The 288,358-nt window shown below is 45.0% G+C and overlaps 1 protein-coding gene and 1 long non-coding RNA gene across 2 annotated transcripts; both read right to left on the bottom strand.

Annotated features, from left to right (window-relative positions):
* Positions 1–67,588: 67,588 nt before the first annotated feature.
* LOC144683080 (AF4/FMR2 family member 2-like) lies at positions 67,589–232,728 on the bottom strand. The gene is made up of 5 exons (XM_078546107.1): positions 232,411–232,728; positions 85,559–85,645; positions 68,595–68,631; positions 68,144–68,183; positions 67,589–67,679 (listed from the first exon to the last, which is right to left on the bottom strand). The coding sequence occupies exons 1-5, from the start codon at positions 232,726–232,728 to the stop codon at positions 67,589–67,591; spliced, it is 573 nt and encodes a 190-aa protein (XP_078402233.1).
* Positions 232,729–232,880: 152 nt separating this feature from the next.
* LOC144682853 (uncharacterized) lies at positions 232,881–284,515 on the bottom strand. The gene is made up of 3 exons (XR_013577123.1): positions 284,394–284,515; positions 233,460–233,580; positions 232,881–233,301 (listed from the first exon to the last, which is right to left on the bottom strand). It is a non-coding gene; the product is annotated as an uncharacterized LOC144682853 (long non-coding RNA).
* Between the last annotated feature and the right edge of the window lie 3,843 nt (positions 284,516–288,358).

Below are 288,358 nucleotides of genomic sequence, written 5' to 3'. Positions count from 1 at the left end.
ATGGAGGGCCTTCGCGATGCCCTCTACCCCAACTCTGGGTGAAGGCCAGCAAGCAAGGTCACTAACCTAGCATGGGAGGCAGTGGCAGCAGTGGTCAGCGCCAATGCCCTGCAAAAGTGACAGCCACCCAATGCAGAAAGAGGGTGAATGGTCTAATCTGTCTCACCAGGGTAAGTCACTCTTCTCATCACTCTCAATTCACACATTCACAAACACATCACAAATCCCCAGGGATCTCGTACCTTAAGGGACAACACCACTAACTCTCACACACACCCTCACATCTCCATTAGGCTGATATTCCCTGGATTCGGGACCACAGATACCTAAATAGGCAGTCAACTAGTCATAATTTTAAGATGGTTTATTAAGTTGATTACGAAACAACAGTTTAGATATGATACATTAACTAATTAGACAGAAAAAGAAGTGTACAACCCGTAACAGCTTGTGATAACAGCATTCTGCTCTCTAGTCAAAATGTTAGGAAACTCTTCCCTTGACCGCTCGATCTTCCACCTCCTCCTCCTCTGGTCCATCTTCCATCTGAAGAAGGCAGCTGTCCAATGAGCACTGCAACCTCACCAGCACCTCAGCAGTGCCTCAGCCCACTACCACCAGTATGACACCAATATATATACCCTTTTTGGGGGCTGGTACGCATCGTCAATCAACTATGTAATTATTCTGACCAATGGATACAAGACAGGTACTCAAAACATCAGCGTAATTACCCCGCCCCCCACCCCCTGCAATGCGTCACCCTGCTCGAGGTCAGTTTTTGGTTTACATCTTGCTGAGGGTCATATCTTGGTCTTTTCTAAACACTTGAGAGATAAAGGATTGCACAGGGCACCATCTTGGGAATCTGAAAAAGGCAACCTGAACTATGTGACCTTGCTGTTTCTGAAGACTTTTCGGAGGTCAAAGTGTTTAGAAAGGGCGGCAATCAATGCTGCTTAGAAAACCCCCCATCTCATCCATGTCTCTGCTCACTCCACAAACATTCCATGCAGTGCCTAGTGTCCTACACACACTCTCCATTGCAGCAGGGAGATGTCCCAGACCAGGGGTGGAGTGGCCCACATTAGGCCCCTCACTCACTTTGAGGGGTGTGCCATTGCGCTGACTGGTCAGGACATGGACCGTGCCTGAGATGATGGTGAGGTCAGCGGTGAACACCCTCATGAGGATCCTGCACCACATCATCCCTTCTCAACACAAATGTGAGTGCTCTCTCCCCTGCTTTTGACTCTGCTGCCATGCACTAATCACCTCAACTTTGATTCACAGGGAGCTCCGCCAAGCGACCGACACCCTCAGCCAGCAAGTCCCTCAGCTCCATCCATGTCCTCAGCTCCTCTATTAAAGAGCTGGAAATAAGCAGCCTGGAAGACCAGTCACAGCACTTACCCATACCTTGCACCAGCACAGAGACACACACCTTGATGGGGCCTAGATCTAGAGCAGGCTCGAGTTCACAATCTGGTGGTCACCGCATGGACACGTGTCTGCAGCAGGAGGCAAGTTCAGCTGAACTCCCTGGCACTCGGAGGACTGCTAGGGAAGAGGTATCTGTGAGGTCTGAGTAAGATGATGAGCCTCTGGATTCAGCCTTCCAACTCATCATGGAGAGTCAGCAGAAGAGAACATAATGCAGAGCTGTTGGGAGCCCTCAACAGAGTGGCAAGCGAGTGGGAGGAGTGAGTCCGCCTGCTCTCTGATGAAGTGATGCCCACATGTGCACGTATGGAGGTCTTCGTGGGAAGGATGGCAGATGCCATGGAGATCCTGGTCCAGCAGAATGCGGAGATGCGCGCAGACCTACACTCTATCGTGGTAGCCATTGATGAGTTCCTGCAGTGGCAATGTAAGAGGGAAACCGGGCACCTCAATGTCCCTCCAGGTGCTTCTTCCCCTCAAGAAGTCATGCCGGGGCCCTCAGGCACCTGAAGGAAGGAGGAGTGGCAGCTGGACACCCTGGATCATCCACTCAGGAATCTCAGAGCGAGTCCCCTTTGCCTGTGACCCCCTCAAACCCATCCTCTGTCACCACAGAGGGAGCAGCTGGCCCACAGGAGGACAGCCAAAGCAAGCTGGAGCCCTCAAGTCCTCAGCTCTCCAGGGGACCCAAATGAAGTCATCAGGGGCAACAGGGCCAACCATTGCATAGGCTGTCTCCACCCCTGCTGCGGATGTCAGGGCAGCACCTAGAAGCATTAGGCCTAGAAAAGTTAAGAATTTCTGATCACAAGTGGTTGTATGGGTGAACACATTTTGTCAATTTATAATCTGGAAATATATTCACTTTCACTGGATAATGTATTATGGTGTCTTTCAGCTTCATTTACAGGCTTTGCGAGTCCTCTCCCTGCAAACCCCCTCCTAGCAGTTCAGCTGCACACAGCCGGACCACAAGTGATTCTAGAGGGAGGTGTGTGTGGCAGGGCCTTTCAGAACCTCATGCAAACACTCTCCCACAAACGCGGATCCTTTCTCCATCACACTCATCTCAATGTCCCGAGCATTTTCAATGCTGCCAGGGAGTTTGCTTTTAGTTCTCCATCTGAGCTGACATGCATCTCAACCCACTCACTGATCACACTCCCATGCAGCACCCTTTTTTTCATTTGTTCACTGTCTAGGCCAGGCCAGCATTTATTACTCATGCCTCGTTGCCCTCATTGAGAGGGCATTTAAGAGTCTGGAGTCACATGTAAGCCAGGCCAGGTAAGGACAGCAGATTTCCTTTCTTAAAAGGAAATGTGCAGGTGAACGTGCACTTCCCTATCTTCCTGGGAACCCCACCTCCATCCACATTGACCACCCCGGCCTCCTCCTTTCCACCCACAGGGTCCGTTTCTGCCTCTGAGTCTGCACCAACTATCCTAGCCGTCCCTTCTACCTCTAGCATCGCACCCTCACCCTCCCACCCTACTGGCTCACTCTGCCGTCTCTCATTCTCACCATTCCCTCATACCGGGCCCACCCTCATTTCGTTCCCCAGGAGGCAAATATCGACTCCACAGACTCCTCCCTTGCACATTCACCTGGACATCCCCCACCTTATTCCTTCCTCCATCCTTACTCCTTCCTTTACCCTTATTCCTTCCGCCCCTGAACTCCTTCCTCCCCGCCGACTTCTTACTCTCCCTGGATTCCTTCCTCCCTCCGAAGTCCTGCCCCACTCTGAACTCCTTCCTTCACTCGAAGTCCTTCTCTCCTCTGAACTCCTTCCCCCCTCTGAACCCCTTCCCTTACATCTAACTCTCCCCTTACACCTACCTTCCCAGTTGCTGCATTCTCCCCTGTTACACCCTCCTCCTCCGTACTCCCTCCTCAACCTCAGCCCCCCTAACACCATTGCTCCCCCCTCATCCACAGCCTCACCATCCCCCTGACACCATCGTTTCCCCCCCCCTCCCAACCTCACCCACCCCTGGTAAACTTTCATCTCCCAGTCCAACCAGACCGGTAACACCTTCCTCTCCCACTCACAGCTGGACCTTCCTCTCCACCCTCTCGACAATCATCCATTGCAGGCCATGAACAAAACACTGATGTCCCGAAGCAGACCCTCAATGGTGACCTTCTGTGAGCTGCCTGGTGATGGAACCACGTCCATGACAATCCACCCAGCATGCGATGCACGTGTTCCTCCAGGGTCTCGTGGCTGTCGGGCTCCAGCATCTTCTGTTCCTCAGGTGTCTGTGATGTGAGCAAGGCCCTGGTGGTAAGCCCCGACGTCTGCATGTCACACTTGTCAAGACGTGTTCTGCACTGGCGTGTTTTCCTTTCTGATGTGGGCGGTAAATTTGACGCAAGGGGATGATCCGGCGAGTAGGGCTTATAATGATATGCAGATGTACTAAAATGAAGTTCCCAACATCCAGCGGCAGGAAAGGCAGCCCGCCATTGATGGGCAGAGTGGACGATCGCAAACTGGTTTCAGAATGGCATGAAAACGATTTTTGACCTTCCCGCCATATTGTCCACTCACACTCACCATGATGCCCGACACCAAAGGGCATGGAAAAATCTGTCCTATGATTGTGGGTTTTCTTTTGGTGTTTTTGGGGGCAGAGGTCAAGGACTACGACTCCCAGAATGCCCGATGGTCCAGTGCAAACGCACAGCAGAGTTCTGGGTTCCCTTTGACGTTTGGGGAGATGACGTGAAAAAAATTGCCCACATGACATGTCTGCAGCAATTCCCCCAATATCACCCACTCTATATCTATGATGCACATCTATGAGATTTCCCTACAGATTTGTTCCTCTACCCCTTACTATTTGGAGGCTTATAGAGTACCTCCAGCAGCTTGATAATATTCTTTTTGCTTCTCAACTCTAACCAAATGGATTCTGTCTTTGTCCTCTCTCTTTCTAAAAGTACAATGTTTTCCCTGATCAGTATTGCCACCCTACCTCCATTTTTCCCTCCCTTTTTTCTTCTGAACACTTTGTATCCTAGGATATTAAGTACCAAGATCCGGATCATTTTTAAGCCATATTTCCGTTATTGCCTCTACATCATATACCAACACAGCTATTTGTTCTTGCAGCTCATTCCGCTTTGTGCGCTTACATACATGCATTCTAAACCTGTCTTTGTAAGTCAGGCATTTAACTCCCTTAGGTTTTTTTTGAGGAAGTGAAAAACATAAAATTATTGTTATTCAAGAATTCTGAGAGCTACAATGCTGTAGTAGTGGATGCTCCAGGATTATATTAGCTTCTGAATCGTAATCTAAATTTACATTTTCAATTGGGTTTACTGTGGGAAGCGAGTTTGTGATTCTCAACAGGGATTCATGTAAGAAGAAAGTGAAAACAGTCTGAAGATAAAACTGTCTGGAAAGGAATTTTTAAAATCTTCTCAGCTCAAGAATGTCCAATCTTAAAACAAATGACTCAGAAGTGCCATTGACAGAATCCATGAATGGAATCTTCCCATCCCATGCTAAGGAAGATAATGCAGTTGCAAGAAGCTAACCTTTAAGAATACCAAACATCATTAACCACATAATTTTTCTGTGGTTACATTTATACTTCTGCACAAAACTTTAAAGAACACAAGTTTGGGTCTTGTCTTTGATACTCTCTCAGTATAGTGGTGCTAGTCACTGCTGTAGTCTGAATGCCACAGAGTTAGGGGTGGTTCATACCATACAATAAAATAACCCAGCTGCAAGAATGGTAAACTTATTGCGTTCTGAACTGAACATTCATGTCTATCATACATACCGCACAACATGGGCATCTCAAACCTTTTCGAAGACAGACTGAGAAAACCGTTTGCAAGACAAGACCAGATAAAATCATTAAGTTGTTTCATTTCACAAAGAGAACAACAGTTATGACTGAACTCACTTAGTTTAATCAATAAAACTAGCATAATAATAAAATATAATTAGCATGCTACATTTCCCCTTATCAGTGGTTTGACTTGCTTGACTTAGCAAGATGGGAGCGAAATTGGTCTTCAACAGAGTGCAAACTGGAAAAGAAAATTGGGCAGGTTGTAAATCTTGGGTTTTGTGCTACCATTGAAGAACAATTTCACTATCTTTCTCCCCCACCCCAATTATACCACTGACAGTGAGTTTCAACAGAAAACAGGTACACTTGTTATATCTCTAACTTGGTCTCCTCTTGAGGTCCCCAGCATCAGAGATGTCAGTCTTCAGCCAACTAAATTCACTCCATTTAATATCAAGAAACGGCTGCGTGCACTAGACACAACAAAGACCATGTTCATCCAGGTTGTAATGCTGAACACTTGTACTCCAGAAATAGCCATGCCTCCAGCCGAGCTGTTCCAGTACAACTGCCACATTGGCATCTCCTCAACAATGTGGAAAAATATGTCCTGTCCACAAAAGTATTACATTCCAATCTGGCCATTTAACATTATTAGTTCATTCTCAATCTTCAGCAAAGTGATGGAAGCTGTCATCAACACTGCTATCAAGCGACACTTAGCAATAATTTTCTCACCAATGCTTAGTTTGGGTTCAGCCAGGGCCACTTGACTCCAGAACTTCCAAGTCCACAATATCTCTACATGAAAGGACAAAGGCATCAGGTGCATGGGAACACCACCACATGCAAGTTCCCCCTCAAGTCACACAACATCCTGACTTGGAAATATATTGGCATTCCTTTATTGTTGCTGGACCAAATCCTAGAACTCTCTTGCTAACAGCACTGTAGGTGTACCTACACCACAAGGACTACAGTGGTTCAAGAAGGCAAGTGGTTCAAGTGGCCTTGCCAGCAATGCCCACATCCCATGAATGACAAAAACTTTTGCCAGTTCGAATGAAATGTTAATGACCTGAAACGTTAATTCTTTTTCTCTCCCACCAGATTCTGCCTGACCTGCTGAGTACTTCCAGCAGTTTCTTCTCCAGCTTCTGCAGTATTTTAGTTCTGCTTTCACATATAATAATTGATGTGTTTTCATTAATTAAATTACATTAAAATAAATTTAAAATGTTAATAAAATATATTTGGTTGCTTATGCAGATTATTTGAGGAAAAGCTAGAGGAGAAATTTTAAATTGCTGAACCAATGAACCTATTTGGCCTCCTCCCAAGGTCCCTATCATTATGGATGCCATTGTCCAGTTATTTTAGTGCACTCCATACAACAACAATGGGCTCTAACACCATCCTACCTGTAATGCTAAAGATCTAGTGACCATAGTGCTATGATCTCAGTTGGGACCAGTAACTTCTTAAAAAAAAATCTGAAATCCCAGTTATTTACTGAAAGAATGAAGCCACAATATTCCATGGTTTAAAACAAAAGAATTTTTACTATACAAGAGTCAAACAATAAACACTACATACTATCTTGGAATAACCACCCATATTCTAAAACACAGAATCGACATAAGTTAAACATGAATTAACAGTCAAACTGTAATTGGTTATAAACAATACATTATACATTAAAGGCAGATACAAATAAGATAGGTCTTATGAATTACCTTGGCAATTTACTCAGCATGTATGTCGCCAATCTCAGCCACAAAGTCCTACAAAACTCTGTCTTCCCCATGAAGAATTTCAGCTCCTGTTCTTTTGGGACTTAGCCTGAAGCCCAGCTGACAGCAACACACAACCAACCCAAGCTCCATGTACATGGTCTTCACCAAAACGGCATACATCTGCAGAACCTCTTCAACTCTGTTTACGGCAGTCTGGATGGCGTAGATCTACCAATGTTATCTTCAAGTAACAAAAATAGCTGCAGCAACTATATATTTGCCTCTGTCTTCTTCAGTCTGCCTGTACTGCACCACTGGAATCATCACCATCATCTGAGTTCTGATGGCTCTTTGTATGGTTTCAACCATTTCAGTCTCAGTTTCCTTAAAACTGGGAGAGTCAGTTTCCTTTCTCAGACTCCATTTTTGGTTTCTCTTTCCAATTAGGGCCTGTCTCAAAAATACAAGTTTTGAATCTACAGATTCCATCACAATAGTTAGATACTCCTGTAGTACAGCTATGATAGTAACATATCCTCAACAATTTGTAAGATTTCTCAATTACGTCTCAACTACAAATACTGGATAAATCTAACTCAGTCAGTTTCTACCCTATCCACTTCCTCCCAATCTTCAGTAAAGTGATGGAAGTAAATATCAAGTACCACCTATGGCTCTGTTAATTAATGCTCAGTTCAGGTTCTGCCAGAACCACTTGGCTTCAGACCTCACCATAAGAATGAGCCAAGCATAAATACAAGAACTTAATGCCAGAGGAGAGGTGAAAAGAACTGTCCTCAACCTCAAAGCAACATTCAATTGAGTAGTATACCAAAGAGCCCAGAAAAAAAATAGCTCATTGGGGTCAAAGGGTAAAGCAGCTGGAATCATACCTGACATGTTTGTATGTGTGGGGGCTCAGTCACTGCATCCTCATGACACCACTGTAGGAGTTCCTCAGGGAAGTGTCTTTGATCCAAAAATCTTCAGCTGCTTCATCCTTTATAAGGTCAGCAGTGGCAACTTCATTTTGTTCAGCTTTATTCACAACTTCTCTGTTAATGAAGCAGCCTATGCCAATCTGGAGCAGGACCAGGATAAAATCCAGACTTGGACTGACAAGTAGCAAGTAAAATTCATACCACTTAAGTGTTCACATGACCCCTGAAAATCTATCTACCAGCTATGAGGCTGATGTTAGGAGTGTGATGAAATATTTACCATTCACCTGGATGGGTAAAGTCACAACAGCAAGAAGCTGAACACCATCCAATTCCCCTGAATGACATCCTTGTCACTAGGCATAACATACCCCTTGCCAACACCAGTGCACTTAGGTTGCAGATCTACAGAATGCATTGTTGCAGCTCGCGATGTTATTTCAATAATACTTCCCTCCTCTGCAGCCTCTACCACTGTGAAGGATAAGAGCACCAATGCCTGATATTGTAGTAACCCGGAGCCAATGGCCTCTGCCAAGGCACTTGGTTTCTGGCTACAGCCTATCAGCCTAATGCAAATGAGGTGTTGTCCTTGAAATGGAGTGAGCCTCCCAGTGAGATTGCAGGCAACCAGCTGGCATGTTCCACTGGCCAGCTGCCTGGATATTGTTCTGGGGGAAAATCCACCCTATAATATTTTTGACATCATTTAGTTTGTGTTGAAAAACCTTTAATTGAGAGTTTTACTACTAGCAACAAAGATAGAAGATAATATACCATTAACAAAGTCGATACTAAACAATTTGAAATAGAATAATCTACGTTATATTTTCTGGAAGGCAAGATTATGACAGTATTTATTACCAATTTGAATCTAAAATAAGAATATAAACATTTCAATGTTTAGAGGAAATTGAGATACATTGATTTGTAAAACCTAATCCATGCACCACTATATGACATCATGTAAAATAGTTGCTTTCACACGCAATCTGTGTGTATTATAAAAATAAAGTTTAATTTACAGGTGAAGCTGTTTATCTCTTTGATGTGGCCACCATTAATGTTCTCAGGTTTCTGCATCATAGTGATGATTCTGTGGCTTCAGGGCCAATCAGTAAAATGGAAATGCTGCTGAGTCATTTTGCACAAATATTATGCACTGCAAGGTACAAGTTAACAAGATGCAAGGTTAGAGACCCCTTAGAGCATGGTTTACTCACACACAGCACTGGGAAAGATTCCTGCTGCTTGTCCAGCTATAACCAATCTACCCCTTGGAGCAAACTGGGAATAATCCAATCTGCAGTGACAAGTATACTCATTCAGATCCCTTGATGAGACAAGTTGATCAATTAATGTTTCCTTGACTTTCAGAGTCAGACTCACCTGACTCTGAAACTGGATTATCAAGTTAGCCAGAGGGGAATAAGCTGGTACCAATTTCCCACCAATTGCTCTTTTATCTTGCAACCAACTCAACCCTATGTAACTTCATGTGCAAGGAGGATAGAACCAGTTGATTATTAATTCCCCTCTGGAATTCCCTCCCTAAAACCCTCACTTCTTCTCCTCAAGCCTACCTCTTTTGGTCCCCCTTCTAATATCTCTGTCTTTGGTTTGGTATCCACTTATCATTGATTACACCTCTGTGGAGCATCTTGGAACTCTATTTTTAACATTAAAGAAGATATTTAAACTCAGGTCATTGCTGTTAGACAACTGTAAGCATAGGTTTAAGTCCATGCTAGTACCAGAGCAAATACTAGAAACTGGGCAGAACAATTCCATAAAATGTGTGAGTCCATTACTACTGATATTATCCATGTCATGGCATTGGCACCATACCCCATTAATAATCCCATCACCGGAGGTGTGGAACTTCTGCAACAATTATTTATTTCTGATATGTCAAGGAGAAAAAGCTTGAATATGTTCACACACGGTGACTGCACATGTAATATTCCATCTAATAACAAAAACACCTATTCGAAAAGAATGTTTATTTTCCCATAATATACCATCTGCTGTTTTGATAGATCAAGGAAAATGCATTCAGTCTCATCATAGCATTCAACAATTGCCATTATCGTTATTGCCAGTTAGCAAGTTGCCACATACAATGTGCTATTTTGGATAGAAACAGGTGTCCTGCAAGTAGTCTGCATGTTGTTAAAGTTCAATTACCTATGAAACTTCTTGGTTTTGGAAACACATGGGGTATTCAGCTGAAGAAAGCTGGCTGAAGTTGGGTAGTTATTGTGCACAGCATCAGCGTGGAAGCACAAGTGAGGGATTCATAGTTTTTTTGTCATGACCGTCAGTGTGAAAATTGCATTCAGCATTACACAAAAACAATGGTGTACATTTGACCAGAGGACAGTATGAGCAGGTTAGAAATAACAGGGAGAATTTTCCTCGCCTACACAAGGTGGGATCACAGTGGGGGATGGGGAGACGGTTGTCTTGAAGAGATATTAATGTCTATAATGGTACTGGAAATTATCTTTTAAATAGAATTGTAGTGGGGTCTGCGTCTATGTGTGTGTCTGTGTGTGTCTTAATTGGATTAATGCCAGCTAGCCTGGGTGCTTTGATGTATAGAAAGAAGTAGGTTTGAAATGGTAATTAGATAAACATGGAGAAGATTAGAAACATAGGGCAGGATTTTTCCCTAGGCGGGGGTGGACGGGGGCGGTTGGGAAGCCGATCGCTGCCCGTGATCGGCTCTGCACCACGATTTCACACTGGCAGGCCAATTAAGGCTCACCCAGTGTGGAACACTCAGCACTGCCTGTGCGGGAAGGGGGAGGAGAGCGAGCGGACCTAGCGCGGTCTTCGTGCATGCGCGCGAAAGAGCGCTTCAATATCCCTGAGACACGGAGCTGCCTCAGAGAGTGAAGGGCTGCTTAAAAGAAAAGGAACTAAAATTGTCATAAAACATCCCCTCACGTGAATCTGTCACATGAGCTGGGACATGTTTTTAATTCAAAGGTAAAATAATTATTTGATGTTTATTTGTTTTAGGAAACCTCATCCCGCCCTTGGATGAGGTTTCCTAAAAAATGTAAAGGCCGCTTGGCCTTTTCGCCTGCCCGCCAACTGTTAGGTTGAATGGTCAGTGTAAGCAGTCATGTCACAGTTGCATTGGGGTATAGAAAATAGACTCTGAGGATTGCTTGTGAAATTCCAATGGGGGGACATTTAGGAATTAGAAAGACACAGGCAAAAGTACAGAAACATTTTTATTGGCCAGGATTGCATAGGGATGTACTCAAATTCTGTACAACATGTTACACGTATCACACAACAGAGAAGCCACAAGCAATGATTAAGCTGGCAGCTTTAATCCCAATACAAACATTTAAAGAACCTTTTACTAGAGTCATGATTGATCATGTAGGACCCCTCCCTAAGACTAAAAGTGGAAATCAGTACTTACTGACAATAATGGATGTGTCTAACAGGTTTCCTGAAGCGACACCTTTAAGTAATATTAAAACTAAGAAGATTGTGGAGGAGTTAACTAAATTTTTTACAAGATATGGTTTACCTAAGGAAATACAGTCAGATCAGGGTTCAAATTTTATGTCAGCTGTTTAAGGAAATAATGAACAGTTTGGGGATAAAACAATTTTGCTTATCATCCAGAGTCACAAGGAGCTTTGGAAGGATGGCATCAAACTTTAAAAACTATGATGAGAGCGTACTGTCAAGATTATCCACAGGATTGGGATGGGGGAATTCCATTCTTGTTATTTGCTATTAGGGACTCCTAATGCATTGACTGGTTTTAGTCCTTTTGAACTAGTTTATGGTCACGAGGTACGGAGATCACTGAAATTGATTCATGAGAAGTTGGTGGGTCAAAATCCAAAAACTACCCTCCTGGATTATGTATCAAACTTCAGAGAGAGATTAGACAGAGCATGTGAGTTGGCTAGGGAACATTTGAAGATATCATGGCAAGCGATAAAGTAAAGGCAAGATTTAGTGGACCTTACAGGATTGAAAAGAAATTTAGTGAAGTAAATTATTTCATAAATACTCCAGATAGAAGAAAGAAGCAGAGGGTGTGTCTTGTAAATATGCTTAAAAAGTACTTTGATAGGGAAGAGGATCAAAAGGAGGTGTTAGTGATGGTAGATAATGAGAAAGAGGTCGAAATGCAAGACTCTGAATTTGATTTTCCTCCAATCAAATGGAATAATGAGGGGGTACTTGAAAACTTAAATGTAAGGTTGAGTTACCTTCCAGACAAGTGTTAAAAGTGATTTGGAAAAGCTATTGCAGTCACACAAAGCTATTTGTGGGAATATGTGGGGGAGGACAGATTTAACTATACATGATGGGCAGAATTTTGCCCTTGGTGGGTGTGCGGGCCCCACCAGTTCGGCGGAGGGCGGACAGCTGACCCCCGCCGCTGAAATGGGGTCCACCGCCATTTTGAGTGCACGGGCCAATTAAGGCCCACCCAGCGGCCTGCCCGACAGGAACCGCTATGCGCTTCCTGTGCGGGGATGTGGAAGGAATCCCCAGCTGTCAAAGTGCGCTCTTTAGCACTGCTCCCTGAGACTAAGTGCTGTCTCAGGGAGATTAGTGACAGTGCACAAAAGTTAAAAAATAGAAAAATAAAAATATTATTAACATGTCCCCCTCATGTGACAATGTCACACGAGATGGGACATGTTAATAAAAACGACATAAACTTTATTAAACTTTTTAAAAACGAACATGAAACCTCATCCCGCTAGTGGATGAGGTTTCATGTATTATCAGGAGCCCGCTGGGGCTCCTGGACTGCCCACCAACCTTAAGGTTGGACGGGCAGGTCTTTAATGATCTTAATTAGCCTGTCAATGGCCTTAATTGGCCATTGACAGGTCGGCGGGTGGACAGCTGATTTCATTGTCTGCCTGCCTTCCTAAAAATTTAAAGGGACCAGGATGACGTCGGGGGTTCCTCCCGACATTATTCCGCGTCATTTTCCCGTCGGCAAGCGGGCCCTGCCCCCAAATTGTCGACGGGAAAATTCTGGCCGATGTGTCTGTAACAGCTTCATCTTCGATAAGGCAACATCCTCATAGATTAAATCTGGCAAAGTTATCACAAGTACAGAAAGAAATTGATTTCATGCTTCAAAATGATATCATTGAGTCTAGTTGCAGTAACTGGAGTTTGCCTATTGTACTGGTACCGAAACCAAACGGAACACAAAGACTGTTTGTGGACTATCGAAAGGTGAATGCACTGACAACAGTGGATTCATATCCGATACTATAGTTGGAAGATTGCATTGAGAAAGTGGGACAATCAAAATTTATCACAAAGATTGACTTGCTAAAAGGATATTGGCAAGTACCGTTATCAGGAAGACCAAAGGAGATATCGACTTTTGTGACAACAGATGAACGATATCAATTTAAAGTCATGCCTTTTGGTATGAAAAATGCACCTGCAACATTTCAAAGACTGACAAACAAAGTAATGGCAGATCAAAGCAATTGTGCTGTTTATATAGATGACTTAATAGTTTTCAGTCAGACATGGGATGAGCATTTACAGCATCTGGAAGAATTATTTACTCAATTACAGGAAGCTAATTTGGTAATGAACTTGGCTAAATGTGAATTTGCAAAAGTGCAAGTTACATATCTAGGCCATACCATTGGACAAGGTAAGGTGGCGCCAAGAGATGTAAAAGTCAAGGCTATTGTGGATTTCCCAGTTCCTACAACAAAACGAGAAGTTTTGAGATTTCTGGGCATAAGTGTGTTTTACTGGAAATTTGTAACATGTATGTCCTTACAATTTTTCTTGTGTTAATAAGTGTTTAATTTAGTTTTATAAAAAACCTCTTGAGGCTCGGCAGTCTTACTACTGAATTCAAAGTCTGCATCTCAAAACATTCAAATTGCAAAAATGGATTATGACAGTTGTTTCAAGTTTCCCTCTGGGATTTCAGCAGCTCAGCCTTTAGCTGTGTCATAATAGGGGTGCAGTAAAATCAGACTCCCCAACCATGTCTTGCCCTCGGGTAATTTTATTTACAGCGGGTATGGGATCGGACAGGAGGTAGGAAGCCAATTTGGATGTTTAAATAAGGACCATTTTACCGGGCCGTTAGCATTTTGCTGGCAGCAAGTGGATCAATGGGCGGGATTTTCCCAGAATTGCACTAAGTGTAGCAGCGGGCGGGTAAAATGGACTCTTGTCCGCCGATGATAATGTCAGGTTTTCAGCCGTTTATTCTTGAGCCTGCCTCATTATTTATGCATTCCCGGGAAACATGCCATTTCCATGGTGGGCGGGTTCTCGTTCGCCCGCTCTCCATCACCTCGCCGTTGCATCACGCTGGCCGCCATCTTTAAAAGGCAGCCGCCAGCAAAGCGTTCATCGCCACCAGCTCACCAGCACTGTCCGGAAGACACGGCCAGCAAAGGAAAAATGACTACAGCTCCCGCTTCAATGATGGGTCCCTCAAGCGACTACTGGATGCCGTGGAGACCCGACGGGATTTGCTCTAGCCCGCTCTGGCTGCAGGATGGGTAGCAATGTCACCAGCCTAGCTTGGGAGGCGGTGGCAGCAGTGGTCAGCGCAAATGCCCTGCAGAGGTGGACAGCCACTCAGTGCCATAAAAGGATGAATGATCTCCTCCGTTCCGCCAGGGTAAGTCACTCTTTTTATCACTCCCAACTCACACTCACAAGCTCATCACATATCCACAGGGCCCTCAGTCACTGCCAATGCAAGGGACATCACCATTCACTCTTTCACACACCCCATCATTGTCCTCATCCCCATGGGACCATTCACCACCCACACATGCCAGGCATACTTATCATCTGGCCTGGCAGGTGTCCTGATACACTCTCCCCATCTCTATCCATGCAGGACAAACTGGCACACAACAGGAGGGAAAGGCTGCAGACAGGTGGAAGGATGCCGGAGATCAAAGTTCTGACAGAATTCGAAAACAGAGCCACTCAGCTGGCCGGCAATGACCGGGACCGGATCTGTGTTGATGATGAGGTCGGCGCTGCTCTACCAAGTGAGGATCCAGCAGTGCAACACCCATCAGACAACCATGTCGTGAGTGATGTGTCCTCTTTCACAGGCCACTGCAATGCACTACTTATCTCCCCATGCTTTCGCAGGCACATCTGCCAAACAGCCGACAGAATCGATGACCCAGGGCCTCCAATCAAGTTCCAAAGAAATCTCTGGAGAGGAATCTGAAGGCACCCTCCCTGTAGTCCTGTCACAGCGCTCATCCACACCCTCCACCAGCGTAGAGACACACACCTTGGTGGGACCTAGCTTTAGAGTAGCCCTGGGATCACAATCTGGAGAGCACATTGCACTTTCTGATCCACAGCAGGTGGAGGCAGGGACTTCCCAGGCCCCCGGCACTCAGAGGACTGCTGGAGGCCAGAACGTTGCTGAGTCCGAGTCAGATGACGCGCCTCTGGACGCAGTCATGGCACAGTTGCTGGAGCTGCAAAGGCAAGCTCGGGAACATTAGGAAGGGATGTCCACTGTACTCCTCAGATTGCAAGGCACGATGGAAAAGTCCGTTTGTCTTCAGGCTGAGGTGATAGCGCTGGCATTGCAACGCACCGAGATCAACACTGGCAGGATGGTGGCTGCCATGGACCAGGACATCACTCCTGCACTGCTGTGTGGGTTTAGCTCGATCACTGATGCCATAGTTGGCCTCTAGCTCTGTGTACGCGAGAGGGGTGCCGGGCAGCTCGATCTCACTCCAGCTACCCCTTCTACTCACGGAGTCAGCCAGGGGCCCTCGGGCACCCATAAGGAGGAGGATCAGCAGGTGCATGCCCCGGGTCATCCATCCAGTTGACTCTGGGAGTGACCGGCCCATCCGAATCCCCTCTTCCTGTGACCTCCGCAGATCCAACTTCACAGGCCAAGGAGGATGCCACTACCACACAGCAGGACCCTGAAAGCAGGCTGGGGCCCTCCAAGTCTTGGCCCTCCAAAGGACGCCCATCAAAGTGATCACAGACAGGGCATCACAGTCAGCAGGCTGCCTCCAACTCTGCTGTGGATGTCCAGGGAGCACCAAGACATAGCGGCAGGGTTAGGAAAGTTAGGTAAAAGTAGTTGCACAGCCAGGCCGAAGGTGCTGATTACTTGTACATAGTGTTCACTATTGCCAATAAACTCCCAAGAATGTCTCCCTGCCAATGGCTCCTTGTTCTGATGAGCAGTGTTCTTGTCACTCAGATGTGAAACTTTTCTGCACAAGATAAAAGGCAGGTGTCTCAGTCCAGGGCCTCTTCCCTGTGCTCTGTGCAGCCTTCAGACCAAAGTGATGGTCCGGCCTCGCACTCCCTGGAAACATTACTAATGCCTGTACCTCGGCGGTGCTGGTCATTGCTGCCAGAATGTATTGGGCAGGTGCCACAGAGTTCCCTCATTCTCTCTGTGCTCTCAGCACCTTTAAGTTGGGGCTGGCCCCCATCACACCAGCATCTGCAGCCAGTGATGCTGTGCACCAGCTCCTGAAGGGCTAAGGTGCTGAAGGCAGACTCAGCATCAGGTGTATCTAAAGTTTCATGGCTGCGTCCACGAGATGGCCCTGATCACAGAGCGCAAGCAAGCTGCCCTCGGCCAGACAGGAGTCAGACATTTTCAGAGGCTGTGTGAAGATGTATGGAGTGTCCTCACTGCATGTCATCATCATCCTCCTGCAATCGAGCGACTATTAGGGCCTCCACTGCATCTCCATGACAGGAGCATTCTCAAAGAGGGTATTGGCGCTGCGATAAGCCAGACTGGAGTCAACAGTTTACAAATGCGATGTGAGGACCTACGGGGACACCTTACTGCATGTCGTCACCATCCTCCACAAATCTGGCAGCTATGAAGGCCTCCCGAGCGCACCTGCCTCATCTAGCCAGTGTGAGACCTTCATCCCCATCGTTGTCACCATCAAGGACCCCCTCACCCTCATCCCCAATGGTGTCTTCCTCTTCGGAGGAGACATGCAGCTCCTCCATCTCCTCCTCAGCCAGCTCCTCTCCCCGTTGCAGCGCCAGGTTGTAAAGGGCGCAGCAGACGACAATGATGTATGACACCCTCTGTGGACTGTACTGCAGGGCTCCACCAGACCAGTCCAGGCATCGGAGCCACATTTTCAGCATCCCGATGGTCTGCTCCACCAAGTTGCGAGCTGCAGCATGAGCCTCATCATAGCGTCGCTCTGCTGCAGAGTGAGGCCGCCACACGGGTGTCATCAGCCACGGACTCTGCGGGTAGCCCTTGTCCCCGAGGAGCCAACCCTGCAACCTCTGTGGACCCTGGAAGATGCTTGGGATCTCCGAGCGTCATGCACATGCCCTGGAAACCATGTGCATACCTGCAGGATGCATTTCTCGTGGTCGCATACCAGCTGCACATTCAGTGAGTGGAAGCCCTTGTGGTTGATGAAGTCCACCGAGTGCAGCAACGGAGACCTGAGTGCCACGTGAGTGCATTCAATCGCACCTGTGGGAATCCCGAGATCTGGGCGAATCCAATGGTCCTTGCATCCTGGCTGTCCCGGTCCCGGGCAAAATGCACAAAGTTGTGTGCCATGGATAAGATGGCATCCGTGACCTCATGGATGCATTTGTGGGTGGCGGATTGCGAAATCCCACAGAGGTCACCTGTGGAGCCCTGAAAGGAGCCACTGGCCTAAAAATTGAGCGCCACGGTCACTTTCACAGCTACTGGCAGTGGATGCCCTCCATGTCCCCTTGGCGCCAAGTCCTGCAGCAAGTGGCAGATGTGAACCACCAGGTCCCTAGACATGTGCAGTCATTGGCGACGCTGGTTCTCAGTCATCTGCAGGAATGGCAGGTGACATCTATAGACCCTGGCTGTCGCTAGACGCCGACCAGCCAGGGCTCGCTGTCGCTCCTGGGCAGCGTGTGCGAGAGCCCCTGCTGCCCCTTCTTCATGAGGTTGCTGCTCCTGCCTTTGTGCAGCCAGGTGCCTCAGTCACTTTCTCCTCCATCTTCTACGGTCTCTCTAGGCCATCAGGCATACAGCTAGGTCACCAGGATCCATGACCCTGACATGGTCCTCCTGCAGCATGAAAGAGAAAGAGACATGGTTATCATGGCTGTACTTAGCACCTTTCCTGGCCCTGTGTGATGGTCCCCTTAATCCTTCCTGGAGAGTGCTGGTCACCCCTCGGATGGCCAGGGATGAGTGTGCTGCATGGCTGCCCTGTCAACCTGTAACATGGGGAACACGGATCCAAACCGGGATGCTGAGATTGCAAGGGGCTGTGAGCGCCTCCTGCAGTGACTGCTGTATGACCAGCGTTGGTGAGGAGATTGTACATGGTGTGCAGGCCAACTGCTCCACAATCCAATAAAGTGGTGGCGGACTCGAAGTCTGCGCTGCGGGGGTTGACAGGGTGGGTGGTAAAGTATAGAGCGCTTGGTGGCCCTTTGCTGCCTCCCTGTTGCTTACATATGGGCGGGCAGGCTAGGAGCCCGACCCCAATCATATCACTGTGGCTGTGCCTGATCTGTCTTAGTTACAGAGGCCTGGTCAGTTTATACCGGTGTCCCTAACGCGTGGCCATTTCCCTTACTTACCCTGGCCCCCACCTCAATTGCCTGTGCGCGGGATGCAGCGTCAGGGCAGCCCCCCCTCCCGCCTGAGCATTCACCTCTGAGGCCAGGTATCAGTTTCCCCCGCGCCCCCCCCCACCCCCGCCAGCACCATGAGGCCTGTAAACAACAGGCGAGCTGTGAAAAACGCTGCTGCTCACTCACCTCAGTTCCCCCAAAGTGAAGGCCGCCAAGTGCACGTTGCCTGCGTGCTGTGGTGAAACATGTTGACGTGCTTTCCCGCCGATGTGGATGGACGATATGGCGGGGTTCCAAGAGCCTGGCGGGACGGCCTTTTAATTATATGCTGACCATTGGCGGGCTGAGCAGACGATCATGACCTGCCTTCACGCCGTCGTGAAGCAGGTCACGCCATATTTTCTGCACACGCCACCTATCACGCCCACCGCCAGCGGGCTCGGAAAATTCCGCCCAACCTCCTGTCATGTGGGAAGGCTGTCAGCTAAATGTAGCTGGCCTCCCAGCAACAGCTCAGGGTGGAGTGTCTTTTTTTCAGCAAAGAGGAGGCTGCAGGCAGGGAAGGCAGCCCCCACAGACCCAACAATCTCCTCAGCGCGGTTTTCTCTCCATCAACAGCAGTTTTATTTTTTTTAATTAGCTTCGGCCTACCTGTGGAATTCAGCCTCCCTCCGCAGTGGGAGTAGTAGCCACTGTTGCTAGGCTGGCAGCTCTCGGGCGCGGGTGGCAGCTACTTAATTAGCTGCCACTATAAAATTGAGGGTGACGGTCAGCTGGTCGACCGTGCATGATGCCAACATGTATTTCTGGCTGATTTTGGGACCTTGCCGGTTTTGGCAAAATCCAGCCCAAATTGGATTCGGCACTTTACAGCCTTCCAGTCTCAAAACTGAGTTTAAGAATTTCAGATCATATCTTCTCCCCGATTTTGTTTCCTTTTCCTTTGCTGGTTTTGGCTTTTCTCTTTTGCTTTTCTCTCTTGCTTCCGGGGAACAGCTGTTCATGATTCTGCCATTCACACTTTTTAAAACAAGACTTGTATAGCAACGTTCACAACTGCCAGAGATACCAATCTGCTTTACAGACAATGGGCAGAAATTTTTGCTTAGCGGGCGGGCGCGTGCCTGACCTGCTCGAGTGTGAAATGACGCGCGTTGATGTCAGCCGAGTATGCCAACGTCAACGCGCAGTCACGCGATAGGCTGGTAAGTGGGTGCACTCCAGAGCTGGCAGCGCACCCACCGGCAATTAAAAGGCCTGTTAAGGCATTAAGTGATCAATTAAATTAAAATTTTCACTGCCTGTCCAACCTGATGGTTGGCGGGCAGGCGAAAAGGCCAAACGGCCTTTGCATTTTTTTGGAAACCTCATCCACGGGCGGGATGAGTTTTCCAAAAGCAAATAAAAATAAAATAAAAACTTTAATTTTTCATTAATAACATGTCCCTGCTCATGTGACAGTGTCACATGAGGGGACATGTTTCGTTACATTTTTATTTTTTTCATTATTTTTTTCTCATATCTCTTCATGTCTCTGAGGCAGCCATGTGCCTCAGGGAGATTATGAAGTGCTCACTCGCGCACATGCGCGAAGCTCGAGCTCGGCCCGCTCGCCCTCTTCCCCCCTCCCCTGTCCACCACCCCCCCCAACCTCACCCCCCGGCACAGGCAGCGCTCAGCGCTGCTGCTCGCGTTTCACGCCGGGTGGGCCTTAATTTCCCGCCAGCGTGAAATTGCGATCCGGTGCCAATGGCGGACAGCAATCGGCTTCCCGACCGTCCCCACCCACCCCCACCAAGGACAAAATTCTGCCCAATGTGTAGTCACTGTTTTAATGTAGTAATTTGCGCACAGCAAACTCTCATAAACAACAATGCGAGAAGGAATGGATAATCTGCTTTTTATGGTGTTGATTGAAGAATAAATTTGGTCAGGACACTGAGGATAAGTCTAATACAAAAGCAAAATTCTGTCAATGTTGGAAATCTGAAATTAAAACAGAAAATGGTGGAAATACTCAGCATCTGTGCTTTTCTGGTGGTTCTAATGAAAGTCCATTGACCTGAAACGTTAACTCTGTTTTTCTCTCTACAGATGCTCTCTGACCTGCAAATTATTTCCAGAATTTTCTGTTTTTAGTAGAGTATTTATCTTCTTCTTTGTTGGAAATGTTAGGAATTGGCATGTCAGTGCTAAATGCAGCCAACTAAGCTGCAAGATTTAGCTGCAATTTGCCTGTATTCTTGGCAGTAGGGGTGCCATTTTGGTTGCAAAATGGCACCTGTGCCATGTGTGAATACTTTCAGCATAGCCTGCAACTGATGCCATTTTGTAAGGATGTTAGCATGGGTGTTAGGAACATCTGCTAGAAGTATGCAGAGCAGGCAGATTATGATGTCCGTCAGAAAGTATAACACCAATTTAATGCCAGTGCTGCCATTTTTGACCTCATTTAAACCCCAGTTAATACCCTGTCTTAGTCTCACACAGGTGTACATGCATTCAGCAGCAAGAAGGAGCCTCACCCCCATGCCCGCCACCCCCATCAGTGCTATTTAAAGGCATAATGAATCACTTTCAGGTTAGTTGCTGATTGATACCTATTGGCTCTGACTACATTTACAGCAATGCTGTGAGTTTTCTACTATTGTTTAAAGGTAATAAAGTTTGTTGCCCATAGTAAGGCCTTGGTTCTGACTTCAAGGATTTTGTTCAGGCCATTTGTTCCCAGTGATGGGTTGCTGCAGTTGCCATCCACCGTGGCCTGACAGAGAGATTGAAGAAAGATAACACAGAGAGGACAAGATGCTCACGGAGGGGAGAAGGGATCTCAGCAGGAGGAATTATCCACCCAAGGTCTTCAGGGAGCAATTCTTTTATCTCAACCTCAGTGAGGATGCATGTGCAACATTTCCATTTTATGAAGGAGGTGCTCACTGAAATCTGCCACCTCTTGTGGGCAGACCTGCAATCTCAGAGCTGGACATGCACAGCACTGATAATGACTGTGAAGGTGACCATGGCTTTTAACTTCATTGTGTTGAGATCCTTCTAGGCTGGGGCAGGCAGCATCTCTAACATCTTCCAGTTTGCTGTCCACTACTGTATTAAGGAGGTGACAGGCACTTTTTACGCCAGGAGCAGGGAGAACATAGCATTCTCTCTAGTCAGGGACAGAAGAAGACATAGTGAGTACTGGTGGAGTGGCAGAGGTAGGAGGGTAAGGCAATGACCTCCTGAGTGTGAGCAGCAGGTTCATGCTCCATGGAGTCCTTGTCACTCCCCAGGGGTGGCACCTCAGAAATCCTAGTAATCTGTTGGAGGACAGATTGCTGTGTAATCCCCATGACAACTGCAGTCTGAACCTACATGGTGATAAACTATGTTTGCATAACTTCATTCTGACCTTCCAATGCAGCAGTTAAACATGGGGTGGCTTCTGTTTGTGCTACAATAGAAGCTGAGACAGTGGCCATCAGCCACTGCCTTACGTTTGGAGCTGCAAGTGTTCTCATGGCTTTGGTCACCATTTCCACACTGCAAGGGATGGGTTTTAAGCTTTGCACAAAGGCCTGTGCTGAGTTGGTGCCAGAATCCTCCATGCTTCTTGACAGTGACAGCAGGCTCTCTGGCATGCATGCCAATGCACCAAGCATTTCATTGTGCACGCCCCATCAGCAATTTTCTGCACACTGCCCCATCAAAGTTCTTGTCTGAACTTGTGTCTAACCTCACCCTCTAGGTAGCTGGCACCTATGCTACCCTTTCCCCCTGCCCTGGCTGCAGGTCACTCATGCCACTTGCTCACCACATGCAGGCCTTGCCTTTATGTTATCATCTAAAGAATGTGCTTAATATGAGTATTTGAACTAGTGGCTGTGAGTTGGAGCAACAGTGTTGTATCATCATCAGTCTCTTGTTCCTGATCACTGCCTGGCCAAGTGTCATTTCTTGGGTTTCTGAAAGGAGAAAGTATAGGGATGGTGCGAGGGAAAGAAGGAAAGCAAGAAGTCCAGGATTGTAACATCTGCAACTTGGAAATCAGAAAAGATTGAGAAGATTGGAAAGGAAAATTAGGTAGGAACATACCATTAATTTCAATGGTTTCAGTCCTGCCAATGACCATGGCCTTAGTTGTGGCTGCTCCAATGATGGCATTCACTGTTTTCTTTATCAGGCAAGGGCTTTCAGCCACACCGGTAAACTGCTGGCTGCTGCTGCTGCCTGTGGTTATGTGCCAACTTGTCCTGAATGAAAGGGAAGTACATCAATGCAGTACAATGTGTTTGGGTATTGTGCTTGCATAGTTGAATAGCTGACATTGTGTGCAAGCTGTGAGATATGGGTGTGAGGCTTGCAGTCTCATGTTAAGTGGGAGAGGGTGAGGTGATGCTATGAATGAGAGGTATGAGTACTGGTTGATAGAGATTGTTGGTGGGTGAGTGAAGGAGGAGTTGGTGACTGGAACAGTGGTTAATTTGAAAGGATATGACATTTAAAGATGCATTGCCTGATCTTGACCACTTGTGTGAGATCATTGACAGGTCCTTGGTACCAAAATTGACCATGGTGGCTATCTGCTCTCATTGCCTTTGCAGTGTTCGAGCAACTACTGGTCTCCTGTGGATAGAGGTCCTTTCTCCTGTCCAGCTCCTGCACCAAGGCTTCCAGTGCTGTGTCAGAAATCTTTGGAATATGCTTGCTGCTCTTTTGCACCATTAGTCAGTGTTCTTCCTGCTTGGAATGGCTTTCTCAGCCACTTCTGGCACCTGCTGCAGCCATCCCTTTAAAAGATGCAGGCCATGCAACAGCCCCTTTAAGTGCTGGGTTGCATGCTACTATCATTTAAATCAGCAGGTAGCATGAAGTGTGCATGCTGTCTACATCAGAAGGAAAGGATGTGGGTTATTCACACATTGCCTTATCCAATTTCTCCCTCCTAGTCCATTCACTTTTTCTATCTACATTCTGCTATTTCGTATTCATGCCTAATTTTTTGAAAATATTATCGAACAGAGGAATATGTACCACTCGATTAGTGCTGTGTGGATTTCCCAAATTTTGTGAAGCACAGCTGTAGACTCTGGATGAGAATTTCCACAGACGTTCTCCTGCTCGTTTGCTGTAACCTCAGCAGAGGAGCTGCAGAAACCCTGGGTAATGGTGCAAACACCATTTATACATAGTTTCAGGTTTTTCATAGCTCTCCCTCCAATGTTTTAATGGACAAGTGGGTGAAACTCCATGGAAATTCACCCGCTAAGTTTTGAATCTAGGCATCTGGCACAAATATAAACTGGCTTAATTTCAACTGCTTTAGTGAGAACACTGATTGTTTGTAAATAGTTATTAAGTACTATTCCAACTTAGGTTTCTCAGCATAGGGTGTTATTACTTGCAAACAAGGAGAAGAAACTTCTGCACTGGTTCAGGATGTCTTTTACCACTGAGCCCCAGAATTGTGGTGCTAATTTTACACTGGAATGGTGGATAATCACATTTTGCAGTAATAAAGTTACTTAAGGGGGTTGGGGGGTGGGGGGTGGGGGGGGTGTGTGGTTGGCACAGTTAGCTCAGTTAGCTAGTTGCTATCACATGGTTCAGAATAACACCAATGGTGCAGGTTTCATTCCTGTTCCAGCTGAGGTAGACTTGGGACCTGCCTCCTCGCCCTGTGCCTGAGAGTGGAGAGCAATGGTAAACCACCACTGACAAAAACCTCAGGATGAAGCATAAGTAGACAATAAGTTGAGGATCTGCCTTCAAGCACACATGGAATGGAAGGTTATTTAAAATTGATGTTAATATATTCCCCCCATCTTTTGTGTCTATTTGAACATCAGCCTTTTGACGCACTATATTTGAAAGTAAATGAATATCTTCAAGGTTAAAGTTTCCAAAATATTCACATGTCTAAAATTTAAAAATTAATAAATTTTATAGCTTCATGCATATAAAGGATTGGTTTAAAGATAACATACCTTAAAGATGGTTGACTCCAGTTTTGGCTAAGCAGGTCAAAGACTGGTAAACTTGCTTCTAGCAGCATTCTGACAAACCCAGAATGTTTTCTTTTAGTAGATTTCAAGTCAAAAATAGTCCCATGAGTCTAAAACAAGGCTAATAAACAGGCTTCTTCAGGTAATTGATCTGCACAGGCTATAAATATATTTTACTTAATTCTTTAATCAAAGTAATTCCCAGGCACAGGAACAGACACTGGAAGGCAGCTTTTAAGAACTTTAGGAGACCAGCAGCAGACTCATTTCCAGTCCTTCTGTGATCAAGTAGCATTCAGCGTTACTATGAAGAGCAGCATAAATACACCCTCTTCTCCACAGTGCTTTAAAAATACAGTAAAAAAAATTCAGGTACAGTACATGTTCTTTGGGTCAACTTTATAAATAACACCACAAAGAAAGACCTTTTCTCAGAAGAAATCTGAAATGAGTACAATCATCTTCTTAGCAGCAAATTATATCCATTGCACTTGTATAAAATTGGAAAAGGAAAAATCCAAAACGCACAGATAACAGACGATTACTATTCATATGAAGTTTTCTCTCATATGGCTAATAAAATGACTGTGTTGCAGAACTGGCCAACATTCAGGCTAAAGAGACTGTGAAACAGACTGTTTCCGCCCTATGGCCTCACTCCTCGGTTTTCTTCCCTGCAAAATGTTAGTTATTTTGCTTGGCTCTATGCCAGTTTTAAATATCTTGCTGTGTACAGTATTGATTCAGCATAATTTCTAGCTAACCCTTTGCACAAAAGGTGAACTAGAATCGAAGTAGTGTATATCATCAACAAAAAATGAGAGTATCATGTTATCGTGGCTTAAAAGAATATTTTTTTCTTATAGTTAGCTGACAGTCCAGGTTGTGTCAATTAGTGATTCTTTAGCCTGGACACTATGAACCACTAGCTGTAGCTTAGTGCTATAACCATGCGTTTCAAATTTCAGCCAGCTTACTTTCTGAACATAGTGTTTCTAAAAAAAACTGTCACCTTAGCAACAAGGAATCCTAACCCAACAGACAGTAAGAGCTTTGATCTCAACCTATCACTCTCTATGAGACATTGTTACACAATTAAGAATTAAACAGAAGTCAGAGAAGCAAAGCCAAGAAATAGTTTTGAAACAGAAGGGCTAGCTACCCCACGAGTCCCTAAAATCTAAAATAAGAAACCAACTTTATTTTGTGCTATCTGTAAAATAATTGTAAATTAACTTGTGCAGCTCCAATTCTGCCTGATTGGCCTAAGGCAATATCATCTAGTAAAAAAAGACTGATAAGCTTGAGCTGTCAAACCTTCTCACCATCAAAATCTATCAACATAGCCAGTGCTCCATTCTGGGTTGAGGCCGGCTAAAAATGTTTTTAAGATTCATTAATTACCTAAATGATATATAATTAAGATTTGTGTATTTTTTCATAAAAATTGGTTTAAATTTTTAATGTATTTTCTTTATCTGTTAGGGTTAGATACTTATATATATTAGGTCAATTTGTTTTCTTTTTATTGTACATTTTATCTTATAACTATTAATAAAAAAAATTCAAATTGCAGGTTTTGTTCTGATAACTTTTGCAAAGCCATTCAATTTACTTTATTAGCAATACCTTTCATTATTCCTCTGATGGTTAGAACAGTAATAAGGGCATCTTTGTGCTCCTGGGCTAGGGGCAAGAAAAAAACAACAGGGTTTCCTTGTCTTGATTGATAACCAGTGATCCCCACAGTAAAATATGTGTATGTGTTTGCGTGGACGTCTGATGAAGACATGATGAGACTTGGCAGTGATATACTCCATAATTTCATCGTCTGCCAACACTCACTGTCTACTTTCATAAATGAAGAATGGCCGCTTGGGTAAGGTTACCAGAGGTCTTCAAGCATCTGCAGAATCGTGAGTCAACAGCTTCATGAGAGCAAAAATTGGAAAGAAAAAATTCCTTAGGTTTGATTTTTAAAAATGTACCCTAAGGCAGAAGGTTGATATCATTCACAAATTGCCCACCGACAATTAAGACGGCAAGTCATTAACGGCGCAACTGTCTCCGATTTTTTCGTGGTCCATCCAACCTTATGGTTGGCGGACGGGCGAATCGGCCAGGTGAACTTTGTATTTTTCATGAAACCTCGTCCAAGGTTTCTGTTATTAAATAAAATAAAAATAAAAATCTATCGACAGCATTTTTATCATCTACATGTTCAGGTGCCTGGTTGTGATGCTTGGACATTTTTTTCCCGATTGTCAAAATTTTACTTAATGGTTTTTGAGTCTGCAGCTCCCTGAGGCAGCGCTCTGCCTTCAGGGAGCTTTCTCTCAGTGCTCGCCCGCATACGCGGAAACATCATTGCCAGCCCTCTCCCCGCCACCCCCCACCCCCCCCACCCCCCCAACCCCGGCAGTGCTGAGCTTTTCAGTTCGCGCTTTACGCTGGCCATTAATTGGCCAGCCAGCACGACATTGAGGCCGGGGGCCAATTGCGGTCGGCGGTCCATTTCCTGACTGCTCCCGGGCCCACTGATCACACTCGCCCACCGAGCTGAAAATTCAGGCCTGAATCTTCTGCTTGAATGGAATTCAATGCATGAATATAGCAAGATAGGGTGTCATAGATTGAAAACCATATGATATTCAGACTTTAATTATTATGATTGATTATCTCTTCTGCGCGTTTTCAAGATTCCTTGGGAAGATTTTCAATCACCGCCCAAAATGAGCATGAAGCGAATAGGGTGACTAAGTTACCAAGTTGATGGTATAAGGGCAATGCACAAGAGCCTTTTTATGTTAATGCCCCATTTAAATTTAGTTGTTCAACACAAATTTGGCAGCCCCAAGCTCAGTTACTGGCAGCCTTGGCCTCTTAAAGGGGAAGTGCAGTACTCTTTGTAGCGTTCCTCTGTTCGGACGGAATTCCACATTGGCCCCAAGCCCCGAACCCTCCCTTGGGAGCTGGTGCCCCGCAACCTGAGTCACCTCGTAGAAATGCCCTCCATGCCCTTTAGCACAGTGTGGACGGGTTTCCTGTATGGGCTGCTGCTGCACACCTTTCACTTCCTTGCCCTTGCCCGCCACCCGGACATGCCCTGGCGTGCCTTGTTGCCGTCCGGCGGCGGAGGTCCCAAGCGGGAGGCCCTCTACGGGGGGTCCTCCCACTCTCCATCAGGGACCTGGGGTGGAGGGTGTTGCACGCAGCAGTCCCATACAATTGTAGGTTGTGTCAGATCACGGACTCCCTGAATACCTGCGTTTTTTGCGGCCTTGTGGAGTCTGTGGACCATGTCTATGTTAATTGTTGTAGGTTGCAACCCCTTTTCAGTTATTTAAAAAATCTTTTATTGATGTTTTGTTTGCACTTCAGTATCATGCTCCTCATCCACGGGCACCCGGTGCGGAGGAGGGGCCGGGAGGGAGGAGGACCTCCTCGTGAACCTACTCCTGGGCCTGGCCAAGTTGACCATTAGCAGGTCCAGGCAGCGGGCGATCGAGCGGGTCGTCCGACCCAACTGTCTGCCCCTCTTCCGTGGCTATGTTCGTGGCCGGGTGTCCCTGGAGAGGGAGCATGTGGTATCTGCCAGCACTGTCAAGGCCTTCCGTGCTTAGCGGGCACCGCGGGGACTGGGGTGTTTTATCGACTCCTTTAATCATATTTTGATTTAATGTTGGTAAGTTTCCTTTAAATTTTTGTCTTTTGCTTTTGCAGTTTCCCTTACCTAAGGGGCTACTTTTACTTTGTCCCTGATTTTGTTAATTTAGTTTATTTGGTTTGACCTAAAAGAGTTAAAAATTGCTTCTGCACTCTAAGATGAAAATTGTCAACTGGGAAAGCACTAAGATTCTCCAATGTTGCCCTGGAGACTTTAGTGGAGAAAGTTAAGAGAAGGAATTTTATTTCTATTTCTATCAGATAGAAGAAAAGTGCCTCAGTATATGGCCTGGAAAGTATGCAAATGTCAGAGGTTTAGCCCCCCCTAGGACCTGGAAGCAATGCAGAAATGACCTGATCTGGGTACCTCTCATCCAAATATTGAAACACCTTTCAGTAGCCCTGCTCTTGATGTGATTTCCAAACTTTGCCACTGGTCTCATTGTTCCTGTCAGACACCATGCTTCTTCATAACACCAGGAAAACAATTTTACCCTCATACACAAATATTAAAAACTCTTAGCACAGCACTCACTAATACACTCCCTTTATTCATGCAGGACAAACTAGTACACAATGCCAGGGAGCAGATCTACACTGAAGGAGGGACTCCATTCTGTCCTCATATCATGAAGAGGCTGCTATGGATATCAAGGGCAGATGAATAGCAGTTGCAGAAGGTGAGGAAAGAAGAATGTTACAAAATGCAGGAATCTATAGCCTGTTGTCACTTATTGCCTAATTACCTCCCTCATTTGTTCTACATTACAGACTGATGCTTCATTGAACAGAGCCTCGTCTAGAAGAATATACTATACTGCCTCTAAGTACTACCCATTTTCTCTATTTTCTCTTTCCAGGACCTGATGAAGTCCTAGTGCCATTGCCAGTGCAAGAGGAGGAGGGCACTGAAACTGAGGATGCTCCATCATTCACTCTTACGCCGGCAAACAGCAGCTCAGTAATTGACACCCTGCATGCTTCCTTTTCCTTTATACTCCATGCCTTTCTATTGGAGCAGGCAAAGCTATGTGTCTACATCTCTTGCAACTGGGGAAGCCTGCAATCCTCGCAAAGCTCAGAGTCACATCTTCCTGCTTCAAGGTAAGGATATGAAATCAATGGCTCGGGCAATAAGCATGCTGATCACCTGAAAAATACAGTCCTGCACAGCTGATTGGGTTGATATTGCATGTCACCTGCTGCAGCCTATAATGATCCCGAGGTGTAAATACTCAGGCGCACAGTGAGTTTGATTGCCAGAGGCAAGGGTGTATGTGACTTGGTGCTGGGCTGCAGAGGATGTAGCAGCAGATGACAGGGCTCTGTGTCAGGCTCCCTGGTAAAGAGGAACCCTATCACATATTGCTCCATGGCAAACTGATGATAAGTTTGGACCTATACACTCGCGTGGTGAGGCCCAACTGTGATCTGCCTTCTTTCGTTTTTGTTCCTCTGCTGGTGTAGCTCTGTTAATTCTCATCTACTCCTCCCCTGCTTCTCTTCTAGCTACAATGGCAGTGCAAACCCTAAATCCATTGAGACCAATCAGGAGTTTTCCAGAAGCCCCTGGACAAAATCTTGCTGTTGAATCCACAAATTACTTTCCCAAATAATTATTATCAGTTCCTGCAGCCAAAACTCCCAAAAAGCTGAAAAGCACCATACAAGCAGTCCAAATAAATTAACCAGCGATTTACCTGCGAGGAGCTGATAATCACTTTAGAAAAGACATTCTACAGCCTATTCCTGCTCATGATTGTTGTGGCTGACTTAGAATTGGTGAGTGGGTCATCAAAGCAGTTTAAAAGGACATTTGGATCTAAAACAAGTGCAGACCCTGAATTAAAATGCTTGAGTAGATGTCATTTCATGTAGGAGTGCTGGATGCCTAAAATGAGTTTTGATTCAAAGTGGTAATGGAAAAATTCTTCATGTGAAATGGTGACCTAACTTCCAGTGTCTGGGTGCTCATTTTTTGGAAGTAAAGCCAGCGCTCCCAAGTTAAAAAGCTTCTTCCCCAAAACCTAATCTAAGGCTACAAACAGAAGGCTGTATTTTCTATTTTATTCTTTATAAGCTCTTGGCCAGGATTTTCCGGTCGGCGAGTGGGAAGCGGGGCCCGCTTGCCGACATGTAAAATGACATGCGGTGACGTCGGGCGGAACTCCTGATGTCACCGCGCCCCATTTAAATTTTCTGATAGGCGGGGGCTCAGCAGAATCAGCTGTGCGCCCGCCGACCTGTCATTGGCTAATTGAGGCCATTGACAGAGTCATTGAAGTAATTAATGGACCTGCCTGTCCAACCTTAAGGTTGCCGGGCAGGCCAGGAGCCTCGGCGGGCATTAGACAAAGCATGAAACCTCCTCCACAGGCGGGATGAGGTTTCATGTAGGTTTTAAAAAATGTAATTAAACTGAATTTACAAGTGATGGACATGTCCCAACTCATGTGACAGTGTCACATGGGGGAAATGTTAGGGAATTTTTTTTTTCCATTTTTAACATTTTTTTACAGTAGAGCTAATCTCCCTGAGGCAGCACTTAGCCTCAGGGAGATGAGTGCGCTCTTTCGTGCGCATGCGTGTAAGAGCACACTCTCGGCTCAGGGAATGCCCCCCGCCCGCACAGGGACTGCAAAGCGCTTCCGTGCGGACATCACGCTTGGCGGACCTTAATTGGCCTGCCCACGTAAAATGGTGGCATGCCCCCGATTGGGGGCGCTGATCGGAGGCCCGCCTTCGCGTATCTGCTCTTCAACTCCCCCCCCCGACGGGGGGAAAATTCTGCCCCTTGCTTTTGAACTGTAAAACCAAAAATTATCAGGCCATGAAGATAAGTAATTAAGGAGATAGGAACAGGAGAAGGCCATTCAGCTAGTCAAGCCTGCTCAGCCATTCAGTACAATCATGGCTGATCGAACACTTCAATGCCTTTTACCCACACTATCCCCATAACCCTTTATGTTATTGTTAATCAGAAATCCATCAATCTCTACCTTAAAGATACTTGATGACTGAGCTTCCACGGCCCTCTGGGGTCGAGAATTCCAAAGATTCACAACCCTCTGGGTAAAGAAATTTCTCCTCATCTCGGTTCTAAGTGGCTTCCTCTTATTTTGAAATCGTGTCCCCTGGTTCTAGACTCCCCAACCAGGGGAAACATCTTACCTGCATCTACCTTGTCTATTCCTTTAAGTATTTTGTAGGTTTCAATGAGATCACCTCTCATTCTTCAAAACTCTAGAGAATACAGATCCAGTTTCCCCAATCTCTCTTCAAAAGACGGTCCCACCATCCCCGGAATAGGTTCTGGTGAGCCTTCGTTGTACTCCCTCTATGGCAATAATATCCTTTCTGAGGTAAGGGGAACAAAACTACACACAGTACTCCAGGTGCAGTCTAACCAAGCTCCTATACAATTGAAGCAAGACTTCACTCCTGCATTCAAATCCTCTTGTGATAAAGGCTAACATTCCATTAGCATGCCTAACTGCCTGCTCCACCTGCACGTTAGCCTTCAGTGACTTATGGACAAGGACACGTAGGTCCCTTTGTGCATCTACACTTTTTAATCTCTTACCATTTAGGAAATACTCTGCACATCTGTTCCTTCTACTAAAGTGGATAACCTCACATTTTCCACATTATATTCCATCTGCCATATTCTTGCCCACTCATTGTCCAAATCCTCCTGTAGCCACTTTACATCTTCCTCACAACACACATTCCCGCCTAGCTTTGTATTATCCACAAACTTGGAAATATTACATTTGGTCCCCACATCCAAATCATTGATTTATATTGTGAACAGCTGGAGCCCAAGCACTGATTCTTGCAGTACCCCACTAGTCACAACCTGCCAACGTGAGAATGGCCCATTTATTCCTACTCTCTGTTTTCTGCCTGTTTGCCAATCCTTAATCCATGTTAGTATATTGCCTCCTGTCCCATGTGCTTTTATTTTGCTAATCAACTTCCTGTGGGAGACTTTTTCAAAAGCCTTCTGAAAATCCAAGTATACCACGTCCATCGACTCTCCTTTATCAATTTTGTTAGTAACATCCCCTCCAAGTCACTCACCATTCTGACTTGGAAATATCTCGCTGATCCTTCACTGTCATTGGATCAAAATCCTGGAACTCCCTTCCTAACAGCACTGTGGGTGTACCTACACCACATGGACTGCAGCGGTTCAAGAAGGCAGCTCACCACCACCTTCTCAACAGCAACTAGGGATAGGCAGTAAATGCTGGCCCAGCCAGCGAAGCCCACATCCCATTAACAAATAAAAAAAAAATCCTCAAAAAACTTCAAGAAGTTCGTCAAACATGATTTCCCATTCGCAATCCATGTCCATGTCCACAATCCTATGTCCAATCTGATCATGATTATCCAAGTATCCATTTATTGCATCCTTTATAATAGATTATAGCATTTTCCCTACTACTGATGTAAGGCTAACAGGTCTGTAGTTCCCTGTTTCTCTCTCCCTCCCTTCTTAAATAGCAGGGTGACATTTGCTACCTTCCAATCTTCAGGAACCATTCCAGAATCTATAGAATTTTGGAAAATGATCACCAATGCATCCGCCATCTCTATAGCAACCTCTTTCTACATTCTGGGATGCAGAATATCAGTTCCCAATGGGACTGATCAACTTTCAGTCCGATTAATTTCTCCAATACAATCTTCTTGCTTATACTAATTTCCTTGAACTCTTCATTCTCTCTAGTCCTTTGGCTCTCTAAATCTGGGAGATTCCCTATATCTTCCTTAGTGAAAACAGACACAAAGCAATCATTTAGCTTCTCTGCCATTTCTCTATTCTCCACTATGAACTCTCCTGACTCTGCCTGTAATGGACCCATAATTGTCTTAGCCAAATGCTTCCTTAGAAACTTTTAAAGTCCATTTTTATGTTCTTTGCTAGATTGCATTCATATTCTATACTCCCTTTCTTTACCAGTTTCTTGGTCTTCCTTTGCTGTATTCTAAACACCCCCCCCCCACCACGCACACAATCCTCAGGTTTACTACTACTTCTGGCAACTTATATAAGCCTTTTCTTTTAACCTTATGCAATCCTTAACTTCTTTTGTCAGCCACAGTTGACTGACTCTTTTTGGGTTTTTGCACCTTGATGGAATATGTAGGTGCTGTAAGCTATGTAATAGCTCTTTGAAGACTATCCATTGCCTATGTACAGCCATAACTTTTAATATATTTTACCCAATCCACCTCAGCCAATTTGTCCCTCATGCCTTCATAATTTCCTTTATTCAACTTTAACACCCTTGCTTCAGAGTGAACTACCTCACTTTCAAACATAATGTAAAATTCTATCATATTATGGTCACTCATCCCTAAAGGTTCTTTTACAACAAGGTTGTTAATTAGATATTTTTCATTACATAATACTTGATTCAAAGTAGCCAGTCCTCTAGTTAACTCCTCAACATACTGCACAAGAAAACCATCCCTAACACACTCCAGAAATTCATCTTCCACAGCATTAGTGCTCAAGTGGTTTACCAAGTCTATAAGCAGATTTAAGTCACCCATGATTACTGTATTGCCCATGCTACATGCTTTGCTCATCTCCTGATTAACACCATGCCCCACATTACCATTACCATTACTATTTGGTGGCCTATAAACAACTCCAAACAATGTCTGCTGCCTTTTGTTGTTTCTTACCTCCACTTAAACAGATTCCATACATTGTTTGTACGATCTGAGATTTTCCCTTACTTATGCACAAATCCCATCCCTTATTATCAGCGCAAATCCACCACCTTTCCTTTCTTGTCTGTCCTTCCTAAACGTCGAATATCCTTGAATATTCAGTCCCCAGTCTTGGTCACCATGCAGCCAAGTTTCTGTTATGGCAATTATATCATGCCCATTTATCTCTATTTGTGCCTTTATATCATCTACCTTATTGTGAATGCTGCACGCAATCAGGTAGAGTGCCCTTAACTTTGTCTTTTTGACATCATTCCGCATTTGAAGCATACTCAATGCCTTCTAGTCTCACTACTACTTCCTATTACCAACTTTACTTCCTTCCAATTTGGGCCACCCTTCAGGATCCCCCCCCCACCCAACAAGCTAGTGTAAACCCACCCCAACAGTACTAGCAAATCTCCCTGCAAGTATATCAGTCCCAGTCCTGTTAAGATGTAACCTGTCGAGCTTGTACAGAACCTGCCCCAGAACTGGTCCCAGTGCCTCAGAAATCTGATACCCTGCCTCCTACACCAATTCTCCATCCACGTATTTGATCAATCTTCCTATTCCTAGGCTCACTAGCACGTGGCACTGCGAGTAATCCTGAGATTACTGCTCTTGGGGTCCTGCCTTTTAATTTCCTTCCTAATTCCCTGAAATCTGCTTTCAGGACCAAATCCCTTATCCTACCTATGTCATTGGTACCAATGTGGATCACAACTTCTGGCTGATCCCCCTGCCCCGAAGGATGTCCTGCAGCTGCTCCGTAGCATCCTTGGTCCTGGCATCAGGGAGGCAACATACCATCCTGGGGTCACATTTACTGCCGCAGAAACCCCTGTCTGATCCCCTGACTATGGAATCCCCTATCAGTATTGCCGTTCCATTCTTCTTCCTCCTGCCCCTGTACAGCTGAGCCGCCTGTGGTGCCTCAGGCTTGGCTCTGTCTGCACTCCCCTGGGGAACCATCGCCCTCATCAGCATCCAAAATGGAAAACCGATTAGCAAGCAGGATAGACTCAGGGGATTCCTGCACTACCTGCCTGATTCTCTTAGACTGCCTGGTGGTCATCCGTTCCCTCTTTGGCTGTACGCTTCTGACCTGCAGTATGACCACCTCCCTAAACGTGCTAACCACGTGGTCCTCTGCCTTGCAGATGCACAACAGTGACTCCAGCCGCCACTTAAGCTTCAAAACCTGGAGCTCAAGCTTGCGCAGCTGGTGTTTGTCTGGGGCACATGGTGCGTCCATGACTTCACACATACTGCAGGATGTACACTCCACTTGGCCGAGCTGACCTGCCATCCCGTAACTCTAAAAACTATTTATTACATAGCTTTAAATTTCTTATTGCTCACTGCCAGTCTATTCAGATCAGTGATGACCTCTTAAACTATTAATGAAACAGAAAATTTATTATGATGTCAGTAAGTTAAATACTGTGTTCAGTATCATTTTATTGAGAAGTTATTTCCAAATGTGTTTGCTGAGTTCAAAGTTTGCACTTTTTTTTAACATTTGAACCTTGTAGTAGAGCAAAATTATAAATTTTTGTGAAAGCTCAGTAATAATTTGCTGAACAAATTATGAGTGACAGCGACATTCTGTTTTTGTTGGAATATTTGGATTTTAAGGTACTAAAATCAAATCTAGACAGCTTTGAAGCAGAAATTGACTTTCTATGCATATATGCGGAAGAACATACAAACATTCACACATCGTTTGTGGACCAAAAACATGAATTATTCAGTAAGCATACCAACATTATAAAGGTACTGCACTGATACGTACTAGAATACAGGTACAGTGGGTGGAATTTTACGGCCCAGTCGCAGCAGGGGCAGGACCATAAAATGCGGCGAGGCATTCAAAACCCCATTGGGGAGAATTTTCCCCTGTCGGGCGAGCCAAGCGGGAGTGGGCGCGGGTGGGCACGGACCCGAATGCCGCCCGCAATCGGGTCCGCGCTGCTATTTTATGCGGGCAGGCTAATTTAGACTCGCCCAACATAGTTCACGATTCCCATGGATAGCGGGAGTGGGCGGGCATACACAGACTGCCGGGTCCAATGGCGACCCGGCGGCCTATTTAAATGAAGGCCTGGCAGCTTTTGCAAGGCTGCTCACAATGGCCAGGAGAAGAGCACATCGGAGGCGCAATGTGCCTGACGCAAGTCCGGAGGGTAGGCCATCAGGGCAGGCCAGGCTGGCGGGTAGGCCACCGGGGCAGTGTGCCCCTCGTTTTTCCAACGGGTGCCTAGCTGCCTTCCTGGAGGAGGTGGCAGCGTGGCAGGCGGTCCTTCTTCCAAGGGACGGGAGGCAGAGGCCTCACCACCTGACCAAATGTGAGTGGGAGGAGGAGGCCAAGAGTGTTAGCTCTCATGATGCGATACGGTGCACATGGGTCCAGTGCCGTAAAAGATTCAATGATCTCCTGCGGTCGGGAAGGGTGAGTACCATGTTGCCTCAAGTCACTTAATGCAACCATCACCCTTTCCCCCCAACTCTCCCCCCCCACCCCCCCCCCCCCACCCCCACCCCCCCCTTCCCCTGTCGTAACTCTGAGCACAGCTACGGCATTGAATCCTTCATGGCATGTATCCCTCGCTGGGTGCTAACATGCTGGGAGGGGAGCTTCCGGTTGGCGGGGCACCAATCCACCTGCTGGTCTTTGCGCTCCACATGCTTGTGCTTCCTTGCTTAGCAAAGTGACACCTCATGGCTCCACATGTGAAGGAGGCAGCATTTGGGCGATGGGCGGGTGGGTGGCCAGCCCTGGTTTGTTTGGGTGAGTGTGTGGCAGCTGCGGGGTAACAAAGAACTGGAGCCCTGCAATGTCCCACTCTGGCTGGGTTGGCAGGGATGTGATGGGAATCCAGGTACAGGCTGGACCAATCAATGCCCTTCTCTCCTTTTCAGGAAAAGGCTGCGCACAATGCCGCTGAATGAATGCAGACTGGCGGAGGGTCCAGTTGGCCATCCTATCAGCTTACGAGCAGCAGGCCATGGATCTGGAGAGGCACCAAGCCCCCCAGGTCCACCGGAGGCAGTGAGGCTAGGGTGCCATGGGGAGGTATGTTTGGCGAGCACTCAGGTCACCATGTGTGTCCCAGAAGCTATGGCACTACTGAATGCTCAGCGATTGAAGTTAGCATCATGGGTTGACCATTGATTATGGAAGGATGAGCGCATAATGATCCAGGGGAGCAGCATGCAAGTTGACATTGTCTGCACTGTAACTAATCAAATGTCATTTTTCTTCCTTTCAGCATCACCCTGGCAGTGCCAGGAGGAGGAGGCAGAGGGCCCACCTCTCACCCCTGAAGCCCCAGAGCAAATCCACTCACCAGCGTCACACCATCTCAGCCAGGCAGGCACTAACGCAGATACTCGCACCTCGGTGGAAATTAGATATTCGGCTATCTAGGAAATTAGATATCCGGGACATGGCAGTGATGGCACTTCACACTCACTTGAGATACGGGCAGAGACAGAGAGTGCCCAGGGTGCCACCAGTCATAAGACTGCTGGGGGCCAAGTACATACTCGGTCGGTGGCTGATGATGTGCCTCTGGAGTCGTCCGTGAGGCAGCAAATACTGGAAGTGCAGCAGGGTATGCGGGATGATCTGGCAGAGATACATAAGGCTATGCGTGGCATGGTGCCCGTGCTTGAGGAGTCCACATGGAGCATCTCCAATGCAATGAGCCTCATGGCTTCCTCCGTGGAGAGAGTGGCGACTCTCATGGAAAGGCTCCTCCAGGAGACCAATCAGGGCCTCCTGGGGGTGCGCTCGGACCTGCAAGCTCTCACAGCGGCATTGACCTCAGCTGGTCAGTGCCAGTGTGGGAGATGTTTTGGGCACCAAGTATCCCAGCTTGGTGCCCATCCATCTACGGTGAGCAGGGAGGTCCGAAGTGACCTCACGTTGGCGCAGCAGCTACCTGTCGTCTCTGTGGGTTCCTCTCAGGGTGCTCCTGATGAGGGCAGCAGCTCCCCCGCCTCTCTGCTCCTCTGCCAGTGACCGTGGCATCCGACGAGGCTGCGGCGACTGGGGAGAAGCCAGCTGTGGAACTGGCTACTCCTTCCCAGGCGGGGCCATCAAATGCTCCACAGGCCAGAAGACGTCCACCAAGGTCATCGAGGCCAACAGGACAGCACAATGAGCAAGCTGTCTCAGATGCCAGTGCCAGCGAGGGGATAGCACCTAGATGTAGCACCCGTAAGCATAAATTTAAGGCACCTTAGGCACACACTCACTGGTGCTTTTGTCTTGGCCGATAGTATTTTCTGGAAGACTTGATGTGATGTCCAACGCCTTTTTTTTGGCTTTATGAAGTTACATTTGTTCACTCAATAAATTTTGACATGTTGCCATGCCTCAGGGTGATTCGTCACTTCTGCAAGTGGATGGGAACCCATGATGTTATGAGTGAGTTGTTTGACATTGAGCTTTATTGACAAGAGCCTTAGTTCATGTTAGTATCCAGGCTGATTTACACTCAGTTATCAAGTGTGGAGCCTGCAGCCCTAGCGAGTGTTGAAGGTCCTGTTGTGGTGGGCTAGCTGAAGGTTCTTTGGATTAAAGTGTCCCGAGCGTCCCTGCCTCCCTGGAGTATGCCTGGGTCAGCGTCTACCCCCTCAGCGTTCTCCTGTACATGCTCATCCTCGGATTCACTGCTGGACTCATCGTGTGCATCAGGAGCAACTGTGTCTATGTCTTCCTCGTCCACAGCGTTCCCCCTTTCCAGCACCAGATTGTGGAGAGCGTAGCATGCAACCACTATCAGCGACACACGATCTGGGGGGTATTGGAGTGCGCCCCCTGAGCGGTCCAGGCATCAGAAGCACATCTTGAGAAGACCAATGGTTCTCTCCACCACAACCCTTGTGGAGGCATGGATCCTATTGTATCGCTGCTCAGCCTCTGTTCTTGGATGGAAGAGAGGTGTCATGAGCCACCTTTTGAGGGGATAGCCCTTGTCACCCAGCAGCCGTCCATCAAGTCGGGCTGGAGCACTGAAGAGCGCAGGCACCTGGGAGTGTCTGAGGATGTAGGTTGTGGGAGCTGCCTGGGTACCTTGCACAGACTTGTAAGATCAGCATCCTGTGATCACTCACTATCTGCATATTCATGGAGTGAAAGCCCTTCCTGTTGACAAAGGCTCACCTGCTGGCGCCTTGATGGCCACATGTGTACAGACTATTACACCCTGGACGCGGGGGAATCCAGCGATGGCCACGAAGCCTCTGGCTCGCCATGTCTGGCTTGCCTGGTTCCAATGATAGTGGATGAAGGTCAATGCACACCTGAACAGAGTGTCTGTCACCTGATTGACACAAGTGTGGACAGTTGATTGGGAGACACTGCAAAGATCACCCACTGACCCTTGGAAAGAGCCGGAGGCATAGAGTTGAGGGCAGCTGTGACCTTTAGAGCCACTGGCATGGGGTGGCCACCCACACAGTTTGCGGAGATCTCAGGCCCAATCATCTGACAGATGGAAGTGACTGTCTCCCTAGAGAGATGGAGCCTCCTTCGGTTCTGGACCTCAAACATATTGAGGTAGCTGCTTCATCACCTGTAAACCCTGACAGCAAGATATTGATGTCTTCTGTGGCCCCTTCCGCCTTTCACTTCCTAATGGCCCTGCGCCCCTTGTGCCTGTGCCTCTCCTCCCAAAGGTGGCTCCACTGGAGGCTGAGTGGACTCCTGGCCTCCTCAATCTTCTGGCCCTCCCTTCCTCCACAGAGGAGGTGCCTCCAGTGGAGAGCACAACTCCCAGGGGGCTAGGGGAAGGCGTCCTGAAAGCTGCAGGCCCAAAGAATGATCTTTATTGTGGAGTCCTGACCAAAGCTTTTACTCCTGTCCAAGCAGCTGGTATGAGTTTTGAAGTATTCCTGCTCACACAGGCACGTATAAGGAACTTTCACACTTAAATACCTAAAAGAACACATTCGCAACCCCATTCATCCCTATTATCCTGCCCGTGGATGAGGTTTATATAAATGTCTCCTACCCGCCTGCTCGTGGTGCCTGAGTGATGTCCTGAATATTGCATGGGCTGCAAAAAATCGAATTCAATTGCTACCTCAAGGGCCTTAGCTGGCTCGTTAATTGATGGCGGGCGCACATCCGAACTTATAGCGTGCCCGCCTTTCCAAATATTGCGATGGCGCGCGGTGATGTCAGGACGTACGCCCGACGTCACCACACATCATTTTACGTGTTGGCGTGCGGGGCTTGCCCCCACACGCCAACGGGAAAATTCTGCCCACTGACTTTGGCAGGAACGGAAAATCCCACAAGTGGGAGGGGTCGTAAAATTCTGCCCAGTGTCACAAAACCAGTAATCTCAGGATGGAGCCATATTTTAGACCTTGCCAGATGTCGGGTCGGGTAGTTCAGGACAGGTTGGGTTGGCTGGGATCAAGGATCACTCAGTGTGCAGGAATAGACCAGTGTACAAGTGGTTAAGAATGTAACTAGGCAGGTGCCACAGTGCACCAATGCAGCCCCTTGCCGAATTGTCCAGGTAAGTTATTTATTTTTTATTTTACTCACTTTAAAATTGATGCAAGGCACATTCTAAAAACATTTATCTTTCAGACAACTTCAGTTTTTGGACAGTCAGATTTGAAACACTAGTACTGTAGTAAAATGTCACAAATGACAGTAATGCAATTAACATTTCAAATTAGTTTATTTTTCACTAGATCGAAGGAAATGTGTTTTTTTAAATAAATTTCCATTTATACAGTTGGCCAAATATATATTAGTGCTACCATTCCCAGATGTAAAAGTACAACACAATTAAAAACAGGAGGTAAGTAAGACACACAGAATGGTCTTGGCTGTCACTGTTAGATTTAGAACTGTTATTATGTAAGGTATGATGGGATGTTTAACATATATTTTGAGAGAAAGCCAAGACAGCCCTAAGCCAGATTCACAAATTAAGACCATATGGGGGCACACATTAGGTTTCAGAAGGATGGAGATCACTGACTGGAAACAGCGACTAGGTTAATTATGTGTGCTGTAGTTTAGACATTAAGAAATACATTTCTCAAAGTTATTCATACTCCCAGTTCTGCCACAAACAGGCATCTGCAGCATTTTCACAACCTCCATTACAAGCAGTCAGTGAAATCAAATTGCTGAAGCCATATATTAAAACAATGGAAAATAGTATTCTTCTCACCCTATGTTTAGGATTCACAGAAAATATCCCCTCCTTATATTAGTATCTTCATCCTCTAGAACTTCTGCAATATGAAGATGAAAAAATGCATCTCACAAAATATCGGCATAAAGTATTGATGTTGATTTTGAGTGTTCTTGCCTGACATTATTAGAACTGTAAGACTACCAGCTCCACTTTCTGGCCTTTGTCACTCTTTTAGCACTGGCAAAGTGGCAGGCTCCATTTTAAGAGGGTCATATCGCCAGGAGTCCAAAGTTCCTCCATTTGAGCATGTGACAATAAAACCTTTTTAATATAGAAATCAGGGTCATTTGCTTCAGTTGCCATTTTGAGCAGAAACTAGTTGCAGCCTGTGTGGTGTAGGCTCTAATCGGTTCCATGTGGGTTTGCAAGTGTTGATAACAGCATGTAAAGAAAGGATTTGCATGTATATAGTGCCTTTCACAACTGCAATATACCCCAAAACGATTCATAGTCAGAAAGTTGTGAGGAGGATATAAAGAATCTGCAAAGGGATATAGATAGGTTAAGTGAGTGGGAAAACAATTGGCAGATAGAGTATAATGTGGGAAAATGTGAGATTGTCCACTTTGGCAGGAAAATTAGAAAAGCAGGATATTATTTAAATATGGAGAGACTGCAGAATGCTGTGATACAGAAGGACCTGGGTGCCCTTGTATATGAATCACAAAAAATCTGCATGTAGATACAGCAAGTAATTAGAAAGGCAAATGAAATGTTGACCTTTATTGTAAGGGGAATGGACTATAAAAGTAGGAAAGTCTTGCAACACCTATACAGGGCATTGGTGAGACCACACTGTTACGATCTCAGTAGAGACCAGTATTTTTTTTAAAGAAGAAACCTGAGATCCCAATTATGTACTAAAAGAATGAAGCTACAAGATTCCACAGTTTAAAAACAGAAGAATTTTTACTCCCAAAAATCAAACAAAGCAGACACTAAATACTATCTTAGGTAACCATCGATACCCTACAACCCAGAATCACCATAAATTAAACATGAATTAACAGACAAATTATGGTTAATTAATATGTATAAATTACACATTCAATGGCAGATACAACTAAGACAGATCTTATGAATTGGCTCAGCTGCCCACACAGTAAATAGGTCATCGAACTCCATCGCTAAGTCCCTCAAAACTATATCTTCCTGGAGAAGAATTTGAGCTCCTCTCCTTCTGGTTCCCAGCTGACAGCAGCGCACAACCAACCCACGGGCACGGTCTTCGCCAAAACTGGTACATGTCTGCAGAACTTCTCTAACTCTGCTTATGCTGGTCTGGTTGGCTTAGATCCACCACTTATTTTCAAGCAACAGAAACAGTTGCAACAACTATCTCTTTGTTATTCTCAGCTTCTGGGTCTGGCTTCTGTCTTCTTTAGCCTGCCTGTACTGCACCACTGGACTCATCAACTGTTACTACTGAGCTTGGATGGCTCTCACCCCTTTGTATTATCTCAACCACTTTCAGCTTACCCAGTAGTTTTGCTTTCCAATCTCAGTTTCAGTTTCTGTTTCCCCAGAAACTGGGGGAGTCGGTTTCCTTTCTCTGTTTCCTTTTTCAGTTTCCTTTTTTAGTTTCCCTTTTCACCTGAGCTGAATTTTACTTTCGTAGGACGGGCACGCGCCCGACCCAATCAGGCGTAAAATCATGCGTGCTGACGTTGGGCAAGCATCCCGACGTCATCGTGCACTCTCGTGATCTTTCGGTCAGCAGGCCTGCGCGAGAGTCGGAAGTGCGCCCGCCAAAAATTAAGAGGCCTATTAAGGCCCTTAAGCAATTAATTAACTTGTACTTTTCGCTGCCCATTCAACTGTTCGGTTGGCGGGCAGGTGAATAGGCCAAGCAACCTTTGCATTTTTAACGAAGCTTCATCCACGGATGGGATGAGCTTGTCCATTTCCACTTCAAAAATGCTTGCTTTACCCTTAATCCTTTGATGATTTAAACCTTGCAGCCTTCAGTTTAATTAAATCAGTCACACACACAAACATACACTCAGCCCCCAAAAGCCTGCTTCACAGTATCCCCCAGTAATATTAGAAAAAATGATATTTTCTTTACAATACCTTTGATCAGAAACTTAACTAGATTCTCCCTATAAATACTATAGTTACAAGAGACTGGCAGAGATGGGGAATTCAGCGGCAAGTAACTCAACTCCTGACTCCCTAAAGCCTGTCCACCATCTACAAAATCCAAGTCAAAAGTGTGAATACTCTCCACTTGCGTGGATGAGTATGGCTCCCACCATCCAGGACAAAGCAGCCTGTTTTACCAGCACGCCATTCATTCAACATTCACTCCTACCACCACTGACGCATTGTGGCAGCATTGTGTACTATCTGCAAGATGCACTTCAGCAACTCACTAAGTGTCCTTTGACAGAGTTTTTCAAACCCATAACCTCTACCATCTAGAAGGACAAGGACAGCAGATGCAAGGGAACACCACTGACTGCAAGTTCCCCTCCAAGCTACACACCATCCTGATTTAGAAATATCGTACTGTTCTTTTACTGTTGCTGGGTCAAAAACCTGGAACTCCTTTCCTAACAGCACTGTGGGTGTACATAGACCACGTGGACTGTAGTTGTTCAAGAAGATGGTTCACCACCACCTTCAAAAGGGAACTTGGGGATGGGAAACAAATGCTGGCCTTTCCTGTACTCACGTCCCTTGAAAGAATAAGAAATATTGGGCCTGATCTCCCAAACACCAAGGTGAATGGCATTTAGTTTTTCCACTTTACCAGAGATAGATACAATATCACCTATTGTATAGGTGAAGATAGAAGTCTGAGACTTAGGAAGACAGCTATGGAATGCATTGCTTTGAAGCTGTGTAAAAGATTACACGTTTATGCACCTATAGACTGGAGAAGCAAACAGGTTGTGCTGCTTTAATTGGTCATTGATATGTTATGGGGTATACCATGAATCCACATAATGATTAGATGGATTTTGGCAACATACTTGCACATTTTATTCTGTGTAGCACTGCTCTTCATACCACTTGTGAAGAACTCCTGATGACTGTGCCCACTTGGTGAAGGTTCAATTCCACCTTGTCAGTTGTTTAATGATTAACTCCTCAAGGGCAGGGGGATGGGGAGTCAGTATTGAAGGTAAGTAGGATCCTTTAGGGATGTAGGTACCTCCAAGATAGCAAGGTAAAAATTTGATCAGTTAGTACCGCTGTGCAGACTTACTTGGATTCCCTGGAGGCAGACAGCACCATTGGCTGTTGCCTGGGTGGCCCACACTGTGTGCCTCATTGATATCATCAGTGTAGTTTGTGTAATGCCGCTTGAAATGTTGCTACATGATCAAATTTTGCCCGCAGCATGTCTAACAGTAAAAGTTCAGAATCAAATCACTCCTCTGTGGTTCATTCAGTAATCTGATACCTGAGCCAAGCAGGCTGCAATATTCCAAAGCACTGTTGATGATTGACCACAGAGCCTTGCTTATTAATGGAACCTAGAACAAAATAGAATTATAGAATGCTATGCACATGCCTGTACAGGCTCTGTAAAAGAACTGTCCATTTTGTCTCATTCCCTGCCTTTTCTACATACCTTTTAGAATTTTTCTTTTCAAAATTCATCCAGATATTCAGAAGAAATTGGTGGCTTTCTCTCGCTCTGCTTACTGGAACTAAGTTAACTCAGAGGATGCCCGAACAGTGCACCCATGGTATGTCAAATGCAGCAATGAACTGCTGACTGAAGAACATGACACCGAACGCAGTCTGGAAGCGTCTGAATGCATAAAAGTTAAACGCTGTTGTCATATAGGGTATTGTAGTGTAGTGTCATGCTACTGGACTTGTCATCCAGATATTTAGATTATAATATAAAGAGCACAGTTCATATTCAAGGTAGATCAATTAAAAAAAAAAATCAAAGATGAAAAGCTGGTGGTAAAATTCTAAATTTAGTCATCATGGCAGTGGTCCCGCTGACAAACCGCAAGAGCGGGGTTGACCTTGCTTCAGCAGTCTGTGGGGCCCAGGGCCACATCTTGCAGCAGCAACCAACTAATTAGCTCTTGCCGGGGCAACCATCCTTATTAAAGATGGCCGCCTGCCACAGGAGCTGCTGGGTAATTGGAGGGCAGAACCTGGTGAGGGGAGGGGGCTTAACGAGGGCAGGTAACACCGTTGCTACAGAAGCAGTCATTGCTGCTGGTGGGCTCCTCTGTGGGCCAAAGAGTGCCAGAATAGGAAAGTCCTCCCCCCAACCTAGCCGGGAGGCTGCCAGGGTTTGCCTGGCAGTTTCACGATGCAGCAAGGGTCTCTTGCTGCTGGCAAAATGCTAGCAGCAGTGGGAAGAGGCCTTTAATTGGCCGCTTAAGTGGCTCAGTTGGCCTCTAGGCAGTAGGACCTTCCCTGTCACTGGCAAGTTGGCATGGTGGCGGGATGAAGTTGAGCACACCACTCCTAGCCTTCCTTCATCATTTTACGGGTGCTCCTCACCAACCTCCACCCCGCCTCCCAGCCCATCCCCAGAGGGCTGGTAAAATCCAGCCCCATGAAGATATCGACTGTTGTAAAAACCCAACTATTTCACTAATGTCCCTTAGAGGAGAAAATATGTTGTCCTTATCAGTCTGCTTATATGTGACAGTAATTCCACACCCAAGGTGGTTTGGCCTTCTGAAGTGGCTTAGGAAGCCATTCAATTCTCAGGCCAAATAGGAAGCAATAAATGCTAGCCTCACCAATGGAGGGAGGTGATGGTGTAGTGGTATTGTCACTGGAATAGTAATCCAGAGACCCAGGTTAATGCTCTGGGGAGCTGGATTCAAATCCTGCCATGGCAGATGGTGGTGGAATTTGAATTCAATTTTTAAAAAAAACCTGGAATTAAAAGTCTAATGATGACCATGAAACCATTGTTGGTTATCATAAAAGCCCACCTGGTTCACTAATGCCATTTAAGGAAGGAAATCTGCTGTCCTTATCTGGCCTATATGTGACTCCAGACCCACAGCAAAGTGGTTGACTCTTAAATGCACTCTGAACAAGAGCAATTAGGGATGGACAATAAATGCTGGCCTAGCCAGCAATACCTACATCCCATGAATGGTTAATAAAAGACATCCTGAGGAATGAATGAATCCTTTACTAATGACATTAGGGAGAAGCTGTGAGCCAGATTCTAACAGCTGGCATACCTATGCCAGAAATTAACAGCGAGACAATATTAGGCTAAGTATTCTGGTAAGTATCACGCAACAGGCCCAAAACTCCAACTCGGAGATCTGTGTTGGAGACATTCTTGGAGGGGCCCGGGCAGCACAAATCCGCCCATCAGAAGGTTAAACTTTCTGGGGAATTACTACATTTGTTCCTGATGCGCAACAGCGGCAAATGTCTTAACATCCATTGCTGACGGCATCGGAAGATCCATCCCGTCAGGTACAAAAGTGTGGAAGTTATGTTGAACCTTTGTAAAATAATGGTTCAGCCTCAACTGGGCACTGCACTTTTGGAAGGATATGAAGGGTTTAGAGGAGGTACAGAAAAGATTTACAAGAGTGGTTTCAGGGATCAGGGACTTCAGTTACAGAGATTGACTGAAGAAGATAATGTTCTCCTTAGGGAAGAGAAGATTGAGAGGATATTACATAGAGATGTTCCAAATCATGAGGGGTTCAGATAGAGTAGTTAGAGAGAAATTGATCCCATTTGCAGAAGGACCAAGAACCACAGGACACAGATTTAAGGTGATTGGCTAAAGAAGCAAAGGTGTCATGAGGAAAAATTTGTTTATGCAGCGAGTGGTCATGATCTGGAATGCTTTGTCTAAGAGGGTGGTGGAGGTAGATTCAATCATGGCAATCAAAAGGGAATAGGTTAAGCACATGAAGAGAAAAAAACAGGGCTATAGGGAAAGGGTGTGGGAGTAGGACTAACTAAATTGCTGTTGCAGGGAACTAGCACAGACCCGACAAGCCAAATGGCCTTCTTCTTGTGATTCTGTGAATTCCAGAAATTCACAAACACCAGTGGTGAGTTGCTCCAGTACATCCTGTAGACAGTATACACTGCAGCCATGGTGTGCCGATAGTGGAGGAAGTGGATATTTGAGGTGGTGGATGGGGCGTCAATCAAGCAGGCTGTGTCAGCCTGGATGGTGTTGAGCTCTTGAATGCAGATTCTTCAGCTGCACCCATGCAAGCATGTGGAGATTATTCCATCACACTCCTGGCTTGTGTGTAGTAGATGGTGGAGAGGCTTTGGAGAGTCAGAGTGTGCACCACTCACTGCAGAATGCCTAACCTCTGATCTACTCTAATAGCCATGGCATTTATGTGGCTGGTCCAGTTGCAATTCAGCTGAATGGTAACCCTCAAAATGTTGGCACTTAGGAATTTCACGATAGTAATGACATTGAATGCCAAGGGAACATAGACTCTTTCGTTGGAGATGGTCACTTGTCACTTGTGTGGCTTGAATGCTACTTGTCACTTATCATCCTAAGTCTGTATGTTGTCCAGGCTCGTGTTGTAGTGTCAGCTGTGGCTCAGTCAGTATCACTTTCACCTCTGAGTCTCTGGGTTCAAGTCCCACTGCAAAGCTTGAGCACAAAAATCTATGCTGACACTCCAGTGCAGTACGGCGGGAGTATTACACTGTTGCACACGCTGTTAAACCAAAGCCCCATCTTCCTGTTCAGTTGGATATAAAATATTCCATGGCACCATTTTGATGAACAACAGGGGAGTTATCCTCAGCATACTTGCCAATATTTATCCTTCAACCAACATCACAAAAAATAGATTATCTAGTCATTATCACATTGCTGTTTGTGGGAGTTTGCTGTGCACAAATTGGCTGTCACATTTCCTACAACAGTGACTACACTTGACTACAAAGAACTTTGAGATGCCTGGTGATTGTGAAAAGCCCTATATAAATTAAAGTCTTTTCTTTTTCTTTGGGTCTTGCTGCATGAGGGCACAGATGGCTTTATTATAAATAGAATTATAAATAGAACTGAACACTGCAATTATCAGTGTACAGCCCCATTTCTGAACTTAATGTGGAAGAAAGGTCATTGATGAAGTGGCTGAAGGTAGTTGTGTTAAGGACACTGCCCTCAGGAACTTATACAGCGATGTCCATTGACTTCAATTGTACTAGGGGTCTTTTGTCCCACATTCGATTAAAAGCTGCCTTGATGTCACAGGTATTCACTCTGACCTTATCTCTGACATTGAGCTCTTCCATCCATATTTAGACGATGACTGTAATGAGTTCTGGAGTCAAGTGGTTCAGCATCAGCAAACAGGTTATTGATGAGTAAGGGCTGTTTGAAAATTCATTTAAATCATAATTGTTGTAGGGTGTTGGTTACAGTTCAGTAGATCTGAAGAAGCCTTCGTAGTCATACATAGGTTAACTGCGAGTCTTTATTGACTCTTAGAACTATTTACAAATACACAGTAAAGGGTACAAGCTAGAAGCTGTCTCCATGCTTGCTGGTATACACAGCTCAGTCCAACAATAGACTGATCCTGGATGTGGGTCATGTGCTCTCTTACATCACTGTGTGGGTGGTACTGTACTCAGTCCTGCATTGGCCCTATATGTGCCAGACCCTTACATTACACCTCTTCCCAAGTCTTTATTCAATATATTTTAAGTGATTATAGTTATGCCTTACATTGTTATTACTATCATACATTTACGCCGTCATTACTACATTATCACTACCCATCTCCCCCTCTTCATGCCCTTGAATACAAAGATTCAGGTGGTCTGGAGGCCTTATAATTCTTCCATATCTCATTCGCACTATCCTCGGAAGAGTGGTAGGCTCTGTCTCTGCTGGTTCTTCCTGTAGGTTTGAAAGTTGTTCTGGCATCTGAGTGTGTTCTCATCCTTTTCTTCCATTTTTTCATGTTGAACCACTCTTGGTTGGTTCAGCTGTTGCACTAGTTGCTGCCTTAACTTGTTTTTTTGAGGGGTGGACAAACATTGTATTGTCTCCTTGTCACTTTTGTCATTTCTTCATCGTGTCATGGAGCTATTAATATATATAATAATTTGGAAAACATTTTTCTTTTAAAATAGAAGTTTAGTCTGCGGGTGTATCCTAATTGGATTAAATTCAGCTAGTCTGGGCGCTTTGATGGGTACTTGTTTTGATATGTAAGAGAGATTGCATGCATTTGCATTTTTTGAATAGAGCATTCAAGAAGTGAGGTGAAAACTTGATGCCTATCAAGCAGATACCAAGCCATATGTTTATATTACTAATAAAATTGGTGCTATGAAAGGGGTTTCATTGTTAAAAGGTGAAGTTCAAAGAGGTTGTTGATACAATGAGAGTTTAAATTCAATCAGTGGTGGTAGGTATAACTTCAGTAGTTTTCAGGTGCATAGAGCAGAGGCAATGTGAGATCAAAAGACAGCTGCCAGCCTCCAATTGACACCACAGGAACCAAAGGGAAAGAACCTCATTTTGAATTCGTAAGGTGAAAACGTTTTGCCTGGTGTTTGCTTAAGTCTATGGGTTGCTGTTGCCTTTATGGAGATTAGTTTGGGAATTTGTTAAAAGTTATGATAGTAGTATTTTGTAGCCATGTATATATATTTTAACCTGTGTAAATTAATAAAATGTTTCAATTAGTTTAATGTAAAACCTCAAGAACTGATGTCTGATTCCTGGATTTAGAGTTGCATCTCAAACATAACACCTAAAATTATAAGTTATGACAGTTGTTTAATGTTTCCCTCTGGGGTTTTTAAATAACTGCTTTACCAACTGCATCGGTCATAATAATTGTCATGTGGGTCACCGCAGCATATGTGGAAGTTTAAGTTTCAAAATAGAACACTCGTTCCCACCTGTTGCACAATTTTACCCAAATCTTTGAGTACTTTCTCCTTTTCCAGTTATTTTTTGAGCTTATGAATCTTTTCATTCAGCTCAGCAATTAATCTGGTAAGTTGAGTTATCTTAGTTTCGGGGTTATCTTATATAGGTTTGGCAACTTCACCTGGGCATTCAGTTCTGTTCGGAATCTTTCTTCCATGGTCACTGACTGCCCCTTGGGCTCTTTCAATTCACTCATTAGATCGTCAATCTGTTTTGCAAAATTTCCCTTATCTGCATTCAGAGTCTGTATTGGCACATCCATATTGTATAGCTCAACCTTCATGCAGTTCAGATTGGACCAAAGTTCAAGAAGTTCATCAGTTTTGGTTGTCAATTCTGCTTTCAAGCAACTGTTCTGATGCATCAGCAATTCTTTCTCCTGTTCCAGGCATTTTGCATGATGTTTACTACAGGTTTTTGATGCTTGAAGTTCATCAAGTTTTAATTGAAGATCTATCTTTGTTGAACGTGTTTCTTCAAGCTCGGCATTTAAGCATTTCAAGTCCTCTTTCAAGAGTTCTACTTCCTGTGAGCAACATTCCAGTGTTCTCATCAGTTCTCATTTTTCTTTTACAAACTTATCATTTGTATGTGAAAGTTGATTCTCTACAGTGATCAGTTTTCCTTTAGCAGAGCACAATTCCTCTGCGCTATCCTTTAAGCTCACATTCTTTAATTGCACTTCTGCTAATTGTTTCTGAGACTCTTCACACTCTTTTGTGAGAAGTTCTACTTGCCCTTGCCATTCTAGGTTCTTAATTTTCATCTCTTCATATATATCTTTGAAAATGTAACATTTTCTCAAGTTTTCTTCCAAATGTCCAACCATTTTCTTCAGCTCTGTAGTCTCTTTCTTGTCCCTCTTGGCTTCCTCCTGAAGTAAAGAACATTCTTGAGCCTTTTCTGTCAATTGGTTCTTCAATTCTTTCAAGGCCATAACTTCTTTGTGTGTATTTCTGCCTGATGTTGTGCCTGGCTGTATTTCTGATTGTGTTTTCCCAACTCCTGCTTCGATTTGCCAACAGTGGAATTCAGAGTTGTTATTTCCTCCTGGTACCTTTGTGATGCTTCAGAAATTTGTTTGTTCAGATCTCGAACAGATTGATTCATTGAGGACTTTAACTTATTATGTGTTTTCAAAGGTATATATTCAGCTTGAACTTTGTGTTTCAAATCTTCCAATTCAGCTTTGATGCGAACATTTTCCAACCTTATTTCATTTTCCTGTTTAGGGGTTGCGTATTTTGGACTTCATCAGATAGCTTTCCTTCATTTACAGCCAGCTGCTCACTCTGGACTGCTGGCTGCTGGAGCAGTTTGGGTAATGTGTTGGGGCTTCCAAAAATATATATTTTTGGAACTTCTGGAAAGCTCTTTGTCTTTCTGGCATACTTGTGTGGTTTGCTCGGGTAATGTCCTTTTTGCTTTCATATCTTTACTGAGGGTTTTCAATCCCTCTTTTAAAGCACTGTGCACTCCACAACTTGAAGATTAAAATATTTGTCAAAGGCTTTTAATATTTCATCGAAGCTGGTTGAGGATTCATCAATGCCTTGCATTAGGATTACTTACTCTGCGAGTTCACCAAACCTGTATAAAAAGTATTAATCAGCATTTTTTTTGATTTTCTACTTAGACATGATGTAATCCAGTAGGTTAGAAATTCTCCTCTCAAGGACACCAAATTTTCCAATAGGTTTGGCCCTTGGATAAGTCCAAATTGTTCTGGATGAGTGGAATTCTGATCCATGGTTAAAAATTTAAAAGTGTAGGTTCTGCTTTAAGAGCTTTGTGAACTTCAAGATGGCATTGTCGTTCACTTGGAGACAAAAGAGTTTCCTGCACTTGGCAGTTTTGGCAGGCTCTGCTACAATGGCTATCACATTCAGCTTGAAAAAAAAGTTCAACAATGGTTGCCTGGATCGACTGCCTGCAAAGTTCTCTTGCTCAGCATTTTAAGTCACAAACTTGTCAAATCCTGGCTTTTGCTTTCTCTCAGCTGAGTTTAAAAGTTGCAATTTTCCTGGATTATTTAGTTAATTATTTTTTTCCATTTCCGAGCGAGCCCGGGGATTGGGTTTTAGTGACGCTTTTTTTCAAACTGCATTTCTGACTATGAATTATTTAAAGATTTATCAGGACTTGCTATAGCCTGGAGTTTTAAAAGATTTAGTTTGCCCCTGCTCGGGCGGCACAGTGGCTCAGTGGCCTCACAGTTCCAGGGACCTGGGTTCGATCCTGACCTCAGGTGTCTATCTGTGTGGAGTTTGCATGTTCTCCCTGTGTCTGCTTGGATTTCCGTCGGGTGCTCTGGTTTCCTCCCCCCATCCAAAGACATGCTGGTAAGATGGATTGGCTGTGGTAAATTGTCCCCCAGTGTGCGCATGTGAGTGTGTGCCCTTTGATGGACTGGCGTCCAGTCCTGGGTGTACCCTGCCTTGTGTCCATTGCCTGTTGGGATGGCTCTGACTTCCTGTAACCCTGAATTGGGTGAAGTGGTTCTGGAAAAGTGAGTGAGTACCCTGCTAGTTCTGCTGACTTTGCATTCTAGGATTAGAAGCTGGACTTCCAAAGGAGATTCAAGGGAGACGTCTGCTGCAGCAAAGAATTTTAAATTTCTGCCACCAGCTTCCAAGCCTTTCTTTGGAGCTCTTTTGTGGAAATTTTTCCTCTGTGCCACTGCTTCTGGAGCATCTTTTCAGGTCAGACTGCTTTACTGAATATTTTCTCAGTTTTCCAGCATTTTAGTTTTTCTCTGCATTTTCTGGGAGGTCTTGGGTTCTTCCACAAGCTGCCACCATGTTGTAGGGTGTTGGTTACAGTTTTGTAGATCTGAAGAAGTCTTTGTAGTCACATGTAGGTTAACTGTGAGTCTTTATTGACTCTTAGAACAATTTAAAAACATACAGTAAGGGTACAAGCTCAGAGCTGTCTCCATGCTTGCTCGTACACCCGGTTCTGTCCAACACTTGACAGACCCTGGGTGTGGGTCATGTGCTCGCTTTCATCACTGTGTGGGCTGCACTATACTCAGTCCCACATTAACCCTATATGTGCCAGACCCTTATACTACATAACCACAGCTGTTATATCAAAAAGACATAAAAAGAAATCAAAACTGTGTGTAATAAAACTTTATTCTTATTTGCTATTTTAAAATGGACTTCTGTTGAACTACAAGGTGGCTGCTACAGGCCACATGACTCACAAGATTGGTCATCTGTTCTGGAAGCTTCCAACTAAGATTACAAGAACCAAAGATTTCCATTCTCATTCTTGTGGAAACTCACTCCCCATTGTAAGGCCACAGTATAATCACAAAACTAGATGACTAATGGATGAACTGATTCCCCCACAGCTGGGATGAGAACAAAGGCAGTCACATCTGGTTGGATTTTCCAGCACCGACACTGGTGGGCATCGTCACGGGTGAGACAGGAAAATTTGAAGAGCCATTAAAAGTCAACGGCTCTCCAAATTTTCCAACCCGCCTGCGGCAATGCCCACCCATGTCGGACCAGAAAATCTCACCTATCAAAACTTGTCCCTCCTGAAAAAGTGTTAACAGATATCATTTCGCTCCCAAGGGAATCAATGGATTTTGGCCAGAAGCATAGAAAATACTTGTGAGGCTGCAATTAACTCATTAATGGGCCATTAATGACCCCATGCTTATAGCTGTTTGGGTAATTTTAATGTGACATTTCTAGCCTCACAGCTCAGTTGGTTGATTTAATATCAACCAGAAAGAGCTCCAGCAGATTTCCCGGCAGACCAAGCAGCCGGCCACCATCTCTTAACTCCTCAAAGCCTGTGTGATTTTAAAAGTCTCTGATCACCGCCTACTAAGCGGGCTGAGCACAGGAATCCCTATCATGCTGCATCATCATTCATTTCAAGGATTTTCATGTTGCTGTCTCCAACTAGAAACTCATCAGGACTGAACTCCGCCATGAAGGAAACACCCTCTGGACTTTGACTTCTTAGACTCTGGAAATCAGGTGAAATAATATTCATTTCTGTGGTTCTTTTATTGTTGTTATCCATAGCTGTAAATCTTCTTTTCTATCACCCTTACTATATATGTGTGTGTGTGTGTGTGTGTGTGTGTGTGGTTGAAAATGCTTCCCACCCCTGAGTAACTAACCTGCTGAGTTAATCATAGCGTGAGTTTGCTGTGAGTTATTTTTAAATTGGATCACACAAACCAAGGGTTTGGGGAAACATGACACGGCTACTTTAAAAATAATTCAAAAATACCTCTGCTTACGGACAGAGGGGTAGAGGATAAAGAAATTTAGTTTTCCCTTCTCCTGTCTGTAACATTCCCATTATTCTTTGAAATAATTTTGAGATTTTGGCAAGCACCATCTGCCTTTTAGAAATCCATGCTGACTGGTCCTGATCAATTCATACTTCATGAAATGTTAAGTGCGTAATCATTTCATTTCATTATAGACTCAAGTTTACCAACAAATGTTGTAAGACTGACTGAACTATAATTTCCTGACCTGCTTTATTTATTTAAAGCAGAGAGTTACTTATCTTGCCCTTTGATTCTCTAGCACTACTTTTCTTTCCACAGAATTGGAAAAATGAAGACTCAGCCTTCACTATTTCTGTCCTAACTTCCCTCAGACTCCTTGCATATAAATCAACAGGTCTCACTGAAGGTCCACACTTCCCATGCCTTCTGTCCTTTAAGGTAACCAATCTCTTTGAGCTCCGTTATGTACTTACTGTTGTACCCATGCTTTGAGAATAAAAGTGATACTACATTATTCACCTCTGCCAATGTTGTGATGAGACTCAGAAGTCTTGAGCTATCTTGGCACAACATACACACGGCAGAGTGAGCAGTCACTTGCTTCTTGCTTTAATCCTCCTACACCTTTACTTTGTACTACACCTCTACACCTTTACCTTACCTTTAATCCTCTTTCTGCCTGAGATTTTTGGCTTTAAAAATACCCTAAAAGAGTTAAACACTTTAGGGTTCCTTTTCATAAGTGTAATTTAGCATTGGAGCAAAATCCAAACTGATGGTACCCATCTCAGCATAAGATACTGGTAACTGTGGCTGACTTCCTGGGGCCAGGATGAGGTTTCCTAAATTGTCTTCCAATAGTGGGTATCTGTGTCATTTGTATCATACCTAAAAACGTGCTGAAAATTTTAGCGGAAGCCGCTAGATCAGGGTTGGATGTCAGAACCCCTCCACTTCAAAACAAACGGCGGCTTTTGAGAAAATATATTTTTCAAATCTTGTTTTTTCTTTTGGGTTGCAGGCTATTGTCTCAGCCTGGATTTTCAGTTGGACCCTCTCCCACACCTCAGCAGATAGTTCCATCAGGTCTGACCATTCATGTCTCCATTGTGGGATCCACTGAGACATAGGGCTGAATAATATATTGGGGTGCAAACGGCGGGTTCCGCACCCAGAAGTCAACAGTCTTTCGACTTCTGGGCCTACCTTTGGAACGCACCCAATAAAATGCCAATTGGGGCTTGTTAATTTCAAAGGAGGGTTTGAGGCCGTCATCCTGCTCAATCAGTGTTGGAGGGCGGGATGTCCAGCCTGCAGGGTTGTTGGGCATGCCCTGTAATGAGGTCATGGCCAGTAGTTTAAAGGGCTCCCCGGCATGGGATAGAGTCGGGGGGCCCAGAAAATGGAGCTACAAACTCTGCAGGATTATTTGTCATCGAGCAGTTTTCAAGCTTCTAAGGTCAGTGCATTTTATTTTGAGTTCTGCTATCTCCAAACCTTGGCACTGATCAGAGGTGACATTCTTTTTTAACCTGAACAAATTAACCACTTATTTGCATAGAGGAGTCATCCAATTGTTGCATCTTTCCCTCCAGAGATGTTTGCGCCATTGGAGCGAGGGGAGAGGCAGGGGAGAAGGGCCAAACCAGCCCCTAAATTCAACATGAATTCCCTCAGAGGCCTCCTACGCGTGGATTCCGACTGACTTGAGCAGCTGAAGCCTGACCCTGGTAAGAGGAGGAACCAGAGCCAGACATGTGCAGCCTGTGAGGAGGAGGCCGAGGAGGTCAGTAGGTTTGGGCTGGTCATAAGGAAATAGTTCCAGTGTCAGAAAAGGCTCAATGACCTAATGAGGGTGGCCAGGGTGAGTAAGCCCTCAGTATGTGCAACCTTGTGCCAGTGTGCTACAGGGTGCGCTCGCAAATGCAGAAAGAAAGTCAGTTTGGCTGGAGCTCCAAGGCAGCATGATTCAATAAATACAGCTGTCTTTGATGATGTCATTGTGTATTTAAAACTTTGGTCCAGTCGTAGGGTGGGTGGTTGGAAGAATGAGCATATGACGGATGAGCACAGCATCTAGGCTGGCACGCACTTAGCTAATAATGGGTAGGCAACATGCTATAAATCATCTGAAACTGTTAATGAGTGCACTCTTTCACAGCTTTTCAGCAGAAGAGAAACAACAATGCCCATCTCTCTCAGATATTATATAGCTCTGGGAGATGGACAGGAACAAAATATAGCACTCAGCAGCCGAGAAAAGGCCTCTAACTAATATGATTTTAACATAGATAGTCTGCTCATTCAAATAAGCATTCCCAGCTATAACAGATTTACTAACTGCTAAGCTGAGACTCAGGGCTTAGCTGCCCCTTAAAAAAATGGGAACCTCACATGGCGTGAATTTGACTCTATAGGCGTATTATAGCATTCACACCCTACTGTGGCAGTCAATTGGGTCGTTAATGATCTGAAATACATTATTAATTGACATTTACATAACACGGGCAGGGATCCGACTTACAAGTCCACCCTCCTGCTGTATTATAGAAAACTGGCATGTTGACAACGGGAACGCCGCCTGACCTCATCACGCCGGGTAATACATCTCCAGATGCAAGGAAGACTCCCGATTAGGCAGCGTATTATTCTGCCCAGAGAGAATCCCCATCCTCATCAATGTTTACAATCCTGCAAGAGATGAGCAGACACTTTGGGTAGAATCTTAATTGCACTGACCCACACACAGCGGGGAGAGCAATAACAGGTTGGAAACCTGCAGTTATTGAAGTGCTCTTTTCCATGGCTGTGTCTCACCAAGGGAAATTAGAGAATATTGAGAGGTACTGCTCTGTAGTTTTAATGTGCAACAGAATTTTTTCACCTCCTGTTCTGTTCTTGAAGATAATTAGGCGATCTATCACTGAATAAATGGACCCAAGGCCTTTAGTGTTGAGTAAAAGCCCCTTCATGTTGGCACTGTTCAACATGACTATCTAACACAGTTTCTGCCCTCTTGCAAAATAATGGCTAGAAACTGCAGTCTGTTGCTGATGGTACTAATGCTACATTTGCAGCACATGGAAACACAATGGGCGGAATCATCCCAGATTTGCAGTAAGTGCGGTAGCGGGTGTGAAAAAAGTCATTTTACCCACTGGCCGCAATGGCAAGTTTTCACTTCGTATTGTCTCCTTACAGACGCATAAATTGTGCAGTCATGGGAAACACACTGGATCGCTGGAAGCAGACCTCTGATTGGTCTGCCACACTGTTACCGCTCCACTTCCTAATGCTGGGTGCCATATTTAAAGTGCAGCCACACGCATGCTCCTCAATGCTTGCAGCCCAGGACTGCTCTGCTGAAAACATGGCCGCAAAATTGAGGAAGATTGCAAACCCCTGATTTAGTGATGCATCCCTGGGACACCTTCTGGATGCCGTGGAGGCACACAGCGAAGTCTTCTACCCCCTGCTCTGGCCTATTAGTCTCACCACCCCGGCTTTTGGGGCGGTGGCAGATGTCAGTGCCAACACTGCACACAAGAGAACGGCCACCCAATGCAGAAAATGGATGAATAATTTCAGCCGTGCCACCCGGGTAAGTGAACCATCTCATCAATCTCAACTCACCCACTCACAAGCTCATCACATTCACTGGCATCTCACGCACTGCCAGCTCAAGGGGCATCACCACTCACCCTCTCACATGCACCCTCACATCTCCATCTGGCCTCATCTTCTCTGGAGACTGCCTCCTCATCCCATCCATGGCTCTACACAGCACATGCATGCCACCCTTCCCATTTGGCCTGGCATGCGTCTTGCTTACACTCTCTCTATCTGTCTTTATGCAGGACAAGATCGCACACAATCGCTGGGAGAGGTCCCAGACCAGAAGTGAAGTGCCGGACATCAGGTCCTCACTCCGTCCGAGAGTCAAGCTAGCCGGAGATGATGCTGACCATTCCTGTAGTGATGGTGAGGTTGGCGGCGAACACCCATGTGAGGAGCCTGCACCACATCATCTCTCTCTCTCAATGCTACTGTGAGTCCACTGTTTTGTGTTCATTGCGGCTGCCAAGCAGTAATATTCTCCACTTTCTGTCCTAGGCGCATCTGACACGTCACCCTCAGGCAGCCTTGACCCCAACCACCCCAGCACCGAGACCACCTTGGATGAGGACCCTGAGGGCAGTATCATTGAAGACCCGTCGCGGTGCTCACCCACACCCACCACCAGCTCAGCAACCCACGCCTCGGTGGGACATAGATGTAATGCAGCCTCAGGATCACAAACTGGTGAGCACACCACACAATCTGTTCCACAGCACGCGGAGGCAGGGACATCCTTTGTCGCAGGCACTCAGAGGACTGCTGGAGGCAAGGAATTTGCCAAGTCCAAGTCAGATGATGAGCCTCTGGACTTGGTCCTCAGGCAGCTGGTGGAGCTGCAAAGACAATCATCGGGACATCAGGAAGGGATATTTGGTGCTCTCCTCAGATTGCCAGGGATGATGGAGGAGTCCATCTGCCTTCAGGCTGAAGTGATAGCACTGGCGTGCCAATGCATCGAGGTCAACACTGGCAGGATGGCGGCTGCCATGGAGACATTGGTACAGGATATTGGTCCTTCACTGTCACGTGGGCTGAACTCCATAGTTGGCCTCCAAAAGTGTCAATGCAAGGGGGTGTGGGGAAGTTCAATCTCACTCCAGCTTCTCCTCCTCCTCAAGGAATCAGCCAGGGGCTGTCAGGCAGCATATGGAGGAGGACCAGCATTTCACCACCCCACGGCCATCCACCCAGGAGACTTTGGGAATGTCGGCCGATTTCAATCCCCTCTTTCTGTGACCCCAGCAGCCCCACATCAACAGGCCGAGGAGGGTGCCACTGCCATACAACAGGATACCCAAAGCAGGCTAGGGCCCTCCAGGTCTTGGCCCTCCAGAGGACTCCCGTCAAGGTAATCACAAACAGGGTGTAGCAGTCAGCAGGCCGACTCCACCTCCGCTGTGGATGTCAGCGGAGTACCAAGATGTAGCGGCAAGGTTAGGAAAGTTAAGAAGATGTAACTCTTGTAGAGTTAAAACAATTAACTAAATTAACAATAACAAGGGAGAAATCAAGCACAGCCCCTAAATCAGGTCAGCTGTAAAATCAAGGAAAAACGTTAAAGGAAACTTACAACCGTTAAGAAGATGTAATGTTTTTGTTAAGTTCTCAACCACCGAACTCATAGAGATTAAGAAGATGTAGTTGCACAGCCTGGGCACGGGTGCTAATGACTTGTACATAATGTTTACTATTGTAAATAAATTCCCAAGAATGTCGCCTTGCGTCTTTGTTCTGATAAGCAGTGGTCATGTCACTGAGATGTGAAACTTTGGTTCCTGCACAAGATAATGGCAGGTGTCCCAGTCCAACACCTCTTTCCTGTGCAGTGTGTGACCTTCAGACAAAAATGATGGTCTGGTTTCACACTCACTGGACACATTAATGATGCCTGCACCTCGATGGTACTTGTTATTGCTGCAAGGCATTACAGAGTTCTGTCATTCTACCCATGTGCTCTCAGCACCTGGTTCCCCCTTCTCTCCAGCATCTCTGCCTGGTGACACTGTGCTCCTGAAGGGGTCAGGTGCTGAATGCTGACAAAGAATCAGGTGCATTTAAAGTTTCATGGCTGTGTCTCTATGATATGACTCTGATCACAAAGCACAAGTGAGCTGCTCCCAGCCAGACAGGAGTCAGACATTCATAGAGGCTATGTGAAGATCTATGGAGTGTCCTTGATGTCCTTTGGGAGATGCTCGCGAACACTGCACAAGGTTGTGTGCACTGTTATGATGCCAGCTGAGATTACCCCTGGACAAGGGTGGAACCCGATCCCAGGGTGGAACCGAGCTTGATAGATCCTAACTTTTATTTGTTTGTTTAGATACATGGAGAGTAGTTACTGAACAGAGTCACAGGAGTCAGCTGATGAACTTTTAACAAAAGAATAAAACGTTTATTCAACAAGAAAACATTAATTATATTACAATACTCCTTCACCCACAACTATAACTTTACAGATATATACGGATTTGTAAGGATAACACAAACTAAAAAGCTATCTTATACACTAATGTCCACAGTAAGTACACAGTCCATGTACCGATTGGCGACCTGTGGTCAGACACATCACGCTTTGAAGCCACGTGACACCCTCAACCAGATGCTATGGATCTCTCATCAAATCCCCCCAGATGCTTGTCACACCATAAACCAACCAGTCTGACTGAACTCTGTCTTTCACATGAGGGTTTCCAATCTCCACTCTCAAAGAACTTGCTTTGGAATCTTCTCCCAAACTGACGCTTTCTCACAGGCACCTTCCGCAAGGGTTCACCTCCAGGGTTTCGAACTCTCCTTCCGATGTTCCTCTCCCCTGGGCCCCCACATGCATTCAAGCTGTCTTCCAAGCACCCTCTCTCACCGACTCAGCCGTCAACAGTACACCACTGCTTCACATGCCCATAGCAAAGAGTTACCGACCTTCCGTTGTCTCTTTGGACCTTCTTGCCTCTTGCAATCTGTTCTTGCTTTAAATCTGCTTTCTGCATCTTTTGTCTCTTTAAATCTGAAGCTTGGAGCCTTTCTCTCTGCCCCTTGCTCTTAACTTCATTAATAGGACCTTTTCCAGGTTCCTGTCCTTCCTTTGACTAAAAGGTCTGTTTGGGACTTTCTCTTGTTCCACTCCCCTGGATTCTGGAGTCTTTTCTTTAGCTTGGGACTGGCTATCTGTCCCCTTTGCTCCAGTCTCTCCTGGCAGCTACTTTCAAAGTCAGCTGAACTCCAACAGCTTCCAAAACAAACTGCTGTTTTTCATCTTCTGTGTGTCTGTGGGAGGGACCTGCCTCTTTGGGCCTCTGTTGCTAGGCAACAGCACTGTTTTTCTACTCTTGTGTTTGCTTAATTTCTTAAGTCGTAAACTCTCATTAGAAATGCAAGCACCTTTTTAAAGTGAAACTAAAACTCCATTTGACCTTTTTTAACACGCAGATACAGAAGTGCAAATCAAACTTAAACTTTAAAGCTAAACCTCACTCCTAACACCTAGAAATATCAATATAACTTACGTAAACTGTCTCTATTTCTTAACAGCACTCACCTCTGAGTTCCCCTCAAAGTTCAAGCCTCTAGGTGCACGCCTTTTAAAGGCAGTCATGAAGCATGCCGTTCTGAAATGACACTGATGTGGGCAGTAAATTTGACATGGGGAATGATTCCGGCGACCAGGGCTTACAATGAGATGCCAAAATATTGAAATTAGGTTGCCAAAGTCTGGCGGCAGGAAATGCGGACTGCCAATGATGGGTGGAGTGGATGACTGCAAATTGGTTTCATGACCAGGTGAAACCGGTTTTTGGTCTTTGTGCCACATTTTCCCCTACTGCCTGCCATGATGTCCACCACCAATGGGACTGGAAAATTCCACCCAAAGAGTAAGGCCAATTTGTCCACTGGCATGCTAGACTTGCAATTCAAATTTGACATTTCAGGTGACCTCTGGCTGAGTTTAAACATTACTGTTTCAGTAAGACTATACTTTCTTTCTTTTCTTTATGTTGAATGCTGTTACCATCAATGGAACCTAGCAAATGGTCAGCTAGGATGGACAAGGCATGGTGACCAATAATGGGCAGTAGAAGGGAATCTAAGAAGGGTTCAAGCCACAAATCATAAGTTTAAAGTGCTCTGTTGCTGCAAAGATGGCCATGGGGAAATCACTATTGATTGCACTTTGGTAGGTGGACGACCCAGATGTGCCCCAAGTGGTCTGGTCAGCGGCCATTAGCAGCCAAATTAGGAAATATCCTGACCCTTATTGTGAAAATATATTGTCCTGGTGGTGGTGTCTGGGATATTATCTGTAAGATATGATTCCGTATATATGCCTATGACATGCTGTCATAAGTCCTGAGGTGTGAGGGTGGAGGACTTTGCAGGATCAACAGCTGAGTTTTCCTGTGCCTAGGTCAATGCCAGGTGGTCCGTTCTAGTGGGTTGGTACAACTGAGTGGAATGGCTTGCTGGGCCATTTCAGAGTCAACTATACTGCTGTAGAGTTGGAGTCACATGTAGGCAGGTTTCCTTCTGGAAAGGACACTAGTGAACCAGATGGATTTTTAAATTTCAGATATTTATAGAATTCAATTCCACCATCTACCACAGTGGGATTTGAACCAGGGTCCCTGGAGCATTACCCTGGGTCCTACAGGACAGACCCAGCAGAGGTGGTGGCACAGTGGTATACAGTCAGGGGGGAGTTGTCCTGGGAGTCCTCAACATTAACTCCGGATCCCAATGCAAATATGGGCAAGGAAACCTCCTGCTGATTACTACGTTCTGTTCCCCCCACCACACCCGCCCCCATATCAGCTGATGAATCCATGTTGAACACTGCTTGGAGGAAGCACTGAATGTGGCAAGAGCGCAGAATGTGCTCTGGGTGGGGGACTTCCATGCGGCTCAGTAGCACCACTACACACCGAGCTGGCTGAGTCCTAAAGGACATAGCTCCTAGACTGGGTCTGTGGCAGGTGGTGAGAGAACCAACAAGGGGGAAAAATATACTTGTCCTCATCCTCACCAACCTGTCTGATGGAGATGCATCTGTCCATGACAGTATCGGCAGGATTGACCACTGCACAGTCCATGTGGAGATGAAGACCCATCTTCACATTGAGGATGCCCTCCATCGCGTTGTGTGGCACTACCACCGTGCTAAATGGGATAGATTTCGAACAGATCTAGCAACTCAAGACTGGGCATCCATAAGGTGCTGTGGGCAGCAGCAGAACTGTACTCAACCACAATCTGTAACCTCATGGCCTGGCATATCCCCACTTTACCATTACCACCAAGCCAGGGGATCAACCCTGGTTCAATGAAGAGTGCAGGAGGGAATGCCAGGAGCAGCACCAGGCATACCTAAAAATGAAGTGTCAACCTGGTAAATCGATAACACAGGACTACTTGCATGCCAAACAGCATAAGCAGCATGTGATAGACAGAGCTAAGTGATTACACAACCAACGGATCAGATCTAAGCTCTGCAGTCCTGCCACATCCAATCGTGAATGGTGGTGGACAATTAAACAACTCACTGGAGGAGGAGGATCCACAAATATCCCCATCCTCAATGATGGAGGAGCCCAGCACAGCAGTGCAAAAGATAAGGCTGAAACATTTGCTACAATCTTCAACCAGAAGTGCCTAGTGGATGATCCATCTCGGCCTCCTCCGGAGGTTCCCAGCATCACAGATGCCAGTCTTCAGCCAACTTGATTCACTTCACGTGATATCAAGAATGGTTGAAAGCACTGGATACCGCAAAGGCTATGGGCCCTGACAATATTCCGGCAATAGTACTTAAGACTTGTGCTCCAGAACTTGCCGCGTGCCTTAGCCAAGCTGTTCCAGTACAGCTACAACACTGGCACCTACCCGGCTATGTGGAAAATTGCCCAGGTATGTTTTGTACACAAAAAACAGGACGAACCCAACCCGGTCAATTACCACCCCATCAGTCTACTCTCGATCATCAGGAAAGTGATGGAACGGTCATCAACAGTGCTATCAAGTTGCACTTGCTGAGCAATAACCTGTTCATTGTTGCTCAGTTTGGGTTCCACCGGGGCCACTCAGCTCCTGACCTCATCACAGCCTTGGTTCAAACATGGACAAAACAGCTGAACTCCAGAGGTGATGTGAGAATGACTGCCCTTGACATCAAGCGTGGCATCAAGGAGCCCTAGTTAAAATGGAGTCAATGGGAATCAGGGGAAAATCTCTCTGCTGTTTGGAGTCATACCTAGCACAAAGGTAGATGGTTGTGGCTGTTGGAGGTCAGTCAACTCAGTTCCAGGACATCACTGCAGGAGTTCCTCAGGATAGTGTCCTCGGCCCAACCATCTTCAGTTGCTTCATCAATGACCTTTCTTCCATCATAAGGGCAGAAGTGGGGATGTTTGCTGATGATTGCGCAGTGTTCAGCACCATTTGCAACTCCTCAGGTACTGAAGCAGTCCATGTCCAAATGCAGCAAGACCTGAACAAAATCCAGGCTTTGGCTGACAAGTGGCAAGTAACATTAATGCCACACAAGTGTCAGGCAATGACCATCTCCAACAAGAGAGAATCTAACCATCACCCCTTGACATTTAATTGCATTACCGTCACTGAATCTCCCACTATCAACATCTTGGGGGTTACCATTGACCTGAAACGGAACTGGACTAGCCACATAAATACTGTGGCTACAAGAGCAGGTCAGAGGCTCAGAACCCTGTGGCAATTAACTCACCTCCTGCCTCCCCAAAGCCTGTCCATCATCTATAAGGCGCAAGTCAGAAGTTTGATAGAATACTCTCCATTTGCTTGGATGAGTGCAGCTCCAATAACACTCAAGAAGTTTGACACCAGCAACCTCTGCCACCTAGAAGGACAAAGGCAGCAGATAGATGGGAACACCACCACCTGGAAGTTCCCCTCCAAGCCACTCACCATCTTGACTTGGAAATATATCGCCGTTCCTTCACTGTCACTGGGTCAAAATCCTGGAGCTCCCTTCCTAACAGCACTGTGGGTGTACCTACACCACAGGCACTACAGTGGTTCAAGAAGGCAGTTCACCACCACCTTCTCAAGAGCAATTAGAGATGGGCAATAAATGCTGGCCTAGCCAGCAACACCCACATCCCATGAATGAATTATTAAAAAGTTGAAATAATTTGTTTGCCATTCTGTTTGAACCATTCCAAAGCATGCCACATTGCTATAGAGGTCATGATTCAGGGTGGGGCACTGGATAGAAGGTTCTTTTGTTTAATTTATCTGTGTGCATTAGCTGATAGAAGCTTGCAGTTCGGTTTGGGAACAGGCAGAGTCAGTTGCAATTTTGGTCTAGGTGTAGGCTGCAGCTCACTGAGTTGGGAGAGCCAAAGGAAATAAATGTTAGTCGCTTAGGCCTACATTTCAAGTAGAGGAAATGCTAACTTCATCGTTCACTGCATGGAATGCAGAAGGAGCTCTATCTCAGTTTGGATTTCATGAGGGAAAATGAGCTGGAACATTTGCTCTAATTTGCAGCTAGTGAAAAAAATCTACAGGGGTCCTCACAGGCCCTTGTGGCAGAAAACAGATAGCTTGAATAGTTAGCATGGAAAGAGCTGTCCAGATGGTGTGGAAGCAGACTGGGAAAAAGCAGTCTATTTATGTCCAAAGCCAGGTGAAGGAGTTGATGGATGATGGATGAGTTGTGAGGTATTTAACAAAACTCGGAGGGTCACAACCAAAAGATAATTGAAGGATCCCCAGAGGCTTGGAGAAATTTGGAATACTGGAGAGAATTAAAGTAAATTCTGGAGGGTTGTGGCATACCTTTGCGTTGGTCCCAGCAAAAGTGAATGAACCTTCAAGATTTCGTTAGATAAGGGAACTTGTGGGGGAAGTAACAAATAAGACTGAATTTATAGCACAAGCCTTTATAAACTATAGTGTTCAGGTACTGGTGCTTTCTTTGTTTAATTTATTTTTGTATACAATAAGGTTTGTTTTTGTTTAAAAACATGAAAGCTTGTGAAGTATTTCTGTAAGTTAATTACCGAGTGTTTGGATTTCCTCTTTAAACGTTAACAGTTCCAGCAGGATTGTGACACCCTGGAAAGTTGTCTGGTGTCAGTGATTAGATTTGGCACTTAACAGAGATGCCCAGATAAAGGTACATAGGAAAATGTTGCAATCAAGGGAAATTACTAGTTTGGTCAGGCACCTCATAATCATACTGAACTGAAGTCTTTGCATTGTAGCTTATACATTGCATACTGAACCTTTACCTTCTGAATAAAATAGCAATATTACTATATGAAAGTTCTTATCCTTCATATTTATGGTCACTAACCAGCATCCAGCACATACAGCTTGACAGTTTAAATTTAGAGCAAAAGCAAAACTAAATTTAACATAGTGGACAGCAGGAGTTTCATTTGGTTTATGAGCATTAATGGCTCTGAGAGACATCTTCTTTGTCTTTGAGGGGCTGACAATGCGCCATCTGAAGGGTGAAATGAAATTTGTTAATACATCTAGGATAATGGGGAGGTTTTCTCTTATCAGGGAATTCGTAAAGCTTAAATACAAAGTCAGAGATATTTGTAGGGCAAGATATGCTCCAGTATCAACTCTGTAATGTTTAAGATGTTTCCAATAATCAAGTGTTTTATCACTCAAGGAACCCGAAGATCCTGGGCAGTTTCTAGGGACTCTTCAGAAGAACTGGTTATTTATCACAGGATCAAGGTTTATGCATGAGCAAATGGCACTATCCCAAACTGTGGCTAGGATTTTCAATACTCCTTTATGAATTCACAGTTTTTTTCATGCATGGGGTATTTTCCAAATTTTGACTCAACAAGGCAAACACTGATTTGTGACAGAGTAATGAAAAAGATACCCTTCATCTGCAGGTTTGAGTAAAATCTGTCCACTCTTACCAGACAGATTTAAAAACTGGCTTAGATCACCCAAATTGAAGACTGGATGAAAAGAGTGATAGAAATTAGTGTGTTCTGCAACATAATTTTTCTTTAAGGATAGTGAGAAATTTCTGTCAAATAATGGAAGTAAAGAACTGGGTACAATGAGTGGCAATTATAATTGTAGGAGGGTGAATATCATGTGAAGATTAGAATATCTGAAAGCTTTGAAGGAACGATGGGGCAAAGTTGGCAAAGCAATCTCTGGGTGTGCAGTGCATGTAAGTTGAGACGGAGACCAGATTTGGCTTCTGGTTTCATTTAAATGCTGGTGGTAAGTTGCAGGCACAAAATAAGCATCCTACCACATCTTTCCAGTTGAGGAGGGTGGGAAATTGGTCAGCTGTCATGCTGAGCTGGTCGGCAGACCAGGTCTCGGAGTGGGGGGAAGGTGATGACCGGTGCAGCTTTGAGCATGGCATCATAGACCCAGGAGGAAAATTCCTGCTTCTCCTGAGCCTACAAAAATAAAACCTGAAAATTTTGTAAGCCTTTTTTGAAGTGCCTTTACAGTTACAGCAGTTACACTATTCAAGATGTGGTCCAATTAGGTGGAGCCTGCATAGTGCAACCTTCGCTTATTTATACTTGAATATCTGATTCTGGGTCCTGCAACCAATATTTCAGGCAGGCAATTAATAGCCGCCAAAGAAAATATGGTGTCAGGTGCACTTCTGGTGCATGCGAAGTCCATTTTCAATTTCATCACAAATTAACTTTCTCTTATATCCCTGTGCTTTCCCTTGCTTATCACTAAAACAAGAAAAAAATGCAAATAATCATGATGTGACTATTATTTAGCAGGGATTGAAAGTCTAGAGTCAGTATTTGTTCAAAGTACTCAACGTTTTTATTAAAGAATATAGTACTCTTATCTGAAGTTGTTTTAACATTAACAAACATCATTGTTACCCGTGTTGAACTTTTCTGGGAGTATATAGGTCTGAAACAGCTTCAAATTAGTTTGAGCCCACCTCACCACAGGGGAGCAGCTCTGAGATTTATGTGGACACATATCATTGAAGCGCCCTAATGATGGAGCTGGCAAGAAAACTGTTCTGAAAAAATTGAAAAAATTTCCAGTAATGGACAAATATTCTGAATAAGGGAAGCAATTTTGAGCAGAAGACACTCCCCCTGGACCAACATTCACTTTAATTTCTAACGTAAAAATAATTACACAGCTTAAGATCTAACAGCAGCTTGATGAAACTTACAATTTCTGCAGTTTCTCCAAATGAATATCACATCGTTCTGCTGAGGAAATGCATTTGAGAATAAATGTAACACTAACAGTGAAAACATTAACAAACATCAATTTATTAATACTTAACCAAAAACAGAACTTCATTAATGTTAATGTATCAGAGGTTATAGAATCTTTGATAATTATTTATACACAAAAAGGATACTACCAGAACCTGAACATATCAGAGAGGTTTTATTCTTACATACCTGGATTAAAAGATGAGTGTTACTTATGAAATGTTTGGTCCTTTCTTGCATAGAATTGCATTTTGTTTGTTATTTCATAGTGATACAAGAATGGAAAACTGAAATCATCAAAGTTAAACTTTACTAATTTTATTATACAACAGTTAGTAGATCAGTTTCTGTATTAAGTTTAAATGAGCTTCTACTGTATTAAGAATAGAATAAGATACTCACTTTGATGATTGCATCCAATGCCTAGATGCTGCCAGTCCTGAAGCAAAAACAATACAGTATTATAGAAAAGGTGAAAATATGGGCCACAACACAAAATGTTTTTTCCCCAAACAGCACATAAAGGTAAAGTGTTCTGTAATATGTCCAGAAAATAGTACAGATGTTAATCAAAGGTAGCCCTGTCACCCTCGGAATTCCTTTTATATCTATATTTTTAGCAAGAATTTTACATACATGCACACTTTCTGTTTATAAACATCACTTCCAGTTATCATAAATGTTGGCAATGTTTTTACGTCAACATTCATCATTGAAATTACAGGTAAATATTTTATAACAGCATTTCCTTATGTAAGTAACGTAGAATTACATAGAACTTACAGTACAGAAACAATCTACCCAACAGGTGGTGATTCTCCACACGAGCTCCCTCTTACCTTATTTCTTTTTACACTATTGACATAACAGTGTTTGCTTTTCATAGTTTATTGATGAACTACATCGGATTATTCAAATGTTTTTGGAAAAAAATCACCAGCCACGTTTCCTCAATAACTAATGTTCGCAATAAAGTTTCAAACTAAATTTAAAAAGTCAAAAAATTGCCTATCTCCCCATAACATGATTACATTTGTCAATTCAATTTTTTTATGTCTTAATTCTCAGCCCTTTCCAAAGTTTGAACTTTGGCCTTGTCCACCAGCATTATAGCTCCTCTAGAAGCTTTCAATCAATATTGGACAACAAAGATTCAAAATAAGGAACACAGATTCATTCGAGGGCTGTCTAAATTAGTAACAAGGTAATAGGGCAATACTTGACTGCTTAACAAAGGTTCAGCAATCATGTAAACTAACAAGGGAGTAGGAAACAAATGGATCAGTAACTCTACATGGTGAAATCAATGGAAGGGAAATTTGTGTGAGGTCCATAACTGTGAGTGAGCTGATATCGCCTGTTTATCCTATTGCCAAATGTTAAATTTTATCCCTGTTGGAACTGAGAAGGTAACAGAATATTGTAAGCTGGCTAGTGCGGAGCCCATATTCAAAAAGGATGTTAATGTACAGTAAAACATAAAAGTTACAACATGGAAATAGGTCGTCTGGTCCCAGAGCTCCTTGCCAATATTCTCCCTCAGGGGAGCAAACAGTCCTCGTTCCATTTGCCTGCCCAGATCCCTTTTCCTTCATCCACCTACCAATCTAATTTTGAATGTTGGTATAGCTTTTGACTCAACTACTAACCCATGAAATGAATTCCACAGTCTCATAGCTTTCTGTGTGAAGAAGTTTTTCCTGTTCTTTGTTCGAAAGCTACACCCATACCTACTATGCCTGTTGCTGCCAAAAAATTCTATGAGGTTTCTCAAGCATAGTTGTCCCCTTGGAAATCCAATGCTAGTTTTATGCCTGCTGAAAAGTTGAAATTCTTTGTCTGTGTCGCTTTCCAACTGCGCCACCCAGAGCCACAGCGAACTGTCACAGGCCAGCACCTAGTGACACCCAGGGTCTATAGATACTACCTTTCATTCCTGCAGATGACCAAGAACCAGTGTTGCCGAAGACTGCGAAGGTCTAGGGACCTGGGCGGTCACACCTGCCACCTGCTGCAGGATTTGGCGCCATGGAGACATGGAGGGCATCCACTGCCAGTGGCCGTGAAAGTGACCACGGCAGTCAATTTCTCCGCCAGTGGCTCCTTTCAGGGTTCCGCAGGTGACCTCTGTGGGATTTCACAAGTCTCCACCCACATTCATGAGGTCACAGATACCATCTTTGCGAGGGCACACAACTTTATGCATTTCGCCCGGGACCAGGACAGCCAGGATGCAAGAGCGATTGGATTCGCCCAGATCTCGGTTTCCCACAGGTGCAGGGTGTGATCGATTGCACTCACGTGGCGCTCAGATCTCTGTCAAACACATGTTGAACTACATCAACTGTAAGGGGTTCCATTTGCTAAATGTGCAGCTGGTGTGCGACCACCAGAAGCACATCCTGCAGGTGTGCATACCTTTTCCAGGGAGTGTGTACGACACCCGCATCCTCAGTCGGTCACAGGTCCCTGGAGTCTCCAAGGGTCCACAGAAGCTGCAGGGATGTCTCCTCGGGGACAAGGGCTACCCATAGAGGCTGATGCTGATGACACCTGTGTGGCGGCCTCAGACTGCAGCAGAGCGACGCTATAATGAGGCTCATGCAGCAGCTCACAACTTGGTGGAGCAGACCATCGGGATGTTGAAAATGAGGTTCCAGTGCCTGGATTGGTCTGGTGGAGCCCTGCAATACAGTCCACAGAGGGTGTCACACATTATCATCTTCTGCTGCGCACTTTACAACCAGGCGCTGCAACAGGGAGAGGATTTTGCTGAGGATGAGATGGAGGAGCTGGACATCTCCTCCGATGAGGAGCATGCTGACGGTGATGAGGGTGGGGAGGTCTTCAGTGGTGACGATGATGGGGATGAGGCCCTTGCACTGGCTAGATGAGGCAAGCGCACTCAAGAGGCCCTATTAGCTGCTAGATTTGTGGAAGATGATGACAACATGCAGTGAGGTGTCCCAATAGATCTTCACATTGCATCTGTGAACTTTTGACTCCAGTCTGTCTTATGGCAGTGCAAATACCCTCTGTGAGAATGCTCCTGTCATGGAGACGCGGTGGAGACACTAATAGTCACTCGATTGCAGGAGGATGATAATGACATGCAGTGAGGACACTCCATAAATCTTGACGTAGTTACTGAGAATGCCTAACTCCTGTCTGGCCGAGGACAGATCGTTTGTGCTCTGTGATCAGAGTCATATCATAGAGATGCAGCCATGAAACTTTAGAAGCATCTGATCCTTTGTCCGCTTCAGCACATTGAGCCCTTCAGGAGCACAACGTCACTGGTCACAGATGCTGAAGAGATGGGGGCCAGCCCCTCCTTAAAGGTGCTGAGAGCACACAGAGAGAATGAGGGAACTCTGTGGCGCCTACCCACTACATTCTGGCAGCAATGACAAGCACTGCTGAGGTGCAGGCATCAGTAATGCGTCCAGGAAGTATGAGGCCGGACCATCACTTTGGTCTGAAGGCTGCACAGAGCACAGGGAAGAGGCCCTGGATTGAGCGTTCTGCCTTTATCTTGTGTGTAAATGTTTTATATCTGAGCGGTCCTGCTGTGTGGCAGTTTCACCCTCCTTGGCCTGTGGAGCTGGAGCTGCTGAGGTCACAGGAAGAGGGGAGTCAGATGGGCCGGACACCCTGGGAATCACTTGGACGGATGGGCCCAGAGTGTGCACCTGTTGATCATCCTCCCTATGGGTGCCCTGGGGCCCCAGGCTGACTCCTTGAGGAGAAGGGGTAGCTGAAGTGAGATCAAGCTTCCCGGCATCCCTCTCGCGTACACACTGTTGGGGGTCAACTATGGCAGCAGCGATGGAGTTGAGCCCACACAGCAGTGCAGTAGCGATGTCCTGGACCAAGGTCTCCATAGCGGCCGCCATCCTACCAGTGTTGACTTGGTGCGTTGACATGCCGGCACTATTACCTCAGAGTGATAACGGACAGACTCCCCCATCGCGCCTTGTAATCTGAGGAGTGCAGCGGACATCCCTTCCTGATGTTCCCGAGCTTGCCTTTGCAGCTCCAGCAACTGTGACATGACCGCGTCCAGAGGCTCGTCATCTGACTCGGACTCAGCAATGTCCTGGCCTCCAGCAATTCTCTGAGTGCCGGGGACCTGGGAAGTCCCTGCCTCTGTCTGCTGTGGATCGGACGGTGCGATGTGCTCAGCGCTCAGCAGATTGTGATGCCGAGGCTACTATAAAGCTAGGACCCACTGAGGTGTGTGTCTTTGCACTGGTGGAGGGTGTGGGTGAGCATGGTGACGGGGCTTCAAGGAGGGTGCCTTCAGATTCCTCTTCAGTGGTTTCTTCAAGGCTTGATTGGAGGCCCTGGGTCATGGACTCTGTCGGCTGCTTCCCAGATGTGCCTGCGAAAGCAAGGGGAGATAATTAGTCCATGGCAGTGGCCTGTGAAACAGGACACATCACTCACAGCATGGTTGTGTGATTAATGTTGCACTGCTGGACCCTCACTTGGTAGAGCAGCGCCGACCTCACCGTCAGCACAGGACCGGTCTCGATCATCGCCGGCCAGCTGGATGGCTGTGTTTTCAAAGTCCCTGAGGTCCTTGATTTTGAGCATTCCTCTACCGGTCTGCGACCTCTCCCTCTTGTTGTGTGCCAGCTTGTCCTGCGTGAATAGAGATGGAGAGAGTGTAAGCAGGATGCCTGCCAGGCCAGATGATAAGTTGCTTGCCCTGTGTGGGTGGTGAATGGTCCCATGGACAGGATGAGGACAATGAAGGTGTGTGTGAGAGAGCGAAAGGTGATGTCCCTTGAACTGGCAGTGAGTGAAGGCCCTGTGGATGTGTGATGGATTTGTGAGTGTGAGTTGAGAGATGAAAAGAGTGACTTACCCTTGCAGAAGGGAGATCATCATTCATCTTCTTGCGGCACTGGGTGGCTGTCCTCTTTTGAAGGGCGTTGGCACTGACCACTGCTGCCACTGCCTCCCAAGCTGGGTTAGTGTTGTTGCTGCCCATCCTGCATTAGGGCAAGGGCAGAGGACATCCCGGTGGGCCTCCATGGCATCAAAAAGTTGCTCAAAGGATGTGTCGCTTAACCAGGGTGCTACAGTCTTCCTCAGTTTCAAGGCCATGTCTTCCACGCAGCAGTGGTGAGCTGGAAGCACTGAAAGGTGTGCTTGCGGCTGGACTTTAAATATGGCGCCCAGCGTGATGCAGCAGCAGGGTGATGGCGGGCGGGCAAATGAGAGTCTGCCTGCCATGGAAAGGCATGTTTCCTGGGAGTGCATAAATAATATGACATGTTTGGGATGATACAGAGTGTAAACCTTTCATCACAGCCAGCGGGTAAAACGATGTTTTACCGCACTTGGTGCAAATCTGGGATGATTCCACCCAATGTTTCTGTTTTGGTGCTTTGGAGGAATCCTGCAGTACTCAACAGGGCAGGTAGCAAGGCTCATCTGCTGCATGCTCAATAACTTTGCTAAGATGACGGGAGAGCACTTGCCAGCAGCTCTATTGCTGAGGAGCAGGGGCAAGAGGAGGAGGAAGAGCAGGAGGAGGAGGAAGGAAGGAGGTAACCTAGACATCGCTTTTCCACTTGAGCTGTCTGTGAAGAACTCAGCTGAGTGTGTTACCAATCACTGCAACTCCAATCTCCCATTCACCACTAGTCCCATTGTTTACTTTCCATCTGTCACTGACTAACAACATTCGCTTGGCCACAATTCAAACATAAAAACCACAAAGTAAACATTGAAAAATTAGTTTATAAATTAAATAATTCCATATTGCATATAAAAGTCAACTAATCGCCCTTGTACATCTCCTCCTGTGTGACTTTGCCTGTCCTTGTACTGACATAGTGCTCCCCCATTTGGCTGCAGCATGGTTAGTGGAAGGCTACTGATATTCAGTGGAAAAGACTGCAGATGGCCTTGGAGGACAACCACAAGCAGCTCCGAAGGCCCAGTTGTGAACTGCACCATCTTGGCATGGGCGTCAGGAAACTGGGTTGGATGACGGGTGGAATGGCAGGGAAGAGAGGGTGAATGTTATGTGCCTGAGATTGGATAGAAGGTTCATGCTGCATAGAGCCATTGTCACTCCCTCCCTGGTCAGGACCTCAGTAATCCAAGTAAGTAGGATGATAGCACAATGGTTATGTTACTGGGTGTGTGATCCAGAGACTTGGACTAATGGTTGGTGCTACAAGTTCAACTCTCACCATAGTAGCTGTGTAATTTAAATTTAGTTAATTAATTAAAACTGGAATAAAAAGTCAATGGCAGTAATAGTGACCATGTAACTACCATATTGTCTTAAAAGCTGGTTCACTACAATTCTTTAGGAAAGCAAGTTGCCATCCTTATCTATTCTGATTGATATGTGACTTCTACCCTCTGGAATGATCTAGCAAGCCACTCAGTTACCAAGAAGAAGGTTTAACACTACCCTTTTAAGACCAATTAGGGATGAGCAATACATGCTGATGTTGCCAGGAACACCCAAATCCTCTAAGCAAATAATAAAAAGCCTATTAGAGGACAGTTTGCTCAGCTGTTGAGACACCCCTCGAGGCCTTTTGCACACTGTAATCCACAGTCAAGAGGGCAGCAGGCTAACCTTGCATGACAGCTGTCTGAGCCTCCATTACAGCACTCAGACATTGGGAGGGTACTACTTGTGCTGTATTGGGAGCTACAAATTGTCTATTAGACGCTGCATCATGTTGGCCACCACTCCCGTACTGGAAAGGATGGGCTCCAAGCTCTGAGCAAAGCCTGGTGCCAAGTTGGTGTTGGATCCCTCCATGTCCCTTGACATTGACCGTAGGCTTTCTGGCAGGCTTTCAACTGCAACAAACATTTTGTTGTGTATACCCATCAGCATTCTTCTGTGGGCTGCCCTATTGAAGTCCTCATCTGATTCCTCTGCAGCTGTGTGCAACGTTGCCTTCCAGTAGGGGGGTACCTGGACTGTCCTTGCTTTGGCTGCAGCCCACTCATGATATTTCTTCATTTTTTGGAATTTTATTCATTTGATTATTAAAACATTGTTTCCTTTCAGTTTATCTACTATTAATAAAGTATCAAGAAAATTAAGTCAGCCTTGTAACTTTACAGATCTCTGATATTCAATTTGCTTTGTAGAATGGGCCCATGCTTGAAGTTGTGGGCATAGTAATATTAATAGGTGTGCATTACAATACATTAAATAACTGAGAAAGCTTTAAAAAGGGCGAGTAGATAATTAGATTTATTATCCATTTTATGGAATTAAGCTTGTAACCAGCATTAATTATTTACAGATCTTGCATTTCCCTACTGAACTGCAACAGCTCAACATAGAAATTAAACTTTTTGGCAGTGAAAATCATGTAGAGCTTCCTATCAGGCTGTGACTATAACATAAGCATAGATGTAGCAAAAGTTAAGAATTCATCTACATACCCACAAAAAGGCAAACCAGATAATTTTGCATTCTTTATTCAAATGTCTTCTTCCAATATCAGTCCAGCTCTCAGTGAGCAAATGTTCACTTGTTTCCCCTTTAATGTCAGCTGCATTGTTTCTCAATTATTGACAATGCTACTTAGGTGGTTAATATGTTTTGAATCTTGCAGTGTTGAACAATTCTGGGAAATGCTGATGGACATTTGAGTCCTACAAGCTCCATTGGTGGATGTCTTATTGTTACAGAAAGAATTTGTGTGGTCCCTTCCAATCCATAATCAAGATGTTTGTATGTAAGGTGTGTGTATTTCCTTATCCTCAGAGTGTTTTTTCCTAATTTAAAATAAATTCCAGCAACAAGCTTGTTAGTGATTTTAAAAGTAAAGAAGGTTATGTATTATCACACACTTGCCCCAGATGTTTGAAACACAATATCTCAATCACACATCTTACTTGCACTTTCACACACGTAAAGATTAGATACAGGTGAAATTAAAGCTGCAACTATAAAAGTGGAATTTATAACTCAGTCTCTATGTCAATGGAGGCCTGATTTCTTCTTAGCAGAGTTGATCCTTCAGTTGGAATGACAGTCTTTAAGAAGCAAAGGATTCCTATAAAGCTGAAAAGCCCCTTGTAGACAAATAGCAAGCAGGTTGGTTCTCAGGTGGACTTGGAAGTGGGAATGAGTGCTTTGGCTGCATTAGAAGACTTTCAGCTATGATTGTTCAGCTGTTTCAGATGTTTCTGGTGTTTCAGACATTTCTCTGTTGAATTTGCTTTGTTCGGGATATTTTAAACTGTAGTCTCTGAAAGTTAGTTTCAGTCACATGACTTCAGGGTTAACACTTCTGGGGTCCAGATCACCACGATACAATAGCAGTTGACAATGATCATTCACTGTTATCTCTGCCCCAACTTGAGCTCAACTATACCCTTTTGTTCAAGATGGCACTTGGAGACAAACACTCCCGGGATCCCATATTCCTCAAATGCTGGTTCATTCTTAAACAATGAAATGCTTAACCTTCACAGATGGCTGTGAAGTAACCTTATTCAGGTCCATATTTGATGAAATATTGGCCACAGAATTGAATACTGTCCACAGCTTAAATGCCCATAGTCACATATTAAGTTGCAGCCATCTTAACAGGTTCTGTGGCCACTTTCACAAAGCATGATCTTAAAGTCCATAATATCCAATATCCTCATGCTTGTACTGAGCATGACATTATATATTACAACTAATTGTGACATAAGAAAATCAAATAGTTCTAATGTAACACTTAAAACACAAGGTGATAACAGATAGAATGCGGCTGAATAAGATAAGATTTGGATAAAAGCAAAAAACTGTGGATGCTGGAAATCCAAAACAAAAGCAAAAATACCTGGAAAAACTCAGCAGGTCTGGCAGCATCTGTGGAGAGGAGCACAGTTAATGTTTCGAGTCCGCATGACTCTTCAACAGAACTAAGGAAAAATAGAAAAGGGGTGAAATATAAGCTGGTTTAAGGGGGGTGGGTGGGACAAGAAGAGCTGGATAGAGGGCCAGCAATAGGTGGAGATAACCAAAAGATGTCATAGGCAAAAGGACAAAGAGGTGTTGAAGGTGGTGATATTATCTAAGGGAATGTGCTCATTAAGGGTAGAAAGCAGGATGAGCAAGATACAGATAGCCCTAGTGGGGGTGGGGTGGGGCGAAGGAGTTGAAAAAGGCTAAAAGGTAGAGATAAAACAATGGATGGAAATACATTTAAAAATAATGGAAATAGGTGGGAAAAGAAAAATCTATACAAATTATTGGAAAAAACAAAAAGGAGGGGGAAAATCAGAAAGGGGGTGGGGATGGAGGAGAGAGTTTATGATCTAAAATTGTTGAACTCAATATTCAGTCCGGAAGGCTGTTAAGTGCCTAATCGGAAGATGAGGTGCTGTTCCTCCAGTTTGCGTTGAGCTTCACTGGAACAATGCAGCAGGCCAAGGACGGACATGTGGGCATGAGAGCAGGGTGGAGTGTTGAAATGGCAAGCGACAGGAGGTCTGGGTAATGCTTGCGGACAGACCAAAGGTGTTCTGCAAAGTGGTCACCCAGTCTGCGTTTGGTCTCTACAATGTAGAGAAACCGCATTGGGAGCAACGAATGCAGTAGACTAAGTTGAGGGAAGTGCAAGTGAAATGCTGCTTCACTTGAGATGAGTGTTTGGGCCCTTGGACGGTGAGGAGAGGGGAAGTAAAGGGGCAGGTGTTGCATCTTCTGTGGTTGCATGGGAAGGTGCCGTGGGAGGGGGTTGAGGTGTAGGGAGTGATGGAGGAGTGGACCAGGGTGTCACGGAGGGAACGATCCCTACGGAATGCTGCCGGGGGGGTGAAGAGAAGATGTGTTTGGTGGTGGCATCATGCTGGAGTTGGCGGAAATGGCGGAGGATGATCCTTTGAATGCGGAGGTAGGTGGGGTGATAAGTGAGGACAAGGGGGACCCTATCATGTTTCTGGGAGGGAGAAGAAGGTGTGAGGGCGGATGCACGGGAGATGGGCCGGACACAGTTGAGGGCCCTGTCAACGACCGTGGGTGGAAAACCTCAGTTAAGGAAGAAGGAGGACATGTCAGAGGAACTGTTTTGGAAAGTGGCATCATCAGAACAGATGCGACGGAGGCGAAGGAAATGAGAGAATGGGATGGAGTCCTTACAGGAAGCGGGGTGTGAGGAGCTGTAATCGAGGTAGCTGTGGGAGTCGGTAGGCTTGTAATGGATATTGGTGGACAGTCTGTCACCAGAAATTGAGACAGAGAGGTCAAGGAAGGGAAGGGAAGTGTCAGAGATGGACCATGTGAAAATGATGGAGGGGTGGAAATTGGAAGCAAAATTAATAAATTTTTCCAGGTCCAGACGAGAGCATGAAGCAGCACCGAAGTAATCATTGATGTACCGGAGAAAGAGTTGGATAAGATTTGGAAATGAGCACAGGGACCATGGCGCGTGATTAACCTGTGCTCATTCATTGTGCTGCAGGTAGGACATTAAATTTATGACACCTGCTGATTTCCATGATTGCTGCAGGCAGGTGGCGCTGTTCATTGGCTGCACATATCAACAGGGGACCTGATATCACAAGTAGTTAGTGCTGCTTAAGGGTAGCTTGTTCGACTTAAAGGGGAAGTGAATTGCAACTGCTGGAAGTGGTGCTTGGAAGTAAATTGATTTTGAAGATGCTATCAAGATGAATCAATCTGTGAGACAGCATGCATCAAGGTTTTCTAATAATGAATTGGAAACCTTGGTGCAAATGTGGAGAGGGGAAGGTACATCCTGTATCTGCATGGGGGCAGCAGGTCTTGGGCCAGTGGGAAGGGGTAGCAGCAGAGGTCAATGCTACAAGTATAGTTGCAAGAACATACTCACAATGGAAGAAGTTTAATGATTGTCAAGTTGTCAAGGTAAATGAGTTCAATCATCAAATAGCATATCGCATCAACTACACCATAGTCTCATCCATTGCTCAATTTACTACATCCCCATTACCCACCTACCAACAATCTCTATCAATGAATACTCAACCTTAAAATTCATATGCTTTAGCTCACCTTCTTACTCTTAGCACTATTGCAAGTCTCATTCCCACCCACTCAAAGCTCGTACACACTGACACTATTCAACCATAACAGACACATCACCCAAATATATTGCAGGACACTTATTGACACACTTCCATATATCTTGCAGGTAAACATAACAGGAGATACAGGAAAGAGCTGGAGGAGGACAAGTGCATCTATATGTTTTAATCCTCAGGGAAGAGAGAGTGCTGGCCATTAATGAGAAGGGCTTCAATGAGGCCATGACTACTGACAACACTGGAAGATTTGATGATGAGGGTACTAACATACCTAACCCTCCTCACTTCCCACTACTCCCTCATTTCACAATCTCTTCTGATTCACAAAGTGAAGAAAAGTAAGTGCGCACTTTTTACTTTCTCTTCTCCCTTCATCATAATCAAACCCATGTCCCCTTTTCATTTTCAGACACCCAAGAACAGGAACCTTCACGGTCAGAACAGGAAGGGAGTGAAGATGAGGAGTCACTGTCACTCGATCTTACACTTGTAGCCAGCAGCTCAGATAATGACACTGTATGTACTTTGGGGTCTGGAATACAGGAGGAATCTGCATGAGGTGAGGCACCAGGCACAAGTACACAGGAGCCAGGATGACAGGAAAAGATTGTGCAGGTGCCAGCTTCACAGAGGGCAAGGCCAAACACTAATTTTGTTGCAGCTGACTCAGATAAGGACCAAGCTACAGAAGGAGGCATACATAAGCAAATGTTTGGTGAACAGAAAAGTCTGCTAGAAAGCATGTGCACAATGTCAAGTAGGATGGAAGAGTCCAGCTCCAACTTGGCATAGGGCTTTGTGCAGAGCTTGGAGCCCATCCTTTCCAAAGTGGAAAAGGTGGTCACCTCCATCTGCATGCTTGCAGAACCCACCGTAATGTGGCAAATGATGGCCAATGTCACAGCTTGCAGCACAATAAGCTCCAGCTGCTAAATTGGAATCTCAGACTGCTGTCTAGCCAGCCCAGACTGCTACTGCTCATGCCAAGCTGATGCAGTCTGAAGCCGGAACCTCTAGGCCCAGAGCGGCTCGAGGCTGCTCTCCAAGGCCATCTGCAGTCTCCTCAATTCAAGGCCAGCCACCTTCTATTTCCCATACTGGAGCCACTGGGGAAGAACCTCATAGGAGTACTAGGGAAGGTAAAGGCATACAGAAGATCATGATTAAGGAAATGCACAAGGGCAATGGATTTCATTTTGTATGTATTATTTAATACATGAATTTATAAAATTGGATTTGAATTTGCATTTCCTGCTTGTTTTTATTTTTTATGTTGTTGGAAAAAGGAATACAGGAAAGATGAAAATGGGTCCGTAGAATGGGGAGGTAAGTTGAGGCTTCTGGTATCACACATGAATAATCTGATCGTATAAAGCCAAAGCAGAAATGGACCATCTACGTTATAGTCTCCCTTCCTCTTCCTCCAATTCCTCTTTTTACTTTCTCATCCACTTCCCCTTCTATTATCTCTCCGTGGTTTCCCTCATTCTCTCTGCCATGTTCAATACCCAGAGGAAGTCCGTCCATATTTCAGAGCAACTTCTTTCTGCATAATATTTTGTCTCACAAAAGATGTACTGCAAGAGCATTCCCTGTAGAGTATTCAAACTTTAGCCAATTAAAGGAAACACCCAAAAATCTGTAGAATTGAATCAGCAGCCAGAAGCAATGATCCAGCAACAAATCTATAAACACTTCATGATCCTTTTAAATAGCATTGGTAAGGAGTCCTTTCCATTTAACATCATGTTCAATTGTGCAAGGTTAAGACAAGGTGTTTCCTGGAGTGGGGAGTTGAAAAATGGTAGGAATGGCTTCAAATCAACAGCTGGAATTTGCCAGCCCATTGGTTTTGAGCGTCACAGTGGGTGAGGGAGGGGGAGCAATATGGTGAGAAGGTCCAAAAATTGGTTTCAAACTGGCGTGAAAGCACAGTGAGATCATCTTATGGCGTTGAACATTAATCCCATTGGAGGCCAGTGTGAACCCACTTTGCATCCTGCTAATGGGAGGCAAAGTAAGGCCAGACCAGAATTGCACCCCCACACCAGATTTACCATTATGCCAGCAGGAAAACACACTGTCCCAGAACACATCTAGGCAAGGGTGACGTACAGAAGTCAGGATTTACTGTTATGGTCTTTCTCAGATCATGGACATCCGAGGGGAAGAAGATGCTGGAGCCCAACAGCTACTGGAGGAACACGGTATCACATGCTGGGAGAATTCTCATGGACATGGCTCCGCCGTGAAGCAGCTCACAGAAGGTGAGAGGCTTCCGTTGATGTCTCAATTCTGCTTCAGAACATCACAGTCTTGGCCATGTGCTGCTATGGATGATTGGTGAGAGTGGGGTGGAGAGGAAAGTCCAGCTGTGAGTGGGAGAGGAAGGTCTAGGGTTGACTGGGAGAGGAAGGTGTAGCAAGGTGGTGAGGTTGGGGCGGGGATACAAAGGTGTCGGGGGTGGGGTTTAGGTTGGGGGTGAAGAAGATGTTGGGGGAGTGAGGTTAGGAGTGGGGAGTATGGGGTATGGGGGGAAGGAGATGTAACGGGGAAGAATGCGACAAGTGGGGTGGTAAGCGTAAAGGGGGAGGAAGGTGTAAGGGATGGAGTTTGGGGGGGAAAGGAGTTCAGAGGAGGGGAGAGGTTCAGAGGAGGGAAGGAGTAAGGCTAGAGCAGGGAGTAAAGTGGAGGAGGGAGTATGGGTGGAGGGTGGAGGAGGGAGTGGGGAGGGGATGTCCAGGTGAACGTGCAAGGGAGGGCCCGTGGAGTCAATGACTGCCTCCTGGGAGTGAACTGAGGGTGGGCGTGGTAGGTGGGAATGGTTAGTATGAGAGGGCAGAGTGAGCTGGAAGGGTGGGAGGTGAGGGTGCTACGGTAGCGGTAGAAGGGACGGCAAGGGTGGTTGGTGGGGACTTGGTGGCGGACACAGACCCTGGGTGTGGGAAAGAGGAAGTCAGGGCGGTCAATGTGGATGGGGGTGGGATTCTCAGGGAGGTAGGGGACGTTCACATTCACCTGGACATCCTGGAAAGAAAAGGGTCGTGGTTGGTAGGTGACGGTGTGGAGGTGGAAGGTGATGCCAGAGGGGTCAACAGTGATGGGGGAAAAAATATGGGTGACTGGGGAAGGGAAAGGATGGGAGAGCTTACAAGAGACTTGACCATGACCATGTTTGTCAAATTGAAAGTAAGAGGAGCCTCGTGTTGGACAGGCACTGGTGCTGCATGGGAGTGTGATCAGTGGGTGGGCGGAGATGCAGGTCAGCTCAGATGGTCAACTGAAAGTGAACCCCAGCAGGCAGCACTGAAAATGCTCAGGGCATTGAGATGAGTGTGATAGAGGAAGGCTCCGTGGGCGTGGGAGAGTGCTTGCATGAGGCTCCAAGAGGCCCTGCCACACACACACACACCCTTCTCCTTCCAGAATCACTCATGGTCTGGTTAAAGTGTAACTGAAGTGCTAGTGGGGGGATTGTGGGGGAAGACTCACAAAGCCTGTAAATGAAGCTGAAAGACACCATTACATATTATTCAGTGAAAGTGAATATATTTTCAGATTATAAAATGACATGTGTTCACCCATGCAACAATCCTTAACTATTCTAGGCCTACACTGCTTCTAGGTGCTGCCCTGACATCCGCAGCAGGGGTGGAGACAGTCTATGCAATGGTTGGCCCTAATGCGTCTGATGACTTTGGCGTGCGCCCTCTGGAGAGCTGAGGCCTTGAGGGCCCCGGCTTGCTTTGGCTATCCGCCTGTGGGCCAGCTGCTTCTTCTGCAGTGACAGAGGACGAGGTTGAGGGGGGGTCACAGACAATGGGGACTTAGAAGGAAAGGACAGCCTCTGAGATTCCTGAGAGGATGACCCAGGGGTGTCCAGCTGTTGCTCCTCCTCCCTTGGGGTGTCCGAGGGTCCCAGCCTGACTGTTGAGTGTTTCCAACAGCTCTGCGTGATGTTTCCCCACCTTCTGATGACTCTCCACAATGAATTGGAAGGCCGAATCCGGAGGCTCGTCATCTGACTTGGACCTCACAGATGCCTCTTTCACAGCAGCCTTCCAGAGTGCCGAGGAGCTCGGCTGAACTTGCCTTCTCCTGCTGCAGACACGTGTCCGTGCGGTGACCCAAATTGTGAGCCCAAGCCTGCTCTAGATCTAGGTCCCACCAAGATGTGTGTCTCTGTGCTGGTGGAGGGTGTGGGTCTTCCAGGCTGCTCATTTCCATCTCTTCTTGGCTGGAGGTGAGGACGTGGATGGAGCTGAGGGACTGGCTGTCTGATGGGGTCGGTCGCTTGGCAAAGTTCCCTGTGAACCAAATTAGAGATAATAAGTGCATGGCAGCAGAGTCAAAAGCAGGAGAGAGAGCACTCACAGTTGCATTGAGAGAGGGATGATGTGGTGCAGGATCCTCACTTGGGTGTTCACCACCTACCTCACTGTCACCACAGGCACGGTTCATGTCCTCACCAGTCAGCACGTTGGCACACTCCTCAAAGTGAGTAAGGGGCCTAATGTGGGACACTCCACCCCTAGTCTGGGACCTCGCCCTGATGTTGTGAGACAGCTTCCTCTGCATGAAAACAGACGGAGAGAGTGTGAGCAGAACACATGGCACTGCATGGAGTGTTTGTGTGGTGAGCGGAGACATGGACGGGATAAGGATGCGTGCTCGAGAGGGTATGAGTCTGATGGAGATGTGAGGGTGTGTGTGAGAGTTAGTGGTGTTGTCCCTTGAGGTGTGAGATCCCTGTGGATGTGTGCTGGATTTGTGAGTGTATGAGTTGAGAGCGATGAGGTGGTTGACTTAACCTGGCAGAATGGATGAGAGCATTCATCCTCCTCCTGCACTGGATGGCTGACCTCCTCTGTGCTCTGGTGGTGCTGACCGCTGCTGCCACCGCCTCCCAGGCCAGATCAGTGACTCTGGTGGGTGTTCTGTGGCCAGAGCAGGGGTAGAGGACATCGCAGCAGTCTTCCACTGCTTCCAGCAGGCGCCCAGAGAGGCGTCAATAAATGTGAGGGCTGCCATCTTCTTTGCTTCCGTGGCCATCTGTCACCTGGAGCAGCTCTGGTCTGAAGACATGAAGTAGGCTGTGCTCTGGTGCGCTTTAAATATAGTGCCCGGAGCGAGGAAGCGCATAGCTCACGGCGTGGTGGGCAAATCTGAGCCTGTCCACCAGCGATCCAGCGTGTTCCCCATGAATGCACTCTTAATGAGGTGGGACACGCAGGGATTGGGACAATGTGCGCAAAAAGCTGCCACTGCGGCCGGCAGCTAAAATGTCCTTTTTCCCACCCGCTACCGCACTTTGTGAAAATCTGGGACAATTCCGCCCAATGTTGCACACTCATTCACATCATTATCTCACTGCTCTGCAAGCTGCAGTGGTCATCAGGCATTCTTGCAAACCTTCTTACTAAGATGGGAATCCTGAGCTATTACCCTCGGAAATGTGTGCATGCATCTCCAACCCCATTTCTAAGTCTTATGTGGCAGTATGGCACCTAAAAGCAGGCAGTACATGGTCTAAGTTAGCCTCCTGTGGTCTGGGATTTCCGGCCCTGCCCGCCACTGGGATTGTCCGGTCCTGTCGAAAGTCAATGGATTTTTGGCTGGGCCGCCGAATCTCCCATGGAGGGTCCTGCCACAAAGAGACCGGAAAATCCCGGCCAATGTCTTTATTTTCACACATTCATGGAATGGACTTTGAGAAATGTACAATTTTTAACCTTAACATTGCTATATAGATTACAAATGACAAATTAATATTGCTGTTAAGCTATGTTACATAAAATTTACAGCACAGAAACAGACCATCTGGACTATGTTCCACGTCAGCTTCCTCCCATTCCTTTAACTTCATCTCACTTAATTGATACATATTTCTACTCTTTTCTCCCAAACGTACTTACCTAGCCTCCCATAAATGCATTAATGCTATTTTCTCCAACCATTCCATGTGCTTGCAAGTATGTTAATGCTGTGAGGCTGTTATTCTGAAACCAAATTATTGTGTCTTGTATAATGATTACACTGACACTTACATTCACTGTATAGAAGCAGTCCAAAAATTACAAGTGTAATCATTAGTAATGTACCAAGTTGTGGCCCTGATCGATCCTTGCTAGCTTTAGGCGAACAATGGGAAAATTCATGTTTACTCAGTACTGAAGTTAATTTCTGTTGCTGCACCTTTTAATCACATTGGTTTAAAAGAAATTAAGAACAAAATTAAGCATCATGTTGAAAACACTACACGCAAGCCAACTTCCTGATTTATTGTTTCTGTATTACTGTCACATTACCTTAGCTGGAATAAAAGAATTGTTTGTTTCCCCTTTATTAGGTGTGTGAATGGCAGTCAATGGAGGTGGCCATGAATGGGTCATCTCCTGGAGAAAAAAAAAGAAACCAACATTTAGTAGAATTTGCATTGTGTAGTTTAGGATCAAAATATGCTTTTATAACATTTAATGTGTATGTTCATCAGCTAGAAAATGCAAGTAGCAAAAATCTTCTAATAAACAGATTCGATAGGGAAGAGAAATGAAGGCACAGATTACATCAGTACAAAACTATGGTTTTAAACAAATGAAATATACCAAAAACCTTGCATCTAGAATATGTATCAGTGACCACATACATTAACAGTTTGTCAATATATTTACAAATGCAAATTACAAAAACCAGTACAGGGGAAAGTGGGAGCTTTACCATCTTCACCTGATCTGTGCTGGGACCAATGTTCTGGCATATTACATAAATAGGGTGGTAGAGACAACTTTAAACCAAATAGTGCAGGGAAGGGACCACATGAGGGAAGATGTGGTAAAGTAAAGAGAATGGACAAGCAGATTAGGGATAGGTGTCATAATAACCAGAGTGTGGCAGAAAGGGACAGAACTTACAAATATAAGATAGTATCAGCAGATAAGGCCAAAGTTTGCAAGAATGATGAAAAGACAGAATTAAAGGCTCTGTATCTAAGGGCAGGATCGTCTGTCCCATTGGCAGCAGGCATCATAGTGGGTGTGAGCGGACAATATAGCAAGAAGGCTAAAAATCGGTTTTACACTGTTGTAAAACCAGTTTGCAATCATCCACTCCACCCAGCAATGGTGAGCTGTGTTTCCTGCCGCAGCACATTGGAAAACCCAAATTCAATTCTTTAGCATCTCATCCCCTGCTCGCTGGAATCTTCCTCCCACGTCAAATTTACCACCCACATCAGCGTGACTTCTGAACGGTGTGCTTCACGACTGCCTTTAAAAGGCATGCACCTGGTGACCTGAACTTTGAGGGGAACTCAGAGGTGAGTAAACACAACCTTGCACAGCGCTTGTGAGCATTGCCCGTAGGACATCAAGGAAGAGGCATCGCATATTCACGGTGGACACAGCAAGTCGCTATTTCCCGGCTGGCTTTCAGTGCAGTGCTGGGGCAAGAGCTCTAGTGCAGGTCAGGCCAGTCAATGGGGGGGTGGTTGTGGGCAAGGCAGCACAGACTGAAGGAAGTACACAAGCATACACCAGTGTGGGGGGGTGGGGGGGGTGGTGGGGGGTGGGTAGAGGATGAAGGAAGTGGCCACGCACTTGAAAAAGCTTGTCAAAAGTGAGCATTCTTTCACAGCTGACACAGTTCAGCAGCACCTCCATTGACATGCTTGGAGTTGGGCCTCTGAAGCTTTTCTGCCCACTAAAGAAATGCAAATGCATGAAAGCACCACGAAATGCACCAGAACTTTTCACCCCTTGGGTGCAAACTGCAAATTAATGTGTGTTTTAGGGGACAGCAGAACAATTGGCCAACTGGGGATGTTGTAGAATCCCCTTGTGAAAGGTGGCCATGGCGCAGTCACTGGAGGAGGTGCTCACAGCCCCCTGCAATATCTTTATTAAGGTTTGGACCAGTACCCATCAAGGTTCAAGCTAACAGTGCAGCCTTGCAGCGTGGGTTAGGACAATGCCTGCTCCTGAGCTGAGAGCACGGCATGCAGCCCAGTGGCTGAAGCTGCCACCAATTCGTCAAGTGGAGTGGGGTGGAGATGGGTGGGGAATAGGGCAGCCACGAAGCGCACCACACACTCGCCATTCAAGTGGTGGCCTGCACTCTCCGGTATGTGTGAAGGGGCCTTCAGACTTAACCAAGAGAGGTTCTTAGTACACACATGCTAACCCACGCGTCTCCCTCTTTGATCCTGCAGGAGGAGAACATCAGGATCATGGAGCTTGGTGATTTAGCGGTTTGCCTCATGGCTAACAGGGAGCAGAGAAGAAGAAGAAAAGAGCGGTGGAGGCACCCGGCTTGGCAAAAGGAGGAGCATCTCCCTCAAGATGAAGGGGCAGCAGGGCCTGCTGCACACAGAGCTGAAGATCCACAGCGAGCCATCACTCGTAGGTGCTTCACTAGGCCCAGTCATTCCTGCAGATGACTGAGAACCAGTGTTGTCGAATACTGTGCATGTCTAGGGAACTGGTCAGTCACATATGCCACCTGCTGCAGGATTTGGTGCCAAGGGGACATGGAGGACATCCACTGCCAGTGGCTGTGAAAGTGACCGCAACGCACAATTTGTACACAAGTGGCCCCTTCCAGGATTCCACAGGTACCTGTGTGAGATCTCACAAGCCTCCACGCACAACTATATCCAGGAGGTCACGGATGCCACCTTAGCAAAGTCACAGAACTTCCTGGGATCAGGAAAACCAGGAAGCAAGAGCACTGGGATTTGTGCAGATCTTTGGTTTTCCACAGGTGCAGGGTGTCATTGACTGCACTGTGGTGCTTAAATCTCCATGGCAACAAACAGTCAACTACGTCAGCCACAAGGGCTTTGACTTGCTGAATGTTCAGCTGGTGCGTGACCTCCACAAATGCATCCTACAGATCTGTGCACAATTCCCAGGGAGCATCCACAACTCCTACATTCTCAGTTGGTCTCAGATCCCTCACATCTTTCAGGGTCCACAGAGGCTGCAGGGTTGGCTCCTCAGGGACAAAGGCTACCCACAGAGGACTTGGCTGATGGCGTCAGTGCGGCGGCCTCAGACTGCAGCACAGCGATGGGATAACAAAGCTCATACTGCACCCCGGACTTTGGTGGAGCAAACGATTGGCATTTTGAAAATGAGGTTCCGGTGCCTCGACAGGTCCGGTGGAGCACTGCAATACGGTCCACCGAGAGTGTTGCCCATCATTGTCTCTTGCGAGCTCCACAACCTGGCACTACAATGGGGGGAGGACCTGGCTGAGGAAGAGATGGAAGAGCTGCATGTCTCCTCATATGAGGAGGACGTTGAGATGATGGTGATGAGGCCATCGCACTGGCCAGGTGATGCAGGCGCACTCAGGAGACCCTCATAGCCGCAAGATTCATGGAGGATGATGATAAGATGCAGTGAGGACAGTCCTGATATCCTCACTTTGCATCTGTGAATGTTTGACTCCTGTGTGGCTGATGGCAGTGCACATACCCTCAGTGCTCAGGCTCCTGTCATGGAGATGCAGTGGAGGCCCTAACAGTCACTAGATTCCAGGAGGATGATGACGACATGCAGGGAGGACACTCCATAGATCTTCACATTGTCTCTCTGAATGTCTGACTCATGTCTGGCTGAGGGCAGCTCGCTTGTGCTCTGTGATCAGGGTCAGATCATGGAGATGCAGCTATGAGACTTTAAATGCACCTGATCCTTTGTCAGCCTTCAGCACCTGACCTCTTCAGGAACACAGCGTCACCGGACACAGATGCTGAAGAGATGGGGGGCCAACCCCACCTTAAAGATGCTGAGGGCACACAGAGAGAATGATGGAACTCTGTGACGCCTGCCCACGACATTCTGGCAGCAATGACAAGCACCATCAAAGTGCAGGCATCACGGATGTGTCCAGTGTGCGTGAAGGTGGACCATCACTTTGGTCTGAAGGTTACACACTTAACAGGGAAGAGCCCCTGGATTGAGACACCTGCCTTTATCTTGTGCAGAAAGGTTTCACACCTGAGTGACAAGAACACTGCTCAACAGAACAAGGAGCCATAGGCAAGGAGACATTCTTGGGAGTTTATTTACTATAGTGAACATTATGTACAAGTGATTAACATCCATGCCCAGGCTATGAAACTTAATCTTCCTAACCCTGCCGCTATGTCTTTGTGCTCCCCTGACATCCAGAGTAGGGGTGGAGAGAGCCTGCTGACTGTTACGCCCTGTCTGTGATGACATTGGTGTGCGTCTTCTGGAGGGCCGAGACCTGAAGGGCCCCGACCTGCTCAGACTATCCTGCAGTGGGCCAGCTGCACCCTCCATGGCCAGTTGAGCAGGAGTTGCGGGTTTACAGGATGAGTGGGTTTGGATTGGCCACACATTCCCTGAGTCACCTGGGTGGATGGCCCCAGGGTGTTGAGCTGTTGGTCCTCCTCCCTCTGGGTGCTTGATGAGTCCTAGCTGACTCCTTGAGAAGAAGGGGAAGCTGGAGTGAGATTGAGCTACCCCTCTCATGTTGACACTGCTGGAGGCTGACTATGACGGGAGTGATGGAATTCAGCCCGTGCAGCAGTGCAGGACCGATGTCCTCTTGGCGGCCACCATCCTGCCAGTGCTGATCTCGATGCGTTGGCATGCTGGCGCTATCACCACAGACTGAAGGTGGACAGACTCCTCCATCGTCGCTTGCTATCTGAGGAGTGCATCAGACATCCCTTCCTGATGTTCCCATGATTGCCTTTGCAGCTTCACCAGCTGGTTGAGGACCGAGTCCAGAGGTTCATCATCTGACTTGGACTCAGCAGATTCCTTGCGTCCAGAATCCTCTGAGTGCCGGTGACTAAGGATGTCCCTGTCTCAGCCTGCTGTGGAACAGATTGTGTGCTGTGCTCACCAGATTATGCCTACTGTTACATCAGCAGTTGTGCATTGCCTGCTCATAGAAAACAGGCAATCTTTACAACCTCAAAATTGCAAATGTTTCTTTCATTGTCCCAACTGTTTTTAGGTTGAAGATACCTAACACACAAGATACCATACATCAGAATGTCATATTGAAAAAGTTAATCACAGAATCCTTTAAGCATGTCATAACACTGCTGGCATTTCAATTATTAAACAAATTTTCAGTCTCACTAACGTGAGTCTGGTTTATTCACTAATCTGCATCTAATCCTATTTGCACGTTCTCACAAATTTCTCTAACATCTGTGAAGAACAGAGTAATTACTCCTGGGCTTTTCTTCATGTCTCTTGAAAATATCAAAGAACATGACATATAACGATTTGTTGACCATTTTCAACTCTGACCACTATTTTCTGGAAAATTACCATATTTTTATCACGGCATTAGTATTATTTTCTGGTTTTTATCTGAAGTTATTTTATGTCGCATTTTTTAATCACCTAACTGGTAACTTGGGACAGGATTTTACGTCCCACTGGCGGACACGCGCCCGACCTGATCAGGCACAAAATAGTGTGCGATGGCATCAGGCGAGCGTCCTGGTGTCATCGCACCACTCGTGCAAGATTTTGGTCGGCAGACGCACGCAAGAGTTAGCAGTGTGCCCGCCGACAATTAAGAGGCCTATTAAGGCCCCTTAATCAATTAATTTAAAAATATTTCTCACTGCCCGTCCAAACATACAGTTGGCAGGCGGGCAAATCGGCCAGGCGGCCTTTTGATTTATTAGCAAACCTCACCCACGGGCGGGATGAGGTTCCCGCAATTAAATAAAAAATAAATATAAACTTTTGGGCAGAGTTTTTATTCTGTTCATGTTATTGTGAGTTAGTCCCAGTTTGGGACATTTTTTTCAGGTTGAAAAAAAAATCTTTATTTTTGATTTTAAAATTGTTCAGCTCCCTGAGGCAGTTCCCTGCCTTTGGGGAGCTTTCAGTGCATGTTCCCCAGCGCACGTGCAGACTTTTGTTCTTGCACTCCTCTCGCACCCTCCACCCCAGCAGCGCTGAGCCTTTCAGCGCGTCTTTCATGCTGGCTGGCGTCAATTGGCCAGCCAGTGTGAGATCGCCGTCGAGGGACAATCACGGGCAGTGGACCATTTCCCGGCTGCTCCTGGGCCCGCCCACTGCTCCTGCCCAATGACCCGAAAATCCCGCCCCTGTTTCTTTGTTCATGAACTGGAAATCCCGCTTTCAGCTTCCAGGTTGTGCTCATCAGTGTTTACCAATTAAAACACAACTGCCAGTGCTGTAAATCTGAAATAAAAATAGAAAGTTGCATGACCTTAAAACTTTTAAATGATGTAAAAGATCATCAGTGAATTGATGGAAAGATAAAAGAACAAAATATTCCCAAAGGTTGAAAATACATGAGAGAGGGTCACACAAACAGCAAGGCAATAAAAGATAGGAGAAATGGGAGAAAGAAAGAGAACTGAAAAAGCAACAGGTCTGAAATAAGGCACAGAATTTTTCGCTGAACGGGCATGTGCCCGACCCGCTCGAGCATGAAACAGCGCGTGATGGCGTCAGATGAGCATTCTGGTGTCATCGTGCACTCGCTCGATATTTCGGTCAGCAGGTGCATGCTAAACTCGGAAGCACGCCCACCGACAGTTAAGAGGGCAATTAAGCCCATTAACGGCACAATTAAGAGAGATTTTTCATTGCCTGTCCAACGTTACGGCTGGCAAGTGGGCGAATCAGGCTGGCGGCCTTTGCATTTTTCATGAAACCTCATCCACAGGCGGGATGAGATTTCTGTGATAAATTAAAATCAAAATAGATTTCTGTGGACAGCATTTTCATTACCCACATTTTCAGGTGACTGACTATGAAGCTTGGGCACTTTTTTCCGGTTTCTGTGAACTTTATTTGAAGTTGTTCAGGTCTTTAGCCCTCCGAGGCAGCTCTCCATCCCGGTAGCACTGAGCCTTTCAGCGCATGCTTCACGCTGGCTGGCTGTTAATTGGCCAGCCAGTGTGAATTCGCAGTCGGGGCCGATCGCATTTGGCGGTCTGTTCCCTGGCCGATCCCAGACCCGCTTATCATGCCCGCTGGCCTAAAAAATCCTGCCCACAGTATGTTGGTGAAAACCATGGGCGGGATTTTTCACTCCCTCCCACATCATGGTGGGCAGGAGTGGAAACTATCACAGGATCGAAAAAATCAGTTTGCCGTTAGCATGAAGTCTTGTTGTGATTGTCCGCTCCAGACCTCAATGGCAGTGCGTGTTTCCTGCCGTGCCAAGTAGGGAATGCCACTTAAATGCATTTGAATGTTGTAAATACTCATTATAAAGGGTGCTGACTGGAATCACCCCCCACCTCCACGCTGGATCAATAGGCCATACTGGCATCTAATTAGATGACACATTTCACAGCCGCAAATAAGTGATGTGCACCCGGTGACCTGCACTTCCCTCGTGACATCGTGGTTCGTTCGCCTACCTTGCATTGTGCAGCACTCACGGCACCACCAGGCTTCGCAGGCAGCATCACATCGCTTTCACAGGGCTTTCAGAGGCAAGGCTCTATGTACCAGGCCAGTGGTAAGGCGGAGGCGGATTCTAATGTGCTGCAGGGCAAGGGTTTGATGCTGGGGGGAGCAGGGGGCATGGTGGAAGAGACTGGGAAAGTATGCACTCAGACACATGGCCTTTGAGGGGGGGGGGTGTGGATGGTGGCGGGTGCAGGGCGGGGAGCATCCTCTGGGCCAGATTGGGGAGAGAGTCTCTTACAGAAGGACATAAGCGAGTTGAGGCCGGAATGGGAGGATCATGGATTGAAGAAGTGCTTCAGTTTACATTGTTAAGCTTCCAAAGGCTGTCCTTGTCCCAATCCAGGGAGGTGGAGGCTATGTCAGTCCAGTGTCAGTCGTGCCTGGTATTTGTGCGCAGACTGTGGTCATAACATCACGCGCATCGGTCGGGGGGGAACTCTGGCATCATACTGGGCCACAGATGGCACACTCACAGTCAGGGAAGGCATCTGCAGCCTTTGGATGGGGTAAAGGTAGTGTAAAGGCACTCAAAAGTCTGGGTATCTTTATATGTCACTGCAATAGGCCTCAAGATGGGGAGGGGTAAGGTCCACATGGGGAATATGCACATCCACCTCAAATGATTCAGGGGGTCACACAGGGATACCCACCACCATCACAGTGGGATTAAGGATTACAAAGGGAGGACCAAGAGTTATTGGAGGGAGGGAAACATGAACATTTTGCTCCTGCAGGATGATGGGAGGGATTTCCACAGAGGAGAGAGTCTTTTACAGAAGGACAGGAAGGTCCAAGTTGGTCTGGTAGTGAAACCTCAGCACCATCATCTTGCGAACTGAAGCGATGGTGCAGTAGAAAATAAAACAGAGAAATAACTCTAGTGGAGAGGGTCCTGAGGGCCTCAAAGAGGAGAGCTACACTGCACTTGGGGGCTGATTTGAGGGACACCCAACTGAACTGTGTATTAGCAAATGAGGAGAGGAGAGATGCACAGCTGAGAAAGGTTAGAAGACTTTCAATGACAATGCAGAGAATCAGGAGAGTTAAGTAATAAAATTCTTTCATGCAAGACTAATCCTGAATCCTGCCCCAAATCAATCTCCTTGTAATAAACCTTGTTCCAAGCATGGAAATTCCCCAGAGCAATAATGAAGTCAACAGCAAGTGGGTGACCATACAAGCTGCAGATGCCTGTTAAAAGCAGGAGCTCAGAATCTTAGTGCTGGTAGGCTCACAGACAGAAACCCTCAGCCCCCCTGAAATGATCTCATTCCCTCACTAAACATTTGCCCTCACCTGTATTCCAAAGAGTATAGTCTTATTAGCAGCACATCCAAGTGCCTGGCCAAGCAACCTCATTGCAGTCAACATGGTTGGGGGACAACGTAGTTTGATTCTTGAAATACACATTGTGCTGCCTAGGATTTCAGTGGCGAATAGGTGCCAACACTGGCACCAAGCCCTTGAACCCACAGTCACTCACTAGTCATCAACAGAAAAAGGACCTTTGGAGCCTGATACTCACTTATGTTTTCTTCTCATTGGCCCTGCAGAGAGGAGACCTTCAGGAAGATGGAGGCTGCATTTATTGCTGCTTGCATAATCTCATACAGGTCGGAGGGAAGGCGGAGAAGATCGCAATTGCGGCCATAAGCTTGCATAGGGAGGAGTTTCACCCTGTTGAGCAAGAGGCAGTGGGGCCCCCTCTAGACGCAGAGGGTGAGGCTCACAGAAATGTTGCGCGTAGGCGGCTCCCAAGACCGAGGGTTTACAGGACACGCATGTCTTTTCTGGAGATGAGCGAGGGACAGTGTCGCCAATGCCTCCACAGGTCCAGGGATCTGGTGATTCACATCTGCCACATTCTCCTGGAGTTGACACCACCGGGAGTTGAAGACCATCCATTGCCAGTGGTTCTGAAAGTCACCGCCACTCATAACTTCTACACGAGTGGCTCTTTCCAGGGCTCCACTGGGAACTTCTGTGGTATTTCTCAAGCTTCCACGCACAAGTGCATACAGGAGGTAACAAGCGCCCTTTTTGCCAAGGCCCACAATTACGTGCACTTCTCTTGAGATCAAGCTAGCCAGGACACCAGAGCACTGGGCTTTGCTGCTATTTCCAGATTCCCACAGGTGCAGGTTGCCATCGACTGCACTTGTGTCTATAAAAGCTCCCTTGCAACAGGAACTCAAATATATCAACAGGAAATGGATCCACTCATTCAATGTGCAGTTGGTCTGCGACCACATGAAATAAATCATGCAGATTTGCGTGAGATACCTGGGAAGCTGCCACAACTCCTATATCTTGAGTAGATTTCAGATCCCGGACATCTTCAAGGGACCACACAGGATCCAGGGTTGGCTCATCAGTGGCAAAGGCAGCATCAGTGCAGCGGCCACAACATCCAACTGAGAGAAGGTACAATGACGCTCATACTGCTACCTGAACATTGGTCAAGCAGAGCATTGGCATCTTGAAGATGTGGTTCTAGTGCCTCGACAGATCTGGCGGAGCATTGCAAAGGGGGGTAGGACTTTCCAGATGCTGACATGGAGGAGCTGCGGTCTCCTCCAATGAGGAGGACAGAGAAAGGGGTGAGGGTGATGAGTTCAAGGAAGACGAGGCTGCAGGGGAAGAGGCCAGACGAGGCAGGCATGCATGTGAGGCCCTCATAGTCACCAGATTCCATGAGGACAAGGATGAGTAGTATGTGTTCCCTTTCGGACAAGTGCCCTCCATCATTGGCCAACATGAACATGAGCGTTGCTATCCCTCTCATTTCAACTATCTACATCAATCTGAGAGTGCATTAGGCTCACTACTGTTCTGATCCTTTGAAGGATGATGAGGCCTCGACAGCATGTGTCCTGCAGAGATGAGGTGCTAACTGGAGGAGGGCATCCCGGCATCAGACGTCAGAAGGTGCTGCCTCTTCAAGCTTTTCTCCAGAATCCTGGTCGCTACAGTCGCTACAAGAGGCAGAAGCTGTTCTACAATACTTAGTCAGCTCGTAGCAGTGTGCCTTCAATCTGACAAAGGTCCTCAAGGAGATCCATCTCCAGCAACAGAACAACGCATTCTGTGTAACCTCGATAGAGATACTGATAGGTCACACTTGTGCCAAGGCAGCCGAGGACGTTCTGCAGGTGTTAATCCATTTTGAGATCACTCAGTCCTCTGTGTCACCTTCATCTCCATCACATTGATATCTGGCCCTCTCAGTTAGGGATGCGGGCCTGCATTTAGCCGGACCTTTCAATGGGAGTGGAGCACCTCAGGATGACCATGTTCACACACTTGACTGCCAGACATCAAAATGCCTCCTCTTGAACACAAACAGTCTCCCCTATTGACCAGCCCTGGCCCCTGCAAATTCGAAAATACAAATGCACCATATGGAGCCCTCAAGGTGATGCTTTGTTGGCATTAAAGAGCACACATCAGCTTCATTCCATCTTCACTCCTAGCCCATTGCTGCCCTCAGCATTGTCTTCCCATCAAGCTAACATAAGTACATCGAGAGCATGCTCAAAGGCGCCTTTGACTGCAACACATCACCATTTGGGTTTATCATCACTGACCTCGGCGGGTGTTTAAGTCAGGGACACTAAGCAGAATGAATGGCCTAGCGCTGCATCCCCACATTGTGACAAGAGCCTTATGGGCACAATACAGGCAACAAGAAGGTGGGAAACAAACGCTCAATGTTGTAGCTTCGAGCGCCAGGATAATAATGTGGCTACGATGGGCAGATCTCCGGCACATTGAGGTGGGAAGGTGCTCACACTTATTGTTGAGCTTAGCAGCTGTACACTTGGACAGTCGGCAATGCGCAAGGCAGAAAGGAGCACGCACTAGCTCAGAGAATGGGCTCATAGATTGAAACCCTTGCTGGATGACAGAGAGTACATGGAGACGCAGGAACTATTCCCCTTCTCCAGGCTTCTCGACATCTATCCTTCTGCACTACACCTTCACCTTTCAAGAATATAGACGAGTTGAGTGAACACCTCAGCCTCAATCTTACACAGCCAAGAATGAAGATGACATGACCCAGCAAAGCATGTGCATGAAATGCCTTCTCAAACACACTTTACATTGAGGGTGAAGCATCATTGATGTTGGCAATGAGCTGAGAATAGATACACACTGTGGTGAGGTGGATGCACACAACATTGAGCAGAGGCACATGATAACGACATCTGCAATAAGAGGAGGGAGGGACCATGGTGTTGCACCTCAGCAAAAAGAGGGAGCATACACAAGAGGAGATGTGAAATGGGTGCCATTCTACTTATGGTGGTGAGAAATTATATACGTGGTGAACACCCATGCCACCATTTTGCTCCTAATATTTCTCCCTCTTCCGAACCCTACCACTATGTCTTGGTACATCCACAGTGGAAGTGGAGGCAGTTGGCTGACTGCTACGCCCTGCTGTCTGTGATGACTTTGGTGGGCGTCCTCTGGAGGGCCGAGATCTGGAGGTCCCTGGCCTGCTTTGAGTCTCCTGCAGTGGGGCAGGTGGACCGTCCTCGGCCTGTGGAGTTGGAGGTGATGGAGTCACAGGAAGAGGGGATTGAGATCGGCTGGACTTTCCCAGAGTCACCTGGATGGATGGCCCCGGGGTGTCAAGCTGCTGGTCCTCATCCCTGTGGGTGCCCAAGAGCCCCTGGTTGACTCCTTGTGGAGAAGGGGCAGCTGGAGTGAGGTCGAGGTACCCTGGTCCCTTCTCACACAGCCACTGCTGGATACCACCAATGTCTACAGCGATGGAGTGCAACTCCTGCAGCAGCACAGGCGCTATGTCCTGGATCAAGGTCTCCATGGCAGCTGCCATCCTACAAGTGTTGACCTTGATGCATTGGCATGCTGGCGCTATCACCTCAGACTGACCGTGGGCAGACTCCTCCATCGTTCGTTGCAATCTGTGGAATGCAGCTGACAACCCTTCCTGATATTCCCCTGACTGTCGCTGCAGCTCCACCAACTGAATTAGGACCGAGTCTGGAGGCTCGTCATCTGACTCAGACCCAGCAGATTCCTGGACTCCAGCAGTCCTCCGAGTGCCAGCGACCTTGGATGTCCCTGCCTCCGCGTGCTGTGGACCAGATTCTCTGCTGTGCTCACCAGGTTGTGACCCTGAGCCTGCTCTAGAACTAGGTCTTACTGAGGTGTGCGTCTCTGTGCTGGTGAGGGTGTGGTTCAGCGCTGTGATGGGACTTCTCCATGGCTTTGTTCAGCATCCTCATCCAAAGTGTCCTCAGGCCCCAGGTGAGGGGCTGGCTCACGGTGTCCCTGAGGCGCTTTCCAGAGGTGCCTATGAAAGAGAGCAGAGAAAATTAGTACATGGCAGGTGACTCAAAAACAGGACATTGGACTCATAGATTCGTTGTCTGGGGGATCAGCTGGTGCAGGATCCTCACCTGGGTGTGTGCTGCTGAGCTCACCGTTGTCACATGAACGGTCCTGGTCCTCTCTGGCCAGCTCAACAGCCAGCTCCTCAAAAGGAGTGAGGGACTTTATGGCCATGCCACCACCAGTCTGGGCCCTCACCCCGCTATTGTGGACGAGCTTGTCTTGCATAAAGACAGATGGAGAGAGTATGAGCAGCACATATGCCAAGGCAGAGGGTAAGGATGCCTATCTTGTGTGGGTGGTGAATGGAGCTGTCCATGGGATGAGGACATGAGGTACACAGGTTATTAGCCCAGATGGAGATGTGAAGGTGTGTGAGAGAGTGAGTGGTGATGTCCTTGAGCTGGCAGCGTGTGAGATCCCTGAGGAAATGTCATCCTGCAAATCTCTGATGGGCTTGTGAGTGTGTGAGTTGAGAGTAATGCGCCGGTTGGCTTACTCTGGCAGAACGGATGGGATCATTCATCCTCTTTCTGAACTGGATGGCTGACCTCTTCTGTGTGGCGTTGGCACTTACCACCATGGCCATTGCCTCCCAAGCCACAGTTGAAAGGTTTGTGGACCTCCTCCGGCCATCACGAGATAGAGGACCTCCTGGCGGACCTCCACAGTGTCCAGAAGGCGGCCCAGCAAGGTGTCGCTGAACTTAGGGGCAGCGTGTTTCTTCCCCTTGGGGGCTATCTCAATTCTGGAGCAGTCCTGGGCTGCAGACATTGAGAAAGCCATGCACGGGTCCAATTTAAATATGACGCCTGCAGCAATGATCCGCTGAAGCTCCCACCCGACCCCCCCAAGAAATATGATGTATTTCCTGCTGATGTATATTTAATAAGGTGAGAAATAGACAATACAATGTGAAGACACACCATTGCGCTTGGTGGGAGAAACACTGCTTTTCCTGCCTGCCACTGCACTTAGTGCGTGGAGGGCAATTACAGCCTCAAAAGAAAATAGACAGGCTAACATTACAGGTGCTGAACCCCTACGAGCACTGTGTTATGAATTAAGCCCTGCACTCCAAGGGCTGAATTTTGCCCTTGATGGGCGGGCGGGCCTGACCGACTCGGCGGCGGGCAGGCAATCGATTGCCGCTGTCGAAACTGACCACGCCGCCATTTTGCGCGGGCGGGCCAATTAAGGCCTGCCCAGCGGGATTGCGACTCCTGTGTACATCGGGAAAATTAAATCGGCGGCTGGCGTGTTCAGACCGCCAGTTCCAATGGGGAATCGGCAGTCTGTATAAAGAGCGACCAGGCAGCCTCCTTTAGGCTGTTCATCATGGCCAGTCATAGGGCAGCACAAGATTTGAGGGCAGAGGAGGAGGAGGGGGGCAGGCTGCAGGATAGGCCAGCGGGGGGGCCAATGTGCCCCTCGGTTCTCAGTTGCCTGCCTTGCTGTCGTCCTCGAAGAGGTGTCCAACCATCGGGATGTCTTGTTTCCGGAGGATGGGAGGAGGAGGGTCCCCCACATTACCAAGGCCTTGTAGGAGGTGGCAGAGGCTGTAAGCTCCCATGATGCTGTGCGGCGCACCGGAACGCAGTGCCGCAAATGCTTCAATGATTTGCTGCGCTCTGGAAGGGTGAGTACCATGTCAGCCTTGGCCATTTGACTCAGCAGGTAGCCTTAGCCTTTGATGCAACACCCCACCTCCTACGTCTTAGTGTCGTTACTGCATTGGGAATTTGGCGCAAGCTGGGTGGGCAAACAGATAGTGACCATGCTTACATCAGCCTTAGTGGTTGAGGAGAAGATGGGTTCTCCCTGCAGCATATGTTGGTGTTTGTCGCATTTGAGTAGTCTGGGGGCAACCTGCAGGGGAGGCAGCTAGACACATACTCAGAACTCCAACACGTGTCTTATTGATGGTGATGATATGGTGGAAGGGGAGCCTCAAGGTGTCATGGCCAAGAGCCATCTGCTGGCCTCAGCGCCACCCCTAGTTGCACCTCCTTGCCATGGGCGCTAAGACCGGTGTGTTATTCAAAGTGATGGATGCATAATGTGTCCAAGGTGTCCGTTGGGGGAGGGGGTTGGGAGCAGCCGTACTATCTTCTGGGGACTGATCACCAGTAGTGTGGACAGGAGCCGCTGGAGGCCTCAGATGGGCCACTGTGGTTGGGGTGCGGCGTACACATGCAGAGTACATGAGCGATCAGCCCCAATAAATGCTCTTCTCTGTTCTGCCGTGCTGCAGCACCTCACCACGTATGAGGAGCAGGCCATGGAGCTGGGGAGGAGGCAAGCGGCCAGGTCGGCAGGTGTCGGTGAGGCTGGGGTGCAGCAGCCAGGTATTTGAGGCCCACAGTCCCATCCAGTCTGTCTCCCCACCAGCCAAAGCACTGATGGTTGCTGCAGTCATTAATGCTGCAACACTGCTCATTCACAGACTGATACAGTCAGACGTGTGGGTCATACACAAAGGTCCCTCGGCCCCTTGAGGATGCGCATCTCTAGCATCTTACAAAGTCACCTTGTCCAATTTGTGACCACTATCCCCATGGCCTAACATGACATGGCATTGCTGCTGCACATCCAAAGATTTACTGCGTCTTAGGAGGGTTCGTACCTCCACCACCCTTTCAGCCAATGCATCCCACATTACTCTGTCCAAAAGGTCCTCAGCACCTCACCTGTCAACCTCATGGCACTCAACTTAAATAAATGCTACCACGTTAGTCATCCCTGTGCCAAGGGGAAATGTTGCCTTCTGTCCACCTGTTCTATGCCCCTCATAATGGTATGAAGGTCAATAATGTGACCTGTCAATCTCCTGTGCTCCATGGCAAATGTTGCAAATGTTTGCAATGTTTCCTCATAACTCCAACTCTCCAGGCCAGCATGCATCCAGGTCAGGAACCTCTGCACTCTCCCCACTCCAATGCCATCCCTCCCATGAAGTGCAGGTCACAACTGAAAGCAGAAGTGTAGATGTGGCCTCAACAGGATTTTTTGCACTTGCAACATGACCACCCTTTTCGTCCATTCTATTCCTCGGCTAATAAAGGCACGTCTGGCTTTGACCTTGTTAAATGCCTTATGTTCCTGTTCTGCTACCTTAACGGGCCTGCCCAGCAAAGTCCCTGTAATCATCGTGACTTCCTACGGTCCTACCATTACTCATGTATTCCCGTACCTTGTTTGTCTTGCCCAAGTGCTTAACTGCACACTTATCCACATAACATTCCATGTGGCATTCCTTAGGCCATCTGACCAGCCTGTCTGTATGCACGTGTAATGTTTGGGCCTCCTCTTGACTATTTACCACCCCATCAATGTTCATCTTCTTAGGTTCTTGAAGGGTGAACAACTTATGAGGCTGGGGGAGGGAAAGGGATGAAAGGTGTTGGTGACTGAATACTAACTGATGCACTGTCCTTGTTGTTAATTTCAGCATCACCACCCATGGCCGCCCCCAACATGTCCGGAGCCCCCCCTCTACACCTGAGGGCCAAGACTTGCAACTTGCATCACATCATTTCAGCGAGCCAGGCACCAGCGCAGCGACAAACACGTCGGTGGAATATAACGTCGGCTAGTGTCCCGGGCACAGTGGAGAAGGCACTGGAGGAGATGGCAGGGTCAGAGAGTGCCGATGGTGCCAGCAGCCGGAGGTCTGCAGGGGACCAGGCACATGCTGAGTCCAGCAGTGATGATGTGCCTCTGGAAATGTCACCAATGCAGCAGCTGCAGGACAAGTGGCAGGGTGCGCGGGAGCATCTGGCAGGGTTGCATGAGGGTGTGCTTCAGTTGGTCTCTGTGATGGAGGAGTCTAGGCAGAGTGTCAGTGATAGCATGAACCTCAGGACAGAGCTTCAGGCTTCCTCCATTGAGAGATTGGCGACTCTCATGGAGAGGGGCTTCCAGCAGATTGAGACTCTTCTGATTGGGTTACGCTCTGACCTGCAAGCCCTCACAGCGCTAATGGCCACAGGTGGTCATTCCCAATGTGGGAGATGTTCTGGGCACCAAGTGTCGCGGCTCGGTGCCCATCCATCTGCGGTGAGCAGGGAGGTCCAATGTGACCTCACGTCGGCGCAGCAGCTGTCTGTCGTCGCTGCGAGCTCCTCTCAGGGCGCTCCGGATGAGGGCAGCAGCTCCTCCGCCCCTCTGCCAGTGACCGTTGCATCAGTTGAGGCTGCAACAACTGGCAGGTGCCAGTTCTGGAACTGGCCACTCCCTCCCAGGCGGGGCCAGCACAGGCTCCACGGGCCAGAGGACGTCCGCCAAGGTCATCAAGGCCAACAGGACAGCAGAGTCAGCAGGCTGTCTCACAAGCCACTCCGAGCGATGGGGCGGCACCTAGACGTAGCACCCGCAAACGTAAGCATAAGGCACGTTAGGCATTCCATGGGTTTGTCACTGGTGATTTTGTGTTGGCCCTAGATTAGGGAAAAAATACTTATGTACGTCTGAGCGACGTTTGTGTTTTATTTTGGACTGAATAAAGTCCACTTTTCTGACCATGGCTGAGGGTGTTTCCTTTGTGCTGCATTTGTATGTTTCACAGACATATCATGAGTGGACATTGATGTTTCTGTACTAAGCCCTTAGTTGCACCTGATGAGGTGGAAGATGTAGCACCTAAGTGCCACGTGTGGAAGCGCCAGGCAATGCTGATCCTGCTGATCGATGTGTGTGGAGCAAGCTGAAGGTTCGTTGAATTAAATTGTCCCGGGTGTCCCTGCCTCCTTGGTGTAGTAGCGGGTCGGCGAGCTGCCCGTCATCATCGCCCTGTGCTTCCTCATCCTCTGAGCCACTGCTGGATTCATCATGTGCAGCCTCATCCAGGGCGTCAAGGTCTTCATCATCAACTGCATCCCCCCCATTCCAGCGCAAGATTGTGCAGAGTGCAGCACGCTACCACTATCACAGAGACGTGATCTGGGGGCTACTGGAGTGCGGTCCCTGAGCGGTCCAGGCAACGGAAGCGCATCTTGACAAGACTGATGGCTCTCTCCACCACAGCCCTTGTGGTGATGTGGCTCCTATTGTACCGCTGCTCAGCTTCTGTTCTTGGACGGCGGAGAGGCGTCATGAGCCACCTTCACAGGGGATAGCCCTTGTCACCCAGCAGCCAACCATCCAGCCGAGCCGGAGCACTGAAGATCCCGGCACCTGGGAGTGTCCGAGGATGTAGGTGTCGTGGGAGCTGCCTGGGTACCTTGCACAAACTTGTAGAATCAGCATCCTGTGTTCACACACTATCTGCACGTTCATGGAGTGGAAGCCCTTCCTGTTGACGAAGGCACCGGGCTCACCTGCTGGTGCCTTGATGGCCACATGTGTACAGTCTATTGCACCCTGGACACGGGGGAAGCCAGCAATGGCTACAAAGCCTCTGGCTCGCTGTGCCTGACTTACCTGGTCACAGCGGAAGTGGATGAAGGTCAATGCCCGTCTGAACAGAGCATCTGTAACCTGCTTGACACAAGTGTGTACAGCTGATTGGGAGACACCGCAAAGATCACCCACCAAGCCTTGGAAGGAGCCAGGTGCATAGAAGTGGAGGGCAACTGTGAGCTTCAGAGCCGCTGGCATGGGGTGTCCACCCACACAGTTAGGGGAGATCTCAGGGCCAATCATCTGACAGATATAGTTGACTGTCTCCCTTGACAGACGGAGCCTCCTTCAGCACTGCACCTCAGTCATATTGAGGTAGCTGCTTCGCCGCCTGTATACCCTGGCAGCAGGATAGTGGCGTCTTCTGCAGCCCCTTCCACCTTGGACAACCTCTTGGCCCTGCGCCCCTTGTGCCTGTACATGGCCTCCTGAAGGTGGCTCTCCTGGAGGCAGATTGTCCACTCCTGGCCTCCTCCTTATTCTATCCCTCCCTTCCTCCTGAGAGGAGCTGCCTCCAGTGGAGATGTCAGAACCCATATCCAGGCTAAATGGAGGCCTCTGGAAAGCTGCAGGCCCGATAAAGATTACTGTCTGCAGACTGGTGAGCTGAAGCTTCAAAGTACAGAGAAAGCTTTTGGAAATCGATCTGAACTGGTAACAATCACACAGGCAAGTTTAAAACACTTTCTGCATTAAATACTTCAGAAAAAAACATGAACAACCCCTCTGAGCCCACATATCCCGCCCGTGGATGAGGTTTGTTAAAAAATCAGTTACCCGCCTGCCCGTTGGGCCCGTGCGCCGAGCCGAAGTTTGTACGGGCTCCATAAAATCGGCGTCGATTGCTGAGTTAAGGGCCTTAACAAGGCCTTCAATTAATGGCGGGCGTGCGTCGCGTTTCATAGCGCGCCCGCCCAGCTAAATATCTCGATGCCGCGCGCTAACGTGCGGGCTCCGCCACCCGCGTGTCAGCGATAAAAGTCTGCCCCAAATGTCGGTCTGCCTCCTATTGGATGTTACAGGCTCACCCTACATCATAAGCATGGGTTTCAAAATTAGATTTCCTATGCAGGTAATCACAAGAAAAGGGAACTGAATTGCTATAAGACACAATACTCTGAAACTGCAACCTGGAGATATTAATCCTTTCCATCCCCTTCAAGTGGTTAGAGCCAACTGGTGAAGTTTACAACTTCAGCTAGTACCTACACAGGGTTTGTACTTTGGCTATAATGAAGGAGGATCTGGATCTGCACTGCCTCAGCAACTTTAAAAAGAGAGAGCAGAAGAGAAGGAGTGGAAGGATGGGCTGTTCTAAGAAGTCATTTTACTGGTAGTCTTTAGGTCGCCAAACAAAAATAACACAATTATTGTTTTTTGCTGCAGTTTGCTTTACAGTAAATGCTACAGGAGTTCCTCAGGGCAGTGCCTTAGACCCAATCATGTTCACCTGCTTCATCAATGACTCCCCCTCCATCATAAGGTCAGAAGTGGAGTTGCCCACTGATGATTGCACACTGTTCAGTTCCATTTGAAAATCCTCAGATAATGAAGCAGCCTGTGCTTGCATGGAGCAAGACCTGGACAACATTCAGCTTGGGCTGATAAGTGAAAAGTAGTATGTGCACCGCAGAAGTGTCGGGTAATGACCTTCTCCAACAAGAGAAAGTCTAACAACCTCTGCTTGACATTCAATTGTATTAGCATTGTTGAATTCTCCACCATCAATAACCCAGGGGAAGGGTTGGGACCATTGACCAGCAACATAACTGGACCAGCCACATAAATGCTTTGGATAAAAGAACAGTTTAGAGGCTAGGTATTCTGTGATGAGTGTTTCACCTCTTGAATTCCCAACGCCTGTTCACCATCTACAAAGTACAAGTCATGAATGTAATAGAATTGTTATATTGTTACATTATTCTAAAATGATATAGGAACTATATTGCCATGTATAGCTATACATGTATATCCAGAGTGCCACATTACTCACTAGTGCATGACAGTGTACCATAGCAACAGTATATTGTTCTGCAGCACATGGTGAGATCTGGAAAATACACTCAATGAAAGCTCCAGTATCTTTGTTTAAAAGTGATTATTTTGAACTTTTGGGAACTTTTGGCATAACAGGAATACTCTCCACCAATGTTCCCTCTAATTTTTTCATCCATGTGCGGAATGAATTTTGCTATGTGCACCAATATTTAGATAATGTGCTTGTGATGTGTGTCACAAAGTTACCATAGGTGTGGAAGAAGAAGAAAGAATATTAAAATGAGGAATAATTATCAAGGTACACTTTATTTATTTAAAATGGAATCAAATAAAAAGAAAATTAACACTGCAAAATTTTCAGATACCTTTTACAATCTTACATTTATCTATTTATGCTTTCCTCATGCTTGAAATTAAAGATTATATCCCTTGGCCACTAATCACTGTCACTGGAATGAGACACTGAGCCAGTAGTTGGCGGTTTGGATGATGGGGCAGATACTTGTCCCTTGTCTAGAACCTTATCTCTTCTGTATTTACCATTCTTCCAGTGTTTACATATCTTGTCACATCTACTTCTCCAGCACTTGAAGTGTGAAGTTTATTCCTCATTAGCATATCTAGGTTTTCTTTCAGTCTGGTTCATGATTTAGTTTTGATCTTATTCATAAGGCTAAAGCCACACTCACAATCAGCACTGGAAACTTGACAGGTTGCCCATATATCCAACAGTTGTGAGACTACACTGTATTGTTCTATATTGTGAAAGTCACCATTTCCTGAAAACTTTGTCACAGAGAAACATGAAGCAAAGTTGATGACAAAGTTGTATTTGTAAAAATGTTTTTGTAATCATTGTACTGGTTCACAATGAACTCCTCCTCTGTGGTGGTTTGGGCAGATGACTTCAGTCAAATTAATCAACTAAGGTCCAAAGTTTTTCTATACTTATCAATTAACTAATATTTTCGTTGTCAAATTCCAAACTGATTTGCTGTGATGAAAGTAAGGCATAGTCAAAAGCTACTCATTCATTTAGTTCCTTTTCTGGAAACCTTTTATCCATATGACCACACAATTAGATTTTTCACACTGTTGTTCCAAGCGACTGTTTCTATGTCCTCTCATCTTGCAGATCTTGGTCCTCACCAACTGTGCAGTTTGAAGTATTGTCAAAGAGCTCTTCTGAAAGCATTTGGACAACAATTCTACCAATCATGTCTTATACACTGCAGATACTAAATCTTTGAACTTAAAGTAAATTATAAGCTTCTTGTTAGCAGACATGTCCATTCTTTCATCAAAAATAAATCTATGATAAAAAGACAGGTGAATTTCCAACATAATTTCTGCATGGACAGCACTGTTGATTAGCTCGAAGAACTCAAAAACATAGCTTTTGCTACACCAGCTCGCTGGTAAATGAAGATACTTTGCCATGTGATTGTTTATATTTTGCAGAGTTCATGGAGCTGTTCACTTGCACTATATAGTAGAACATGGTCTAACAGAACTTTTATTTCTTCTGGCATTGAATGTTGTCTTTCCATCAGTTCCAGTCTCATCTGTCGGTCATTAGTGGTTTGTGATGGCATACTTTGCATGTCAAATCCCAGTGGATTTATGCTATAAGAATATGTACAGTAGATTCAGGACCTTTGCTTGATAAATGCCTTTTCATGTAGTCCAATTTCAATCCATCTTCCTATTTCTTACCAGTAGAGAAGTCGTTGGATATTCTAGCTTCAGCACAACTTTTACAGATCAAGCCCACATCAACATTATACCGGGATATTTCCCTCAGCCATGCACAAATCTTGCATCTGCTTCAGAAGATGCTGCTTCTGCTATTTCACCCAGCCACTCTCCTTTGAAAGTGAGGCAACATTTCTTCTCAGGATTTTCCACTTTGTTGGTTGATGCTTTTTGCTTTCGTTTAGACATGACTGTTAAAAGGATATGATGTAAATAACCTTCTTAAACCAACTTAAACCAGCAAAACCTCACTATACCCAGATGAAACACAAATGAACTTAACTGAATTCTAACCCACTAATTAGCTCACAAGTCACCAGTTGACAAATCTACCTTACTAGAACCCACTTTAACTAAAATAATGCTATTCTTGAATGGCTAGCAGTTAAGTAAGGTTGACTAAAGTTGGTATCTGTTGTGTTATGGGTTCGTTTGGTGTCTCATTGATGAGATATTGAGACTTGTATGTTTAAACATGAACCATTTATTTGTAATCTTTAACTATGTACAGATCGCTGTTGTTGCCATACATGGTGCTGCTGCCATGCAGGTTCTTTCTAGACTGTTATCGCTAGTCTATTACCATGTGACTCCATATCATACTGCGGCAATGCAATTCTCCAGCCCCACATTTCCCTTGCTCTGTCGAGTACCTTTACATTACAATGGCATTGCAGGCACACACAACAGTATCCTGCACAAAATTCCTGCAGAATGTGACAGGAGGGCTGCAGTGTTTAGATGATCTGAGCACTTCCAGAATCTCAATCTTTATAAAAGAAACAGCTAGCATTCATTCAGAACAGAACAAAATGGTGTGTGAGACTTCCAGAACAAACTGTTAACGACTCATTCAACAATGCTTCGAAATGTTAACTGACGGTCACTAAATATGGAGTTTTATAAAAGGCCTCTCCCATTCCCAAATTTGGGGAGCAGTAACACTGTGTTGCTCCACTGTGATTTTTCTCTAAAGCAGAGCAAACCATGGGCTCACCGCATTAACACACTATTGTTTTTAGTAACAATGAAACATATTCCAATGCTGCATAAAAAACAATTTCCAATAGTGCGCTGCTGAATCAAAAACCACACAGAAGCAAGTATTTGTGCTGGATCCCCACTGTCTCTCTAGTCCCTTGCTCACCAGACCACCCAAAGTCTCTCCCTCACTGACTGAATCCTCGCAGAGTCTCCCTCACTAACCGGATCCTCACAGTTTCGCTCAGTACCACTGCTACTCTGGTGCTCAGGCTAATGCACCATCACTCACTTTCCTGCTGCCCCTCCAATCACAGGTTTTTTCTATGCTGCGCTTGCTGTCAATAGGTTCATTAGTGAGATGCAGCTGAGCCTATTAACACAGGGAAAGACCAGCCTATGATTGGACGAGCTCACCAGACCATCCCCAAAATCTCTCGGAAAATGGATGTAATTTCACTTTCATAAATTCGTATCGACTCTGATTAATTATATTATGATTCTCTAAGTACCCTGTTACCACATCCCTAATAATAGACTCTAGCGTTTTGTCTACTACTGACGTTAGGCTAACTGGCTTATAGTTCCGTGTTATCTCTCTTTTGCCTTTCTTAAATAAGGACACACAGACACACCCTAGAAAGATGTAGCCTTACTAACTTCTGCACTGCAGATCACCTCTCTTGGGAGTACACTGCAGCCCATCAGTCCATGTGGAGACAAGCACTGAAAATTGGTTTGGCACACTTCGAGAACCATCTCTGACAAACTCACAACATCCAACGTCCCAGAGGAAGGCCAGAGGTGGCGCAGCTGCACAAGTTCCCCCAAGCACCAACAACAATGAACTGAACTGCCAGTTCTGTGGATATCCATGCTAATCTTATAATGGATTCTTCAGTCAACTAGGACCCATAGAAGTCACTTACAGTCTGAACATTCTTGGATAAGGAGGGGTCTAGCACCCTTCCTTAAATGCTACGTTCACAATCTTCCAATCCTTGGAAACTCTTCTAGAATCTAAGTAATTTTGAAAGGAGAAAACCAATACATCCACTGTATCTGCAGATAGCTTTTTTAAAACCCAAGGATGCAGGTTGTTAGGTTCAGGGGATTTATCCCCACTTCATCCCATTGATTTTTCCAGTACTATTTCTTGAACTGATTTCTTTTAAGTTCCTCATTCTTACTGGACCATTGGGATGCCTCATTATTTCTGGATTTTTTTTGTACTTTCTACTTGTGAAGATAGACACAAAGTTTAATATCTCTGCCATTTCCTTATTCCCCATTATAATTTCTCCTGTCACCGCCTTTAATGGGCACATGTTTACTTTCACTAGTCTCTTCCTAGTTACGTACCAATTGAAAGGTTTACAATCTGTTTTTATGTTTCTTGCTAGTCTATTTTCATATTCTTTTATCTTTTTCTTTTTCATTATCATGGCCCTCCTTTGCTGAATTCTAAAATCCTCCCAATCCTGATGCTTACAACTCTCTTTAGCAACATTATTGGCCTCTTCTTTTGATCTAATACTACCTTTAACTAAGTTGTTGGACCACTTTTCCTGTGGCAGTTATTGTGCCTTAAAGAAATGTATATTTGTTGTAAATTATGTATTATTTCTTTAAATGCTTGTCTATCATCATACCTACCTTAGCCAACTCGCCCCTCATACCTAGGTAGTTTGCTTTGTTTAGATTTAAGACCCTAGTTTCAGACTTAACTAAATCAGGTACAAACACAATGTAAAATTTTATCACATTATGGTTACTCTTCTTTAGAGGCCTTTTTACTGCAAAGTTATTAATTAACCCTTTCTCACTGCACAATACTAGATCCAAAATAATCCTAGTTGGTTCCTTGACATACGGATCTAGAAAACTTGTGCCACTGTAATGGTGCATCAATCACCCAGAAATTGTTAGAGCAGCACATCTCGTGCCATCACTGTGAATGGATATTTCTCCTTAGCCTTCAGGTTGGATTATTTTTGCGCTGCAATTTGCTGGAAATACGAGCTAATAAAAACATGGGCCAGGATTTTCCGTGCCCGCCGGCATCGGGCATGTTCGGTGGCGTGAGCGGACAATGTGCAGGGGGGTGGTTTGGATAGGTCCATGTCTGCCTCCTGGGGAGTGAACTGAGAGTGGGCGTGGTATGGAGGAAGAGTGGGAATGACCGAGGGTAGAGTGAGGCGGTAGGGTGGGAGGGTGAGGGTTCGACGGTAGCGATAGACGAGACGGCAAGGGTGGGTGGTGGGGACACGGACCCTGGGGGTGGGACGGAGGAGAATGGGGAGGTGAATGTGAAAGGGGGTGGGATTTTCAGAAAGGAAGGGAATGTGCACGTTCACCTGGACATCCCCGAAGGAAAAGGGCTGTGACTCGTAGGTAATGAAGGCGAGGTGGAATGTGATGCCGAGAGGGTCAACAAAGGGGAAAGGAAATGGGTGACTGGGGTAGGGGAAAGGATGGGGGAGTGAAAGTAAAATCGAATTAGCAGCATGCTATACAAATCGTGCTGGGCGAGATCATGTGCTGCATGGGAGTGTGATCAGTGGGTGGGCAGAGATGCAGGTCAGCTCAGATGGACAACTGAAAGTGAACCCCAGCAGGCAGCATTGGAAATGCTCAGGATATTGAGATGAGTGTGAACTGTGAAAGATCTACGTGCGTCGTAAAGTGCTCGCATGAGGCTCCACACACGCGCGCACACACACACACACACACACACACACTCTTTGCCCTACAGAATCACTCGTGGCCTGGCTTCTCCCACTATGGTGACAGGTCTTCCAGGCTGCTTAATTCCACCCTTCACTGGAGGAGGAGTCCTCATGTCTACAGATGAGGACGTGTATGGAGCTGAGGGGCTGGCTGGCTGAGAGTTTTGGTCCCCTGGCAAAGCTCCCTGTGAACCAAAGTAGAGATATGTGGTGCATGGCAGCAGAGTCAAAAACAGCAGAGAGCACTCACATTTGCATCGAGGGAGGGATGATTTGGTGCAAAATCCTCAGTGGGGTTTCGCTGCCGACCTCACCATCGCCACAGGCAGGGTCCACATCCTCGCCAGTCAGCACGATGGCATGGTCCTCAAAGTGAGTGAGGGGCCTAATGCGGTTCACACCACCCTCTGGCCTGTGACCTCTCCCTGCTGTTGTGAGCCAGCTTCTCTTGCATGGAAACAGATGGAGAGTGTGAGCAGGACACACGGCACTGCATGGAATGTTTGTGTGGTGACCAGAGCCATGGACAGGATGAGGGTGTGAACTTGAGAGGATATGAGCCTGATGGAGATGTGAGGGTGTGTGTGAGAGTTAGTGGTGTTGTCCCTTGAGGTGTGAGACCCCTGTGGATGTGTTTGTGAGTTGAGAGTGATGAGAAGAGTGAGGTACTCTGGGGGAATGGATGAGACCATTCATCCTGTAGTGGCAGTGGATAGCTGTCCTCTTTTGCAGGGCATTGGTGCTGACCACCGCTGCTTCCGCCTCCCAAGCTTGCCGCTGCCCATCCTGCAGCCAGAGCAGGGGTAGAGGACATTGCAGTGGGCCTCCGAGGCATCCAAAAGGCGTTCCAGCGATGCGTCGCTAAACCTGGGGGCTGCAGTCTTCTTGCCTTTCATGGACATCTTCCTTGCTGTAGTCATGGGCTGGAAGCGCTGAGATGTGTGCATGTGGCTGCACTTTAAATATGGCACCCGGCGTGGTGAAGTTGTGAGGTGATGATGGGCGGGCGAATGAGAACCCACCTGCTATTGAAATGGTGTGTTTCCTGGGAATGCATAAATAATGTGGTGGGTTTGGGACTACATGACGTGAAAACTCACCAACGGCCACCCGCTACTGCACTTTATGCAAATCTGAGACAATTCTGCCCGTGGTGTCGTCAACAAGGGATCTGGGACCTCCCTAACGTTGGATCCAATGATCTATATCTTTACAAATTTTGAGGGGATGTCCATGCAAAGGAAAATTGTGAAAATACAAGAAAACATAAATAAACCTGCAGAATGTCAATTTAATTAACAAATTAATTTCAACATGGAGAAGTGTGAGGTGACTCATTTTGGTGGAAAGGTTAGGAGCCCAAGTACTGCTTCGATTATAAGGAACATAGAAAAGGAGTAGTCCATTTAGCTCCTTAAGCCTGTTTCTCCATTCAGTGGGATTATGGCTAATTTGTGAATTAACTTCATATACCCACCTTTGGCCCATATCCCTTAATACCTTTGGTTAACAAAAATCTATCAATCTTAGTTTTTAAATGAAGGATTGATGTACCATTAATTGCCATTTTAGGAAGACAGTTCCTGGACCATAAGGTCCCTTTGGACTGTCACTGTTTATAGTTTTTACCATTTAGAACCAAAATGGATGAGCACACATTAAAATCCACTTGCCACAATTTTTTTCCATTCGCTTAATCTATCAGTATCTCTTTGTAATTTTATTTTCCCATCTACACTGCTTTCAATGCTGCCTATCTTTATATCATTGGCAAATTTTGATGGCCCAGATCTTCTGTTCCCCAGGGGTCAAAGCCTGGAGGCGCCCCGGAAGATGCACTAGGGGACCCCTCCCCCCCTCCAGTAAGTCCCCACACAAGGACTGCATGGGAATTGCCTGGGAAATTTCAACTTCTGATGGGCAATTATCCTCGGCCAGGAACTATCCAAAACTCTGATTTAAATCGAGACTTCAGAAGGTTACGACTTTCTTAGCAGAGTAGGTAGACAGGAAAAGTTAGAGAGATTAAAATCACTTCTAACTCCTGGGTAACTATGGAGCTGAGGCACCGCTGGACCCCCCTCCCCCCTCACTACCCCCACTGACCACTCGAATATCCCCACCTCCCAACTAGCCCCTGACCACCCAAACCCTCCCCACCTACCCACCTCCCAAATGACCACCCAAACCCACCACTCCCCGACTCCGCTCCTGAGCATCTGGCCCCCCTAGCACCCTTACAACCCACCACCACACCCTCTATCCTCAGCTATCCATCCTGAGCACCCAACCCTCCCATCCCCCGACTACCCCTCCCTGGCCACCTGACCTACCCAATAGCACTATTTCAAGCAAGTGCAAGGGGAGTTACCCCTGGTGTCCTGGCCAATAATTATCCCTCAACCAACATCATAAAAACAGGTTATCTGGTCATTATCCTATTGCTGCTTGTGGGAGCTCGCTGTGTGCAAGTTGGCTGCTGAGTGTCCTATGTTAGAAGAGTGACTACAGTTCAAAAGTATTTAATTGGCTGAAAAGTGCTTTGGGATCCTCTGGGGTTGTCAAATATAAATTGAAATCTTTCTTTGTTTCGTTAAATAGCAAAGTGCATGCACAATTTTCCAATCTAAAGGAATAGTTCCCCAATACAGAGAAGTTTGGAAGACTATAGTTCAGGCATCTGCAAGTAACATTTGTACCACACAAAAGACAGGTAATGACGATCTCCAACAAGAGAGAATCAAACCATCTCCCTTTGACGTTCAATGGCATTACCATTGCTGAATCCCCCACTATCAATATCTTTGGGGGTTGCAATGAACCAGAAACTTAACTGGACCAGCCACATAAATACTGTGGCTACAAGAACAGGTCAGAGGCTGCGAATTCTGCAGTGAGTAACTCACTTCCAGAATCCCCAAAACCTGTCCACCATCTACAAGACACAAATCAGGAGTGTGATGGAATACTCCCCACTTGCCTGGATGAGTGCAGCTCCAACAACACTCAAGGAGCTCAACACCATCCAGGATAATGCAGCCTGCTTGACTGGCACTCCATCCAGCACCAGCGTACAATAACAATTGTATATACCATCTATAGGATACACTGCAACAACTTGCCAAGGCTCCTTCAAAAGCACCCTTCAAACCCGTGACCTCTACCACCTACAAGAACAAAGGCGACTGGTGCATGGGAATACCATCATCCACAATTTCCCTCCTAAGTTTCACACCATCCTGACTTGGAATTATATTTCCGTTCCTTCACTGTCATTGGTTCAAAATCCTGGAACTCCCTCCCCAAAAACACTAAGGATATACCTACGCCACATGGACTGCAGCTCACCACCATTTTCATTAGCAATCACATGGATCACTAAAGGTAGTGAAGCTGTTTAATAAGGCCATAAAAAAAACCCAAACCATACACTTATTTTGAAAGGGATAAAATTTAAAAGCAGGGAAGTTATGTTAAAATTGTATAGAGCCTTGGTTAGACCACAATTTGAGTACTACACAGTTCTGGTCTTCATATTCTGAAAAGGATATAGTTGCATTCATGAAGGTGCAATAAAGTTTTACAAGAATGATATTGGACTGAAAGGTTATAATAATCAGGAAAGACTGAACAGGGTGCAGCTTTTTTCTTTCGAAAAGAGAAGACTGAGAGGTGACCAGTTCTTCAAAATGGTGAAAGTGTTCAATAGTATAGACGTAGAGAAGATATTTCCACCTATAGGGGAAAACGAGGTGCCATAAATGTGACAGTCACTATAAATCCAATAAAGAATTTGGGAGAAACTTCAAACCAAAGATTGATAAGAATGTGCAATGTGTTACCACAAGTATTAGTTGACGCATAGTTAGGTTTAAGGGGAAGCTAGAAGCTTTGCCATATTAAAGACACTATATAAATGCAAAAATATACTTTTTCCACCAAGTAGTTGGTCGTCTGTACTAATGTCACCTTCTTTAGCTGTGAAATTGTTTTTGATCTGGTTATGCTCCTGTGAAGCACGTTTGGAAGTTTTACACTGTTAAAGATGCCATTTATAAACATTTATATGTTTGCTTGCCTTTTTATTACAAAATGAGGGATTATAGCTAAGGCAAAATGTTTATTTCAGTACTCAAAGTGCTAGCTACCTGATTAGAAAGGGAAGGGAAATGCAATGAGTGTTGATGTAGACAGTTTCAAATACAATTTAAATGCACTGTCATTTCACTGGAGAAACTTGATGTTCTCTGCTTCAGTGTTTGCTAATTGCTACCATATGCAAGTAGATTCCAATAATTGCAAAGCTCTGTTGGGAAGATGGGATATAATTGCACATAAATGGCAAAGGATGCTACCCTTCAATTTTCTATTTTTTATATTAATCTGTTTTGTTTCCATTTATCAACAAGAAAAATCAAATTGCACACAATTTTAGCTTAAGTATATTCTCCTGCAGCATGGTTGAGTTATTTCAATAAATTTATAATCTGCTCTAGCTTCAATATGATGGTTTATGTTGTGGCACAAGCCCTCTGGTTGTATATCATGTTATATATATTGTTCACAAAATGGAAGAGCCAATATAAGAAGACAAAGCAGAAAAGATCATTATCATCTTCACAGCACAAAGGTCAGTAAAACCAATGGGAAATAAACACACACAATATAAATGGATTTTGGCAAACACAATTTGATCCTCGAATCCACATGGTCATTATAAGTGGATTATACAAAATATTTTAGTTTAAGCCAACCATAAATTAAGTCAGAATGGTTCTGGTAACTGCAATTATTAACATTTAAAATTAAGTAGGGCCTTAGGCAATTTAACATGACCTCCAACCTCTCTCCATTAGACTCTTGCTTGCCTTTCTCAATGTTACGGCTATTACTGCACTTAGTGGCCCCTCTGGCCTCTCCACATATTCCTCCTAACTTCCAAGAGTGTCATTCTATACAATTTTCCTCCACCCTGCTTGTTCACTGAAATTAAGAATTCTCATAGTGCCTTCCAATCTAATTCACTCCTTACTAGATTTTCAAAACTGTGAAGTGGAATCTTCAAATTCTACAGGAGTGTAAAATGGGCAATAGCAGATTGGCCACTTATTGACTTCAAAGGAAAGGAAAATCAGACCTGGTATATAACGTGCAGTTCCTCCACTTCTCTTCCTTGCTGTAGTACTGTCTTGGTCTCCCTCAGCTTTCCTTTCCTACTACAATTTAGAAGCTTTGAAAGTGCAGCATTACCTAACCATTAGCTCTTGATTTTTCTTGGATTGTCTCATATTCTTTTCAATCTTGGTGATATGTTTCATAATGGGTTTTGGTCCTTTGCCTAATTTCTCAACTAAAATCTACTTGCATGTGGCTTTAGTTTCATTTTATTTCAAAAAAAATACAAGCCACTATGGTTGTTTGTAATATCACGGGAATGAAAGTTCAGGGTATCGCATCAAGCAGTTGTTCTACATCTAAACATAGGCCAGAATTTTCAGCTCGGCGAGCGGGTCCTGCTCCCACTCCCTGAGGCATAAAATGACGCGGGGTGAAGTTGGGCGTGCATCCCGACATCACCGTGTGTCATTTAGATTTTCAGTTCAGCGGGCGCGCAGCCGACTTGGCTGCGTTCCCGCCAAACTGTCAAAGGCCTATTAAGGCCATCTAAAAACTAATTAAACCAATAAACTGAGCTGCCCGTCCAACCTTAAGGTTGGCAGGCAGGCAAAGAGCCCAGGCGGACTTCACATTTTTCATGGAACCTCATCCACAGGTGGGATGAGGTTCCAAGAAGGGTTTATAAATTGAATTAAAAATTTTTTAAAAATTCATTGACTTGTCCCAGCTCACGACTGTCACATGAGGGAACATGTCTTTCTTAAAATATTTTCTTTTCTTTATTTAGCTTTTTAAAACTTAAACTAATCTCCCTGAGGCACATCTGTACCTCAGGGAGATTTCTGCGCTCTTTTGCGAAAGAGTGCAGGCCCCGACTCAGGAACCCCCCCCGACAACCCGCACAGGGAGCGCTCAGCGCTTCCGGGCGTGCGTCACGCGGGGCGGGCCTTAATTGGCCCGCCCGTGTAAAATGGCGGCGCGGACCCCCATCGGGGGTGTTGATTGGGTTCACACCTACTCCCGCCCACCCTGGCACAACCCCCACAATGGGGGGAGAATTCTCCATAGAATTAAATAAAAATTACTATATGGAAACAGGCCATTCAACCCAATCAGTTCATGTTGCTGTTTATCCTCCATTGGAGCAGTGATCCTTATCGCATGTGATGCCCTGTTGTCACATCCCTTCATTTTCACAAAACTTCTGCTCCCTGACTACCTCTAATCAGCAATTTTAAAATGTTAAACCATCTAAGAAATGGCACATTGTGATAAGTGGCTGGTTAACTCATTCTTTACTTTCCTCTTTAGCTTCAACAGAATGTTCTCTCCTTTACCTTCAATACAGAATCACAGAATTGTTACGATGTAGAAGGAGGCCATTCAGCCCATCATGTCTGCACCGACTCTCTGAGCATTTTAACTTAGTGCCAATCTCTTGCTTTTTCCCTGTAACCCTGCACATTGTTTCTATTTAGATAATCATCCAATGCCCTCTTGAATGCCTCAGTTGAACCTGCCTCCACCACACTTCCAGGCAGTGCATTCCAAACCCCAACCACTCGCTGTGTGGAAAAGGTTTTTCTCACCTTACATTTCCTCCTTTTGCAAACACTTATAAACTGTGCCCTCTGGTCCTCGATCCATTTATGAGTGGGAACAGTTTCTCCCTATCTACTCTGTCCAGGCCCCTCATATTTTGAAAACTTTTATCAAGTCTCCTCTTTGCCTTCTCCTCTCCAAGGAAAACAGTCCCAACTTCTCCAATCTTTCCTCATAACTGAAGTGTCTCATCCCTGGAACCATTCTCATAAACCTCTTCCGCACTCTCTCCAATGCGTCCACATCCTTTCTATAGTGTGGCGTCCAGAATTGCACACAATACTCCAGCTTAGGTCTAACCAGTGTCTTATATAAGTTCATCATAACCTCCCTGCTCTTGTACTCTATGCCCCTATTAATGAAGCCTAAAATACTGTATGCTTTAGAAACAGCTCTCTCTACCTGTCCTGCCACCTTTAATGACTTATGTACATATACACCCACGTCTCTCTGCTTCTGCACACCCTTTAGAATACTATCCTTTATTTTATACAGTCTCTCCCTGTTCTTTGTACCAAAGTGTATCACCTCATACTTCTCTGCACTGAACTTCATCTGCCACCTATCTGCCCACTCCACCAATGTGTCAATGTCCTTTTGAAGTTCTACACTGTCTTCCCACAGTTTACAATTCTCCCAAGTTTTGTGTCACCTGCAAACTTTGAAATTGTCCCCTGCACACCAAGATCTAGATCATTAATATATATCAGGATAAGCAAGGGTCCCAATACCGACCCCTGGGGAACTCCACTAGAAACCTTCTTCCAGCCGGAAAAATACCCATTAACCATTGCTCTCTGTTTCCTATCCCCCAGCCAATTTTATATCCTATAATGTGGTGCCCAGAACTGTATACAATACTTTGGATATTCACCATAACACAGCACTCTAAGGCCAGAATTTTCCGTTTGACAGGTGGGTGGGCCCGAGCGACTTGGCAGCAGGCGGGCAGCCGATTATCGCCACCGAAACGGGCCCCGCTGCTATTTTCCACGGGTGGGACAATTAAGCGGGTTAGCGACTCCTGCGGAGAACGGGAAAATAGTCACGGGGGCCGGCAGCTTCAGACCGCTGGTTCCAATGGGGAACCGGCAGTCTGTATAAAGAGTGGTCAGGCAGCTTGCTTGAGGCAGTGCACCATGGCCACTCGGGGAGAGAGGGAGGGAGCTGTGCATGCAGAAGAGCATGAGCAGGAGGAGGGGGGCAGGCTGCAGGAGAGGCCAGCGGGTGGGGGGGGGCACTGTTCCCCTTGATTCTCTGATGCATGCCTTGCTGTCCTCCTCCAAGAGGTTTCCAGCTGTCGGCATGTGCTGTATCCAGAGGATGGGAGGAGGAGGGCCCCCCATGTCACCAGCCAGGTGTGGGAGGAGGTTGGTGACGCTGTGAGCGCCAATGATGATGTGCGGTGCACTGGCACCCAGTGCCACAAATGATTCAATGATTTGCTGCGCTCTGGAAGGGTGAGTACCATGTCAGACTTGGCCATTTGACCCAGAAGGCAGCCTTAGCCTTTGAGCCTCCCCCCAACGTCTTGCTGTTGTTACTGCATTGGGCATTTGGCGCATGCTGGGTGGGCAAATGGGTACTGACCATGCTTACATCAGCCTTAGTGGTTGAGGAGAAGATGGGTTCTCCCTGCAGCATATGTTGGTGTTTGTGGCATTTGAGTAGTCTGGGGGCAACCTGCGGGGGAGGCAGCTAGACACATACTCAGAACTCCAACACATGTCTTATTGATGGTGATGAGATGGTTGAAGGGGGCCCTCAAGGTGTTGTGGCCAAGAGCCATCTGCTGGCCTCGGCGCCGCACCTAGTTGCGCCTCCTTGCCATGGGCGCTAAGACCCTTGTGCTATTCAACGTGATGGACGAATAATATGTCCAAGGTGTCCATTGGGGGAGGGGGTTGGGACCAGCCTTACTATCTTCTGGGGACTGATCACCAGTAATGTGGACAGGAGCCCCTGGAGGCCTCAGATGGGCCACTGTGGTTGGGGTGTGGTGTACACGTGCAGAGTACATGAGCGATCAGCCCCAATAAACCCTCTTTTCTGTTCTGCAGGCAAAAAGTCAACACAATCTGTGGAAGCACCAGAGGACTGGAGGTGGGCGCGCCCTGCTCCAGCGCCTCTCAACATTTGAGGAGCAGGCCATGGAGCTGGGGAGGAGGCAGGTGGCCAGGGCAGCTGGGGGGCGGTGAGGCTGGGGTCCAGCAGCCAGGTATTTGAGGGCCACAGTCTCATCCACTCTGCCTGCCCACCATCCAAACCACTGATGGTTGCTGCAATGGTTAATGCTGCAACACTGCTCATTCACAGACTGAGACACTCTAACGTGTGGGTCATACACTAAGGTCCCTTGTCCCCTTGAGGATTTGCGTCTCCACCACCTTCCAAAGTCACCTTATCCCATTTGTGACCACTATCACCATGGCCTAACATGCCATGGCATCACTGCTACACAGCCAAAGACTTATTGCATCTGAGGGTGTTTAAGACCTCCACCACCCTTTCAGCCAGTGCGCCCCACATTACTCTGTCCAAAAGGTCCTCAGCACCTCATCTGTGAACCTCATGGCACTCAACTTAAATAAATGCCACCACATTACTCATCCCTGCGCCAAGAGGAAATGTTGCCTTCTGCCTACCCGGTCTATGCCCCTCCTAATGGTATGAAGGTCAATAATGTGACCTGTCAATCTCCTGTGCTCCACGACAAATGTCGCAACTGTTTGCGATGCTTCCTCTGCATCGCAACTATCCAGGCCAGCATGCATCCAGGTCAGGTACCTCTGCAGTCTCCCCACTCCAATGGCACATAACATGCCATGTGGCATTCCTGAGGCCATCTGACCAGCCTGTCTGCATGCACGTCTAATGGCTGGGGCTCCTCTTGACTCTTTTCCACCTCACCAATGTTCGTCTCCTTAGTGTCTTGAAGGGCGAGCGACTTATGAAGCTGGGGGGGGGAAGGGATGAAAGGTTTAACTGACTGCACGCTAACTGATGCATTGTCCTTGTTGTTAATTTCAGCATCACCACCAGAGCGACACGCCCAAAGGCACCGCAGCCCCCCCTCCACACCTGAGGCCTAACATGTGCAACTTGTGGCACATCATTTCAGCCAGCCAGGCACCAGCACAGACACAAATACCTCGGTGGGGAATTTACCGTCGGGTCGGCTAGTGTCCCGGGTCACAGTGGAGAGGGCACTTCACAATCGCTGGAGGAGATGGTAGAGACAGAGAGTGCTGATGGTGCCAGCAGCCGGAAGGCTGCAGGGGACGAGGCACATGCTGAGTCTGGCACTGATGACGTGCCTCTGGAGTTGTCACCAATGCAGCAGCTGCAGGACAAGCAGCTGGATTCCCATTTGCATCTGGCAGGGTTGCATGAGGGTGTGCTTCAGTTGGTCTCTGCGATGGAGGAGTCCAGGCAGAGTGCACGTGAAGGCACGAACCTCTGGGCAGAGCTTCAGGCTTCCTCCACTGAGAGATTAGCGTCTCTCATGGAGCGGGTGTTCAATCGGATGGAAAATCTTCTGATTGGGTTATGCTCTGACCTGCAAACCCTCACAGCGGTACTGGCCACGGGTGGTCATTCCCAATGTGGGAGATGTTGTGGGCACCAAGCGTCGGCGCTCGGTGCCCGTGCAGCTGCGGTGAGCAGGGAGGTCCAATGTGACCTCACATTGGCGCAGCAGCTGCCTGTCGTCGCTGCGAGCTCCTCTCCGGGCACTCCAGATGAGGGCAGCAGCTCCTCCGCCCCTCTGCCAGTGACCGTTCCATCCATTGAGGCTGCGACAACTGGGGAGGTGCCAGTTCTGGAACTGGCCACTCCCTCCCAGGCAGGGCCAGCACAGACTCCACGGGCCAGAGGATGCCCGCCAAGGTCATCGATGCCAACAGGACAGCAGAGTCAGCAGGCTGTCTCACAAACCACTCTGATCGATGGGGTGGCACCTAGATGTAGCACCCACAAACGTAAGCATAAGGCATGTTAGGCACTCAACAGATATGTCACTGGTGATTTTGTGTTGGCCTTAGAATAGGGAACAAAATTCTTCTTATTGCAATGGAGAAGTCTGTGTTATTTTTTTGGACATAATAATGTCCACTTTTCTGACCATGGCTGAGGGTGTTTCCTTTGTGCTGCATTTGTATGTTTCACAGACATATCATGAGTGTTTGAGTGGACATTGATGTTTCTGTACTAAGCCCTTAGTTGCAGCTGATGAGGTGGAAGATGTAGCACTTAAGTGCCACGTGTGGAAGCGCCAGGCAATGCTGGTCCTGCTGATCCATGTGTGTGGGGCTAGCTGCAGGTTTGTTGGATTAAAGTGTCCCGGGTGTCCCTGTCTCCTTGCTGTAATAGCGGATCCGTGTGCTGCCCCTCATCATTGCCCTGTGCTTCCTCATCCTCTGAGCCACTGCTGGATTCATCATGTGCAGCTTCATCCAGGGCGTCAAGGTCTTCATCGTCAACTGCATCCCCCCTTTACAGCGCAAGATTGTGCAGAGCGCAGCACGCTACCACTATCACAGAGACGCAATCTGGGGGGTACTGGAGTGCGGTCCCTGAGCGGTCCAGGCAACAGAAGCGCATCTTGAGAAGACCGATGGCTCTCTCCACTACAGCCCTTGTGGTGCCGTTGCTCCTATTGTACCGCTGCTCAGCTTCTGTTCTTGGACGGCGGAGAGGCGTCATGAGCCACCTTCGCAGGGGATAGCCCTTGTCACCCAGCAGCCAACCATCCAACCGAGCCGGAGCACTGAAGAACCCTGGCACCTGGGAGTGTCTAAGGATGTAAGCGTCGTGGGAGCTGCCTGGGTACCTTGCACAGACTTGTAGAATCAGCACCCTATGATCACACACTATCTGCACGTTCATGGAGTGGAAGCCCTTCCTGTTGATGAAGGCACTGGGCTCACCTGCTGGCGCCTTGATGGCCACATGTGTACAGTCTATAGCACCCTGGACGCGGGGGAAGCCAGCAATGGCCACCAAGTCTCTGGTTCGCTGTGCCTGACTTGCCTGGTCCCAACAGAAGTGGATGAAGGTCAATACCCATCTGAGCAGAGCGTCTGTAATCTTCTTGACACAAGTGCGGACAGCTGATTGGGAGACACCGCAAAGATCACCCACCGAGCCCTGGAAGGAGCCAGAGGCATAGAAGTGGAGGGCAACTGTGAGCTTCAGAGCCGCTGGCATGGGGTGTCCACCCACACAGTTAGGGGAGATCTCAGGGCCAATCATCTGACAGATATAGTTGACTGTCTCCCTTGACAGATGGAGCCTCCTTCGGCACTGCACCTCAGTCATATTGAGGTAGCTGCTTCGCCGCCTGTATACCCTGGCAGCAGGATAGTGGCGTCTTCTGCAGCCCCTTCCACCTTGGACAACCTCTTGGCCCTGCGCCCCTTGTGCCTGTGCCTGGCCTCCCGAAGGTGGCTCTCCTGGAGGCTGATTGTCCAGTCCTGGCCTCCTCCTTATTCTATCACTCCCTTCCTCCTGAGAGGAGCTGCCTCCAGTGGAGAACCCATACCCAGGCTAAATGGAGGCCTCTGGAAAGCTGCAGGCCTGAGAAAGATTACTGTCAGCAGACTGGTTTCAAAGTACACAAAAAGCTCTTGGAAATCGATGTGAACTGCTAACAATCAAACAGGCAACTTTAAAACACTTTCTGCAATTAAAACTTAATGGAAAACATGAACAACACCTCTGAGTCCACATAACCTGACAGTGCATGAGTTTTATTTAAAAGTCTCCTACCCGACTGCCTGTTGGGCCCGTGCACCGACCCAAAGTTCACACAGGCCCCTCAAAATCCTGGACAAATGGCAAGTTAAGGGCCTTAGCAAGGCCTTCAATTAATGGTGGACGAGCATCCCGCTGCATAGCACGCCCGCTGATCGAAATATCGTGATGCCGCGCGCTGCATCGGGACGCTCGCGCGACATTTTAAGCGCAAGCGTGCGGGCTCCGCCACCCGCACGTCAGCAGAAAGTTCTGCTCTAAATATCTGTTGGCACCCGAAGTATCTAAATTTCTTTATGATACTACATTGCAGCAAAGCAACAGCATGAAATAATAATACATTTTTTGTCAGTCAGTACCACCATTTTGCAGCACAAGTATATTGAAAATGGACTCAACGTGTATTCACCACCTGATGTTATGCAAACATGCAGGCTGTGTTAAAATGTAACAGTGCAGGCTTTCATTTTGGACCACAATAATATTTTATTTTGTATACACAGTACCTACAAATTATACAAAAGCCATAAATGAACACAAGGTATTACAGTGTGCATTACTAGTTTCCATAACAATGAAAATCAGTAAGCCCAGTGGTCATGTACTCAAGACAAGGTATTTAAAATAATATGGGTTAAATTTTCAGTTGACTAGCAAATGTGTGATGCCCACAACGGGCAAAAACTATTTGGGTTACACGATCAGGAACACACTGTAACAGCCCTCCTAGAAAATCTGCACCTTTAATACCCCATTAGCCTACTTGATGAGCAATCTAGTAGAGACATATGTAGTATAAGGGCCTGACACACATAGGATTCATGTGGGATGAGTGCAGTACCTCCTGCAGAGTGATGTTAGAGAGCACATGACCTGCACACAGGGTCAACGTGGTGTTGGACAGAGCCGTGTGCACACCTAAGCATGGAGACAGCTCCTGGCTTTCACCCTTTACTGTATAGTAGTGAATAGTTCTAGAGTCAATAAAGGCTTACAGTATACCTGCTACAGACTATGAAGACTTCATCAAACCTACCAAATTGTAACCAAGACCCCACAACACGGCGGAAGCTCGTGTAAAAAACCCAAAACCTCACTAAAATGCAGTGACAAATTGAAATGCTGTAAACTGAGGAAAAGTTCAAAAGAGCATTCTGACCTGAAAATAAATATTTGGATGTGCACTTGCGATGCCATGGCATACAAGGCTATGGGCCTCGTGCTGGAAAATGGGATTGTAATAGTTAGGTACTTGTTTGACAGGCAGAGACGCAATGGGCTGAAGGGCCTTTTTCTGTGCTGTAGACCTCTATGACTGTCTGGGCAGCATTATCCAGTCAGCAAGCGGGGGTGCTCACCAACGCGTAAAATGACGCGGGGTGACGTCGGGCGTGTGTCCCGCTGTCACCCCGTGTCATTTAGGTTTCCAGTTCAGCGGGCGTGCACCTGTGAATGGCCTATTAAGGCCATTAAAGAAGTAATTAAAATGATTAATGGGCCTGCCCATCCACCCTTAAGGTTGGCGGGCAGGTGAAGAGCCTAGGCAGCCTTCCGAAAAAGCATGAAACCTCATCCACGGGCGGGATGAGGTTTCATGAGAGATTTAAAATGTTTGGAAAATTTTTAAGTAAAAATAATGGACATGTCGCAGCTCATGTGAGAGTGTCACATGAGGGGACAAGTCAGGAAAACTTTTTCTTACCTTTAATAAATTTTTAAAAGTTCAACCGATCTCCCTGAGGCAGCACAGGCCTGCTCAGGGAATTGCAACCCCCTCCCACCCCACCCACCCCGGCCCGCACAGGGAGTGCACAGTGCTTCCGGGCAGACTTCACGTTGGGCAGGCTTTAATTGGCCCGCGCACGTAAAATGGCAGTGCGCCCTTGACTGGGGGTGCTGATTGGGAACCCGCCCACTCGCGCTTGCACAACCCCCCCAACGGGAGGATAATGCTGCCCTATGACTCTAAGAAGATCTAGAAGCAGAGGCACAGAGGGTAAAAAACAGGAAAAAGCTCCAAAGAAAGGCTTGGAAGCTAAAGGCAGAAATTTAAAATTCCTTACTGTAGCAGAAGACTCTATTGAATTTCCTTTGGAAATCCAGCTTCAGAGTGCAGAGTCAGCAGAACTTGCTAGGTGAGCTAAATCTTTTAAAATTTCAGGCTGTAGCAGGTCCTGAGAAATCTTTAAAATAATTCAAGTCAGAAGTGCAGTTTAAGAGGAACCCATCACTAAAACCCGATCCTTGAGTCACAGCCTGAATGCATGGTATCCAAGCTCATCATAAACGGAAAAAAAGAGTTAATTAAATATTTTGGGAACATCGTAACTCTTCAACCTGGTAATAGGCAAGCAGAAGCTAGAATTCAACAGACTCACAAGTCAAAAAAGTAAAATGCTGAACAAGTGAAGTCTGCAGACAGCTGTTCCAGGCAGCCATTGTTAATTTTTCTTTTTGAGCCAAGTGCCATCGCTATTGTTGCAGAGCCCACCAAAACCGACAAGTGCTGGAAATCCTGTTGTCTCCATGTGAATGGCAACGCTATCTTGAAATTCAGACAGCTTTTAAAGCAGAGCATTGATCACAATTCCATACTTCCAAGTCAATTCGGACTAATCCAAGGCCCAGGTCAATCATAAAATCGGGGACTTTAGAGGAAAGGTTTCTTAAGATCGCTTCAGGTTTAAAGAAAAAGTCACGAGAAGAGCAGGTGAACACAAAGGTCCAATTACAGACGACATTATTGCAAGACAGGGAATTAATGAATCATCCAGAAAATTCGAAGGGGTACTAAAATAATTCAACATTTATTTTAATCTAAGGAACAACAAAATACCTGAAAGAGCTAAATTCAATAAGAGAATCTAACAGCCAGGAGAATCTGTTGATTCATTCATCAATGATTTGTACAGGATGCAGAAGGTTGGAGAGAAGTTGGGGGGTGGGGGATGGTTGTAGGGACAAGCAAGCAGTGATAGGAGCAGATAATCAAAAGATGTCACAGGCAAAAGGAACAAAGAGGTGTTGAAGGTGGTGATATTATCTAAGAAAATGTGCTAATTAAGAATGGATGGCAAGACACTCAAGGTACAGCTCTCGTGGGGGTGGAGTGGAAAGACTGACAGGGCATTACAGTTATAGATTTAAAAATAATAGAAATAGGTGGGAAAAGAAGAATCTATATAAATTATTGGAAAAAACAAAAGGGAGGGGGAAGAAACGGAAAGGGGGTGGGGATGGGGGAGGGAGTTTAAGATCTAAAGTTGTTGAATTCAATATTCAGCCCGGAAGGCTGTAAAATGCCTAGTCGGAAGATGAGGTGCTGTTCCTCCAGTTTGCGTTGGGCTTCACTGGAACAATGCAGCAAGCCAAAGTCAGACATGTGGGCAAGAGAGCAGGGTGGAGTGTTAAAATGGCAAGCGACAGGGAGGTTTGGGTCTTTCTTGCGGACAGACCGCAGGTGTTCTGCAAAGCGGTCGCCCAGTTTGCGTTTGGTCTCTCCAATGTAGAGGAGACCGCATTGGGAGCAACGAATGCAGTAGACTAAGTTAGGGGAAATGCAAGTGAAATGCTGCTTCACTTGAAAGGAGTGTTTGGGCCCTTGGACGGTGAGGAGGGAGGAAGTGAAGGGGCAGGTGTTGCATCTTCTGCGTGGGCATTGGGAGGTGCCATAGGTGGGGGTTGAGGAGTAGGGGGTGATGGAGGAGTGGACCAGGATGTCCCGGAGGGAATGATCCCTACGGAATGCCGCCGGGGGGGTGAAGGGAAGATGTGTTTGGTGGTGGCATCATGCTGGAGTTGGCGGAAATGGCGGAGGATGATCCTTTGAATGCGGAGGCTGGTGGGATGATAAGTGAGGACAAGGGGGACCCTATCATGTTTCTGGGAGGGAGGAGAAGGCGTGAGAGCGGATGCGTGGGAGATGGGCTGGACACGGTTGAGGGCCCTGTCAACAACCGTGGGTGGAAAACCTCGGTTAAGGAAGAAGGAGGACATGTCAGAGGAACTGTTTTTGAAGGTAGCATCATCAGAACAGATGCGACGGAGGCGAAGGAACTGAGAGAATGGGATGGAGTCCTTACAGGAAGCAGGGTGTGAGGAGCTGTAGTCAAGGTAGCTGAGGGAGTCGGTAGGCTTGTAATGGATATTGGTCGACAGTCTATCAACAGAAATTGAGACAGAGAGGTCAAGGAAGGGAAGGGAAGTGTCAGAGATGGACCATGTGAAAATGATGGAGGGGTGGAGATTGGAAGCAAAATTAATAAATTTTTCCAGGTCCCGACGAGAGCATGAAGCAGTAATCATCAATGTACCGGAGAAAGAGTTGTGGGAGGGGGCCGGAGTAGGACTGGAACAAGGAATGTTCCACATACCCCATAAAGAGACAGGCATAGCTGGGGCCCATGCGGGTACCCATAGCCACACCTTTTATTTGGAGGAAGTGAGAGGAGTTAAAGGAGAAATTGTTCAGCGTGAGAACAAGTTCAGCCAGACGGAGGAGAGTAGTGGTGGATGGGGATTGTTCGGGCCTCTGTTCAAGGAAGAAGCTAAGGGCCCTCAGACCATCCTGGTGGGGGATGGAGGTGTAGAGGGATTGGACGTCCACGGTGAAGAGGAAGCGGTTGGGGCCAGGGAACTGGAAATTGTTGATGTGACGTAAGGTGTCAGAGGAATCACGGATGTAGGTGGGAAGGGACTGGACAAGGGGAGAGAGAAGGGAGTCAAGATAACGAGAAATGAGTTCCGTGGGGCAGGAACAGGCTGACACGATCGGTCTGCCGGGACAGTTCTGTTTGTGGATTTTGGGTAGGAGGTAGAAGCGGGCCGTCCGAGGTTGGGCGACTATCAAGTTGGAAGCTGTGGGAGGAAGATCTCCAGAGGAGATGAGGTCAGTGACAGTCCTGGAAACAATGGCTTGATGTTCAGTGGTGGGGTCATGGTCCAGGGAGAGGTAGGAGAAAGTGTCTGTGAGTTGACGCTCAGCCTCTGCGAGGTAGAGGTCAGTGCACCAGATAACAACAGCACCACCCTTATCAGCGGGTTTGATGACAATGTTGGGGTTGGACCTGAGAGAACGGAGTGCAGTAAGTTCAGAGAGAGACAGATTAGAATGGGTGAGAGGAGCAGAGAAATTGAGACGACTATGTCACGCCGACAGTTCTCAATGAAAAGATCAAGAGAAGGTAAGAATCCAGAGGGAGGGGTCCAGGTGGAGGTAGAATATTGGAGGTAGGTAAAAGGATCCGTTGAACGGGGAGAGGATTCCTGCCCAAAGAAGTGAGCACGGAGACGAAGACAGCGGAAGAAGAGTTCAGCATCGTGCCCAGCCCGAAATTCATTGAGATGAGGGCGATCTAACCCTGGAAAAGGCAATCCAGATATTTAGACATTCAGAACTCCGTGAGCTATACAGGACCATTTTAAGGGTGCAGAGACCAACCCACAGCTAGTTAAGCAACAAAGACACAGGCACACTCTATGTCAGGGAAAGCAATACCCGACCCGACCAGCCATGTCAGTGTTGTGGAGTGAAGCACCCTCACAGATGAGATCAACCCAATGCTTCCAATGCAACAGGATTGGACACTATGGAAAACCGTGCGAGGCAAAAACTCTGAAATGCACAGAAGGCCCAAAAGTCATCCACGACGTCGAGACTACAAACCCAGACAACTCACAACCATGTTTCTTGAGTAAGGTCAAAGATCTTGGCTTGTCATTTTGGACTGTGGACATTTCAGTCAATGGCCATCTAACAAATTTTAAATTAGACACAGGAGCCAGTGTAACAGTCCTGTTGGACAAAGAACCATAGCTGAAAGACCTCTGTCTTCGAACAACGGATACACCGCTTTATAGGCCCAGAGGAATCCGATTTCCAGTCATTGATATGATCCTGGAACCACTAAGGTATGGCAGCAGACAGATCTTTGAGCTGATGAACTTCATCTGTAAGCAGCCTCTCTCCTGAGCAGGGATGCCTGCGTAGCCTTGGATCTCCTCAAAACAGCAGATGATGTCAAGACAACCAGTGTCGTTAGCCAAACAGAACTGCACATTTTGAAGTACTCAAGCAAAAAATGTATCCTGACTGGGACTTCAGCTCTGAACTGTCTTCCCTATTTGCACAGCATGTTTGTCCATTCTCTTTAAAGGTCCCAGAAAACGCTCAATGGTCAGACCAGCCAACCACCTAGGAAGTAACCATGAGGTGAAAGAGAGTAATCAGCAGTCCACAGAGCCTCGACCTCCGGTCCCAATGACAGTATAGCAGGTCAACACTGCAACTACTGTGCATAGGCTATAACTCCTAGCCAGCATGCCAAAACCACAGGAGGTGCTGGAACCTGGTAGCAGCTGTCCATGGCTGTCAATGAAAAGCAGAGGTGAGTGTACTACTAAACCTTATTCTCATCGCAGGAATGTTCTTCCTCAGCCACAGAGGACATGGAGACAACCCACACAATGACGGAAAAAATGAAAGAAGTGACAATGGGACAAGCACGATGGTCGCCCACCCAGCAAGAAACGAGTCAGAGAAGCAGCAACCACTGAGCAACACAACAGCTGAACCAACCAAGTGCGGTTCAACATGAAGGAATGAAGGAAAAGAATGAAAAGATGCCCAGATGCCAATTTAACCTCCAAACCAAAAGGAAAAACCAGTAAAGGCAAGGCCTACCATGCCTCTGACAGGAGTGTGCATGAGAGATGGAAGGGATATAAGGCCTCCAGACCGCCTGAACCTTTAAAGTCAAGGACATGATGGGGGGAGATGGGGTAGTGTTAATGTAGTAATAGTGATAATGTAGTAATAGTGATAATGTAGTAATAACAATGTAAGACATGAAGTAAACTAGTATAACGCCAAATACATTGGATAGACTTGGGGGGAGGTGTAGTAGATCAGCCATGGTCTTATTGAATGGTGGAGCAAGCTTGAATGGCCGAGTGGCCCACTCCTGCTCCCAGTTCGTATGTTTATATGTATGTATGTTCTTATAAGGGTCTTGCACTTACAGGGTTAATGTGGGGCTGAGTACAGTACCACCCACACAGTGATGTAAGAGAGCACATGACCTGCACCCAGGGTTAATGTGGTGTTGGACAGAGCTGGGTGCAGACCTAAGCATGGAGACAGCTCCTAGCTGTGTTACTGTATATTTATAAATTGTTCTAGTAGTTAATAAAGACTTGCAGTTAACTTGCAACTACGGAGACTTCATCAATCCTACCAAGATGTAAACAACACCCCACAACAACATATACCTCACTGTAGTGCTCCTCTGTTGCTCTTCGAGTCACTTTTTGTGGGAATTGTATTAGGCTTTGACAAACAGAAGCCATTATTTGACCTGATTTTCTTCCCTGAAGTGGTTAGGAAGGGACAGATTTTAAAGCATCAATACATTGCAACAAATTTCAACATAAAATTCCTCCAACAATAAACAGTCTCAGTGGAGGCTTCCAAATGAAGCTGAGAGATTCAAAAATACAGTGCAAAAATGACTCCAAAGTGAAGTAATAACTCTAATGTATTATAGCACAATGAAACACAGCAACCTTTTCAGATTCCAGTATCAGACTTTCTCAGGAAGAACTTAAGGGCCTGAATGTTTTTCGCGTCGGGTGGGCTCGGCGGGAGCGGGCGGGGCGGTCGTGGAGCTGACCACCGCCCGCAATCAGCTCCACACCGCCATTTTACGTGGGTGGGCCAATTAAGGCCCGCCCAGCATAATACGCGAGTGATAGCGCTCAGCGCTACCTGTGCGGGCGGGGGGAGGAGAAAGAGTCGGGGCCAGTGCGCGAAAGAGCACAGCAATCTCCTTGAGGCACGGAGCTGCCTCAGTGCTTTTGAAATAAATAAATAAATGGAATAAAAATTTAATGAAACATGTCTCCTCATGTGACTATGACATGACTGGGACATGTTTTTCTATTTCAGAAATTTTTTAAATTCAATTTGTTAACGCTTTAGGACACCTCATCCTGCCCTTGGATGAAGTTTCCGAAAAAACATAAAGGCTGCTTGGCCTTTTCGCCTGCCCGCCAGCCGTTAGGTTGGACGGGCAGCGTAAATTTGAAATTAGTTAGTTCCTTAATGGCCTTAATAGGCCTTGTAATTATCAGCGGGCACGCAGCCGACTCCAGCACGTGCCCACCGAACGAAACATCGCGATGACATTGGGACGCACGCCTGACTTCATCGTGCATCATTTACACGCCAACGTGTCGGGCCTGCCCCCACAACTGAAAAATCCTGGCCAAGGGGACAGCTGCAGAATTTGAAACTGAGGTGCCCTTAAAGTAGGACCAGTGAGCAGCAAACTGTGGACGAGGTTCCAACAGGGAACCAGGAAGGAGAGCCTCAAGCTTCTGAAAGAGTGAAAAAAGATTCTTCTCAGTGAAGTTAGGCACATGAGGGATGGAATATTAGCACAGTGGAGAGTGGATAACCTGCAGCTAGGGTTATGTGGAATGAAGTAGTAAAGGCAATAGGTGACAACATTAATCTCTGGGATCTCCTTCCAGTGATGAAAGGAGATTAGTTAGCCCATGGAGAGAATATTCCCCCCATTGGAGGGTTGTTGGGGGGGGGGGGGGGGGAGGGGGGGGGCGGGGGGCGGGCGGGCGCGGACCTGATTGGCGCCCCTAACCGGGTTGTGCCGCCATTTTACGTGGGCTGGCCAATTAAGGCCCGCCCAGCATGATGCGTGCCCGGAAGCGCTGTGCACTCCCTGTGCAGGGGAGGTGGGTTTCCCTGAGTCGGGAGCGCGCTCTTCCACGCGCACGCACGCAAAAGAGTACAGAAATCTCCCTGAGGCACAGCACTGCCTCAGGAGCTAAGTTTTAAGTTTTAAAAATTTTAATAAAAGAAAAAAAAATTAAGACATGTCCCCTGGGACTTGTCAATGAACTTTAATGAAAAAATGTAGTTAATTTATAAACCCTTCATGAAACCTCATCCCACCCATGGGTGAGGTTTCATGAAAAACGCGAAGGCTGCCTGGGCTCTTCGCCTGCCCGCCAACCTTAAGGTTGGACGGGCAGCTTTCTCAATAGCCTTAATTAATGGCCTTAACAGGCCTTTGACAGTTCAGCGGGCGCGCAGCTGACTTGGCTGTGCGCCCGCCGAACTGAAAATCTAAATGACGCGCAGTGACGTCAGGACACACGCCCGGCGTCACCCTGTATCATTTTACGCCTCGGTGAGCGGACCCCGCCCCTGCTCGCCGAGCCGAAAATTCTCCCCATAAAGTCAGCAAAGGTAAGTGTGATAGTAGGAAACTGCCATTCGTTTAAGTTTTAAACTTTACAAATTTTAACCCTAAAAGCGCAGTAACAAAGTTAAGGGTATAATAGAGAATTTAATGAATTGCATGGATAGCATCATGTAAAACAATTATATTGGGCAGAATCATCCCAGATTTCCACAAACTGTGGCAGTGGGCGGGAAAAAAGTCGTTTTACCCGCCGGCCACAATGGCGGGTTTTTGCACTGTATCATCCCATATCCACCTCATTAATTATGCAGCCACTGGAAACACCGTCTTGCTTGCAGGCGGGCTCCAATTTGCCCACCATGCATTAACTCGCTGCTTCCTCACACAGGGCACCGTATTTAAACTGCAGCCGTATGCACACTTCACAATGCTTGCAGCTCAGGACTGCTCTGGTGAAAACATGGACCCAAAAGCCAAGAAGAGTGCAGCCCCTCGAATCAGTGGCGCATCCCTGGGATGCCTTCTGGACGCCATGGAAGTCTGCCGCAATGTCCTCCAACCCAGCTCGTCCGCAAGAGGCCCATTAGCCTCACCACTCCAGCTTGGGTGGTAATAGCAGAGGTGGTCAGTGCCAATGCTGCACACAAGAGGTTGGCCATCTAGTGCAGAAAACAGATGAATAATCTTATCCGTGCTGCCAGGGAAAGGCAACCATCTCACCACTCTAACCTCACACACTCACAAGGCCATCACATATTCACTGGCATCTCACTCACTGCCAGCTCAAGGAGCATCACCATTCATTCTCTCACACACACCCTCACATTTCCATCTGGCCTCATTTACTCTGGAGTCTGCCTCCTCAGCCTTCACCATCTTGAGGCCACTTGCACAGATCAACCACATGTATTCATGCCAGGGTGCACCTATGCCTTTATGAATAGGTATGAGAGGTTGCCAGATGCAAGAGGTTCCCAGCTGCTCCAAATTTGCAATATGAGCCCTGACCCCCTTCATTAAATTGCTGCGACCAAAAAATCTGGTGGATGAGCAACTTTTATAGGACTGCAGCTCATCAAAAATGAGGAAGTGTTGGTGTGGCAAATAAATGAACTAATTGTTCAAAGTGTCACAATGGGGACATGTAGCCACACTGCTTCTCTTGGTGCTGAAAATTTAGGAGTCCTGCTGCAGGAGTTGCACTGCACATACCCCCAGGATACACCCTTCCCTGGCACAGCCCTTGCCCTGCAGCCTCTTCCCTCACCTGCGGCCTCTTCTCCCCCTTCCCCAAGCAAGCCCTAGCCCTGCAGCCATCGAAAAGCCATCCCCACCTTACGTCTGGTCTGGTAGGTAGAGATCTGTCCATGCGCCCCCCTAAAAGTGATGTGGTGCTGCCTGCGAGGCGTGGCACTGATGACTGCGAGTGCTGCCCGAAGCAAGGTAGGCAAACAAACCTCAAAGTCCTGAGCGAAGTGCAGCTCGACAGGTGCAGGTCACTTATGTACAGTTGTGAAACATATCGGCGTGGGGGGATGATTCTGATGAGCGGGGCTTATAATGAAATGCTAAAATATTGGAATTAGGTTCCCGACGTGTGGCTGCCGGAAACATGGCACGCCATTGATGGGTGGAGCAAACTGTTTTCACGATAGCGTGAAACTGATTTTTGGCCTCGCCATATTGCCCGCCCCCCATCCCCCGTCTGCCGTGATGCCCGACGCCAACAGGCCAGGAAATTCCGGCCAATGGGTTTACATTTTTCATTACTGGAGGCTCAAATAAGTGTCTACTCAGAGTATGTGCCTCATAAAACAGAAGCCGGTTTAACAATTAGCACTTAGCACAAACCACCCGTGGGTGCAAGGCTTCTTACGCCCCATCCTCTACAGCATTATCTGAACAAATTCCAGAATTTATTTTGCCTCCTCTTGCTGTCCCTCCTCCTGTATTCTATTGGTCTAAGGAACTGTGTACAATCTTTCCTGACTGACAGAAGGATGCTTGACGTTGTCAGTCACAGAACATTTCATTTGATTATTCGAGAATTCTCATAACTTCTCCTCTGTGAAATAGTGAAGCTTGACAGGCATGCTTCAGCATTTGTTTGTTGTTTGCCAAATTCGCCATTAAGAAATGTACTCCATGCATGATTGGCCCTACAAGTAGTGTGTGCAGAAATAGGGAGCACACTCGCCTTCACCTTGTTTTTAATACCAGCACACTTTTTTTCTCACTTTCAGTGAGGTCTGAGGAACACGGGCACCTGCAATGATTCAGTTGTCAAGCCTGTCCATGCTCCCAAAGAGTTGTCTTCAGCTCTACATAGGGCTATCCTCCTTTAGTGCAACTCCTGTAGCAGGACTCCTAAATTTTCAGCACCAAGAGAAGCAGTGTGGCTACATGTCCCCATTGTGACACTTTGAACAATTAGTTCATTTATTTGCCACACCAACACTTCCTCATTTTTGATGAGCTGCAGTCCTATAAAAGTTGCTCATCCACCAGATTTTTTGGTCGCAGCAATTTAATGAAGGGGGTCAGGGCTCATATTGCAAATTTGGAGCAGCTGGGAACCTCTTGCATCTGGCAACCTCTCATACCTATTCATAAAGGGCATAGGTGCACCCTGGCATGAATATGTGTGGGCACAATCTTAATATGACTGCAAAACTAAAGCTAGTGTGAAAATCTGCCTTAGTTATCAGGTGTCCTATCTGCAGTAGAATCCAGACATTGAACAGCCTTAAAGTGTAAACAGAATTGGAAACCTCTCATTCTTGTAACAGGTTTAAAGCAATTGAAGAGATGGTCCATTCTGAATAACACAGTATCCTTCCTCTGAAGGAGAACTGGGATATGGTACCAGCGATGGAGTCTGGACTCGGAACTCTGTGAGCGGCATGAGGAAAAACCAGTGAAACATGGGAAATAGCTGGTACCGGTCCAAACTGGTCTTGTATACCTTAAAATGGAACTCCAGTTCAGACCAGTGCCAGTCATTTCCAAGTTCTACTGGCTTTTCCTTCTGGGTGGCTATGACAGAAGTAGAATTGCTAAGGTAGTGGAGTGATGCTTTCAGGCTTGAATGTGCCAGGGCATGAGTTGCAGGATTCTGCTGACAAAAACTTGCTGCAATATTTTTTTGGGAACAAGCTGCTAGTCAACACTGAGTATAGTGGATATAATCTGCTAGGGGTGAGATTTCTAAAGAAGATTTCTCAAGCAGTGGTTTGGGGAAATCTGTACTAAAAATGCAGTATTTATTTTAAATAGCAAAATAGTAACATCTCTTTTTCTGGCTCACTTACAGCTCTATAAAGCACCCGTCAGAAATTTTCTATGTTGTCAGTTGTCAGGAGGAAGTAATTGTTATTTGACAGGAAGTATGTGCATAATAAAGACTTCTAATACATTATATATGGATATGCTGGCTGCTCTGGTACATGCAAGACAAATATAATTGATTACATTAACTTAAGCTGTTTCATATCTTACAATTTCTTGAATTTTTCACAATTTATTATCTTATTTTCTACAGCTGTAGCATTTTACTCATTATTGTTGAGCATTAAAAAGTCAAGTTCAATTAAATCATTTAAGCTGACTAGTTCGCAAAGTCTTTCTGATTTAATATTGTTGGCTTCTGGAAGGTGGAACTGAGCCACAATTAAATCGTAGCGTCATCCCACAGGCCCATTAATAGAAAATACTTACTGTGGATATCCAAATTAAATGCTGGTAATAAATTTCAGAGTACACATATTGCAAGCTGCCTGTCCTAAAGACAATTGACTCTGAAGATTTGTGGGCCCAGCAGATGTTACTTAGCTAACTAATTGGTTGCCAATTACAGCCGCCTCAGAAATGTACTGTACCTAGACTTAATATAACAAATTTCTCCTTGTCTTATCTTTCCTGATTGCTTGTCAAAAGCCACTAACATGTTATTAATTTAAGACGGCTTATTTAAATATTAAATAGTATCTTATACCGCAGTGTATGATACTTTCTAGATGTTAGAAATCAAAGTCTAGATAGCTGGCTATTATCAAAGTAGTAGTTTTTTTTTACAATAAGAATAATGTTAAAACAGTTGTATCATCCACCAAACAGAATGTTTGCAGGACATGAAGTTTACAAGGGCACTAGGGTGATGATCATAGAATCTGCTGTAATTTTCAAAAGACAACTCTAAAGTTTCAAGATGAGGATTGATCTGGTTAATAAATAATACAACATAACAGGATGTGTGATTCAAGTTTAGTGGAATCCACTATGTTAATATCTTTGAAGAGAGTCTGTCCAAAATTGAAAGCTCTTATACATTATAATAATCTAATGCCACCTTTAATGACATTTACTTAAACATAATGCAATTTATAATCTGTACTTGAAGAACAATTTGTTATATTTTCTAATTCTTCAGGCTTGTGGGTAGAATGTGAAAATAATTGGAGGGACATTCAACAAGACCCATTTTCAAGCATGGGGGTCGCAATGTGTAACCACCTCGTGCCCAATCCAGCTAAGCCAGGCAGCGCACAATCTTCGTGATGATCGAAATGATTTCAGCATGCAGCCCAGTGTGAAACGCACTGTTGCCTGGCTGGCTGTTCATCAGGGGGTTTACAGCAGGCTAGCACCTCCTAAAGGCAGCCTGCCTTTCTTGAAGGGGAACTGCAATCATTACCAGGAAGCTGCTATAGACAGTTTGTGGAAATCTTAGATGGAAGTAGAAGCACAAAAAAATGGAGCAACAGGCAAGACAGAGGACTCCCAGGTGTTTTGGTGCAGTGCTGTAGGCATTTGTTGAGGAAGTGGTTAGGAGGAGATGCAGGGGCCAAGAAACCCTCAAGGCACAGACTGAGAAGGCTATGGGTTCAGGTGGTCAGGGGGCCAGTTCCCGGAAGCTGGTTTTAAGGGCCTGGCAACAGTGCGGGAAGAATTTCAATGACCTCACACGAGTGGTCAAGGAATGCATCTTTCTTTATACAACATCTCCTACCCCCTACATCACCAACATCTCATGCTGTTCAATCCACTACGCCCTCATCACTCACCCATCGGCAATCTCTAGCAGTCAGGACTCAGGCATATCAGCCAAACACATTGCAACACAATTACTGACATTCCTCAATCTCTCTTGCAGGATGAGATAGCCCATAACCAATAGGAGTGTCACCTGAGGCCTATGGAGGTGACACTGCTCCACATAATGGGCTCAATGTGCTTGGGGTTGGTGCATCCAACGTTGCTCAGAACATTCAGGATGATTGGGGGCTGGATTGTACGTGGAGGTGGTGGCCCTGCCCACTGGCTAAAAAATCAGGGGGTGAGTCTGCCTCTGCAGGCGTGGGGAACAACGATCGCATTTTACGGTTGTCAGGTAGTTAATTACTTGAGGTCATGGCTTCTGTCCCCATGTAGGAGGTTGTCCCCTCTCCTCTGTCTGAGCACCGCTTACAAGAACAGTGGCCACTGCTGGGACTGCATTCAGTCCATAAGAAATGACCATAGAGGAGGTCAGACTGGATGATAAGTGGGCGGAGTTGCTGGGGCAGTAAGCAGGCCCTGGCAGAGGTTGCGCAGAGGGAGGAGGTTCAAGCGGGGGCAGCCCTTTCTACAGCAGAGTGCCCTCCATTAGGCACATGGTGCCATAACAGGAGGGACCCCCCTGCCCTCCAAGACCTTAGCCAGGCTGGTAAGGTATATCAGTGGCAGCAGACAGGTAACAGGCATTGCTCCTCCTGTCATCCCACCCGATTTTACTTTCCTCCGCCTGCCAGCCCACTCCCAGAGGTGAGCGGAGTGGAGTGGGGGGGGTGCGGTGGATGGTGTAAAATTCCGGCCCATAAGTTCTTGCCTTGTGCCTCTCCTCAAATTCTCAAATCTAGCATTAAGTACAAGCAGCAGGTGGTGTGAGCATGGACCTCTTGCTTTCCAACCCCCACAATCTGGCTCTACATGTGCCTTGAAGGGTTGTATAGAGTCAGAATCTGCACATAGTGAGTCATTAGGCATGAGTGGGCTGTGGCAAGGCCAGGAGGAGAGGATAGCTTCTCTGTCAGCTCACTAGAGGGTGAGATCACAGACAGGTTCTTCTGCAATGGACAGAGATGAAGACTTTGATGGAGTGGTGTCCAAGAAAATGCTGATGGTTTTGCAGATTGAGATGGTTGATGTATTGGTAAGCCTTTCAAACAGCCTGTTGTCACTGTAAAGGAGCATGGAGGAGTCTAGTTCCAACTTGGCACAAGGCATGGTTTTGTATTATTGGGAATGTTTTTGGATAATAGAATTGTTTTTTGTTGGTGTCTTATTTCAGCATTTTGGCAAAGAGGATGCTCGTAGCAGATGGAATGAAAGGTGGCAAGTTGTGGAGATACTGTGACATTGAAATGACTTCGTACGGGAACCAGAGTCAAAGTATACTGTCACAGATAGCCTGTCTGGAGTAAAGGGATCTCAGGCGCCTCCTCCCTCACTTGTTCCTCATACTCTTCCTCCTCCTCCTTTCGAGGTGGCTTCCTTACAGCTGGTGGCCAGGGATGCGCCCTCTTGATGGCAAAGCTGTGGAGGACCCAATAGGCAATCACAAACCCCTGAGCTTGCCTTGTACTGAAGGGTACCCCTCAAGTAGGCCAGGCACTGGAAGCATTGTTTCAAATCGCCAACAGTTTTCACTATGACGTTCCTTGTTGTTGCACAGTTCTCATTATACGTGTACTGTCCTTGCAAAGTCAGGTGCTGGGGGAAGTCATTAGCCAGTTGTTTAGGTGCTATCCCTTGTCAGCCAGTAGGCAGCCTCTTGTCTTTGTAGTGACCCAAAGGTGGTGGGCACAACTGACAAGATGACGGTGTAACGGCTGATGCCATGTTAACGGGCATTCATTGAGAGGGTCTTCCGGTCATGGACGTTGATAGAATGATATCCCTTTCGGTTCCAGCATATCACCCCATTAACATGTGGAGGCTGCAGTTGATCGCACCATCCACCAATGAAAATCCAGCCAGCCTGGCAAATCCAGGTGTTCCCTGTTCCTGCATCTTTCTGGTCAGTGAGAAGACAATGAAGTCCCCTGTCCTATCATACAGGCCTCTGTGAGCTCCTGGATGCAGCAAAGGACACTGAACTGTGGGAAGTTGCTGAGGTCACTTGCTCCCATTTGGAAGGTTCCACTTACCTGAAGATTTAGGATGTTGATGACCCTGACAGCCACTGGCAGTGCCATCCTTGCCTTGCTGTGTGACTATGAGTCATGTTGTAAGAGATAGTAGAGCTCATTCACCGCCTCATTGTTGAAATGGAGACCCCTCAGACACCAACTATGCTGAGGAGGAGGTAGAAGTGTTCCGTAAAGATTCTTATGTGGGTCACATTATCTAGAGAGTGACCTTCTCCTCCTCCTGCTCCTCCATCTGTGACTGTGCTCCATTTACAAGTCATGATATTGATGATACAAATCTAGTTGGGAATTTAAGCTGTGAGGAGGACACAGAGAGGCTGCAAAGAAATATAGACAGGTTAATGGAGTGGGAAACAAAGTGGCAGATATGGGGAAGTGTGAAATTATTTTCAATCAATATATATGGATATATTTTCACAGCTTTGCATTTCTACGACTGCCCGAACTTTTCACAAGAAAAAAAAAGTGCTGTCATACTGACAACCAATCACCTACCAGCTGTTCGGTGACATTATTCCTTGATTTTTTTTGTTATCTTTCCTGGGCTCTTTTTATCCCCATCCCCACTCCAGCCCACATCCAACCACTCCCACCAGCACCCAACCCCCCTCCCCCCGCTGCTCCCACTCTCACTTCTGCTGGTATGGGGCCTCGTGTGGTAAGAATAGAAAAGCAGAGTATTATTAAAAGGCATGCAGCAACAGTGGTGAGAGAGGGAGCAGGAGGTGGGGATATAGAGAGGTGGCAACTCATGACCCCAGACCAGCTGCAGTGAGAGTGAGGCCAGAGGAGAGAATATAGCTCCAGAGGGAAAACAAAAAAAAAGGAGTAATGTCACAGGACATCTGGTAGGTAATTGGTTGATGAGTAATACAGTGTTTTATTTCCTTGTCTCTTGAGGTTAGGGCAGTTGTATAAGTTCAGAACAGTGGAAACATATTGATGATTTTATTAAATTGGAGAGCCAGATATAAGGGTTCAGGGGCAGGGCAGCAGGGCTGTCAGAGCCAGAGAGAGTGTAAGCATCAGGAGATTGTGGCAGAGGGATACGACAGAAGAAGGAGCACCAGAACCTGAAGGAACTATGATTAGTTTAGATGATAATTATTGAAGTGAGGATTTAAGGTCTAAGAAAAAGAAGTAGAAAAACTAAACATTGTCTTAAATCTTAAATTTGTTTTCATATTCTTATGTTTTATTTCTTACAATAAATAGAGGTATGGCAGACAACCTCAGTCACATTCAATGCATATCCTGTTCCATGTGGGAACACCAAGACACAGGAGGAGCTGGAGGAGCTCAAGTCCCTAGCTTTGGAGGTTGAATGGCAGCTGGCATCACTGTGGGCATCTCTGAGGCTGTGAGTTCCATGTTTCTTGCAGATGGTTACCCCACAACTCTGCAGGCAGAGAAGGAATGGGTGGCCACCTGGCAATGAGGAAGGGCCAGGCAGGTAATGCAGGAGTCTCCTGAGTGCATCTCACTTTCCAGCTGGTATTCAGTTCTGAATACTGGTGAAGGTGATAGTTCCTTTGGAGAATGCAGCCAAAGCCAAGTCCATGCTGCCATGGGTGGCTCAGCTGTACAGGCAGGCAAGGGGAAGATTGTGAAAGGAATAATGATATGGGATTCTATAGTTAGGGAAATAGACAGGTGTTTCTGCAGCCACAGATGTGATTCCAGGATGGGATGTTGCCTCACTGGTGCCAGGATTAAAGGTATAACTGAGTGGCTGCAGAACACTTTGAGGAAGGAGGGTGAATAGCCAGAGGTCATAGTCCATATCGGTGCCAATGACATAGGCAGAAAGAGCGATGTGGTTGTGCAAGTAGATTTTAGGGAGCTAGGAAGGAAACTAGCACTCAGGATCTCAAAGCTAGTAACCTCAGGATTACTCCCGGTCCCATGAGCTAACGAACGTAGAAATAAGAGGATAGAGCAGATGAACACATGGCTGAAGAAATGCTGTAGGAGAGATGCTGTAGGTTGGAGTCATATCTAGCACAAAGGAAGATGGTTGTGGTTGTTGGAGGTCAGTCATCTTAGCTCCAAGACATCACTGCAGGAGTTCCTCAGGGTTGTTCCCTCGGCCCAACCAACTTCAGCTGCTTCATCAATGACCTTTTTTCCATCATAAAGTCAGAAGTGGGGATGTTTGCTGATGATTGCACAATGTTCAGCACCATTCGCAACTCCTCCTGAAGCAGTCCATGTCCAAATGCAGCAAGACCTGGACAATATCCAGGCTAGGGGTGACAATTGGCAAGTAACATTCACACCACACAAATGCCAGACAATGACCATCTCTAACAAGAGAGAATCTAACCATATAACCATCGCCGGCCCCTTGACATTCAATGGCATTACCATCACTGAATCCCCCACTATCAACATCCTCGGTGTTACCATTGACCAGAAACTGAACTTAACTAGCCATATAAATACTGTGGCTGCAAGAGCAGGTCAGAGACTAGGAATCCTGCGATGAGTAACTCACCTCCTGACTTCCCAAAGCCTGTCCACCATCTACAAGGCACAAGTCAGGAGTGTGATGGAATACTCCCCACTTACCTAGATGAGTGCAGCTCTCACAACACTCAAGAAGCTTGACACCGTCCAGAACAAAGCAGTCTGCTTGATTGGCACCACATCCACAAACATTCACTCCCTCCACCACCGATGCACAGTAGCAGCAGTGTGTACCATCTACAAGAAGCACTGCAGGAATTCACCAAGGCTCCTTAGACAGCACCTTCCAAGCCCATGACCACTACCATCTAGAAGGACAAGGGCAGCAGGTAGATGGGAACACCACCACCTGGAAGTTCCCCTCCAAGTCACTCACCATCCTGCCTTGGAAATATATTGCCGCTCCTTCACTGTTGCTGGACCAAAATCCTGGAACTCCCTTCCTAACAGCACTGTGGGTCTACCTACACCGCATGGACTGCAGCGGTTCAAGAAGGCAGCTCACCACCACCTTCTCAAGGGCAAATAGGGATGAGCAATAAATGCTGGCCCAGCCAGCAAAGCCCACATCCCAAGAATGAATAAAATAAAAAGTGGATTTTACATTCCTGGGATGTTTGGACTGTTTCTGGGGGTGGTGGAACCTGTACAGGCTGTGCCTAAACAGAGTTGGGACCAATGTCTTTGAGGACCTGTTTGTTCACGCTTTTGGGGAGGGTTTAAAAATTGGCATGGAGAAATAGAGACTGAGTGGGTGGGTAGGTGAGTAGTGGGGTAGGGGGGGTAGGTGGGTAGGTCGGTATCTGGGTGGATAGGTAGGGAAGTAGATGGCTTATTGGAAAAGCATCATTGCGGCAGATGCTGAATTGTGATGATGATATAAATAAAACAAGTATGACATAGTTATAGATAATCATTAAAATAAAAATAAAGTATAAAATAATAAAAGGATGAACAATTATGAACATTTCTGTATTTAAATAATTATAATATGTTGCAAAATGCTGGTCTCCCTAATATACAGAATAAAAATGAAAGGTCTACTGCACTCTGCATTTGTACTAAAGTCCATAGATCATATGTTGTCAGGTGGAGTTCATTAAATTCTCAATCATTTACATACCATTTATGTGGTTTATAAAGTAGGGGATTGAGCTGTCTCGTAGTCTATTTGTTCTATATTTTTTTTTAGAGTGGTGTCTTTTCTCCTTAATTCCATCGCATATTTACTTTTGTGTGGTTGTAGCAAGAGATAGTGGCAATGGGAGGTGTGATTCAAGAGTTTTCTAGCAAAGTCCAGACAGAGTTTTTTTCACCTTTCAGCGAGGGAACACATATTCAGTTCATTGATTGTGTCAAAGTAGCTTTGGTACGCACTACCTAAGATCAGTTTCAGTGCTCGTTTCTGAATGCTTTTGAACTTATTCACATGCTGTTTGGTAAGTCCAGCATTCCAAAGCAGTGCTGTGTATTCAATAATGGGTCTTACATAACTATTAAATGCAGTCAATAGATCAGTATGAGATCCATTGTGATGCATGAGAAGATGTAGCATGTGACATCTTCTCAATGTAGCATTAGGAAGGGTACACAAGGTGCACAAAGGGTTCGTAAAAACAGATAGCACTACAGTAAGAAATAGTAAGGTATTAGGTGTGGTCAGACTAAGAGATAATGTAATAGTTCTAAATTACAATGCATGTATATAAATACATCAAGCATGGTAAATAAGGTTAGTGAGCTGCAGAAACAAATTGGCACATAGGAATATGATACAGCAATAATGGAGGTCTGGCTGAAAAAAAGGATAGTGGGAACTACATATTCATGGATATAAGGTTTTCAGGAAAGATTGGGGAAGAAAGAAAAGAGGAGGGGTGACTTTAATGATTAAGGAGAAAACTACATTTCTGAGAAAGAGGACATCTTGGAGGGGTCAAGGACTGAATTAATTTGGTTAGAGTGAGGGAACAATAAAGATGTAATTGCACTATTAGGTGGATTCTACAGATAGTGGCTGGCAGTCATGACCTCTAGAGGCTGACTATCTGGAGGGACATTGGAAGAAACAAGATGAAACAGAAAGCTCAGCTGGCCTAGATGAGAGCCCAGAGAAAACAGGCCTGCAAACTGTGCACCATCTCAGGCCACTGTCTACCTCTGCAGCAAAGGCAGCGGAGACTGCCATGCCAGAGTGGGGCTCCTGAGCCACACCAGGCAATGTTTATCACAGAGTTGACCACCAAGGTGTAAACCATTGTCTCACGAGATAGAAGACTGCTACGAATTATAATGGGGAACTTTAATTTATTCTAATAGTACTTAGTTCATTACTTGGACTTAGTTCCTCCAGTCCCATGTGGGACAATGGGCAGCAAGATTCCACTACTGGTCCTAGTCCATCACAATCTCTTTCGCTCCAGCCCAGGTAGTGTCCTGTCTTGAAGGTACTTCTTAAATGTACTTCATCAGGTAACTCCACCGAAGCAACTCCCAAGCCTGGTTGGAAAAGGAGGAGGGCTGGGTGTGAGGCTAGCACCCTCAACCTGTAAAAACCCATTGCTGCTACAGAAACAACAAGAAGTAGCCATACCTAATATAGGCTGAAATAATAAGAGCATAAAGTGCAGAGAGAGGAAAGAATTTCTGAAGTGTGTTCAGGAGAATTTTCTTGTTCATCGTGTTTCCTGTCCAACAAGAATGGAAGCAGTGTGAGACCTGGTTCTGAGAAATAAGCTGAATCAAATGGATCAAGTGTCTATCGAGGAACTTTTAGGGAACGGTGACGATGAGATCATAAGGTTTAGATGGTCATGGAAAAAGACAAGGTGCAGTCTGAAGTAAAAATACTGGGCAGAATTTTCCCCCTTCGGGGGTAAGGTTTAGGACTGGGCGCGTGGAGGCGCGCCTCTGATCGGCGCACCTGATTGGGGGCATGCCGCCATTTTACGTGGGCGGGCAAATTAAGGTGGGGTGACGGCTGCACTGTCACATGAGTTGGGACTTGTCCATCACTTTCAAAAACACTTTTATTACATTTTTTAAAACCTACATGAAACCTCATCCCACCCGTGGATGAGGTTTCATGCTTTTTCTAATACCCGCCAGGGCTCCCGGACTGCCCGCCAACCTTAAGGCTGGACAGGCAGAACCACTAATGATTTAAATGGCTCTGTCAATGGCCTCAATTGGCCATTGACAGGTCGGCAGGTGCACAGCTGATTCTGCAGAGCCCCCGCCTTCCTGAAAATTTAAATGGGGCACGGTGACATCAGGAGTTCTGCCCGACATCATCCTGCATCATTTTACACGTCGGCGAGTGGGCCCCCATCTCCCCCCCGCCCCCGGTTGCCGACCAGGAAATCCTGACTAGATTTGAAGAGGACCAATTTCAGTGGGGTGAAGAACAGATCTGTTCTAGGTAAACTGGAATCTAAGGTTGGCAGCCAAAACTGTAATGGAACCACAGGCTGTCTTTAAGGAGGAGATAGCTCGGGTCCAGTCCAGGTGCATTCCTATGAAAGCGAAAGGTAGGGCAAGCAAAACCAGAGCTCCCTGAATGCCAAGAGATAGAGAGTAAGATGAGGCAGAAAAAGATGTCAGGTTGAAAATATAAATGAGAACCAGGCTGAATACAGAAAGTTCAGAGGAAAAGAGCAAAAGGAAATCAGGGAAGCAAAGAGACAGTATGAGAACAGACTGGCAGATGTCATAAATGGAAATCCAGAAGACTTCTAAAAGCATATAACTAGTAAAAGGGTAGTAAGAAGAAGGGTGGAGCCAACTACGGACCAAAAGGCAGGTTTAATTGAAGCATTCAAAAGGGTATTACACTGTTATCTGAAAAGGAAGTATGTACAGAGTTACAGGTAGAAGGCAGGAGGACGGCACTAATTGAATTACTCATTTGGAGAACCAGTGCAGACACGATAGGCTGAATGGCCTCCTTCTGCATTCTGTGATTCTGTGGAATGTTTGGAGACAGAGGACATGGCTGAGGCGTTTAATGAGTACTTTGCATCAATCTTTACCAAAAAAAACGATGCTGCCAAAGCCATTGTGAAAGAGGAGGATGGGTTAGAAGTTGATAAAAAAGGAGCTATTAGAAAGGCTGGCTGCACTTAATGTTGATAAGTCATCAGGACCAGATGGGATATATTTGAGAAATAAGGGTGGAAATTGTAGAGATACCAGCCATAATCTTCCAATCCTCCTTAGATAAAGGGGTAGTGCCAGAGGGCTGAAGAATTTCAAATACTACCCCTTATTTAAAAAAGAATGTAAGGATTAATCAGCAGCTACAGGCCAGGCAGTTTAACTGAGGTGTGGAAAATTTTTAGAGACAATAATCCGGACAAAATTAACAGTCATTTGGAAAACATGAATTAATTAGGGAAAGCCAGCATGGAAATGTTAAAGGCAAATTGTGTTTAACTAACAAGGCTGAGTTTTTTGATGAAGTAACAGAGATGGTTGATCAGGGTATTGTGGTTGATGTGGTGTATGTGAACTTCAAAAAGGCATTTGATTAAGTGCCACATAATAGACTTACCAGGATAGTCAAAGTCTATTGAATAAAAGGGAAAGTGGCAGCATGGATTTGAGGTTGCTGGGTGACAAGAAATGGAGTAGTGGTGATTGGCTGTTTTTCAGACTGGAGGAAGGAATACAGTGAGGTTCCCCGGGAGTTTGTACTAGGACTACTGCTCTTCTTCAAGTGCACTAATGACCTAGACTTGGGTGTACAAGACACGATTTCAAAGTTTGCAGATTTGCACAAAACTTGACACAAAAAGGATGACTCTGCAACAGCAAAAGTAAGTCAAAACCACCTCAGTTGGAAGTTAACCCTTTAAATAGTACTAGTAGAGGAAATGTATGTTCAGCTAGAAGTGATTATGAGAGAGTGTTAACAGGACCTGTACCACCCAGAATGAAAGATTTTGCACTAACTCACTGTTAGAAGCTGTTTGACGTCACAATCCACCCACTCTGCATTCTTCAGGGCACACCATGGGCGTTCTGCTGATTTATTTTCAGCTCAGGGCTTCCAGAGCACTGATGCTAGCCGTGTTACGGAGATAAATATTTCAGCCATAATCTGAAGCTGAACCTAAGCATATCAGAGCTCTGGAGCATTTATGAGAAATAACTGGTAAAAATCCAGGATTGGATTCAGGGTTGCCAAAGCCACAGAATGTCCTCATTTGAAATAGTTTCTTTTAAAATTGATTTGTGTTGGTGCTTTTTTGGGAGTTCATTAAAGTAAGGGGGCTACTGCTGAGATATTGCAACACTGGCAACCAATATTAGTAATGATCACTCCCAGCCCAATCAAACAGTATGTTTCAACTCTAATCCAACAATATGCCGTAATCCCAACTTCACAACAATAGGAATTGGGTTGGAGAGGGGGATAAGTGCACCAAGGGCAGAAAAGCCACCTCAGCACTGGAAAACCCTCAGTGGAGAAGTGGGGAGAGGGGTGAGTGGTGGTGGTGGAAGAGGACAGGTTTAAAATTAGTGCTGGTCAGTGTGGGAGGGTTGATCCTGGTGTCTCCATGATCATGCTGGAAGAATGGTGAGAGATTCCACATTTTAAGAGCTGACCAGCAATCACTTTGGACAGCTCAGCTGCACTGTTGTCCAAGAAGGCTAGAAATGAAAATCACTGACTGAGGGAGGGGAGATTGAGACAACTGGGGGCCCAACACAATCTCATAAGGGTTGGGAGTGGGGATAGTTTCTAGTCTCTATGAGAATTCTCAGTGGGAGCAAGGTATTTGATATACCCATGAATACTATAGCTTTCATGTTAACTTGGGGCATGGATCATGTGGGCGGGAGCAAACAATTTGAACTTTGGCAACGTGGGACCAAGGAGATTTTAACACTCAGACCTCATCAGTCTCATCCCAAATATTATGGTAAATGACAGCTGGCCAGTGGGCAAGAGCAGAATGTTGGGTGGTAGAAAGCTGTCAGTGGAGGCCCAAAGCAACGGTCAAGGGCACTCAGGTAAGTAGTTGGAGAGATGCTGTAAGAAGTGGTAGCTTTAAGAATCCTATAGAATTAGAAGGCATAGAATTGTGAAAACCTAGCAAAAAGCTGTTTTCTCTCTCTCTCACTTGGTGGGGGGGGAGTGGTGGTAGGGGGCGGGGAGCAGGTGGAGACAGTTCCTCAGCAGCCAGTGATAGAGTTAAACAGAGATAATAGCCCAGGAGAATAACTTCTCCAGAAGATTATATCGAGCTCACTTGACACTCCTCCCAGCTCAGGCCTCCATGTAGACATTCCTAAGTTGATAAAATGGAGTCTTGTACCCTCTTATCTATACAAGTGTCAAGAAGTTAGCGAATGGCACCCAGCATAAGTTAAGTTGAAAAATGCCCTTGAGGCAGAATGATGGACAGGAGAAGGTTTTACCTTATCTGGCTGTTGGAGATTTGAGAAATGGATTGAACAAGCAATTGACATTGGGTAAGCCATCAGCCCCTAGAAATAGGTATAAAAACAGGTGCGCGGAGGGCAGTGTTCAGATTTTCAGATGGGGTAAGACTAGGAAGAGCTGCTTTACTTTACTTCAAGGAGGCTGAGAGCAGAAGAGACTGCCACCATCAGCTACCGAGATCTGCATCACCCATCTGTCCATCCTCCAAATCCAATAAACTGTTCTCACTTATCACAGGTCATGTGCTTTTCTTGTCTATTTAACTTATGAATCATACTTAAACTGTTGCTTCTTAACAAGTTGTTTAAAAATCACTTATGAGCTCAACCTTTTTTTTGGGTAATCTGTGACTCCCAGACTAAGCCCTACAAGGCCTCATAGCCAGGACAGAAGGTCGAAGTTTGAGGTGGAAAAGACCTAAGCATTATTTGCAGGGCCCAAAGGTGCACTGTTTCTCCCTGTCCCACAAAGAGAGTTAAAAATTAAAATCCTAGTTCTTTTTTGAGCCTGTTCTGGCCCTGGTTCATCTTCCCAGCAGGTTGGCCTCATCAGAGCCCAATCTGCATAATTAAATAAAGACCCAGCCGGTTTCTGCGAAGTTTTGCCCTTGACTGCTCAGAAGAGCAGGCTAAGATTGGTATCCACAGCGTGACGTCAAGACCAATGCAGGTAAGTACCATGGATCATTTTAACTGCCTGCTCACCCAGTTTCTGCCAGGAAGACAGGATTAAAACAATCCTTACTAAAGTGGGCATGGTGTTTCTGGTGTCCCCACAATCACTTAGCAGGAAAGATACTATCAATGAGGACACTATGGTGTTGGTAGGTGTAGGCCCAATGTGCAATGCTATCCATTTATTGTGTTACAAAGGTTCCATAATGTATAATCCTTTGACTACGCAATATTAAGTTGCAATACATTTAGCTAATTTTTAAAGCCTGGACATTACTGTGTCCAATCACATTATTTAATTCACACCTCAATTTCCTTTCCCTGCTGATTTAATGGAGACATTATCATTCATTTTCAATGACTTAGTGCCTCCATTAAATAGGAGAGATAAATTTTAAACAAATATGTGAAGTATTTGCATAATAACGTTGCTCACAGCAATTTTCTGGCTATTATTTACAGGAAAAACCTGAACAGGATGAGGAAGTACTTCATTAGTGTCAAGCTAACTATTTTATACTGCCACTATGCAGTGTTTCCTTGATTTTTTTTTGACAACAATGCAGTTCAAATGACAACTCTGTATAGAAAGCAGCATAACACAACTAAGAAAATATACAGAAAACTGGAATACATGCCAAGATAATCATAATTGCTGTCTCCCCTTGGACTAATTTCCTCTTCTATTTGTGACAGTTTTGTTTCTAGCTCTGGATGGAATCTTTCCGACATAGAAAATAATCAAAGCTTGGGACCATTTCCCAGTCCAACCCCCTGGCATCTGCCATCCACATGGAGTTGCAACCTTATGGGAGACAGGCAATTAACAGGCTGCCTTCACATTTGCTGTCCAGTTAAGAACAGTGACTGGGATTGCAATGAGGGAAATCAGCAATGGAGGGCCAGCAACCCTACCTGGAGAGTTGGGTTGCTGAGGCAGCTAGGTGAGTAGGAGGGCGCCTCAAACTGGAGTCGCTCTCGGATGGCTGCAGAGCATTTTAGAAAATAAGAAGGCTTGGAGGTGTTAGGGTTATGGATCCCTCCATAGGAATGGTTGTGGGCACGACTGCAGCTATTTCAGCCAAGTGGCACTGATAACCCTCTGATTTGCTGCCAAGAGGCCACTGACAAGTAGTTGCTGGGCTCCGCACTCGGCAGGGTTGGGGTTATCTGATACAGGGAAAGCTCAGTGTGGGATAACGGTCCTTGATTGGGGCTTTAACAGGATTGATTGTTTACCTGTCTCCGAGGAGTGAGCTGTCGATTCACGTGGCAGCTCATCCCAGGAAATTTCCCTGAAGGGACAGCACCCCAGCCATCCCAGTGGGGTTTCCCAATTCCTTCTGGTGTCTCCCGATCCCACCACCGCCTCCAAGGAGCCAGGAAGATTTTGCCCTGTATTTCCTATGTTTCCGCAATTTTTCTTCTCTGTTACTATTTATTTTTCTCTCTACATTTGGTCTGACTCTCTTGTAATACTGTGCTTTAATCTAAGCCATTGACAAGCCTTGAAAAACTAACCCTGAATGTAATGAACAACCACCGCACAGTGGGATACCCAAGCGGTCAACCAAAAGCTGCAGAATTTATTCATTCTTTCCCTTCTCTCAAGTAATTGTCATTTATTGATGTAATGTGCAAAAAAGGTAATTTTCTTGCTACTACTGCACCATATTGATGACAACTAAAAATATGCTTAAAGGAATTTTACCCAGTTTCCAATAGCTGTATTTTCCCTTTGTGTTTCTGTCGGGCTGTTTGAGGAACTGCAGTAGACAATGGCAGACGCAGGGGGCCTATCCACTTTCCACCACACGCACTCCACCTCCTTCAACTTCATTTGAGCTAGACTGAGGAAGTGAGACTGGGGTCGGCATTCCTTGATTTCAAGATGGCTCAGTGGTGAAGTGGTGAAATCAGGCTCTCCCATAAGAGGCATATCCTTGGATTGCGCTTGACTTGGCAACAGTTGGTCAACATGCCTCTGCCAGGTGAGATCATTCGCAGTTTGGACTGTGTACAAAACAGGTCCTGTCTGAGCAATCACCATAGCAGGAACCCTTTTTGCTCTGGTAGCATAATTACAAGCTAGAACTTCTTGTCCAGAACAGAAAATTCTTGACTTTGATCTTTATGCTCTACTCTTTACTTGGTTGTGCTGTTGATCTTGCACAACTCATAGGCTCATAGATTAGACTTATAAACGTATACAGCGCAAAAGGAGGCCATTCGGCCCATTAAGTCTGCACCGGTCAACAAAGATCTGACTACACTAATCCCATTTTGCAGCGCTTGGCCCATAGCCCTGGAGGCTATGGCAACGCAAGTGAATATCTAAATACTTCTTAAATGTTACAAGAGTTTCTGACTCAACCACCCTTTCAGGCAGTGAGTTCCAGGCTCCCACCCCACTCTGGGTGAAAAGATTTCTCCTCAACTCCTTCTTAGCGTTCTACTTCTTACCTTAAATCCATAGCCCCTGGCTATTGACCCCTCTACTAACGTAAAAAGGGACTTCCTATCCAATCTATCTATGCCCCTCATAATCTTATACACCTCTATCAGGTCCTCTTCAAACTTCACTGCACCGAGGAAAACAATCCCAGCCTGTCCAATTTTTCCTCATTGCTCAGACCCTCCAGCCCAGGCAGCATCCTGGTAAATCTCCTCTGCACCCTCTCCAGAGCAATCATATCCTTCCTATAATGTGCTGACCAGAATTGCATGCAGTACTCCAGTTGTGGCCTAACCAGTGTTTTATACAATTCCAGCCTAACCTCCATGCTCTTGTATTCTACGCCTTGGCTAATAAAGGCAAGTATCCCATATGCCTTCTTAACCACCTTGTCTACCTGCCCTGCTACCTTCAGGCCCGTTGGTGTCAGGTGTCATGGCAAGTTTGAGGGGACAATATGGTGAGAAGTCAAAAGATCAGTTTCACGGCATTGTGAAACCAATTTGCAATCATCCGCTCCACCTGTCAATGCCGGGCTATGTTTCTCACCGCTATACGTCGGGAACCTAATTTCAATACTTCAGCATCTCATAATAAGCCATGCTCGCCAGAATCATCCCCCTATGCTAGATCATCCGGGCATGTGTTTCACAATCGTACGTAAGTGACCTGCACCTGGCGAGCTGCACTTCGCTCGGGACTTTGAGCTTTGTTTGTCTACCTTACTTCGGTCAGCACTCACAGTCATCAGCGCCAGGCTTCACAGGCAGCACCACATCACTTTTAGGGGGACTCACAGCAGGTGTCTACCTACCAGACCAGGTGTAAAGCGGGGGTGGCTTTTTAATGGCTGCAGGGCAAGGGCAGGCCAATTAGGTTTGCCCAGCGTAAGACACGAGCGGTAGAGCACTACCTGTGCAGGCGGGGGGAGGAGGGAGTGTCAGGGCCAGCGCTCTTTTGCGCATGCGCACGAAAGAGCACTTCAATCTCCCCGAGGTACGGAGCTTCCTTTAGGAAATCTCACCCCACTCGTGGATGAGGTTTCCTAAAAAACGCAAAGGCCGCTTGGCATTTTCATCTGCCCATAAGGTTGGATGGGCAGCGTAAATTTGACCTTAATTACTTCCTTAATGGCCTTAATAGGCCGTTTAAATATCGGTGAGCACGCAGCCAACTCTGGCGCATGCCCACCAAATGAAACATCGTGAGACAGCACAATGACACCGGGACACACGCCCGATGTCATCCTGCGTCATTTTACATGCCATCATGTCGGGCCAGCCCCTGCACACTGACTGAAAAATCCTGGCCCCAGTGTTAAATGGAGAAATAACACAGGGACCTTAAAAGTCACATACATAAGTATCACCTCAAAATTAGGGAATGTAAAGTATGTTCTTTGGCATGCTCTGACTTAGAAAGATCCACCCATGGCCTGACTGGAATGAAAAGTTCAATGTAAATGAGGTGGTCTCCTGGGGGAGCCAGATTCCAGCCTATTTTCCAGTTCTCTTTGGGTGGAAATCCACCCTCTCCAAAATCAGAAATTTTTGAGGCACAGACACATTAATAAAAACTAATGACCAAGATCTTGAATATTGCAATCATTACTTGTTTTATTCAAAACAATTTTGTACAACAATGTAAAAAACTGAGAGCGTAAAATGCTTGTTACATGTTTGGTAAGGTATAAACCTCACAGATAAATCAGGGGAGATCAGAATCTGGGGCACTGATTAGATTTCACCGTTTGAAGGGACATTAGCCCTCTCTTGTCGGAAATGAGGTAAAATGCACCCACTCTAACTCATGGGCCTGAATTTTGCACTCGTCGGGTGTGTGCCATCGGTGGGCCCGGGAGCAGACGGGAAACCATCCCCCAACTGCGATTGGCCCCCGACCATGATTTCACACTGAGATAACAACCAATTAACAGCCAGCCAGCGTGAAACTTGCCCCGAGAAAGACTCAGCACTGCCAGTGGGGACGGGAACTGGGAGGCCGCCGATGTCACGGCGGGTGCTGGTGAGCGCTTCCACTGAACTCCTGAATGCACACAGGTCCCTCAGGGAGCTGCGAGCCTCCACAGAATAAAAGAAAGCACAAAAGTGTGGCAAAAAATATTCATGCAGCACAAACAAGCACCTGAAAGCACACCTCATAAAAAAAACAGTCCCCATATATTTCTTATTATTTTAAACTCTAATGGAGATTTCACCCCACCCTTGGATGAGGTTTCATCAAAAACATAAAGGCCGCCTGGCTGATTGGCCTGTCCGTTAACCATAAGGTTGAACAGGCCATGAAAAATCGCTTACAATTGGGCCGTTAATGAGCTTAACTGCCCGCTTAATTGTCAGCGGGCGCTCTTCCGACTTATGCGCTCCCCCGCCAAGCGAGATATCACGCAAGTGTACAATGGCATTGGAATGCTCACCCGATGTCATCTCGTGCGATTTTACGCCCACTTGGGTCGGGTGCACGCCCGCAGGATGTAAAATTCTGGCCATGATGGTTTTAGGATGAGATGACATCAAAGTCCTTTCCTCTCGTTTAATTGAGGTAATTTAAGCCACTATAGCACAGAGGTAACTTAAAGAAGCAGCTACATTAGGTGATCTAGGCCCTCTTACAGACACCCAGCTACCAGGGTGCATAGATCCAGATGATCAATCCTCAATATTTCCACTGGCTTATGTGTTGGAAGGTCTTTGTGTTCCGTGGGATCTGTACAGAAGTTTCTGGAACAGTCAGTTGCTTTAAGATGCTCTGCATTTTACAGAAGCTTTCTCTGATAGTGGCGCCAAGGATGGCATTGAACTCTGCCACCAGAAATCTTGCACACATCTTTTTGGAGAGTCCATTGTGGTGGAATCTGTGGTCAAAGCTTGTATTTTTGAGACAGACCTTAATTGAAAAGGGAAACTGAAAAGGGAATCTGAGAAAGAAAACTCACAGTTGCTAAGGAAACTAAAACTGAAATTGAGGTTGGAAACCAAAACTTCTGTTTGAAACTATATTAAAGGAGACAGAGCCATCAGAGTCAGTAGATGATGATGAGTCCAGTGGTGCAGTACAGGTAGGCTGAAGAAAGGCTAGGTCCAGGAGCTGAGAATAAGCAAAGATATAGGCCTGAATTTTTCCCTTGTCGGGCCCGCATGATCGTCATGCCAGGGAGTGGACAGGAAATGGGCCCCCAACCGCGATTTCACACTGGCTGGCCAATTAAGACCTGCCCAGCGTGAAACGCGTCTTCCGAATGATCGGGAAGGACTGGGCGGGGGCAGGGTCTTGTCGGGCGCCGGGTCCAATGGTGACCCAGCGGGCGTTTCAAAACCAACAAAGGCAGCTCCCTGAAGGCTGGCATGGAAGAATCTTTATTTGGTCTGGAGATTGGAACAATGGCCTCACCAGTGGCAGGAAATGCCAGGTGAGAGGGCAGGTTGGGAGGGCACTTGTCCCTCTGTTTCTTGAACGAGTGCCTCACGGCCCTCGTGGAGGAGGTGTGTGTCAGGCGGGACACCCTTGTTCCCAGGGATGGCAGGAGGAGGCCACCACACCAGATCAAAAAAGCTTGGGAGGAGGTGGCAGCTGAGGTCAGCAGCCACACATTGTGAGGCGCACATGGGTGCAGTGCCGCAAAAGACCTGCTGCGCTCAGCAAGATTGAATATCATGTTGGCATGGGTCAGTGTGGAGAAGTGTTAAGGGCTGGCCGTTCCCCCGTGGAGCTCAGGGGTGTTGGAGTCTGCGTTCCAACTGTCAATGACATGGAGCTGGCCAAGGGGGTGAGACCTGACTGCTTGGACTGAGTGCTTTGCGGCTTGTGGGCCACGACTTGGATGTGCCCTGCGAGGTGTTCCTCAGGCGGGGTTGGCCAGGCTACAATGGTGCTGCAGGTAGAGAGTGGACTAATCAATGCTATTCTGTCCTTTCAGGAGGAGAGTCATAACAGCATTGGGAGGTCAAGGACAGATGGAGGCCCCCCAAACCTCCTAATCATGACGAGGTTTGAAGTGGATGCTTTGGAGCTGGAGAGCTGCCACCCACCTCGGTCAGCCGGTCGTGGAGAGGCAGGGGTCTCTGACGAAGGTAAGAGTGCAGTGCACAGAGGTGAGAGCGTCGGATTGTGCAAACATTCTTGTGTCACCTCATCATTAATGGGAGCCTCAAACCTGGAGTCCCCATTGATCATTGAAAGACGATGGCACCATGATGCAGATCTGCATTATCTCACCAGGGTGCCTGGCATGCACAGTGACAGTGTGATGACTTAAACTAATGACATGTTGTTGTTCTTTCTTAGATTTGCCAGCATGCACTTGATTGCAGGGCCCCGAAGAGCCACCCTGGATGCCAGAGGACTGCCAGGCTCCAGATGCACCTGCGTCACACCCACTGTCTGAACCAGTCACCAGTGCAGATACCAGCACATCGTTGGGCATTACATTGTCAGCTACAACGTTGGTGCACAGTGGTGTGGGCACTTCACATTCACTTGAGGTGCAGGCGGAGGCAGAGAGTCCCCAGGGCACCGGCAGTCAGAGGACTGCTAGAGACGAGGACAATGCTGAGTTGAAGGCAGATGATGAGCCTCTGGAGTCGTCCATTAGGTGGCAGATGCTGGATATCCTGCAGGATGTGCGGGAGGATCTGGCAGAGATCCATGAGGGTATGTGTGCCATCGTCTCCGTGATGGAGGAGTCCATGCGGAGCATCAGCACTGCGTTGATCCTCATGGCCGAGCGCACTGCCCCCTCCATTGAGAGAGTGGTGTCCTGGCACAGGCAACAGCACTAATACTTTATCCCCAGGTTTTAAATTTTGAGCTTCAGCTGTTCTGTCTGCTCTGTCTTCCATTATTCATCGGGAAACCTTTAAATGTTCCTTAGCTGCTTCACATGTTTTAATCAGTCTCTCCTGAAATTTAAACACATAGGCTAAAAGAGTAGTTTCTGATCCTTCATTTATAAATTACTCCTTAATAAATTTAAGTGGTCCTCTCACTTCATGTCCATATGCTAACTTAAAAGGACTGAACACTGTTGATTCATTTGGTGCATCTTGGATGGCAAATAATAAGAATGGAATTCCCTTACCTCAATCTTCAGGACATTCCTGACAATAGGCCCTAATCATGGTCTTCAAGGCTTGATGCCACTTTCCAATACTCCTTGTGATTGTGGATGGTATGCTGAAGGCTTAACTGTTTTATCCCTAAGCTACCCATGGTTTCTTTAAATATCTGTGACACTGGATTTGACCCTTGATCTAATTGTACTTCTTTGGGTAATCCATACCTCGTGAAGAAGTGAACTAATCCTTCAAGCACTGCCTTTGCCATAATCTTTCTCAAAGGCTCCACCTCAGGGAACTGTGTAGACAAACCCATGATGGTTAAAAGATATTAATGCCGACTTTTAGTTTTGGGTAGGGGGTCCACACAATCTACTCAGACACCACTAAATGATTCATCAAAAGCTGGTATAGGATTCAAAGATGTTGGTTTAATTGATGGTTGGGGTTTCCCAACTACTTAACACGAATGTCATGTCTGACAAAATTTAACCACATCTTTGCACAACCCTGGCCAATAAAAATATTTCATTATTTTAGCTTGGGTTTTCTTGATTCCCAAATGACCTGCCATCGGAATTTCATGAGCAACTCGTAAAATATCCCTGCAATAACCAGAAGGCACTACAATCTGATGAACTACTGTCCATTCCTCATCTGCTGGCATCTGAGGTGGTCTCCATTTCCTTATCAATATATCATCCTTTATGTAATAACACTCATGAACCTTTCTGATTCCATCTCAGAATATGCTGTCTGATACAGTTCCTACAAACCAGGATCTGCCTGTTGGGCTTCAATCAAAGAAGATGGACTAAACATCACTTGTAAAGTCTTCTTCCTTACTTAACTTCTCAAGAATAGTCCTAGATAGCTGAACCTTTAAACCATCCTCCTTCTCCAAGGATTCCTCTTCCTCCTGCCTAATCTTATGAGCCTGAGACCAAGTTATCACACATTCTAGAAACAATCCAGGATCTTCCTCCTGCATCTGTTTCTCTCACCTCCACTGGTGCTTCCAACACTCTCAGGGAAGCTGTGGTTCTTGAATCTGCCAGATAATTTCCCAGAATAAAATCTATCCCTTCAATAGGCAAACTAGGAACCACTCCAACAGTAATATCCCCATTCACTAAATTACTTTTTAGCTTAACTTGGTACGATGGAACAGGTTCGTAACTCCCTTGAATACCCCCAGCTAATACTATCTAGAGGAGTCACCCCCACTGCTTTGGTAGTTTCTGAGAACTCACTTTGCACCTGTGCAATTGCCATTGTTTTATCACTCAACCACTTCTCTAAGCCAAACTCCTTAGACATCCCTACTACTGAAACTGATTTACCTCTTAGCTTCCAACAAGTGTCCAGGTTATTACAATGGGAACAGACAACTTTCTTCACTTCTAGGTTCCAAATGATCACTTCTGGGCAATCACCCTGGGCAAATTAGATCCAGAATTGGCTGAGTGGCAGGAAGCAGAGGGTGATGGTCGAGGGGTGTTTTTGTAACTGGATGCCTGTGTCCAGTGGGGTTCCACAGGGTTCGGTGTTGGGTCCCTTGCTGTTTGTGGTATACATGAACGATTTAGACTTGAATGTAGGAGGGTTGATCAGTAAGTTCACGGATGACACGAAAATTGGTGGGGTGGTAAATAGTGAGGAGGATAGCCTTAGATTACAGGAGGATATAGACGGGCTGGTTCAGATGGGCTGATCAGTGGCAAATGGAATTTAATCTGGATAAGCAAGAGGTGATGCACTTGGGCAGGACAAACAAGGCACTGGAATACACGATGAATGGTAGGTCCCTGGGAAGTACCGAGGATCAGAGGGGCTTTGGTGTGCATAGTCACCGGTCCCTTAAGGTAGCGGGACAGGTAGATAAAGTGGTTAAGAAGGCATATGGGATACTTACCTTTATTAGCTGAGGCATTGAATATAAGAGCAGGGAGGTTATGCTGGAACTATATAAAATGCTGGTTAGGCCACAGCTAAAGTATTGTGTGCAGTTCTGGAATCCACATTATAGGAAGGATTTGATTGCACTAGAGAGAGTGCAGAGGAGATTTACCAGGATGTTTCCTGGGCTGGAGAGTTTTAGTTATGAGGAGAGATTGGATAGACTGGGGTTATTTTCCCTGGAGCAGAGGAGGTTGAGGGGGGACATGATTGAGGTGCATAAAATTAAGAAGGGCATGGATAGGGTAAACAGGAAAGAACTTTCCCCTTTGTGGAGGGATCAATAACCAGGGGGCATACATTTAAGGTAAGGGGCAGGAGGTTTAGAGGGGATGGGAGGAAGAATTTTTTCATCCAGAGGGTGGTGGGAATCTGGAACTCACTGCCTGAATTGATGGTAGAGGCAGAAACCCTCATAACATTTAAGAAGTATTTGGATGTGCACTTGCGATGCCATGGCATACAAGGCTATGGGCCTAGTGCTGGAAAATGGGATTAGAATAGTTAGGTACTTGTTTGACCGGTGCAGACTTGATGGGCCAAAGGGCCTTTTTCTGTGCTGTAGATCTCTATGACTCTATGACTATGACTTTTTCTAAATTGACACACATCTATCTTTTCCCTAAACTTTTCCCAATCTTGTCAATATATTTTCCGATATCAAGTTTTCTATTTCTCCAGTTTCCCCGTCGGTTTCCATATGACAATTTACTCACAAACAGCTGTCTGGGAGAAATATCATATGCCAGAGCTGTCTTTGACTTTAGATACCTGACACTCATCCAGGTAGGATTGAATCACTACCAGAATGCAATTCCTGAATTCCTCCAAAATCATGATTTCCTTCACATTATCAAAAGTTTGCTCTAACTTTGATGAACGAAACCATCAATTCTATACCATTTTTTTTCCCTAACGAATTCAAAAGATGTCTGACTGGGTTTCTTCTGTACTTTCCTAAACTTTAATTGATAAGCCTCAGGAGCAAGCTCATATGTATTAAGTATTGCCTTTTTAACTGTTTCATAATCTGAAGACTCCTTCTGAAAGACTCAAGTAAACATCCATAGCTTTACTCCTCAAGAGACTTTATAGCATAAGATGCCTTTGGCCACTTCAATTTTGTTGCAATGTTCTCAAACAAAATCAAATATCTCTCAACCCTGTCCTCCATAAATCTAGGCACCAGGAAAAGATTCTTGGATAAATCAAACTTCCGAATGGGACTTACCCCCTCATCTGAGTATTCGACTCTCTTGCACCCCAATAACCTAAGCTTTTCTCTTGCTTTTTCATGCTTTCTGAGTTCTTTCTCTCTTTGATACTCTCTTTCCCTTTCCTTATCTCTTTCCTCCCTTGGAGTTTAAGTTCAAACTTTCGCATTTCCATTGCTTTTGCCCTTTCTCCTGTTCAAGCTTTTTCGTTTCTTTTCCTTTTTCCTCTTTTTCAAGTTCAAGCTTTTTTATTTCTCTTTCTTTTTCAAGCTGCTTCACCTGCAACTGAACTCTAGCTAATGCAACTGAATTACCATCTTGATTAATTTCTCCTTCTTCCAATTCCAAACTCTGTGCTATTATCTCAATTATGTCAGCTTTCTTAGCCCTTGCTTTTAATTCTAACTCCAACTTCTCGGCTAATGCCATCAACCTAGCCTTAGTTATTTTTAGCAAATAACTCAGCAAAATTTTAGCAACTGATAAAGCCATTCTGCTGTTCAATGAGTATAGCAAAATTCACCGTGAAATCCTGTTCGCTTAATTCCACCATGTCCCCACTTACTTGTCTTCCTCTATAGATTCAACGATCCCACTTCAATTTATGGAGTCTGTAATCCCATGAAGAAATATGAATTTTTTTTTTAGGCCTTGCTAGAGCCCCCACTGCGTTATGATCCCAGCTATGAGAATACTGGCCAAGCCTGAAACTTGTTAGAATCTGACTCGATGGACCATAATTATTTAAAGAATGTAATGCGTGGAAGAAACAAGCGTAAGGAAATAAGTGGCAGGTCTCCAAGGTTAAATTGAAACACCAATAGAATCCTTACAATACAAACTTGAACAATACAAACACAACCAATAATGACTAAATAGGTACATTGAGCTAATAAGGTAATGATTCTAAACAGTATGAGCTTCTATCTTAAACTCGATCCAACAGACTTAGCCCAGATTAATCTTTTTACTGTGGTTTTCACTCTGATAGGCTTTCAAACTTACTTATACTCTGGAAGGCAGTTCCTTTTTCTCTGGAGTCTGGAGTCTGGCTGCACAGGTTACAGCTCAGGTCTATGATATATTCCTACCAGTGCGAACTCCTGGTCCTGGCATCACTGAAGGACACACGCCGTGACCCACATGGACCAGAATTTTCAACTCTGTAGGCGGGAGTGATTGGCGGGCCCGGGAGCGGCAAGGAAACGGACCGCCGACCGCGATCGGTCCCTGACTGTGATTTCACACTGGCTGGCCAATTAATGGCCAGCCAGCATGAAGTGAGCGCTGAATAACTCAGCGTTACTGGGTGCGGGCAGGAGGAGGGCGGGCAATACGTCAACGCGAGCACAGGCGAGCGCTGACAGAAAGCTCCCTGAAGGCAGAGAGCTGCCTCAGGGAGCTGAAGACCCGAAACCCAGGAAATAAAATCAGGAAAAAAATGTCCAACCATCACACTTAGCCACCTGAATATATAGATTATAAAAATGCTGCCCACAGATTTCTATTTTTATTTTATTTAATAACGGAAACCTCATCTCGCCCTTGGATGAGGTTTGATGAAAAATGTAAAGGCCGCCTGGCCGATCCGCCCATCCGCCAACCATAAGGTTGGACGGGCTACATAAAATGACAGGCAATTGTGCAGTTTTGCCCTCTTAATTGTCGGCAGGCGCGCTTCTGACTTGTGCGCGCGCCCGCCGACTGAAATATTGTGCAAGCATGGAATGAGTCGGGATGTTCGCCCGACGTCATGTCGTGCAATTTCACACCCAATCAGGTCGAATGCGCGCCCGCCCTATCTTCATAAAATTCAGCCCCATGGAGACACTCCCTTGGTGTCTATTCTTTCGTTGGACTTCTCCTCTCTTTACAGAGCTACCTGGTCCTCCCTAATTCTCCAGAACTCTTTCTTTTCCTCTCTAAACATACAGAACTGAGTTCTCTGGTTAAACAAACACAACAGGTTGAATATCTGCATCCTCCAGGTCAGCTTCTCTTACACTTACCATTTTTTCCAAAAAAAACAAAAACCCATCAGTTTTCCTTTTAGGGTATTGCTCCACCATCAGCAATTTTCTCCATAGCAACCTCAGTGCTTTCTTGCTTCTAAAAACCTCTCAGCTGGGTCAGAAGTTCAAGCATGGTTTGTAAACACACACAGGAATACTAAACCAAACTGTAAGTAAACAACCCACCATTCACCTTAAACTGAAACCAAACTCTACATTGTAAACCTTTAATATAACCCACAATAGAGACTGTTATAACAATTGTTGCTGTTAAAAGTTATTTAGAAATATTTTGCTCACTGTTTCAGAGGAATGAGTCCTATATTTAGTCAACTGCTTATCTTACAATGTTAAGTGTATTTAGGAGAGCTAGGTTTATTTGTTTGTTTAGTAAACTAGAAATTATAACTTGTTAAAAGCTTTTGTGGCTCTCTCCTAAATTTTACATTTTAATACGAATTTTAATTGGGGTCATAATAGTTTTTATTTAAAACTCAGATCAGAGAGAACAACAGTCATTATGATAGTTGAGGAGAAAAGCCTAAAAATAAAAATGTGCATGGGCTTGACTCTAAATAAGTAAAATGACGGTAAACAGAAAAGTCTATTGCAAATGACTTGATTCTGAAACTATTGCATTCCAAAGGAATATGAAACCAGTATACCTCAAGACTAATGGAACTGCATTGATAGCTGTAGTTCCACTGCTAGTGAAAGGTATAGAGTTAAATAGGAAGGGCATGACTGATGCATGTTAACTGGTGATATATAATTTATGCAAGTGCTAACCTTGTCAAAGGTCTCAAGCCTGTTACTGTGTTGTATTAAATTGAAGCCAGCTATGGCTGTAATGCTATGACATTCAACTGAGTTATGTATTATGTTATCTTACAGGTGACCGGATACGTCGGGTGTATTCCAAATGAATCAACATCGCAAATGATTGCAAACTCTGGAATGAATTTTTAAAAACCTCAATTGCTCAAGACACCTGTTGTATACAGCCATTCCTTATTTCCAGTACTGCTATGGCAGTAATAATAGTAAATCTGGCATTGGCAACATTCTGACATTATTACTACATTTGCTTTATACCAACAATTTATGGATGCGTGTTTCTGGCACCTGGTAGTGAAGCAGGACGATCACTATTGAGACCAAAATGGGTGGAGACCCTCCCAATACAAAGTTCCCAGAGAATAGACCCTACTATCCCCCACCCCCCTCACCCTGGCTGGGATTGGACCCCATCCCATCCTCAAGTTTGATGATCACAACCCGATGTCAAGGATTGGACCCCGCCACCACTGTCCCCCTCTCCCTTCCCTAGGTTGAGGATTGGACCACTGGGGTTGGTGATAGGATCACCCATGCCACTCCCTCCCACCCTCCCCCATCAATGTTGTCGATTGGACCTATATCCTCTTGTGGTCTGCCTAAGCGTCTGCCCCACCCGACTGGAAGCCAAGCCTGTCAATGAGGCTGACTTCAGAATGGGGAACCTGTCAATGACAAAACTTCACCACATGCGGGGAAACCCAGACTTCCAGGTTCCCTGACTAAAACTTTGACCCTTGCATGTACAACCTGCTCTTGTTGATATCTAGGCCATAAACTATGATACCCAAAGGAACACACCCTGCTTCTTATGGGCATACAAAGGGAAGTAAAACGTTTACTTAGAGGGCCTATTAAGCTTCCCGAGTATCACCACAATGGCTGTGGCAGTCTCCCCATTCAAACATAAGTTAAAATCACTATCGAGTCTGATCACATCATCGGACCTCAATTGACAAATAGAAATTAGGATTTTGGCTATCCAGTGGGTAAGTAAAGCCCCATCCATCTGATTTCCATCAGGCAGATAAGATTAAAATCCCCTCACCTACCTCCCGATTCTTCTATCTCAGTTGGGTTATATAAAACAACTCAAGAGTAAATGAAACATCACAACAAAACCATGACACTAAAAGAGAAAATTTGAGGGGCTGAAAATAGAATTTGGGAAAATAAAATGGACAACTTCATTGACAAACAATGATAAGAACATAAGAACTAGGAGCAGGAGTAGGCAATTCAGCCCCTCAAGCCTGCCCTGCCATTCATGATGATCATGGCTGATCTCATTTTGGCCTCAACTCCTATTTCCCGCCCTCTCCCCATAGCCTTTCAACCCATTACTAATTAAAAATCTGTCCATCTCCTCCTTAAATTTATTCAGCGTCCCAGCATCCACTGCACTCAGAGGTAGTGAATTCCACAGATTCATGACCCTTTGAGAAAAGTAATTCCTCCTCATCTCTGATTTAAATTTACCACCCTTTAGCCTAAAACAATGGCCTCTTGTTCTAGAATGCCCCAGAAGGGGAAACATCCACTCCACGTCTACTTTGGCTATCCCCTTTAGCATCTTATATACCTCAATTAGATCTCCTCTCATCCTTCTAAATTCTAGCGCGTATAGGCCTAAACTGCTCAATCTCTCCTCATAAGACAAGCCCACATCTCTGGAATCAATCTAGTGAACCCCCTCTGAACCGCTTCGAGTGCAACTACATCTTTCCTCAAGTAAGGGGACCAAAACTGTGCACAGTACCACAGGTGCGATCTCACCAATGCCTTGTACAGTTGCAACAACACTTCCCTATTTTTATGATGTAGAACAACAATGGGAAATAGATTCCAGAAGGAAAAATCAGTCGAAACTGGTTGAAGACTGCAACTGTATCTGACTGCCCTCCATCCAGAATAGCCAGTGTGCACCGTGAACAACTAGAAAATCCAATCAGAAATCAGCTGGCATCAACAGGATGCAGGAAAAATATAACCCGTTAAAAGGAAAGAACAAACTAAACATGAGTAGAACTCCATGGATGAATAAAGACATAAGGGAACAATTGACGGTTAGGATAGGGGCATTAATTAAGCACATAGACAGCAGAGGAGTACAGTGTGAGAATTCGAAAATATTAGGAAAGAAGTCAAAAAAACAATTAGGAAAGCAAAGAGGGACTATGAAATTAAATTATCAAGGAATATAAAAGAAAATAGTAAAATAATTTACAGGTGCATCAGTACAGAAATAAGGAAGGCTATGATGGGAGTAGGGCCATTGAGGGGTAGACAGGATAATGCCACAGGTAACAATAGAGAAATGACAGAAATAACAAATAATTATTTTCCTTCAGTATTTACAAGGGAGATAGAACAAGTAGACATGCCTTTGATAGATGAGTAATGAGATAAGTGCATTTAGAAGAAAAAAGGATATATTGAACAAATTAAACAAATTCAAAGAGGACGAAGCTCTGGTCTGGATGGATTGCAGCCATGTATTTTAAAAGGATCTGGGGAACAGATAGGAGAGGTGTTACAACTCATATTTAATAATTCATTAGAAAAGGGTGTAGTGCCAGAGGATTGGCAGATAGTTAAAGTAATTTCTATATTTAAGAAGGGGGACAGAACATTTCCAGGGAATTATAGACCAGTTATTTTAACATCAGTGGTAGCAAAAATAATGGAATCCTTATTAAAGGATAGAATAAAAGAACATTAAGAAGTTAGAAATTTAATAAAAAATAGTCAGCATGGATTTCTAAAGGGAAAACCTTGCTTGACCAGCCTTATTGAATTTTTTGAGGAGGTAACAGAGAGAGAAGACACTTATAATGCAGTGGATGTAATTTATCTGGATTTTCAAAAGGCCTTTGATTATAGACTAATGAATTAGGTCAGAGAATGTGGAGTCAGTGGACAATTGACAGAATGAATTACTAGCTGGCTTCAAGACAGAACGCATTGAATGGGAATAAAGGGTTATTCAGAGTGGGAGAAGGTGTGAAGTGGAGTTCCACAAGGATCAGTGCTGGGACTGCTGTTCACAATTTATATTAATGATTTGGACTTTGGAATCAAAAACACAATTTCTAAATTGGTGGATGACGCCAAATTGGCGGGGGGCGGGGAGGGTGGGGGAGCGCAATAGTCAATATGGAGGAAGAATGCAAAGAAATGACAGTTGCACATTAATAGACTTGCAGAATAGTCAAATAATTGTCAAATGAAATTCAATCCGGGTAAATATGAGGAGTACAGTTTGGTACGAAGCATACATAGGTCACTTATTACTTGGAAGGAGCAAGTCTAGGTGGGGTAGAGAAATCTCATAGTACAAATATATCAATCAATAAAAGTTGTGCCAAAAAAAAGCAAACCAAGCATTAGGTTTCATTTCTAGAGGGACAGAGTTGAAAAGCAGCGAAATTATGCTAAACTTGTATCGAACCTTGGTCAGACCAAAAGTACTGCCTGCAGTTCTGGTTCCCATTTTCTAAAAAGGATATAGAGGCTCTGGAGGGGTTGCAGGGAAGATTTACAAGGATGATATCAGAAATGCATGGGTATACATATTAGGAAAGGATTGGCAGGCTGGCAGTCATTTTTCTCAGAGAAAGAATGCTGAGGGGTGACCTATTAGAGGTCTTTAAAATTATGAAAGGTATTGATAGAAAGGGTACAGAGAAAATGTTTCCTCTTGTGGGGAAGAGCATAACTAGAGGCCATTGATATGCGATAGTTACTAAGAAATGGAATAGGAAATTCAAAAGAAATTTCTTCACCCAAAAAGTGGTAAGAATGTGGAACAGGAAGTGGTTGAAGTAAATAGTATGGGTGCATTTAACGGGAAACGAGGTAAGCATATGAGGGAGAAGAGAACAGATGGTTATGATGGTAGATTCAGATGAGAAAAGATGGGAGAAGATTCGAGTGGAAAATAAACACCAAACTGGTTGGGCCAAATGGCCAGTTTCTGTACATATATTTTATGTAATCCTATGTAATGTAACTCTGATTCACTATTGGTACAATCCTACTGCATTATCAATAGAAAAAATACATAAAATATTCAGGTGAAGACAGACTATTTCAACAAGAGAATCCGATTTTATAATGAAGTAAGGAATTGATTTATTGCTAATGAATAAAACCAATTCCTTAAGACACAAATCACATTGCAACTATGTTGGCACAACAGGATGCACTTATAATCTTAAATAGCCTTGCTGTTAACACAATTTTGTGCCATCTTAAAAAAATGTTTTGAAAAAAATCTTCCATTGAAGAAATTCATATTTTAATATTCTGTTTATAACTTATCTCAATCTCTTTAATTTGTGTGTTGTGTTGTGCTGAAGAATAATTATGCAGTATTTTTGCAGTCAAAATTATCCTGGCATGCGTGTATATTGTACTTGTAATTGCAGTGATCCACAACTTTATTATTCATTGAGATTTTCATATTTAATTAATTACTTAGCGCCGATATTGTTGATTAAAATTATGTGAGTGAATACTTTAATTAATCAAAATAGATTCATAAATACCTGATCAAATTATATCAAATTTCAACAAAATGGAATGTAGCTATTCCAATACATTCATTGAAAGAGTATAATGTCTTTCATAAAGGAAAAACATGAATTTGAAAACAAGAATTTGGGGATGGGAAACTAGGGTTGTAGGGCTGGAGAGAGTTATAAAGATAAAAAGTATGATATCATGATGCAAATTAAAATAACAATGAGAATTCTTAAAGAGGAGACATTGGGCATTGTAGATCAGTGAGGGTAGATATGATGGGTGAGTAAGTCTTGGCACAACAACATCCTTAGGCTATACTCATTTTAATGACCTGGATTTTGCAGTAATAATAAGGGCAAAACTGTCAGTGTTCACCATCATTACTCCTCTGAAACTGACAGCAACTGCTGGAGTCTCACACGATGCCAGTACAATGTGGAAATCCAGAAGTTGCTGTCGGTCATTATACATTTTCCATAGGATGTGCTGTTGAATTCCACGCAGACTAGAAATTAATTATAAATTATTGAACTTCTCCTTTTATAATATACCGATGTTTTAAAAAACACTGAAAAAGTTGTGTCTTGCTAATGAGGTGTAACTGAGTTTTTAATGATGTGCCAAATTATAACTATTGATGAACAACCTCTCTGGCCCTGAAAAGCTAACTTTATTCATTTATCTGTTATGAAAAAAAACCCATAGTTTCTTAATAGAATTTTCTACACCACCTGGAGAGGCAGCCCAGTCGAAGTCAGTGACCTCCCTGCATGCTGGGGTGGGGATGGATGCAGGGGGGTGGAGGGGTTGGGGGTGGGTGGCGTGGAGGAGTTGGGGTGGGGTCACTCCTGATCGATCAGCCTGTACACCAACACAAACGATCCCTGTGAAATGACTCTGTCAGCCCTAGCACTCACGATCGAACTCCCACCTCCTCCTCAGTAGGGCCTGCCTAATTGGCGCCAGTGATCCCCAACCCCACATATCTGACACCGGGCCTGCTCAGAGGTCATTGGTCTAGGGGCTGCTACAGTCCTAGGAAGGGCCCTGCTCCTGGTGGTGTTCCAGGAACTGAAGACCTGGCGACCATCTGATTGGCTGGCAGCTTATGGAGGTGGGACATCCTGCTTTCGAGGGGTAGAAATCATGACATTCAGGCAATTAATTGCTTGAACAGCATAAAATAGAGTCATGGGTTCCAGAACCAGCGGAGGTAGGCCTGCCTTCGGCTTTCTGACCGATGGCTGGGTCACTGTCCCCAGGTGAAATCTTGGTCCAGCAGACAAAAATTGACACCGAGCCAATTAAAGAGCTATTAGGGCAGATAGCCAAAGGCTAGGTCGAGGAGGCAAGTTTTAAGAAGTGACTTAAAGGAGGAGAGAGAGCTAGCTAGGTGCAGAGCAGGGAATTCTAGAGTTTGGGACCTATGCAGCTGAAGGCATAGCTGCTAATGTTGGGTAAGGTGATTAAAAATCAGGGATACACAGGAGGCTAGAATTGGAGGAGTTCAGAGATCTGAGGGTCGTAAGGTTGGAGGAGGCTACAGAGGTAGAGTGGGATGAGATCATGGAATGATTTGAACACAAGGTTGAGAATTTTTATATCGAGGGATTGGCAACAAAAATATACAATGGCATGTGATATTCACTTGGTAACATCTACAAAAGAAATTTCATGCCTATTATAAATAAGCCATTTGGTAAAGTGTGCTCTTTCACAACTCGTCACTAAAGTCAACATAATTCTGCATGGGCTATACATTATTGGGAGTAATATCTTGTGGAGTAACGCAATTCTTAAGTGCTGCCTCATTCTCCTTTCTTCTATTATGCATTATTCTTTCTGCTCTTTCATAAAAATAGCCAACAATGAATGCTATTGGGAGTCCTATAATAGTAATTCAGAACTTTAAGAATTCCTGGTGGTCTCACAAGTCCTCAAGGCTATCAGTGATAGTGTCAACTCTGTCCAGGCACAGTTTTGCTCGAAAGCTTTCTTGTAACTCCAGCAAACACTTCTTAAAACTTTTCTAGGCTACAAAATAAAGCATCAGCTGCTTCTGGCAATATGCAACCCAATTTCAATTACCCTTGGTGAAATCAGGGTGCTAATCATGATATATAAGCACTTTGATGCCATTCCAAATGATTTTCATATATTATGATGAGCTCAGCAGCACTGGTATAAGGCCCAGGAGCTGACCAGAAATGGTAGTTTAGCCATTACAACGTGGAAGCTCAATGGAAACAGAATTGAGGACAATTCACAGGACTTCATTCAAATAAGCACTGAAAAGGTTCACCCAATTCGGAGGCTTTATCCACATTCTAATTTTGATTTTCTTTTTAAACAAAAGAACAAGCAATTACATTTTGAAATCACTCAGAGCCTCATCAAGGGAGAGAGGAGATGGACAAGGGGAGATGAGAAATTGGTTGAGGGTGTGGGAGCCTCAGGTCTCTTAGCTAGTCCTTAGAGGAAATGTGTGGGAATGCAGGAATCAATGGAAGGTTACAGGTGAAGTGGGTAACAGTGTAGGAAGTGGGAGTGGAGAATATAGAGATTGAGTAGGAGTTCAAAGAGGAAGAGGTGGGGTAAGGGTAGCGTTGAAGTGAGGAAGTGATAGGAAAGGGAGGAGATACTGGGGAGTTAAAAGGTAGGGTATATGAAGAAAGTGAAAGGTCAGGGTGAAACTTCAGTGATTGGAGGAGGAGAGTAGAAGGAAAAGCATTACTGAGCATGCCATCTGCACAACCCCAGCACATGTGCAGTCTTAATGCTACTGGTGGCTTAGTTTCCCAACATATGACATTGTACCATGCCACCCACAACCTTCTATCCAAAATTTCCCACCAAAGGAAAGGAAATGGAGAAACAAAGGATATTAGAGAAAGGCAAAAAAAAAAGTTAGAGAGAGAAACAGATGGGAAGAGAAGAAAATAAGTAGAGGAGGCAAGTTACCAAGAGAAATTGCAAAACAAGACTGCAGAGGTGTGTAAGACAGAGGCACACATGTTCCAACTTACTGCTTGGTTAGTAAATTGGTGGAATTTGGGCAGGTGTCTCATGACTAATATTAAATGGAAACTTTTATTGCAACTTGTCCTCATTAAATTCCACGATTAGCAATTTCAGCTGTAATTTTCTACTTATAGTTATAAAGGTGACACAGATTTTACCACAATTGGCATCAATGGTGAGCTAAAACTTTGTGCAGCAGGATAAATCTGTTATTTTTTCTCTCTACTTCCTGAGCTGGAAGCTGTCCACTAAACCTCATGCCAGCCAAGAAGTTACAAAGCCTATCCACAGATGGTAGCCAAATTTTAATTACTTTTGAGATCAGGATTTGAACACAGCACATATGCATTGAGTTCAACATTGTACTGCTGTTACTGGGCTACCTGTCATTTACATTTTTCAATCATGACACAGTTACTGCTTCAATTTTCCTTCAAATCATTTGTAGCAATGATAGCAAATACATACATTTGTCATTGATTCTGTGACAACATCTAAACAACTGTAGTTCTACTTAACAGGTAATGAAATGTATTGTAAGTTATATTCATAAGATACACGTAAAAAGATTTGTCTACTTCAAGTTTCATTAAATGTTGCACTGCCAAGAATTCAAAATGTGCTGTATAATCCTATGAATTAAGTTCAGATGGGTTGTGGTCAAATTTCTTTTTTATAGCAATCAGAGGACTGTGTTGAATCTTGCTTGGCACAGAATCTATACAATTTAGTTCAACAAATGCCCTTTCAATTCTTCTTGTTTATTTTTGAAAACTATATCAATTGTATGCTTACAAAAATGTGCTCATTAAAAAATGGATTAACAGTCTCACCTCACTGCTCAACTGTACCATCAAGGAAGTGCTGACAAGTTTTGTCCTCTTTCCAAAAATGGTGGGCATGATTCCCTTTAGTCCTTTGATTTCTTGCCCATCACCGTTATTTCTCAGTTACGCAGTAGATCAGAATAACTATCAATCTCTTACCACCAATTTTATAAAGAGATTTGAACATCAGCAGATGAAGGGAACACGGTGACAGCTGAGGAAACAGCCAGGAATGGCACATCATTGATAATAAAAGGAGCTAATTACTATGCAAAGCACAGAAAGCCTTTGGGAAGCAGCGAGAAGTAAAAGTGGATAAAGGCTGCATCTGCTACTTGGAAAATGGGGTGTCAATTTAAAATGTGGCCAGCCAAGCAAATCATTTTATTTAATAGCAATGCCACATTACGCCAAAAAACATTTCCTTTTTTCTGTTTCAGAGCCAGTCTCTGTTTTGGGACAAAGATTTTCATTCTCTTTTGCTTTCAAATAAATCTACTTACAAATAAACTGAAAAAAAAAAGAAAAATCTGTAAATTCTGGAAGTCTGAAACAGAAATGCTGGAAATACATATCAGTAAAGAAAAAAGGTTAATGTTTAGGTTATAAACCTATGCCAGGGATAAAGGTCTGATGAAGGGTTATAATCACAACATTTCCCTGTTTTATTACCACTTATGTGTATTTCTAGTATTTTCTGTTCTTGTTGAAAATAAGCTGTTTAACTCTTTCAAAAATACATTTTCGCACATTTCTAAATAGTAAAAAATTGCAATGAGAATTTCCACCTTCAGATGTATTTTCATGATTTTTCATTCATTTGCTTTTATCAAAGTTTGCAACATTCAATAATTTTCATATGTTGTACTTATCTTAAAAATTTATAGAGGACTACAAATTATTACAGAAAATAATTAGTGCGCTGGACACAGAGTGTGAATTTATTTTGATTGCAAAAAAAATTACATTGCCGTATGATAAGGGGAAATATGAGACCATTAAGTACCATGATTTTGGAAAGCCAAATGAAATATTATGGATGTGAATATGCTTAGCTTTATGTTATGTAATAGAAATATCATTGTTTTTAAGACTTAGAAGAATAAAATAAAGAGGGCTAAACTGGATAGCCCCCAATACCAGGTGCTGGGATTGGGATGTGTGATTAACCCATGTCGGTTCAATGTAATGCAGTGAGCACACCAACTGCGTGCTGCATGCTCATTTGAATGATTACTGCGTGCAGCCAGTGCTAACTGCGTTGTTCATTGGCTGCATGCATCAGCAGGGAGGCTAAAATGTAACTTGCTAGTACCACTTAAAGCTACCCTGCAATTCTTAAAGCTAACCTGCACCTCTTAAAGGGGAGGTTCATTGTGGTTGGAGCAGGTGCTGGCAGTCATGCAGAAAGTGAATCTGAATGTGGGAGAGCGCGGGCTCCAAGGTTTTTGGATGTTGCATTGGAGAACTTGGCAGAGGAAGTGAAAAGTAGGAGAGATGTATTATATCTTCAGGGGTACAGGAGGCCCTCCAAACACAAGCTTAAAAGGAGCAGATAGCTGAGGAAGTAAATGTCAAGTCCCAAGAACCTGGGTGCAGTGTTGCAAGAAGTTTGATAATCTCGCATGATTAGTCAAGGTCAGTGAATGCATCTTCAAATCCCATTTCGCACCAACTGCACACCAGCCTGAGACAATGTAAAATCACCACAACCCCTCAACACACAGTAACAATCTTTATCAATCACAACTCGTACCTCAGTCATATGCTTCACATTATCTTCACACATTTAGCACTGCTGCAAGGCTCACATCTCTCAGTTTGCAGAAACTACCAACTATTCATCAATAACAGCTACATCAGCCAAACTTATTACATGACACTAATTGACATGGATTCCTCTCTCATGCACCAAAAGCTGATGCACACTGAAGGCCAGAGATGGTAATCAGGGGGGTCTTGCACGACTGCATGTCCTAACCCCATTGTCAAGCCAATGCTGATCATTGCTAGGAGACCCATTGCTGAGGGCTTGGCCAGTGGTGGAGCAGAGACCATTGAAGGTGACAGTATCCTCGTAGCTAATCTTCTTTCTCACTTCCCACTTTCTCATATCCCACAATCTCTTCTGATTTACAAGTTGCAGATGGTGTAAGAATGCACCTTTTACTTCTACCCCATCACAACCTCACCCTTGTGTTTTTTTCCTTTCACTTAGCCAAGAAGTGCAGTCTTGCCAGGTGGTGGAGGAACAGCAAAAGGGCAGTGATGATGAGGATACAACACTGTCACTTGATTTCTACTCACCATCAGCTCAGGTATAGGCATTGGAGAGAGGAAAGTTTAGAGGCGGGATATTCATATGGTAAAACACTGGGCATGAGTGGGTTGCAGCTAAGGTAGGGGTCAAAATTAGCACAAGTGTTAGCTTATCTCAGTGTGAGGTCATAAATAGGTTTCTGCACTGCACAGGACTGCCTACAGGAAAACACTGATAGCTGTGCACAACAAAATGCTTGGTGCATTGTAAGGCCTGCCAGAAAGCCTGTGATCAATGTCAAGGAGCATTTCAGCATCAACTTCACACAGAGGATTGTGCAGGCCTTGGAGCCCACCCTTTCCAGCATGGAAGTGGTGGTCAACTCCTTCATGCCCTTATTGGCCCAACCATGATGCAACATCTAATGGCCAATGTCACAGTTTCTACTGCAGCACAAACAACAGCCATCCAACAACTGAATGCTGCAGCAGATGCTCAGAGTGCTGCCATCTTGGCTGTGGATTACAGTGTGCAGAGGTGCTTGCATGGTGTCACAGCAGTCGAGCAAGCTGTCCTCCAGCAGATGATAAACAATGCTGAGGCATCGCCGCAGGGGAGCAGCAGTGGCTCTGTGGAGCATGAACCTGCTGTCCTTTCTCAGGAAGACAACATTCGCCCATCTGCCAATATTCTTGTTATTTCATGTCAGCCATGTTTCCTGCTCAGACTGCTACAAAAGCAAAATACTGATGATGCTGGAAATCTGAAATAAAACAGAAAATGCTGGGAATACTCAGCAGGTCAGGCAAAATGTGTGAAGATGCTGAGTATTTCCAGCATTTTCTGTTTTTATTTCAGATCAATGTAGACTTAGAGCACCTCATCTTTCGATTAGGCATTTTACAGCCTTCTGATCTCAACATAGAGTTCAACAATTTCAGGCCACAACCTCTGCCCCAATTTTGTTCTTTCTTCTTTGCAGATTTTAGTTTTGTTTTTCTTTTGTTTTGCTTTTTAAATGGCAGCTGTTCATCATTCTGCTATTCACAACTCCTCTAGGCACCTTCTTTGTTTCTTTACTTTTCCCATTACCACTCTCTTTGGCCTTGCATTATCAACTGTTTTGTCATTTAAACTTGCTTGTCTTCCACATTACCTTAGATCTTCCTTTCCTTTGTCTCACCCTCCGTCCTTTCACCTGCTTAAAATCTATTACATTTTTAATTTTTCCCAGTTCTGTTGAAAAGTTATCAGCCTGATCTTTATTTTAATCTTTCACAGGATAGGGCATTGCTGGCTAGGCCAGCATTTACGGCCCATCCCTAATTGCCCTTGAAGGTAGCGGTGAGTTGCCTTATTGAACCACTGCAGTCCATGTGGTGTAGGTACACCCACAGTGCTGTTAGGAAGGGAGTTCCAGGATTTTGACGCAGCGACAGTGAAGGAACGGCGATATATTTCCAAGTCAATATGGTAAGTGGCTTGGAGGGGAACTTCCAGGTGGTGGTGTTCCCATGCATCTGCTGCCCTTGTCCTTCTAGTTGGTAGTGGTTCCGGCTTTGGAAGGTGCTGTCTAAAGGATCTTGGTAAATTGCTGCTGTACATCTTGGTGATGGTACACATGCTGCCACTGCACCTCAGTGGTGGAGGGAGACAATGGTTACTGTGATGGATGGGATGCCAATCAAGCGGGCTGCTTTGTTTTGGATGGTGTGAAGCTTCTTGAGCATTGTTCGAGCTGCACTCATCCAGACAAGTGGAGAGTATTCCATCACACTGCTGCTCTGTGCCGTGTAGATGGTGAACAGGCTTTGGGGAGTCAGGAGGTGAGTTACTCACCACAGAATTCCCAACCTCTGACCTGCTCTTGTAGCCACAATATTTATATGGCTGGTCCAGTTCAGCTTCTGGTCAATGTTAACTCCCAGGATGTAGATAGTGGAGGATTCAATGATGGTAATGCTACTGAATGTCAAGGGCAGATGGTTAAATTCTCTCTTATTGGAGATGTTCATTGCCTGGCAGGCGTGTGGCGTGAATGTTACTTGTCACATATTAGCCTAAGCCTGAATGTTGACCAGCTGTTGCTGCATTTGGACATGGGCTGCTTCAGTATCTGAGGAGTCATGAATGGTGCTGAACATTGTGTAATCATCAGCGAACATCCCTTCCTCTGACCTTATGATGGAGGGAAAGTCATTGGTGAAGCAGCTGAAGATGGTTGGGCCTAGGACGCTACCTTGAGGAACCCCTGCAGTGATGACCTGGGATCGACATGATTGACCTCCAACAACCACAACCATCTTCCTTTCTGCTTGGTACGATTCCAACCAGTGGAGACTTTTCCCCTTTATACCCATTGACTCCAGTTTTGCTAGGGCTCCTTGATGCCACACTTGGTCAAATGCTGCCTCGATGTCAAGGGCAGTCACTCTCACCTCACCTCAAGAGTTAAGCTCTTTCGTCCATGTTTGAACCAAGGCTGTAATGAGGTCAGGAGCTGAGTGGTCCTGACGGAACCCAAACTGGGTGTCCATGAGCAGACTATTACTAAGCAAGTGCCACTTGATAGTATTGTTGATGACCCCTTCCATTACTGTACTGATGATCGGCAGGAGACTGATGGGCCGGTAATTGGCCGGGTTGGGTTTGTCCTGCTTATTGTGTGCAGGACATACGTGGGCAATTTTCCAAATTGTCAGGTAGATGCCAGTGTTGTAGCTGTGCTGGAACAGCTTGGCTAGGGGCGCAGCTAGTTCTGGAGCACAAGTCTTCAGTGCTATTGTCGGTATATTGTCAAGGCCCATAGCCTTTTTGAGGTACCCAGTGTCTTCAGCCATTTCTTGATATCATGTACAGTAAATCAAATTGGCTGCAGACTGGCATCTCTGATGCTGGGGTCCTCAGGAGGAGGCCGAGAAGCATATCCATCTGGCATTTCTGGCTGAAGATTGTAGCAAATGCTTCAGCCTTATCTTTTGCACTGCTGTGCTGGGCTCCCTAATCTTTGAGGATTGGGGTATTTGTGGAGCGTCCTCCTCCAGTGAGTTGTTTAATTGTCCACCACCATTCACGACTGGATGTGGCAGGACTGCAGAGATTAGATCTGATCCGTTGGTTGTGGGATTGCTTAGCTCTGCTTCTAGCTTGGCATGCAAGTAGTCTTGTGTTGTAGCTTTACCAGGTTGACATCTCATTCTTAGGTATGCCTGGTGCTGCTCTTGGCATGCCTTCCTGCACTCTTCATTGAGCCAGGATTGATCCCCCGGCTTGATGGTAATGATACAATGGGGGATATACCAGGCCATGAAGTTACAGATTGTGGCTGTATACAATTCTGCTGCTGCTGATAGCACACAGTGCCTCATGGATATCTGGTTTTGAGTTGCTAGATCTGTTCAAAATCTACTCCATTTAGCACGTTGATAGTCCCACACAACACAATGGAGGATACCCTCAATGTGAAGATGGGACTTCATCCACAAGGGCTGTGCAATGGTCACTGCTACCAATACCATCATGGACAGGTGCATCTGCAACAGGTAGATTTGTGAGGGTGAGGTCAAGTAGGTTTTTCTCTCTTGTTGGTTCCCTCACCATCTGGCACAGACCCAATCTAGCATCTATGTCCTTTTGGCTAACACAGTCAATAGTGCTACCACCAATCCACTCTTGGTGATGGACATTGGGGTCCCCCACCCAGAATACATTCTGTGCCCTTGCCACCCTCAGTGCTTCTTCCAAGTGGTGTTAAACAAGGAGTAGTACTGCTTCATCAGCTGAGGTGGGGTGGGTTGGGGGGGGGGTAGTGTGAGGAGCAGCAGGTGGTAACCAGCAGGAGGTTTCCTTGCCTATGTTTAATCTGGTTCCATGAGACTTCATGGGGTTCCAAGTCGATGGGAGGGTAATTAAGAGTCAACCAGTTTGCTGTGGTTTGGAATCACATGTAGGCCAGATCAGGTAAGAATGGCAGATTTCCTTCCCCAATGGGTATTACTGAAGCAGATTGGTTTCTCCCTCAGCAGTCAGAAATGGTTTCATGGTCACTATTACCAAGACTAGCTTTTAATTTCATATTTACCAATTGAATTTAAATTCCGCCAGCTGCCGTGGTGGGATTTGAAACCATGTCCCCAGATCATTAGCCTGGGCCTCCGCATTACTAGTCCAGTGGCATTACCATTACACCACCACCTCCCCAGTGTTAATGACATTAACTCCGTTTCTCTCTCCACAGATGTTGACTGCCTTGCTGAGTATTTCCAACATTTTCTGCTCTTATTTCAGCCCAGCTTACTGCTACCCATGCAGAAATGGTACAGTTCAAAGCCCAAACTTCAGGGCCCAAGACTACTTGAGTTCTTCTCTGAGGATATTTGCAGTCTTCCCCAGTAAAAATCAGCAGCCTTCCAGCAGCCATGCTGCAGATATTTGGGTCGCACTGTGTAGCAGCACTAAGACAGGCACATGGTAAGAAAGCACTAAGGGAATGCACAAGGGTGATTAGTTGACTTTTGTATACAATATGGTGTGACCATACTACCATCTAGAAGGACAAGGGCAGCAGATAGATGGGAACACCACCACCTGGAAGTTCTCCAAGTCACTCACCATCCTGACTTGGAAATATATTGCTGTTCCTTCACTGTCGCCAGGTCAAAATCTTGGAGCTGCCTCCCTAACAGCACTGTGGATGTGCCTACACCACATGGACTGCAGCGGTTCAAGAAGGCAGCTCACCACCACCTTCTCAATGGCAACTATGGATGGACAATAAATGCTGGCCCAGCCAGCGAAGCCCATATCCCGCGAATGAATAAAAAAAATATATAGTTTATAAATTTGGTTTGGAATGTTGATGTTATGGTGGCTTTTATTTTTTCATTGTGGTCAAGTGGACACTGTGCTGATCAGTCATAGCTGGAAGTTAAGGTGTGGGACTGTTAGTGAATGGGGAATTGGAGTTGCAGTTACTGATATTACACTCAAATGGACTTCTTGGACAGCCCATGCAGAAATGGTATGTCTAGGTTATCTCCTCACTTCCTCTTCCTCTTCTTCCTTCTCCTGCTTCCTGTATAACTGGTGGCAAGGCCTGTTTCCTTATGATGACAAAGTTTTACAGCATGCAGCAGACCACCATGAATCTTGACACTCGCTCTGCCAAGTATTGCAGGGCTCCTCCAGGGCAGGTAAGGCAATGGCAACAGGCTTTCATTCTATATATGCTGCACACATGTGGGCAGAATTTAATGCCCTCCCCTGGTGTGTTTAATGACAGTGGGCATTTAATCAAGTGGAGAATGGTGGGTGTGAACCCCACCATCTTCTCACCTCCACGCTGATTAAGTAGTGGGAAGGTCCATGGAAGACCTTTGCACCCTGCCACCAATTGAGGCCCTTAAGTGGGCAATTAAACCTCATCCCACTGCCACTAATACAGAAACAGGCAGGGGCATCGGGAAGGATGGGGGCACACTAAGAGCCATACCCTTGCCCTTGCTGCCGACCCCACCTACACTGCCCACCCCACGAAACCCCTCCCGCCATCATTTACCTCAGGCCTGGGTCACCCAACAATCCTGGGCCTCCGGTGTATGTTATTCTGGCAGCAGCCACTGGCTTCCCAGTGGGGCTGCTGAGCAAAAAGAGTTGGCGACCTCTGATTGGCCAGCAGCTCTCAGCGGGTGAGACTTCCCACCCTTGGGTTCTGACCTTGTGGAAGGTTTTGATCCCATTTAACCAATAATTAATTCTGGAGGCATCTGACAGAAAGAACATTGAGCAGCACAGTCGGCAGGATTTGAAACTGTGTGGGGAGACCCCAATAGATTTCAAATTCATCGTCTTAACCACTGAACCATGACATCAACCATTGGGCACACTAGTGACTTGTTAAGTGTCTAATTGGCTCGTAATTCAGCAGGCCTTCCCCAAAACAGGCAACATGGGTCTCTCGCCAGCTCTTCAGCCAGTGGCCGAGAACCCCATCGCCTCCATAAAATTGCCTTCATATTGTTTGGGGTGATCGCTCCACAAATGTGTGCACATGCCGCAAAAGGCATTTCAGAGCTCTAGGAGCACTAATGAGCTCAATGAGCCCAATCTCTTGTCCTAAATCTTTAATAAGTTTAACATTAGAATAAATTCATGCAGCTTGGCATTGAATTATCAATTCTGTTGATCTTTCTTCAGCTGCATAAATTTAAACAGTCAAATGATAATTACAGGATATTATATCATATGCAAATATTTCACTTTTGTTAAATAAGCTAAAGGACCTTTCTCAATACTGTCCTGGTGCATGTTTTAAAAAAAATGTGGATTTTGCTTTCACAAAAACTTTAAATTACTAGAATCCTGACAAATATTATGGACCTGCAGTCAGACAGTACACCAACTATATAAAAGCAAAATACTGCAGATGCTGGAAATCTGAAACAAAAATAAAAATAAAAATAGCTGGAAAAACTCAGCAGGTCTGACAGCATCTGCAGAGAGGAATACAGTTAACGTTTCGAGTCTGTATGACTCTTCATCAGAACTGAGGGAAAATTGAAATGAGGTGAAATATAAGCTGGTTGAGGGGGGTGGGATAGGTAGAGCTGGATAGAGGGCCAGTGATAGGTGGAGGCAAAGGAGAGATTGCCAAAGATGTCATAGACAAAAGGACAAAGGGGTGTTGACGGTGGTGATATTAGCTAAGGAATGTGCTAATGATGACATTAAGGGTAGAAAGCAGGACGAGCAAGTGACAGATAGCCCCAGTGGGGGTGGGGTGGGGGGAAGGGATCGAAATAGGCTAAAAGGTAGAGATAAAATAATGGATGGAAATACATTTAAAAATAATGGAAATAGGTGGGAAAAGAAAATATATATATAAAAAATTATAAATTATTGGAAAAAGGGGGATCGGAAAGGGGCTGGGGATGGAGGAGAGTTCATGATCTAAAGTTGTTGAACTCAATATTCAAGTGCTGAGTCGGAAGATGAGGTGCTGTTCCTCCAGTTTATGTTGAGCTTCACTGGAGAATTGCAGCAGACCAAGGACGGACATGTGGGCATGAGAGCAGGATGGTGTGTTGAAATGGCAAGCGACAGGGAGGTCTGGGTCATGCTTGCGGACAGACCGAAGGTGTTCTGCAAAGCGGTCACCCAGTCTGTGTTTGGTCTCTCCAATGTAGAGGAGGTCCACAACTCTTTCTCTAGTACATCGATGACTGCTTCGGTGCCGCTTCATGCTCTCGTATGGACCTGGAAAAATTTATTAATTTTGCTTCCAATTTCCACCCCTCCATCATTTTCACATGGTCCATCACTGACACTTCCCTTCCCTTCCTTGACCTCTCTGTCTCAATTTCTGGTGATAGGCTGTCCACCAATATTCATTACAAGCCTCCCGACTCCCACAGCTACCTCGACTACAACTCCTCACACCCTGCTTCCTGTAAGGACTCCATCCCATTCTCTCAGTTCCTTCGCCTCCGTCGCATCTGTTCTGATGATGCCACTTTCAAAACAGTTCCTCTGACATGTCTTCCTTCTTCCTTAACTGAGGTTTTCCACCCACGGTGGTTGACACAGCCCGGCCCATCTCCCACACATCCGCCCTCACACCTTTCTCTCCCTCCCAGAAACATGATAGGGTCCCCCTTGTCCTCACTTATCACCCCACCGGCCTCCGCATTCAAAGGATCATCCTCCGCTATTTCCGCCAACTCCAGCATGATGCCACCACCAAACACATCTTCCCTTCACTCCCACTGGCGGCATTCTGCAGGGATCGTTCCCTCCGGGACACCCTGGTCCACTCCTCCATCACCCCCTACACCTCAACCCCCTCTCACGACACCTTCGCATTCAAGCGAAGAAGGTGCAACACCTGCCCCTTTACTTCTCCTCTCCTCACCGTCCAAGGGCCCAAACACTCCGTTCAAGTGAAGCAGCACTTCACTTGCACTTCCCTCAATTTAGTCTACTGCATTTGCTGCTCCCAATGCAGTCTCCTCTACATTGGAGAGACCAAACACAGACTGGGTGACCGCTTTGTAGAAGCATGACCCAGACCTCCCTGTCGCTTGCCATTTCAACACACCACTCTGCTCTCATGCCCACATGTCCGTCCTTGGCCTGCTGCAAAGTTCCAGTGAAGCTCAACGCAAACTGGAGGAACAGTACCTCGTCTTCCGACTAGGCACTTTACAGCCTTCCGGACTTAACATTGAGTTCAACAACTTTAGATCATGAACTGTCTCCTCCATCACCACTCCCTTTCCGATCCCCCTTTTCCTATAATTTATATTTTAAAATATATTTTTCTTTTCCCACCTATTTCCATTATTTTTAAATGTATTCCCATCCATTGTTTCATCTCCACCTATTAGCCTATTTCATTCCCTTACTCCCACCCCACCCCCACTAGTGCCATCTGTTACTTGCTCGTCCTGCTTTCTACCCTTAATGTCCCCATTAGCACACTTCTTAGCTAATATCACCACCGTCAATACCCCTTTGTCCTTTTTCCTATGACATCATTGGCAATCTCTTCTTTGCCTCTTTATCACTGGCTCTCTATCCAGCTCTACCTGTCCCACCCCCCTCAATCAGCTTATATTTCACCTCATTTCTATTTTTCCTCAGTTCTGATGAAGAGTTATACGGACTCGAAACGTTAACTGTATTCCTCTCCGCAGATGCTGTCAGACCTGCTGAGTTTTTCCAGCTATTTTTATTTTTATTTTTGTTTCAGCACACCAATTATGTTTTGCGGAGTTTCAACTGGCTTTAGTTGCTTCACTTTTGAAAATGTGCAACTGCACAGTAAAATCAAAGAAGCAAGTTCCAAATTTAAAAAAAAATTAATTTGATAGTATCTGGGGGAATATGGAACTGCTTTCAGCATGTGACATGACTCAACTTTCTTGGGCCTTTAATTCAAACTTAAATTCAACTCACTTGAGATGACCAGCAATAACCTGAATTGTGTGAAAGACCTGGGGAAATTTGGTGACTGGCTTTGAACTTCATAAAATTATTTTTGCTGCTGTAAACTTGTGTTCTTGCTGGTCCATTATTTAACTGAGGAATCAGCTTGGAAATGGATATAGCAATTATCAACACTCTAATTATAAAATGGTACAATAGGTCATTCAAGCTTACACATTTGATATGTGCTCACACTAATACACGTACAAAGCTTACTTAGCTAGAGTCAATCTCCAATGTGTTAATAGAATATTACATTGGCATTATGAGTATTAAAAAATATTTCTGTTTATTTTAACTTTCGCTGGCTCCATTATTAGCAATATATTTCATGAATTACATAATATAAGCACTATAAGATTTCATTATTCTTCAGGAAATTACACTAAAATAATTTCATGAGCCTTAATTTTTTAAAAGTTTCCTTCATTTGTGGTGTTAAATAGAAGTCCAATTTTCCTAATTCGCTCGATCAGGTGAACTTTCAGGTTCCCATTCTACTACTTGAAGATCAGGCAGATCTCCAATATAAATGGCTAACTTTATTTCGTTCAACCAATACCATCAAAACAGATTAGCTAGTCATTCATTGGAGGGTCTTTTAAGGGTCTTTTGATCTTTCATAGGAGTGAAGCAACAGTATTTATACTGTTGTATATTAAAGCTTGAGTAGTAAACTTCACAATTTTATTTTAAGAACTAATTAAGGATTGTGTACTTGGTTTTAAAGATATTTAATGAGAAGGAAGTCAGGAATGGGATGATAGGGTGACGTTATGTTCACTTAATAAAATAATTTTTGTTTTCCCACAGCAGGTCATAAAGAATATTAAAATTTTAATCACAATTATCAGACAGTTTGAAGTAACCTACTTTGATTGAAATGATTAATGCAACCAAACCAAAAGCAAACTTTCTGCCAATGTCTCACCGTGTTGTGGAAATACTGAGGCACTAGTAAAATGATCTATTGTGCTATTCTTGGTACTGGTCTGTGTAAATATGGAAGTACATCACCATCCATGCTTAATGCATGCAGCCGCCTATATCAGGAAAATGGTGCTACTATTTGCCATTTCTACTGAAGTCAGTTACAAAGATGCCACTTACAACAGGCGCCAACTATTTTGGGCGAAACGGCAGTTCCACTGTAACGCAAAAATGTTAGCGATGATATATTTACCCTATTATTGAGTCTGCCTCAGAATAAATTACAGGTTTTACTTGCAGGCAACTGACTCAAACAGCCTGAAATCTTCACTTCTTGAAGTTATTAACGGTGCAAGCAATTGATGGAGACTTCAGGCAGCTTCAATCAGTTGCTTGCACTGTTAATAACTTCAAGAAGCAATTGGAAAGTGGAGACTTTGGGTAGCTTTCATCAGTTGGGTTTACAGTCCACAGCATGTAACAGGCAAATAGAGTTTTACAGAGTAGGGTTTGTACTAAAAGATCGAGGACACTATTACTGACCACTGAAGTCTCATGATATTATGAAAGCACAAGAAGGTGGGAGACCCTGATCCAGGGAACTAGTTCCAGCTAATAAATTCTTGTAATCTTACAAAAGTACTGGAGGATTAATCACATTAATATGGATCCAGTTCAAAACAGCTAAAATCATTCAATAAAGTAGAAAGAATGAAAGGGTACTTCAAAAACAAAGACCCCAATTTGAGGGATAAAGGGGGATTTTAACTCCCAAGGACATGTGGATTGGGCAGGATGGGTAGTTAAAATAAGTGGTTTATAGAACCCAGCTGCAATCCGGCTCCAACATGCTCACTTTCAGGTTTAATGGAGGTGGTTTGGATGCTGTGAGGAACCTACTCGTTGAAGTCAGGACTCTAATTAATGCAGGCAAGCGGGTAGTTATCACAGCTATTAACAAGCTTGTGAGACATTAATTATGTCTTTTTACATTGAATTTCATTGACCTTTAAATTTAACATCACCAGCATGGATTTCCCAAGGTCCCTGAATCTCCCCAGGGAAACAGAGGCGAGATTAAACATGTAGATATTTAAAGTTATGACTGAATAAAAGCTCAGAAATCGTAGTTCAATTGCCTGAGACAAATGTTTGGCAGAGAGCTCTTGTGTTACTACATCTTTTTTAAAACTTTGGAACTTATCAAACTAACCAGATGAGAGGTGTGTTGTATATGCTTGACAGCACATCGGCAGAGGAAGACAATCACCATCCATGGCAGCAAGAGAGGGACCAGAAGGCATTACCCATGTTCAAGGTGCAGAGACCAAGGCTCAGCTTTCTTGGCCTCTTGGAAGAGGGGTATTTCCGCAGGCTGAGGTTGTCATGTAAGGTGGTAGCAGACATCTATAGTCTCCTAGAAGAAGACCTGCTTCTTGCTGGTAGCTGGAACACGTGTTACCAGTCACTGTGAAAGTCACCTCAGCCCTTGACATTTTTGCCGCTGTTTTGTTCCAGGATGTTACTGGATACATATCGAGAGCCTCGCAGTCCACTGCACTTAAATGCAGGTGTCAGATAGATTTTTGCCAGGGCTTGGAGTTATGTGAACTTCGTCTATGATGACAAAAGCCAGAATGAATGGGCACTTGCATTCGATTCTCTGGTTGGCTTCCCTCAAGTACAGAGTGTCATTGATTGCACACACATGCTGATCCAAGCACCACCACAACCATCAGGAGTGTTTATAAACTACAAGGAATATTCTTCCATCAACGTACAGCTGATGTGCAACTACTAGGAGAGGTGCTTGTAGGTGTGCTGCAGTTTCCTGATGAGCTGTGATGATGCATTCATACTGCAGCACCCCAACTTTCCAAATGCTTTTGTTCCAGGAAGCAGATTTAAGAGCTGGCTCTTAAAAGACAAGAGACGCCCCTTTCAACCTTGGCTCATGACACCTGGGAGGAACCTCAGCAATGAGGTGCGGGAGCACCACAGTGTAGCCACATGATCACCAGGTGTGTTACCAAGCAAGCCATTGGAATGTTAAAAGTGAGATTCAAATGCCTGGACAGGCCTGGAGGCGCACAGTGGAGGTGTCCAGAGTAGTGGTGTGGCGCTGCACCCCACACAATGAAATGCTCATCACTCATCTTTGGATGACGAAAACATTGGTGATGAGGAGGAGGAAAATACAAATGGGGCAGCCATCGCGAGGTAAGTTGTTACATTGCTGCCTGGGATGCATTAATAGTGCAAAGGTTTAGCTAGTGATGACTCACACTGAAAAACAACACAAATGAAATTCTCCAGCCTGCTCCCACCACCAATACCAACTGTCTTCACCCCCAACTTTGCACTAAGCTGTCCTTCAACCATCAACCACCTATTGCGCATCAGCCCAATGGATCACACCATACACTGATGTTAATCATGAAACAAGTGAAAGTTTACATTTGGGGTGCAATAATGGGCAAGGCATGGAAAAGGTGCTAAACAATAAATTTTGTGTCCCAATAAGAAAAGGAAACCAAACAACATAACATTTTGTAAAACATCTAGGTGCATACAGAGAAAAATGAGGCCAGCGAAACCTGCGCCTTCTCAGTCTACTGTCTTCATCTGCATCAAATGCAGCCGAAACTGCCATGGCAGAGTGTGGCTCCTGAGCCACAACAGGCAATTTTAACAGAGTTCACCACCAAGGTGCAAACCATTTTCTCACAAGAAGGAAGGCTGCCAATGGAGAATACCTTTGGTATATTACAATAGCTTTTTCTTGCACTTCCTACTACTCCTAAATGGTGCATCTTGGGTGACTTAAGCAGAGGTAGAGGCAGGCTGCCAGAACCCTGCCCTGTCTAATGAGGTGCCTTGTGGCAGGCCACCTCCAGTCTGCTTGCGCTTTGATCTCACATCTCCTACTAAGGGTGCAAAACATGCCTGTGAGTGGCTGAATGTCAAGTATTCATCTGATGGACCTACTGCCACCTCCAGTCTGCTTGCGCTTTGATCTCACATCTCCTACTAAGGGTGCAAAACATGCCTGTGAGTGGCTGAATGTATTCATCTGATGGACCTAGTGCATTTACTGAGGGTGATTATCAGACTGACGCATCACATAAGAATTATAATCAGTGGTAAATGGTTAAATAGGGAAATGATGAAGCGCATAGAAAGTGATGTTACGACTGGGATGGGAGGAGTGGGTGAATTACCAAGGCCCACCACTCCACAGGCCATACCATTCATTTAAATGTTTAATTTTCTCATCGAAATGGCCAGTTGTGTACCTATACCTCTAGCACCCAGAAGAAAAGAGACTCTGACCAGGCTTCTTTCAAAAAACTCAGGATGATAATTTTTTTTAAAAAAAACTTCTTTTAACAAGTTGCAAGTATTGGTTAACACACAATTGTAATTGGGAAGCTTCTTCTTTATATTTGTTCATGGGTTGTGGGTGTCACTGGCTAGGCCAGCATTTATTACTTATCCCTAATTGCCCTTGCAGCCACATTGCTGTGGGTCTGGAGTCACATGTAGGCCAGGCCAGGTAAGGATGGCAGATTTCCTTCCCTAAAGGACATTAGTGAACCAGATGGGTTTTTATGACAATCGGCAATGGTTTCATGGTCGTCATCAGACTTTTAATTCCAGATTTCTATTGAATTTAAATTCCACCATCTGCGGTGGTGGGATTCAAACCTAGGTCCCCAGAGCATTACCTTGGGTCTCTGGATTACCAGTCCAGTGACAATACCACGACGCCACCGCCTCCCCCATTTATCTCTTCTGAAAGAATTCTCCCAGCACACAGACACACACACAAACAAACAAAGGACAAACAGATAGAGTCTCTCTACAGGGATGGGCTTTGGACGATGGGCATTATAAAATAAAGGATAAAGTCCACAAAGTCTCGATGCCATCGACCTGCAGTTCCCTGTGTGAAGACGGGCCACTGGTCCCAGTGGATGTCTGGAACTTCTCACCAACTGTTCTCAGCTTTGCAGGTTCAAATGCAGACTAGTTACACTCAGAGGAGAGTTCTCTGGCTATAGGTTGACAGCCAAACACAACTCAGGCAAGGGAGAGGGAAGGAGCCAATTAGGGTAGCCTTCCTTCCTCAGCTTGTTCCCCAACAAGATTGCCTTCAAAACAAGCAGGTTCACAACTAAAGTTTTTTTCCTCTCATCCATGTGATTTCAAGTTACCAACCTTCCTTCTCAGTTTTTTTTTCTCCATCAATTAAAGTGATTGCTGTTCAAAACAAATAGCCATATCTTCCTCAAGTACCATAAAGGTCAGGTGACTTCTTAGAAGAGGCCTGCTTGCTGACAGTTCCAAGGTGAGTTTATGACCTTTTTAAAAAAAATCCCAGGTTAGCATCCAAATGTCCAGATCATACCATGTCCTTCCATTTTGTAAAAGAAAAATTCAGTCTTGAAAGATATGATTCTAACAGTGAAAGCTGGGTGTTTTTGAAATCTGAGTGTATTTGAAGGCTGGTGTGATGGAATTCCCTTGGCAAGACAGAATGAAAGGTGGAGTGAGAGTGGGGGTGAAATTAAACCACTGGATATAGGGTGAGTCAGCAAATAGAGCCAATTGCTGAAAAAAGACATGCTGTCAAAGCTTTTTGTCTTGCACTCATCAGGAATTATTCGCAAAAATACCAAATCTAAAGGGAACAACAATTCATTCTGCATGAGAAGGGAGTGCTGATTGGCTAGCAAGTACACTCTGATTAATAGAGGCATTGCCATGAAGAATGCACCAGCGAACAGTTAACTGCCAAGCTTTTGTTCAAATTCAAACCAGGTAGGTCTACTCTAATTGGTCAAGGAATTGCCATGGGGACTGAACCAGGGAATGGCTGTCCCCCAAGCTTTTGTTTAGTTGATAAAGACTCAATGTGTGAACATGCTCTTCTGTTTACAAAGGACAGAGTCCTGTGTGTGAATATATGTAGTTTCTAACACACGTGAGTCACAATGCAAACCCTGGTTGTCAGTGTAATTCTTAGCACAATCAGGATTGTTCAGCAAGTTCTGTCTAATTGCAGAATCACATCTAATGTTGGACACTATGTTTTGAGTTTTGCAAGTACAGGCTGGTATGGTTAGTATTTTACCTATTGTGAACAGCCGAAGGGACGTGCTGTTTGATACGATCCACCAGTCATTGGGATGTAAGGCCTACATACCTGGTATCACACTGGCACTGAAATTCAGATACCACATTACTCATTTGTATGATATGCACAATGTCTTTTTGGCTTGATGGCAATAAGGTATTTCAAAGCTATCCTGTGGATAATGGCTACCCTGATCAGATCATTGCTTGCTGTATATTGTGCAAACTCATGAATGGGCCTAAGCCCGTCACTTTCAGTCCTGAAAAGTGCTCAGTCCACCTCAGATTACCCTGGGAGGGCAAGATGTCTCAAAAATTTGAGCAAAAGGTGAAGCTGGCTGTTTCACGATGCTAATATGTAATTGCAATACAAGTGGTATCCTCCACTAACGGGATGCTGACCTACGCTGGCTCTTGGTTAAGCAAAATTTTAAAATTCTCATCCTTGTTTTCAAAGCTCCGCAAGACCTTGCTGCTCCCTATTGCTGTAATCTTATCCCGCCCTATAACCCTCCAAGATATTTTCTATCCTCTAATTTTTGTCCCTTGAACATTTCCGATTTTAATCGCTCCACTATAGGTGGCTGTACGTGTGTTCAGTTGCCGAGGTGCTAAGCTCTGTAATTCTCTCCCTACACCTGTCCATCTCTCTACCTCTCTTTAATATGCTCCTTAAAACCTACCTGTTTAACCAAGCTTTTGGTCCTCTGCTCTAATGTCTCTTTATGTGTTTCAGTGTCAAATTTTGCTCTAGAACACTCTTGCGAAGTATCTTGGGATGTTTTATTATGTTAAAGATGTTATATAAATGCAAGTTGTTGTTGAAGTGTTGTGAATCACTGAAGCCTAGGGTTGCCAACTTTGATTGTTTTCCTGGAGATTTTATCACATTACCCCCAACCTTCAACAATTATCAACTTAAGTCATTGATGGTGTTTGTAACAGTATATGCCACCAACAGTTGCCAATTTTGTGTAGCCTATCAGCTACTAATATTTATTGATGCACTATAGATTAGCAAAATCATCCCATTTTGTTGAAGGCAGTACATCATGCTTACTGCATTACATACTTTGGGTTAGGGATCTCAGGTACTTTATAAATTCAATATTAAATGACAGATTCAACATATCCTGAGTGTAAAGAGTACCTGTGAATATCATCATGGGAAATATGTCAACATTTATCATTTGTTCACTGAGCACAAAGTCTTAGCTTTGAATGCAGACTGAATACTTGCTCCACTGAACACACCAGGATAAATTAATCTCTTGCTTGGAACTCCCCAACAATTAGAAAGTCAGGATCTTAGTATAAGGTAAATCATGTGAGGCAACCCTGTCTCCTCCATTCAGCATGGGAGGAAACTACATCCAGTTTCTCCTCCTTCCAAAATGTTTAATTTAATTCAGCACCGAGACAGACTGCTCATCCCAATTGATCTACGCTGGTGCTTATGTTCCACATGTGCCTCCTCCCACCCTACTTCATCTCACTCTATCGGCATAATCTTCTATTCATTTATGCCATGAAGGAGACTCAACCAGAGAGGAAAGTCACTGACCAGATAACTGAACCCTAGCTGTACTTTGCTCAGTTTCCCTAATGAGTAGAACATTGAGAGTTGCGAGTGGCGCACGTAAGGCCGCAATTCCCCTAATTTTCACTGAATTGGAAAGATTTTTTCAACCTATCTTTCCTTTACCTACCTTAACTCTTCCCACATTTCCCCTTTCTTCCACTCCTTCTTCCCTGCCTACCAATTACTACTCCCTTTCCCTTTATTCTCCTCTTCCCCTTCTCCTAGGAATTGAGAGCCTCATTCAGAGCTGATTTGTTCTTGAATTTCACAGTGCAAAACCACCCAGTATAAGTCAACCTGAACTAAACTGAGTGTTTGCACAAAGGGCACTGGGCTCGGTACTTGGGGCACTTCATCTGAAACTCAGCTCAACACCAACATTTCTAAACCATTCGCTTGGTTTGTAGTCACTGGAGAGTTCCTATAGCTGATAGAGATTACAGCGTGCTGATATAATCCCATTACCCCAGATCCTATTGATCCTTTCATCCAATTCCCTTTTACATTATGTTCCAGTCTCTTCATGAGTAGCCAATATGATGAAATAACTCATGGACCAATAGCCCTCAGTTCCAGAACCATTATTCTCCTTTACCCTTTGATTTCTATCCCTTTGTTCCACATTCATCCATCAGTGGAAACAATCTTTCCCTGTTGAGCCACTTACCCCTTTACTGGCTGTCCTGTCATGGCATTGCCCCCACTTACACATGTTTCTGTTGCTCCCAGCTGTGTGGGAAGTGCTGGCTCTCCTCCCTCCCCCCTTGCCATTCATAGGCACTCTATCTCCCTCTAGCCCTAGCGTCAATCTTCCAAACCCCCAAGCCTCCCACTCTCCCCATCTATGGAATGCTTATTTATTCTCATCCCTGACCCACATCCCAATCTACCACTCTGCCACCCTGACCTCTCATTCTCCACACTCCCAAGCCTCCTTCCGACTCTAAATAAATTTTTGTTCCCCCATTAATGTTGGTAATTTATTGCGAGCTATACTGATGAGTGCTAGATGAAAAGCTTTGATAGCATGTCTCTTTTATCAGTTTAATATTTGTTAGGTTTTGATTAGCTAGTAGGTAAACCATTTCATTTTCAGATACTGAATGCAACTACTGAAAATGTTTCTGAAAGTCTGGGCAGTCAGCATCGTGGTGAAGCAGTCTGGGAAGAGTGTCCTGCAGTCAGCATCATGGTGAAGCAGTCTGGGAAAATTGTCCTGCAGTCAGTTCTTCTTGAAAATAACAAGAGTGACATCACAAGACAGCGTGAGAAAGCGGCGGGGAGATCAGAACCAGCACGAGTGCAGGGAAGCTTCAAAAAGTGATGTCAGCACAAAGGTGAGAGCTGATTGGTGAGTGGTGGGTAAGTGTTTTTCTCCAGTTTAAAATAGATTAAGCGAAGGAAAGGTAAGAGTTCTAGTTTTTATTTAAAGTACATAAATAATTTAACTTTGCTTACTGTATTTAACTTAAAGTAAGGGTTTTGTTTCAACTAGAGGCATGGCAGGGCAGCTCAGTCCTGTGTTATGTACCGCTTGCAACATGTGGGAAGTCCTTGACGCTCCTTGCGCTCTTACTGATTATGTATGCAGGAAGTGCCAGCAGCTGCAATGAGCTCCGAGTTTCGGAGCTTGAGAGGCAGCTGGAGGCACTGAGTTGCATCCGCAAGGCTGAGAGTTTCGTGGATAGTACGTTTTTAGACTTGATCACCCCAGAGCTTACGGAAGTGCAGGCAGAGAGGGAATGGGTGACCATCAGTCAGAAGAAAGGTGTCAGGCAGCGAGTCAGGAAATCCCCAGGGTGCATCTCGCTCGAGAACCATTTTTCTGTGTTGGAAAACGGTGAGAGTGATGGTTCTTCTGGGTAGTGCAGCCACGTTCATGGCACTGTGAGTGGCTCAGCTGCATTAGAGGGGGGAGGAAGAAGAGGGGAAGAGCAATAGTGGTAGGAGACTCGATAGTAAGGGGAACAGACAGGCATTTCTGTGACCGCAGACGTGACTCCAGGATGGTATGTTGCCTCCCTGGTGCCAGGGTCAAGGATGTCACTGAATTGCTAGAGGGCATTCTAAAGGGGGAGGGCAAACAGACAGAGATCATGGTGCACATCTGTACCGACGACTTAGGTAGAAAGAGGGATGAGGTCCTGCAAGCAGAATTTAGGGAGCTAGGAAGCAGGTTAAAAAACAGAACCTCAAAGGTAGTAATCTCTGGATTACTTCCGGTGCCACACACTCGTGAGTGTAGAAATAGGTTAATCCAGATAAATGCGCGGCTGGAGAGATGGTGCAGGAGGGAGGGCTTTAGATTTCTGGAACATTGGGACCATTTCTGGGGGCGGTGGGACCTGTACAAGGTGGACGGGCTGCACCTGAACCGGAATGGGACCAACATCCTTGTAGGGAGGTTTGCTAGTGCTGTTGGGGAGGGTTTAAACTAACTTGGCAGGAGGATGGGATCCTGAGAGGAGGTTCAGCAGGGGGAGATGCATAGCCAAAATTAGAAGAGAGAGCAAGTGAGTCTGGAAGGCATAGAAATTATAGGCCAGTTAAGGCACAAGTAAGTTTGGCAAGGTAGGATGGTATTTATTTTAATGCAAGGAGTCTGGCGAATAAGGCAGATGAGTTGAGGGCACAAATTAACACATGGAAGCATGATGTCATTGCTGTCACAAGAGACATGGTTGAGAGAGGGGCACGATTGGAGCTCAATTTTCCAGGATATAGGGTCTTCAGGTGAGACAGGGAAGGAGGTAAAAGAGGAGGAGGTATCGCAATATTGATCAAGGGATCAATTACAGCAGTAAGGAGGGATGACATTTTAGAAGGCTCCTCAAATGAAGCCACATGGGTAGAACTGAAAAACAAAAACGGAGCAATCACATTGCTGTACTCTAGCCCCCAAACAGTCAGGGAGAAATAGAAGAGCAGACATGTAGGCAAATTTCAGAGAAGTGTAAAAATAATAGGGTAGTAATAGTGGGGGGTCTCAACTTCCCCAACATTAACTGGGTTAGTCATAGTGTGATAGGTTTAGAGGGAGCAGAATTATTAAAATGCATCCAGGAGAGCTTTTTAAGCCAGTACGTAGAAGGTCCTGGACTTGATTTAGGGAATGAAGCCGGGCAAGTGGTAGAGGTATCAGTGGGGGAGCATTTTGCAGATAGTGATCATAACTTCGTTAGATTCAAGGATATTATGGAAAAGGATAAGGATGGACCAGAAATCAGAGTGCTAAATTGTGAGAAGGCCGATTTTAATAAGATCAGAAATGCCAGAGTGCAGCTACTTTTAGGTAAATCTGTGTCAGAGCAGTGGGACTCATTCAAGAAGGAAATAGGGAGAGTACAGGGCCAACATATGCCAGTAAAGACAAAGGGTGGTACCAACAAATCCAGGGAACCCTGGATGTTGAGGGATATACAGGATTGGATAAAGAGAAAAAGGGAGGCTTATGGCGGATACCGAGGGCTCAAAACAGTGGAAGCCCTAGAGGAGTATAGAATGTGTAGGGGGGAACTTAAAAAGGAAATTAGGAGAGGAAAAAGGGGGCATGAAAAAACATTGGCAGGTAAAATAAAGGAAAATCCAAAGTTATTTTACAAGTACATTAAGAGTAAGAGGATAACTAGGGAAAGCGTAAGGCCCATTAAGGACCATAGTGGTAATTTGTGTGTGGAGCCGGAAGATGTGGGTAGGGTTCTAAATGAGTACTTTGTGTCGGTGATCACAAGTGAGAGGGAGAACGTGGGTATGGAAATCAGGCAAAAGGACTGTGATATAATTTTTTCAATTAGCATAGAAAGGGAAGGGGTTCTCACTAGTCTGGCAGGCTTAAAAGTGGATAAATCTCCAGGCCCAGATGAAATGTATCCCAAGCTGTTGAGCGAGGCAAGGGAGGAGATAGCAGGGGCGCAGGCAATAATTTTCAATACCTCTCTGGCCACAGGAGAGGTGCCAGAGGACTGGAGGACAGCCAATGTGGTACCGTTATTCAAGAAGGGAGAAAGGGATAAATCAGGGAACCACAGGCTAGTCAGTCTAACCTCAGTGGTGGGGAAACTATTGGAAGCAATTCTGAGGGACAGAATTAATCTACACTTGGGGAGGCAGGGATTAATCAAGGACAGTCAGCGTGGTTTTGTTAAGGGGAGGTTATGTCTGACCAATGTGATTGAATTTTTCGAAGAGGTGACCAGGTGTGTAGATGAGGACAATGCATTTGACGTAGTCTACTTGGACTTCAGTGAGGCTTTTGATAAGGTCCCGCATGGGAGACTGATAACGATGGTAAGAGCCCATGGGATCCAAGGCAATTTGGAAAATTGGATCCAGAATTGGCTGAGTGGCAGGAAGCAGAGGGTGATGGTAAAGGGGTGTTTTTGTGACTGGATGCCTGTGTCCAGTGGGGTTCCACAGGGATCGGTGTTGGGTCCCTTGCTTTTTGCGGTATATATAAATGATTTAGACTTGAATGTAGGAGGGTTGATCAGTACGTTTGCGGATGACACGAAAATTGGTGGGGTGGTAAATAGTGAGGAGGATAGCCTTAGATTTCAGGAGGATATAGACGGGCTGGTGAGATGGGTTGATCAGTGGCAAATGGAACTTAATCTGGATAAGTGTGAGGTGATGCACTTGTGCAGGGAAAACGAGGTACAGGAATACACGATGAATGGTAGGACCCTGGGAAGTACTGAGGATCAGAGGGACCTTGGTGTGCATGTCCACCGGTCCCTTAAGGTAGCGGGACAGGTAGATAAAGTGGTTAAGAAGGCATATGGGATACTTGCCTTTATTAGCCGAGGCATAGAATGTAAGAGCAGGGAGGTTAAGCTGGAACTGTATAAAACATTGGTAGGGCCACAGATAGAGTATTGCGTGCAGTTCTGGAATCCGCATTATAGGAAGGATGTAATTGCACTAGAGAGAGTGCAGAGTAGATTTACCAGGATGTTTCCTGGGCAGGAGAGTTTTAGTTATGAGGAGAGATTGGATCGACTGGGGTTATTTTCCCTGGAGCAGAGGAGATTGAGGGGGTACGTGATTGAGGTGTATAAAATTATGAGGGGCATAGATAGGATAGACAGGAAGAAACTTTTCCCCTTGGTGGAGGGATCGATAACCAGGGGCTATAGATTTAAGGGGCAGGAGGTTTAGAGGGGATGTGAGGAAGAATCTTTTCACACAGAGGGTGGTGGGAATCTGGAGCTCATTGCCTGAAAGGGTGGTAGAGGCAGAAACCCCCATAACATTTAAGAAGTATTTGGATTTGCACTTCCGATGCCATGGCACACAAGGCTACGGGCCTAGTGCTGGAAAATGGGATTAGAATAGTTAGGTACTTGTTTGACTGGCACAAACTCGATGGGCCGTAGGGCCTTTTTCCGTGCTGTAGACCTCTATGACTCTGTGACTCTAAAGTCCTAGGCCCAACCATGTTCAGCTGCTTCATCAATGACCTTCCTTCCATCATAAAGTCAGAAGTGGGGATGTTTGCTGAGTGCACAATGTTCAGCACCATTCGTGACTCCTTAGATACTGAAGCAATCCGTGCCCAAATGCAGTAAGACCTGGACAATATTCAGGATTGGGTTGACCAAGTGGCAAGTAACATTTGTGCCAGGCAAGTGTCAGGCAATGACCATCTCCGACAAGAGAGAATCTAAACATCGCCCCTTGATGTTCAATGGCATTATCATGACTGAATCCCCCACTTATCAACATCCTGGGGGTTACCATTGACCAGAAGCTGAACTGGACTAGCCATATAAATGCTGTGGCCACAAGAGCAGGTCAGAGACTAGGAATTCTGTGCCAAGTAACTCTTGACTCTCCAAAGCCTGTCCACCAACTACAAAGCACAAGTCAGGAGTGTAATGGAATACTCTGCACTTGCCTGGATGAGTGCAGCTCCAATAACGCTCAATAAGCTTGACACCATCCAGGACATGTGGAAAGGATGTTTCCTTTTGTAGGAGAATCCTGAACTAGGGGTCACTGTTTAAAAATAAGGGATTGTCCATTTAAGACAGAGATGAGGAAATGTTTTTTCTCTCACAGGATTGAGTGTCTTTGGAACTCTCTTCCTCAAAAGGCGGTGGAAGCAGAGTCTTTGAATATTTTTAAGGCAGAGCTAGATAGATCCTTGATTAACAAGGGAGTGAAAGGTTATCAGGGGTAGGCAGGAACGTGGAGTTGAGGTTACAATCAGATCAGCCATGATCTTATTGAATGGCAGAGCAGGCTCGAGGGGCCACGTGGCCTACTCCTGCTCCTAATTCGTACGTTCGCATGTATAAAGCAGTCCACTTGATTGGCACCCCATCCACAAAAATACACTCCCTCCATCACTTACGTACAGTGGCAGCGGTGTGTACCATCTACAAGATGCACTGCAGGAACTCACCAAGGCTCCTTAGACAGCGCCTTCCAAACCCACGATCACTACCACCTAGAAGGACAAGGGAAGCAGACACATGGGAACATCACCACCTGGATGTTCCCCTCCAAGCCACTCACCATCCTGACTTGCAAATTTATTACCATTCCTTCACTGTCGCTGGGTCAAAATCCTGGAACTCCCTTCCTAACAGCACTGTGGGTGTACCTACACCACAGGCTGCAGTGGTTCAAAAAAGCAGCTCACCATCACCTTCTCAAGGGCAATCAGAGATGGGCAATGAATGCTGGCCTAACCAGCAATGCCCACATCCAGTAAATTAATTTTAAAAATATAATAGTCTCAATTAGCCCAATAACAAAAAGCTACAACTAGATGGCCATTACGTGGGCATATGCATGACATAAGGACAACTATTCCTCAGGTATTCACAACATGTTTTCTAGCCCTGCTTTGCAAATGAAACTTTGTGCATCTCTGCCTTTCAGTGCTTAAATACCACACTGTAGGAAAAGGCAAGTATCTGAATCTAGTTCCTGCAACTATGTTACTTTTGTTTCCTTTCAGTCAGTGTGGGTGGAATTTTACAGCGCCTCCCACTGGCGGGATTTTCGGTCCCACCAAAGTCAATGGACTTTTGAACGGCTCGCTGCGTTTTACAGCGATATAATTCCAAGTCATAATCTAGGAAGATGTGGAGATTGAGGAAAAACAGAATGATTTCACACACAACGTGCTGAGAAATGCTTGCATTTTTAAGATGCTGAATGGTCTCTTTTGCAAATTAAAATAAAATGGGTTAAAAATAATTGTAGATGCTTTCTCAACAGAAATAATTCACAAAATTGAAGTAATTCAAACACCAATTACTAAGAAGTTTTAAAACATTGTGGTCACAGAATAAAATTAGTTTCAATAGCCATTCACATAAAGCATAAATAATTTATAAAACTGCTGAAACTCTGACGTGTATCATGAAGTATTTTGCTCTGCATCTGCTCAAATCCATTATGAAGGCTTTCTCCCCAAAATGTTTCATGTTGTTTCTTTAAATATTTTCGCTTTGTGGCTGGAAAATGAATACAGATTTAATTACAATATAAACTAACAGCCTGGTATATTACATCATTATGACCCTATATCCTGGAATAGAATTTGCTGGATGCTGAACTTTTGCCATTAGTTTATAAATATCAGGACCACTTAACCAATTCAAAATTCAATGGACCCATGAGTCCTGTCAGGGATTACTGTCTGCTGGCCAACTGATCATACACATAACATTTATAAGCTATCTTCTAATGCACAGTGATTGTATTGTTGGTCCCATCAAAACTAATGTAATGGGCATTTCCAAAAGACAATCTAATAATAAGTACAATATATTACTAAATATTGGATTTAATATGTATTAAACTTTATAATAACCAGTTAAAAGAGTGAAAGTGGAACAGGCAGTTGGCCTTTAAAAATGTATAGTTTGATTTTATCCTTTAATCTTATAAATTGATACTTATTCTAGGAGGACTAGAATGAGCTGTTAAAAATTTTATTTTAAAAGGAGAGGCTACATTTTAACATTTTACAAATTGGATGTTTCCCCCTTTTGTACACATCAGGGGCACAAAACAAGAATTTCCACATACCTAGTCCATGATTTCCTATACATTAAAATTATGCCAAGGGTACATAATTTCTTGATATATGCTCCCATCATACTCCAGAAATGCTGGCGTGGAAAATCTGGGCCTACAACTAAACTAAAATCAAATTTCAGTTAAATATTTAAGATCTTAACCGACTGAGGCAGATTTTCTAAGTCCACATAGGGATAAATGGGACAGAAACAAGCCATTTGGCCCAACCAGTCTATGCTGGTGTGTATGCTCCACTTGAGCCTCCTTCCATCTTTTCTCATCTGAATCTACAATCGTAGCTGTCTAGTCTCTTCTCTCTCATACGCTTTCAAATCTTTGAGCAAGGCTCCACTTATTTTATTGGCTCTTAACACAAATGTACCAAACACAATGACAAAGATTGGTAACCTGAACAAAGCATTCTTTATTGAAGAACAGCAAATTCCAGGAGAGCTCTTCATACCCGTGTTACCTGCTGATCAATACTGCTCTAACTACTATATCACATGTTAACTTGCATCACTTCCTGTAACGATGTAAACCAAAACTATTTACATATTCAGCAATATGTTAATCAGTACATTAAACTACATGCACTACAAAGCAATATCACAACATCCCCCTTTCCTTAAATAGAAAAAAAGTACATAAATTATAAGTGGAATGGAATGGAATAGAATAATTGTGAACAGTATTTACACATGTACTGACCCTCACATTAATCATTCAAGTGTCTCTGAAACATACAGGCGGTCTACTGACTCAACCTAATGTGGTAACAGTGAAACTTTGCTGAGACCTGGAATTGTTAAATCTTTTCTCTTGACTCACACGTATAGACTGACAATTGCACTCGAGTGTCATGTGTGTAATCTCCTTTAACTCCACTCTTGGAACTTGAATGTGCACTTGTTCTTGACTTGTGCAGGGGTGTAAGGTATGATGCTGTTAGATAAGTGCCTCAGCTGACATCTATTACTCTTCAATATCACTCCATTCGGGGTGGTCACCTTATAAGACTGTGGCTCATTACCGATCTTTGACGCTTCTGCAGAGAACCATGTCCTCTCTTGCAGGTGTATTGTTCTGACCTTCTGCCAACATGCAGAGGAGGCAACTCTACACCTACATATAAAAGCAAAAAACTGCAGATGCTGGAAATCCAAAACAAAAACAAAAATACCTGGAAAAACTCAGCAGGTCTGGCAGCATCTGTGGAGAGGAGCACAGTTAACGTTTCGAGTCCAAATGACCCTTCAACAGAACTAACTAAAAATAGAAGAGAGGTGAAATATAGGCTAGTTTAAGGGGGGGTGGGACAAGTAGAGCTGGATAGAGGGCCAGTGATAGGTGGAGATAACCAAAAGATGTCACAGACAAAAGGACAGAGGTGTTGAAGGTGGTGATATTATCTGAGGAATGTGCTAATTAAGGGTAGAAAGCAGGACAAGCAAGGTACAGATAGCCCTAGTGGGGGTGGGGTGGGGTGAAGGAATCAAAAAAGGCTAAAAGGTAGAGATAAAACAATGGATGGAAATACATTTAAAAATAATGGAAGTAGGTGGGAAAATAAAAATCTATATAAATTATTGGAAAAAAAGGGGGGGGAATTGGAAAGGGGGTGGGGATGGAGGAGAGAGTTCATGATCTAAAATTGTTGAACTCAATATTCAGTCCAGAAGGCTGTAAAGTGTCTAGTCGGAAGATGAGGTGCTGTTCCTCCAGTTTGCGTTGAGCTTCACTGGAACAATGCAGCAAGCCAAGGACGGACATGTAGGCATGAGAGCAGGGTGGAGTGTTGAAATGGCAAGCGACAGGGAGGTCTGGGTCATGACAGTGTGTGTGAGAGAATGAATGGTTTGCACTGGCAGTGAGTGAGGGCCCTGCAGATGTGTGATGGGTTTGTCAGTGTGTGAGTTGGGAGTGATGAAAAGAGTGACTTACCCTGGCGGAACAGAGGAGATCATTCATCCTTTTCTGGCACTGGGTGGCTGTCCTCCTCTGCGGGGCATTCACGCTGACCACCACTGCCACCACCTCACAAGCCAGGTTGGTGACTTTACTGCCCATCCTGCAGCCAGAGCAGGTGTACAGCATATCCCATCAGGCGTCCACAGCATCCAGCAGTCGCTCGAGGGACCAGTCGTTGAAGCGGGGGGGCTGCAGTCGTTTTTCTTTTGTTGGCCATGTCTCCCGGGCAGTGGTGGTGAGCTGATGGCAATCAACACTATGCTGGCAGCTGCCATTTAAAGATGGTGGCCGGCGTGATGCAACTGCGGGGTGATGGCAAGCGGGAGAATGAGAGCCCGTTTGCCATGGAAACAGTGTGTCGTGGGAGTGAATAAATAATGAGGCGGGCTCAGGATGATATGGCGTGAAAACCTGCCATTTTCGTCGGTGGGTAGGACTCCATTTTACCCGTCTGCTATCGCACTTACTGTAATTCTGGAAAATTCTTCCCAAAGGTTTACATTTCAGCCGCAGGGCAGATTATCACACCCATATGTCTACTTCCTGCTTCATTAATTGCAGTCACAGGAAACATGCCATCTCGCTGGTGGGCAGTCTCTGAATCATCCACCCATGCCATTACCTCACCGTTTCTTCACTCTGGGCGCCATATCTAAACTGCAGCCGCGCACATAGTTCTGAATGCTTGCAACCCAAGACTGCTCCAGTGAAAGCCAAGAAGAGTTCACTGACCTGTCACTGGAATTCCATTTGGAGGCCCACCATAATGTCCTCCACCCCCGCTCTGGCCTCAGAAGGTCCAGCAATCTCACTACTCCAGCTTGGGAGGCGGTGACAATGGTGGTTAGTGCCCATGCTGCACACAAGAGGTTGGCCATCCAGCGCAGAAAGAGGTTGAACGATCTCATCTATGCCACCAGGGTAAGGCAACCGCCTCATTGTTCTAAGCCCATCACACATTCACTGGCATCTCAGTCACTGCCAGCTCAAGGGACATCACCACTCACTCTCACACACATACCCTCACATTTCCATCTGGCCTCATCTCCTCTGGAGACTGCCTCCTCAGCCCTCAACATCTTGAGGCCACTTGCACAGATCAACATGTGCCCACACACAAACCCTGGGATATCCCCCTTTGCTGATATAGCCCTCACCCTGCAGCCTCTTCCCTTTCCTGAGGCCATTTCTCCCCTTCCTCAAGCAAACCCTAGCCCTGTAGCCATTGAAAAGCCACCCTTGTCTTGTGGCTGGCCTGGCAGGTAGAGACCTGCCCATGAATCCCCCTAAGAATGATGTGGTGCTGCCTGGCGCTGGTGACCGTGATTGCTGCCCGAAGCAAAATAGACAAACAAGCCTCAAAGTCCCGAGTGAAACGCAGCTCACCAGGTACACGTCACTTATGTACAGTTGCGAAACATGTCGATGTGCAATCATGCCGACATGCCCAGGTGATCCTTGGGGGGGTGATTCCGGCGAGCAGGGTTTATAATGACATACTAAAGCATTGAAATTAGGTTCCCAATATGCAGTCGTGAGAAACACAGCCCGCCATTGACGGGTGGAGCAGATGATTACAAACTAGTTTCACGACAGCATAAAACTGATTTTTGGCCTCCTTGCCACATTGTCCGCTCATGCCCGACATGACGCCCACCGCCAATGGGACTGGGTGATTCCACCCTGAGATTCTTTTGTGAAGTGTCTAATTTGTGTTGTTTCCTTCCTTGAATCAGAGCATTGTAGGCATGCTTCAGCAGAATGTGATCGTTTTAACAAATGGAATGTGTGTTGATGATCTGCATTTCACAAGAATGGCAAATCTTTCTTGAGAAGTTTGTGTAATGACGATGCTTTCTCAGAAAAATTCAAGATATCTGGTGCCGAGAAGTTAAACAAGCCCAAACAACTTTGTAAATCTGCTTCATCTTGAGCAGTAGGCATTGATTGCACATCCGCCTCCTTTCTAGGGTCTGGTCGTATTCCAGTATCAGAGATGAATTGAAGAAAGTAACATGGCTCATATTAGTAGCACATTTTTTACAATTAAAGATGAGACCTTCTCTTCTAACCATCTCCATTGGAATTGTTATGATCCTAGCTGAGGTTACCACTGAACAAGCCTGACCCCAGGGTGAAACCTAGCTTCATAGATCCTAACTTTTATTTGTTTGTTTAGATATGTGGAAAGTAGCTACTGAACAGAGTCACAGGAGTCATCTGATGAACTTTTAACAAAAGAATAAAACATTTATTTAACAAGAAAAGTTGAATAATAATTGCAATACTCCTTCATCCACAAGTATACCTTTACAGATATATACAGATTTGTAAGGATAACACAAGTTACAAAAGCTATCTTATACTTTAATGTCCACAGTAAGTACTATTAGGGGGAAATAAAGGGATACAGTAATTATTAGGAGGAATATAGGGGTACAGTAAGAACTTATTGAAAGGGAATGAATTACTTAGAATTTCCAAGCATATTGGCAGTTAAAGGTTACCAGATGAACCTTCCACAGTCTTAAGGGCCTGCAAACAACAGAAAGGCCTTGGAGCCAGACTGTAGTCAGAGGATGGCAATAACAACTAAGATTAAGTGTGCTCTTCAACAGATAGAGGAAGAACAGATGGTAAGGTCTCTGCCTGGGTGAAAACAAATATGGATGTACTTGTTACCAGAGATGTTTTGTAATGTAAACCTATATGTTGACGAGATCGGAATCTGGAAACTGTTCTTGTACGTGCCCAATAATGTATAAATATGTTGAATACTTGTAGTTTAACAAAGCATTGTCTCAAGCTGTATTGAGATGGTGCCGTCCTTGCAATTGCTCGAATAAACAATCGTAACCTGTACCTGAGCCTCCTGTGGTCCGTTCATCAAAGACACCACATCGGTACCCAGTCCATGTAAACCAATAGGCGACCTGTGGTCAGGCACACCACACTCTGAAACCAAATGACAGATGCCACCCCAAACAGTTGCTATGGATCTCTCCTCAACATCCCCCCTAGATACTTGTCACTGTGAGCCAACCAGTCTCACTGAACTCCGTCTTTCACGAGGGTTTCCAATCTCCACTCTCTAAGGACTTGCTTTGGAATCTTCTCCCAAACCGACGCTTTCTCACAGGCACCTTCCGCAAGGGTTCACCTCCAGGGTTTCGAACTCTCCTTGTGATGTTCCTCTCCCCTGGGCCACCACATGCATCTAAGCTTTCTTCCACACTCTCTCTCACCAATTCAGCCATCAATAGTACACCACTGCCTCACATGCCCATAGCAAAGAGTTACAGATCTTCAGCTGTCCCTTTGGACCTTCTGGCTTCTCACAAGCCTTTATATCGCTTTGAATCTGCTTCCTGCAGCATTCCTCTCTTTAACTTGATGCCTTTCTCTGCTCCTCACTCTTAACTTCACTTAACAGAGCCTTCTCCAGCTCCCTGTGCTTCCTTTGACTAGAAGGTCTGCTTGGGACTTTCCCTGTTTCTGTCTCACTCCTTTGGCCTTGAGACCTTTTGGTTCTTTTGGGAAAATTACTCTCACTGTAGTTCCTTTTCTCAGTGTCCAGTCTCTCCTGGCAGCTGTCTTCAAAACTGAATTCAAAACTGCCGTTTCATTAGAGTGTGTTTGTGTGTGTGTGTGTGTGTGTGTGTGTGTGCGTGTGTGTGTGTGTATACGTGCGTGCCTTTCTGGACTCCTGTTGCTAGGCAACAGCACAACTCTTTTAATATTCTTGCATTTGTTTTAACTTCTCCAACAGTCATAAAACTCTCATTAGAAATGCAGACACCTTTTAAAGTGAAACTAAAACTTAACCTGACCTTTTCTTAACACACAAATACAGGAATACAAATTAAACTTAAACTTTAAAGCTAAAATTCATTCCTAACACCCACAAATAACTTACTTAAAATGTCTCTATTTCCTAACAGAATGTGAAGATTCTTGACATGCTCTATCTTGGTGCCCCACATGACTGCGACATCATCTGCAAAACAGCCAGGAATGTTCGGGGCAATGTGTTCCATATGTATACCTGGAGATGGCAGAAGAACCCTGTCTTTGCCCATTATGCTTTACAAAACAGACTATCACAGAGACATGCTTTCTACTGCACAATAACCATCAGGAAATATCTGATATTTACATATGAAGATGAACACATTAGGAAACTATAATGGCATTCAATTTTTCCAAGTCACCCTAGGAGACATCTTTCACACCAAGCAGTCTACAGGACATAAATAGGCCACAGAAGTTTACAGAAGGAAGCTATTCATCCTAGTACTGCTCTTTGCTAGAGCAATCCAAAGCTAAATCTCTGCCCTGCCTTCTCCCTATGATGTGCATCTTCCTCTGGTTCAAATATTTAGCCATTTTTCTCTTAAAAGGTACAATGGGGTATAATTGATCTTGGGGAAGCATAAAATGGATGACAGTGAATCAGCAGCGTATATTATTAACTAACTCAATTTTCCATTGAATTCAATGGAAAAGAAAATTGAAGCCACAATCACCTGAAGAACCCAACTAGGCCAGGAAGGTGGAGACACTGTCAAATTTAAAGATCAGGCCTCATGAGCATATTGTCGGGCTGCCTCCCACTCATTCCTGGCCAAATGGACAGCCTGGTAGTCAGGTGGGAGTGAACACCAGTGGCAGGAATCTGCAGCGAGGATCCCTTGGGGATGGTCTCAGGCACAGAAGTGAACATCAGCTCCAGGCAACGGTTGTCAAGTCTGGGAGAGGTCAGTGATTGGGACAGCTGGTTGGGGGGTGGGTTGAGGAGGCATGGAGATGGGATTTGGAGGAGTCTGAAGGCTGAGGAGCCTGGGAAGAGCATTTCTGCTCCCTCTGGCCCAAAAGGACAGCTAAAAGAGCCCCTCACCTTGAGAACCAGCAGCTCCCCCTTTGGATCAGCTGCTGGCAATCCCAGCGATCTGGACTCTGCTCTCTTGCTATTAAGTTTAAGTCAAAATGCCGATGATGTAATTAAGTCCTGACTTTGGTATATTAATTAGGCCCCCAGGCCGCCTTTTCTGAAAGCTTTGTTCAAGGCCTGATTTCTGAGCTTTAGAATTTAAATGGGAGAAGTGAGGTTGTGTTGGGGTCAGGTTTCCCAATCCTGATATTTTAACCAATACTAATGCAAACTTTGCCGGATAGTGGAGATCTGAAAGAAAAGTGGAAAATGATAGAAATACTCAGCAGATCAAACAGCATCTGTGGTGGGGAAAATAAAGTTTACGTTTCAGGTCTATGACCTTTCATAAATATTTTAACACACCCCCGACCCTCTCCCATCCCTCGAAGGGCGGGGTCGTGGGGTAGGATATAATTGAGGCTAAAGGGTCTGTACTCAGTTATTAAAACCTCATTATGCATGTCAGTGGTCATTATTCACGAAGCAGCCATGATGTATTCAATGTGCAGCAATCCATAGCTCATACATTATTTGCAAGGCAGAAGAAACACTGAATAGACTTGTTTCATTTCCTGTGGAAATGTAATCTTCTGCTCTGCGTCATACTGTTGACACCCCGCTAAGGATCCTATCAGCAATAGAGCACTTCAGCTTACGTGCCTCAGGAACCATTTGCTCCTAAATTCCCATCTCCATTTGCAAGGAATGTTTGGCATGCATCGATTCATTATGAAAGTGTTTGCAAAAGAACAATACTAAAAACTAATTGTCTTCCACAGCCTGCAGGAGGCTGGCTGTCTCCACATATGTCTCTTTTCTCTGCGTGTCCCCAGTCAGCTTGGCTTCTTAGTCATTCAGTGACTCACCAGTATGCCTATGTCAATAAAGCTGGCCACTTTTTTCCCATCAGCCTCTTCTAGGTCTAAAGAAAACATTCCCTATTATTCTCAAAATGGTTGGACCCATCCAAGTGTAAAATTGTTGACCCTCATTGTTTCATTTTGATTGAGCTGCAACATTACATGCACTGGTCAACTAGCCTTCACACACAACTTCAGTAGAGCTACCGGACCCCATATCCGGAAAGCTTGGGGCCAGGTGCCAGATACGGGAATTTTCCGCATTTTGGGTCCGGGGGTGGTGGGAGAATAGGATAATAATGAATTAAAACTTAAATCCGGGCTGATTTCTCCGCCGAGCCGGACCCAGTCAGGACGAAGAAGGGGAGGGATGAAGGGCGCACCAGGCCAGCACCATGCCGACACAAAATAGATAAGGCTGGACCCAAAGAGCAAGGGGTCAGTGCGCCATGACCCTGATGCACAGTGTACCGGAAGTTCCCCTCCACCGCCAACACTTCACACAAAATAAATCTTTTCAGTTTAAAAATAATCGACGACAAAAGAGCTAATCGAGTGACGGGGGAGGAAGCTGGGGGAGCCGGGGGGGTGGGGGTGGGGGGGGAGGTGGGTGCAAGGAGGGCGGAAATGATTGCATTTGGGGTCATCAATGGAATCCTGATCCTTTATTAAAAAAAGATATAATGGACAGCAATCTTGATGGGGTAGTTTCCAGTGCGGGAGTGTTGCCAGTTTCGAACGTAGCAAGTTTTTGGGTCCTTCTGGATTTTGGGACGCCGGATTAGGGTCCGATATCTGCACTTGCAGCCTGTGATGATATTTTAAACCTGAGCAAATACACTTTGTTTTAAAATATCACAATGTCAATGGACTGGTCAGGCGAACAGAAAAGTGGCAGATAGAATTCAAACCATGTAAGTGTGAGGTGATGCATTTCGGCAGGTCAAACAAAGCAAAGGATTACACAATAAATGGGAGGATGCTGAGAGGTGTAGAAGAAGTGAGGGGCCTTGGGGTGAATGTCCACAGATCCCTGAAGGTAGCAGGACAGGTTGACAAGAAGGCATATGGAATCCTTTCATTTGTTAGCCGTGGCATAGAATATAAGAGCAGGAAGGTTATGCTGGAATTATATAAAACATTATTTAGGCCACAACTTGAGTACTGTGTGCAGTACTAGTCACCTCATTATAGAAAGGATGTAATTGCATTAGCGAGGGTACAGAGGAGATTTATGAGGATGTTGCCAGCATTGGAAAATTGCAGCTACATGAGGGAAGATTGGGTAGGCTGGGGTTGTTCTCCTTGGAACAGAGGGAGCTGAGGGGAGATTTGATTAAGATGTATAAAATTATGAGGGGTCTGGATACAGTGGATGGGAAGGGCCTATTTACTTTACCAGAAAGGTCAGTGACAAGCGGGCATAGATTGAAAGTGATTGGTAGAAAAATTACAGGGGAGATGAAGAAAAATATTTTCAACCAGAGGGTTGTGGGGGTCTAGAACTTACTGCCTGAAAGGGTAGTAGAAGCAGAAACCCTCAGCTCATTTAAAAGGTGTCTGGATATGCACCTGAAGTGCTGTAACCTGCAGGGCTATGGGCCAAATTCTGGAAAGTGGGATTAGGCTGGGTGGCTTGTTTCTCAGTTGGCGCAGACAAGATGGGCCAAGTGGCCTCTTTCTGTGCCATGAACTTTCTATGATTCTTAAACATAGCTCATTCCCCAAAATCCCGTAACAGTTACAGTAACGGCGATTAAAATCATTACCAGATTTTGACTAACAATCTATTAGAAAATCAACATAAATTCCCGATGTACAGCTGCATAAAAGTAGATATTTTGAAGGAAAATGTTAAGGTGCTGTTGTAGACCTGAGATGGTTATCAGGACTAGTTGCAAATTTAGTGCCATTTTGCCTAGCAAACCAAAGAAATAAACTAAAACCTGAAATGTGTTGCAGATATAGTTCCCAGATGACTCGCATATTTTTCAGGTCTCAAAATTAAAATCATGTGTGCCAGAGAACATGTCTTGGTTAGATCTGTCTTTGAAGAATAGTTAGTAATTCAAAATGATGAAATTGAGATCATTATGACCTTAAAATTCAGAACATTGTACACATTAAAAAATCAATGTGGTTAAGCATTGTTATAAAACAGTACGTCTGAGTTATCCAATAATGCTTTCAGGATTGTGACAACCCATTAAGATTATGTGAACTTGAACTGACAGCTCAACAATCCTGAAATTTATGTCTGCCACCATCAGCAGGGAGACAGCACAGATATCGGATATTTACATGACAGTGCGGCACTGATCTATTGGTCACAGTGCTAACAACACAAGAAGTCTATTTGCAAAATGTCCACATGTTGCATAATGGAAAATTCATATATTTGAATTATACTTACTGCTGGAATTTACAGTAATAATTGTGTTAGCAATATTTCTGATGTTTGCATATATGAGCTCAAGTTTTATGCCTGTCATCCCCCGGGAAGAAAGGTCAGTCCCAAACTGACCAGCTCCTGACAACACACTGGGGGCGGCCTTAAGAGGCAAAGAGTAGGACTTCTGCTCCTCAGTGGAAGGAAGTCCCAACCTCGAGAGCTGCCGGCTAATTTGATTGACCGGCAACTCATGTCGTCCCAGCAGTGTCAGAACTCAGTAGTGGGCACAGCTGTGTCAGTAGCGGGCACTGCTGGGTCAGTAGCAGGCACTGCTATGTCAGTAGCGGGCACTGCTGGGTCAGTAGTGGGCACTGCTGGGACTGCAAGGAGGCCCCAGGAAGAAGATCATGGCAGTTGGACCCAGGTAAGTCCCTGGTTCTTAGGGTGGAGAAGGATCAAGCACCTGAAGGAAGGTGGTGAGGGGGTGGAGGGGCAGGTTTTGGAGGCTAGGCAGGGAGGCACAAAGTGGGAGGGTACGATCTGAGGGGGGGTGGCCCTGATGCACACAGGACACACCCAAAGGATGTATTCCCCCTTTCTTCCTGCCTTTTCACCAACTTGGGTGAGAAAAAAGCCCTCTCACTCTCGCCCGCCTTCCACTGCCCAGCATATTATGGCTGTGGAGGCAGATTGAGGACGTTAAGTGGGCGATAACTGGCCACCTAAGGTCAGGTGGGCTGGAAGGCAGTGGGCTAGCCACCCAGGATAACTGATGTGCCCCCCTCCCTTTGCTGAAAACACTTCCACTGGCAGGGCCGTAAAATCCAGCCCAGAAAATGAGGGGGCTCTCACTGGAGCCCATATCCAACACAGAAGGTATACAGATCAAGAATAACCTTGGTGGGTCTATCTGAAATGCTTTTCCAGGCAAGCTGTTACAGAGCTTTTCTGCCTCCTGGAACAGGGCCTGCTGTCTGCTTTGTCAGTGGCTTTCAAAGTCACCACAGCCCTTAATCTTTTCACCACTCTAGCCTTTCAAGCTGCTGCATGAACCCATCACCCATATATCACAGTCTGCAGTACACAGCTGAATTAAGCAGCTGCCAACTGCCAGGGGGTAGTCATCTTAATTCTTCCCCACTAATTTCAGCAGTTAACAGAAGAGATGCACTGCAATGGCAGACATCATTTATATGTGGAGAACCAATCCTGAACAGAAATTACAGAGAGGCACAAGAATTATAGAGTACTTATCCTGGGGGACTTTGATTATCCAAATATAGACTGAGATAGGAATAGTGCAAAAGGAGAAGAGGGGCGAGACTTCCTGGAATGTGTTCAAGATAATTTTCTGCAGCAGTATTTTTCCAGTCCAATGAAGGGGCAGGCACTGTTGGACCTGGTTCTGGGGGCTGAGTTGGCCCAAGTTGATCAAATATCAGTGGGAGAGCATTTAAGGGACAGTGACCATTGTATCATAAGGTTTAGGTTGGCCATGAAAAAGGACAAGGAACAATCCAGAGAAGGGATAATTCATTGGGGGAGAGGTAACTTTGATGGAATTTGAATGCATCTGAGTCAGAAAAGACAGTGGGCGGAATCGTCTCAGATTTGCAATAAGTGCAGTAGCGGGAGGGTAAAACGGCGTTTTACCCGCCAGCCGCAATAGCAGGTTTTCATGCCGTATCATCCCACACTGACTGTATTACTTATGCATTCCCGGGAAACACGATGTTTCCATGGTTGGCGGGCTCTCATTCGCACACCACGTCTTCAGCTCACCGTTTCATCACGCCGGGCACTATATTTAAAGTCCAGTTGTGCGCACACATCTCAGTGCTTCCAACCCAGGACTACTGCAGGGAAGATGTCCACGAAAGGCAAAAAGACTGCAGCCCCCAGGTTTAGTGACGCGTCACTGGAACACCTTTTGGACACCATGGAGGCCTGCCATAATGTCCTCTATCCCTGCGCTGGATACAGGATGGGCAGCAGTGTGACCAACCAGGCTTGGGAGGCAGTGGCAGTGGTGGTCAGTGCCAATGCTACACAGAAGAGGTTGGCCAACCAATGCAGATAGAGGATGAATGATCTCATCCGTGCAGCCAGGATATGACAACCATCTCATCACTCTAAACTCATACACTCAAACCCATCACACATTCACTGGCATCTCACTCACTGCCAGTTCAAGGGACATCACCACCCATTCTCACACACATTCCCTCACATCTCCATCTGGCCTCATCTCCTCTGGAGACTGCCTCCTCAGGCATCGCCATCTTGAGGCCACTTGTACAGATCAACATGTGCCCCCACACACACCCTGGGCTACCCTCCTTACCCACTACAGCCTTCGTCCAGCAGCCTCTTCCCTTGCCTGAGGCCACTTCTCTCCCTTCGCCAAGCAAGCCCTAGACCCACAGCCATTAACAAGCCAGTCACATATGGCTGACCTGGTGGGTAGAGGCCTGCCATGAGTCCTCTATAAGTGATGTGGTGCTGCCGGTGAAGCCTGGCGCTGATGACTGTGAGTGCTGACCGAAGCAGGGTAGGCAAAAAAACCTTGAAGTCCCAAACAAAGTGCAGCCCACCAGGTGCACGTCACTTATGTGCTGTTGTGAAACACGTCGGTGTGTTTTCCCGCCAACGTGGGCAGACAATCCAGTGGAGGGGGATAGATTCTGGCGAGCAGGCCTAATGTGATATGATATGTTATGTATTACAATGAGGTTCCCAATATCTGATGGCGGAGAACGCAGCCCACCATTGGCGGGCCGAGTGGATGATCGTGAATTGGTTTCACGCCGTCGTGAAACTGATCACGCCACCGAACACGCTCGACACCGGCAGGCATGGAAAATCCGGGCCAGTGGCTGAATAATGGGCTACCTTCAAAGAAAAAGTATTGCAGGCAATGTCAAGGTATATTCCCTTGAAGAGGAAGGGTAGAACAAGTAAATTCTGAGCACCCTGGATTATGAGAGAGATAGAGGCTGAAAAGGAAGATGACGTCAGGTAGAAAATACAATGGAGGATGAGGCTGAATATAAAAGGACCAGAGGAGAAGTGAAAAAACTAATAAGAAAAGCAAGGAGAGAGCATGAAAAGAAGCTGGCAGCTAACATAAAAGGGAATCCCAAGGTCTTCTATAATCATAGAAATAATAAAAGGATGGTAAAAGAAAGAGTAGAGCCGATTATGGATAAAAAAGGGGACTTGCACATGGAGGCAGGAGAGATAGCGGAGGTATTAAACAAGTACTTTGCATCTGTCTTTACAAAGGAAGAAGATGCTACCCAGGCCAAGGTGAGAGAGGAGGTAACTGGTACACTAGAAAAAATTACAATTTAGGAGGAGGAGGTTTTAGAAAGGCTATCTTCACTTAAAATTGATAAGGCACCAGGCCCAGATGAGATTCATCCAAGGGTACTGAGGGAAGTGAGTGGAAATTGCAGAGGCACTAGTGATAATCTTCCATTCTTCCTTAGACACAGGGGCGGTGCCAGAGGACTGGAGAATTGTAAACGTTACACCCTTGTTGAAAAAGGGGTGCAAGGGTAAATCTGGCAACTAAAAGCCAGTCAGCCTGACTTCAGTGGTAGGGGAACTTCTGGAAACTACAGTTTGGGACAAAATCAATAGTCACTTAGGCAAGTGCAGGATATTTAAGGAAAGCCAGCATGGATTCATTGAGGGAAAACCATGTTTAACTAACGAGTATTGCTGACAAAAGAGACAGTTAACTGTCAAGCATTGTTTGAATCCAGCTGCCTGGTTTAAATTTAAAACAATGCTCTGAAGTTAACTGTCAGTCACCATCAGTGGTGCATTCTCCATGGCAATGCCACTTGCCGACCAATCAGCACTCACTTCACATACAGTATAAATTGTTTTCTCCGAATATTGGTATTCTTACGACTGTCCTGATGAGTGCAAGATGAAAAGTTTAGACATGTCTCTTTTTTCAGCGATATTTAACTAACTTGCTGGAGTTTTTTGATCCAGTGCCACACAACAGATTTGTGAGCAAAATTCTAGCTCATAGAATAAAAGGGAGAGTAGGCACTTAGATAAGAAATTGGCTGAGTGACAGGAAACAGAGAGAAGTAATAAATGGATGTGTTTCAGATTGGAGGAAGGTTTGTAGTAGGGTTCCCAAGGGGTCAGTGTTGGGACCCTTGTTCTTCCTGATATATATCAATGATCTAAACTGTGGAGTGCAGGGCATGATTTCAAGGTTTATAGATTATACAAAGATTGGAAACATTGTCAACTATGGTGAAGGTAGTCTTGAACTTCAAAATGACAGAGACATGTTAGTGGATTGGGCCAACATGTGGCAGATGAAGTTCAATGCAGAGAAGTGTGAAGCAATTCATTTTGGCAGGAAGAATATGGAGAGACAGTATAAAATAAAGGGAGAAACTCTAAAGGAGCTGCAAGAACCCTGGTGTATATGTACATAAGTCATTGAAGATGGCAGCGCATTTTGAGAGAGCAGTTAATAACGCATAAAGTATCTTAGGCTTTATTAATAGGGGCATTGAGTACAAGAGTAAGAAGGTCATGTTGAACTTGTATAAGACACTAGTTAGGCCTCACCTGGAGTACTATGTCCAGTTCTGGGCGCAATATTTGAGGAAAGATGTGAAGGCATTGGAGAGAGTACAGAGAAGATTCACAAGAATGATTCCAAGGATGAAGAACTGTAGCTATGAGAATAACTTGGTGAGGATGGGACTGTTTTCCTTAGAGAAAAGAAGGTTGAGAGGAGACTTGCTAGAGGTATTCAAGATCCTGAAGGGTATGGAAAGGGTAAATACTGAGAAACTGTTCCCACTCAAGGGAGCACCAAGAACTAGAGGGCATGGATTCAAAATAATCGACAAAGGGAGTAAAAGTGATATGAGGAATACATTTTTCACCCAGAGGTGGTTGGAGTTTGGAACGAGCTTCCTAAGAGGGTGGTGGAGGGAGGTTTGATTGAGGTATTCAGAAGGGAGTTGGATGGCTATCGAAAAGAAAGAATGTGCAAGGCTACGAGGATAAGGCAGTGAAGTGGGACTAGATAGAATGCACTTTCAGAGAACCAGTGCAGACTCGATGGGCCGAATGGCCTCCTTCTGCACTGTAAAGATTCTGTGATATGCATGGCATCCATGACTGCCCACACAATGCCATCAGGATACTGGATCAGCAGCCAGCAGCATTTGTCAATAGAAAGTATTCCATCGATGTTCAGCTTGTGGCCAATCACAGGTTCGCCATCATGAAGGACTGTGCTAATTCTCAGACAGTTGCCACCATACACTTATCTTAAGATAGTTTACCATCTTCCAGGTATTTGACCTTGTGAGGAATGTGACAGGATGGCTGCAGAGGTGGTTAATGACACTCCTGTGCAATATCATCACAGCCCAGCAGCACAGGTACAATCAAAGCCAGAGGATCACTGATATCAACACATGGTGGGGGTGTTGAAGTACACTGGGCCGCTTGCACAAATCACTTGTTTGAAACAATGCTGGGACAATGATTGGCATTGGAGAAGTAATTGATTTGTGCAAGCTGATATTGCAAATTTGCCTGAAAGGAACCAATGGCCATTATTACTTTTACTAGCAGTGTGGTGCCTTTGATAGAGGTGAGCTCCACATCCACAGCAAGCAGGTGATATAACTCCATCACTGCAAGAAAGCACAATATTTTCGAGCAGTGTAGGGGGAGGGAGGTGGTGGTGAGGTTCAGGTATGATCACCTAGGTCTGTATATAGGAATATGAAAGTGTCAGATGCTTTCTACACCGTCAAATTAGCTTGACTTCCCTTTATTGCTCCTTCTGATCCTTGTGTTTTTTCTCCCTAATAGAGGAAAAGTGGAATGCCTATGGGAAACATCATTACTTACTGTAGTGAAAATGTTGCAGTGGAGAATAAAGGACCACTGCATCAGGGAGCAATGCTGAGCTTATTCACAAGGTTGAAGTGGCAAAAGCAGAACAAAAGCAAGCTTTCAGTTGTTTTGGGCACCCCATTATAGAAAGGGCCTTAAAGTCAAAGGGAATGTTCAATGTGGAATGAGTTGAGATACCAATAGTATTTCACTAGAGTAAGGAAGGGTACAAGATTTAATTGAGTTTTTTTTTTTAATTTTGCCAAGTACCAATGAAGTGCATTGGAAAAGAATATGTTCTCTAATTGGTGAGTTGCTAATGAGGGATCAGTTTAAAGTTATCAGTAAGAAACTCAGTAAGAAAATGGAGGGAGAGGTCAGGAGAAATTTCCTTACACAGAGGACTGTTAAAGCGTGAAATGTGTCAATGTAGGGAATGAATGATGTTATAACATATGCTGTTTCCTTTATGGAAATATTAGATAAATATTTGAAACAGGGAAAGATACAAGACCATAAAGAGGGGATGATGGGATGAGTTTTGGATTGCTGTAGCAAACAGCACACACAGACATATAGGCTGAATACTGTGTTGTGCACTTGTATAGTTCTATAGATTGGCTTTAACTATACTGCCACCTAACAATCTCCCAAAAACTCCATCATCCAGCCATTCATTTTAGGAGGAAGGCAACAACAAGCAGTAAGGAAGGCAAATTGAATCCTAGACCTTGAAGATTCACTTAAATCTTGTGTGGTGGCCAGGATTTATTTACTAGTTAGCGTCAGTGCTATGATTCTTGGACCAGTTTCCCTCTTATAACTGCCTGGCTCTTCCTGAAAACAGGAGGTAAACATGAAACATGAAAACTAAAGTCACACTGTACTATAAGTGGAGACAATATAGCTACGAAATATAAGATATTGTCATTTTCAAACCAACATCATTCATACAAAGTTTTTGATGATTTATCAGATATTTATTTGAGTAAAAACTTATTTTGGTATAAATTTTGCTTATACTTTTCCATGGAAAATAAAATATCATGCAGCCAAACATCTGTGGATGAAGACCACATACTGGTTTCATTACTGAAATGTGTCCTCCCAGGCCTCTATCACTGAACCTGGCAAAGTTGGCAGGGTTGGAGGGAAGTTCCCTATGCTCCAAGCCACAAATGGGCATCTGCAATGACCTAAGAGCTGCCAAACCATGTTGCTGGTCAACACAATTCCGTCAACTGATTCTTGGAGTCTCCCACCTCTCCCAACCCCACAAAGCTTGAAACAACTGTTACATGGAAATCTTTGCAAGGGAGCCACATTTACATTTTTTAAAATTGTAGAACTTTTTCTTCAGGGGCTTAGGCCATAATCCAGTCCTGGATCACAAGTGGGTCCCACATCCACTGATGGTCAACACCATATATACCTCCATTAAGACTATGCCTGTTTCTTCTGAGGGTTAGAGATCTTGAAACTCCTAACATAGGTTGTCTCTAACCCTGGCCATGCTCCCCTTACACAAAATCCCTTGTTCAGGGTGGATTGGGGGCCGGCCTCAACAAGCCATCCTAGATTCCCCAACATGGTACTGCTAGATTGCAACATATCTGAACCCAGGCCTAATTTCCAGCCCTTTCAGTGAATTCCCACCAAAGATATAGTGGGTGTAACATAAGTTACATCATATGCACTTTCTTCCCCTCAATACATGTCAAACAAATTAAATTTTATAAATCCACAACTTCATAATCAGAGAGATCTCAGTGATTCATTAAACTGTCCAAGTGTCCTTTATATGAGAATTGTAGCATGGTGTATCGTATTTTTCAAAAGAAAATGCTGTAAATATGCAACTTGAGTATATGTGGCTGTAAAGGGAAAAAAGAACTAATGTTTGGGTGTAAACACTTCTTCGGGACTTCAAGTAGTTTCAGTTGCTGACACACCTGCTGTGTATTTTTTTTAACAGTTTCTGGTTATCATTTCTGTTCCAATGTTTTAGTTTTGCCTTTTTAACACCAGCAAAATGTTGTAAAGGAAATATCATTGTTTTCCTAATATTATTGTGGGATACTGAAGCAGGCGTGTGTGTGTGTGTGTGTGTGTGTGTGTGTGCGTGCACGTGTGAGACTAATTTAATTAAACTAAAGATGGTCAGACTGCAAGGTTTGAATCATCAAAGGCATTAAATGTAAAACAGGCATTTTGAACTTGGAGATAGTGAACTGAGATGAAGTGCGGAATTTTCCATGCCCACTGACAGTGGGCATGATAGGTTGCTTGAGCAGACAATATGGTGTTTCCCGCCATCAGTCAGTGGGAACCTCATTGTAATGCATCAGCATATCATTATCAGGCCATCCCACCTGACTTCTGCACCCCCGCTGAATCATTCGTCCACATCGGCGCGAAAGCACGCTGACGTGTTTCACAACAGCACAGAGGCGATGTGCACTTGGCGGCCTGCACTTTTGGTGAACTGGAGGTGAGTGCACAGCAACGTTCTGCAGAGCTCGCCAGGGTCGCCTGTTGCTTTGCAGGCTTCAGTGGTGCCAGGGGTTAAGTGCCTCCCTGCCTCAGAGACGACTTCTGATGGTGAGGGGAAGTGAGGGGCAAGTGCAGCCTTGCCGTTGGGGCGACTGGTAGCGGTGGGGGGTGGTGAAGGGCAGTCGTTGAATATAGTGCACAAGCATTCGGGGTCGGAGAGTGGGGTAGGGTGGGTGAGGGAAGTTAGAAAGTGATCATTCCTCTGCGACTGAGACAGTTCAGGCGCAGCCACTTTGACATGATTGGGATCGGGCACCTAGCTTATCTGCCCACTCAAGCAACGCAGAGGCATCAAAGTGCCACTAAGTGCTCCAGAGCTCCCCCCTCCGGCACAGACTGCAAATTAATGAGCACTTTAGTGGACTGCAGAGCCAAGGACTGCACATGTTGTACAATCTCCTCGGTAAAGCAGGCCATGTAGCAGTCACTGCTGGAGGCTCTTACAGCCCCTTGCACTGTCAGCATCCCAGTTGGGACCAGTTTCCCCACGGTTCAAGGCAACAGGGCAGCCATGCAGCGAACTAATCTCTGGCCATCCAAGTGGTGGCCAGCACTCTCTGCGAAGCATTAAGGAGCCGTCACACTTAACCAGGACAGGTTCTTAGCATACCCATGCTAACCAAGTGTCTCTCATGTTCATCCTGGAGGAGGAGTACATCAGGATCATGGAGCCTGGTGAACTAACTGTATGCCTGATGGCCTACAGAGAGCAAAGACGATGGAGGAGAGAGCAACTGAGGCTCCTGGCTGTGCAGTGGATGAAATACTCCCCACTTGCCCGATTGAGTACAGCTCCCACAACACTCAAGAAGCTTGACACCATCCAGGATGGAGCAGCCCGCTTGATTGGCACCACATCCACAAACATTCACTCCCTCCACCACCAATGCACAGTAGAAGCAGTGTGTACCATCTACAAGATGCACTGCAGGAATTCACCAAGGCTCCTTCAACAGCACCTTCCAAACCCATGACCACGACCATCTAGAAGGACAAGGGCAGCAGATAGATGGGAACACCACCACCTGGAAGTTCCCCTCCAAGTCACTCGCCATCCTGACTTGGAAATATATCGCCATTCCTTCACTGTCGCTGGATCAAAATCCTGGAACTCCCTCCCTAACAGCACTGTGGGTGTACTACACCACATGGACTGCAGCGGTTCAAGAAGGCAGCTCACCATCATCTTCTCAAGGGCAATTAGGGATGGGCCTAATGCTGGCCTAGCCAGTGAAGCCCACATCCCATGAATGAATAATAAAAAAAGCCTCATGAAGAAAGGGCTGCTGGGGATCCCACACAAGCCACCCAAGAGCCACAGTGAGCCGTCACAGGCTGGCGTCTAGTGACACTCAGGGTCTATAGATGCTTTTTGTTCCTGCAGATGACCAAGAACCAGTGTTGCCGAAGACTGTGAATGTCTAGGGAACTGGCCAGTCACATTTGCCAGTTACTGCAGGATTTGGCGCCAAGGGGACATGGAGGGCATCCACTGCCAATGGCTATGGAAGTGACCATGGCACTCAATTTCTATGCCAGTGGCTCCTTTCAAGGCTCCACAGGTGACCTCTGTGGGATCTCTCAAGCCTCCACCAAAAAATGCATCCATGAGCTAAAGGATACCATCTTTGCGAGGGCACAAAACTTTGAGCATTTCGCCCGGGACAAGGACAGCCAGGATGCAAGAGCAATTTGATTTGCCCAGATCTTAGGTTCGCCACAGATGCAGGATGCGATTGACTGCACTTATGTGGTGCTCAGGTCTCTGTCGCTACACTTAGTGGACTTCATCAACCGTAAGGTCTTCCATTCGCTGAACGTGCAGCTGGTATGCGACCACCAGAAGCGCATCCTGCAGGTGTGCGCACGGTTTCCTGGGAGCGTCCATGATGCCAACATCCTCAGTCAGTCACAGAATCCTGGAGTCTTCCAGGGTCCACAGAGGCTGCAGGGATGGCTTCTTGGGGACAAGGACTGCCCTCAGAGGCCGTGGCTGATGACACCCGTGCGGTGGCCTCAGACTGCAGCAGAGCGATGCTATAATGAAGCTCATGCTGCAGCTCGCAACTTGGTGGAGCAGACCGTCTGCTGTGCTCTTTACAACCTGACGCTCCAACGGGTAGACGAGCTGGCTAAGGAGGAGATGGAGGAGCTGCACGTCTCATCCAATGAGGAATAAGCTGACGGGGATAAGGGTGAGGGGGTCCTCAGAGGCGATGATGATGGAGATCAGGCCCTCGCACTGGATAGACAAGGCAGGCATGCTCGGGAGGCCCTCACAGTTGCTAGATTTGTGGAGGATAATGACAACATGCAGTGAGGTGACACTATAGTTCCTCACATTGCATCTGTGAATGTTTGACTCCAGTCTGGCTTATGACAGCGTGAATACCCTCTGTGAGAATGTTCCTGTCATGGAGATACAGTGGAGGTCCTAATAGTCGCTTGATTGCAGGAGGATGATGATGACATGCAGTGAGGACACTCCATAGATCTTCACACAGTCTCTGAGAATGTCTGACTCCGGTCTGGCCGAGGGCAGTTCACTTGCGCTCTGTGATCAGGGTCATATCATAGAGATGCAGCCATGAAACTTCAGAAGCATCTGATGCTTTGTCCGCCTTCAGCACCTGAGCCCTTTAGGAGCTGGAGCACAGCATCAGTGGTCACAGGTGCTGAAGAGATGGAGGACAGCCCCTCCTTAAAGGTGCTGAGAGCACATTGAGAGAATGAGGGAACTCTGTGGCGCCTTCCCACTACATTCTGGCACCAATGACAAGCACCGCTGAGGTGCAGGCATCAATAATGTGTCCAGGGAGTGTGAGGCCGAACCATCACTTTGGTCTGAAGGCTGCACAAAGCACAGGGAAGAGCCCTGGACTGAGACACCTGCCTTTATCTTGTGCACATCTGAGTGACAAGAACACTGCTCATCAAAACAAGGAGCCATAGGAAGGGAAACATTCTTGGGAGTTTTTTGACAATAATGAACAGTATGTACAAGTGATTAACACCCGTGCCAAGGCTGTGCAACTAATTCTCTTTAACTATCCTAACCCTGCCGCCATGTCGCCCTGGACATCCACAGCGGAGGTGGAGGCAGCCTGCTGACTGCGACGCCCTGTCTGTAATGACTTTTGCAGGTGTCTTCTGGGGGCTGAGACCTGGAGGGCCCCAGCCTGCTTTCAGGGTCCTGCTGTGTGACATTGGCACCCTCCTCAGCCTGTGGAGCTGGGGCTGCTGAGGTCACAGGAAGAGGGGAGTCAAATGGGCCAGTCACTCTTGGAGTCACCTGGTTGGATGGTCCTGGAGTGTGCTGATCCTCCTCCTTATGAGTGCCCAGGGGCCCCAGGCTGACTCCTTGAGGAGCAGGGGGTAGCTGGAGTTTGATTGAGCTGCCCGGCACCCCTCTTGCGTACACATTGTTGGAGGCCAACTATGGCATCAGCAATGGAGTTGAGCCCATGCAACAGTGCAGGAGCGAAGTCCTGGACCAAAGTCTCCATGGTGGCCACCATCCTACCAACGTTGACCTCAGTATATTGACATGCCGGCGCTATCACCTCAGCCTGAAGGTGGATGGACTCCTCCATCATGCATTGCAATCTGAGGAGTGCAGGGACATCCCTTCCTGATGTTCCCTAGTTTGCCTTTGCAGATCCAGCAACTGTGACATGACCCAGTCCAGAGGCCCGTCATCTGACTCAGACTCAGCAACGTTCTGGCCTCCAGCAGTCCTCTGAGTGCTGGATAGCTGGAAAGTCCCTGCCGCCGCCTGTTGTGGAATGTGCTCACCAGATTGTGATCCCGAGGATATTCTAAAGCTAGGTCTCACTGAGAGGTGTGTGTCTCTGCACTGGTGGAGGGTGTGGGTGAGCGCTGTGATGGGTCTTCAGGAAGGGTGTATTCAGATTCCTCTTCAGAGGTTTCTTTGGGGCTTGATTGAAGGCCCTGGGTCATGGACTCTGTCGACTGTTTGGCAGATGTGCCTGCGAAAGCAAGGGGGGATAATTAGTGCCTGGCAGTGGCCTGTGAAAGCGGACACATCACTCACGGCATGGTTGTCTGATGGATGTTGCACTGCTGGATCCTCACTTGGTAGAGCAGCGCTCACCTCACCGTCAGCACAGGATCGCTCCCAGTAATCGCCGGCCAGCTGGATGGCTCTGTTTTCATGAGGACCTTGATTTCGGGCATTCCACCACTGGTCTGCGGCCTCTCCCTTTTGTTGTGTGCCAGCTTGTCCTGCATGGATAGAGATAGAGAAAGTGTAAAGAGGATGCCTGCCTGACCAGTTGATAAATGAGCCTGGCCTGTGCGGGTGGTGAGTGGTTCCATGGACAGGATGAGGACAATAAGTATATGAAAGAGTGAATGTTGACGTCCTGGCAGTGAGTGAGGGCCCTGTGGGTGTGTGTTGGATTTGTGCGTGTGTGCGTTGGGAGTGATGAAAAGAGTGACTTACCCTGGCAGAACGGAGGAGATCATTCATCTTCTTGTGGCACAGGGTGGCTATCCTCTTCTGAAAGGCATTGGCGCCAACCACTGCTGCCACTGCCTCCCAAGCCGACTCATGGTCTCATTGCTGCCCATCTTGTGGCCAGAGCGGGAGTACAGGACATCCTGGCGGGCCTCCACAGCATCCAGCAGTCGCTTGAGGGACCCGTCATCAAACCGGGGGTGGGGGCGCTGCAGTCTTCTTGCCTTTGAGGGCCATGTCTCCTGGGCAGCAGTGGTGAGCTGGAAGCAATGAGCATGGTGCTTGCGGCTGGCCTTTAGACATGGTGCCTGGCGTGATCCTGGGAGAGCATAAAAAATGAAGCGGGCTCTGGATGATACGGAGTGAAAACCCGCCATTGCCGTTGGTGGGCAGCATGCCGTTTTACCTGCCTGCTACTGCACTTAGTGCAAATTTGGGAACATTCCTCCCTAAGTCTCAGCAGATACAATGTGAATGGAATTTGCATCTGTAGGTAAGTTGAGAGGTTGTTTGATTTTCAAAGGGACATGATAAGATGTTTTACAACTGGCAGGATAAATAAGGCAAAGTTATTGAGTTTATTTTTCCTGAAAGTGCTGGCGTTAAGGACAACATGAAAGATTTTTATATTCTGGGAAAGGTAACTTCCAAAGCAAGGATGAAACAATGGGATTTACAGATCAAAAGGGAGAAAATATATTTAAAGAAAGGTGAAAAGCTGTTTGGGGAGTGGCCATGTGAGCCTTGAAGAGTGTACTGTGAAGTAGCAGCTTCTAGCTACCCCAAAAAAGTGTTTGCTTGTTCCAGAGAGTAAGGTATTGTTAAAAGACTTGGAATTGTCGAGTGAGAGGGAGAGAGAAGCTGTGAAACACCTCCCTTATAGCAACAGTGGGTGCTTGTGATAATATTGCTGGATGTTTTATAGATTAAGAATTTATTTGGATTGCTGCCTGAAAAGGATGTGTAGTTGGGAATCTAGTTAAGTAGAAATCTTTTGGGAACTGTTATAAGACTAAGTTTAATGGTATAACTGTATTCTTGTGTGTTTAATCTTTTTTCTTTTGTTAATAAATATTTTAATTTAATCCTTAAAATCTCCAAAGGTTATAGTGGACTCTTTGCTTCTGGTTTCTGTATACATATCTTCTTTATTAAAGGCATCTTGCAAAATAGCTGTGATAGCTTGACCAAGTTTCCCTTTGGGATTTGTCCAGCCTGGTAATTACATCTGGTCATTACATAACACTGTGTAATTGTTAAAATAAACCCAAAATTGGTATGCTAGTGGAAATAAGACTTTTTTTCTTTAAATCTCATTTACTGACATTTTAGTGATTTTCCCAGGAATTCTGTCCATTGTATCAGACAGTTCACAAATTTTATTGCCCAGCACTACTGCAAGAAATGTCAAAGCTTCAGAAATAAATTTTGGATGTTCCTGTTACTGCTCATTTAATCTGAGAATTACAGTGCCAAAGATACTGTGCTTTCAACTCTGGAAGCAGCAAGATAAGCACTTTATTTAACATCCAATTAAACGTGGTCACCAGAGAAATCACAGCTTGTGAAGCTTTATCAGAAATAGATTAATCCATTTCAAGCACAACCCATACTGCCACATAAAAGAACTCATGAATTTAGATAGAAAAAACAGTATCTGAAGCCATTTCATTTCGATCATAATATGCATAAATTGCTGTATTTAGACAGAATTTAATCAAATTTCAGAACTTTATTCCATATTCATTATATTTTCTTTTAAGACAGTGACCTGTCAAGAGGGTATTCTTAGTGATAAATGACAGTGAGTTTTTAACTGCAATGTTTGCAACAGATGTATGGACAAAATCATACATTGTGATTACGAAGAATTTCATTTTTAAAACTGAGTAAAACTAACTCCTGCATAAATTTAATATAAGCAACTCTCTTTTGCTCTAATCATCTTCCAAATATGTTCCAAACATGATGGTGTCTGTTCTATATTTCTGGGAACCCTCTACTTTCACAGAAAAGTAACCAAGAGTGAAAGGCAACAACACTAAGGCTATACATCATCTCTATTATAACTTCATGAATGTTTGCTGCTCATCCAGAAATCACTTTTTGCTCACAGCAATGTACCTTCTCTGTTCTTTTAATGTCTGCATATTAATTTATTTCACACTGCTAAAGCAATTCTGTAATTTTATCTGTAGGAAGAACCGGCCTCTCCTACAGTAACAGAATTATAATTACAAAATGTATTTTTACTAATGAATTCATCGTAAAGATCGCCATTGTGTGAGTAGTAATAGTTGAAGAAAAAGATCGCCAAAAATAGGAATAATTAGTGACGTTGTAAATATAACAGGAAGATTTTCCATGTTGGCTATATCTAACAACATTGTGAGTGCTCAGATAACAGACTGGCAGGGCAGTTTGGAAAGCTGGAAACCCTCTCTCCCAGTTCAGCAGCAGTATGATGAGTGTTGCCCCACACTGAGCATCATTTTATTAATTTTGCAACCTTTCCTCTCAATAATTTGGCAAGCAACTGAACCATATCTTTCAGCTCCTTGCTGAGCAGTTGTTGGTGCGACTCAGAATCCTCCCTCTTTGAGCAGCTCAATCAGGCCCCCAAAAACCCATCCAGCATCATATAGGTGTAGACCAACTTCCCATTTCACAGCCCTCAAAGTCTGCTCCTCCACACTATAACCCTGAGCATTGGAACTAGAGTAGGCCTTTGATCCTTATCCCATTGATAGCCTTATCTAATAAAAATCTATTGATCTCAGTCTTGAAAATGTCAAATGACCTACCATCCACTGCCCTTTGTATGGAAAAAGTCTTTCATGATTTGACCTTAAGTGGCCCTTATTCTGAGTTTCCCCACCAGAGGAGACAGTGGGCAGATTCCTCCTGTCCCACCAGCAGCGGGAAGCATGGCGGACAGGGAGTGTGGCCAGAAATCAGTTTCCTGACAGCTGGATGAACTATAGGAATTTTGTTCTTAGGATACAAAGAGGGGGGGTGGGGTAAAGAACAATGTTGGGAAGCCCTTTTGCAAGTATTAGCATGTCATGCAGGCTCAGTAAAAGGCCACCTCACTAAAATTAATCTCCCTGCCAGTGAGAAATTAGAATGTTCACTTTTACATCTGCACATATGTGGCGTGAACCTGGCAAGGTAGATTTCTTCCATGATTAGCAGGGAGCTTATGTTGCATTGTCCTCTTTGGGGAGTGTCTGTAAATGTCAGACTATGCTTGACACTGGGCGGTAGCAGTGCAAATTGTGTGGCCAAGGAAGGGAGGAAGGGTTAGCGGGGAAGGGTGGAGCAGTGGCAGGGGCAAAGGTAGAAGGGATAGTCCAGGGTCTCCGGGTGACCTTTAAATATGGCGCCCAAACCTTCACCCCCATGAGGTAACAGTGGGGATGGTGACTTCCTGCCTGCCCCCACCATGCGCTTTGCCATGCTACAGACGGATGCATATATAATGAGCTGAACAGTGTAAGATCACGGGATGTTCAGCTGTCCTGCCATCCCCCCCACCCCCCACACCCCAAGTGGGAATCACTCCCACTTCCGTGCCTGCCACCCAACTTAGATTTCAGAGTGGAAGGTTCTGCCAAGTGTCTTTGTATCAAACATATCAAATCCCTTTATCATTTTAAAGAGCTTAATAAGATTAACCTCAACCTTCTAAACTCAAGGAAATAAAAACCAGGATTATGCAGACTGTCTTCATATCTTAATGCTTCAACAACTACAACAGCTTATATTTATATAGCTCCTTTAATGTAATAAAATGTCCCAAGGTACTTTAGAGGAGCATAATAAAACAAGATATGACGCCAAGCCACATAAAGAGATACTAGGTTAGCTGACCAAAAGCTTGGCCAAAGAGGTCTGTTTAAAAGACCATTGTTAGGATCCCTGCAGACACCGACAATTTTTAAAAAGATATGTGAATTTCAAGTGACTGACTCAAAGCACCACACACGATTTCAACTTTTAAGACATTTACTGTATCAAACTAAATGCAACATTGACTAAACATTATTTTGTAGGCAACTTATTTCCTAAACTACAGAAAGGAAACTCCCCATATAACTTTTAGCATGACCAAAGATCTCCCGCTATGATTATACTTTATTCTGTCCCTTAAGCAGACACTTCATTCTCCCAGAATCAGTCCAAAGCTATTCTCCATTCCCGATCGCCCGTTTCCTTTCTCCTTCCCCAGCCGGGTAAGTTCTAATCTCAGAACTGGCTTTCACTGTGAGAGTTACACTGGAGATTCCTTCTCTCTAACTTAGGCTAGACGAATCTTCAAGCCTCTTTTAAATCCTCACAAGCTCGGTCTTTTCAATCTGGGTCCGGGCTCTCACTCATGTTCTGCGTGGTGAATCATTTCACCAACATTTTCTCTGCTTCAGGTGCAGGGCTAGCTGGCTACATCCCCTGCTTTCCCTCTCTCTCTCTCTCAGATTCTTGCCGACTTGCTTGGATCTGTGAGATTCGGTGATATCTTAGGAACTTAGTGAAAACAATCTTGGGACCAGTAGATGCAGAAACAGGTGAAACATTTTGTTCCTAAGGGAATTAAGGAATATGGGAATTGTGTATGAAGATAGATTAGGGGTAGAAGAACAGCCATGACACTGTTGAATGGTGAAAGGACATACAGTTCTTATTTCCTATGGTGTTACATTCACACCAAACTGTTGAAGAATGTAGATGGCCCTCAAGCTCAGAATTGCTCAAGATTATTCACCAGAACACCGAAACCACCTAAAGTGTCTTCAACGGAAATTCAGTAACCTCCTATTTCCCATGGTTTAGATACTGGGGCATACTTCAAAGCAGATTAAGATAGTTAATTGAGCATACATGACAGACAATGGAAAGTTGCACAAGCATGGTTCTTAATTATTCTAGTTAACTGTTATTAAATCTGAAGTGAGTTGTTGAAATAAAGCTTCTGTTTTCTGGATTTGGAAATCCCATTTGTAGTCAGTTGAGGTCAAGTGGCTGGACTGAAAGAAGATAATTGGTTGGTTGATACGAGAATGCTGTTATAAAGGTTCTGCTATCTGAGAGCCCTGGCAGCTAAGTACACTGATGGTCGATTCTGCTCCTGCTGTTTCTCCTCCTCCACTACTTGCTTCACAGGTGGTAAGAGCTGGTTGGCGGTACAGTAGAGTTATACAGCATGCAGTACATGGCCATGAATTCAAAAACATGATCAGAGATATATGCAGAGCTTCTCCTAAAAGGTTTAGGCACTGGAAGTGCTTGAGGCTGTCCAATAGTCTGCTCGATTATATTTTTAGTGGCAGTATGCTTCCCGTTGCTGGTATGTGCTATATGCGTGCCCAAATTCCTGACAGAGTCATGAGCTATGTCTGGATTGGATATACCTTCTCACCCAATAGGCAGCCTGTGATCTAATTGGAATAATGGTAACACATAGGACTGGTGCAGGATGAAGGAACCCTGACAACTACCAAGAAACGAGGCACAGATCTGCATGACGTGCTTCCTGTGGTTGATAATAAGCTGCGCATTCAGGCAATAGTATCTCTTTCTATTAAGGAAGATACTAGGCTGATAATGGGAAGCACACAGGGCAAAATGGGTTAACTCTGTGATATCTTGGACCCTGGGATGCTGTTACTTTGTTTTGGAGGGGTAGGAGATTTCCCCGTGGTGTCACATACTCTTGGAAAAAGGCAAGGCCAGTATATCCAGGTGCAAAGTGGAAAAGAAGCACTCCAGAAGTTCCCACAAACGCCAACAATCACTTTTAAAAGATTTTCAAGGATATAGGCTCCAAACTAATACAAATATAAATAGAAATATAAACAGAAAATCTGATGAAAAGTCATCGGCCTGAAACATTAACAGAGTAGGACAAGCTGCTTGGACAAGGAGGAGGAGAAGAAGGGGGAGAAGGGGTCTCAGCAAAGGTCTTCAGGGGACAATTCTCTCACCTCAACCCTCATTGTAAAACAGCATGTTCAACGTTTCCATTTTACAAAGGTGTTGTTCACTGAAATCTGCCACCTGTTACTGGCAGACCTGCGGCCTCAGAGCAGGGCAAGGGTGGCACTACCAATGTTTGAGAAGGTAATGGTGGCCATGAACTTCTCTGTGTCACAATCCTTCAGAGCTAGAACAGACAACATCTCAAACATCCCCCAGTTTGCCATCCACTACGGTATAAGGGAGGTGACTTACGATCTGTTTGCCAGGAGAAGGGAATATATTGTGTTTTCTCCAGATGGGGAGAAGCAGGCAGAGTGTGCATATAGCTTGGCCAGGATGGCAGGGTTCCCCAAGGTGCAGGGTGCCATCAGCTGCACACTGATGGCTTCACAGGTGCCACATCTAAAAACAGAAATGTACCACAAACGTAAAGGGTTCCATTCCCAGAGGTAGAGTTGGTGCATAACCAATATCCTGGCAGCTGTCATGATTCCTTTACTCTATGCCAGTCTACTGTATCATCAGCATTTGAGCCACGTCAAACAAGAGAGTGGTTACTGAGCGACAAGGCCTACCCACTGATCACTTAGCTCAAGGCTCCAATGCTCAACCCAAACACATGCATATAATGAGCTATGCTTTTTTAAAATTCATTCATGGGGTGTGGGCATCACTAGCTAGGCCAGCATTTATTACCCATCCCTAGTTGCCCTTGAGAATGTGGTGGTGAGCTGCGTTCTTGAACCATTGCAGTCTATGTGGTCTAGGTACACCCAACAATGCTGTTATGGAGGAAGTTCCAGGATTTTGACCCAACGACAGTGAAGGAACGGCGATATATTTCCAAGTCAGGATAGTGAGTGACTTGGAGGGGAACTTGTAGATGGTGGCATTCGCATGTGTCTGCTGCCCTTATCCTTCTAGATGGTAGTGGTTGTGAGTTTGGAAGGTGCTGTCGAAGGAGCCTTGGTAAGTTCCTGCAGTGCATCTTGTAGATAGTACACACTGCTGCCACATGGATGTCATCAAACACACCACTGGTGTTCCTAAGCAACATTCCCGCTGCTTGGACTGCTCTGGGGAAGCCCTGCAGTACCCACCAGCATGTAGCATAATTCATTCTGGTTTGCTGTATCCTCACCATCATTAGGGCACAGCCCTTTCCACTAGGTATATGGCAAGCAGTGAGTAGCAGGAGGAAGAAGAGGAGGAGGAAGGGAGGAGACATTTAACACGTCTCCTTTCTGGCCAGGTTGTCCATGGTCGGTTCATCCAACTGCAGTACCAGTGAATTCAACCTCAATTTCCCTACCAACAACAGTCCAATTTCTTAGCTTCCCTATGATGCTGGTCATCACAGCATCCTCTTGAGCAAAATGCTGAAATAAAAGCCATAACAAAGTGACCATTCCAAACCAATTTTACCAAACCGCCATCCAATATGCCATACAGTAGTCAATTAAACACCCTTGTGTATTTCCTTGGTGTCCATCTTTGCCTTTGCTTATCCTCGTGCTCCTGCACATTGCTACCCCAGTGGCTGCAGAATGGCTGGCAGAAGCTCTGTTATTGTTGTCTTTGGTCTGGTATGTGGTAAAAGAAGCAATGGCAAGATGAGCAAAAACTTTTTCATGCAGCGCGTAGTGGATCTGGAATGCACACTGTCTGAGTGTGTGGTGGAGGTAGATTCAATTGAGATATTCAAGATGGAATTGGATTATTATCTGAAAAGGAAGAATGTGCAGGGCTATGGGGAGAAGGTGGGGGAGCACCACCAGGTGACTTGTTCCTTTGGAAAGCCAGCAGATATGACAGGCCAAATGGCCTCCTTCTGTGCTGTAACCATTCTGTGATTCTATGATTCCGCAACTCTGTGTTCTGAAGCATTTGGAAAATATGTGATATGCGGAATAGGTGGAAGATATCCACTTCTGAGACGTAGGATAATGTAAATAGTATTTATTGAGTCAGAGACGTGAGAGGGGTAGATATATATAAAGGGTTAATATTGAACATGTATTGAACATCATCAGTGATATAAGATCACATGATAACATGTAGGACATTGAGTAGAGACTACCTTGTAAATAGTTAGGAAAATAGTCCCAACTTTTCTAGTCTAACTACATAACTGAAGCTCCTCATGCCTATGACCATTCCCATGAATCTTTTCTCCACCCTCACTAACGCCTTCCTAAAATGTGGTGCCCAGAACAAAATGCAATACTCTACTTGAGGTTGAACCGCTGTTCTATAAAAGTTTAATATAACTTCCATGCTTTTGTACTCAATGCCCCCTATTAATAAAGTCAGGGTGTTATACTCTCAACCTCTCTTCCCACCTTTAATGCACATATAGGCCCAGGTCACTCTGCTCCTGCAACTCCTTTAGAATTGTACCCCTTATTTTATATTTTCTCTCTGTGCTCTTCCTACCAAAAAGGATCACTTCACACTGCATTAAATTTCATCTGCCACTTGTCTGCCCATTCCACCAACCTGTTAACATCCTTTTGAAATTCGGCACTATCCTCTTCACAGTTGACAATACTTCCAAGTTTTGTATCATCAGAAAAATTTGAAATTGTGCCCTGTACACCAAGGTCTAGGTCATTATTATACATTAGAAAGAGAACCAGCCCCTGGGAAATCTACTATTAACCTTCCTCTAGTCCGAAAAACATCAATTAATGATAATACCAAGTAACATTTTTGGCTATCAGCTTACATCAAACATTGGTTAGACCACACTTGGGCCTGAATTTTACCTTTGGTGGGCGCACCCAATCGGTGGGCCCGGGAGCAGTCAGGAAACGGACCGCCGACTGCAATTAGCCCCTGACTGCGGTTTCACACTGGCTGGCCAATTAACGGCTAGCCAACGTGAAATGCGTGCTGAAATGTTCAGTGCTGTCGGGGTGGGGGCAGGAAGAGGGCGGGCAATGACGTTTCCGCTGGCATGGGTGGGCACTACAGGAAAGCTCCCTGAAGGCAGACAGCTGCCCCAGGGAGCTGGAGACCTGAAAAAGCTAAAATAAAGGTTACAAAAGCTGAAAAAAGCGTCCATGCATCATAGTCAATCACCTGAAAATATAGCCAATAAAAATGCTGTCCACAGAAATTTATTTTAATTTTATTTTATCACAGAAATTTCATCCCACCCTTGGATGAGGTTTGATGAAAAATGCAAACCGTAAGGTTGGATGGACCATGAAAAATCAGAGTCAATTGCACCATTTATGGGCTTAATTGCCCTCTTAATTGTCAGCGGACGGGCTTCCAACTTTTGCACATGCCCGCCGGGCAAAATATCGCACGAGCGCGCGATGACATCTGGAACTTGCCCGACGTTTCCTCGCGCAATTTTACACCCGATCGGGTCGGGCACGTGCCCGCCCACGGGACGTAAAATTCTGCCCTTGGAGTGCAGTGTACAGTTCTGGTCGCCATGTTGTAAAAAGAAGATAGAGATACTGGAGACGGTGAATAAAGGATTCACAAGGATGATAGCAGAAATGTGAGGTTATAACTATCGGGAATAGATGAATAATCTGTTTCTTTTCTCTTGAAAATTATGAACAGTTTTGACAGAGCAGATACAGAGAGAGTGTGGGGAAGAACAAAAACTACAGGGTATTAGTATAATATAGTCACCAAAAAATCAGATAGTGAATTCAGCAGAAACTTCCTTACCCAGGGCCCAGGAACTCAGTAGTACAGAGAGTGGTTGAGGAGAATAGTATGGATGTATTTAAAGGTAGTCTAGATAAGCATATGAAGGAGAAGGGGATACAGGATTATGCTGATTGGGGAAGGATAAGAGCAGGATTGAGTGGAGCATAAACAATGGCATGGACTGGTTGAGCTGAATAGTATGTTTCATGGTGTATATTCTATGGAATTCCATGCAGTTACCATTTGTTTTCTGCATGACTGAGAAAATACAACAGCACACTCAGGATTGTATTTGTAAACTTGGGTAGATTAATGTCCTTCAATCATACAATTCAAAAACTTGGACAAAGAAGAAATTCTGTACCACAAAAATGTACAATAAATAATCAGAATTAGATTCAGAATGCTTAGGCATAGTACAACTATGCAGATATTAGTATTAACAGTATAAGTTAGAGATGAATTTATTTGCACCTCTTGCTACAATATGATTTTCAGTCTACTTTACTATGATTACATCTCATCAGACTTTCACATTCATTATGAAGATCATTATTTATTTATGTAATTGGGTTGTAAATTTATGCTGAAATAATATCTAATGTACATTGGGCACAGACAGGAATATATATTATTTGTGGTACTATGCTACCTTTTTATGCACACAACTACTTAGTATATATTTTATATTGCCGTTTTACAGCAAATTTATATAAGGCAGTTGCTACACAAATGCCATAAAACTGATAATGCCATTAATTCAGCTATAATGAATAGCATTAGATAGTAAAAATTACAGATCTATTTTGCATCTAATAGAAAACACAAATTATCATTAATATGAGCAGACCCCAAATCCACTTGTGAAATATGAGCTGTTGGGACATGATCACAGTGCAAATCGTTAACAGTGCTGGAATGGTGCTAGAGAAGTACATTGTTCTATTAACAGTATATTTTTCTTGATGCTTACTTCATACAAATGCTTTCAACAAAGAACCCTCTTATAACAATTTAACTCATATATTGCATTTCCAGGAATTTTGATAGTACTACAAAATGAGCAATCTAATAAGTGTTGAAATACCCAACACACAAATGACTATGTGAGCTGGGATTTACATTTACAATGTACATTTTGATGTGACTTTTGACTGCTAAGAGGAAATCATGGTCTACCATAAAGCCACTTTCAGGCAGCTTCAACATGCATAAGATTTTCTTCTCAATTTTGCCAGTGTTTAACTACAATTGATGTAAGCAAGAAGTAATTAAATAGGGCAAACTGTTTTTAATTAGCCTTTGTTTCTATTAAAGGTAAAATTCCAACAAATAATACATTTGACTTTTACTTCTTCTGAGAGTATTAAATTAGTTATTATGAATTAAAAGCAAAACATACCTTTACCTCTTTTGATAGAGGAATAGTCAGCCTTTCTTTCATGGCTTTGAAACCTGGTACATCAATTTTTGCATCAGATAGTCCGCTGTAAGACTCGTTATTGTAAGATATATCAGTATCCACTGATTGTTTTAGTTCTGGAGACTCATTTGGAGCCTGGTCTTGACCATCCATTGGTCTTACATAAGCTGTTGGCTTTTGTTGGTTTGCATTTGGCTTGGAAGAAAGAGATGGAGGAAGGTTCTGAGCATACAGTTCATTGTTGGTGTGTTTTGTCAAAACTGATGAAGTTTGAGTTTCTAGAGCAAAAGACTGCATGTTGGCTTCACAGGAAAACTTTGAATTTTGATAGCACTTATAAGGATAATTACTGCTTATAGATTTGAGAGAGCTCTGGTGGCCAATTTGCAATGATTTTGGACATGGTGGCTGAACTTTTTCAGGATCTTCCTGGTTTGTTTGGTGTTCAATTTTATGTTCATTCAAACTGCAATGTGAATCATAAACTTTGCCTCTGCTATCTCCACATTTGTTTTTTGTCAGTCGCCCACCACATTCAATTTTACATCCACTTGCAGAAGTATGTTCATTTTGTGGCCAATCTATTGCCAAATTATTACTTTCTGGACCATATGGAATAGGTGATGTGGAAAATGATGGCGATAGCATTGAATGTATAGAGCTGTTGTTAGGCTGAAGATTTTGTGTTATGTTTCCTGAATATGAAAATGAATCTTGTTCCAATTTTTCAGCTGGAGCCTGCCAAATTTTATTTTTAGGGATACCTACAAGATGGCTCTGATTCAACTGATCAGTCAAAAAGTCTCTCATTTCATCATAGTTTCCCAGTGTGTTTTGAATACGGCTTGATAGTTCATCATCCTTGTTGGTCTGGAAAAAAATATTTTCATGACTAAGTTTTACTAGTGCGATATGCATAATTATATAATTAGTATGAAAAATTTCTGTTAGAAAAGTCATTTCATTGATCTGAATCATGAAGAGGCAGTGGCAGTAAATATTGTAAGAGATATTGAGCAAACATGTACCTTGTACGGCTCATTGAAAAGAGGGAAATCTGAATTAAAAGTATCATCAGACTGGTGAACTTCTTGGGTTGTCTTTTCCCATTCCTTCCCTCGCAGTATATTTTTGTCATGCTCATAGACACTGCAGAGAAAAAAAATGAAGAAAAAATTTGAGGAACACCGTAAACAATAGCAATCATTTGGAGCTCTGTGAATTTGATAGATAGCTTGGATATCAAGATTACTGTCTGTTCAATCAGGTACTGAAAACCCATGATCACTTGATACACAAACACTTGCATCACGAGAGAGTATATAATTAAATACATCAAAAATATCAAAAGATGTGCATCAGTCCACAACTGTACCTTTCATTAAAACTGGCTAGTGCATTAAAAGCAATTTAATATATGCATTGATACAAAGTGGCAAAATATTTCCATTAAAGATGACTCATGAACCAAAAGAGAAAAAATTGCTCCTCTTGCTCTTTATTCATCAGCTCCCTAATCCAGGGGTTCTCAGCTGAGAGTCCACAGCCCCCTAGGGGTCCATAAGTTTCCAAGGATCTGTAAATCTTCAGATTGCTTCTAAAATTATGTTATGTTGACTTCCTAATACATTATATCCAATGATCACCAGTGGTATTACTGTTGATGATGCAGCTCCCTAGAACCAATGAGTTTTCTGTGGACAGATGCAGCATTTGGAGGATTGACAACCACCACCTCCTCCTCTCCCCCAAACCCTGTAAAGAATGAAGGTCTCAGACATATTTTGGCGTGTATACAGGAGGAGCTAAGAGGTTTTATTGTGCATCGAAGTTTGCTCTCAGGTGGGTGAAGGATATGATGTTGCTAGTCCAAGTGCACTTGTGTCTTTCAGCATCCTGTGATACTGTGATACAGATTTCAGGCAGGCAGTGAATATCACTCTTGTAACTGGCTTATTAACTAAAATGATTAATTCCTGATTGTGTCAGAACGATCCAAGGATCTTAATCTGTCATGTGCTGTAACAATTGTTTTTGTGGGTGCTTTTACATTTCATTTTAGTTGTACATACAAGCCTAATACTCATGAAATGATTTGCCAGTCATACCCATATCATGCAGTAACAGGCTGCCTGACTTTAAATAGAATTGCAATGTCAGGGGTATAGATTTCGTGGGGACATCTTGACAAACACTGGAGTGCAATCTGTTTGGTAGCACTCTGGAGATGCAACCAGTGTAAAAATACTTCTCATCTGAAAAAATGACATCACATTTCTTGATATTATAAACATTGATTCCTGGTTAAATAATGGCAGGCTGAAAACATTAAACTATGATTGTCTGCTCTAAAACCACAAACCACCTCCTTAAATGTTCAATCATACTTTTGCATCATCTAGTTTGGTTCACAAATATTAACATTAAATATTGAGATGATGGGTTTACCTTGTTAGGTGTTGAAGCAAGTTTTCAGATGCAAGAAGTGGAGCCCCAAATTATCTACGTGAGACTACTGAAAAGCGCTAAATATTTATTTAATTGAGAAGGAAGATTTAATACTCATATTGTAGCTATTGATCCTTTCAAAGTTACAGATTATTAATACACATAATGTGCCCAGTTTATCTTAATAACACTGGTGTAGCTATATTTACAAAGATGACTGAATTTATTAAAGACATTAGCTGCTTGCTTGCCATATTTTCAGTAAATAAACACAATCATTAAGAATCCTGCCAAATATGTTAACACAATGTCTTGCTCCTAACATAGACAAACCTGTGAACTTTGAGCTTGAAACCATGCAGGTGATAAATATGGCAAAGTAACTGGGGATGACTAATTGATGTGGAGCACAATGTGTACACCCTGATCTTAACATACCAGAATTCATTAAATTTTTGCATAAATTATATATTATTTGGAAATAAACACAATTTTAAAATAAAAAAGTTCAGTTGTTTAGATTTAATGTCACTAGATACTGTGGTACCAGGATGAGGAATATTTCAGAACTATCACTAAATAATGCCAATATTATGGTGGCATTTCTGGGTCACACTATTCTATTTTATGGAGGTATCTGGTGGCTCAGGTATGGGCCACAGGATTTCTGTGCAATCTGTGCAAAATTACACACCAGATATTGTTAATTCTCAAGTACTGACCAAGTCTTTCTTCAAGTGAACTGTTTGAAGGATGATACCATTTGTACTTGGCTACAAAAGTGATGTGTCACCTTTCACAGAACCATAGAGCACAGAAGGAGGCCAAGTGGCTTTTTGTTAAATTATATAACTTATTTTTATGCAGAAGCATAAAGGTTGAAAACCCCAGCCCTAAACATTTGTTCCGCCAGTGAAATGCATTGTTTTTTTCTATAGTTATATTTCTTCTTCTAAGGTTTTCATTTAATCAGGTCATTGAGCTTCTCCCGCCTCAGTCCTCTCTTCAGATTAATATTGTTTCTCTAACAGCCTAAGTTCTGAGTATGTAACAGAAGATTCAAATCACTCCAGTTTGTCCTGGATCAACAAAAATAAATAAAATCTCACCCCCTGGGTTTCAATTGATTGGACTGCCAGCTGAAACTATTCAGACTGTGTATGACACACACTCACCACCTGAATAACCCACCTGAACCTTAAATTGCTTTCAGCTATATATGTCCCTTTCCCTAGTTATTCTCTTGCTCTTTATATATATACATATATATATATATATATAAAGAGCAAGGGAATAACTAGGGAACGAGTAGGGCCAATTAGAGACCATAGAGGTAATGTGTGTGTGGACCTGGAAGATGTGGGTACAGTCCTCAATGAATACTTTGCGTTGGTGTTCACAATGGAAAAGGGCGATGCAGGTATAGGCATCAGGGTGGAAGACTGTGAAATATTAGAGGAAATTAACATAGAGAGGATTTAGCGGCCTTAAAAGTGGATAAATCCACGCCTGGATGAGATGTATCCTAGGCTGTTGAGGGGGGCAAGGGAAAGATATCAGAGGCCCTGGCAGTCATTTTCAAATCCTCTCTGGCCACAGGTGAGGTGCCAGAGGACTGGAGGACTGCTAACATTGTCCCATTATTAAAAAGGGGAGGAAGGGATAGGCCAGGAAATTACAGGTCAGTCAGTCTAACCTCAGTGGTGGGGAAGTTCCTAGAAAGAAATCTGAGGGACAGAATATATCTGCACTTGGAGGGATATGGATTAATCAGGAGTAGTCAGTATGGATTTGTTAAGGGAAGATTGTGTTTGACAAATTTGATCGAATTTTTTGAGGAGGTAACCAGGAGTGTTGATGAGGGTAATGCATTTGATGTGGTCTACATGGACTTTGGCAAGGCTTTTGATAAGGTCCCTCATGGCAGACTGGTCAAGAAAGTAAGAGCCCATGGGATCCAAGGCAAAGTGGCACGTTGGATCCAAAATTGGCTGAGAGGCAGGAAGCAGAAGGTGATGGTAGAGGGATGTTTCTGTGACTGGAAGTCTTTTTCCAGTGGTGTTCCAAAGGGTTTGGTGCTGGGGCCCTTGCTGTTTGCGGTGTACATAAATGATTTGGACTTAAATGTAGGGGGTATGATCAAGAAGTTCGCAGATGACACAAAAATTGATAGGGTGGTAAATAGTGAGGATGATAGCCGTAAACTGCAGGAGGATATCAATGGGCTGGTCAGGTGGGCAGAGCAGTGGCAAATGGAATTCAACCCAGAAAAGTGTGAGGTAATACATTTGAGGAGGGCTAGCAAGAAAAGGGATTACACTATGAATGGTAGGACCCTGGAAAGTACTGAAGTTCAGAGGGACCTTGGTGTGCATATCCATAGATCCCTGGTAGATAAGGTAGATAAGGTGGTTAAGGCATATGGGATACTTGCCTTTATTAGCCGAGGCATAGAATACAAGAGCTGGGAGGTTATGCTGGAACTATATAAAACGCTGGTTAGGCCACAACTGGAGTACTGCGTGCAGTTCTGGTCACCACATTAATGGAAGGATGTGATTACACTGGAGAGGGTGCAGAGGAGATTTACCAGGATGCTGCCTGGGCTGGAGGGTCTGAGCTATGAGGAAAGATTGGATAGGCTGGGGCTGTTTTCCTTAGAGCAACAAAGGCTGAGAGGGGACCTGAAAGAGGTATATAAAACTATGAGGGGCATAGATAGGGTGGGAGGAAGGCACTTTTTTCATTAGTAGAGGGGTCAATAACCAGGGGGCATAGATTTAAGGTAAGAGGTAGAAGGCTAAGAGGGGAGTTGAGGAGAAATTTTTTTACCCAGAGGGTGGTGGGAATCTGGAACTCACTGCCTGAAAGGGTGGTTGAGTCAGAAACTTTTGCAACATTTAAGAAGTATTTAGATATTCATTTGTGTTGCCAAAGCCTCCAGGGTTATGGGCCAAGCGCTGGAAAATTGGATTAGTCAGTAGTCAGATCTTTGTTGACCGGTGCAGACACGATGGGCCAAATGGTCTCCTTCTGTGCTGTAGACGTCTATGAGTCATAGGACCGTGATTGGTATGTTAAAGGGCCTATTGCCTGACTCGGGTGACATTCTAACCACTCAGCAGTAACCTTTGAGAAGAAGGTATAGGTCACATTCTCAGCAGGAACAGAGGGTAAGTCTGGTCTCATCACTTTTAGGGTATTATCACCCCATTTTAGTCAAGTGGGAGACCTGAAAATCTCATGTATGGTTTTAAAAGTAATAAAAGCAGATTAGAATTATATATCCCACCTATAAAGATGTCTATATATGCTTTGTTAATATTTTCACATGAGGTTTTCAGGCTTGACTGAGTTAGCAGTCTAATAGCCACAAATTGAGCATGTTCAATGTGTGCAAATTCCCACCATGCATTAGTACAATTTCCTCAATGGAATTAAAAACTGACGATTTGTCATGGAACAGAATTATGATTTTCTATTTTCCAATGATCCAGAAGGCAACAAACAATTTTTATATTTTTTTCTTCAAGTATCTTTGTTATATCTCTTTAAGAGCAACATCCCTTTAAGAAGCTCAACATGCAGATGAGCCAGGTACCTGGGTGCCACCATGTGACCTGGAGCCATGGCCTCTCTCTGCACTGTAGCACCCGAGACAACAGGATGTGTCTAGAGATTACTCTACTGCTTGTACTGATTTAGCTGTAAATAAACCCCACTGGAGATCCTCAACTAAATGGAATCCATGTATCTCATTTGTGCTAGGTATGACTCCTACCAGTAGGGAGTTTTCCACCTGATTCCTATTAACTCTAGTCTCACTAGGGCTCCTTGATGCCACACTCGGTCAAATGCTGCCTTGATGTCAAGGGCAGTCACACTCTCCTCACCTCGGGAGTTCAGCTCTTTTGTCTATGTTTCAGCCAAGGCTGTAATGAGGTCAGGAGCTCTGGCAGAACCCAAACTGGGTATCAGTGAGCAGGTTATTGCTAAACAAGTGCCGCTTCACAGCACTGTCGATGACAACTTCCAAACCCATGACCACTACCATCTAGAAGGACAAGGGCAGCAAATAGATGGGAACCACCACCTGGAAGTTCCCCTCCAAGTCACTCACCATCCTGACTTGGAAATATATCGCCGTTCCTTCACTGTCGCTGGGTCAAAATCCTGGAACTCCTTTCCTAATAGCACTGTGGGTGTACCTACACCACATGGGCTGGATGGTGTTCTTTTGTACATCATAAAATATTTATGTATATATTAGGAGATCTTCTGAGGTGTACTGAGTCATGGGATACACAATTTCATAACAACAGAATGTTGTCTACATAGTGTGATGGGGAATGTGTTGCAAGAAGTATTTTAAAACTAAACACTAAAAAATGCACCAAATATATTTTCAAAGCATTAAACTCCTCTGGGGTGAATGTCCCAGTGCACCTCTGAAAATAACATATTTTACATACTATACCCACTTCTAAACGTACCACATCATCAAGGCAGCATCAGCCAAGGAGCCCAAGTAAAACTGAAGTCAAAGGGGAACAAGGAGAAAACTCTCCACTGGCTGGAGTCAAACCAGGCACAAAATAAATGAATGTTTAGGCCAATTATTTCAGCTCCAGGAGATTGCTGCAGGAATTACTCAGGGTAGTATCCTAGGGCCAACTATCTTCAACTGTTTCAGCAATGACTTCTCCCCCCACCATAAGGTCAGAAGTGAGATTGTTTGTTGATGATTGCACTGCGTCCAGCACCATTTGCAATTCCTCAGATAATGAAGCAATCCATACCTGCATATAGAAGATTTGGAGAATGTTAAGGTTTGGGTTGATAATTCACAAGTAGTATTCATGCCACACATGTACTATCTCCAACAAGAGACAGCCTAATCACCTGCGCTTGACATTCAATGGCAGTACCATCGCAGAGTTCCTGGATCAACATGGAACAACCACATGCCAAGGCTATTAAAGAAGGTTACAGGTGTTAATTGTATCAATTGACGTTAAGTATATACAGGTGGAGGGCATTGATTGGATGGTTACATGAGCACATAGGAAAAGACAGCAACACAGGAGGCAAGTCAAGTCTCTAATACCTCTAATAGAGGTTAAAAACCTCTAATGATTCACTCCGTGAATAAATTTATACCAAGTAGAGAACGGCTTTGGTTTCTTCCTTCACTGACTATCGGGAGGACATCAACAGGCTGGGTATTCTGCGGCGAATGGCTCACTTCCTGACTCCTGAAAGCTTATCCACCATTTACAAGGAGCAAGTTAGGAGTGTGAATAAATACCCTCCATTTTCCTGGAAGGATACAATTGCAACAACATGCAGGAAGCTTGGTGCCATCCAGGACAAAGAAGACTGTTTGATCGGCACCTCATTCATTAGCCTAAACATCCAATCCTTCCCAACATAGCATGGTTGCAGTGTGCAGCATCTTCAAGAAAGTTCTTTGGCGGTATCCCAAAATCCGCATCCTTCAGCAACTGGAAGGACAAGGGCTGCAGGTGCTTGGAAGGACATCATGTCCAAGGGACACAAAATCCTGATTTGCACATATATCGCTGGTCTTTTATTATCATGGTTTCATAGGGGAGAATTTTCATTTTACGTGGGCGGGCCAATTAAGGCCTGCCCAGTATGACACGCATCCAGAAGCACTGAGCGCTCCCTGTGAGGGCAGGGGGTGGAGACTGAGTCGGGTCCTGCGCTCTTTTTCGTGCATGCGTGCGAAAGAACGCAGAAATCTCCCTGAGGCACAGAGCTGCCTCAGGGCAAAAAAAAGAGTGTCACATGAGCTGGGACATGTCTATGAATTTTATGAAAAATTTTTATTAAAGTTTAAAAACCTTCACGAAACCTCATCCCGCCCGTGGATCAGGTTTCATGATAAAATGCAAAGGCCGCCTGGGCTCTTCGCCTGCCCGCCAACCGTAAGGTTGGATGGGTAGCTCTGTTAATTATTTTAATTGATATTTAAATGGCCTTAACAGCGCGCCCAACGAACTGAAAATTGGAATGACGTGCAGTGACGTCGGGACGCACGCCTGATGCCCCCGCACGTTGACCTGAAGATTCTGGCCATAGCCCTACAACAACATTATAGCAGCGCCTTCACCACAAAGACTTAAGTGGTTCAAGAAGGTGGCACACCAGCACCTGTGCAGGGAAACCAGGGGTGAATGCTGATATGCTAGAGTCCAAGAATGAATAAAAAAAGCTGTTGGAATGAATGCACTAAAAAACTAAATGAAATTTGTCACAGATGCTTCAAAGGTGTTTTCCCAAAGTCGCCCGTGGACATTGTATTTATGTATGTGTGTGTGTTTGTGTATTTTACTCTTGAGAGTAAGTAAATCAATTTAAAAATAACCTAGCTGCAAAAAAGAAAAGGTAGTTTATTTCACTCTATTACTCTGGAAGGTATCTAAGAAAAAATAAAGTTACTATCACATACACACAGAAATGTTCAGTGTAGGTCTGATATATTTTGAAGATGAGGTTTTGCGTTGTCTGAAGTGAAGGTCTTGAGGTTGTAGAGTTGTCTCTGCAGCTGCAATGGCTTCCACTGTTGAATTGATGGAGGTTACTTTTAACAGGTGAGCTTAGTAGGTGGAATCAAACTTTACAGGGAGGAGAGAATTTTCTTTACTTCTGTTCTGCAGACGTGGCACTTATAGCTGCCTAGTTACTTCATATTAGACCAGTAGCTACTTTTAGATGTCTTTCTCTGTGTCTTCCTGGGTTGAAGCCTTTTCAAGATGGTTCTCTGTGGTTCTGCTTTTCATAGGCCACTATTATCATGTGACCTGTACCAGAGTGCTGAATCACTTTCTATATTAGGCAAGTGGTAATTCCACTACAGTTATCCAAAGTCTCCTTACCCCCTGTAGTGATAAAAAGGGTCAAGGTTGTTCACACCTTACAGTGGCTTATCAGTTAATGTCTTTGTACTTGGAGGAATAACCATCATGTCAAGGAGTTTTGGTTTACTCTTTTGAAACACTCATTGAATTTTAAATGTATATGTCTGAGGAATGCATCCTTGTCTCTTCAGGGGAGGAGTGGTCAGGCATCAGTCGGGCTAGCCTGGTGCAGGTACACCGGCAGCCTTCTCAAGCATAGGCCAGTGTCCGCCACCAGATTCCGGTGCGAGCCCTGCAGCAGCCAGATGTTAGCCCAGCTCCCAGACTCAAGGAAACGCTTCCAGATCAGGTAGAGACAGTCCACCAGCCACTGCTGCTCTCAATCTTGCAAGAGTGTTCCTGCCCTTATAAGGGAGATCTCTGGCAGCATCCTTTGTACTATGTTGGTTCAGATGCCATTCACGTGTTTTTCAGGTAGTGCTTGCTGTGTCCGATGCGGTTGCAATGAGCAGGGAGGAAGGCAGTGGGCAGCACACTGTCTGCTGCAGTCAGAGAAGGTGCATATAATAGCAGTCCTGTGGGGAAGAGGGGTTGGGAATGGGGGGGTGAGGTGGGGTTGGGCAGTAGGAGGGATATCCCAATCAATTAATTGGTGCCTGCAATTTCCAACATTCTCCACAGAAATCTAACCTGATTTCAGGCAGGATTGCAGAGGAACTTTTCCACCGCCCCTTCCCAACCTCCACCCCCACCGCCTGCATTTCTCAATTTAATTGACTTTCTGAAATTTGCTGAACACAAACAAAATCTACAACAGATACATAGTTGATATTCATTTCATTCTCTCAAATACACACATAGCATCTCTGTCTAGATGCAATGAATTTTACCCAAATAAAGTTTGTGAAATTTGTTCTCTGGCAATTTTTCAAATAATTTTGAAAAACAAGCAAACAAGGACAGTTTAACAACTGAGCCACAATTAATTAGGGTTCCCAGCCTTGGAGGGAGTCTACTGAAATGGGCACTGTTGTGGGTGACTTGGGAAAGATGATCCTTAAAAACATAGTATTCTGGCTGTCATAGCTTGTAGATCAAGGCTTGAAGGAAAAATGTTAATAAGATGATAAGGGGGCTAAAATGTGTTATTGTAAAATATGTAATGATGTGAAGATTTTATTTAAAACCATATCTTGGGTGTAAAATAGTTAAAAATGACAGCCATAATTTTTTCAACAGTCAATTTGAATTATTCAATTAATCCATTAACAAACTGTAATAGCGTCAAAAGGAAAGTAATGCAGATGATAGAAAACGGAAATAAAAGCGGAAAATGCTGAAATACTCAACTGGTTTGCCAGCATCTGTGGTGACAGAAACAAAGTTAGAATTTCAGGTCGATGGCCTTTTATTAGAATACCATGTGTAACTATGTGAGCTGTGGCTCAATCATAGGGCAGCATTTTCCCCCCCAATTAAGGCCCGCCCAGCGTGACGTCCATTCGGAAGCGCTATGCGCTCCTTGTGCGGGCGGGGGGGGGATTCCCTGAGCCGGGAGTGCGCTCTTTCGTGCATGGGCGAAAGTGTCGCCTCAGGGAGATCGATGGAAGTTGCATTTTTGGAAGGGTAGAAAATATATTCCTGACATGTCCCCTCATGTGACACTGTCACATGAGCTGGGACAAGTCAATTTCTTTTATTTAAACATTTTATACACATTTTAAATCCTTCATGAAACCTCATCCCGCCTGTGGATGAGGTTTCATGTTTTTTCTGTAGGCCGCCTGGGCTTAACGTTGGACGGGCAGGTCCATTAATTGGTTTAATTTCTTTTTTAAAGGCCTTAAGTGGCTGTTGACAGTTCGTCTGCGCGCCCACTGAACTGAAAATCTAAATGATGCAGGGTGACGTTGGGACATACGCCCAATGTCATCCCGCGTCATTTTTACATGTCGGCAAGCGGGCCCTGCCCCCGCTCGCTGACCGGAATGTACAGCCCATAGTGTCCTTGCCTCTGAGGCAGAAGATCGTGGGTTGAAGTAGCACTCCAGGCATAAAACCTAGGCATAAAAACAGAAAATGCTAGAAAAGCTCAGCAGGTCTGACAGCACCTGTGGAGAGAGAAACAGAGTTAACGTTTCAAGTCTGTATGACTCTTCTTCAGAGCTCTGAAGAAGAATCATATGGACTTGAGGTGTTGACTCTGTTTCTCGCTCCACAGGTGCTGTCAGACCTGCTGAGCTTTTCCAGCATTTTCTGTTTTTATTTCAGATTTCCAGCATCTGCAGTATTTTGCTTTTTATAAAACCTAGGCACTTCTGTATAAGAGAGTACTGCATTATTGGAGGTGCTGTCACTCAGTTGAGCAATTAATCTGGGCCCTATCTGTTCTTTCAGCTGTAGATATAAGGTCCTGAGGCACTATCCTGAAGAAGAGCAAGGTAGTTCACCTGACTAATGTTTATTTGTCGGCCAACAACGCTAAAACAGATGATCTAGTTTTAATTTTATTGGTGTTTGTGGGATCTTGCTGTGCACAATTTGGCTCAATCATTTCTTAAAACAGTGATAACATTTCAAAAGTACTTCATTGGCTGTAATTTTGGGATATCCTGAGGTTGTGAAAGGCACAATGTAAATGTAAGCTTTTTTAATTCCTGGACCATTTTGATTTTGTTTTCTTTTGCTGCTAACAGTGGCTTTATTGCCTACCTTTGTGCTTTTCTTACTGTGGGAGTCTTATTTTTGCTTCTTCCCCCATTCTAGAGGGGGTGCAATGGGTTTTCCATTAGTAATACCCCTGGTATCAGTGATGTTAAGAGCAAGAGGAGGGGGAGAAATAAAGAGAGAGGGGCAGGCTGGTCAGGCACCATTGGGCACCTGCCCCTTAGTAAGGAGGAGACAGTGGCATAGTGATAATGCCACTGGGCTAGTAATCTAGAGGCCCAGGCTAATGCTTCAGGGACATGGTTCAAATCCCACCAAGGCAGCTGGTGGAATTTAAAATGAATAAATTGGGAATTGAAAGAAAGTCTCAGTAGTGCTTTCTGAAGTTATCATTTTTTTTGTTGAAAGAAACACTATCTGGTTCACTAAGACCTTTAACTGCCCCCTGAAATGGTTTATCAAGTCACTCAGTTGTACTAAACCGCTACAGAAAAGTCAAACCAGATGGACAACAGCAGCTTACAAAGGCAGCTCACCACTGCCTTTTCAAGGGCAATTAGGGATGGGCAACAAATGGTGCACTTGCCTGTGATGTTGCATCCCATGAAAGAATTAATTTTTAAAAAGCCCTGCTCCAGAATTTGTTACTAATATTTAATTCATGGTTCATGTGTTTAGGATATATATTTTGGTTTTAGTAATTAAAGTTTTATTTATAGAAAATGGGGGTATCTGGTTGAGAAACTGATAAAACCAACCCTGAAGTAAATTCAAACAAGCTTGGACTTTAGCACACTTAAAAGGTTGGAGCCTTGTTGACTTGAGAGGCTAACATCTAGAAAGGTAAGAGTCATAAAACAGCAGGTGGATCCATGAATCTTTTGGTGGAAACATTACATCTCAATCCTTAAATTAAAGGCTTGTGCAGAGATATAATTTTGCTTTGGGAGTTAGAGCTAAATTAGTTTTAAAGCATTTGTAAACCCTGAAAGGTTGTAAAATTCATTTATTTCTTCAGATCAATGAAGGAATTTTGAATGAGAGATTTTAACCTAAAAGTCTATTTCAGGACATCCCAGAGCATGCCATGTTGTCATGGAGATATGGGAAGCTTAGGGAGATTCTCTGTTTTCAATTTATCTGGGTGTATGCTGAGAGAGTCAGTTGCAGCTTGGACCTGGTGTGTGCAGTTTGCAGCTGACTGAGAGAGGATAGACAAAGAAAATGAAAGTTAGTTAGGCCTGCACTGTAAGCAGAAATAAAGCTAACTTTATCATTTACCACATGAGACATGGGTAAGACTTAATCTCAGTTTGGATTTCTGGAGGAAAAATAAGCTGGAATATTGCCTAATTTCAAACTAGTGGAAAAATCTACAGTGGTTCTCATAGAGATTGGTGGCAAAAGAAAGCAACCAGCAGATTATCTTGGAAGTATTGAGAAAGTAACCAGAACAAGGAACTGGGGCATCCACAGTCAAGGGACGATAAATGAAAGTTTTACCTCTGGGAATAGCTGGAATTGAGGAGAATTAAAACAGCTTCCAGGGAACTGTGATATACTTCTGAGTGATCTGTAAGATGAGATAGTGTGCATTTGCATTTTTTGAATATTCAAGAAGTGGGGTGAAAACTTGATGCCTATCTAGCAGCTAGCAAGCAATATGTTTATATTACAATAAAATTGATACTATGAATGGGGTTTCATTGTTAAAAGGTAAAGTTCAAAGGGACTGGTGAGACAATGAGAATTTTGAATTCAGTGGTGGTAGATATAACTGCAGCAGTGTGCAGAACAGAGGCAATGTGAGATCAAAAGGCAGCTGCAAACCTCCAACTGACATCACAGGAACCAGTGAAAAGAACCTAATTTTGAATTTGTAAGGTGAAAATGCTTTGCCTGGTGTTTGGTTAAGTCTATGGGTTGCTGTTGCCTTAATGGAGATTAATTTGGGAATTTGTTAACAGCTATGATAGTAGTAATTTGTAGCCATATGTATATATCTTTTTAACCTGTGCACATTAATAAAATGTTTCATTTAGTTTAATGTAAAACCTTGAGAACTGATGGTCTGATTCCTGAATTTAGAGTCGCATCTCCAACATAACACTTAAAATTATAGGTTATGACTGTTGTTTAAAGTTTCCCTCTGGGATTTTTAAATAGCTCTGCTTTACCAACAGCATTGGTCATAACATCCCTACAGAAGTAAATAACTTTAAGATTGATGTGTCTTATAATGAAAAGGCTTGAGGGTAAGTAAGACTGAAAACTGAGTGCATAACATACATAGTTATAACTTAACGGACTGCATTTTATATGCCTCAGCAGGCGTGATATCAGTGGAGGAGGGGGGGCACATAAAGGGAGAATGCTCAGTCCACCACCCTCCCACCCAGCCCCAAGCTCATCCCCATAATACAGGAAGTGGGCAGGTGCGAAAATCAGCAGCCCAGCGCCATATTTAAATAGGTTTGTTACCAAGCCAACTGACCCTGATAATATGCTGCCCACACCATAAAACATTTGGCATGGGCAGTTGGCCAGGGGCAGGCAGCCTGATTTTTTAAGTAATCTTTTCAAAGGGCAGGAAGGGGGCATTCTATCTTCAGAGGCTACCCTTTGCCGATAAGGGAGAAACCTCCTCTTTCTTCCTACCTGCCCACAGCCTTAAACCCACCCTGCTCCCCACCCCCTGACCGCCCAAACCCTCCATTCCAAAGACTCCGTTTTACCTGTCTCCAGGGATCCATAGGAATTCTTCCTCCTCTTCTTGCAGTCCTGGCAGTGCCCAATAACGCGTTCTTGGCGCCGCCAGGGCAGATACAGCTGCTGGACAAAGGGACTGGCCGGCAGCTCCCAACGGTGGGACATCATCCCCAGCGAGGGGCGGCCCTTGTTTAGCCAGCCCACTGCGTGTTATGGCTGCAGGGTGGGCTGGTGTGGAGCAGGTCGTCAGCACGCCAACTTTGCTTCTGGTGGGAGAGGTGGTGCAAGCCATTGGCCCTGTATAATATTCAGCCCATAGTGTTAAGATTGTTTTGTTTAATTCTTTTAAATGCAATAACGTTTGTGATTTGTTGGTAAATGTGGAATCTTGTGGCAAACAGAATGGGGTTTGATGAATCAATGTTTCGTGGGTGGCTTAAAAAGAAGAAATGTTAAGAAGAGTGTCTATGGAGATGGATGAAGGTGGCCAGGCAAGAAAGAAAGTCAAAATGCCAGTGTCCCGGTGAATATTTATTCCTCAATCAACATCATGAAAAACAGATTATCAGGGGCTAGATTTTCAGCTCAGCGGGCGGGTGCACGCCCGAGCATTAAATAGCGCGCGATGACATTGGGTGGGCATCCTGACGTCATCGTGCATTTGCCCGATATTTCGGTTGGTAGGTGCATGTGGGAGTCGGCAGTGCGCCCACCGACAGTTAAGAAGGCTATTAAGCCCATTAATCAATTAATTGAATAGAATTCTTCCCTGCCGTGCAACCTTACGGTTGGCGGGCGGGCGAAAAGGCCAAGCGGCCTTTGAACTTTTGAGGAAACCTTAACTACGGGCAGAATGAGGTTTCCGATGTTAATTAAAAATCAAATAAAATTTTTTAGAACTCATTTTCAACATGTCCCTGCTCATGTGACAGAGACAAGGTGACATGAGGAGACATGTTTTTTTTTTGCAAAATTTATTTTTAAGTAGAAAAATCTTCAGCTCCCTGAGGCAGCTGTGTGCTTTCAGGGAGCTTTCACTGAGTGCACCCCCGCGCGCATGTGCAGACTTCCGTGCTCGCCCTCCTCCACCCCCACCCACACCCAGACAGCGCTGAGTGTTTCACCGCGCATGTCATGCTGGCTCGCCGTTAATAGGCCAGCCAGTGTGAAATCGCAGTTGGGCCCAACCGTTGCGCAGCCGCTTCCTGGCCCGCCCGACGAAGGGAAAATCCTCCCCCTGGTTATTATCATATTGCTGTTTGTGAGAGCAAGCCGTATCCAAATTGACTGTTCTTACGCTACAACAGTGACTATACTTCATTGGCTGTAAAGCCCTTTGCGTTGTCCTAAGATTCTGAAAGGCGCAATATATGTACAAGTCTTTCTTTATTTCCTTTAAGTTTCTTTTGGACCCTCTCAAAGCCTTCATGTTCATCTCAAAGTGTACTACCCAGTTCTTTTCAGTGTTGCTGCTGATGATAGCCACAATACTTTTCTGGCAATAGAATGCTCAGATCATACAAAATAATTGAGGATAATCATGAATCAAGGTTGTTGTGTCAAAACACCTGAAACAATAAAATTAATGCTAATTATAGTCGTGCATAATTCCAAACAAAAATGGTGTAAGTAGAATTACAAGTCAGAGCTGCAGAAACCAATTTATCCTTTGACTTCAGAGTTGGATCCTGGGTGACAAGTGCTATCCCTTCAGAACATGGCTCAAGACACCAGTACATCATCCCCACTGCAGAGGAGTGTTGCAATGCTGCTCACTGCTCAACAAGGGCAATCATAGCACAGACCATAGGATTGCCCAAAACATGCTTCTGATGTCTTGACCAGTTTGGTGCCCAGGATTGTTGTCACCTGCTGTGCCTTGCACAATGTGCTATTGCAAACGGGAGAAGAATTGCCGTTCAAGGACATGGAGGAGCTGCTAACCTCCTCATATGAGGATGGAGGATAAGAATACATGGAGGAGGACAAAAACCTCGGGGCAGCTCTCCCAGATGCCAGGGCCATGCAGAGACATGCCAGGGCTCTCAAGGACAACCTCATTTCAATCAATTTGACCATGAGTGATGCACCTACCTGACCATCATTTCCTCGCCCGCAAACTTTTGCCTGTTCCAATCCTGCACCCACCTGTGCCAGCCTCCATCCAGAGCCAGCTCATTACACACAAGCTAGAACAGCCCACTTTGGCAAGCCATAGGAGGATACCTGCTTACCGTAAAAACATAACCAGTGAAAGGTCAGTGCCTTCAGGGACGAGTCAGCAGGCAGGGGAAGGGTGGGTGGTGTGGAGCGGGTTGTGATGTTTGTGGGTGGCTGCAGTTTGTGCAGAAGGAGGTAAAAAAAAAGTTGCAACTAAGAAAGAAAAATATGAGATGGAATTACTGTTTTACAGTGCATTATGTCATTTGAAGTTTTAAAAGATGGCAAAGATAAAATCTAATATGTCAACACTGTTGCACAGAAGCAGATTTAATTTAATTTATTAGTACTAATTTAATAGAGGTATTTTCCATTTACTAAACTAAACCAGTAATCGTCATTTGCAGTTGGTGCTCTAACTTTGCATTATTGGTTTCATTATATAAAAATGATTCACACAGCTATAATTACTAACCAGACTGAAATTTTTAAATGCTATTTGTTCTGTGCCTGACTATACTCTCCTACATTATGTACTGTGCAAAATATCTCAATCAATAAGACATTATTCTTTATTACTTTCACAAAATTAATGCATAGTAAAACTTAGCATTCAGAAGGTAATGTCTCATATTACCTTTAGAAATATCTTGCATTGAAACCATAAAATCATGGTAGATACACAAACTAACACAAATGTATGTAATGCAATACAGTAGATATTAGCATCTACACAAATATACTTGAACATTGTCCTTTCATGACTCTCTATGTGTATACAAACCAAAGTTGGTCCAGAACAGCATTAAAAACATGTTTGCTTATCTCAAAAATCTGAAATATTGGATTGACTCCTCTTGTATGAAATAAGAGATTCATATTTCCCTCTTTAGTTAGCATTATCATTTGCAAAATTGATAACGACATAACCACGGGAAAAAGGGATAAGAATAAGTCATGGAAAAGTAACAAGCTTAGTAATAACCATATTCAGTCTCCCTTTAGTTCAGCCATGGATGAAATAAAAGAAAGACTTGCATTATATAGTGCCTTTCATGACCAAAAAATATCCCAAAGCATTTTACAGCCAATGAAGTACTTTTTATCATTGCACTTGTGGTCATTGTTAAAATGTAGGAAATGTGGCAGCCAATTTGCACGCAGCAAGCCTGTACTTCAATCCCCTCACATTAAACCATTGCATGCTAACTTTCTGCGTTCCTTGGATGAGCACACCCAAGTCTCTCTGAATATCAACACCTACAAGTTTCACATTTTTAAAAAGCTAATCTGCTTTTCTGTCCTACGACTAAAGTGAATAACTTCACACTTCCCCACATTACACTCCATCTATCATCTTGTTGCCCATTCACTTAACTTATCAACATCTCTTTGCAACCTCTCTGTGTCCTTCACACAGCTTACCTTTCCACCTAGCTTTGTATCATCAGCAAACTTAGATACATTACTCTCTGTCTCTTCATCTAAGTCATTAATATGGATTGCAAATAGCTGAGGCCCCAGCACTGATCCTTGTGCATGCCACTAGTCACAGCCTGCCAACTTGAAAATGCCCTGTTTATGCATCTTTGCCTCCTGTCCATTAACCAATCCTCTATCCATGCTAATATATCCCCCCCACCAACTCCATGAGAGCTTACATTGCCTGCTAACCTTTTGTGTCGCACCTTATCGAATGCATTTTGGAAATCCAGGTACGCAACATCTACTGTTTCCCCTTTATCTGCCCTACTAGTTACAACCTCAAAAAACTCTAATGAATTTATCCTTTTTGTAAAACCATGTTGACTTGTTCTGATAATACCCTACTGTTCAAAGTGACTTAATAATAGATTCCAGCATTTTTCCATTGACTTTTTTTTATATTCATTGGATGTGGGAATCACTGGCTAGACTAGCATTTATTGCCCATCCCTAACTGCCTTTAACCACATTACTGTAGGTCTGGAGTCATATGTAAGCCAGTCCAGCAGATTTCCTTCCCTAAAGGACATTACTGAACCAGATGGGTTTTTACAATAATCAGCAATGGCTTCATGGCCATCATCAGTCTTTCAATTCCAAATTTTTATTGAATTCAGATGTCACCATCTATCATGGTGGTATTTGAACTCAGGTCCCCAGAGTATTACACTAAGTCTCTGGAATATTAGTCTAGTTGATAATACCACTACACCACCACCCAATGCTAGGCTTGCTGGCCTGTAGTTCCCTTTTTTCTCTTTTCATCCTTTCTTGAAAAGTAGTGTTGCAGTTGCCAAGTTCCAATCTGATGGGACCATTCCTCAATTTAAGGAATTTTGGAAAATTATAGCTAGTACATTCACTATCTCTGCAGCTTTCTCTTGTAGAACACCAGGACACCAGAGTGTAGGACATCAGGTCCCAGGGATTTGTGGGATTTTAGTCCCTTAAGTTTCTCCAATACTTTTTCTCTGCTGATATTAATTACCTTCATTTCCTCTTTTTAGCCACTAGTTACCCTCTATTTCTGGCATGCATGGTGTCTTCTACTGCAAAGACAGACACAAAATATTTGTTCAATACCACTGCCATTTCCTCATTCCCCATGCTAATTTCTCCTGTCTCTGTTCAGCTACTTCAGCTACTCTCTACCTTTTTATATACTTAATCCGATTCTTTATTTCTGGCTAGTTTACTCTCATTCTATTTTTTCCCTTTTTATCAACTTTTTGGTGGCTCTTTGCTGGTTTCTAAAATACTTCCAACCCACAGACTTGTTACTGTTCTTTGCAACATTAAAAGGCTCTTCTTTTAATCTGAATACTGGTGAGAGTGCAATCAGAGCCAAGTCCATGGCACCATGAGTGACTCAGCTGTACAGGGGAGCACAAAGAAAACTGGGAGAACAATGATAGGAGATTAACTAGTTAGGGGGATGGATAGGCATTTCTTCAGTTGCCGACATGAATCCAGGATGGCATGTTGCCTCCCTAGTGCCAGGGTCAAGGATATCACTAAATGGTCGCAGAGCACCTTGAGCAGGGAGGATGAACAGCCAGCAATCATGGCCCATATTGGAATTAATGACACAAGGAAAAGGGCACATGTGGTCCTGCAGCCAGAATTTAGGGAGCTGGGTAGAAAATGAGTAAACGGGACTTCAAAAGTAGTAATCTCTGGATTACTCACAGTACCACGTGCAATTGAATATAGAAATAGGAGGATAAAGCAAATGAATACATGGCTAGAAAGATGGTGCAGGAGGGAGTGGCTTTAGATGCCTGGGACATTGGGATCGGCTATGGGGGAGATGGGGCCTGTACAGGCCAGACAGTCTGCAACTGAACAGAGGTGTCAGTGAGTTCCTTGCAGGGTTTTAGGAGTGGGTTTAAACTAACTTAGGAGGCATGTGGAACCAGGAGGTAATATCAGAGAGGAGTACCAGGGTGCACAGAATACTGAGAGAGATATATAGGACTAAAGTAGGAAATAATAAGTTATTAGGTGGATTCAGAGTAAGGGAGAAAGCAATAAATTCTAAATCAAGGTTATTGTGCATATATGTGAATGCACAGAGAATGGTAAATAAGATCAGTGAGCTACAGGCACAGATTGCCAAGTGGAAATACAATGTTGTGGTGATAACAGAGACCTGGCTCTGTTAAATACTGGGTGTTAAATATTCCTGGATTCAAGGTGTTCAAGAAAGATAGGAAAAGAAGAATAGGGGGATGGTGGTGATATTGATTATGAAGAACATTGCAGTGCTGGAGAAAGAGGATGTCCCAGGAGGGTCAAGGACAGGATCTATTTGGCTAGAGCTAAGGGACAAAAAGGAAGCAATTACATTGTTCATTGCAGTCTACAGGCCACCAACTAATGGGAAGGATATAGAGGAACAAATTTGCAAGGAAATTACAGAGAGGCACAACAATTGTGGAGTAGTTATAATGGGGGACTTTAGTTACCTGAATATAGATTGCGATAGTAGTAGTGTAAAGAGGGGCATAAGTTCCTAGAGTCTGTTCAAGAAACTTTTCTACAGCAGTATGTTTCCATCCCTAAGAGAAAGGAGGCGTAGCTAGACCTAGTTCTTGGAAATGAGATGGGTCAAGTGGATGAATTGTTAGTAGGTGAACATTTAGGGAACAGTGATCATTGTATCTTAAGGTTTAGGTTTGCTACAGAAAAGGTCAAAGAACAATCTAGAGTAAGAATAGTTAACTAGGGGAAAGCCAACTTCATTGGGGCAAGAATGGATCTGGGCTGAATTAATTGCAGCCTAAGGTTGGCAGGAAAAACAGTACCTGGACAATGGCTTACTTTCAAAGAGACTGTTCAGGCAAGATATATTCCCATGAAAGGAAAAGGTAGGCTAAACAAATCCAGAGCTTCCTGGATGACGAAAGACATAGACATTAAGATGAGGAAGAAAAAGCATGCTCATGACAGATGTCAGGTGGATAATATAACTGAGAACCAAGCCGAATATAGAAGGTTCATAGGGGAAATGAAAAAGCAAATAAGAACTAAGAGAGAGTATGAAAAGAAACTGGCAGCTAACATAAAAGGGAATCCTAAAGTCTTCTATAGGCATTTAAATAATAAGAATGGTAAAAAGAGGAGTGCGGCCAATCAGGGACCAAAAAAGGGATTTACACATGGGGGCAGGGGGCATAGCTGAGGTATGAAATGAATACTTTGCATCTATCTTTGGCAAGGAAGCAGAGGAAGCCCAGGTCATGGTGAAAAAGGAGATAATTCAGGCACTTAAAGGATTTTTTAAAATTGATAAGGTGTCTGTAAGGACCAGGACCAGATGAGTTTCATCCAAGTGAGAAGTGAGAGGGAAAATTTCAGAGGCACTGGCCCTAATTTTCTAGTCTTCTTTAGACTAAGGGGTGGTGCCAGAGAACTGAAGAATTATAAACGTTACACCCTTGTTCAAAAAGGGGTGTAAAGACTAAAGGCCAGTTTAACTTCAGTCACGGGGAAACTTCTGGAAACAACAATTTAGAACAAAATTAATAGTCACTTTGGCAAAAACCAGTTAAGAAAAACCAGCATTAATTTGTTACGGGTAAATCGTGTTTAACTAACTTGCTGGAGTTTTTTTTGCAGAGGTAATAGAGAGGGTAGATGAGGGTAATGCAGTTAATGTGGTGTACATGGACTTCCAAAAGGCATTTCATACAGTGCCGCACAACAGACTTATCAGCAAAATTATAGCTCATGGAGTATAAGGGACGGTAGCAACATGGGTAGAAAATTGGCTGAGTGACCGTGTTACGAACAGGTGAGGAGAGGTAGAATGGCTTGCCTCTTTTCCCTCTCCTTGTTTAACTGTAACAGGTTTTTATTAAAAGGATATGGTTGCCATTTTTGTGAGTGTTTAAGTGTTATGACTGAAAAAGACGCACACAGACAGGTTTTCTTGAGTTTAAAGAAAAGGGGACAGTAATTGCTGTACTGTTACCCGGTCTAAGTAAAAAAAAATAAAAAATGCTCCAAGTTATTTTGCATATATACACTCAAATTTCACATACATACACCAATAAGTTACAGAATGGAAGACTAGATTAAACAGGTTTTTTAGAGTCCTATAAAAGTTAGAGATATATGGATGTTGTAAATTGATGACTTGGATGGTTCCAGGCTGGTTCGGTGATTCCTTAGGATTCAGCGTTGAGGCAGTTTAAAGATGTTGACAGTTGATTTATCTTTTCTTCTGGAGACAACAGCTGCTGGGTTGATTTTTTAAAAATCTCTACCTGCAGTGCATGGATGCTCAAACAGCTGACAGGGTTGAGCTTGCAAGACGGGTGGAGAGAGGGAGAAAGAAAGTGTCCACTCAGGGACCATCTGTCCTCTGGCTCTTCTATGCTGTTGGTTTCCACACTGGCTTGTTTCTCGCTGGTTCATGGAGTAATAATATGTTATCCGAAGACAGTTACAATCACGTGACCACAAAATCAATATATCTATTGCCCACAGAAATGATTTTAAGTTAGAAGCCATTGCTACACAATGGAGAATACATGGTGGCTGTTCACACCTGCTTATGGTAAACTGGTTTCTCTGCAATTTTCTTTGTTAAGTATCGAGACTGGAGACAGTGAGTCTGGGAGTCCATGGATTTTGAGATTTGGTAACTGCACAGACAATAGGAGCTGATAATGACCAGATAATCTGTTTTTGTGATGTTGATTGAGTGATAAGTATAGGCTGGGACACTAGGGATAACACTCCCCTGTGGTTTACATCACAGGATGTAGGTGAATAAGTAAATCCACTCACTTTTCTTGATCTGGTGAGGTCATTAAACTAATTCCTGCACTTCCTGCAAGATGGGGACACTTGGGTGCTGGCATTACTTTTTGTTTTTTTTTTGTTTTATTCATTTAAGGGATATAATGGCTTTCATTACCCATGCCTAATTAACCTTGAGAAGGTGCTGATGAGCTGCTTTCCTGGGTCGCTGCAGTCCATGTGGTGTCGGTACACCCACAGTGCTGTTAGGAAGGGAGACGGTGAAAGAACAGCAGCATAGTTCCAAATCAGGATGGTGTTTGATTTGGTGGTTCCCATGAGTTTGCTGCCCTTGTTCCTTTAGGTTGTAGAAGTCACGGGATTGGAAGGCACTGTTGAAGGAGTTTTGGCAAGTTAATTGGTGGTGGAGGGAATGAATGTTTACGGTGGTAGATGTTGTGCCAATCAACCATGTTCCTGTGTCCTGGATGGCTTTGAGCTTCTTGAGTTTTATTAGAGCCGCACTTAGCCAGGAAAGTGAGGATTATTCCATTACACTCCTGATTTGTGCTTTAGGCAGGTTTTGGAGACTCAGGAGGTGAGTTACTTGTTGCAGAATTCCCAGTCTCTGACCTGCTGTTATAGCCACAGTATTTATATGGCTGATCTAGTTATGGTTCTGGTCAATGGTAATCCCCAAGATGTTTATGGTGGTGGATTCAGTGATGCTAATGCCATTGAATGTGAGGGGAACATGCTTAGATTTTCTCTTGTTGGTGATGGTCATTATCTTACACTTGTGACACAAATGTTACTTGATAATTATTACTCCAAGCCTGAATGTTGTTCAGGCCTTGCTGCTTGCAGGCATGGACTGTGTCATTATCTGATGAGTTGTGAATTAAACTGAACATTGTGCAATTATTAGCGAACACCCCCACTTCTAACCAAATGATGGTGGGAAGGTCATTAATGGAACAATTGATAATGGCTAAGCTGAGGACACTATCCTGAGAACCAACTGCAGCGATATCCTGGGACTGAGATGATTGGCCTCCAACAACACCAACCATCTTCCATTGTGCTAGGTATGACACCAGCCAGAGTTTTCCCCTGATTCCCATTGAGTTTAAATTTACAAGGGTTCCTTGATGCCACACTCAAATGCTGCCTTGAGGCAGAATCTAATGCCCTCCCATATGATGAGTTTAGTGGCAGGGGACATTTAATGAGGTGGGAGGGTGATGGGTGGGGATCCCGCCACCTTCCCACCTCTGCCCCAATTAAGTCTGTGGGTTGGGGGGGGGGGGGGGGGGGGGGGGTGGAGTCTCGAGGATGGCCTTCCTGTCCTGCTGCCAATTGAGGCTCTTAAGTGGGCAATTAATGTCCACTTAAGGGCCTGATCCTGTCCCCGCTGGTATTCAGCAGGTAGTGGGTGGGGACTCGCCTTGCAGGGAGCTCAAAAAACAAACAGTGCACTCAGTGCCTGGTTAAGGGACCTGGCATCAGGAAGGGGGGCCCTTTGTGAGCCACACTCCTCCCCTTGCTGCTGACCCCCATTCCCCATGACCCCATCCCACAATCCCCCTCTCGCCATCATTCACCTGTGGCCTGGGACCCTCAGCAAGCCTGGGTCTTGGGTGAATGCATTAGATCATAAAATCATAAGACATAGGAGCAGAAATTAGGCCATTCGGCCCATCGAGTCTGCTCCGCCATTCAATCATGGCTGATAAGTTTCTCAACCCCATTCTCCCGCCTTTTCCCCATAACTTTTGATCCCCTTACCAATCAAGAACCTATCTATCTATCTCGGTCTTAAATACACTCAATGACCTGGCCTTCTGTGCCAGCCTTCCATAGATTCACCACTCTCTGGCTAAAGAAGTTTCTCCTCATCTCTGTTCTAAAGGGTCTTCCCTTTACTCTGAGGCTGTGCCCTCGAATCCTAGTTTCTCCTACTAATGGAAACATCTTCCTCACGTCCACTCTATCCAGGCCTTTCAGTATTCTGTAAGTTTCAATCAAATCCCACTTCATCATTCTAAACTCCATCGAGTATAGACCCAGAGTCCTCAAACGTTCCTCATATGTTAAGCCTTTTATTCCAGGGATCATTCTCGTGAACCTCTTCTGGACCCTCTCCAGGGCCAGCACATCCTTCCTGAGATACGGGGCCCAAAATTGCTCACAATATTCTAAATGTGGTCTGATCAGAGCCTTATAAAGCCTCAGCAGCACATCCCTGCTTTTATATTCTAGTCCTCTCGAAATAAATGCCAACATTGCATTTGCCTTCCTAACTACCGACTCAACCTGCAAGTTAACCTTAAGAGAATCCTGGACTAGGACTCCCAAGTCCCTTTGCACTCCAGATTTCTGAATTCTCTCCCCATTTAGAAAATAGCCTATGCCTCTATTCTTCCTACCAAAGTGCATGACCTCACACTTCCCCACGTTGTATTCCATCTGCCACTTCTTTGCCCATTCTCCTAACCTGTCCAAATCCTTCTGCAGCCTCCCCGCCTCCTCAATACTACCTGTCCCTCCACCTAACTTTGTATCATCTGCAAACTTAGCCAGGATGCCCTCAGTTCCTTCATCTAGATCATTAATGTATAAAGTGAAAAGTTGTGGTCCCAACACTGACTCCTGTGGAACTCCACTAGTCACCATCTGAGAAGGACCCCCTTATCCCCACTCTCTGCCTCCTGCCAGACAGCTAATCTTCTATCCATGCTAATACCTTGCCTCTAACACCATGGGCTCTTATTTTACTGAGCAGCCTCCTGTGCGGCACCTTGTCAAAGGCCTTCTGGAAGTCCAAGTAGATAACATCCATTGGCTCTCCTTTGTCTAACCTACTCGTTACCTCCTCAAAGAATTCTAACAGATGTCAGGCATGACCTCCCCTTGATGAAACCATGCTGACTTTGCCTGATTTTACCATGCACTTCCAAGTATTCTGAAATCTCATCCTTAATAATGGACTCTAAAATCTTACCAACGACCGAGGTCAGGCTAATCGGCCTGTAATTTCCCGTCTTTTGCCTCACTCCCTTCTTAAACAGGGGGGTTACATTAGCGATTTTCCAGTCCTCTGGGACCCTCCCTGACTCGAGTGATTCCTGAAAGATCACCACTAACGCCTCCACTATCTCTTCAGCTATCTCCTTCAGAATTATCGGCAGCCACCATCACCTCCCTGGTAGCACACCACTGAGTAATGAAGAGCGGCTGGTCTCTGATTAACTGGGCAGCAGCAGGCCTTTCCCAGGATGCAGGACCCCAGGGGTGGAAGCCACATGTGCAGAGAGCTGACTGATAGGCACTTAAATCAGCAAGCCTTCCTGAAAAGAAGCGACGCGGGTCTCTCTTCCAGCTCTCCAGCCACCAGGCGAGATGCCCTACATTAAATCCTGTGTCAAGGAATGTCACTCTCATTTCACCCCTGGAATTCAGCTCTTTTGTCATGTTTGAACCAAGGTTGCAATGAAGTCTGGAGCGAAGTAGTTCTGATGGGATGTAAACTGATGTGAACAGGTTATTGCTTAGTAAGTGCTGCTTGACAGCAATGTCAACAACACCTTCCATCACTTGCTGATGATTAAGAGCAGATTGATGGGACACCAATTTGCCTGATTGTTCTGGAGCACATGTCTTCAGCACTACAGCCAAGAGTTTGTTGGGGCCATAGCCTTTGCTGTATCCAGTGCACCAGCCATTTCTCGATATCACTTGGAGTGAATCAAATTGGTGAAAGACTGGCAACTGTGATGCTGGAAACCTCCGGAAGAGGATGGATTATCTGCTGAGCACCCGTGGCTGAAGATGGTTGCAAATGTTTCAGCCTTATCTTTTGCACTCACTTGCTGGACTCCGTCATCATTGAGGATGGAGATGTTCGTGCAACTTTTTCCTCCAATTAGTTGTTTAATTATTTATACCAATCACGACTGGATGTGACAGGACTGAAGAGGTTTGATCTGATCTGCTCTATCTATATCTTACTGTTTCAACTGTTTAGAATGCATATAGCCCTATATTCTTAGCTTTACCAGGTTGGCACTTCATTTTTAGGTGTGGCTGGTGCTGTTCTTGGCATGCTGTCCTAAAATTTTCATTTGTTAAGCACCTCGTGGATGCCCAGTTTTGAGCTGTTAGATCTGTTCTAAACCTGTCCCATCTAGCAGAGTGGTAGTGCCACACAACATGATGGAGCATGTCCTCAGCGTGAAGACCAGACTTCACCTCCATGTGGACTGTGCGATGGTCACTCCTCCCAATACAGTCACGGACAGATACCTCTGCAACAGGTAGATTAGCGAGGGTGAGGTCAAGTATATTTTCCCTCTTGCTGATTGTCTTGCAACCTGCCACTGGGCCAGCCTGGCAGATGTGTCCTTCAGGGCTCGGCCTGCTTTGTCAATGCCAATTTTGGTGATGGACATGGAAATCCCCCATCCAGAGTACATTCTGTGCTCAACCTAAACACTACCTTGCTCCTTTAAATTCAATGCCTGCTGGCCCACGAGAGGGAAGATGGTGAAAGGAGACATGGAAGTGCTCGCACTTCTCACCTGTTTGCCTGAACCCCCCTGCCACGCCCAGCCACTACTCAACATGATCAGTATCACTTCCATGTCTTGCCCATAATCATGTCTCAAGTTCCAGCTCGACCCTTTACTTGTTTCATGATAAATGTCATACATGCCAGAACCCGTTGGCTGAACGTGCAATTGGTATACATATGGTTGATGGGCTATTTTGTGCAAAGCAGGGGTTGAGGGGTTTGGGAACAGTGCTGGTGGTTGCTTTTATTTATTTATTTTCTCAGTCAGGTAACTAGCTGAGCCATCGATCTACGAGTGCAACCTGGGCAGTAATGTCAGGATTAGAGATTTGGTGATGGGTTTCGTCTTCATATGCCTCTTCCTTCTAACTCCACAACATTGTCCTCATCAGAAGATGCCTGGCGAGTGTGTTGAGTGTCCTCCACCTCTAATCCTCCCTGCTGCACAATGTTAATTCTAGACACCCTCGCTGGCAAGAACTGAAGGGTGGCTCCAGACCTAACTAAGCACCTGAAGTGCACTTCAATATGTCAATGACTTGCTCTATGACACACTTGGTGGGTATGTGGTTCTCAGAGCCCTCCTGCATCTTTATGCTGGGGTTCTTCAGTGTCATGAGCCAAGTTTGAAAGGGTTTATCTCCTATGAGCCTGCCCTTAACTCTGTTTCTTGGAACACAAAGGTCTTGAATGGTGGATTGCTGCAGTGTGAATGCATCATTACAGCTCCCAGGGAATTTGGTACACACTTGTATGAAACTCTTCTTCTGGTTGCACCAGCTGTTCATTGATAGAAAGAAATCCCTTGCAATTGATAAGAACAACTGGTTAACCTTGTGGTATTCAAATCATCACGAGTTCAATTGATACAAGTGGGAAGGCAGCTCGAGGCAAATGTGAGTTCCCACTCATTCTGGCTAATATCATCACAGAGGAAGTTGACATCAGTCGATGCCCTGGCAAACAGCCCATTCATGACTTGCCATGTACATTTATGAGTAGCCGACTGAGAGAGCTTCGAGATATTTCCATTGTTGCAACAGATGGACCCAGAAGAAAATAAATTGACAATTATGGTGACTTTGATAGGGATGGGCAATCACTATGGGCCACTAGGTCCAGCTCTCCATGAAGGATGCTGCAAATCACTGCAACTATTAGCCATGTCAATCTGAGCCTGCGAAAGCACTGCTCTTCAGGTATGTCAAGGAAGCTGAGCCTCAATCTGTAGACCCTATCAGTGGCCAGTGCCTTAAGTGACCACAGCCCCTCTTGTTCTCCTCTCTGCTGTTCTCCTCTCTTTTCATCAGTCTGCTGTTCTCCTTATTGGTGTTGTGCCCCTCTCTTGTGCAACTGCAAATCCCACCACAGCTGCTCCCCCAAATGATGATTGTCTTCCTCATCCATTGTCTTCTTGAAAATATTCCTGGCACTGCCATCCTGGTGCCCATTTGAAAGCCTCCGAACTTCTCAAAAATCTCTGTGCTGACAAGAACCCTCTGTAAAATGTTTTCCAGAGAGTACTGACAAAACAACTTTAAGCACATGAGCCTATTCAGATCGCACAAGCTGAACTTTAAATAGTCTCGTGAAGTGCTGCTCAATCTCATCTCCTTTTCACTGGTGGGTTTCCCAAACCCTGAGGAACCAGTGCTGGAGGTGTTAATTCCAAATGCCTGTTTAATTCAGCTCAAAATCACCTCAGTACTATGTGCTAATGATGCAGACAGCTGTGCTAATTACCCACTTGTTCTAATGATCATGCCAACTCTGATGAGCAGGTTACTCACATGCAGCCAAAATTGCTTGCTTTAACCCTGAAATCGGTGTGTGGTGGGGTGGGGGTGATGAGCTTCAGTAGCCCTTAAAATTTCTTCAATTTTTCCTTCCCACCCACTCTTGAGAGTTAAAAATCCACCCTTAAAGACTGCATACAAAAGTCTTCAGAAATGCTCTGATTCAGTAGCCTAGCCCTCCACACAAGGGGAGCAAAAAGCTGTAGGATTTATCTGAAATGCAAAAGCGTCTATTTGGTATTACACCTCAATAACCCTCTTTCTCATCCAGAACCTGTAAATAGAGCAGTCTGTCGGAATACCAACATCTCTTTGCAAATCAACACTGTAAACCTGTTTACTGGATAAACAGGAACAGATGGCAGATGCAGTACAGCTTTAAGAAGCAATCTTCCTTTGTCCAGTGACAACAATATAGCAGAGAAAAAACACAGTAACTTGCAAACAAGCCAAAAATAACAATGCACTTTTAAGAGTAAGAACAAAATCAAAGGGAAGATGTGCCATTCTCAGGTGCTGTTAAGGGCCCTTTTCCTATGGAGTATCCCAGTTGCTTTATTAATCCTCACACAATAAAATTGGGACCTTAATAAGCTTAAAACACAATTCACAGACTCCAAGTATTTATCATTTCTGATTGTGTGCATCAGGTTCTCTATAGACCTTAGACTCAGAATCCCATAAAATGAGAAACAGCGACTCAGTGCATAGCATAGTGAAAGATTTTACAGTATTATTAGCTTGCCTAGGTCATCACACACAAATTTTCTACCAATATTTTTCTAAAACAACCAACCTAGAAAAATAATTTCATATATTGTAGGAAGGATCCTTGTCCTGACCTCAACCAGAAAAATGAGGCAAAAGCCACTTGGTAAATTGGTAACTTGTATATTGATAAAATAACTATTAATATATGCTTACTTCATTGCATATTACTTATTTATGCACTTACTATAAATTCCACAAGGGAGAAAATCAGCTATCATAAAACAAATGGAACCCTTGCTTTCATAAGCAGTATTAAGTCTGTAGTTTATTGGCTATTATTTACAATATTCCTTGTTCATAAATTTGACAAATAAAAGTTGACAAATGGTGTTATTCTATTTGAGTCTCTGTTTGTGCTAAGAAACAAATTGGCAATGAAACTAAAACTGCAGTGATCATGTCAACTAGATTTTATGTGACTGCTGAATAATACCATCGATAATGTGTTCTGAAAGCCGTGAATAATTGCTCTACTGCAAATGATCCAAATTAATCTTTCTCTACCACAATAAGCTGCGTAAAATATGTCAATGTAAAGTTTATTCTGCAGATCTTCAACACCTGACAATTAATGGGGCTGAGTTATCCACTGGGAAAATTAATCAGTTAAAGAATAGGGGTCAGTTTCTGTTGGGGTGCTCCCAGGCTTCCACCATGAAAGAGCCACAGAAACCCTGGAAACATGATAGTGTCAAAACCTTTGCAGGGTTTCTGCCTCTCTTCCACTGAACTTACAGTGACAACATAAAAAAATCCTTTTTTTTGAATAAGTAAATTAACCTAGAGGTGATACTACATGTAAAATGTGTTAACGTCTTCCACATTAAGTGCAGTGCTGAAAAATGTGCAATAGTGAACTTCATTCTAGAATTGTCAACTATTTTTAAACAGCTGATCCGTCATGATTAAAATCAAAAATCAGTTAACAATTTAATCATTTATCCATTTTACTTCTATTCATTGTATTCCTGTTTTTTTTTTTATAAATTCTTCTCAAAATACCCCCTTTTCTTGCTCACCAAGCACCTTGAGGGTAAATTTCAGGGTCAGGTGATGGACAGAGCGAGAGAAATGGCCATGCAGATGAGTCAGTGAGAGGCCTGTATGATTTTCCAGGTCATCACTAATTGACGTGCAATTGGTGAGTTGCCAACATGAAACATGCTCCCTGTAAACAGCTTGGAAGTGAGAAATCAGGTGCTGCAGCTGTTCCTCATGGGCATGCAGCAGTAAGTTTAAATGAGGTGCATTTTTGGTGTAGCACAGAGAAATAAGACACTTTGGAACAATAGGCAACATGAGTTCAGAACCTCCAGCAGAAACTACAAACATTTTCAAATCCCTTCAGGTGAAAAATGCATAACCGACCACAAATAATATCTCCACAAGCTCTAGACATCTTTACCTGATAGCAGCTAACCCCTTTTACTATCACCCCAAATGGTTGCCTCCATTCATTACCAAAGTGGTCAGAAGCTTGGGATGGAACATGGTATTGAAAACTAAATAATGTCCTTGATTCCTACTTAATGAGCTCTGATCTGTTTCAGATCTGGCTGCCAGGACTCATCTCCTCCCAAAAATCACATAAATGGATGGATTTAATGGCCACTAACAAGGATCTTTTGAGTGCAAATAGGGCAGTAATGGATATAAATTGTTTCCCTTGTCACCATGTAAGCTTCCATAATCAGCAATTTCTAAGCAATCAATGTGGAAACTAGCAACTAAACTGAGAATTGATGTGACAGAAAGATGTGGGAATATAATCCAGCTATTGACAGTGGCGACAAACTAATCAAAAAAGTTTATCATAAACAAATGAATTGATTGAACATTCAGCTGGAGCTTACAGAATCACAATTGACTTTTTGTGTTAATTTTTTAATGATCATAAAACATTGAACTTTCTTTCAAATTGCATTCTTCATATTTTAATGCTTCCATTAATTCACTGATTATCCTATAGCATTGAAAATTGATTCATACAATAACCTGCCATGAAATTACTTAATGCTAGTCATGAATTAGCAATATCTTGTTTTATTACACCATTGGGAGAAAACATGACTGTTTAAAATGCTGTCAAAGGATGAAATGATTTCATTACTGCCTTTTTTCTTTACATAGCAAAAAGCCTGACATAAATGAACTGAAAACTATAGGTACTTGGGAGTCTGGGGGCATTAATTAGGTGACCAGGTAGTTAATTCGTTGGTGAGTTTTATGTTTTTTTCTCTCTAAACTGGGGCAATATTTAAACTAGGACTGGGGAGTTAGAAGTACTTTATTAAATTTGTAAATTAACTGTCAAACTACTTAATATAACTGCGAATAATCATTGAGTGATATTTTAAAACTTGAATCCTGAATTCAATTAATAAAATACAATTGAGATGGCAGGCAGGTGATGTGTTGCAGCTGTAACATGTGAGAGCTGGTGGACACCAGCATGATCCACCACAGCCACATCTACAGTAAGTCTGCAGCTCAGAGTTGATGATTTGGAGTCTGAGCTTTGGTAACTGTGATGCATTAGGGAAGGAGAAAGTTACCTGGGCACATTGTTCTATAAGACAGTCACATCCATGGCATCATGAGGCTACACCCCTTCAATTTTCAAAATATGATTTTCAAACTTTCAGCTGACTGCAAATTTTGCAATTTGAAATGAGACAGAACAAATTACTTAAAAATGCAAGGCCAACTTCCAAGGTGAATGAGAAAAACAAACAAATCACCCTCAGGGTAGTGCGAAGAGAGAGACATTTCCTATAATTCAGAGACCCATCAAAACTCTTCACTGACTAAGGAAGAGACATTGGGCTGAATTTTTCCCTTGCAGGCGGGCACGGTGGGTGGGTGCGGCAGGCAGGCCCAGCAGCGGCTGCGAAAGTGACCGCTGCCTGCGATCGGCCTCCAATCTCAACTTCACGCTGCACGCTGGCAGGACAATTAAAGCCTGCCCAGCATGAAATGCGGCTTGTCACTGGCCAGGAAGGGCCGAGCCAGGGTGGGGGCTCATTAGCCGTTGGGTCCAATGGTGACCTGGCAGCCGGTATAAAGAAAGCCCAGGCAGCTGCAGAAAGGTTGCCAGGGAAGGATGTCTGGATGCCGGTCGGATGGATGATGCAGTCAACTGTGTCAGCAAACACCAGGCAGGAGGGCAGATCAGGCTGGGCACTTGATCCCCCAGTTTTCCGATAAGTGTCTCGCCATCCTCCTGGAGGAGGTGGCTGCCAGGAGGGACACCCTTGTCCCCAGAGATGGGAGGAGGAGGCCACTGTACCTCATCAAGAGGGCATGGGAGGAGGTGGCAGCCCAGGTGAACAGCCATGATGTGGCGTGGCACACATGGGTGCAGTGCCGGAAGCACTTCAATGACCTGCCACACTCAGGAAGGGTGAGTACCGTGTTGGCATGGGTCAGTGTGCAGAAGTGTTAAGGTGGGGCCATTCCCTCATGGACCTCAGGGGTGCGGGAGTCTGAGTGCTAACTGTCAAGTATGCTGGAGATAGCCAACGGGGTGAGCCCTGGCTGCTTGGGCTGCTTGCCTTGTGGCTCGAGGGCCATGACTCGGATGTGCTCTGCCAGGTGTTCCTCAGCTGGGGTTGGCCAGGCTGCAATGGCACTGCAGGTGCAGAGTGTCCTTTCATGACAAGACAAGCCATAACCAAGCAAAGAGGAGACAAACAGATGGAGGGCCGCCCAACCTGCTGCTGCTCACCAGATTCGAGCAGGATGCCCTAGAGCTCGAGAGCCAGCACGCTCCCCGTGCAACCTGGCATGGAGAGATGGGGGTGTCAGGTGAAGATAAGAGTGCAGTGCATAGAGGTGAGTGTTTCGGATTGTGCAACTATTCTAGTGCAGTCTCCTCATTGATGGGAGCCTCAAACCTGGCCCCTTGATCATTGAAAGACAACGGCACCTTGATGCAGATCTCCATTGTCTCACCAGGGTGCCTGACATGCACAGTGACAGTGTGATGACTTAACTAATGACATGTCCTTCTTTTCCCTTTTAGGTTCGCCAGCACACACTCGCTCTCTGGACCCCGAAGGGCCACCCCTAATGCCAGACGACCACCAGGTGTCACTGTCACCTGCATCACATCCGCTCTCTGAAGCAGGCATCAGCACAGATACCAGCACATCGGTGGGCATTAATTCGGCAGCTAATATCTCGGTGCACATTGGTGAGGGCACCACACTCACTTGAGGTGCAGGAGAAGGCAGAGAGTGCCCAGGGTGTCGACAGTTGGAGGACAGCTGGGGACCAGGATGATGCTCAGTCAAAGGCAGATGATGAGCCTCCAGAGTCATCCATTATGTGGCCGATGCTGGATGTCCAGCAAGATGTGCAGGAGGATCTGGCGGAGATTCATGAGGGCATGCATGCCATGGACTCTGTGATGGAGGAGTCAATGCAGAGCATCAGCACTGCACTGACCCTCATGGGCGAGCGCACTGCCTCCTCCATGGAGAGGTAGCTCCAGGATCAGAATCAGGGGTTCCTGGGGTTGCACTCGGACCTGCAAGCCTTCACACAGGTACTGACCTCAGATAGTCAGTGTCAGTGTAGGAGATGGATGAGGCATCCAGTATTCCAGCTAGGTGCCCGTCCATCAATGGTGTGCAGAGAGGTCCACTGGGACCTCACGTTGGTTCACGAGCTGCGTGTCGTCTCTGCACACTGCTCTCAGGGCGCTCTGGATGACGGCAGCAGCTCCTCAGCCCCTCTGCCAGTGACTGCAGCATCTGATGAGGCTGCAATAACTGGGGAGATGCCAGCCATGACACTGGCCACTCCCTCCCAGGTGGGGCCAGCACAGGCTCCACTAGCCAGAGGATGACCGCCAAGGTCATCAAGGCCAACAGGACAGCAGAGTCAGCAGGCTAGCTCCAATGACAGTGCCAGCGAGGGGGGAAGCACCTAGACCTAGGACTTGCAAGCATAAGTTAAAGGCACCATGAGCGCAAGAGGAACAAGTCATGGGTGATTTTATGTTCATTTATGTTTAGTTATCTCCTGGTCTGGGACTTGAGACCAGAGAGGTTGATGTGAAAAGTCTGTACATGTGGAAATGAAATAAATCTGGTTTTGTCATCATGGTCTGAGGATGCTTCCTCTTTTTATGTCATTGGTGCAGGAAACACGAGTATGTAATGCTGGACGTAAGTGGCTCTGAACTTTTTGCACAGGTAATGAGTGCTCTTTGTGTTCAAATGAAAGGGCCCTTTCAGACATCCGGGATGGAGGAGACATGATCTTTGGTAGCCTAGCTGAAGGAGCGACCCTGCTTCCCTGGAGGTTACCGAGGTCTGGCTCCATGCCTTCAGCATTCTCCTCACCGTACTCATCTTCAGACTCACCACTGGACTAATCATCTGTGGCCTATGAAGCTGCGTCAAGATCCTCTTCCTCCAGTGTCCCCCCTTGTCAGTGCCAGATTGTGGAGAGCGCAGCATGCAACCAACATCAGTGACACCCACTCTGGGGAGTATTATAATACTGCCCCTGAACAGTCCAGGCATTGGAAATGCATTTTGAGGAGACCTATGTTCCTCTCCACCACCGCCCTTGCGGAGGCTTGACTCACATTGTAACGCTTCTCTGCCTCTTTTCTTAGGTGGCAGAGAGACGTCATGAGCCACCTCTTCAACTGTTCTCACCCAGCAGCCATCCATCCAGTCTGGCTGGAGCATTGAAGAGCCCCGGCACCTGGGAGTGTCTCAGGATGTAAGCATCGTGGGAGCTGCCTGGGTACCTTGCACAGACTTGCAGAATCTGCATCCTGTGATCACACACTATCTGCACGTTCATGGAGTGGAAGCCCTTCCTGTTGACAAAGGCACCGGGCTCAGCCGCTGGCGCCTTGATGGCCACATTTGTGCAGTCTATAGCACCCTGGACACGGGGGAACCCAGCAATCGCTGCAAAGCCTCTGGCTCACTCAGCCTGGCTGGCTTCATCTGTATGGTGAAGAATAAATGTCTGTACCTGGCTGAATATAGCTTCTGCCACCAGTTTGACGCAACTGTGGGCAGCTGATTGGGAGACTCCACAAAGATCCCCCACAGAGCCCTGGAGAGAGCCGGAGGCATAGAATTTGAGAGCCACTGTGACATTCAGGCCCACTGGCATGGGGCGTCCACCCACACAGTCGTAGCAGATCTCAGGCCCACTCACCTGGTAAAAGGAGATGACAGTCTCCCTTGAGAGTTGGAGCCTCCTTCGGCATTGCACCTCAGACATATTGAGGTAGCTGCAACACAGCCTGTAAACCCTGGCAGCGGGTTAGTGGTGTCTTCTGCAGCCCCTTCCGCCTTGGACTACCTGCTGGCCCTGCGCCCCTTGTGCCTGCGCCTCTCCTCCCACAGGTCCCTCTCCTGGAAGCTGCACTGGGACACCTGGCCTCCTCTCCCTTCTGCCCCTCTCTTCCTCCTCAGAGCAGGTGCCCCCAGCAGAGACCACAATCCCCATTACCAGGGTTACAGAAGGTTGTCTGATTCCTGGAAGGGTCCACACAGTCTGAATCCTCCAGGGGCCTGGCTGACAGCAATGATTCCTGAAATGAGGCCTGGAAGTGCTAAGAATGAAGCCCCGAACAGAGATGAAGCTGCCAAATACCAATAAGCAACCAGCTGCAAACTATCTCCAAAATTGCTCACTATTCACACTGGCAATGCTGCTGACCCTTTTTATCCAACTCTTAGATGAGGTTTGAGGAAATGTCGGCTGGTTGCCTGCCTGTTTTGCCCGTGTGACAAGCAGAAAATCGCATGGGGCAACATAAAATCTGAGACAACTGCATTATTAAGGGCCTTACATGGCCTGTTAATTCATGGGGGGGTGCCGCTCTGGCAACTTGCACGCGCCCGCCAAGCAAAATATCGCAAGAGTGCGCAATGACGTCGGGCGCTCGCCCACCGTCATTGTGCAATATTTTACTCTCGTTCTGGTCAGGCACATGCCCGCCCGATGAGGGAAAAATTCAGCCCATTAAAATGCAAAGTGCTGGACATTGAAACAATGGCTGCCACAGACAACCCCTTGAAAATACACTATGGGTGAAGTGTAACAAGCCAGGCTGCAGCCACTGCAAAGCGATTACAAGAAAGTTTTCAGCAGAGGAAACAGGTTGCAAGCTGGGCTCTCCCCCTCCCTCTCACTCTCTTTTGGAACAAGTGTATTACCCAATTTGGAAGCCAATGTTATTAGAAATCTACCAGGGAACTGTGATCTTGAAATAATTGCACCATCTTCTACATCTGATTGCATCCACGAAACCAGCTAATTCAAATCAGCTAACATTTAAAAATCAATGCCTCAAGGACAAGCAAAGGACACTTGACCATATATTCTTTTAGCTTTTTTTTTTATTGTACTCTAACTTCCCTTATTTTTGATACCTGTGTGTGCGACATTGCATTTTTATTATTTTTTTCTTGGGCTTAGTGGTTAATACATTTGCTCTTTCTTTAACTCAAGAAAACCTTGTTTGATTGGCTCCTTATTGCTCACTGCCTAAATGAAGGGAGGATTCAGGTGAGAGAAAATGCACAAACTTAACAGAAAGGACAAGATAAGAGGGATGAGCAATAAATGCTGGCCTAGCCAGTGACGCCCACATCCCATAAACAAATAAAAAACATCTTGCTTTGACATTTAATTATGCACCATGTTTTGCTTTATAAGATATAATTTAAAATCAATTTGTCCATTTTGAAATTGATAAATAAAAGAAAGCAATTTAGGATTTTTTGCTAGAATACTACTTGCTTTGAAAGGAATTAAATATTTCTGATTTATTATTATTGGAACATCAACTATTCAATTTCCTTTCATTAATATTGCTTACATAAACATTTTATCTATGTCAGCACACTTCACTACATAATGACTATTCTTGGAGCATAACACCAATGCATTACCAACTGCTCTGGAATTACTTTTTGTTGGTGCGAGCTACATTACATGACCACTGCTGTTGGAGTTGTCTTTAGGGTCACAATTTGGTTAAAAAGGAGAAAACTCAAATCATAATCATTGTGGATGGAGAAGGTGATATAGGATCCTGGGACTCTAAGTTGGCAATGTCAAAAAGTGGAGAAACCAGATTATTGAGTTGTCAATCTCAGCAAAATTGCTATAGAAAATTGCCCATAAGAGGCCTAGTGTTTTCTTGCAATAGGAGCTGAAATCAGACAGATTAGTAACCAGGTTACCCTCCCTCACATTCTCTTGGCTGGTTCAAGAGTAGCCACTCACCCTCAGTTGTAAAGGAAGAGAAAATGGCTTAATAAACACTTACCTAAATGTGGAAATGCCAGAAAAATTGCCTTTGAAAGGGTAGGGCAATAATACAGAAGGTTTGAGTGCTGAGGAACATCACCAGTGGCTGAAGGAAATCAGATTTAACCTCCCATTCCACTGAGTTTGATCTCAGCTGCATCACTTTGTGGAAACAACTAGACCTCGAACTTTACCTAAGCAGACCCGCTCGCTGCAGGGAGGCTGGTAGCAGGTTAGGATCCAATTTGTTCTGGCTCTTTAACTCAGCCACGACATTAGCACCCCGCATCCAGGTTTCCTGACCAATGGAGAGGGAAGGATGATGTGCTGAATCTGTCAAAGGAAGGATTTTTAATTAAAGGGACCCTGACAGGGGTCAGGATGTCTGAACTGGACATAGATTCCTGAGGCTTTAGTGACCACAGGAATGCAGAGGAATCCTGAGATGGCTGCAGCCCACCCGCCTCCTACCCCCACTGCCCCTGGTCACGACTCTTACCTGGAAGTCCTACTGTAGGATCTGAGGGACTGAAATGAGGTGATATTTGAGAGGCCAGCCTCTCAAACCAAGCAGTTGTAGGTGGAAGTGGCCAAGGAAATCAGCAGAAGTATGATCCCTCAAACCTGGATTTGGTGCCCCAAAAGGTTCAAGGGCCTCAGGAGAGTGGGAAAGATGAGTAGCATAACTCTTGCAGGTGCAAAGTCCCATGGTCTCACTTCCCCAGCAGTCTCCTGCACAAAACTCCTCAGAACAACACGCCTTACATTTCCACTTATTCCCCTCTCTCCCTGGGCACCTCACATCCCCATTTGAACAGCCAATACTCACACCCATCTTTGTGCCATTTTACACCCATGCCTCACAGTCGCCCTCCAAAAATGTCCTCTCCTCCTCAAAACACAAACTATTTCTCACAATTAAAACTCTCTGCTTTCTTTCCTGCACAGGTAGTGAGTATAGAAATCCAGGGACAGGCAGAGAACAGGGCTGGGAAGGAAGCCCTCCACTGACAGGCACCTTGACAGCCACTGGCAATTTGTGCCCACCGGGAAAGAGGTCTTGTTCCAGGAGGCTCCAGATGTCAGTGACAATTTGCCATGAAAGCCTGAGTACCCTGGGGTACTGGTGCTTACACATGTCGAGAGAGTTGATCCTCTGCCTGTAAACCCTGTTGGGGTACTCACCACTAAAGAGAATATCATTTTTCCTAATATTACTGTGGGATTCTGAAGCAGGCTTGTGGGGGCTGTGTATGTATGTTTGTGTGTGTGTGTGTGTGTGTGTGTGTGTGTGTGTGTGTAACTAATTTAATTAAACTGAAGACAGTCAGTCTGCAAGGTTTAAATCATCAAAGGGTTAGGTGTAAAAGTAGGCATTTTGAAATGGAGATGGACAGGCAAAGATGGGATCCCAGTAGATACAGTATGAATGGGAATTTGCATTTAGAGATAAGTGAGCAGTGAATTGTTAGCTATTTGAATTTCAAAAGAGGCATGACAGGAAGTTTACGACGGGCAAAATTGTAAATAAATAAGTCAAAGTTATTAAGTTTATTTTTCCCAAAAGTGCAGGCTAAAATGATAACATGAAAGATTGTTACATTCTGGGAAACATAACTTTCAAAGGAAGTTTAGAATAATATATTTAAAGAATCAAAAGGGGAGAAAATATATTTAAGGAAAGATTGAAAGCTGTATGAGATAAGTATCCAGGTGAGGTCTTGAAAGTTGGGCTGTGTGAAAATAGACTTTTGAAAAGCAGCCTCCAGCCACCCCAGAGAAGTGCTTGTTTGTTCCAGAAACCAAGGTTCTGTTAAAAGCTTTGGATTTCCATTGCCAAGTGAGAGGGAGAGGGAAGCTCTGTTAAAAAAACTCCCTTATAGCAACAGTGGGTGCCTTGTAGTAATATTACTAGATGTTTTACAGATTAAGAATCCATTTGGACTGTTGCCTGAACAGGGTGTTTATTTTGGGAGTAGAAATAAGTAGAAATCTCTTGGGAAATGTTGTAAGACTAAATTTAGCTGTGTAACTATAATCCTGTGTGTTTAAGTTTTCTTTTCTTTGATTAATAAATGTTTTAATTTAATATTGAAAAATCTTCAAAAGTGGTAGGGCACTTGGTGTTGCTGCTCCACTTGTTCCTCATCAGAGGTTCAAGGTGACACTGCCTAAACTGCTCCCATGCTGTAGTGAAGGCTGACAGCAATTGACAGCAAGCAAGTGGAGATCAAGACTGAATGGCAGAGCAGACTTGATGGGCCGAATGGCCTAATTTCTGCTCCTATGTCTTATGGTCTAAGGTGAGTGAAGTCCAAGACAGGTGAACTAACTTCCTAGAAGTTAGAAATCACCTGTCAAGCAATGAGAGTGAACTCTCAGAAGTTTTGTGAGTAGCAGCATCTCAGCTGGGCATGACTGCAGTTCCACTGTTCAGTTTCACTGTTTGAAGACTTTACAACCTGCCAGTTTCACTGAAAAAGTACTCCCCGCTGTGTACTCACCTGGTTGACCCTAGTGAGTTCCACGCAGCTTGGGAAACCCATGTGCTGGCTGTCGAAGCCAAAATGCTGGATTAAAGTCTGGGTTAATTGCCCCTTTGAATATTTTAATTATTTACCCTGCCGTTTCGAGTGTTTCAGTTCCCCACTCACCTGCAAACCCTCCTGGGTTAGGCTTGGAAGTGGGTGGGATCATGTTGGGTTCTTGACCCAGTGCTACTTTTCAGGGCTTCAACTCCTCCAATCTTCACTGGAACCTGCCTCCTCTTGGCAACTGAAATTCTGCCCTGGTCTCCAATTTGTGCCTTCTTGCATTAAGGAAAATTGAAGGGGCATCTGGCCCAGAGGGACCGCAGGCCAAAGGTGAATGAGGGTGATGAGGGTGTGAGGGTGCTAAGGGGGTTGCAGGAGAGGGAGGAGGGGGTCCCCCACCGCACCTCTCCCCCCCCCCCCCCACCCCCGCCCCCCGGACTCCCGATGCTTGGTCTTGGAGAAGCGCATTTGGGTGACACTTAGTTGTAAACAAGGCAGTTCTGATTCACAGTCTGCTATAATGGTACTTAATTCTGCTTAATGGTTTTCATGTAGTTGATGTCCGTCTTGTACCAGGAGACAGGAGAATGGCATAGACGATGGGTCACCTGCTTTCCATTTCAGTCACAAGGAGTGCATATGGTAAATTCATGTTGAATTGTCTCTCTAAGGAGATCTAATTAATTCATTTTCAAACTCCATTACTATTACTTCAAGTCTATTCAGTACAATACATTATCTGAACAGGGTCCAAGCAAATTATTCAGTTGGGAGCCGTTTAACCACAAACAAAAGGAAAACTGCATCTATTGTTTAGTCCCCAGATTTTCCGTAGTATATCATAGGCTCCCACATACTTATGGTTAAGATCCTTTTGGGCTGCCAATCTAAAGTATGAATATCAGCAATCAACTTTATCAAAGTGTTAGTGAAAACATTTAACACAGATAATCTGTAAGCAACAATAAATAAGTTTACTTCGTACTCATACAAATGAGACTATAAAATACCTGAAGCTAACATGTTACTGCATGAACAATCTTCCAAGATAATTTGTAAATGCTCAAAGTAACGCTATCGGAGATGTAATAATATTCATACCAAGAAAACTTGAAACCAATGGGTGTCAAATATTTATATTAGCAATTTTCTGATGCGAAATGAATGGCAAGATAATCTGATTTTTTTGGCGGTGGAAGGAATATGCTGGCCACGACACCAGAGAAACGCCCTGTGCTTCTTTAAATATGCCACTGGAATGTTACATGTCATCGTGAGCTGACAGACAGGATCTTTGTTTTACTTCTTACCAATTCCAACAATGGAGAGCTACCTCAGAGCCACCCGAGATTATTGCAGGGCAGGGCTTACACCCACAAACTCTGACAGTCTTATCAACCGGGCCAAGTTGATAACTAAAGGACTGAACTAGGGGAAGGGACTGAGTAGGAGGAAACTTCTGGAGTGAGTGGAAAATGTATTCAATAAAAGGAATCATAGTGGTGCACGTAACTAAATCAGAATGGAGGAAGGGATTTAGTGACTGCCTCTGGAGGTCAGTGCTGTACAGAAATGATTTGGAAGTAGAGACAAGAGCAAAGATACTGGACAACATTTAATGAAGGCGATGGGGGTCTCAGACTATCATATCAACAGGTCATGTCTGGTTCAGCTGGTACTAACCACATAAATGCTGGCGGAATACAGATGTTAGTCTGTGATGCCGACACAACTGAAGTGGGAGCTCACCAGTGGGCAGCTGGCGAGAGCCCCACGTCACCTCTTTTAGGGAAGGCCGCTTTATGAGCTCAGGCATTTAACTGGACAACTGCAGGCCTTCCTCAGGATCGAGGACCCCGGGGCCAAAAGGCCTGCCCGCCAAGAGCTGCCGGCCAATCAGAGACTGACAGGTCTATTGAAGGACTGGGGAGGCAGTGGCTGCCAATATGACACCTATCTGAGGCCTAGTATTCTCGCTGGATCCCCAGGACGCAGGTGAGTGATGGCAAGGTGGGGTGTCAGGGGATGAAGATTGCAGGGGAAGGGATTCAGCAGCAAGGGTGGCTCTCAACGATACCACCCCCCCACTCTTCCCAATGCTGAGTCCCTCAATCAGACACTGAGTGCCTTTGAATGAGGGACCCCCATTCCCACCCAGCGCCTGCAAGCAACTCTAGCAACTTGACTTGGATTTGTTTGTTGTGCTCCCTGCATGGTGAGACCCCACCTGCTGCTGGTTTAATACCAGTGGCGGTGGGAGGAGGCCATTAAGTGGATAGTATTTGTCCATTTTTGGGCCTCATTTGGCAACAGGGCAGGAAGGCTATCCATGGGCTTCCTGCCAAAAACTTAATCGGGCTGGAGGTGGGAAGGTGGTTGGGTCCCCACCCACCACCCTCTTGCCTAATTAAATGCCCCCCACCACCAAACTTACCACAGCGGAGGTTATCAAATTGCACCTTCTATGTTTGCTTATGACGCAGAATCAGAAGGTGGAAGGTTTAGGGAAAAGGTTGCAAAAGTTAAGGAACAAATGCCTCAAATACAGAGGCTAAGTGGAAAATAGGAGGACTGAGCTGTCAAATAGCAGGTGTGAATAAATGCACGAAGATGAGACTTGGCAAGATAAATAAGCAGTGGGCGAATAATATGAACACTACGCATGGAAGAGGTCTGAGCTGTTGGCCACTAACTACTGCATAGAAACTATTGATGTGACAACAGTGAAAAGGGCAAACCATACTTTGGAGTGCATTACCAGGCAGATAGAGCATAAGCCCCAGGGGTAATAAGCTTGTTAAGGCGCTAATTCGGACCACATACTGGGATGGATTTTACCAGCCCTCTAAGGATAGGCTGGGAAGTGGGGAGGCCTGTAAAATGGCAAGGGAAGGCAGGGGTGCAGTACCCACCACTTTCCTGCCACCATGACATTTTACCAGTAGCGGGGAAGATTGAGGACAGCTCTCCCATACTGAGGAAAATTTTGCCATTTAACCAGCTAATTAATGGCCCCTTCCCACTCGCACTGGCATTTTAGCAGTGGTAGGTGGGCCCTCTGCCACATGGGGAGACCACTTGGTGAACCCTAGTTGCCACCCTGCAGGATAGGGATGGTGGGGGAGGGGAACCCTCCTAATCAGGCCCTCTGTGGCCCAAGGAGGGGCCCCCTGCAGCAACCCCACCCCACTGCCCTCGCTAAAAGCACCCCCCCAACCCTCCTTGCTGGGTCCTGTCTGACTAACCCTGGAGGGCGGCATCTAATGCTGTGTTCTCTCAGGTGGGTGCAGTCCCAGCAGTGGCCATCCCTCCTGGTGGCAGTGCTGAGACTGAAGAGCTGCCGACCCTCCAATTGGCCATCACCTCTTGAGGACAGGCTTCCATTTCTTAAAGGGACGTGGGACCCAACAGCAACTATTAGTTACCAGGTGGGTCTAAAACGCAGCTGGGGGTCCCCCAAACAACCAAGGTACAGTTGCCTTGGCTTTCTAACCCTTTATCAAGGCATCACCACCCCAACAAAATTCAGCCCACTATGTGCATTTCGGGTCACTACACAAGTATTGAGACACCTTAACTTTGGAGAGATCATATAGAAAGGCAATTGAGCTGATTCAGCTCAGATGCAAAAACCCCAATAAGACAGAATATTTACACTGGATAATAGAAGGTTCAGAAATGTTTCTAAGAAGCATGGAGAAACTTAATCCGAATAAATTAGTTGACATTGCCATAAATTCAGCAACTGGGGCACAAATGAAACTCAGAAAAGCAAAGGTGGAGACAATTTAGGTTTAACTATTTCACACAGAGTGGTGAACATGTGGAACAGATCACCAAGACTATTTATATTGCTTAAAACCTTGAGGCCAATCTGCTGACCTACTTTACAATCTCCAATATTTTTGAATGTAAAAGAGAATTTTTATTTTCTTCCTAGAGGGAGAGAGTGGGAGTGGATTGTGCCATCAAAAAGAGAGGATTGAATTGTATTTTGGCCAATGAATGGATTAGAGATAGAGTGACCTGCCAGATGAATATGTACCAGCAGTTACATCCAAAGAAACTAATAAAAACAACACAATGTCCATCTGTGCAAGATATTTATAGCAACAGACTGAGGTGAAAGGCCAAAATTTCAATCAGCACGGAGGCAGGATTGGAGCAGATGGGTCTGAATCTCCCACCACTGGCCTGCATGCGGGTTTACCAGCATGTTCCTACCTTTGGACCACTTGTGAAACGGCTGGTTCAAGGGTGAAAAGACCACCTGCCAATTATGTATCCTTAGAGACCTATTAGGGACACACTGCCTGTGCTGACTGGAATTTTGAAGCCTGCATGTGCCCGCCACCACTGAGGCTAAAGCATGACCAAGGTGGCCTCCTGGCAGCAGACCAGGGTGCCAGCACTCCATCATTAAAGTTAAGCACCAACCCCCACCTCCTCCACAACTTACCGCCACCCCCATCCCACAGCCTCAGTAACCATAGGGCTATAGATGCTGCCACAGTTCTCTCTCCACAATGATGGCCTCTTTGTATTTTAAAGTTTTTAACAAGGCTTCAGGGAGTGCCTCCATCTTGAGGTGCCCTCTCTTTTACCTACCCACATCAGCAGCTCCTACCTCTGACAGTGAGGCTGCCAATCTTCCAGTGTCCCCAGCCAGTTCAAGTTCTTAATGATCTCTGTCAGAAAGCTTACATCTGTGGAACTGGTATGGTCCCAGAAGAGTACCAGTGCTCAGTGACCAGCTTCACGCATGAGGAATTGTGGCTTGTGTGAATTGCTTGTAAAAACGTGTTCTCGAATAAGACATTACTTCCAAAAAGTGAGAAGGTTTTTTAAAAAAAAATCAAAATGCAAAATTATCAATGGACTACATTCATATATTCTTTAATTCATCACTGCTATCTAATAATAAACTTTTAAATAAAACTTGCTAGTTAGAAATACTATGCTATTACCGGGGGCTTTGGAACTGTGGCCTTTTGAGTACTTATAGGATTTGGATGAAATTCATGATATTATATAGGTCAAATACATGGTAAGATAATTTATTTTAAAATAATAAATGTTTGACATTAGGACACTTAAAATCTGAAGTTTAATCTAATGCACATTTGATATTAAATGATTAAAAATGCACTTGCTTGAAAATGCACTGTGAATATTAGCATTAAAACATTAAACATTAAAAAATTTAATACATTCATTTACAATTCCTTTATCAGTTATTTTAACATTTGAAATAAATAGGCTAAAGCTTTTGTTAAAGTAGCAGGAAAAAGAATTTTATATGAATGTATTTAATAGGCCAATATTCACAGACCACAATTTCAAGGGCATAGGGAATAATGAATTCTTGTAAGTGATCGCAAGGCATGAATCTCCTTGAGTATATCTTACGATGTCTGATGATGTCATAAATCACAAGAGTAACTACTTTAATGGATCCGTCACTCTTGATGATTCAATACTGTGGAAATAATGGGAATGGTTTTATTCAATTTTTTGTTCTATTTTACCTCAAAATGAGTCCTCCATGTAGTTGTTGCCTGATAATGTCAACAAAGTACAATCATTGCAAGGTTACAGTAAAATAAATTCATAACTGGGTAAAACATTGAATTTGTTGAAGTAGTTTTCAGAAAATACAGCATTTTGGTTTCGACCCTATTTATATTGTAGCATCAATTGAGGTTGTATATCCTCCCAACAGTATGTAGCATCATCCCATTAGATGGTTTCCTACTTTTCCTTTGGGATCAAAGAGATGCCAATAGTAAAGGTAAATAGCAATCACATGGCTCCATTTGTCATTGATCTGGCATTTTATATAGGCTTGGGCCAATATAGACCTTCCCTGAAACTGGGAAACTGGGAGTCAAAATCATAAAGTTGCAAACATCACACTGTAGAAACTGATTATACACAATGTTATACATGTGCAAATTTTTAAAGCTGTGTTTGCAACTTTTGACCAACTATATGTGCATAACGTTGCATAAGTTGAGTTTTAAAAAAAGGACTTGCATTTTATGTTCTAATATTGCTGATTCTACTGTGTGATATAAACGAGTCAAAACTTAGCACAAGGGAAATCAGGTTACAATATCACACTGTTCAGTGGAAGCAATACAAATGTTGCATTAACAGTATCAACATATACCACATATACATTAATGCCACAACTGTGAACTTCATGTACAACTGAAATGACAATGGTTTTTATATAAGTTCCTCAAATCACTGAGTTACAATATAAAGTTGCAACTTTATGGAATTTTAAAAATATTCTGATGCATGTGTAGCAGTTAAAGAAGACTTCTCAATTCCGTCATGGCTCAGCAAATTTAACCTCGTGAATACAAACTAGGGAATCCCAAGGCTTGGTTATCAATTTTACAGAGGTTTCACCAACTAAATGGAGTCAAGTACTGCTGAATCCAGAAGGTAAGTGCCTTTCCACTTAACTGCTGCATCTAGTGTAACTGCCTCATCAACATCCCCCATGATCAGACATCCCCACAATACTTCCAACCTTCCCGCAAGATCTCCAGTCTCCTCCCTGAGGCCTATGATAACCCACCCAAATCAGCTTTGAACCTTCAGGTGATTGCATGCCACGATTCTCCAATAACCTTCATGGCCTCCAATCTCTGACTAACACCTTTGTCCCAAACGTCCGATCCCTCAGGTCTCTGCCACCCCCCCCAGAAAAGGACACTCCCCACCCTGCAATCGGATCCCAGCCGCACACAAGTATGTTGGTTTTTAATTCAACAGGGGGTGTAATACAACAGGGAGAAATTATGCTTCAATTGTGCAGAGCCATGGTTAGATCCCTTCTGGAGTACTGTGCTCAGTATTGGGCACCAAATCTTAGGAAAAGTTTTTTTTCTTTATTCTTTCATGGAATGTGAGCTTCCATGGCAAGGCCAGAATTTTGCCCATCCCTCGCTGCTCTTGAGAAGGTGGTGGTGAGCCACTTTCTTGAACCACTGCAATCCATGTGGTGTAGTAACCCACGGTGCTGTTAGGAAAGGAGTTCCAGGATTTTGATTAAGTGACAGTGAAGAAGCGGTGATACAGTTCCAAGTCAGGATGATGTGTGACTTGAAGGGGAACTTGCAGGTGGTGGTATTCCCATTGTCTGCTGCCTTTGTCCTTCTAGGTGGTAAAAGTTGGAAGGTGCTGTCGAAGCAGCCTTCGTGATTTGCTGCTGTGCTTCTTGTAGTTGATAAACACTGCTGCCACTGTGCACCACTGGTGGAGGGAGTGAATATTTAAGGTGGTGGTTGGGATACTGATCGAGCAGGCTGCTTTTTCCTAGATGACATTGAGCTTCTGGAGTGTTGTTGGATATGCACTCATCCAGGCAAGTGGAGAGTATTCCATCACATTGCTGACTTGTGCCTTGTAGATGGTGGACAGGCTTTGGGAAGTCAGGAGGTGAGTTACTTACCTCAATTCCCAGCTTCTGACCTGCTCTTGTCACCACAGTATTTATATGACTCGTCCAATTTAGTTTCTGATCAATAGTAAACCCCAGGATGTTGATGATGTGGGACTTAGCGATGGTAGTGCTGTTAAAAGTAAAGGGGAGTTGATCTTGTAGGAGATGATAATTTCCTAACGTTTGTGTGGTGCCCATGTCACTTACCACTTATCAGCCAAAGCCTGAATGTTGTCCAGGTCTTGCTGCATGCAGGTACAGATTGTTTCAGTCTCTGAGGAGTTGCAAATGGTACTGAACACTGTGCAATCATCAGCAAACATCCACACTTTTGACTTATGTTGGGGGAAAGGTCATTAATGAAGCAAATGAAAATGGTTGGGCTTTGGACATTCTCCTGAGCAATGCCCTGGGGCTGAGATGATTGGTCTCCAACAACCACAAAACTATTCCTTTACCTAGAAATAACTCCAATCAGTGGAGATTTTTCCCATGATTCCCACTGACTTCAATTTTACTAGGGCTCCTTGATGCCGCACTCAGTCAAATGTTGCCTTGATGTCAAGGGCAGTCATTCTCACGTCATCTATAGAATTTAGCTAATTTCTCCAGTTTGGTCCAAGGCTGTAACAAGAGCTGTAGTCATGTGGTCCTAATGGAACCAAACTGGACAATGGTGAGCAGGTTATTGCTGAGTAAGTGCTGTTTGATAGCGCTGTCGATGACACCTTCCATCAATGGTTTTGAAACAGAAGCCTTCAGCACCACAGCCAGGGTGACATCGAGCCCCATAGTCTGTGCTGTGTCCAGTGTCCTCAGCCATTTCCTAATATCACATGGAATGAATCAAGTTGGTTGAAGACTGGCATCTACGGTGTTGGGAACCTCAGGAAGATGCTAAGATGGATCATCCACTTGGCATCAAAGATGTTAATATATCAGCCTCTAAGTGAGTGCAGTGCAGATTCACCAAAATTATACCAGGGCTTTAAAGACTAATTTAGAAGGACAAGTTGCACAAACATTATCTGCATTCCCTTGAGTTTAGGTGACTAAGAGTGCATCTAATCCATGGGCGGTAATTTATGGTTACAGTGAGTTTGCAGATGCAGGGACCTGTAAAATTCCCCTGGTGGTCTTCCTGCCACCGTATCGCATGCCCCCAATCTGTCCACAATTTTATAGGGGGCAGGCAAGGCCTAGGGTGGTCCACCGCCCTCGCCCTAATTGAGGCCCATATGTGGAAAGTTGGCCACCTAAGGGCCGCCTCTCACCCGGCTGCAAGTTTTCAGTCAGCGGGGGTGAGTTCAGGGCCACTCTGTTTGGGCCTAGGGCAGGAAAGGGGAGGGCACCTCCACTACTGGACCCCTTCAAAGGTCTGGCCCTCACATCCTCTCCCCCCCACCATGGTGCTCCTTTCCCACCGAGACTTGCCATCATGACCCCCACCCCCCTCTCCCCACCAGCCCCAGGCTTCCCCTCCCATCCCCACCATGAGAACCCCACATATACCCCCATCCTGTGCTCTGGCACTCTGACTTTGGGGATTGCTTGCAATCCCAGCAGTGCCCACTGCTCCTGGTATGCTGCTGGGGCAACAGAGTTGCTGGCCAATCTGATTGGCTAGCAACTCTTTGAGGCAGGACTTCTGAGTGAGGGGCAGAAACCCCACCTCCAACCAATTATCAAACGGCTGCAGAGCAACCAGTTGGGATGTGTTTCCTGCCTCTTCCGGGTAGGCAGGAAACCCCACCCCCTGTAAAATTCTGCCCTATGTGTTTCAAACAAAAAGGGATTTGATGGTATATACAGTGAAATGATTTCCTCTGATGGGGCAATCCAGTAAACAAAGAGGATAATCCTAAAATTGAACCTAAGTCATCTAGAACTAAAATGAGGAAACATTTTTCAACAGCTAGGTGAATGGAACTACTCTAAAAGGCTGTGGATGCTGGATAAATGGAAATTTTAGAGATGGAGATAGATGGATTTTTAGATAAAAGTATCACAGAATCTGGTACAAAGGCAGATAAATGGAGCTGGGGTACAAATTAACCATGATTTAATTGAATGATGGAATAGATTTGAAGTACTGAATGACCTACTCCTCTTCCCATGCAATCAAATAGCCTGCTGGAAATCATTGTTAAAACACATGGATGAATTCTGGGCATTTACTACTTAGTACTAGTGCCAATGGATCTGTGCCCCAGGAAGTATTCATTGCCATCGGGTGAGGAGATAAGGCTGTTCGAAACATTTTGCAAAAAAAGCTTAAAAATTGCTCTTTCTGATCTAGAATTTTGGAAATGCATATTGAATTCTGCTTTTTGTCTCTACGTTCTAAGGGGGGACAATTTTCATCCCACGCACCTGGCAGAAACCAGGTGGAACAGTAATTAAACTTGCTAGGGTTAGTCACTTGATGTGGAGATGCCAGGAGCTGACAGTTCCCAGTTTTAACAGCGCAACCAAGCAGACAGCGATGGCACCCAATAAAGTAATTGGGGTCCTTTAGTCAGGGCCTTGATGGTATCACCACTGCAGGAAACTACAATGAGTTTCGTGCCAGGCCAACCTAGCAGGGAAGAGGATTGAGGTCAGAAGATGCCCAAAAGTCTTGTTAACTTTTTGTTTTACTTTTCTTGTGGACCAGGAAAGTTTAGACCTGCCACAGATTGACCCAATATTAAAATCAGAGCCTAAATCTGGGATTAATTGAAACCCTTGTCAAACTACAACAGAGGAGAGGTAAGCCAAATAGTGTACAAGCTGTGCATTTCTCAAACTGACAATTCTCAATTACAGGTAAGGGACTTTAGCTTCTATTTTTACTTTCAAAAATATTTTCTAGTAGCAGAAGACAGTGAAACTTTAAGTTTACGTTCAGACTTTATATTCCAAAACATCACTTTGCTTGCAATCATGGTTTAAATATTACATCCGATATATTTTATTAATTTAAATGTCATTTTATTTTCATTTATTTGCTCCAATATTTTGACATTCACTCGATGTTTAGAATTTATTTGTATGATCTTATTATCTTTTCCTGTTTTGGGGAAGGGGTTTATTTTTCTGTCTGATACGAATGCATTTACCCTACTTTGATCACAATATATCTATTTTGGAAAATCATTTTTTATCTTGCCTTCTGAATTCATTCTGCAAACGTATCGTAACAGCATAACCATCAGCAACTATAGTGCAAATCAACATTCTTTGACATCACCCTATAGCTACTTAACATGTAATTCAACTGTTTCATATGATAATCTTCGCCAATTTCCTAAAATTATTCTCTAATTAAAAACAATAACCAGCGGTGTATTTGAATCTTAAAATAATAGATTTTTAACGTTTATGCAGATAGAATTTCCAGACTCCCATGGTAGCTTCACATACACTTAAACAAATACTCAAGAGACTCACCAAAACGTCTCCAAATCCCAGTCGTCTAACATGTCTATGTCCAAAATATCCATGGCGGTAGCTTGTTCAGAGCTCTTCTCTCTCTCGGACGGAGCCGCGCTCACAGCCCAGGTCTCCCCTCCCCTGCCCCTGGCTGTGTCACAAAGTAATCCGAGTCCGGCAGTCATCCCGCGTCAACCCTATCAGCGCAACCCGAAGAAACAGCGGGATGTACCAGCCTCGAACAATCCCATTGGAGCATCGAATCCTCCACAGCCCAAATACAAGCAGCACCCCTCCCGTGTCAGCTCACACCACACATTCACAGAGCACAGTGGCAAGCGGGCTTCAGAACTTAATTTTCAACAGTTCCAGATGAAGGCTTTCTCAAAAGGGGGCGAACACTACTTTCCACAAGCTTGTCATTCTTGTTTTTCTTGGGTGAGTGATCAAAGTACATCTATTCATAGGAAAAACCCGCCAACAACTGCTTTAACCCGAAGAATTAATGTTCATATAGAACCATAACCAGATCGAGCATAAAGTAGTACATATGAAAGACAATTGCTCCATGTTTAGGGTTTAATGTCACCATTGTATAGTTAAATTAATATTTTTCCATTGTCTCAAGACTCACTTTAGAACAAACAACCCTTTTAGACACATTTCAAGTCTTTAACTTGAAATATGTATTTGTTGGAGATCTTGTAAAATAAAATACCTGACAGATGAACTCTGTCCTGACACTTCCAGGTACAGCTGATCATTTACATGCAATCACTTTTTGACATAAATTTCACTCGCTTAAAAATACTTGATCTGTTCCAATACAGCTAGAACACTGGCAGATAGCCAGCAATGTGTACAGTTGCCAGGTGTGTTCTGTCTACAAAAGCAAAGACAAATCCAGTCCAGCCAATTATCACCCCATCAGTCTGCTATTGATCATCAGCAAAGTGATGGAAGGTGTTATCAACAGTGCTATCAAGTAGCACTCAAACAGCAATAACCTACTCACTGATGCTTGGTTTGGGTTCCACCTGGGCCACTTGGCTCCTGACTTCATTGCAGCCTTGGTCCAAACATAGACGAAAGAGCTAAACTCAAGAAGTGATGTGAGAGTGCCTGTCCTTAACATCAAGGCAGCATTTGATCAAATGTGGCATTGAGGAGCCCTAGCAAAACTAAAATCAATGGGAATCAGGGAAAACTCTCCACTGGTTGAGTCATACCTAGCACAAAGGGAGATGGTTGTTGGAGGTCAATCATCTCAGGCCCACAACATGCTACAGGAGTTCCTCAGGGTAGTATCCTGGGTCCAACCATCAGCTGCTTCAGCAATGATCTTCCCTCCATTGGAAGGTCAGAAATGGGGAGGCTCGCTGATGATTGCACAATGTTCAGCACCATTCGTGACTCCTCAGATATTGAAGCAGTCTCTACCTACAACAAATTACTCACTGCCTGAATCCCCAAAGCCTGTCCACCATCTATGAGGCAAAAGTCAGGAGTGTGATGGAATACTCTCCACTTGAGTATGGTCATAACAACACTCAAGAAGCGCGACACCATCCAGGACAAAGCAGTCCTCTTGATCGGCGTCCCATCCATCACCTTAAACATTCACTCTTAACATTCACTACTAACACACAGTGGCAGCAGTGTGCGCCATATAAAAGATGCACTACAGTAACTCACCAAGCCTCCTTCGACAGTACCTTCCAAACCCACAACCTTTACCACCTGGAAGGACAAGGGTAGTAGATGCATGGAATCACTGCCATCTGCAAGTTTCCCTCCAAGCCACACACCATTCTCACTTGGAACTATATTGCCGTTCCTTCACTGTCGCTGGGTCAAAAGCCTGGAACTCCCTTCCTAACAGCACTGTGGGTGTACCTACACCACATGGACTGCAGCAGTTCAAGAAGGGAGGTGAAGAAGCTCACCACCTCCTTTTCAAGGGCAACAAGGGATGGGCAACAAATGCTGGTGTAGCCAGTGACACTCATCCCGTGAAAGAATTAAAAAACTTGACCTGTTGTCATCATCCAATCATCTCACTCAACCAGACTTCTTCAGCCAGCAAACCTTTCCCTGGCCAGATTCATGTTGCACATAATCTCTCAGAACCTGACACAAACATGAATAGCAGTGAAAATGTGTTGTCAGAGGCAGTGCCTGGATGTGATAGTGCTTATCTAAATAAGAAATTCTATTACCAAAAATGTTAAATAAAAAGTTGAGTAATAAAAAACGTAAATATCAAAATCAGGAAAAAAATGTAGAAAATTAAGGTATTGCACAAGTGATTATGCATTATAAGACAATAATCCAATCAAGGAGTTTGGGTCACCTCATAAAATGTGAAAGCTCTGTCACCCATCCAGCATTCTTAACATTATGCAGATTTCTTTAACCTCTGGCACCGGTTCATTTTCTGTTACTGAAGTTAGGCAATGATCGAAAATATCACCACTTGTAGGACATCAGCCTCATGTTGCACAATGTCACAGGATCTCACAGCATATCAGGTTAGGGAACTCATAACATTAGATTGGTGTGACCACAAAATCTGGGCTTCGCAGAACAATACAAAATTTTGAATGATATGTTGCAAAGGAATTCACCATGCTCCTTGTAAATCAGATATCAAATTGGTCATGATGTTATACATTCATAAAGCTGATGTTAGTACCAGCCAATTACTTAATTGCTTTGTGATATTCAATTATATTCACTCACTGCATAATTATTGAAATCTTCTTTTAATTACTGTGAATATTTTCAGTTAATTCTTATTGCACTGTACAATGCACTTTATAGCCATTTACTAAAACCGTTCAATTTGCCTGAAATCATTTTGTTGAGATGTATATATAAAATTTGTCACTATGGATTCAGTTCTCATCTAAAATCTGCTTCTATGATATCATTCAGGGTGAATAGCGAAGATGTGGGAATAAAAATTCCAGAGTTCTGCTTAAATACCTTTGGCCTGAATCTTGTGTTCCGGGATCAGCTGCACAACTGACCCAAATGCATATAAAATAACGTGAATAGTTGTCGGGCGTGTGTCCCGACATCACCACGTGCACATGCAATATTGAGGTCGGCAGGTGCGTGCAGAAGTTGGAGCAGCGCCCACCAACAATTAAAGGGCCAACTAAGGTCATTACAAAGACTATTGACCGCAATTTTGTCTGCCCATGCAATTTTTAGCTCATCGCACGGGCAAAGCGAGTGGGCAGAGTTCACGTTTAAATCATTTCCTCATCCAAGGGCGGGATGAAATCTCCATTAGGATATAAAAAAAAAGTAAATATCTGGGGACTTTTTTATTATGAGGTACGCTTTCGGGTACTTGTTTGTGCTGCATGGATATTTTTTGCAGCATTTATGTGCTTTCTTTTATTCTGTGGAGGTCTGCAGCTCCCTGAGGCAGCTGTCAGCCTTCAGGGAGCTCAATGGAAGCCTTCACCAGCACCCACTGTGACATCGACACCCACCCTCTTCCCGCCCCCACTGGCAGTGTTGAGCCTTTCTCAGGGTACATTTCACACTGGCTGGCTGTTAATTGGCCAGCCAATGTGAAATTGTGATCGGGTGCCCGTTTCTTGTCCGCTCCCGGGCCCGCCGATCGCGCGCGCCCAACAAGCACAAGATTCAGGCCTTTGAGTATCAGGGAGAATTTATGCTGCAGTTTTCTTCAAGGTACTAAATGGGTTACGCAGAGTCGATGGGACCAATTCTATACGGTCTGTGGAAGGAATTGGCTCAGCAGCTTTTCCTTGTTTCATCAGGATCATAAACGTACACCTAATTCACTGGTCACAAAATATATGGAGTAGGAACAATTAAAAGTGCAATGCAAGGAAAGAAGCAAACGTAACCATTTCATTTGGGTTCCATCAAACAGCACTTTTGTGCAATTATGCTTCAATAGTTTGATCATCCATAGGTATGTACACAATTAGAATTTTAAA

This window comes from Cetorhinus maximus, chromosome 7 (genome assembly GCF_964194155.1).
Source record: "Cetorhinus maximus chromosome 7, sCetMax3.hap1.1, whole genome shotgun sequence".
Taxonomy (NCBI): Eukaryota; Metazoa; Chordata; class Chondrichthyes; order Lamniformes; family Cetorhinidae; genus Cetorhinus; species Cetorhinus maximus.
Note: the sequence above shows the minus strand (reverse complement) of the source record. Positions and strands in the feature narration are given on the sequence as shown.

Coding starts and splice junctions, on each gene's coding strand:
- LOC144683080 (XM_078546107.1), bottom strand. CDS start 232,728: ATGCAGTCTTTTGCTCTAGAAACTCAAACTTCATCAGTTTTGACAAAA. Junction 68,184..68,594: donor CATTGGATGCAATCATCAAA/GTGAGTATCTTA, acceptor GCATTTCCTCAG/CAGAACGATGTGATATTCAT. Junction 67,680..68,143: donor TTGGAGAAACTGCAGAAATT/GTAAGTTTCATC, acceptor TTCTTGTTTTAG/TGATAAGCAAGGGAAAGCAC.